This window comes from Blennius ocellaris (assembly GCF_963422515.1).
Source record: "Blennius ocellaris genome assembly, chromosome: 13".
NCBI lineage: Eukaryota > Metazoa > Chordata > Actinopteri > Blenniiformes > Blenniidae > Blennius > Blennius ocellaris.
The window spans coordinates 13,486,200-13,774,557 of NC_137662.1; the positions used below are offsets into that span (position 1 = coordinate 13,486,200).

Sequence of the window (288,358 nt, forward strand, 5' to 3'; positions counted from 1 at the left end):
CCAGAGCCTTCACATTACTATTCTCTCTGAATACCCATTTACATGGAATGGTTCAGCCCTGCCTTGAAAACAGCTGTGACTGCTCCCTTGTAGCTGCTGGTGGAGGATAATGATGGTCTCTCCAAAAGCACAAACTCGGATAGTGAAAATGAAAAGAGAACCACAAGCAAGAAGAGAACACTATGCTGGCTGTAATGATTCCCAAAGAAAGGTGTGTGTACTCTGCCAGATGTGTAAATTAACCTGTTAGCTTAGTCTGTTGTCAAATGGGCAATACTTTGCTCCCCTGACAATGCAGCCTTTACAGTGTGCTTTTATTTTGTCCAAGGTTAAATCAGTGTTGGTAAACCTTTTGCAAGCTGTTCATAATAAATTAGTTTCCCTCACTTCAGTTCAGTGCCAGACTCGACAGATGTAGCTTCAGCCTCAATAGTCTGGTGTTCCCATCACAACATCTGCAAAAACTAACCATTTCTGCTCTTACCTGAAGGAGGTGAACACTATTGTGGTTAATTATGCAAAGTGGTGCTCAAGGGCATCTTCAGGGATTTATTTTATTGTTATCACTGTCAAAAATATCATTTTTTTTGTCATTTTCAGTGATAATAAAAAAAGCATCCTTCTTGATGAAATGGTTATTAAGAAATACTAAATAGCAATTATATATTTTAGAGTACAATCTTTCAAAGTCTTGCATTAATGTTAAGAATGGATGTTGGTCTAATGAGACATATGAGACATAATGATGAATGTTTGCATGTTTTGCAAATGTGGGTATTTCCCCATGACAGTAGTGGGATCAAATGGGTATCTGAAATCCACTAAGTTGAAAGTCTTAACAGTCACTGACCAAATAAGTCTCCCTGTCGGGCAAAATGTTCTCTCCAGTATTCATTTTGAATGAACCAAATCAACAGACTCTGCAGAAAACAGATGAAAAGAGGGGAAAAGTCCAGATGGCTGTGGTGGCATTTAAAATAAAAATGTATTGTTTCTCTGTGAACACATCAAGGTGGCACCTGTGCTAACAAAAGGAGCATCGAGCCTAACCTGTACTTGTGTTGACTACACAGACCTATGTTGCTAAGCTGTGGGAAACCCCTGAGGTCCAACCTTTCTTCCTCCAGATTGCCTCTGATGCAGGCAGGGAAACGTTATAGTCAAGCCAAATTCTGGCACACCCACACTCAATAACATACAAAAGCAAAGTATAATTTCCCAGGTCTCACGATTCTAAGAAGTGTGTTATTATGGTTTTCTTTCACATCCAATTCTTAACAATAACAATATTCTTGCTGTCAGGTGGGAGTCACTACAGAACTGTACAACGTGTCTTCTATTTTCACCATATTGTCATACAATGTCATAGACCATTTGATGAAATTATCATAACTTCTTTGGGATATCTGTGTCAACTTACTCATTGTGTCCCATTTTTCTGGCATTCAAAATATCTTGCAAAGCAGATAATACTATCCCTGCCATGAAGTTAGTGCCTGCTCAAACGGGCATGCCGAATACTTGGAGTCAGTAGGGTGTTTTTGGAAAATGTATCTGGCTCATTAGGCCTTAAATTAGCTGAAAAGGTAGATATGGGTCGTTAGGAATTAGGGTGCAGACAGTGCACCTGTAGAAACATTCCCAAGTGTAAAGCTGATCATTGGGGTAATTCTTACTATCAATTACCCACCACGGTGGCTCATTTCAACTAATGGCTGCTGGTTTTGGTGCCAAGCATTTTCCCTGTGAGGCATTGTGCAGACCTGCTCTTTGTGTGTTACATATATTTTTTCACCTGTAGTCTTTGCTTTTGTCCTCTTGCACACACGCACACACACACACACACACACACACACACACACACACACACACACACACACACACACACACAAATTGTAGGAATATGCCAGTTTTTTTCTGCCAGAAACATTCACAACTTCTTTCAGTTTTAAATAAATTCGTCTTTTTTCAAGACCCTGAGGTATCTAAAAAAAAATAATTCTGTTTTCATTCTGCATCTCTGTTCATACTTTTACCTGCATTACTAAGACTTATCTTCTATTTATGAGTTGCATTGTTTCCTATGTTGCAAAAAGTCTGCATCAACATGTCTGGAATTACAGAGACAAAATTGAATTATTACTTGAGTAATTACTTTTGTAAGACTGTGGCAACTGATGGTGATATTGAGAAACTGAAGTTTCTAAAAATGAAAATACTGTAATATGTCTCTGTTGTATTGGGGAAAATTGGTCCAATAATGATTAGAATGAAGAACATTCTTTTCAGTTAATTAGTTGGTCACTGTTGGTTTGGACATTTTCACATTCAGCTCACTCAAATCAATACCCATATATCCAAGCTTCATTTGTATGGCTGATATAAGAAAGTTTAATTAAACTAATGACATTCATTCATAACCCATTATTCACTTGTGAAGGGAAGGTAGGACTGCTTAATTCATGCAACCTTTCAAAACTGCAAATGCCTCTATCGAGCAGCTTCGCAATGAGCCATAATGGGTACTCGGTACCGCAATCTCTAAATACATCTATTGAGGCTTGTTATAGGAAATTGTGAAGCTCTCTGTCTGTCCAAGAAAGTTTGTGTGGGAAGAAAACACATCTGCTTGAAGCATAATGCTTTTTTATTGCATTGTATTATTTCACAAATATACAACAGTCAATAGGATGGATCGCGACTCTGAGCAGACAATAAAGACTAAAGTCTTATTTTTCCATGTTTTATTTATATTTCTACCTAATGTTGGTTCCATTGCAGTCAGATTATAGTGCCACATTGCACTTGTCATCTTCACTCCTCTGTTTTTCACCTCAGTTGATGAGCAGGAAAGGAGCTGTAGGAATCGTTTCAACTACACATCAAAGTCCTGTGGTCGCTAAGCGCTTATTTCAGTATTGAATGAAACCCTATTCATTTTTAAAATGATGGTCTTTAAACAGTGCCTCCTGCGGAGGACAGAAAACAGTTGAAGCTACTGTGACATACACAAGCGGTGATTAATGGCAAGGAATTGTTCGAGATGAGAAGCACGTGACTGATAGCTGATGAAGTAATATGATGGAGTAATACAGATAGGTTCGCTATTTTTAAATCAGAAGCTGCCCTCTGACTCCAGTTCAATCGTATTAATGCTCAATCACTTCACCTTACTCTAACCTTGATTGACAAAGGCTGAGTATTATTTGCAGGTCATGCAGGTCATTAAAAGTGAATGTATGTAAAATGTCTTGATGCAATGTGACAGGATGTACAACACAGCAGAGTACATTCTGTAGCACCTGAATAAATGGACAAATCCAATGTGGAATATTGTACAAACGCACTCAGTGCAATCCACAGCATGACGTGCTTTCAGTTATCAGCTATTGTTCAGTTGATTGTGGTGCCATGGCTATAAATAATAAAATCAGAACTGTTCATTTGAAATATCCATGCCTGCTTCCTGCATGCGCCGCATTTTAACAGGCCCAAACCACTGAATCTTTGAGTTTCTGTCAAAGTTTCACACAGCTAACCCAATGTCGACAACTGATTTTCTTTTATTACTTTCAATAGATGGGCCAATTATATGATCATATTTCAAGAATATCCCACACAACTATAGCTGCAGGCCAAACTGACAGGTTATTGTGTCTTTTTATTCATCTTTTATTCTTTTTGTCTGTCTACTGGAAGCTTTTATGATCAGGTGAGTTCTCAGAAATGACAGACTCTTAAATGGATTTGTTGTTTTTGAATGAGCACATGAAAGGTCCACATCAATGGTTATGTCTACATACAGATTAGCGACACACAATGACACATCTTTGTCTGGTGCTTTGCCATATGACAATTTAGTAAATCATCTTCTAAAACGGCAGGTGTGTCACCTCCAAGCCCTTCAATAATAATGGTTCGACTAATGAAGTATCACAATACAGCGATTAGTGTGTTTGCCTTCAAGACAAACAACTATTGTTCAAACAATAATGTCTGCATATGTGTGCTTCCAGTAAAAATAAATATGGTGGTACACAGCAGGAACAGGCACATGTGCACAACCACCCTGAGAAAAGAAGGCTGTATTTGTTGTTTGTTTCATTATGAGATTCACTAATACAATATTAAATGAAGCAGAACAGTGGTTGACAACAGTAAAGTGTTTCTATTCAGCCTATTGAACATCCTCCACTGATCTTTCATTTGGTGAATATATGCACACATGAGTGTATTGCGCACGCCATTAAATGTGTGTTCTTTGCCAATGTTTGTCGAATGCTGTATACATCTTGTGTTAGTTGGAAATTAATTAAGAATTTCTTTATGTTTCCAAATACATTCAGGGAAACAGTTTTAGCTCAACATGTGATGATTTTATCACCTTTATTTCATGACACACTTATGATGATTTGTTAAGGATGTTGTCGTTGTTAAATCTTGTAATGATAATTCTATTTATTATTAGTATAAATAACCATGTTGGATGGATGATTTGTTCAACTTCTCCATCAACAAAGATGGTTTCATCCACATCAATAGACTATAAGTGTAACCTTATATCACAAGATGACGGATTTTTCTTTTCACCCAGCAGAAGCAGCTTGTTGAAACTGTCAAGGGAGAAAAAGTAACAGGAAAGATTAAAGAGGATCATGTGAAGAATAATAAACATTTATTGTACGCACACATAAAGGATGAACTTAACCAACTGGAAAAATACAAAACCATCTTCAAGCTCTCGGTTATTCTTGATTTAATTTTGATTGTAACATATTGATGTAATATTTTGAAGCAATCATTATTTCATATCAGTTTTACATATAAACGTTAGTTAATTTGCAAGTTTATATATACATGTGAAACTCTCAAATGAAAAACAATATTTAGGGGAAAAAAATAGGAGAATGCATTGAATACTCTAGAAAATACTATTTTTGTTCAATGTCTGAGAATATTTCTCAAGTCAGGAGGGCACCAAGCATGGGAATGTAACGTCTTGCAGTCAGAATCAGCATGACCATCTGTTGCTGCCACCTCTTATTGCCCCCCGCCCCCCCTCCTTTTATTTTAATCAGACTTTCCATTTTATGCTAAAGCTGAAATGACATGGAAATAATATTAATCCCTGCAACCATTCATCATGGTGTTGTCAATCTGTGTGTTTGTGCTTGTCCCCACATGGAAGTCTCCAAACAAATGTTTGTCCTGATAGTTCCACCTTAATTCTTATAGTCTGACCATTGAGGGTTTTTCCTAACGTGTTGTCCAGAAGGTGGAGTGGTTAGGACTCAAGCCACATAGTGAAAGGTTGGCTTGGAGAGGTTGGTGTGGGGGTTTGCATGTTCTCATCATGCCCGTGTGTGTGTGTGTGTGTGTGTGTGTGTGTGTGTGTGTGTGTGTATGAGACTGGCTGTCACTCTGTGATGGACTGGTGGCATGTCTCGGCTGACCCTAATTAGGATAAAACTATATTGATGATGGATGCATTTAATTATTCTTGACTTTTTTTTTTCTTTTATGGAATCATTAACACACACCCACAGATACCCAGTCTTATACTTGAATATGGTGTGTTGCTCTGGAGCTTACCTTAGTGAGTAGAGAGGTTTTTTTTACTGGCAGATGTTTGGCTCCATTCCAAAAGAATGTTTCAATCTCTACTTCAAATTGCTGATTTTTGTGTGGGCAAAAAACACAGCAAGCACTTCCTTTGAAACAAACCTGAAAAATATACTCTTTATCAATGAGGACTAAGGAATCAGTAACTGAAACAGCTGAGAAAATCAGAAACGTGCTCAAGAACTGTGTTCGTAAGATGAGGTTAAAATGGTTAAAATGACTTTGAACATATTTGTCCAGCTTATTTCAAGGAACTTAAAATTTAATATTTTCTCTTCAAGTTCTACCTCTGTAAACTACAGTGAAGGTTTTGTGTGGAAATCCCAGTAGGTCAGTACGGTCTGAAATAATCAGACAAGCATGTTTAATACTTATAACCTTGTTTCTTCTCTGTTCTGATGTCTGGTTTGAGTTTCATCAGTCAATCTAATTTGTGTCATGTGATGGGCTACTTGAATATTTATGTTTATAACCAGTTATTGAGATGGTTAAGTAAAACAATAATAAATACACATTTTAGTGCAGTTAAGTCATATTTTTGGGGACCTGTACATTTCTGACTATATTTTCCTATATGTATTTCACACTTAAGTACAATTTACATGTTGATGTTGTTGGAACTTATGTTGGAACTTAGTCCTGCAGCTTTAGAAAGTCTTGTAGAAACTGGACCTGTGAAGTTGCTGTAAAGTTGATTCACATGCAGTAAAAAGACCATAAATACCCACAACTTATGCTAAGTGTTTTAAAGGTTTTCGTTTAAATGCAGAGTGTGGGCCAATAAAGGTCCATGCTAATTTTATTCTTGTTACCATATACTCAGTCATGCAACATCCATAAAGGGCCATTTCATGCAAACTGTACACAAACACAGGCAGTGATATATAGACAGCGACTTGGCTAAGACAGAAATAAATCAGGTCATTTTTAGTACCATTTTCGTGATATTTATTCCAGCTACTACCACTCATACGCAAAGGGTATTTTATGCATGATGTTAACTTTATTATAAAATTATAGACTCTTGTAAATGTTTTATGCTAACTGTGAGAAAAGCAGTAAACACAAAATACAGACTTAACTCAAAGCAGGAACAAAGAAGTGCAGAGGATCCAGACTCTTAGGAAAAAGGGCGAAAAAAAGCTTATGTTTATAAAACAGCAACAACAGAGAAAGAGCCATCTGCTTCATTTAAATGTTTACTTTGTCATTGCATTTGGATGAAACAGATAAAGTAGATGGATGGGCGGGTGGATGGATGGAAAAGCAGAGTTTGTACGTGTTTCTCTGCGTGTGCATGTATGTGCAAGTGCACAGACATGTGAGTGTGTATGTGCATGTGTGTGAGTCCTAGTGGTAAAGGGGTGGGTATTACAATCATCTGTCTAAATAGTTACGTATGTGCAGCCTGAACACCTGTTTCTGTGGAGTGGGAATGATGGTTTAACTTTTACATTCTTACAAATGCTTTGTTTTGTGAACTTAAAACAAACGTGTTACTATCAATCAGAAGTGCAACATATAGGAAGTCTGTTGAGATTTTCATTAGGCAGCAGGAAGTGACACAGACTCCACTGAGTGACACTGCTTGACCAGCTCAGTACATCAGTGGTGAACGTGAAGGTAGTTGGCTTCCATATAGCAGTATAGTATTGCAACATGGCATTTAGGTCTTCTGACTAAAATAGGATGTCGGCTGAGTATGTGGCTGCAGCACCAATGCTGAATTCAGAACTAACTAAAGCAAAATGTCCCATTGTGTGGGAGAATATAAAGCCCTTTTTTTCTGGCTTTAATGTGTAATTTATTTGCTGTGATGAATTGCCAGGTAAGATTTAAATATGTGTTAACACGCCTTGTGACTTGCGAAGCTTGACTTGGGACAGTTAATACACATGAAGCTCCGTTAAATACAAGTAAATCCTTGTGATTTTAGGCCTATTATGCTGACATATCTGATAAAATGACAATACATCAAACGGCATTTAATTCCTGCACCTGGCTCTCTCCAGTAATAGTTTGTTTGAACTGCCCTTGGGGCATTTATTTCCACTAATATGAAAGCTTTCAGTGTGTGTTCCTCTTGTTCGCTGAAGTCTCTGTCAGTGCATTTCAGTAATAATGACAGAGTGGGAGGGCCACTCGGTGCAACTAATAAGGACCGCGATCGAGCGGGCGATCCCACTGTGACTTTTATTTCTAAGTCCAGGAATCCGGAATCGGACTGATCGTAATCACACATGGATTATGCTTTTTGAGCTGCCTTGTGTTTGTTTTTGCCTTAGAGGAAACTTTACCAGCAACTGTAAGTACTTACAGATCACATGAATTGAAAAAAAAAAATTCTAGAATAAGAAGAAGAAAAAAGAAGAGGGGAAAAAAGATAATCGGCTTAATGTAGAAACAAGCGCGTTAACACGTCGGAAATGTATTTTAAAGGACTCGTTTCACAGCTTTTATTTGTGTGTGTGTCGCTTGATATTTTATCCACTCAGTCTTGATGTGTCTAAGTTGTGCGCGTAGTGGGACGCGTGTCCTGTGAGGGCTTATTTGTGATAAACATGTGTCGTATTGCATCACTTGTTAACAGCAAAGTGTGGGATGTGTCGGATACTGAAGGAACAGGAACCTTCGCATCCCCTAATTATGAAAAATAAATTATATCTACATATATAAAATTATCCAGCCAATCAGCGGTGGCGCGCAGAGAAACGCACTTCTTTGAATATTGCAGAGTCTTACTTAGGCTGAGTTATTGCCCCTGACCGAAAGTGGCTGAATGAATGATGGAGCGACAGAGTAACATAAGTGCCCAAGGTATAGCCTTTCTCAAGCTGTGACATATATGTGACTGAAGCTCACTCTGTCCCCTGTTTTCAATTTAGATTTCAGATCGATGCCTGCTCACAGCAGATAGCTCAAGCAGTGTTGCAGTCCCCAGTACAGAAACTAAACCATGTGCGCTTTAAAGTGGCAATTCTAACTCCGACAAAACCCTCCCCACAAATAATAACAATCCGTCATGTAAAGATGTGGAATAACTGTGACTGCTGGGTCCAAGCTCCACAACGGCGTGTAGTGCATGCATTTGCAGAATTGACTGGAATAACATCACACCTTCACACAGTCAGGCAATGTGATACTTCTGTAGTGCTTCTTGTCTACGACATATGCATGGCTGTAGTTGTAAGTGGCATGGTCATATCACCCAGAAGCGCCATGATACTGTGGGCCCTGCATGCAAAACTTTATGATTCAATGGGAGAAGGGCAACAACACTATGGCTAAATTAATTTGGATGAAACATGAAGGCAGTTAAAGAAGGAAAGTAAAGGAAAAAATATTATTGGTCCCTCCCTGTGATCTCTTCATATGAATTAAGTTAATGTATTGTGCCTTTTCTGTAGAGGTCAGGTTCAGTTCGGCTTCTTTTTGTTCGGCACGATGAGTACAGATGAATGTATACAAGGCAAGAAGGACATTTGTCCTTGACTTGTGCTGTTTTGTCATAAAACTAACATAAGTGCTTGTAACATGTTTAAAAAAAAAAAAAGTCTAAATTCAAGATCTGAAGCTATTTTCGTTTGAATGCAATGAAATACTATTATTGTACAATTTTAAATTCTTGCCAAAAATACAGAATTGTTCTGTTCACATCTGATCAAAACTCTGCACTGCTCTTTGTTGAGCCCTGTTCCACTTCTTTTTTTCGTCTTTGAAACTTCAGAAAGTCCTTGAACAACCCATCTTTTTCTTTCTTTATAAGCTCAGTTTTCATCATCTGACAATGTGCTAGTTTTTCAGGCAGGTCTGATTTAAAAGAGTCAGATAAAGTTGTACGTTACTGACTGTACTTGGGATGCAACTCTTTATCTTCCAGGATGACCCTGCTCTAAAAGCACTGCGTGCACAATGGTATGAGAGTAATGCGCAGGATTTGGTTTGGCAGCGTATTCAAATTGTTCAGGAGACGTAGTTGTAACTGGAGGTTTCCCCATTTGATCTTAGCGTGTGGCATCCTCGACCAAGCCTATTTGAACAGAGCAAAACACAGAGCTAAATGAGTATGATCTGAACAAAGTGGAGGACTTTGGCATTTGGGTTGAGAGTTGATAAAATAATACACAAGAAGCTTGCAGTTACAATTTGACCTTCTACAGTACTTTGTCATACATAGCTTGAATATAGTTAGAAAAATTTCTATTGGGTGGAGAATAAGAAACACAATCCAAATGAATCTTAAGCTGCCTGTTCGTAAACAACCAGCATGCTGATAGAAACTTAGCTTGAAGTAGAATGAATGGTAAAATGGTAAATGGATTTCACTTATATAGCGCTTTATAGCTATGTGAGCAGCCCTAAAGCACTTTACATAGCTCATCACATTCACACATTCACACACAGAATGACTTAACTACTGTACTATAGGGGCATTCACAAGTCTGGATCATGTACGTGCATATGAGGGGTTTTAGAAGTACCACAATGATTCCATTTAATGTTTATTACATATCTGTAACTTTTGTGTATGTTTCTAATAGGTGCAGCATTTTAAAAGCTTATCTTCTAAGCTGCCACAGAAACACCTGCCTATTTCCATATAAAAATGCCACCGGAATGAATTCAACCCAGTCAAAGTTGTTGGTGTGTGCAGCATGAAAAGATGAATTAAGCAACTTCATTCAATTATTATCAGTGTTTTTGTTGGCACCGGGATAGGCTAAGTGTGTAGTGCCAGTGTTTCATTGATTATCTGAAATTACCCTTTCGATTTCACTGATCTTATATTTATTTAATACTGTTTCGTTTGCATCAAGGTTTTCATGTGGACTGCTTTCAAACACCAAAGCCATGATTTGCTTCCTAAGATGGACTGCCGCCTTCATTTGGACTGTGATTTCCATTCCTTGCACTTTTGGAATGGCAGTGAGTGAACAAGCAGGTATACACTCAAGAGTTTGTCGACAGCAACATTTTCCCTTCAACAACATCGACTAAACCAATTTATTGTGACTGATGCTGATGCTGCAGCCTGAGAGTAGCAGTTAGTATCTTCTTCAGACAGCACATCTAAAAGACATATATTGTATGTGTATGAGGTTAACATGACTACATTATTTAGGATAGGCTTCATATTTTTGTCTTGAATTTACTCACATTGGAGAGACTTGTTTTAACAGTGAGATTCTTTTGGCAAATGAATGCTTCTATCTAAAAGTGCAGATTTTGAAGAATACTACAGGACAAAGCTGATTGTGACTTATCTTTAAAATACATTAGATGGCTGTAGTGACGCAACATAATACTTAGTTCGTTTAATTGAAACTCTTTTAATGTCACATTACAGTTTTGGCAGTTTCTTTCTTCACAAGCTCCAGTCTATGCTGTGTTTAATATTCAATGTGTCATTTTTATAATTAGAGAGCGGACAGACTGGATCCTGGAGTTACGAGACTAAACATGCTGCGGCTATCTGGGTAGCTTCCTAACTTCAGTGGCTATATCTACTACATTACAACTCGCAAACTGATTGACGTGATAGTGAAGTTTTGAATTTGAAAATATTATACGTAAAAACTTGTGCCAAGTTCATCATCTGCAATGCCGAACTGAAGGGATAATCCAAAAGAAGATCATGATCATCACATACTGTGCTCATAAAGGGAATATTTGAATGGGATTAAAAGAAGATATTACATTTTCTGCCCTGATTTAGATTTCTGCTAAGTAAATTTGTGCTTTCAAAATGAGAGGGAATCTGTTCACTCTTTCCTTCATTGCCGTTGGCAAAATTGGTTAAACCATAAATGGACAGAACCCAACTGCTTTGATTATTTTCCCCTTAGATGGCTCATGTCCCTCTCTGAGTGTGGAGGAACACAGGTTTTCTGAGGTGTTAGATCGGCCTCTAGACATTTCAGGTACGTAGTGAAATAACGCAGTGACTTTGTGAGTCACTCAAAGCTCAAATCAAGTAACACGCTGTCCACTTCTTGCAGGATTCGATCTCACAGACAAGTTTCTCTTCAGAAATGGGACAGTCACTGAAGAACTGCCATCGTATCGATTAGGAAGCAGTCCACTAATTAAACCAACAAAGTAAGTAGCATGCACATGTCAGCCATATGTCTTTATCATTTGCATCATTTAAATTGTTCTTAGTTGTCATATGGAAGAACAGGGCAGAGTTAAAGCATACTCTGAGTTTGCTGCTGCTGTCATTTTACTCCCTCACAGACTGATTAAAAATAAAAAGAGCTGCTTATTTCTAACTAGTCAAATATTGTAAGATTACTTGTAAAATTCTATTATGCCATCATGATGAGGATTTGACCTGGCTTCATCTAATCTTTTTTTTTCTTGTTTTCAAAAGAAAAAAACAAACAGTTTAGTCATCTGTCATGAAAGGGTTGAACTGAGGCAACCCCTATGTAACCTGCTCAGAGCAATAGTTTCATTTGCCTTGGCTAATAAGGGCAGGCAGTGAGGTGAGCTGGTAGACAGGGAATAATTTGAACAGAATTAATATATATTGCATTTATTCTAGAAACCTCCTAAGGGCAAAAAGTGGGACATAAACGAATTAAAAAAAAGTCTGAGCACGTATAATAAGACAGGAATATTAAAATAACTACATAAATGACACACGAAGGTGCCATTTAGTGAGGACCTTTATTCACCGGGCAATGAGCAGGGCCATGCTGTGACTTCACCATTCTGAGGTTGATATGATGATATAGTGCCCGTTTAATTTGATATAATATTTATAAAGGCCAGCTGCACTTTTCATTTAATCCTGTCAGTTGTATCACAAAAGACCAGCGGCATACATAAGCCTATAATGGATGTTCAATGCAGGCTTTACATAAAGGCTGTGAATCAAAAGAGAAAAGTTTTTTTTTGTTAGGGTTTTTTTTTTTTTAGATGTTCATTGTTTTCTGTCCTGAGGTTGTAACGTTGAAAGAGAACACTCTGTCATTCTTCCAGGAGGGGAGGGTATTTTTAGTATTTTTACATGCAACTGTAAACATTTACTGCCAGACTCTCTCTCCCTGGTGAGGTGAAAGAATCTTTGAGCCAGGTGATTTGTGATCTGCTTCTCTGTTCAGTCAACCAGCTGAAAATACATTTACTTCAGCCCCTCACTCAGTCTGGGCCCATAGTGCAAGAGGATGCTGGCTCTCAGTGACGCTGCTGACACTGTCATTGGTTATAGTGGCAAGACTGCGATCCCTCTCATATCCAATTATCTAAGTACTTTGACAGGTGATACTGCATGTCAGCTGAGGAGGGAAAGCGAGGGCAATTGCATGAAGCAGGAGGCCCCTCTGCCCCTGCCACAGCCACTAAAACATTGCTCACTTAATGCCGGATATGCAGCAAAAGATGCTCAATTCTCCAGATCTGGCTGATGCTCTGCCAACTCTTTGGCACTATACAAATTGTGGTGCATAGATCACATCTGACACAAGCATGGGACGGAAGGTTTGTGAGACAAATGACTTCACAAAATGCAACATGCATTCATCCATACAGTATTAAAGCATAGTGCTGCAGTGGCTCACTGCCATTAGAGATGTATCTTTGTTTGATGTCGCTCCCTGATTGCCTCATATATAACTTATATCTCACATTCCTGTCTGATGTATATAACAACTGTATGTGCAGTATTTGCATTTAAACAAGGCTGACAGTGTCTTTATGATCAACATTATGGATTTTGCTGTATAGTTACAGACTCAACAGCAATAGCAACAGTTTATTTTTTCAAATGTTCCAAGTTTTTATTGCAATTTGTAGTTAAGTAACAGGCTGTTGGATGGATGCTCCAATTGTATATAGCAAGGAAAACAAGCAAAAAAGTTAGGATTCACACTGTTCACTTTGTATTTCTGTTTTTATATATAAAAACTGTCAATTCTGTTTGTTATTTTGTTTGTGATCTGAAGAAACGTTCAATATAAAGACATTCTGTCTCTTTTCAATTAGTTTTTCCTTCATGTAGCAGTAATTTGTGTTTTTAAAATAAGGATTGTTTTAACTTTTCTCTGTAATGTGATCACAAATCCTCGGAGTGCAGGGTTTGCCATTTTGAAACTGAGATGTTAAGCATCCAAAATAACGTGGTCATCAATATGGAGTTTCAGTGATTTGCGATTGTTTTGTCAGATAATTAATCACATGGGCTTATGAGTCAACCCTGTACTGCACTGTTAACCCGAACAAGCACACAGAACTCAAAACTTTTTGTCTAACAGATTACACAAGAATATTTAAGTGATGTTCGAGTTTACAGTGTGCTAACTTTCTTATGTGTTAATTTTCCATATTCATTTTTAGTTTCCTCCAGTTTCCTCCCAGAACTAAAACATATTTAAGGTTAACTAGTCTGTATAATTTGGCCCTGTTTTAATGTGAGAATGTACCCCTGTTTTTGTGTTTGTTCAGCATGTACCTCTCTTTAGCATATAGTCAGCTGGGATGAGCTGAACTGGATAAAGCGCTTGAGGAGAGAGATGTGTATGTCAGTGGCTTTAAGATTACAGTTTCATTGGAGCGCTGAAAATAAATGTAATGTCCTTTCACTTGTTACATACCACCATCCAAGAAATGTAATGGTGAAAAGCTACTGCAACCTTTTGAACTGATGTTATGTAATTGTTGTGAGGGTGAGAATGAACAAAATTTACTTGAAACGGCTACGTGTGGATGCGCAGTAACTTGTAACTTTAATGGTTTCAAATTTGCTACATTGCTGAAAATCATAGCTTTGGATAAGCTATTAAAGTTTTGCTGCTGTTGCAAAGGATCCTCTCATGTTGTCCGTTCTGTGTGCTTATTTACACTGGAATAACAATAGCATACTGCCTGACACAGCTGCACACATGGACACTTGTTTGTGTCGGCTCATTTCTCCATTAAAATATCCCTCTTGCAGATTGCAGGCATGGTTTGATAGTATCATGCTGAGAACCGCAGCTCTTCCTCCACATTTCATCTTCGAGGCGGTTTCATGCTGAGAAGACGTCATAGTCTTTCCTTGCATGAATGATGCATTTAGTGTATAAACTGTCATGGTTGAGTTCACTTTGATCTTCTGGTGGATTGAGTTTCAGTAATAGGGATGCGAGCCAACTAGGCTAGCATTTGAAGTTTGATTGTTTCCACAGTGGCAATTCGATTCCTGCAGCTCATTTGGAAGAATCCTCCTGGATAGGGTTTCTTGTGAGCCACACCATCCAAAGTCACTTGCGTGAGATCATCTACTAGGCTGGTAGTGTTGCTGCGACATTCTGTCAAACCATTGTCCATGATTATACAGGGGTTAGTGTCAGCCAAGTAATAACTGCGGTCAAAGACATGTTCCAGGAGGGGTGATAGTTTCCAGAAAGCCCATCGTCATTCTCCATAAAAATAGAATTAGGTCTGATTATAACTCTTGTGTGCCAAAGTGCTACTCTGTGACTGTTGTCTAAAAATGTTTCTAAGGAAGATTTATATGATCCTCCGTCTTGATATTGCCGCTTGAGTAATTTGGATGGAAACCAGGTCCCACTTCTTAATGCAGCACAATCCAACCCCATGGTACACAGTCCTGACATGCCTTGCATTGAAGCAGAACTTTATGAATGAATCTATTCCAGGAGGCATTTCCAATTCTTCCAGAGCATGCACTGTTTGCCAATGTCAATTACTCATATTTGAATGGGGCTAGTGGCAGAATCACTTATAGTATATTGTAAAAGTTTTGGCAATGTAGGACATGAGGAGGAGAAATTGATGCACATCTTTTACATTAGCTCATTATCACATACTTGAACGTCAGGAGTAGCTTTTAAAGAAATTTAAAAAAAAATCCAGAGAGTCAGACAAACAGTGTTCCCAACTTAAAGACACTGAGTGCCAAGTTTAGCCACTTATCCACCAAGGGCAGTCAGCAGCAGGTCAAGACCTTTGACTCTGTTGGTCCTGAGAGATCAAGAGCAGCACACTGTAGACAGGTTGTGTTTTGAAATAAGAGGAGTCTCAGTTAGGGGCCCCTTAAAAGAAGACTTGAACTATAAAGGCCTTAAGAAATATGGCATTTCAGTGTATTCTGCAGTTATATTCAGTTCTCCTTTATCCATTTGTATATGATTTCTTTAAAGTTATTCTTTTATCCAAAACAAACTTTAAGTACAAGCACTTATTGTATGTGCAGCCTGAACATATTCTGTTCTGATTTCCTTTGAATTTCTCATTTTTATAAATTGCTTTGCCACTTTTGATATTGAACTGCAGCTGAAATAGTTCTTTAGCCCCCGGGCAACAAATGACCTTCCCAGTGCTCGGCCTCTCACAGAAGCATTTGATTTTTCAGCAGCTTTAACTTGGTGTATTTATCATTTTAGTCATGTACCGTTTACACCAAAAATCTCAAAGAATTCGAGGGACACAATAGAAGAGGGTATGACGCTCAGAGAGAATAGGAGATGATATATTGGAGTGAAAACTAATTTCCAACCTGTCTAAGGCAAGTCGCTCTCTCTTCCTCCCCCAGGCTGTGCTCTTCCTTCCCAACGACCTTATCATTGCATTATTATTATTTTTGCTGATCTTGATTTATTATGTTTATGCTCTTCCACTTTTGGCTGTTAATTTGAGTATGGTGTTGAGGTTTGGGAATAGTGTTTTGAAGGGGACAATGTTTTGTTGGTCTTTTTTTTTTTTCTTCTTGTCTTTCTGTATGGAATTAAGAAGGGAGCGGGGGCTGTGGGTTGAGAGATGACTTGGTGAATAAGCTGTAATTCATTTGAGTGTGGGTGCGATTTGAAATATGATATTGTTTTCTTCGCACATTTTCTATTTTGCCCTTACATTTTGCTACTACTAAAACATATTTTTAGCTGTGTGATTGGACTTTACAGAGCAGGTAAGGTCATAAACATAGTATGACTGCACTGTTGAAGGCCTCCATAACACTATAACTGCAGTGCACAGTATCGCAGTGAAGTAAAAGATTGGCTTCTTCGACATGGGATCAATGTCTATATGCTTTCATTATCTGAATGACAGGGGCGCCTATATAAAATTCATCAGGATAAATGGAATCAAGTTTGTCAGGTTTATTTATGTGAATGTCTCAGCAGCAAGAGGATACTGAAATGCTTTATCGATCGCCGAATTTGATTGGCTAGCGCATTATTCAGCCTCTGAAAGCTCAAATGTAGTTTACATACCATATTGAGAAATGATACTGGACACTAACATCTTCAGATTTTAAGATATTTTAATATTTAATTTGTTTACCAGGCACTGGTAATATCCTGAGCATCCACAAAAAGTAGAGCGGGAAGATAGTGTTAATGAAATATACATGACGGGAAAGATCACGTTCTCATTTCAACTACAAATAGGTAGACTCGCTAAGCTTTGTTTGTTTGTTTTTTTCGACATAAATCCCATAATCACAATAGAAACGATTACCACATCTCCATAGCGTTGACCATTTAAATGTTTTCTTATCTTTTTTCCCCAACCATCTCTCTTTTTATTATGTTCTCCAATTAAATTTCTTTCTCCCACTCTGATGTAAACACACATCCGTTTCTAAGCACAAGATATTTATTAACAGCTTAAATAGTATTTGTGCTAATTGTTTTAATGTTGAAACCTCTTTGTGCATTGTCTTTACATCAACAATTTTCTAAAATTCCCCTAAAATGATATATATTCTTTTGCATTTATAAATACTTGAATATCATTTTCAATAACGAATTTGTCATTGCCATGTTGTTCTTGTTTTTTTGTTTTTTTGTATCTGTGTTCAGATTGATATTTCCAAGTGGGTTGTCAAGCGAGTACTCCCTTGTTTCCATTTTCCGGGTGAGGAGAACTACAAAAAAAGACCGCTGGTATCTTTGGCAGATATTCGACCAGTCAGGAGGCAGTCAGGTGAGCTCCACTGCACGTTGCAATGCTGCATATCTTCCTGCACAATTGGTGTATGTTCCCGTGAGTAGATTATCTTGATCCGATACACTTCCCTCTACTCCTCAGGTGTCTTTGGTGGTTGATGGTGATAAAAAAGTGGTGGAGTTTTCTTACCAGGGTCAGCTAAAGAACGCTCTCCGCTACACATTCAAGGGCCGTGACCTACATGCCCTCTTTGATCGCCAGTGGCACAAGCTGAGCATTTCTGTCCAGAGCAACATCGTGTCCATTTACATGGACTGCAAGCTCATAGAAAGAAGACTGACTGAAGAGAGGGACAGCGTTGACTTCAGTGGGCGAACGCTCATAACTACACGAGTGGAGGACGGACGGCCTGTGGATGTATGTCCCATGCTAGCTATGTCAGAACATGTAAAGGTTTACGATTTGAGGTGCAATGATTTATCACAGTGTCTATCAGCTGTGCACAACAGAAATTTCATTATCCACTCTCACTATTTTCATAAGCTTTTTTTTTAAGAATGGGGTGCATTTCTCTTTGATCTGGGTAAATATTCAATAGTTTCAGATGTGTAAATTATTCACAGAGATGCTTGGTCAGGCCTCTCTTGAAATAAAGATCTTAATCTCTAAATCTGACATCGTAAAAGCAGAGAAATTATAACAAAGCTTACTGTTTGAGGATCCAGTCTTTCTGTGTAGGATTTGCATCAAGTAAAATTAACAGCTGGCTTGTATAATACCAAATATATGCTAAATAATGCTAAACAGTAGCGGGAAGTAATTTAGAAAATAGCCTTTCAAAAATGCACAACCTGCATTTTAAAGGTGGAGTGTGTATTCTGGACCGGAGATAGAACAGATAACAAATGAACAAAGTGTATTACCTTTATCAATTAATAGGACATATTTAATATGTAAGAGTGGAACGTGTTCCACCCATTAATCCTTCATTTTGAAAGCTTCTTCCCACCTCGGGTGGTGGGGGGGCTGGAGCCAATCTTTACGGATAATATGTGAAGGCAGGGCAAACACAACGAGACAGACACTCGCACCTAAAGGCAATTTTAAGAACATGACGTGATACCAAAACTGTCATGAGATTCCCAGAAAAACAATTAATATACTGTCTCTCCCACAGATTGAACTGAAGCAACTCCTGATCTACTGTGACCCTTACATGGCAGAAATGGAAATCTGCTGTGAGCTGCTGGAGGTGAAACACTTTAATGTCTACTACAGAACTGACGATTACTTCTTTGTCGATGAAAGAAGAGGCAATGAGATGTCATAAGATATAAATCATCTGATTGCAAGGTTACAACTTCAGAATTACACATGGTATCTGTGTACTCCCATTTGGGTGGCATTAACCTGTGTATTGAGATCAGACAGTGAACGTCTTAACAAGCTTCTCAGCCACAAGGACATGCTTCTCCTGATAGAAACTTAATGACAAAGAACTCCCATCATCACCATAAAATCAATGCCATCTAATGTTACACAGATTCCAAATGGAGTGCTGATCTCTGACCCCTTACCATTATAAGCACACAGTCATGTCAGTGTAAAGTTACTCTTGGGGAATTGTCACAACCTTCAGCAGGACTTATTCATAGTTTGCTGGCTTCTAACTTCCCTACCTTCACTGCACAGGGATGTGAACAATGAATATGGGTTACCTTGGGTGAATTGTGCTGTGTTTCAGTGGATTCTGCCGATTTTCTTTTTTTTTGTCTGCCCTGAAGCAAACACAAACCGAAGAAGGTGTCTGAATGGTGAATTTTTTTGTATTGATCTAGTGCGGAGCCAAGAAGACATTTAATGGGACTTCCCCTCCCCTGGTTTCAGCCCAGATCCCCCAGATGCTGTCTCAGCCGCTTTCACCGTCAATTGACAGATGTCACTGTCCAGCTGAAAAGGTACAATCAATTCCACTGAACAAAGGCCCCTAATTGAGTAAGTGTAATGTCTATTGTAACTGAATCATGCTGATTTAACTCCATAGGTTCTCAGTTATTTATGGATGCTGCAACATCAGTTAAAAGGCATTTACTGTATGTCAAAATGTATTCTCTTTGGAAGCCAGCCTAATATATTTAAACCTCGACCTTTTAATAAACACATTAATGATAGTTTTAGGCAAATGCATGCACTTCATTTGTTGAAAAAATGGGACCATTTGTGAAACAGCAGACACTAAAATGCAAATTGGGAGTTAAAAACTCAAAGCCTTCTCAGTAAACAGAAAATGATGCAACTCCAAGGTAGTGTCCAATCCCACACACGTTTGTGAGGTCAACATGTTGCCTGCAAGTCAGAGAGAGGCTGTTAAATCACCATTCTGAGCTGCTATACAGATATGGCTCAACAGAAAAGGATTCAAGATATCACAACATGCTGAAACAGTAATATTAATCTACGTTTAAATAACGTTTAAGTCTAGAAAGTAACCGTTCTGTAGTCTTCTGTTAATGAGCACTGTTGCAGTTTCTCTCTTTTTATGTGATGACATGCATCAGTATCTTATTATCTGCTCACATTTCTTCTTAGTATTCATTACATAGAGAAAATGCAGTGGTTAAGTGAACATTAGAGATGAAATATTCTGTGAATCTCTGTGCATTTCTGTTGTTGTCATGTTGAGCATCTATACCACATTTCACTGTGTCATGAATTTTGCCCTTTGTTGCAATAGACCATGTTTTTTTTTGTTCTGAAATGATATACCTCACCTGCTGCCGTTGGTTTCCTTCGTGGCCGGCGCGGCTGGTTTTCCAGGACAGCTGCAAGGTCTAAATGTCAAGAAAGACAGCAAGTCCCTGTAGGGCGAATTTATACTTCATTGTTAGAGGAAGGGCAATACATCTCTCCTCTCTCTGCAAGCAAATGTCTATGCTGTAGTGTCTGGCAAAGTTTCATGTTCTTCAGTCAAGGTCTCGTCAAGATGCTACCGCACAATTACTTTCACAAGGTGACCCCCCCCCCCAAAAAAAAAAAATCTCCCAAGAAGCATGAATTGGGAAATCATAGATTTGTCCAATCACTAGAAAATAAGTGTTGTTAGAAAAAAAGTGAAGGATTGTTTCACTATGACAGCTCAGCAGACAAGGGGATTTTTAAATTGTAAATGCCCACTCTGGGAAAATTGTGGGTGTTGTATCAGATTGAAGACAAGAAAAACATGAAGGCAGGACCAAATATCCGGATGAAAAAAGTGGCATTTTTCCCCAGACAAGTTGCAGTGTCTGGGGGGAACATAGCCTCCTTTTAGCTGTCTGTAAAATGTTCACAAAAAAAACCCCGAAAAAGTAAATGTGTTCAACTTCAGGTTTTTAGATGGATAAAGAGTTAATTGTACCATATGCCTGACTTGACCTCAAGGTTTTACTAATTAAAAACCATCAGAAAACATCTGATTATCATTGGAAAGTTCATAGTGTTGTTAATTTTCTCTCTATTTCTAACCTATTAAATAAATAATTCCAAACTATTTTTGTTCAGCTATTTTAATTATGGCCTCTAGAATGATTTTCATTTTTTTTTAATGCCATGACGTATTTTAATATTTCGATCTAAACTACATTTCATAGTTTGCTGAAAAACTATGAGAAAAAACAAAGAAACCTTTCCATCATATTCTAGTTTATCAGTTCGCTCTACTCACTTACTCGTTCACTCCTAAAAATACATTTTCTTGAAATTAAGCCATTCTTTAAGTTTCCACTCATGTCACATCCTGGTGGTGTGATGTGAATGGATTTTTGTCCGGCGGATCAAAGTTGGGGTTTTAACCTTTCAACTTGCTGTTCTTTCTGTTTGAGCTCATTAACAACAAATTGTGATTTTTACATTATTAACAAGCTCGAGCTTTGCATTAAGCTTGTGGTTTCTCTGAAAAGTTTCTAATTATAAGTATTTGTCATTGTTCATTTAGATATAGCAATTATGTGGATAGGTATGTAAATGTCAGTGCTCACGGCTTAAAGTCTTTCACGCAGCAGTGAACATTGGATTGAATAATGTTATAGTGGGAGGTTACAGCTCTGTTTAAAACAACTTTTTGATACAGCATTTCATTGAAAATTGTGTGTAACAACAAATTGTCCTAATCAGATTTGGTGACGTGTTATAATTGGCCTCTAATGATCCCTAATTGACCGAGCACAGATCAGCTCTCAAGCTATAATAGTGTGTGTGTGTGTGTGTGTGTGTGTGTGTGTGTGTGTGTGTGTGTGTGTGTGTGTGTGTGTGTGTGTGTGTGTGTGTGTGTGTGTGTGTGTGTGTGTGTGCGTGTGTCGCTGTTAGTGATTAATTTCTTGCTCCTAATTAGTATGACAATATTCAGGGAGCAGGCATGCATGATGAAAAAGGTAGCATGTATAAAAAGGGGGGTGTTGTGTGTTGTCAGTGTTACGTTTTCATAAATAGATGTTTATACACAGTAGAGGTAAGGGAGGTGCTGCAGAAAAACAGCTTGTTGCATGCTCTATATTTGTGCAGATTATTAAGCAGTGCCTAAACTCTTCTTCTTCTTCTTCTTCTTCTTCTTCTTCTTCTTCTTCTTCTTCTTAATATGCAGGCCACAACTTGAGCTTTAAGTCATTGACTCATACTGTTAACACCTGAAATCTAATTTCAGGTCTTCAACAAATCAATACCTGGCACCTTTTGTTTACTTAGTGAACAACAAAATTCATAACAAATCCTATTACAGGCTTGAATACTAAATCAATGAGGTTAGATAAAAAAAAAAAGAAAACATGATCAGGGACCTCATCCTCAAGCCTTCTAGGTTGAATTAGCTCATAATGCTTCAGTGCAGAGTAAAGAAAGAACACCATATGACATCTGTGGTTTGTTTATTTAAACGGTAATGCCAGAGCAGTTGCTCCACTTTGTTTGAATAGTGCGCCTCGTTTGCTTAAAATGTATTCCTTTTCAAAGACAGAGGCACCAAGGAGCATTCTCCAACCTCGCCCTCCCCGTGTATTCCTCACCACCTTTTGTCTTGAGAGGTTCAGCTTCTTCATTCCGACCTCATTTCCCTCCTAATCTCCCTGTTCATCTCCTTCATCCCTTATACATGCATAGTGTAATGATTTGTTGAAACTGCTTAACACAAAGTCATTCTCCATGTGGACACATACCATATGGAGTTCAAGGTTATTCTCTCACTCAATAAACGTCAAATAGGAAGGTATTTAACTGACGTGACATGTACTGTTTCATAGCCGCTCTACTCTAAATCTACAGTGGCTGTTTGTAATAATTAGCTCATTTGTAATTTCAATGCACTTCATCCAGATCTGCTGTAGTTTTGGTGACATACTTTATCCAACAAATAACTGCTAAATTTCACCTGGCGCTGGAATGGTGAGAAATACACGGGAAAGTCATGGCCAATTACAAATATTCCCATTACAGTAATCAAGTAGCATTTTTAGGTACTTGTAGTACTCATATTAAAACAAAATATCAGCATTTTGGAGCTCATACCTTTCTTTCAACTGAGGAAATGCCTGCATGATATATACATTTGTTAACAAATAAAATTCCCTCAATGTAAATTTTTATTTGTGTCTTGAATACAGATAATATATTGAGAAAATTGTATTGAATTCCTGGCAATAACAATACTTTGATAACTGAAAAGTTAAAAGCAACTTATATTAAGTATTTTTTTGAAATGTATGTTGTAAGTAGGAGTATGATGTAGAACTACAACATTTTAATACTCTTTCTATCTATGGGGAATTGGGATACCATCCAGCCCTCCCTTCACATTCTGTACTGCCTTATCTGACATTGGAGATAACACTTGGTGACAATGGGCGAAGACAGGATGCATCCTGCAACGACCGCCCGTCTGCCACAGAGCAAACACAAAGAGACAATACAACCACATGCACTCACATTCACAGCTACAAGCAATTTGAAATCGCCAATTAACCTCAAGTGCATGTGTTTTTGGACTGGGAGAGAAAACGAAAGTAAAGTCCCAACTCCCTATAAGGAGACGTCGCTAACCCCGCCACCACTGCGTGGCCCAACAAATAAGATTTGCATACAAAGAGTTGCCACAAAAACTCATTGCTTGAGTCAGTGAACATATTGATATTTCTGAAAAAGATCAGTAGAAACTTGAATAAATAAAATGGCACAGATCATTGAGCCAATGTGTTGTGGGATTTGCAGATGTTAATACGTCTCCACCATCGTGGGAGAAACAGCAGAAGTATTTCACTTTGAGCCATCCAAGCACTATATCAGAAACACTGTTTTGACAGTCTTCGAGTAGTTCCTTCTTTTTTTATTCAGTCTGACCTTGTTGCACATTAATCTGTCTGGTAGATTATGGTAACAGTTCACTCCTGTGAAGGCATATTTAATTCATAATGATTGATCCTGTGACTGTTAAATGGCAGTGAAATTATTCACATTTACTCTGCAGCACACTAACGTGGGGTAACAAAGTCGTGGCTATACCCGACAGGAGAGTAAACTCATGAGACCGTCAATTACCAACGTGAGATCTCCTTCCGCGTGAGATCTAAATGAGTCCGCCTATACTTACTAACAATTTAGCATGACTTTGTAGAGATTAATCAAAGACATCTGGGCTATTTAGAGCATTTAAAACACCCATAATGAGAACCGCAGGCCAATCATTGTGACCTACACAAAGGGGTTTCTTGGGAAAGTGTGTGGGGATTACTTTGGCTGTGTTACTCCACAGAAAGCAGTAACCCGCATTACAGTGAGAGTGTGATGGAGGATTCTACCACAGTGCAAAGGGATTAAACTGCTATGATTAATCCAGGATCCCTCAGGAAATTAAACAGATAAGTAGTAGGTTATAAGAATGCAGCTTACTTGAAAGGAAATCCATTTTCTCTGGCCTTGCACATAAACCCCAGTATTACCAGATTTACAACTCCTGCATGTACATGCAAATGGAAAAAAAAATAATAAAATAAAATAATAACAAAAAAATGACCCATAATTGTGGAATTAAAACTTATTTCTTTTCTGCATTTCCCTTAATTTGTTCTGTAGCATTTCTAACACTCCTGCTATTATGGCTTGTATTTTCACTTATTACTATCTAATTCAATTTATGGTCATTGTATCACCAAAGTGTAATATTACAGCAATTTATTTGAGAAGCATTATTTTTATTATATCCTTTCACTCACCCTGAATTTTGCTTACATGTCAAACCCCTATCATTCCTGTTATTGCGTAATATTAGTGCATCCTTACATTTTCTTTAAAAGCTTTTGTGTCAGTACTTATAAGTCAAGAGGGAAGGTCAAATATTCAGTGTTTGTATTTTATAGGGATTTTATTTGCTCCGTTTGCAGCCTGTTTGCATGTATTTTGTCTCATACAAATGCTTGAGGTGAAACTGCATTTTTATGTTCATTGCTTATTTTGTACAAGCGCTAGATTGGGTGAGTTGTCTAGAATAATGGGGTAGAATAATAGGTTTCTAATCCATTGCATAGAGATCGCATCTCAGTTGTTAAATTTGGCACCATTTTCTTGTTCTGTCTAAGTAAGCCTATTGAGCTCTAATAAACAGGGCGTATAATGAAGATGTTACCATGAATGGGCATTGTCTTTAATTGGATTCTTAGCTTCCAGCAAGTTATGTGTTCATTTACCCGAATAACAATCTACCTTTTCTCTTTTATCAATTATGTGGATAGTTCACCTTTTTTCTGTTTTTCTGTAACTAGTCTTTCCTCTGCACTGCTTGTAAGCTTGCACACGAAGGAGAAACTTTTAATAACTTCCAGGTTTGCTTTATTTTATTTATTTGCATTATTAAAATGTGACACTGTTGTTTAACAAGGTTTGCCCTTTCCAGTTGTTGGAAGACAGTATCCTGACCTGCAGCTGCTGAGCCACTGTGGCAGCATTCGCTTGTTCAACAGCTGCAGGAGCAGTATCGCCGATGAAATGAAATGACAACCCTCCTCATAGCTATTCACTAATGTGCGAATGAGAGACCTTTCACTAAGAGTTCTCTGTGTTGTTTTGGTCTCAGGGGGACACAGGGGAGGTCAGCTCTCCAGGAAACCCAGGACAAAAGGTGGGTCACACACTGATTCCTGAGATTTGCTTTGCCCTTTGAGTTGTGATTAAATCCGTCTCACACAAGTTTAATAAAATTCTGTTTTTGTGTGTGGTTGTTTTGAATGCTGTTTGACTATCACACTGATTTTGTTTGACTGGGCTCCTCATGAATGCAGTGAATAGCAGGAGGTCCTTCGGTTAAGTGATTTATGGAATCTGCCACTGCTTCTCTCTGGGACAATTTTCTGATTGAATCACTGGCTTGCTTTTTGTTGACCTCAACTGAGCAACAGAAGAAAACAAAACTACATCAGAATTAAATTAGACCAAAAAATGTGGGTGCCTGGTTGGGGCAGGGTGAATTGTAGTGCAGCAGCGACGTAACTTCAATTCTTAGCAGCGGCATTTCTGGCTTGGCCGCGTGCCCTAACGGCCACAGTTGGCAGGTGTCCTGGGTGAGGGAGCCAGGAAGGGATCATGTCCTTGTCACAGGCAACTTCTGCGAGATGTTTAGGCTGTCCGTGCAACGAGGGCTCAGCTTTGAGTGTGGACATCAGTTAGCATGCCATTCAGATGACGCCTTCCACCGCTGGGTGAAAAACGGCTGACCTGCATAACTCTTTGTGTATTTGTGGAAACATGTGACTCCGTGCACCCTTCTCCAGCTTTTACTGGAGGTCAGTGAAGACAGACATCTTCACATTAGGAAAAGTGACAGTTTATTTTATCATTATATATTCTTCGTTTGGTTATTCTTATATTCATTATTACCGTTATACTTCTGTTACTCGTAAGTTACTCGTGCATGTGACAAAATCAAGGATTATTGAAAGGCAATTTTTGGTTGCTATGTGAATTATAAAGTACTTCCTCAAATAAAATTGTTGACTATGTGAGCTCTTGAATTCATGTTAATCTCCAGTAGCAGAGGAGCCCTGGTCACTTGCAACAGCTGCTTCCTTTAATGCTGCTCCTCGCGTGTTGTCTGTGACTTTTAAACTGACATTGCCCTATAGTATTATCACATCATGGAAGGAGAGAGGGCATTCTGATTGTTTTCTTAAGGAAAATAAAGAAAACGAATAGAAAGAAAACAAAACATCTGCTTGATATTTTATTGCATTCAGGCAATCGATTGTCAAGTAGATTGTTGTGGAGGCTGTTTATGTATCTGAAGAAAATAGGATTATTCCTGGATGTGGAAGATGGCTTAATCCTGGACCTATATCAATTGAAGACGTTAAGCTCACTATGGGGTGATTTATGTGCTCACGTACCTATGGAATATAGAGTAACACTTAGTGACACAGCTAACTCCATTTGCGCTGTCTTAAATGAGGTTCAGGATCCAACTAATACTGTTTTGTTACACTGCTCTGAACAGGAAAAGTATATTTTTAAGGGCAGTAACAGCAGTTTTGATACAAATGCTAATACACATTACCATGTTTTGCTGTTTTTTTTATAGCTGTGAAGCACCTGTCTTTTTTTGTATTCATTCATCGTTTTATTGTAAGATGAATGTGCGAATGTGAGTTCAATGTATGTGTGAAGGAACAATGATGGGGTTGCATGCTCAGACTTGCTTGATAGCCTTATTGTGAGAACAACACTTTCCAGCAGCTGTTGATATTATAAGCGTAATGATATGGTTGCCCTTGGATGCTGTAATGTGGCAGTTTACTCTGGGTTTTACGGGCCAGCTGAGGTCATTAAACTGTATAGATTACACTTTAACAGCAGAACCAACACACTCCAAGACATTTCACACATTTTTGGCAGAGTGACTGGAAAGCAGTGGCTGGCCAGCTTGAGAAGAAACGGTGATCAGCAGGGTAATTGTGGAAATAAGTCTGTAGCAGCGTGGAATGATGAGAGGAGCTGCTTTGGCATTTCTTCACTAAACTCCTGTTTACTGCTGGAGAAGCGCTGTATTAATCCTGAAATGACTATGTCACACAGTAACAGAAAAAGTCAAGTGTAAGAAATGTTAAAAGTATATACACAGTACCTATGATGTATTATCACCCTTTAAAAAGTGAGCACACCTTGTTAGAACTCTGCGGGTCTCTGAATGTCTGTAGTTTATCCATATGCTGTTTTGTTGCTGCTTCTCATTGTAGTCCTTGAAAACAGTACACTTTAGATCACAAAGCGTCTTGTTATGCTCAATAACTTCAGTAACTTTCAGCTGAATTTATTAAATATATAATTATTGAATCAGATTGTCCGGCTAATTTGCGACCGCAATTGTGCAACATTCACATCATTTGGCATTAGAAGGGGGTTTGATTCAATTGTGCAGCATTAATGATCATTTGAGGAGAAGAAATTCTTATGTTGAAAGTATAGATTGTTTTTGTTTTAATTAAAATATTTCTGGATTTATGCTTACAGCAGTAGATTTTAGCTGGTCATCTAATTGGTGTGAAAAGTTTCTTTCCTGGCCACAATGTGTCTCCTGAATTGTGCTTTAGAGCTTCTGGGTGTAAATAAAAGACAGGTTAAAGAATTAACTTTTTCTTTGCTTTTTTTTCCCTTTGCTTTTTTACTTTCAATCTTGTCAATGCAGGGGGAACTTGGATCAGAAGGGCAAAAGGGAATCGATGGAGTGAAGGTAAGTACCACTATCTCCAGCGGACATATATTCCATACGTAGCACATCAACCAGATCTAGTTTCGTCAGGGAATCAATTCTTATAGGCTTTTCATTTTCTGTGTGATGCCCTGGGGGTAGGAGCGAAGCTGCGTTTTCTGTGTGGCATTTTTCAGGTGCCTGTCATATCTGAAGTGGATCTAAGTGTTCTAGCCTGCAATGTCCTTCTGCAGTGAATTTAATTGATATGTATGCTGCCAGGTTTGGCATACTAATGGACTAAACTAATTTTTCAAATTACTGTGAGCCCTTCCTCTGTCAGTCCAGGTCACACTTTTATTGCATGCTCTTTAATCTGCCCGCAGTGATCAAACTAATGTATCTAGCCTAAACAACAATAAGAAGAACCAACAAATGAGAAAATATAAATGCAGTATGAAAGAATGACAGTTCTGTTCAGATCATACTAATGTTATTTTGGGCCAAAAGGATTTTTTCATTCTTCCTTTTGAAGCATCTTTTTTAAATGGAAATGTGTTTTTTTTTTGTAGTCTGCACACAATGGCAGAATCTCAGCAGAAATCGAAGGTAGCGGTGCAGATGGTCAGTTTAAACTGGCCTAATAAAGGGACTTTCTTTTCATCGCCATCTTCCCCTTGAGTCTGCAAACAGCTGCCACAGAAATCGGCTTCCCTGCAGGCAGTGGGCTTGTGATCTGCCCTCACTCAGAAAGAAAAAAGAGAAAAAGAAGAAGAAAAAAAACCTATTTACTGATATCATCCAGCAGAATTACCTTTGTGTCTTTCATCGCTTTTCAGGCCACATTAAATGGATGTCTGAAAGTGCACTTTTTTTTTCTTCAAAATGAAGATACCACATTGAGAAACAACATAGAACTGAAGGAATTAAAACTCCATTTCTCTATGATTTACATGCATTACACACTTGTTTGTAATACTAGATGACAGCTTCAAAACACAAGTATCCTACTGCTGCTTGCTCTGGAGAAATGATGAAGTAGGTGGATAAACTACAGAAGATCCACTCCAACATGATGGATCTTGAATTTGTTGCTCCCTTACTTTTCTGTCTTATCACCCTCCATCGGTGTGCTTGCATTAGCCCAAGAGGGATACAACAGATAAAAGTAATTGCAAGAGAGCAGTACACCAAATAAAATTCTGGATGAAGGGGGGGAAAGATAAAGAGGGGGGAAGTAGAATTGGCAAGAGACAAAATTGAGCATTAGTTTAGCCCTCCACAAACAGTATGGCTCTCTTTGTTCTACAGTCAGTAACGACTGAGTGTGACTTGATGTCACATGACCATTTGCTAATGAATGGCATGAAGGAGCGCAGGATCACCTAATGGAAAATTAGCTGTGAAAAGACCAGGAAAATTACCTGAGAACACACCAACTCATGTGTTGTCATAATATTTCACACATTATAGAGAACCACTGCCAATGACCCTGATTCTGAGGATCATGTACATTAATTTCTGATTACTACTGTGGCAACGGCAATGAAAAGGGAAAAGTGATACAGGCTGAAAATTGCCCTATTTTGTCACTCAGCGGTTTCAGCCGAGACTCACTAAAATGGACATCGCTGATATATAAACTGAAAACAGCTGGAAGCTTGTTCTCTGGGGAGCAACTGAGACAGTTTCCAACATTTTCCAAGAAAAACACACAGACAACCTTGCACAAACTACCAGTCTACCAGTATTTTTCTCATGAATCCACTTTGCATCAGTCACATTACAATATCCACTGTTGTTAGAACAATCAAAATTAGTTAGGTATTTGCGTACATGTAATTTGTCATCAAATATTTACAGGACTCCGCATGATATTGATTCATGGTCATAGAATTGGCCACTTTTGAAATTAGTGTCAGCAGGGGGTGTCTGAAAAGTGTAGTGAGTCACTACATTGGCAGAATTGGACCAAGGGCCTGCTGAGAGGCCGTCGTGCTCCCCTCCACTCGCTCTGTATGAGGCAGACATCATCGTTAGTGGTGCTCAGTTGGAAAACTTCATAACCAGAAATGAGTTTCTCCATCTCTTGTCGGCATTCTGTCCACGATTAGAAATGTTGAAACTGACAAATCCTTTTCATTCTCTTTAAACCAATGTCAAAATGTTCAATGGAGCCAGTTTGTGCATGAGTCTGCAACGAAAACGTTTATTCCTCAAGAAGTGACTTGTTTTTGATCTCTGTGCATCCCTAGGAGGTCGGGTTTTCTTTGGTCACACGCACTTGGCTCACCACACATACGCTCCAGGGATTTATTATACTATGCCCCACTTCCATCAGTTCTACGATACAACGAAACGTTGAGATATGGTTGCTGTTTATCTGAAGCATGGCTTCCAGCAGGCGTGTCTGTCTTGCATTTCAGACACCCATCAGAGATAATAATGAACAGGTCTGGGACGAGTTCAGTGTAGCTTATCAAAACAACAACTGCAGCAGTTGAATGAAAAGGGAAACAAGAATGGATTCACACATTAGATGTATTTTTTTAATAGTTTCTCAGCAATGTACCTGGTGCCATGAGAGTACTGAGTATTGAGTTTTGTTTTTATTTTCATTATTTGTTGAAAACAGAAACTGTGCTGATCACAGTAATGAGAATGAAGCAGCTCAGTAACGTTATGCTTCATAAAACCAATACAACACCTAATTGACTGTGTACTCTGTAAAGTTGGAGGACATGTCATGTGGCCAATCAGAATTGTTTGTCAGTTACTGTTTTTGTGTTTTGGCCAAAAATGGTGCACCTTTTTTCAAAAAAGGTTCATGGCAAAAAACATAGCGGAATAAGTCATGCTGTAGTGGGGTGTTTTCACGATTAGTCTTTTTCACAGCTGTGCTTTGTCTGATGATTTGTTTTGATATATTTACGTAACCCTTGTATTTGCTTTAGAATAATATGACACTGGACAGGACGCTGAAAAAAAAGGTAGGATTAATAGGTTAAAAGCAGTATTCCCAATGTCTCCACAAATGTGCATGAAGTTGAGCCTCATCAACTAAATAAGCCTGTAATAAGGCTGCCCCTTCTTACTAGTTAATCACTTATAGTAATACGTTCTGAGAGACTGAAATTCCCAAAGACATCGTTTGCACTAACTAGGTAGCAGATGTTGAAGATTACAAAAGTAAATCATGTGAGTATTTGAATATGTAGATCTGGTACTGTGTGTATTTCATCCATCCACCCATCCATCCATCCATTCATTCATCCACCCATCCATCCATCCATCATATTAACATATGTTATCTAATCTAGTGACGACATGGCCAATTTCAACTCAGTTGCTTATATTTGCTAAATAGACATGACATTTTGGCTGAAGTCACTAATTACTCCTCTAAAGATGTATAATTGAACCAAAATGTCTGTAAATTTCAGTTTAAATGATGTTTTCATTCAAAGGGTGAAGTGGAGTGCAGGGTGATAATGAGAGAAAGTTCACTGTTCTGGACTATAAACACACTGGAAGCTGCTTTATGACACACATTTTCAGTTCATATTTGCTATGACCACAAGCTGGACCAAACTCTACTACTCAACCTGTCCTTTCACTGCAATTAGCTCATAATCCGTTTTTAAAGCTAGAGTGTTATTTAAAGCTTGAGTAGACACCTGAGAAGACAGAATTCTATGTATGAGCATGTGATCCGGTATCATTTTGCAGATATGCCTCCTATGAGACAGGAGGAGTGCACACTATGTTATCTTGTGGGTAATTCAAGTTACATTGATGGATACAGGATGTTCAGCTGAAGAGTGAAGTGTAATAGGAAAAAAAAACAGCCCAACGACACCAAAACAACATGCAATCCTCTGCACTGGAGAAGCTCTGATATCGTAGGCTGATATCCTCACACATTGGGTACAATGTTTATGCTAAATTGGTAAAGTGTATCGACTCAAACCGTGTAGTGGCCAGGGTAATAAGCTGCCCTCTGCACTAGTCAATGTCAGTATGATTAGTCCTACACCACACTGTATGTGGTGGTGTATCGCTGAGCAAATGGAAAACCACAAAAGGCATTTCCTGCTGTAACCTCCCTGGCATTTGTAGGCCGGCACTCAAGATATCTATGTTACTTACAGATCCTGTTCCATGGAGCTTTAAACTTCTGTCATTCAACGTAATAACATATAACCCCACAAATAATCAGAATGCCTAACATATGGTCTATACAAATTTAGTTTAGCCTCATCTCAGTGAACAAAAGCTTGTTTACACTGTTTAAATTATGCATTGTTTCTTGAACTTGCAATCGTTGTCAGACAAAGGCATTGACCTACAGCAACTCCGGTTTTTAAAAGGTATAAGTAAACATAATTAGGCTGGATTTGTTCATGCCTAGTACTCCGGCTCTGTTTATTTGCTTGCTTTAGTTGTAGTGTGCTGGGGAGTTGCCAGATTGTCTTGTGGCCCCACCGCTGCTGGAGTGACGAGGCACAGTGGTTGGTGTGTGTAATTAGCAGGCAAGTGTACACAGCTCCCCACAGTGTTCTGACCTCGTGCTGCAGGAACAACTGCTACACAAGCCAGCACCAGCTTATTCTCAGCCGCTTCTCTCTGCTTTATCCTTCCCTGCAAATTCAACAAAGCCCATAGCTCACAACAGACACTAACAATATAACCAGGGCCCCTCTGGTCTGCACCCCCCCTACATGTCATTGTGCACCTGTATTGGACCTGTGGGCTCACGGCTGAGTCCATTAGATAGAAGGGCAGCATCTTAACTAGGCTATAGTGTGCAAGCTATGATAACAGAGAAAAAAAAGACAGGATGTTTCCCTAAAGGGGTCATTAGATGTTTCCTACTTCAGAGAGGGGACCTTTTTGACTATTATGAACATGCACCATAATGGAATTATTTACTGAAGGTCAGTAGAGACTATTTACGGCAGTGTGTTATAGAACAACTTGCACAACAGCACAATTATTGCTGTGATAATGTCGTATGTCATCAGTTCCTATTTTAAGAAGATGCATTGTGTTGGACATATTCTGGGCTTATTTTGTATCATGTATTATAGAGCAACACTCTGCACAATACAATAATTGCTTCAATGGAAACTACATTGGCCAATAATAATTTTCCTATGAGAAGGTTTATACCATCCAAATTAGTTCATTTATTGTAGTTACCGCATTCATATTTCTTAAATACTGGGTTTGCTTTTGTGGATGTGCAGTGTTCATGATATCCTGCCTCATTCAGGCTGTATTTTGATGTAGTGGTTTCCACTTGAGTCTCACAGCAAGGTTTGATTCTGGGTTCAGGGGTCAGGCGTCTGTTTGGAGTTTGCTTTTCTCCCTTTCCATGTGTGGGTTTTTTCATGCACCAGCAAGCCACTGACACATGTGTCAGCTAATTGATGTTTTTAAATTGCTGTTGTATAAGGTAGGCCACACAGTGGTATAATGTTTAGCACTCCCATTTGCATATTCTCGCTGTGCAGACTTATTGCAGGTTTTCTATGGGTAATCTGGCGCAGTCTGGTGTACACAGTCTAAAAGCATGTATTTGATGTTGATTTGGAGTTTAAAAAAGCAGCCTACTGCTTTGTTTGATCTGATTGTTAAATCTTCTTGAACTGTCGACCCGAGTCGATACCTGGAGCTGAGAGGGTGACCTGGTGGCTCCTCACAGAGAGAGCTTCCTAACATTGACACAGATCTAGTCTTTTCCCCTGTGTTCTATAAGCCTGGTCCTGGAGATCCCCTCCATTGTTATGGGTTTTGAATCATTTTGATTCACCTGTCTGAAATGAATTTTTAATAATTTTCTGTATTTAAGCCTTCTGGAAACAGAAATACCAGCTGAGAGAGTGATTTGGGTTAGTTTTACTTACAAGTTTAATGTGAACAGCTAGCAAGCTGTAGAACCTTTAGTACAGTGAAAGCAAGCACCAACTAATCAATTTTTCCAGAGGAAATATGAAAAATCTTGCCATCTTTCAGTTTAATTTAATTAAGTATTTAATTATATTGGCTACCCTGAAGGAGAAACCTAAATGCCTAAAACATGTTTTTTTCCCTTATTAACTTAATTAACAAAATCTATTATTAAAAACAGCATAATTCCCATTGGATGAATTATTTATCTGACATAATCACTTAAAATTTTTTCAACAAGATTTTTGGTATTTCTTTTAACAAACTAATATGTACTGAACACCAACAACTATAATAAATACGTTTAAAAGTCTGAATATGTTCCGAAAAAGCATGCAGTAGATTTCCATTGGGAAATTGAGAGTGTAAAATACAACTAACTCACCAGTGAGGTTTCATTGTGCAGAATTTAATGCAGAACATGCAAGAATCCCAGCATTGTCGCCTTTAAAAGTGAAAGCTTACTTTTAATTGCTTTTGGTTGTTCCCATGTAAGCTCACTGACAGGTCTAGATGTTGTGTAGCCCCACCGTGGCAATCATCTGTACTGTCACTGACAAAACACACTCATCTGAGTAATCACACAATTGTGCCAACATATATCAAAAATACCAACACTTTGAGCCAGAGGGTTTTCCGTCAGTCTCATGTTTGGCAAAAAAAACAAAACTTGTTTTGTTGACTCATGTAATTAGGATATTTGACTGTATAAACATTTTTGTGGCACATAGAATATTCAGACTGTCTGCAAAGCTTGGTTTGACTCTGAAACATGGACAGGCACGATCATTTGATATTTGGTGAGCGAGTGACTTGGGGGCTGACTGAGCACCTGTCTGACCTGCATACCTGATAAGGACATGTTGTGCCACTGGTAAAGCAGCTCAGCACACTGCAGAGCTTTTTCCCCCACTTCTATTATTCAGCCTGCATTCTGGCAGTTTGCTGTCAGCTTTCTTTTTTTTTTGTCTCATGTCGGCAGCTGACAGGAGATGATGCTGATAAAGAAAAGTTATTATGGGACAGAAATATTAAATCATATCTACATTTACGTTAGCATTACTGCTTCTAGGTTTATCTGTGCATTGTATTTAATAGTAAACTGCATTGCACAAAGTGGTTGCTGAAGTGATTTGCACTCTCACCTCACTACGTGAGAATTACCCAATTTGAGTCCTGACTTAAGAGGCCTTTCATTATGAGGTTTACATGTTCTCCCTGTGTATGTTTGGATTTTTTCCATGTTCTTTAGTCTAAAAACTTGCATTTCAGTTTAACTGGTGACATAAAAGAAACTGTCCATGGATGTGAATCTCAATGTGTAACCTGCTTACTCCTGAGTCAGCTCAGATTGACTTGAACTCCCACAATCCAGGGCTGGATTTAAATAAATACATAAGCAACTAACTAACTATGAATGATCACTTGTCAAAAATCACTCATATAATAATATTATATGGAGGGATACATATCACAAAAAAATCACCCCTGAATGTATGTTGCAAGTACATTAAACCTGCAGTTTTCCATTTTATATATTTACTTAGACTAAATTATTGAAAAGCATCAAACATGGTTTTGCCCTCACCAATGTGATAAACCATTTTTTTTGTCCTTTATTTTTCAGCTCTAAATTGACCTGCAACATATAAGGAGGGTTGAATCCAATGTGGCCAACACAAAATGCAGCTTAACCATTACTCAATTTGTGTTTGTGTGAATATGACTTTTGTGGATTTTATGCCTCTACCAAATGCTTAATTACACCACGTGAGTATAACTGGCAGAGACAGAGGCTGTTCTCTTTCCTCAAAGATTCAGTGACTTTGTGGCTGCGATGTGAATAACCAGGTCAGAAGTGTGATAACAATCAGCAAGGCTCCGTGTTAACGACTTGTTAATGGTGCCTTACCAAAGAGTGGGATTAACAAACAGTCCCAGTCGCTCTCCGGCTGAAGGTAACTGGTAAATTAGTGGATTAATCTCCAATATCTTGTGTCCTTGGATAAGCATTTATTATTGTATTGCGGTGTAATCTTCTTTTGATTGTCAATGTGACAGACGCCTCATGAAGAGAAATTGTAATCAGTTTACCAACCAACACAACTTGCGGCCTTTCTGTCTCAGCAGTACTTGTGGGTGAAAAGGTTGAAATACCTCTCAATCTCTGTCTCCTGGTAATAAATCAGTACACCATAAAGGTATATCAGTCATTTCAACATTTGTGTTTTTCAAATAAAAAATGTGTTCTGATGTGATGGTTGAAATAGGTTCAAATGTCCCTCCAAATGAGCATAAGGCTGTGGGTAAGTACAAAACACCAGCCTAATGGTTTGCTTTTCCAAAAAGGGAAAAAAGGGATCACGATAACAAGAACATTTGTTTATATTATGTGACCAATCTCATCATCATAATGAAATGAGCCAGGCTTATTACGGAAATGGAGGCAAAATTCATTGATAAATCAAATGCTCTTCTGTAACTGACAGTCTAAAGTTGTTTATGTCCTTGCCGGGCCTTGTGCTCAGATGCTCCTCAATCCCCGCTGCAGCTCTCATAATACCGAAAAGGCAAATATACTTCTGCATCCCTTTGTGTCAGATTGCCCTAGAAAAGTAGTTAGGCTGTTGATTTAAATAAAGAACAGGGCTCACATACAGCTATGGGACTTCTGCCCTATTATGGACTCTGTGTGTGTGTGTGTGGGGGGGGGGGGGGGGGGGGGGGGGGGGGGGGGGGGGGGGGCTGAAGGACTGTATATGTCGATATAATCTGGTAAAAACGGGATGGAGTAATTTCACTATTTGTACAATTTTATATCACTGATGCTAGTGTTGCCAGCGAGGCATTTGTTGTTATTTTTTTACCAGGGTCTCAACAAATGGTATTTTCTGAATGGCAACTGTTTAAGATGAAGCCGGGAATGCAGGGAACAGGCAATGAATTAGTCAGGTCTAATCATTTTAACCCATTTCTCCAGTCCCTCCTGCAGCCAACCTGTTTCAAAGAGTTGGTGCTACTGGCCCAAATGTGTCACACCTAACAAGGCTCGCTGCAAATTTAGCCTGTCGATACTTGTCAAGCCTCATTTATCAGCTATCGCTCTTGATCTGAGTTGTCCTTCTAACTTTCACATTTCAGCACCGAGAGGCTTGACTTTGCCCTTAGCATATTTAGTTCAATCCTACCCCCAGGTGAAAAAAGCTGTGACAACTGCTGTCCTTGCTCCACCTAAAGTGCAAAGGGGGGGGGGGGGGGGGGGGTTGGAGGGTAAATACGGTGTAACCAACTGATTGGGAATCTCTCTGCAGGATTTCGCTGCACTCAGTGTTTCATGGTGATTGACATTATCTGCTCTTTTCTCATTGACCCGTTGTGACAGGCATGAGAATCTCACACCTGCATGTGAGACTTGTCTGCAGTGTGTCAAACAACTACTGACATACAGTAACACATGTAGGGGTTTTTTTCCCCCCTCATATCTATTATTCTCGCTGAAAGGAAATATACATCACACCTAAAGTTGACCGAAGGTTTGTTGGTACCAAAGGAACCTAAGTGAGTGAGTCGACCATTCTTACCAGGCTGGACAGAATTACACTATAATTGTTTAGTTTTTGTTTCACCAATAAAAAAATAAAAAAATAAAAAAAACCCTCTTGAAATGATCTGATGTTTATGAGCTGTAATTCCAGTCTCAATAATGCTTTTTTCCCATTTGTTGAAGTGCTGCAATGATTGCTACTCCAAACACAGCCAGCTAAAGAAAATTGTTATGGCTGTCATAACATGGCAAGAACGTATTGATGGTCATATTTAGTAGCTTTTATCACAGCTGAGGGAAAAATGTACCACTTGTAAGGTGTTTGTATTTTCAAGAGATATCTGTTTGTAATGGACATACCCAACACTTTCTGTTAGTGTGCGCGATGAAAACAGTTATCTTTTATTATACTAAATCCAATTGCAACATGCATACTCCTGTTTCTTGATATAAGGGCTGCTTTCAGTGTCACAGTTTGGAATATATCTGTCAAATACCAATCATCTCATACAGCAGGTATGTTCTGTGCGGAAAGCTTGTGACTGCTCTCATATGACTGCAGTTTGAGACAAGCTGGAAATGCATCAACAGAAAAGCTTGATGCGAAACCATGTTCTCATCTGCAGCCCCTTTAGAGTGTGTTCACTGACATCAGTAATGTGAATTAGATTAACTCTTGTTCCAATGCAGGAATTATTGGTCTTTCTAAAGTTTTCTTTCCTTTTCATCCCACAGTGGGGTTATTTTCCATGTATGAGATGGAATGTTTTTCCTGTAATTAGTTGCCATATCTCCTGCTCCTTTATTTTTCTTCCCTTATTGGGTCTTTTTTGTTGTTGTTGTTGTCTTTTGGTGGAACTCACCACATAATTGTAGGTGCTATGCTCTGTCTGCCAGCCTTGAAGTTATAATGAGGTCTGTGTGTTTCTGTGAAGACAAAGGAGAATCACAGGGTATTTTATCCTATTTTCCGGATGGGAAGGTGGGGATGGGGGGGTTGAGAGCGTTTGTTTGTATTGAAACTGACAGGGGAGGCAGGTTTGGAAGCATAAAGTAATGAGTCCCCCGAATATCCCATAGCAGGCATATTTTAGCTGTGACATTCATTTAGACAACAAAATGGATATGAACTACAAGCGTGCCATTTTTTTCTTTTCTTTAATGCACATTTGATAAAAGGATATTGCCAGTTGTAAAGTCCAATGATTCTCAGCTCAGTAGTGTATACCACAACGCTGGGGATTGCAGTAAAAAGGGGATGGTAGGCAGAAATACTGGACAGTGATGCATGACTTTTATCTTAAAAGACACCAAAAACAAGGCAGGGAGCAGAAGGCATAGGAGATCATTGCTTACATCGGCTTGTGCCTGTGTCAAAAGGCATCTACTTTTTTCCCTTATATGACTTTTTGTGACCGCCTGTAAGTCAGTCACCAAACAATGTTATCATACCTGTCCGTTGTTAATACGGCAAGGCTTTCACACGGCTGTGTTTATTTTAAGGCCTGTCACATTTAATAGCATCGACCCACCTGCCAGTTGTCAGACAGTGTGAAAGTCATCAGACTTCATGCCTCATTTGTTGACATTCTGTAAATACAAGTTAATGGTCTTCTATAGAGCACAAGCACTATAATGTTATCGCATTTTTCAATCTGTCTTGGTTTTTTTTACCTTCACTTTTTTTTGTCGCAAACATGATAAATAGTTTTCAAATTACCATTGTAATTGTGATTTCAATTATGACTTAGCTGTGTGAAAAAAATAATAATTGAGGTTTTAGCTGTTTCACCAGTTATTTTCGACCTTTACAGGGTGATATGGGTCTCTCCAGATCGCCAGGGCTGCCTGTAGGTTCAAACTGTTTCATTTACATATCATTATGCGATCTGTATTTGAAAGGACATTCGAGGGATCTAGAAATTTTGAGATGTACTCACGAGGGTATGACCTAAAATGGCTCAACCGAGCTTTGTAAATATCACAGCCTTTTGGCTGATCAGGCTCTGCACACAGTGTTAAAACATGTGGCCCACAGAGATGGGAAGTCAGGCACTCAGGTGAACAGCCTCTGTGTCACATTACCGTCGTCTGGGAATGGGTCAAACACAGAGCAGATAGACAGGACTCAGTAGGCATCCTCACTTGGGCTAAAAAGGATAGGGATGAGCAGCCAGGCAGAGAAGAATGAAGCTCCAAGTCTCAGGGTGGGGGTGGAGGTTGACAGGGAGTCACTGATTGTATCCTACATGGGTGAGACATGCACTTATTGGGTTGGTGGCTGTCCCTGCAGAGGCCTCACATTTTACAGACAGCCGGCAGGAACTACACCATGCTTTATGTATTTCGATCTTGTAATTGGACTGGCTGTACTTCTGCTTTTTTCTGTGGTCATGGTAAAATCCAGGGGACAATCTACTGATCCCAGTTCACACATAAGTTAAGGCTACATATGTCAGGAGACAGCTCATATGTGGACTGATACTTGAGTTGTCCAAACATGTAGTGGATGTGAATTCACAAATGCTACAAGGCATACTCTCAGCACGTTATAGCCCGGGAGTTGACGGATGGTGTGGATTAAAGGTATACTGCGGGTGGTTGGCTAATTAGGTGCGCATCATGAGGGGATCAGCCTGACAGTTTTAATCAGCACCAGAATGAAGCAAGAACTGGTTTCACTGCTTCTGGCTTGCCCCTTTTATGTCACTAAAGGGCTTTCAGGAACACTGCCACCTTTCATTACAAATTTGCTGGTGCTAATTTTACATTTCAACAGACAAGCAAATTGCCAAGCATTTCCTGACAATCAAACAACGATTAAGCAAATGTTATCATCGCATTCCAGGAAAAAAGTTGCGGAGCTGGTGCAGGAAAATGTTGTTATAGTTAGGAACTGCGTTTTATGGATTTGCATTGTATTGCTTGTGAACCAAGGTCATGACTCTGGGCACATAATCCAACTGAAGACCATAGTACCATTGTCGATGAATAATTTACTTATTACCAAAACAACCGCAGGGAGATTGAGGCATGTTTTATTTAAGGTGCCACAGGTCAGCGCTGATTCACTTGTTGTAGGTAGAGCTGCAAAAATCTTCAGGTTGTCAGCATTCATTTAAAAAAAACTAAAAACTTTCATTATTATTATTTTGTATGATATATATATATATATATATATATATATATATATATATATATATATATATATATATATATATATATATACATGTTGTTGATCTTTATTTTTGCAGCTGTTTCCAAGGAAAGTCAACACTCTGACTTCTGGATGTCTATTGAAAGCTGACACCAATTGTTTGGGTTGTATCTGAAAGCTGATACGTTGTATGTGGCCTTGCGTTCATGCTGCGGCCCGGTGGATAGACGACTCTGTCTGCCCTTCCCTGACAGTGGCCAGCAGGATGTCTGGAGAGTTGTAATAGTCGAGCCCTAACCTTTCTCCAGGTCATCATGGTCAAGAATAATTTATCTACAAATTGTGGAGCCTACCTATAACAAGTCAACATGGAGTATTAATACACTATGTGTATTTGTATACTAACTGACATGTTTTTGTATTTGTTGGATCTTTTTAAGTTGATGTGGAATGTTTCAAAAGAAAATCGATATTTTAAATCAGTATTGAATCATCATATAGACATCCTGTATTTTTGAGTATTGTTTTTTTCTTTAAATTAAGAACCTCTTTTTTTCTTCCCCCACTTTTAGGGACCTCCAGGTGCCAAAGGAGAGAAGGTAACATGTTTTACATTGTTGGACTAAGTGCATGTAACATATCCCTTGTCTGACTGAGCACCACTGTGAGGGTCAACGAGCAGTTATTGAAGGGCTACACGCAGTTCCTTGCACAAGAACATCAAAATAAAACCACAACTCAGCATATATCTTGATTAACTTTGCTAATAGTTTCTTATCAGGATACTTTGTAGAGTAATGGAATTAAGCTCTGATCAACTGAGGCTGCAAATTGCCTATTAAGGGGATAGCGGAGAAGTCACCTAGAAGCTTTTCATGAGCAAGATTTGAAACTGCAGCTGTACATTCTTTCCTTGTGTTCATTCACTTTTAACTTGGCTAATGCAGCTTTTTCCCTATCACAGCGAATAAACATACCAGTTATTCTGGTTATGTATTATTGTTCTGCTGAGAGCATGTGACAAAAACATCTGTCTGCATCAATTTTTAAAAGAAGCAAGTTATAATATCTTCCTGCAGTGCCAAACGTGGTGCCCAATTCACTGAGATGCACGTCCTTTCCCCAGGGATTGGCTGGAGTACCGGGTCAACCAGGGGAACCAGGCAAAGAGGGCAAAAGGGTGAGTAAACAAAGAGGTGACCAGTTCTTTGGCGTGCCTGGTTGTTGTGATGACTGCTGGGAGGACCTGACCTGGGGAAAGGCCAAACAGCAGCTGAGGGACTGTTGTTGTTTTAAAGGAAGCAAAGATGTTTTTTGGCAATGGGATCACAAGGGCCCTCAAAAAAGAGAAGGAGTTGTGTGTGCGTGTTCACTGTCTAACAATTAATGAATGGGCTCTGTGGTCAAGGGGTCTCACACACACACACACACATGCACACTGATAGACTGGCAGCACACATGGTTATGTCCCGGTTGGGGACCATGGTCGGTGGTTTTCAGTTTCTTCAGAAGGCCAGCTCAATTTAGTTAAAATGCCTGTGATTGGCTCGATGTGTAGTATCATATCACATGTATGTATGTATCACTTCTGTTTATAATACCTGTGGGTAGGAATACATGTGTCAGGATTAAGTTTGTAATGTGCACTTTTTAAAAAAATCTGCACTATTTTGTGGAAACATGAATATTTCCACTTTGTCATATTTAAGTACTTGTTTGTACTTGTTTGGACAAGAGAATCAGGTAAATGGAAAAGCATGTTTTTCCCCAGGACTTCCGAGCAACAAGGATATTTCTTGATAACACAGCTCTAAGGTTCAGTGTCACGTGAGAAGGGAGTGCTTTTGTGTCTTTGTGTAAACTTCATTGACCTGGTATGAATATCTTTTGGATGCAATCATATATAGCGTAATAGTCCCTTGACACTCTTCATTGTTCAAAACAAGAGGGAAAAAAATGACTTTGCTGTAGTAAACTATAAAATACATGGGAGGTTGTGCTGTACAGCACCTATAACTAGGTCAGGCCAATGCTATTTTTTGGATTGACAAAAGCCAAGATGATGCACACTACTCAAAACATCTTGACACATGCATGTCAGGAATTCCACCCTTCTTGTGTGTGAATACATTCAAACTCAACATTTCCTTCAACATTAACAATTTATGACCTATCATTGTTTATGTTATTCTCCAATGGATCCTTCCCTCCAATTCATGAGGGATCTGTTTTTAAGGTCATGGTTATGAAGGGTGTTCGCAGTTGCAGGTGCAGATGTTTTTTTTATGGAGTTTTCATTGTCTCATTAGTCCGGCATTTCATTTCTAACCTGACTTGAGCATGGAAAATGCATTCAAGGCATCAATTATTGTGTGCATTTTCCTTTTGGATTACAGTGTTATGAGGAATCTTTCAATCATAATTGGGAAGAATAAGAAGAAAAGAGAAAGTCACCCAGTGTTTGATGTTGTGGCTTTTTGATTTCCCATACCACCATTTCTTTTCCACTAGTTATTTCTTTTGAAGTTTTTGTAGGTAAAACAGCCACAGGACTTTAAACCAGCAATTCCAGACTCTCTGCTGTTGTTGCTGAAGACATAGTTCTGATCTATTAATACTCTTTGATGGCTGGCTGACTTCATGGTGACTGTTAATGTGCTAAGGTTTCTGCTTATTCTTAGCTCAGGGAGTCACATGGAGCCCAAGTTGTTGACCAACCTGTGTTTTTGCAGTTTGACAGCCTATTTTAGGAAGGTGGACATGTATCATTACCAGGGGCTCGCTGGTGGCCAGCTGATACAGCAAGAGACTCACCCTATTAGCCACTCTTGTCCATGCCTGTAACTTATTGGTTTTACGAAGAGCCCGAGCTGCTGCACAAATGTTGCAGAATAACTTGATGTAGACTGACCACCCCACAACCTTCATAGAATAGCTGCGAGTGGAAAGCTTTCACGAAACCTTAGATTCAAGCCAGACCATCTCTCAAACTGTCGACTTCAATTTATTGTTGAGGAAAATACAACCACTCTAAGCCATCTAGATTTACTTCAAGGAGATGTGGAGGACTTTGTGAGGAAGAGAAGTGGAATGATGCCATTTGCCCCAATCCTACTCTGAAGCTTAAAGCAACATATGCAAGAGAGAATATCAAGGGCATCCATCCAACCCTTCCTCTAACCCCATGTCTAACATTCATAGAATATCAGTTTTATCTTATTACCTTGATGTATGATGAGTTAACTCTGTCAGGGTGAAGGTAAAGGCCAGTCCAACCATGACTAGGGATTTATGGCAATGTATTGCCCCCACATTACACATTGCCAATAATGGTAATGTGGATGTCTCAGCTCTATCTATTATAGATGGCATTGGCACAGAATGGCAGGAAAAGAGTAGGACTTTGGGATTCAGTGAACATTACAGCGGATCAAAAGTGAAGAGTAGGAGCAACAGAAAAAAATAAAGAAGAGATGTCCCCCTCACTGGCTCTGGTGTGCTAAAATATTAACCGCAGTCTATAATGATGAGCTAAGCTATGTGTTGTCACTGAAGCCTGTTTCTGCACTGTACAGGTTAAGGAAGTAAAAGATATAAACACCTAAAGAAACAACATATGGATTGAAAAGTTTTTAGGGCAATCGTTTTTTAGGGCAGCAGCAGAAAACAAAGTCCATCCTGACATTCAACATCAAATGTGACTGAGTTTCTAATAAAGTCTTACCTGCATTCAAAACTATTTCTGTGCCAGAATGCAACATAAAAGAACAAATTATATACTGTAATTGGTTGTTCTCAAAAATAGGAATGAATGCATACCTTTGGTCAGTGTACATGGCTTCTTTAATGTCTGGACTGCCACAGCAAGCATGGCTTATTCATGTTGTGCCAAGTCTCTCCTGCATACCTTCATCCAGCAGCTGGCACAGTGTCATGATTGGGCTCAGTGCAGGCATGGGCTCATCCCTGGGCAAGGCAGTAGCTTCCTGTGGAATAATAAATAATCACCTTAAGAAATCCCCCGTTTCAAAGTGGGTCTTTGGGTTTTAATCCAGACCTAACACCATATTAAACCTTATTAGCTGTATAAATGTACCTGTATACAAAAGTAACTGTATGCTGGAGTTGCTGACAAATGTGATTCTTTGGTTTTCTCCTGAATGATATTTGAATCAATCAGAGGTCACGGCATAATTGCATAGGGATTAGTTATAATGAAATGCTTTGGGATGAGTGAAGGGGTATATTAAACAGATATTCTTTATATATTGGGTTTTTCTACAAATAGATAATGTATTTTCTCTTGTGCTTTTTCTCTGATGTTAACACAGGGTATGCAAAGTACTTGAAATCTTCTTTAGTCAGCCGATGGCTTCTTCTTTGTCAAGGTTTTCTTGTCTCCTGCTTTGGAAGATGCACGTCTGACAGATGTGCTGCACCGTGTTTGTTCATATTAGACTGTGCTAGTACAGGGATGATGAAACTCCAGCAAGCTCTGAAGGAAGAACATTGTACCCTCTCCGTTCACAGATGTGTTCTCTTCAAATAAATTATGCACTGAAGATCCTCTCACTTATTTATTTATTCATGTGTATATTAAATTCTTGTTAGTTGGTTATCTGTGTAGGTATTCAATTTACAGAGTGAACTGGATTTCACTTTGTAAATCAGTGGGTTTGTAGTGGCTGAGCCCCAGCTCAGTAATAAACATGCTGGTGTAATTTGTGCAGCACGATGTGAGATTTGTTTAATCTGCAATGAAGAATTTGACATCAGTTAAAATTTGCAAAACATGAAAACGGTTAGCCCCCCAAACCCAGACATGAACTCAATGTTCACTCTGTGAAGCAGGATTCTTCAACACAACAGCTCCATGCAGCCCTTCCCACAGAGCATTACTTATTAATTTCGAAGAGACTGTGCCTTAACATCCCGTTTAATGTACAGTACATAAGAGTATTAAAAAATGTGGGAGGATGATCCCTGATCACCAACCTTCATCCACATAACTCCCCAGAAAATTGTCACCTTATCGCTCATTGGTCTTGGTGGGACCCATTGGCAATGAATAGGCATCACCCCTTCTCGTGCTTGTTAAATGGGTTTACGTACCTATACAATGTATAGACTGTTACACTTGTGGGTTTGCATTAAAGCTCATTTTATAATTCAAATGTATTCAAATGACACTTCTTACAAAAATTGTACTTCTAAAATTGTCTTTATTTAATGACAATTCTCAAACATTTAAAGTAAATGTCATGGAAAAGTCTTGACTTCTTTAACTGCTGTAGTGCCACTGAAGTTTAAAGGACATACGCTCTGGTAAATGCTTTAAAAATCACTGATCTGTGGTACATGCACTGGCCACCTTGTTAGATACACTTTCTTCAAATACTCGTGAATGCAAAAAGCTAAAAGGCAAGTCACATGACAACAACTCAATATGTTTAGACATATAGATATGGTCAAGATGAGCTTCTCAAGTTTAAACTGCGCATGAGGAGATTGAAGCGACTTTGTGACATATTTTTTTAATACCAGATGGGCTTGAATTTCTGAAACTACCAATACACTACAAACACTACTTCACGCAGAATCATCGCCTGGTTTTACAGAGAATGGTCTGAAAGAAGACAAAATGTAATGGGAGCTGGATTACTCCATGCCAGAATACTTGTTGATCACAGATGCAGGAAGAAAAGGGTCTAACTGGTTTGAAAAGACAAGGAAGGCAACATTAGCTAAAATAACCAGTCGTTGCAATCAAGGAATGAGGAAGACAATGTCACACATTTAGAACCTTGAAGCTGTTGGAAGCTGTTGTCAGCTAAGAACAGGAAACTGACGAAAGATTGGAAAAATGTTGCAAGATCTGATGAGTCTTGATTTCTCTTAGGACATTCAAATGGCATTGTCAGAATTTTGTGTTAACAATATGAATATAAATGATCTCAAGCAATTTTTTTCAACATGTCGACGGGTTCACTGGAGTCAAAAAACATCCATAAACACCAGATTTCAGCCAAAAAAGGTAGTAGTTAAAAAGAAGATTCACATCATGAATGTCCAGAGGACAACTGTGTGATACTGGGTGACAAAAACCTCAGAAAAATATTTTTAGAACCTTTTGAGTCTTTGTAGCTAAGAATAAAGATAAATGGTAAAAATGGCTCTAACCTGCAACTCGCAAGGGATACTTAATGTTTTGGAGGTGAGGACAGTTCATATTTTACGTGACAGATGCGAGCTCACACGGTCCCCCTAAAATTGGAAATATGTATTTGTATCCTATGACAGCAAACACGAAGCAGCATGGGGGCTCCATATAACTGCACCTGTAACTTCACCCAAAGCACATATCAGTGCAAGTCATGGGACTCACCAGACATGTGATCCGTATCCCGGAAGTCAAATAAAAGTGGAGATCAACACTGGCGTAAAAATGATCTTTCCTGTTGGGACAGATTAATTTTTCTTAGTCACTCCCTTTTGTTTTTTTTATAGTAAAGATAACTGTTTGTAAAATAACATGAGTCTGTGTCTCAAAACTGCCTCCCGTCACATTGCATTTTTCAGGTGTCATCACTGGAGATCATGTGATAGGATATTCCCAGGTCAGTGCACATTAGTAACTCTGGTTCGCCAATAGTTTCAGTTCTTTTATCCAAAATGTGAAACAAAGTAAACTCAAGAGCAGCTGCCTGAGCTCTTTATTGTGTGATGGGTATTATCTGTCAAAACTAGAAAAGATTATCTGTCCCCTCTATGCTTGACAACCAGACCATGTCTGCCCTTAAACATAACAAGAAGGGAGGTAATTGCTATCCTTTGACAATTATAGTGGTGTTTACATTTTGGGATTCTTGCCCTGTGCTGAATGAGTGGGACAGCTGATTGTTAGACCTAACCATAGGCACAGGCATATTTCTTTCAATAATGTCCTATTTTATCTGCTTGCTGAAACATGTCCTAAAGGCTGTCTGGCCACTGGATGCAAATCAAATGGTAAATGTTTTCTTTTGTTTTGTTTTTTTGTCAAGCAAAAGGCCGTCTATGTGATCTTGCACTTATGTTGTTTTCTCTTTCCCCCAAATTGTGGGGCAGTTTCTTTCAGCACAAGTTTTTAACCAGGCACCATCAACTCACTGCTGCTCTCTTTTGGAAGGCTTTACACGCTGCCCATCAGGTCAAACCATTAGTGTCAGATTGGATACAATAACATTCATCTGCTTTAAAACCAAATCTCTGCATTCTAATCACGCAGTTGATAGCTTTTGTCATTTAATCTAATTTGAAAAAGCATGCCATTTTCTGAAAACCAAATGCATGCTGTAACTGGAATTTAGATGTCTCTCCTTTACAGGACAGACCAAATATTGTTTTGAGATAATTGAGCCACCACAGTACATATATAATATTCCTATTATACCTAATGGACTTGGCTGAGGTTCATTTTGATCAGTCTGTGTGTCTGCAGGGACCAAAGCTGTAGTGACAGTGATAGGGAAGGAGTAATGGCTCAGTTTGTAGAGAATAAAACATTTGGCAGCAATTTTTTTTTTTTGCTCCATAGGTGGAAGCAGGCGGAATATAAACTGTAACAGACTGTTGACCTCTACCAGAGCACCTGCAGTGCAAGATTATTAAGTAACGAGTCCCCGGTGAGAATACCAGCCTTCCTGCCAGAAGTTCTCCATGGGAGGCTGCTGCAGAGTTGGGTATTGCAGTAAATGCATGTAATTACAGCAGCAACTATTTGATTGTAGTCGTGTTTTTGGCACAATTGCTGCAGTATAGATTTGTTTCTCCACAGAGAGCATTTTAAAAAGAGAGGATGTCATTTTTTGACAAATAACTTTAGACAATTTGTAGAAGTAACTTTAGTATTACTTTAAATTTCCTCTTTCAGTACATCTGCTGAAATAGCATCAATTAGTTTGAAGTGAAGTGGGGCTGCACGCACATTATTCTGGCCTGTTTGAGTTAATAAAATGGCAAGCAGTCCACTGTACACGCTCTTCTTGCAGGAAGACAATTTTCAGCAGTCACGCAGAACTCTGCATAGCACCTATTTCTTGAAAGAGAGAAAATGATGCATGAATTAATTGGCGTTAGGAAGCAGCAACAAAAGATCCGAGATTAACTTGCAACATGCAGACAGCCACAGACAGCTCTTATATGGATAGATAAATGTTTATTTAGGGCCGCCAATACATCTCCAGCACTGTGAAGGCACATGAAAGTCTGCTAATATTAAAGCTAACATCCATCTCAGGCTGAGAGTGACTTTTCAACTGTGTTCATCAATGACAACAGTAATGAGTTAACAGAAATGGTAGTTATATTCCATGTGTTACTCATATATACCAATATTTGTCTTGCTGATGGTGCTTGGGCTTTTCAGTCAATTATATGTATTTTACCACATGCTATAGCGATAAAGTCAAGTAATTGAAACTACTTTTAGGTGCTGGAGTGTCATCTTGCGTATAAAACAGCATTTTGATGTATTTAGCCCTTTTAATGGACAGTATTGAGATTTGGTGGTTTTCAAACTGCACTGCATTAAAGATTGCTTCATTGATTGTAACTCAGCTCAGTTTAATTGTAAAACAACTGCATGGCATATTAGACCACTGAGACACAGTCAGTGACAATATTCACAATGTGTGTTATTAAAGCAGTGGTTAAACACAGTAGCGTGATGTGGATATGTAGTTACCGTTTCGGCTCGACCCACCGGAGCTCAATGACAGAGTAACACAGAGGGAAGAATTTACAGGTCAGCAGGGCTCACAGCTGAGATTTTATGGCAAGATTTACACCCTGTGTGATTTTACAAGCAGGGAGAGGATTCATTAACCCTTTGCAGAGCAGAACGGAACAGGTTATTCTCCTCTCGTGTATCTAAATTCACTTTGAGGAGATTCAGAGAGCCCTGCATTTGACACCTGTATTACACCAGGAGGTAACACATTTGCCCAGTGCACAAGGCAATTAATCTTGTCAATGTCAAGTGCATTGGGATGGAGGATGAAACAAAGATTTGTCCTGATTGGCTATGAAAAGGTCTCACATTTGGGCCCTGTTGGGAAGGGGGAGGGTTACAGGGGGAAGCGTTTGGCACAACCAAGGACAGATGCACAGAGCTTTGATTTATCTGTCTGACTCTCGTCTTTCCCAGAGAGCTCCAGTTTGGCTATGTCCATTGGTGTCAAGAATAAACACATTAATTTGCCAATTAATTACAGGGACGAATACAAGGGTCAAGACTTTGAGAGGGCCACTTTGAAGACTTTTACAATCGTTGTCTATGTTTGTGCATATGGGTCTGTAAGTCAACGTGTGCATGTATAGGTATGAAAACCTGATGTTCAACAAGAGGTAATGTAGGTCAACACCTCCTCCGAGCATTTGATAGACTTGCTGTCGTCGGTCAGAGCATCAGAGTGTGGCCTCCATCCACGCATGCAGTCTTTTTTGCAGGAGAGGCACCACACAGCAGGGAAACTGCATGCATCCATTTGTTCAAATAAATTGAGGGACGACACCTCATGCTTCATGTCTAGTACCTCTCTAACATTTCCTGAATGTTGTTCCAATGCCTGCCTGATCATAGCAGCACTACTCGAGTGTTATGTATCAAATATAATCAGTCGGACTGAATTTACTTGAGTCATTGCAGCATGTCAGTGGACAGGGAGGTGACTAGTCCCTGAACCTGTGCAGTCCCCAACATGGCCTTAGTCATCCAAACAATGGGATTCATCTGGCTCCAAGCAGTCTGGCTAGATACACATACGTCCCCCTGACACTTTAGGTGAGGGTAAGGAGGAGACACAGTCTGAAAAATGCTGTGAATGTAAATGCCTTTCAAAGGGTATTTGTAATATAGAATGCTTGGATTGAATCGTGCCCCAAGTAAGTCAGTAAGCTCTATTTGTGTCAGCCGTTTCAGCCAAGCTGAGTGAGGGGAGGGAGGAGGACATGGAGAGCAGGGGGAAAGAGGCTGGTCGGGGAGGCGATGTAGCCCTGAACACTGCAGAACACAGAGGCGTGGTGGTGGGAGGCTGCATCACTTACAGCACAGTTACTGCCTGCCATCCATATTCTGATTCTTCACACTCTCATCCTGCCTGCATATTTAGATACATTCATCTGTGTCCACTTTAATGGCATGCCAGGGAGCGGTGTATTGACAGTGACCTGATAATATACAGATGGTAGTGTGGGGGACCTTAGTGTAATCTGTTATGCGTGGCGAGTGATATGAACCATAAGACTCACTGAGGGCTTCACTACGCACAGAGAGCGCCCTTTGGAGCTTTGCACAGTGTATTCTCACTGACCTCAAATATTTGGTTTGTAAAATGAATCAGGGTTTATTCAAAGTAGATTTCTCGCCTCTTCTATTCACTTGCTGGATAATGCATTAATGAAACACTCAGTATCAGTAAACATTGGATGGGAGCAATCTGCTCTGGATGAATAATACGGCCAAAAGTCCAGATGAGACTGTGAAATTGTGAAAGAGCCAAGACTAATAACAGCATCCATTAGGAGATGAGAACATTCAAGAGGCATTGCTGGCCTGGTGAGGAGCCAACGCAATAGGCACCCAGCTTGCATTGAAACTCTGCGCAGACATTCAGCCGGTCGGTGGGAATTGAGCTCACAGTTAAATATAGATTTATCATCGCTTCTTCACCACATAAAGATGCAAATTCAGATAATATCATCAGCCTTCTTCCCTCTCCTTAGGAGTTGTTAAAGTCAATGAGCTCTTAAAACTTATCGCTGAAGACGAGGCGCAAACGTGGCTGTTGTAAAGCGCTGTTCTGAGGCTCCCTTGGGACTTCCACGGCTTAGTTTCCATAGACATCCACTGTCTGCATTTCCTGTGTTTGCATTCAGCTCTTGTTTTTGCACACTGTGTGCTGGTGAAGAGTTGAATGTTTACTGAAATAGCACTGTAATGGTTATTTTACCCAATGATATGCTGTGTTCTGAGCCTGGGTACTCTTGTAGTGCCACCTGTGTCCTTTTGTATTGTGTGGCAGCTGAAAAGAGGCGTAATGCGGTATGAGAATTATTGTCACACTCTCTCACTCTCATGCAGCTTCTTGCTCTTGTCTATTTCCTCCTTCTCTCATCGTCGTAAGCCTTCAGCTGACAAAAAAAGGATCTCCTTTACGGTATTCAGTGCCTAATTGCCAGACTGCCTAATTAGGGATGTTACCCAACACACATCATACATTCATGCATTGAGGACATCCATCCTCTCTCTGCAAGAACTTGTAGTTTCCTCATTGGCTCTGTCCCTGCCATGTGCAAGATTTGTGATGAAACTAGTTTGCCATCTAGTGGCACTTGAACAAATAGCCTTTTGGTCACATGGGGTCCATGATTGAGTCTCTGTGAGGAAAGCCTTCATGGAAAGCATTTGCCAAAAGACTATAGGTGCAATCTTGGCCAGCTGAGCTGTGTCTTAAGTCGGCTGCAGTGTCAGCCATCTCTTTATACGTCCCTGAATATTTAGATGGCTGGGAGTTAAAGAGAGCATTGTGTGCCAGTCAGAATGGTGAAAAATGCTAAGCTGCATTTGAGCCCCTGCCAGGCAGCTGTCGGCTTTGCCGTTCTCTTCCTGCCCCGGCCGCTCCTCTTAACCCTCAGTAAACAACTGGAACAAATCCTATTTTATTGAGGCTTTTACCAAGTGCAAGGGATCTCTGCAAGCTCCAGTGCCCAGGCATTTTCTGAGCCTGTGCAGTGTCCTAAGATGGCATCCAGTGAGGGCGGTCACAAGTGGGGAACTTGCAGCGTCTGCCTCTAATTGGGTCCTTAATAAGGAGCAGGTGAGGCCACATCTCCACCGCGGTGTCTTTTGTGACATTTCAAGCACGCACCATAATCGATATTCACCTCCCGAACATTGATAGTTGATGTGGCACAGTGAAAATGAGTGTGCTGTGTATCCTGAAATGTGCAGCACACTGAGCTGTGTGTCTGGGGCAAATTCACAGAATATGTGGTCCGACTCCATATTACATATAACAGGTACCCTGTGCTCAACCGCACATACTTATTAGCCAAGGTACCTCAGGCAGCTAAATTGGTATTTTATGTAACTTATTATCGGTTGTTTCTTTTAACTTTTTACATTACTGCACTATGTCCTTGGGTGTGTGTGAGCGGGTCTGTGTGAGAGCTGAATGTGTGTGTGAATGTTGAGGTTATTCTGTATATATGATGTGTCTGCTGAGATGAATGCAATGCTGAATGTGAGAATGGCTGCCTGTGTTTATTGTATGTCTACTGTGTGTTTTTAGCTACACCGCAATTTCGTTGTGCAATTTTATTGTACAATGACAATAAAAGCTTCTAATTCTAATTCTAATTCTAATTCCCTTGCGCCAGCTGATACTCACAGTTTTGAAACCGGTTCCGAGAAGGAGCTTGACTGATGCTGACTTTTGTCAGTCCATTAGTGTGAACGATGCAAGTATCGCTGGAATGATGTAAACTGGACTTGGATCACATGTGAGCAAGCATACTTTATAAAGCTTTATTTTCTTTATATAAAGATAAATATCCTTTCCCTTGAAAAAGATGGTTTTGGAGCATTACTTGTATATTTAGGAAAACTAGTAGTTTTGGCTCAAACTAGCTATGATTTAAATAACTTCCGCACATATGAGCATAAAGTATGTACATAGCTGTGTTTTTCCTTTTCTTCATGATTCTTATGGTTCACGGTGTTGCACAAATTTGCAAATGAGAAAATATTTACAAGTGGGAAGGATGACATTTCAGAATTAATTACAGAATAAATTAGTTTCTGCTCCAAGTGTAAGTAATTTTTAATCTTTTCTTTATAGATACTGTAAGCTTTCTCCAGAGGTACTATAAGTTTAATGAAATGACTGTGTGCGGAGATCTAATGTATTTAAAGCAGATTGTTTTATTTTTTAAGTTTGGGAGGGAAAGCCTTCAACTCTCAACCTAAACAAGCATGTTTTTTTATTTCTCAATGTGTTTCAGACTGTAAAACTGTTGTTGGGATAGGCAATAAAAAGCAGACTGGTGCCAGTTGTTTAATTTGACTTGTCTGGTAAGTCTTTAAAGTATATTAGTTTGTGACTGTCAGAAATGTTTCCCACAAAAGTTTGTTTTATGATTAATTGGTTTTTATTACACCTACAATAAAAAATGCTCTGGAACATTTCTAATATTAATAAACATATATATATATATATATTTGTCTTTTATTTTTCTTAACATATTTCTTGATTTCTTGATTTTTCTCCAACATTAAAGCAATCATGCTGGGAAACGGCATTCCATCGAACCCAGATTTATTCCCACTTTGAACTGCAATGACCTTGAGTATATTGGTGCGCTTGTTTTTTTTTTTTTTTTTTTACTCTCTTAGACCAGAGAGATATTTTATTGGGGGATGACTATTGTGGCAGAATTTGTTTGCATGTGCATGAAGCGTGTGAACATCTGTGCCTTGTTTGGGTGTGGAGGGCTCATGTTTGCAACCCCAGGTATCTCTGTAGTACCCTGGATCGAACCGTGCCTCATCACCGGATCTCCTTTTTGCTCAGTCAATCATGTTTAAAACACATAATAGAAATTCATAATTTTTACTGTCTTGGAATAATTTGCTTTCCAGCTAAAATGCCAAACAAAGTACATGTTCAGATACTGTCAAACTGAGCACACCAGTTAGAAAAACGTCTCAGGTGACCCGAACACTTGTCCCCAAAGGGAGACGGGCCTTAGCTCAGGCAAAAGGAGTGGGAGTGGCATGTGAGTTTTTCAGTCAAGAAAAGGTCATCTCTCCCATGAGCTACATACTATCGGTGCACATTGAGCTGGCTTCATAATGTCAGAAAGTTGAGCCCCGAGGACTATAAAGTTCTGTGTTTCACGCACTAAGTCCAGCACATCAAGTCAAAGCAATGTAAAACATTCCTCGTCATAAGCTCATCAAAAGCACCCTTGCAGGCAACGTCTTGACTATAAAGGTGAAGATTAAGCAAGTGATTTTAGGCATCAATGTCAAGAAATCAGAAAAAAAAAAATTGAATGAGGATTCATGAGGATAATGAAAAATATTACTGGATATTAAACTTGACATTTCAACTTTTTCTCTTCAAACTTTACTCTCACTTTTTTTATTCCTTTTACTTCAATTTCTACACTTTGCTCCTGACTTTTTGACCCTTTTCCCTGAAATTGTCTTTGGATTTTATTCTTCATATTCAATTGATAATTTTGACATTTTGGCTGTTTGTGACATTTCCAGTTTATTATCAACATTTCAGCTTCAATCCTAACACTTCACTGTAAACTTGCCCATGTTGGCTTTTTCTTGACATTTCTTCACATTTGTTATCATTTCCAATTTATCTCAAAATGCAGAATAGAAAGAAATACTGTGTTTTTACCTTTGTGTGACCACACTCTACCATCACATAAAAAAGGTCATTCTTTGGTTAACTGCTTTATAAAAACAAATGATGGTTATTTTTACATATTAGCAACTAAAGTAAAACATGCAATTGTCTTCAGTGAATAATGTCAGCTATTCATGTATACTTTAAGTGTTGTGTCTTTGTATCCTGCTCATGTTCTGGGATTGTGTCCGAGATTTGCTGGAACAAGCGGTCTTCTTTGTTAGGGGCCAGTAAGCCTTTTTTTGGGAGGATCCCTTGGGTTTGCTTTTGCGCTCAGGTGCTTTTCCCAGTTTTCTGTTTGGTTGCTGGAGTTTTGCCAAAATAGAGGAATTTGTTTCTGGCTTCTGGACGTGTGGTGTAGGACACCAATGGTGAGCTTTGTTGCATTAGCAAACATGTTGATTTTCATTTGAAGGTCAGAGGCTTTCCTGATGAACATACTGCACAAAACACACCTCTAATATGAGTTGAGTAGTATTTTGCACACTAGTACCAGTACCAGTTTTGTAGTGGTATTATATCAGCCAGTTTAAAAGTAAAAGAAGAAAGCTATGACGTATTTTTTATACTAGATCCAAGGTTGATGAAAGGGGAACTCAAATCCTTTAAGTCAGGTTGGACTGTAAGGAGAAGAACAGCTCTGAAACGGCCAATTCCAAACTATGATGGGATATTTTGTCAAGGTGGAACATCGGTGCAAGAGGGGAACGGTTGAAGGATGTTTCATCCCCGCTGCTGGTTTTGAGGTGGCTTTATTGCACATCCACAAAAAACTGGAAGATAGGAAAGCTCCCAATGTGTCTGGTCGCTTCCCACTGGTAAAGGTGGAGCATTTGAGAGTTCTAGTCTGACATCACTCAACATAGCAGCAGTTTTACTGAAAGAAATGTACTCATGCATTCAATGGTTTGTTTCATCTTATTTTTTGACTCTCTTTCTAATAATCCTCTTCTAATAACACTAACCCCGTGATAGACTGGCAACCTGTCCAGGGTGTACCCTACCTTTGCCCATAATGGCTGACTGTAATACTAATATAAATTGAACCCCCTGAGCATTACTTTATGCCCCTTTTGATTGATGTATGCAATGACAAGCTTGCCATTTTTCTGGCTCTGATAACAGCAATAAAGTAACACTGCTGGAGGCTGTTTCTTGTTTATTATCATCATGTGAGCACTTCAAATTTGGAAATTGGACTTTCAAAACTTGGTAACTATTCTAGGTGATAGTTGCATGAATGCAGCATTCCTCTAACGAAAAGAGAAACTGGCAAACAAGATGAAGGTTGCTAGATAAAGCAGGTCATCTGGCCTTATAAGCTACAGTCTCTTACAATTACAGTATAATACACACATCCATTGTTTGCAGACTTCCACACTCTTCTTATTTTATATATACTCTCTCATTGAGAGCATACTTGTTTTGGCTTATTGTTATTGTCACTCTTTGTGAGATGTTTGTTTGTGACTGAAATGTGTAATAATTATATAAGGGCATTTTTTTTTAATCCACGTGAGCTCTGTTTTTTTTATGCTGAGCAATGAACTGGCAAACAAAATCAGAATTTTTAGTTTAAAATATAAAAATGAATTTTAATCATTTTCCCTGCCACGTGGCATTTTCCCTGAAAAAAAAAAACTGCTGCATTTTTCTGTGTGAGCAGTCTGTCAGGTGTGAGTCAGGCCCCATGGTGTTTACTGCAAAAGGTTCCTACGGCTTATCTACTGACCCCTCTTGACAGGGGCATTTGTCAGGTGGATTATGTGGCTTTTTCATGGTGTATCTGCTTTATTGCTAAAAATGCGACACATTCTGCCTCCTCCATTTTAAACTACTGTGTCATCCCAGGATGGGTAGTGGGACATGGGATGTCTCAGAGAACATGTTGACATTTGGGATAAGGATTATGGAGTCATCATAAAGGAGTTGCTCTGCTGTGTGTCACTGTTGCTGTTGACTCTGCTCTCAGATTGGGGCTTGTGTTGCAGGACTGCGCCGGGCCCTGTGCCTTCCTTTTACACTCCACAACTCACAGCAGGGTTGAAGCCAGTCAAGGCTTGGATTCATGTGGATTAATGTGGACGTTCAAAACATGCTGTCAGTCTACTGAGGCTTCTTCCTTTCCGGTCCCCACTCTGGCTTTCTCTTGTGCTTTTATTGAGTTAGTTGTTAATATGGTTTGCTTTTCACACTTCTCAGATATGATTTGCTGGTTTTCAGAGTGGAGCAGATGACATGTGAATTTGTGTTTGGTCTTGCCATCCCATTTTTCATTTACTCCAACAGCCCAGTTCATCTGTAACTCTGTCTCTCCCTCCTTCCCTCTACTCCACAATCCCTTCATCTTTCTCCACCTCCTCACCTCCCTCTCATCCCTTATTTCCTTCCCCCGCTTTCCTCTGTCTCTCCCTTCCTCTAATCTTCTGCAATGACCTGAAGGAGGGCTTCACACTGCAGCGCTCAAATAATAATCAAGCTCGAGGATGTTGTCAAATTTATAGGACACCAAGCGTTGCATAGCAACAGAGATTGCTAGGGTGATCCAACAGGCGCTGGAAGTTGGGTGAGTGAGAAACGGGGCGAATGACAGGAGACGAGCGACGAAAGAAGAGATGACAAGAAAAGCGGGAGCCAGGAGAGACGGATGGGATGAGACTCAGAGAGTTATGATATACACAAATGGAAAGAGGAATAGAGGATGGAGGAACACAAAAGGAAATGAGAAAGTTATGACTGCCTTAGCTAAAGCCACTGCGGGCTGGCACGGTGTGCCTGCAATTCTGTTGAAGTCATAATTACAATCATGTTGACACATTTTATCATGGCATTTGGTGGTGTTCAATCTAAAAAAGAAATAAACTTTCTTTCCCTCTGACTTCTTTTCTCTCTGAAGTTGAATTTATTCATCCTTCATTTCATCTCCACCGCTGTTGCCTGCAGACGGTTTTAGCTTTTTGGACAATAATTCACTCCTGACATTTATCTTTCTTATAGTATTGTGTCGACCCTCTTTACTCAAAAGTACAGTCAGAAAAATAAGACAAAATTAAAGAGAAGGTGTAGAAAATCTCTCATTCATTTTAGGGTAGTTTTATATGGCCACACTGCAAACAACTTATCAGTTAGATGTTTGTTTAATTCACAGTAACAGCAGTATAATGATTTTTTTTTTTTTTTTTTTATCAGATGGGCCCTTACGGCCCTTACGCCCCTCTGAGGTGAAGTTCCTAGCATTCGATTACAAAACGTGTTTTTAGACTAACCTCTTAGCTGATGGACTTTTTAGATGAAATTGACTATTTATTATTTTGTTAATGGAAATGTGCTTTGGAAGTTAATGTAGTGATTTCACTTAAACGCTAAGTATGCAGGTTGTTACTACATTTGCGAATTAGGATAGCTACATGGCGAAATTGTCTGCACTTAAACAAATGGATACAAAATTACAGCAATCAGAAGCAGCTCTCAGTCTCTGAAATGACCTCGGTTCAGTATCATTTTCACGAGGTGCATGCATGTTAAATTGAACTGATCAAACCAATGGAGGGGCATTAACACAGAAATAACCTTAAATCAAAAATCCTCAAATGGGGAAATTGGGCTCACGGAGGATATGTCACAGTGCTCGGGATGCTTGTAGGCGCTCCAGAAGTTTTCAGTATCTCGATTGTGTCAATCTTCCACAGCCACTATCTAGTTATCTCACTATGTCGCTGACAGGTGTCCCAGTTCGGAGAGTCAAGTGAGTGCAAACAGTGATGACAGCTGTGGTCCAGACTAATTACTTCTTGTGACAGTGTACAGATTTGTTGGGGACGGCACGCTAACCAGAGGTCCTCTGCAATGAAAAGTGCCAGCGTCACCCCAAGGTCACTTGATATAGTCATTGTAATGAATTGCTTTGTTGTGAAAATGATTGCCTGAGCTGTTGGTGTTTATGAATATTGAATGAATGTTAATACATTATCAAAGAAGTGAAACTCTGACATGGACTTCCAGCATAGTCACCCCCAACTGAGTCTGCTTGCACGCAGCCAAATGAGATACACTTAGCTGATACAAACAGCTGCATCCGGCCTGTTTATACCAAAGACAATACACTGAATACTTCAAAGCAACGTTGTTGAACACCATACAATATAAATACTCAGTTTAAATTGATCAAACCTTTTTTTTTTTTTACAAAGTTGTGTGAATACTGAGGTGGACCTAATGAATTGGCAAATGATCACAATATGACTCTTTTTATAATGAGGTTGAGTAAGTTTGAAGTTATAATCAGTCCATCAGTATTTATTTAAATTTCATGACTGGAAAATTTTGTTCAGACTGCAGTTAAGTGGCTGGTACTCTTACTTCACAGAGCAAAGGTCTCCTTTTTAAATCCGAGTTGGAGAGTTTTGTGTGTGTGGGTTTCTTTCCACCGTCCAACAAAGATGGTTTTGAGGTTAATTGTTGACTCTGAATGATAAAGAGTGAATATGTATTGTGTTTCTGTTTGCCCTCTGATGGGGTGTTGACTTGTCGAGGGTGTCCTCTGATTTCATGGAGAGGCAGTGGAGTTTGACTCCAGTGTCTCTGCAAGCTTGAATAATATAAAGCAGCATAGAGGAGGGATGACTGTTATATTAATGAATAAATAGATAAATAAAGCTCTGTGAATGAGTGACTTTGCCCCTCTGTCAAAGTTAGCATCAACTTTCAATATCAGGCAATATTAGTATTTGTTTTTAAAGGTACTGGTAATCTCATACTACAAGCATGTGACATTTGGAGATCCCAGCAGCTGCTATACAAACTACTTTATGGAAACACACTTAATTTCTTCGGTCATTTTTCAATTTCTTGATATTAACTGTTTTGAAGTTATGGTTATAAAGTGTACACATATCAAGTCTTACATATGGCAATAAGGGAGTAAAGGGGTTGGAAGTCTAATATCGGCTTATTAAGAAACACTTTGTATGTTAGTCACTGTAAGTAAGCTTCAGATCTACATTAGTTACTATGGAGTTAACCTCTGTCATAATTCAGTTGTTTTCACTTCACTGGGGAGGCCATGCAGATGTACAGTGCCATTATTTATTTGGATGATAATATGCAAATACATGGACATAAAATTAGTATGCAATTTGGAGCTAAAAGAGATTTAAGGGCAAATGTGGAGAAATTATTTTGAAAACTGCATAATTCATGACCTACTTGGCATAATAGCATATGAAATATTCATTAGCTAAATTACTTATCTGTGTCATGTGCTTTTGTTGTTGCGTTCAGAGGGGAAAGGGCAGCAGCAGGGACTAAGGCTAGAACAAACAGTCAGATCTTTCTGCGATAGTGATAGTGATTCAGCTCTGGCCTGTTAATTATCAGCCAAAAAGGAAAAAAGTAACACTCTTCGCCCTCAACAAAATGCTGTCTTGTGAGATGTGAACCTTTTAACTCTGAAATTGGTCGGAATCTATGCAGAAAGCCATGGTGCTCGAGCCGTCACTGAATATTTCAGCCGCAACTCTGACTTCCCGTCTTTTGCCACAAAAGTAACCTGCCTCCATTACATTTCAAAGAGCTTTTTTTTTTCAATGTCATATAATCTTTGAGGTTTGGAGATGCTGCTGCTACACATCAAGGTAATTTGACGCCTTCCAGCTCTTCTTTGTAGCCCTCATTCATGCACTTTAAAGCACATAGCCTATATAGTGGCCTCCACATTGTATAGCACAGATATCAAAAGATGCTGGCCAAGGCTTTGTTGGTACATCAAACAGCATGAACTGAGGGAAGCACAAAGTTCCCAAGAGGAGGCATACACGGGTTCTATTGTGTCATTATTAAGGTCAATATTTACTGTGCATCATTTTTTTCATTATCTGTAAGTGATGGCATACAAATACAAAAAAATGCATGCTGCACATGAGAGCGAATGCACATGCAAACAGATAATTAAAAGCAGTAGCTGTTAGTGAAGTTCCTTGCTTTGTCTTTGTTGCTGGCAGACGTAGATGTCAAATTCGACCCAGTTAATCAAAGTCTGCATATACGGAGTGTCAGCGGGAAGAGTCGGGGGCGTCGCTTTGTGATTCTCAACTTTTCTTCCAGCAGCGAGCAAGCTTCTCCTCTCCACAGAGCTACACAGCCACCATCTCGGTGGAGGAGCGAAGTGCTTTGTGTGTGTGTGTGTGTGTGTGTGTGTGTGTGTGTGTGTGTGTGTGTGTGTGTGTGTGTGTGTGTGTGTGTGTGTGTGTGTGTGTGTGTGTGTGTGTGTGTGTGTGTGTCACCCACACTGACACGTACAGTAAGAGAGGAATACAATGCCTCAATACAGCAGTGGTTCCCTGCTGATGAAACTCATACTAGAAAGAGGTAATCATGCTCAGCCGCAATACAGGCATCTGCTTTGTCTTGTCATTTTGCCATTGATCATGCTGTTGTACAGTGAATTGATATTGGCCAGAGTACTCCTGCCTCCTAATTGAGTTGATCTTACATCTGTCTTGTGTACGTGAAAGCCAGTTAATTCCCAGCACTGCTCAACACAGAGCCCATGATGTTCTGCCAGTGGATATCAGCGCGGGTATCCACAGAGCGTTATCCTCTTCTCTCATGAGGACATAAACCCTCTTGATGTAAATTACACCAACTTTGGTTTGGTTTATACAGCATTACATCTCATTAAATTGTCAGCTTTTCAAGTGATTTTCAAGAGTTTGTTTTTTTTTCTTCCACAAAAATACCAAAAAAGAAATATGTCAAAAACAAAAGACTGTGGCTTCGCTTTGACCCCAGTGGAAGGCTTGGTGTGTTTGCTGCTGTATGCCCTCTTTGGGTTGATTGATGCACCAAGGGACTTGCACAGCTGGAAAAGAGGCAGTAAACCAAAGGAGGGAACAAAGAGTAGTGGGCCACACGGGGTGCAGCAATTAAGCTGTTTTCTTGTTGTTAATTAAAAGCAAATTAGAGACTGCAACAAGAGTTGCTGTCTACCCTTAATTGCTGGCAGCATGCGCGCCTAACCACACCTGTTGTTACACATTCACTCATCTTTGTCTGTTTTTTGTGTCCTCTTTAGGGACGGAGAGGAAAACCCGGTGAGCCTGGACCCAGAGGCCTACCCGTAAGTGATATGGTGTAACACTTAACATTTTTCACTTCAAATTAATTATCGGGACCATGATTCTGCTGTTGAAAAGAAAATGAAAGATCATACTGTAGCCAATGGATTTTATGCATTACTTTCAACATGGTGTTTATTAATGTATGGCAACTCTGATCTTAAAAACCTTACTTCCTCTTGCAATTTAGTTAAAACCCAAACATTTAATGTAGTGTTGTTAATGTAATGGCACAGAGTAGAATATTGTATTGATATTATATAGGGCATTTCTTTGTTTCAGAATCACATACACCTAAACATATCCCCTAAATAGTTACAAATAAAAAACTATGATTACAAAATAATAAAAATTATGTAAATATTAGATACAAGTTGTTATGCCAGGATCTGTGTCGATTGTAAAAAGGAAGCCCGACAGGACACTTCCCTCCGAAAAGAAAATGGAGCTCCTCTACACCTTACAAAGTTATTTTAATTACAAAAGCATATCAAAGCCAACTGTCAACAAGGACAGCAGGCATGTCATGCAAATCCACCTCAGAAAGAAAAGGTACTCTGTTCATGGTGAAGAGTAACTAATTTCATGGTTAGACTGCATCGATCTTTTTAAAATCTTCTTCCACACTGGCTATATCATTACCAGTAAACCACAAGAGGGATATTAAGGTAGTACTTGGGAACGTTTGTATTGATGAGTAGTACACGTGTGCCTGGAGGGCCCATTGACTCCTTGAATTATGGTCTTTTCCTCTGGCATCCAAGCCAATACCAGACACTGTTTGTGTGTTTGTGTAGTGACCCAGACACAAAAGGGCACAAACACCGCGATGCGGTGAAGGAGACAGCTTGTCAGACACTTAACTGAGCTGATGTCAGGACAAACAGGAGTGTTTAGGCATCATGTCACTCAGATGCTTTGGGCGTCCAATTATTTTCACACTCGATTGCCCTGATTACACTCCTGATCAGGACATAGGGTTAATTTTACTTCATTTTAGGCAGAAATCAAGGAAGCTACTTCTATTCATGTCCTGCCTCTACAACAACCAATGAAATTGTACAACCCAAAGTCGTAGGAGCGAAGAAAGACAGGACAGAGAAGGTGTGACATTTCTAAATGGCAGTGTCCTGATGATACCCTTCACATGTGCCAGATTTTCTTCCGTCCCCTGGTATTGGCATTTATGAGTCACCTGTTTTGCTGAGGTAGATCTCAGGGGCAAAATCATCTATTCAAAACACACTCCGGGGCATCACTTTCTCTTGTCCATTGGCAGTAGGATAGTGTGAGCACTTGAAGGGGGGGGCAGCGGTTATTTTTCAAAGTCAAATTAGCATTTCACAACAACAGGGGAGTCTGTGAAAGGCATTTAACAAAGACCTGCTTAAATATTATGTGTAGACTACTGTGATCTCACTATGTATCCATGGGTACTAATGTATGTTCAAAGGTCACAAAGCATAACGCAGCAGTTTGAAATTAGGGACAACAAAAGGTTGATATGGTAATATTGTGTTGACAAATACGATTTGTAGCGTTGACAAGAATATTCATATGATTGTCTTTTGGTTTCGCAGGGCCCCCTAGGAACATCTGAAGGAGTAAGTGTCAAGGATTCTCTCCAAACATCATTCATCGCAAAGCAAAGTACTGACATGTGGCATTTATTGTAAATTCGAGCTGTCTTCCAGTGTGATAAACTGACCCTTACCTGCACTTTCAGCAAGTGTGAATTGTCAAGATGACTGAGCAGTATTTGTTGTAGCAGCCGTTCAACGAGAAGAGTTTGATCATGTGTGTTGCATTGACTGTATAAAGATGTACCGAAGTCTGGGGCTTGTCTTAAAATCACAAGGTCAGCAGTTCAAGCCCTTATCTGGCCAAAACTTTGAGTCCCCAAAACCAGATAAGCACTTTGCATGGCAGCTATGACAAAGGATGAATGTGACTAACAGTGTTTCTATGACTACATTGCTGAATATCATAACCCTACAAAAAAATAGAAATTGATGCACATGTAACCAGAAGCTAAATCCATGGTGCTCCTCACTGCCTCACTCCACTGTGTGATAAAGGTGAGGGGGGGAAATATTTCTTGTTGCAAATGGCACCTTTCAGTCAATTGTAGACTATCTACTGAACATGTAAAATAGTGTCTCCCACCCTGTACCACCTGCAGTGCAACACAGTGTGGCTCTGTGTGCGTAGTCCAAACAGACAGATGGCCATTACATATAGTGCTTTTGCAAAAAAGTGTCTGCAATCATTTTCATGAAGCCCAGGGGCGCTGTAGCTCACTGGAGGAACATGAGATATGCAGTGTAAAAAAACAAAAAAAACACACGTGGACCTGTTCCAGGCCTCCTGCTGTCTCCGATGCAACCTGCTTCCTTCCCCTAAACCCCCCACCCAACCACCCACCAAGCCTCCTGTGGCCTACTTGTGATCATGCAGCGAGCGAAAGCTATTGTGCACTGGACAACCTCTTGACCGCAGCTGTTCGTTTGATGTATAGTTGCGTCGTTTGCTGTAGTGTCAGCTCAGGCCGCAGATCTCCTCCTGTTCCCTCTGCCCTGAGCAAGGAGATGGAAGTTTCAGCCAGCCAACCTTGAAAACAAAGTTGTCTATATGAGGACACGCTGATCATTCCTAAAAAAAAAAATTAAAAAAAAAAGGGGGATTGCAATAGTTATGACATGGACGGAGGCACAATGTATAGTGGTTTTGCCTGGGTGACAAAAGGACACAGCATTACTGTGTAAAATAAAAAAAGACAAACGGGGGTTATTTAGTTTTCATGAGGTCTCTTTAATTAGCCGCCGAGTTGCCGCTTTGTTTTGAACGAGTCACATATCATGGAATGAAGCCATAAAACTCAAAGCTTCTCTTGGCAGAAAGGAAAATAGCTTGGAGATTGTGGGTTTTAGTGTCATTTTTGCAACTGATACTATATTTTAATGGGTCTTTGTTTAATAACTGGAGGATTTGATCTCATTTGGGGGAAAAAGGCAGATAATGCTCAATTCTTTTCAGACTATATAGTAAAAGATTGTAGGCTCACTTGTTCAAGCATGTCGTTGTACCTGCAAATGAAAAAGCTTGCAAGACACAGAGGTGCTCAGTTAAAGTTACATATATCACCATAATTAATAGGAAACATTTGAAACACTCACGGTAAGATTTTCAAATCATGTAGACATTAGTTCAGACATGCAAAGAAACATTGTTTTGGTGCTCTTACTCGTACATTAAATGTGAATAACAGGCTTGCCCCTGATATAAATCAGTCATGGCCCTACTTTACTGATACATCCTCCCTTCATCATGATAAATTTATGCTTTCAGTGGATGACAAGAGAACCTGTGTCTCAGAGAAACACTCTACATTTTAATATGCTATAATGAAACAAGTATAGCTTTGCATTTAAACTAATTTACAAAGGCTAATATGATAACTGAGGGAAGATGAAGTACTAGACCTCAGAGGAATGGAAAGAAGCGGTTTTCATGAGCAGAAATAATTGAACAACATCAGGGATTCTCGGTATCTCTCACTGCCATCCTTGTGCATTTTTTAGCTTGGACAAAATAGATGCAAGTTAGACTAAACTGCAGCTTGTGTAACATCTGTGTGAGGGGAGGCCCCCTCTCACTCACTCAACAGAGTGTGAATGTTTTAAAAGTTAAGGAAAAAAAATAGGTCTGCATGAATGATGTGCAGGAAAGACGGGACTTCTCATGAATTACATCTCCATAACTGTGTCTTTCACACACAGCCTCAAATGGACTTTGATATTGAAGGAGGCCAGGATGCATGCAGATTTTATTGCAGTTTGACAATGCAAGGTGTCTCTCAAACGCAACATATCATATCTCATTGTGCATCGATCCATCCATCCTGCAAACTTTCAATGTCAATTCAGGCTACCACTGTCTCAATAACAGAATACAAGGCAAAGATTGTTTTACTGAAAGTGGCATCTCAGTTGCATTAATGGGATTTCCATTGAGATTTCCATTGATACATTGAGTCATAAGTCAATGCAAACGTCATCTATTGTCTGTATATACATTTTTGTTAATGACAAAGCATGTGAATGATAGGATCATAACAATTAGGATGTTGGTATTTCTTTAAGATTATCATGATGAAATCACAAGTTGCCCCATGGTTAATAAAGCTGTACAGAATTCAATTAGTACTCAAAGTCAATTTTGCGAGTAGTCCCTCCTCTACGCCTCAAATATTCATAAGACAATCCATCTGTTCATACATGGCAGCAGTCGACTGATTTAATAACAGCTCCTAATTTGGATGAGGAAACAGTGGCTATATCTCATTAAATGAATGGTATCGCAGCCGCTGTCATTAGTGAGTCCAGGGAACAGAGGAGGGGCTGAAACTGAATGGTAATTATTGTCTATTGGAGTCCAGGCACCACTAAGGAATGTGCAAATATGCCACAACTTTTCTCAGATGTCTTTCTGTCTTCTCAGATTGCTAAACAGATGCTCCACAATGTCTCAGCACAGAGCGTCTCAAGCAATCCGGTTAATTCTTCACGCATGTCATGCAAAACCACAATATTCTTGAATGAATGCACGTGTTGAGTGTCTTGAGTGTTGAGTGTTCTCCCTTGGGTTTTCAGTCGTTGTGATTAAAGAGAGTAGTACAGTTTATTTTTGTCAAAGGTTTTGTCATATGAAAAGGTGAAAAATACATGTGAACATTTAAAGAAAAAAATTTAAGAAAATTGTTGCATTTTTAATTCCTCTAAAAAATATATTTTATGTTTTATTATTGTCTGGGTAGGCCACCATGTACATTTGACCCCGACTTTGTTTTTCTTGAGTGTATGACTGTCAAGAAGAAATCAAGGTAAAATATTCAAGGACAGCTCACGAGCAGTCATGAAGTGCCATCTATTGGCAGACAAAGGAACTTATTCAACTTGGATTCATAGATAAATACTGCAGTGCAACAAGACCCATTTTTTTTCATTATCCTGCTACACTCATATAATGCTGCAGCTACATAAAGCCATGGCATTCGCTGCCCCCCCTCACACACCCCGTAATTACAAACTAGTTTCACTCTCAGATGACCCAGTATTGCACCCATATTCTCATTACCTATTCATAGCAATCGCTTCTGACAACATTTCACTCTCACAGCTTTCCGTCTTTTCTCTGTGTCTTCAACGTCAGTCACTGTCATTGATGTGCTCTGCTCACAAACAGGTGGAGAAGGGTGAGTTTGGAGTCCCCCAGGAAAAGGGGGAGAAAGGAGGTAGAGGAGATCCTGTGCGTATTTTCCTGCAGTGACATTTACAACACCGCTCTGTTACACAGTCATTAACCAAGGCCTCCTCCCACAGGGTCAGCCCGGCGCCGAAGGGACCGGCGGGATGAAGGGACAAAAAGTAAGTCACGTCAATGTCAAGTGTCATATATGATGATTCCCCGTTTGTACTTTGAGGCACAGCCAAGGATGGTGTATATGAATGTGGTGGAAGAGGGGTAAGCTAGTTCAAGCAACTTAATTGGTATGAGGTGCCAGAAATCAGAGGTGACACCTTTTGAGTTAGTTATCTTCTTGAAGGCTGGCTTCCTTCCTTGAGTCTTTGAAACCTTTTCCAGCGTTTAATGACTCCACAGGTTTTGTTTCTTTTCTTTTTTTTCCTTACTGTTCCTCACAACCGCTTTTGCTGTTGTGCTATGCTCCTGTAAGAATATTTCACGTCTCTGAGTGAGTGCGTGTGCACATGTACGCACACACGCACATGCATGTGTGCTATTTTTTTTTTTTTGATGCAATTTATTCAAAAAATGTTCTTCTTCAAAATGAGCGAAGACAAAAATGCTACAGTTTTCATTTCACTGCTCTTTAATCATCTTAAAAATCATTTTATCTGTCACTTAGCGGAATAGCATCACAAAAGAATTAGTTCACTAACTCTTATTTTAATAATGAAGCAGTGTATCAAGAAGAAACAAAAGCACCATTTACAAAGCACATTTTGGCTCTTTGCTTCTGAGCTGTTGTAGACATATTAAACTTCACTTGGTCACCAGATTCTTGTATGCATTGCTCATTTCACCTAATTTGCCATTTCTCTCATTGCACATTTCTGTAATGTGCACATATAATGAAATTCATATCAAAGGAAGTCAATCCCGAGTTCTCCTTTTTAAATTAGGTCAAATTGCCCAGTAATACAAAAAAAAAAACATTTAAAAAGCACTAACTCATAAGGCTCATTTCATCAGTGATCAAAGACAGAAAAAGCCCCTTAAAATGAAATGAGAAGCTCAGTTCAAGTTCTTTTATGGACTTCAACTGATTGCATTTGTTCCCAAACAGCTATGGCTGCAGCACTGTCACTCTGTATTCCAGCACAGCAATGCTTTGAGCTAAATAGCGAACATCCTAATGATAGCAATGAGATCACGATGAAGAACAGGCTAAACATGTTGGTGCGAGTTATAATGGAAGTATATTGCCCGAGTGATTGCAGTTATTCTTGATGAAGGGATGAGCACATGTGTACACCACATTTTGTGGCAGTCAGTGATGCCACAGCGTTTCACTCAAAGCATTAATGTCAACCTCATGCAGGTACTAGAGAAAAAGCTAAAAGGATTATCGAAGTCATTAGGATGAATCGTCAGAGTGGAGATAGCTGACTATACACAATTTGGTGCCAATCTGTCCAGAGGAATTTGAGAAGTAGTAATTTAGACCTGTCCGTGGTACTAGAGATGAAGCCAGAGATCACTTAAGTCATTATGGTTCATTTGTTCTGAAGCAAATGAATGTCAGCATCAAACTGCATGCCAGTCCTTTGAATAGCTGTCAAGACATTTCAATACTGTCCAAAATGTCAGCTTCATAGTGGGGCTATAGAGAAAAAGTGAAGGGATCACACTCTGGAGGAGTCGTATTCAGGGTATGACAATTGTTTTAAGTTGAGAAATGTTAGGAGGTAAAGGAAAACTTTTTCAAGTTGTGACGCAAGTGGAAAAACCTGAATCATTTACATTGTTGGAATTATTAAGTGGGCAGCATTGAAACTCGTATTGTATTTAATGATAAGCCATCAAATCTAAAAGTCAGAAGAATTCATCATCTTGAGATCAGCTTCACAGCGATCTATCACTTTGTGATTTCTCCTAAGAAATTGACATCCTGGTATTGCTGTTCCTAAAGTGACGTCACAAAAGAGTCGCCACTTTTCTCTTCACTTAGTGGTGGTGTTCTAGAAAATTCCCTTTTTTCTTTGATCCACATCTAGATAGAAATGTAAAACTTCCGAAACCCCTTTCCCTCAATAAAATTACAAATTTAGAGGATTAAGTAGTACAGCATACATTCTCTCAGTGCATTTTACTTGTTTGTTTTTACTTAATATGTAGATGTAAGCTTTGCTTGTATTTTTAAAAGCTCTTTTGTTATAGCTTGTAAATTATGAATGGGAAGAATGGAGCTACGATCATGCAATTGTTCACAATTAAGTATCTTCCAATGTGCCCCTGAGCGCCCATTACAGTGGTAAAACAGGCTACATGATGTGAGTCCATGCAACAGACCATCAACATTGTGCAAAAGGTTAAATGCAGTGTCGCCATAGGCTTTTAAGAAAAAATAATTTATTTAGTTTCCACTCTTCCAACGGCTTCACTCGTGTGATTTGAAAGGCATCAACGCTCTTGTTGCATGCATACATACATACATACATACATACATACATACATACATACATACATACATACATACATACATACATACATACATACATACATACATACATACATACATACATACATACATACATACATACATACATACATACATACATACATACATACTATACCCAGTGCTAGACAATTTAATTGCCCATGCACACACCTCAGTCTTCTCAATACAAAATGATAGTTCTAACCACCACACCCTCACCCATCCATCTTCCTACACACTCTTTATTCGGTTAAGGGTAATTGGCAGGGTCAAAGCTGACATAGGCTTAAGGGGAGGGTTGTTCCTGGACTGGTTTCCAGTCCTTCGAAGGGTAAAAGCAGAGAGAAGCAACAGCATACGTACAGAATCATTAATTATCTCCCCACACAGAATATCCAGGAGCAACTCCACACACAACAATCGATCCTGGAACATCTCTCTGAGCCAACAGGGCGAATCGCAACACCCCCGTTCCACCCACTAAGTTAAACCTGACAAAGCTCAAGGAGGCAAAGGGAGAACATGTAAACACTGACCAGCAAGTTCAGACCAGGAACATTTTTTTCCCATGGGTCAACAGTGGTAAACACTGTGCCAACATGCTGCCCATCTACTGTATGCTTGCCATTTTATTTGTTTGTTTGTTTGTTTTAGTTCTCATTGTATAATATTGACTCATAAAAAGTAACTGACATGAAGTTTTGTGTCGTGTTTTCAGGGTGATGTTGGTCCTCCTGGTCCTCCTGGTCCTGTAAGTACAATCAAGTGGAGAAATCCAAAATCAAATCAAAATTAGTAAATAGTAGCCTTATTGCATTAACCAACAAACTAACATGTTGATGAGTAATAATTATAAAAAGAATCAGTATGGCATTTTTTCCTCTGTTTTCTCAGCAAGAAACCCCCAAAATTGCTTCTTCTTGTATATTAGAAAGCTCTTAATCTCCAGCTGTGTGATCATGAGGAAAGAGAAATCAAAAGTGGTGCGGTGTTTCCTTTTACTGTCACACCTCCAACATGGTGACATGTCATCTTGTAACCAATTTCTAGTCTTTGACAAGCCTGCAGATTTACAGTTTTCTTTTTTTTTCCTCCATGTGAATAGTGCATTGGATTTGATGAATGGCTTCAACATAGAAAGCTTTTTTAAAACCAGAGGAGATTTGTGGTGTTGCTTTATTTTATTTTATTTTTTTTCTTTGAACATCATCCTTGTTTTTTTTTAGTTAATGAAGTCCCAGATAATTGGCCGCAAGCTCACTATGAAGGCTTTTTACAGATGTACATAGAAGAAAAGAATTCACAGAATAGCTTGCAGGGCGTTGAACTCTGTGCACTCTGATTTCTTGCACTTTTGGTATAAAGTGAAGACATTTGAAGTTGTGCTCGCATACTGATGCTGCTAGTCTTTCACTCGAAACAAGTGTTTCTTCGTAGTGTGAATTAATGGAGGTCATGTGGCACATGACCTGTTTGTAATGTTGATGATTCTGAATTATAGATAAACCATTTTGGTGGAAGACACTGGTGCCGCTTTTAGTGGAGAAGCAGATATAAACAGAAGCCCTGACGTCACGGAGGATGTCTGATGAGTGCTGAAGGTGACACAGAGTGGGTGGCGCTGAGATGAGAGAACCCATCGCTTAGACATTTCAAAGTCAGAAATACACTGTGACAAATCGGTGAGAGATCTCGCAAGGTGGCATTAATAACCGCAAAGACATGCTTTGCAACGACGTGTACACTATTAATAAAAATGGAAGGATAAAAAGAGACAAATAAAAACATGATTTTGGAGCCTTTGTGCTTTGAAATTAGGGCTTTGACATTTCAATGACTTTGTCCGAATGGGTTTTGTTCAGAGGATCTGCTGCCTATTGAACTGCAGAAGGCTTCAGACATGAGCTTGGAAACAGAGTTTGACATCTTTCATTCTCGTTTCACTTGTATGGCTTGTTAGCAATTAATTCATATGGAAATTGGACAGCTTAATTATGGGGGCAACAAATATCACTCCACTAGTTTCACTTGATCCTGTCAAACCAACAAGAACTCTACTGGCTTGATAAGAATAGATATCAATGTAGCTGATTTTAATAGCTGTTTAAAACACAGAGGTCATGTTTTGCCATCATATTAAAAAAAATGTAAGATTGGATAAAAAGAAAAATTGAAAACTGAAATGCTCAGTTGTGTTGATTGTTGTGCGATGAGATGGAGCCCACCCAGGACCTAGGAGATTTGTGCTATAGCACACAGTAGAGGGGAAAAAAAACATTACTCATTTGATAAATGACACAGTTTGAATATTTAGTACCAGTCACTGTCTGTGCTCTATGCTTTCCCATGGCAGATAATTTTGGCAGTTAAGCATCGATTTCCCTTACACAGCAGAAGCTGGGGTTCAGATCATTACCCTCCCTTCATAAACCTTCTTGTGCCTGTGTTTATTAGTGACAGGGAGGAGCAGTGGGCTTATGGGCATGCACGGCCATCACTACCCCCGATGCCCTTAAAGTGGCAAAGCAGTCTTTGTGGTTCTGAGCCGGTCCTGGTTTTATTACACCATTGCTTTATAATGGAGTTTTATCATCTATTAAACTGAATCTGTTATGCCAAGTTTTGTTGAATAAATGGTTTTAATGCAGCATTTCACAGTGTTGGATAAAAAAAAAAAAAAAAACTGGCAGGAATTTCATCAGATACTGATGTCACTGTATCAAAAACAATTGGAGACAGCAGTCGTTTTGTTGAGTAACTGCAGAGAGCGAGTGGACTGTTTAAACGTATTTTGGCCATTATTCCTGGAGGAGGAGAGGGGACACACCATGTCGCCTTTATATAGCTCTTTAATCAGAGTTTCTCGCTCAGAGAGCTCACAGGCACACATTAGTCAGGATTGGAGAACACCTGCCCAGGTGGACAAACTCAAATAACTGTTAACCGGGAGTCAATGGGAGGAAATCACCAGCTGCAATTATGTCAACAGCAGGCACATCCCTCTCAATTTAAGTGCTATTGGGACACCAAAATTTACAGTTATTGGTTCCTATTCTCTCTTGTGGTTCTTAAATCATGAAATTGGGCAAGGGTGACCTGCTTACAAGGGTGAAATATGTTTACCACAACACAAGGGGCCTGAAGACATCATGATTAGATGAAAACAGTGATCACGAGACCAAACTGTGGCATGCATACCGTGAAATGAATGAACGAACGAACAAATGAATGACTAGAACAAATGAATAGAAGTATAATACGTATTTCTAATATTCATAATTGAATGGGTTTTTTAATATCTCTTGATGAAAAAGCTGTTTTTTATGTTCTGGCTTGAGATATAATGAAGAGCAGCACTTTGTTATGATGAGATTTTGTGCTACGACTTTGTACTGCGTGTCTATGGTTGCCCAAAATCCTCAATGGATGATCTTATATTCTCATATTAGGAGTCAATTTCTCCTTTGTGATCATGTTAGCTTCGGCTATTGAATCTTCATGCTTGTCATAGTTTGAATACTTTCAGAGTTCATCACTTTTTCTCAGGTGATAAACACAGTAGAATGTTTGAAGACTACTGATCTAAAACATTTGTTTTGTTGCAACGTTTTTTGTGCATCTCGTGTTTCAATTTGTATCGAAATGTCCTTGTACAACTTGACTTTCATATTGTATATATTATATCCATTAATGTGATTATGAGTAATGCTACCTTCTACACATAATAGTTCTATCTCGTTACTAAATGAAAAAATATACTTCGTACAATATAGTACAGTATATATTTGGGTTCACTACGGTCTTGTATTCTGCATGTCTTTTGTGTGTATTTTCATCTTTGTGACCATTTCATTGAGCACTAACAGATTGTATTCTGATTCAATGAAATGCATGAGGTCTGAATGAGGTCTTTGATTCAGTGAGTGATGTGACGTGCGGCTTGTACAAAGAATGATTTAGCTTTGTGGAACCGCTTTGAAGCCAAGTAATTCTCGTGATTCAAGTGGTCTTGACCTCTTTTCCGTTTCATTTGATTTAGTCGTGGAGGGCTCTACCCAGCTGCTCTGTCACCCAATTTCTGAGCTTTACTAGAGATATGAAAGAGGAATAGAAATATTCTATCTAAATACAGATTAAACCTTTTCTAATCAAGTGCAGGTTCACTCTGCTGGCAGGGGAGTCACATTGTAGACATTCATTTTGTCAATTAGGAAGAAGCTGTGACTCCTGTATGAGCTTTAAAAACCATCTGTGGCTCAGCATTGTATTTTCTTAAATTTTTTGTACTCCCCGCAAGCAAAATTGAGACTTTTAAAAGAACATTGTGTGTCTACTTCATTCCTTCTAGGTGATGACAGCTCATGGATTACGACAGCTCTCTGGAACGGTGAGCAATTGTTTTCTTTTTATATTAAAAACAACACATGACAAGTACTGCATGGTTTTATCCTGTTGATCTGTTTGAGCCCAAAGTTGCCTGCAGTAGTTCTTCATATCGTCTCTCTTCTCTTGCATTTAAGGCTGACATTGTGGAACAAAGTCAGAAAGGGGAAAAAGGAGATAAGGTAATTATTCATGTCTTTATTGTTCTTTGTTTAAAAAGGTAAAAGTCAATATAGTCACTGGGTTTTATTGCATTGAAGAGTCCAGTGGGTGTCTTTTGTAACATCAACAAAAACAGCATTGACATTTGATTTTGAAAGAACAATTGCCCATCACCCACTGCTCAGATGGCGAGTTTGATTTCATCCCTGTTCTTTATAGAGACTCACAAGGTGAGGCTTTGCATAAATTGCCAAACAATTATTGTTTGGGCTTCTGAACAACAGATGTATCTACTTGAGGCGAGCATATTACAAAAGCCACTGATGCAGCTATTGACAAAACTTCAAAAGATGGTCAGCTAAATGAAAAAGAAGGGGTGGGGGTAATTATGAGAAGAATTACAGTGCAGATCGTGGGTGTTTAGGAGGTAAAACTGTTTTCTTGTTCAGGTTTTTTTTTTTCATAGAATAAACTTTCTTCAAATGCCCAGGCTTCGTTATAATTGAAGTAGATGTATGTCATCATTGAACTAACACTGTGTCTGTTACAGCCCTTTTTGTACATAATGCCCAAATTGCTATGGTTCCCAGTTAATCGGACACTGCTAAATGTTGCTTGTGCGGTTGTGTGTATTGCAGTGTTCGTTCATACAAACATGTGTCTCGGTGATGATTGAAAGTCGAGAGCTGCCATTCAGATTGATGCAGAGTTGTCTGTCAATTTGAAAGGTGTGGCGAGCTGCACATACTAGAAAGTCATCCATCCGTCTTCTGTACAGTTCTTTCCAGCTCACAGTTGCAGGGGGGCGAGAGCTGATTGGTGAGGGCAGGGTAAAGCCTGGACAGGTCACCAGTCCATCATCGGGCAAACACATAGAGACAGTCAGGCACTCACATTCACACCTGCCCCTCACTTCAGAGACACAAGTGTTTTTGGACTGCTGGAGGAAACAGGAATAACTGACAAAAACCTATACAAGTACACACAAGTAGAACATTCAAACTCCACACAAATTATGTGTATTCCCCAATTTTGACATTTGACCATGCAACAAGACTGAAGCAGTACAGCAGCATGCAACACTTGATAAGACGTAGCCTAATGTCTAATGTAGCCGAGAGATATCCATTGTGATTTTGTTGGGGCATAATCGTTTAGTTGTGAGGCACAATGTAAACCAGCACACAATAATACAAAAAAAGTCATAAAATGGAGACAAAGAAGCACAAGGGTATGAAATCCTATATGTCAATATCTTCCATGTGTGAGGTAAACATTGAGTCTTATTACCATAACCTCACTGGATTCACCTCCAGATGTAAACTTTAAAGATGGAATGGATTGAGTGCAGAGTTCACAAAACATACAAACAAACAACAGAGTTCTTTGGGAGATTGATACAAAATTAGCCTCAAACAAAAAAAATTGGAAAGTGTAGAGACAAAAAGGACCAGCTTATGATTGGAAGTGAGAGTGAAGGTGTCAAAGATTGCAGTGCTTCTGAGGCAACAAAATTAGAGCCGGAGCAGGAGAGTTTGTGAGTGATAATAACTCAGTCGGTGACTTTTCATTACCTCGCAAAACAACCATCCAAAACATACAGTTGAAGCAAATAACAGCTTTTCCAGGTGAAAAGGTGGAACATCCTTAACTGTCTGTGTCATTCAGTGTCATTTTGATCGAGGACACCTTCTACCTGCTGGAGAGTGGGACACAAACATCTGTCTCACAACAAGTAGGGTGAAGGCGTAGTAGGCCCGTGGACTTAAAACTGGTCACAAACTGCAAAAGAATCAAATAAGATTTTAATCTTGTTTGACTTTGTGTGTATGTCTCCAGTAACTCCGACACTTCAGGTTATTAAAGGTCTCCATCTCCCAATCGGTGAACTGATTAGAGCTGACACATGGCCCGAAAATGTTTCATGGTATTTTATTGCAAGTTCAATTTGCCGAAACAGCGTGGATAAGGACAAAAAGGCTGGATTGTGGAAAATCTGCAAAAAGTAAAGATTCAACTTGTACGCATCAAAACCCACAAATTCAGTTTAAGGTGATGTGTAAATGATTTGAAGTGAAAAAGAAAAATGCTTTGATAAAATTACCATTCTCACTGCAAAGAAGCAAACTTTCCAAAGGAAATATTGTACGTTCATAACCTTCATTTGATATGAAAGCAAACTTCATGAAAGTCCTTGAGGATTTTTCTTTCTCCAAATCGCACCATAGTCAGCAAAAGGAATGGCTTACTTGACTACTTTCTTTATGCACATCTTAAAACTGGATGATTTCCAACTTCCTTTACTTTTTTTCACAGGGAGAGGCTGGAGTTCAAGGACCACAAGGCTTCAAGGTGAGTCAGCCCTGGCTCTAAAACTCTGTCCCCTTTTTCCACCAAATGCTACTCTGTGCGTCCCTCCACTGTCGGTGTGTGGCATTAGACAACAACGTAGGGCCATATTGAGTATGCCAGCTTTTGATCAAAGTCTTCTTTTGACATGTATTTCAACCTGTGTGAAACTGTGGTCCTTCCAAAATGCCATGTCTTTGAGCAGTTATCAGAGGGCTTCAAAATTCTAGCTCCACACAACGAGTAATCCATCTCTGGATGCTCCTGAAGCTCATTCGTCTCTGGTGTTTATACCGCTCTAAACCTTTGCGGACCTTCTGAATGTACAAAAGTTTTACTGTATATTGAATTCAGAGGGAGAAAAAACGTAACACAATGCCCTTCTTTCAGCATTGTATCCCAGAATACATATCTAAAGATGCTTTTCTATTTTCCTGCCTCTCTTATGTCTCTTATCCACCATTATTGGGGATGTAACAGGGAAACATCGGGCCATCGGGACTAAAGGGAGATCAAGGACCAGAGGTGAGTCTTTTATTTATCTCAAGCAGTGCCTCCGACAGTCAATCAAAGGAGGATGACTAAAAGCCTGCAGAATGCAGTATAATGCTATTTATATATAGCAATGTGCAAATATGCTTAAATCTAAAGCATTCTCGTTTGATTCACCTAAAGACTACTGTAAAATCTCTTGGAAAAACATATTTCAAGAGATGTAGCAGAAATATTTATGTCACTTTTGAATAGAATTCATACAGACATTATACAATGTCCACAGCAATACCATTATACCATTGCATTTTCCCCAATCAGTGAAGGTATGCATGAAGACAGCAGCCAGGAAACGCTTTCTTTTTTCAGCCCCCATTTAGCCTAAGTGCAGTTTCCATGGCAATATGTAGATCATGTAGATCAAAGACAGTTAAGATCTAAAAAACAAAATGCATAAACAACTTCTCTGAAATAACAGCAAGAATATAAGCTTGTATATACAGTAATGTGTACATGTGAAGTTACGGCTGCTCTCAACATGTGCTCAGCATTCAGTAATTGCCATGAAACAGAGCTTGGCCTATTAACAAGCAGCACACTGCTTTTTGACATACTCTGGAAAGTCTCTGGCATGATTGGCTGTGTTTAACACTTCAAATTCAGGCAATTCAGTCATCAAGCAAAAGGGCAAGATGGCCAAAGCAATGTGTTTTTTTAATTTTCTTTTCAATTTTTTTTTTACAAGGGGAGGGAAGGTCTACTTGGGCCTGCCGGTCTCCCAGGACTCACAGGCGAGCCAGTAAGTATGCTGGCAATAGACACCAGCGCCTCATGTCAAGCCTTGCTTTCTCTCGTTGCCTTATCTGTCACCTTGCCACATCCTCCACTCTACTCACTCCGGCTGCCAAAATAAAAGAGAGAGATAAACAGATAAACCTCAGCAGGCAGAGACCAAGAGGAAGTAGAGAGAAAAGTCCAGAATTTTTACACAGACGATCAGTAATCAAATTTAAGAATTAATTAGTGGAAAGAGGCAAATCTAAGCGCTTTATGCCAGGAACGGAGGCAGAGGCCCAATCTGTTCTCCACACCTGCTTCAGTAATGAGCATCTGTCTTTATTCAAAAGCAGGGAGGGAAAAGAGGCATTTCATAAATCCTGGCTAAGGGAAATTATGTTGGATCACAGCAGCCCGCTGAAGCAGTGAGGAGGAGGAGATAAATGTGTGTGAGGAGATGAAGGTCTGGTGATAGATGTGTCTCTTTTCACCGCTATTTACAGGGCTCGCCGGGGGACTCGGGGGTGCCCGGGAGAGATGGTCTAAAAGGAGAAAAGGTGGGTAAACTTCAAATCAAGTTCTCACCTCAAAGTAAAATATAAAGCTATGATGTTTTATCACAGATTGAGCATGCTACACAACTTGTGAAGACGCCCCTCAGACTAGCCGCCCAGTGTGCCATCCTCAATCATGTTACAACTTTGTGTTCTCAAGTCTGATGCCTCTCGCCCCTCCGTTATTTATCGTGCACAGGTCTCATTTTTCAGTTGCGTCCAAAACACGGTGCAAAACAGAAAGAAAAAAAAAAGTGGAGAAGTGTGCAGCCGACATATGTGATGGGGTGTGCAACATGTCAAAGTGAATGAACTTGCTCTCAGGTCTCCACACCCACCTGAGTCACTGTTATTTTGTTGAGTACTTCACATGACTGACTACATATAGGAGGCTGGCAAAAAAATCACCTGAAGTGCTTGTCTCCAATATCCGTGATATAGTTGAGACAGCTGCAGATGAACATTCAAGTGGATCTCCTGCTATAAATAAGAAAACACTTGAATGAGTGTAAGAGAAAGTGTTCAGTTTTTGAAACATTGAGAAAACACGGCCGTTTGCTGTCCATGTGCTTTTCTTAATAAATTACACTAAAAATAATCTTCGGTGCTGCTTAATCTAATTTCGGATCGTGGGGGGCTGGAGCTGATCCCAGCTTACTATCCAGTTGACGGTCCATCACAGGCCAAACATAAACAAACAGAATATCACCCAAACTCACATTCATATCTTGGGGTAGCTTAGAATTGGACATATTTTTAGACTGTCAAAAGAAAAATAAAGTATCTGGAGAAAACCCACACACAAGGAGAACATTCAGAATAGAAAGTGTATTGTTGCTGTGAAGGTAAAGTGCGAACCACCATGACAGATTCAAAGTGTTAAAAGAAAAACAGATAGCCTTTAAATTGTGTTTATAGATTTTTTTTTAAATGCTGTTTTTTTCTTTACCAAATATTAGGTAGGCTGCAATCATTACACACCTACCAATTCAGCGTTGTTGACAAAGACCCACCGTGTTCTACTTCTGATTGATTTCTATTGGCCTGGTTGGGCAGGAGTGATGTTTGGTGAGGGTGTTAAAGTGTCTGCCGTGCAGCATTGTGTGTATGAACCTCAGTTCATATTTGATCTGAAGCAATCATGTCAGTGCGCCCTTATGTAGACCGACATCAAAACAGTTAATAATGCCTGTACAATGTCACCCAGTGCTTTGTAGATCACCCTATAATCATCACCTAATTATTGCAACCTTGTATTGCACCTGAATAATTCACAAATTGTTAGACTCAACAGGTTTGTTTAGTCTCTGTAGAAAGTATACTGAAAGTTACTGAAAATGTTTTAAATCTCTATGAATCTTGACTCCAAGAGTAAAAATAAGTCTACAAATCATTGAATGTAAAGAGACTATAATTGTTAATGTTTCTTCTTGGCTTGCGTACAACGTGCAATGTTATACTATATATATTTGTTAAGAGTTTGTACAAGGAGACCCCAAAGCAGAGACTGAAGCAGATTCAGAATTAAAAAATTACAATGGAGCGCTCCACAAAAGGTAAACAGGGAGCAGGCCAGCCAAAAACAGGAGTCCACGAGCATGCCTCTGCAAGGCAGCGAGGAATCCCAACACACACTACACAGCAGAATTATCTAGCAGAGTAGTGGCGTAAAGGCCAGGCCTTTATAGCCAGGATGATGAGCAGAGTGGAGTCAGGTGTGCCTCGTCTGCTGCTTGAGAAATCAACCACGCCCCCAGCCACTCTTACCTGCAGGAGAGGAGAGCAGATGGGGGGAGGAGGAGAACAAAAACAATAGCAACCAGCAAAAGAAAACTCCAAAAACAAAATGAAAAACAGAATCATCACAGAATTAAATTACATGAAATATAATGATCCAAATATTACCATCCAAGTAAAACTGGCACTATCATTGATCTATTTGCAATCGTCATTATCTTGCATGCAGTTGAACAGTAGTCCCACATTTATAAATCCATGCCATAATAGCCATTCTCAACAAAAACAACCTCAGTATGCGAACATACTGATTAAGGTTCTACGACTTCCGCAATACGAAAAACACTGGGAGAGAAATGACATTGAAATTGTATTTTCTTGCAAGATATTTAATTTTAAACTTTTTCACATTGGGCACACAGTGTTTAAAATTAACTACACATTTTGCCATAGTAAAATCTATCCAGATGTGTGCAAAACATTGCATTCTTTACCTATGGACCACTGGATCGCACCCTGTTATAAAAATCTCGTTGCTCGTCCCAAAACTCTTGTCCTAAAATGCATGTCACAACAAAAAGGTGCTATAGACACATCGAAGAAGTGTCGGAGAGCTGTGATATACTTACAGAGACCATTCACTAATGGTATTAGAACAATAAATAAATGGATTTTAAATTATAGAGGCTCTCGAAGTCTGTGGATCTCGAAGTTGGACCTATAAAAGTTTATAAATTCTATATTTTAATACATTGTAAAAGACATGTTTTTAAATGAAATTTGGCTTCTTTTTATTATTTATGTACAATATTAATTTGGGTCATGCTTTTCACTGCAAGCTAATGCAGTAAATAAATAGTATACTACTACTATTACTACAACTACTACTAATATTATTATTATTATTATTGTTATTATTAATAATAATAATAATAATAACAATAATAATAATGATAATGGCACTCCAATGGGGGAAAAAGCCACCCCAAGTTCATTGTGCCTAATGTATTTCCCCATCTTAGCTGGGCAATTTGAATGAAACAGTGTCCATGACAAGATTCACAGAATTGATTTGGGACAGGGGAGATGAAAAGCGGACTCTGCTGTTTCTGCCTGCAATTTTAAACCTGCCAACTAGATCGGTTGGTACCGTCGACGCAGGGTCATAAATTGTTCTCCCTAACAAACAGCATTGTTACCAATTGTGCATCCCTCGTGCATATTTGTAAATTGTGCCTCGCCCAGCTTCACTTTCTGGAATGCAGCGCCTTGTTTGCATTGATGAGGGTAGCATGGCCAGTTTGATGCTTTCAATTTGTAATACTAACCGTGTGTCCATCTGTAGGGGGACTCTGGAGGAGTGATTGGGCCACCAGGGCCTAAGGGTGAGCCAGGGGAACCTGGTGGTGGATATATGGTGGGTATTGGATCATGGAGACTGACACTTTTATGCTGTCACAAAGCACCCCAGTAGACAGAATTATTGTTGAATGGAAAAAGAAAGCAAAGTAAAATATATATACATGAATCATCTGCATACAGGTAGAACAGCAGTAGATACGCTTGAGTGAAGTAGTTCCTTGAGCTGAATAGATAACACAATGCTGTGTAGTAGCAATGTCATTAAGCGATCCACCTTTAGATAACCTCAGCCTGGATAATCACTTATCCTCCCATTATAGAGCTTATAGTGTTTGAAGCGCTCTCTTTTATGGCCATGGCTTTGCATATAGAAATGTTCATTACTGCCTCACCCAAAAAAGCAGCACGCATGCAGCCAAGGCCTCGGTCTTGGTTGATAGCTCTTGCACTTACCAATTACGGGCTGCACTCTTCAGTTTTAAACAATCACGTTTGTTTGTGTGTGGAAACATTGAAGTGAACATTATGCCTGACAGCAGACCCACTCCTCAAGCAAGGGGCATTGTGAGCAGTGTAATAAGGACACGATTGCATTTAGGTATAAGTGTTTAAACCTCTTTAGCATACTGCAGCAATGTGACAATTGAAAAAGGATTGGAAAAGAGGGATGTATGAGAGATGTTCACAGTATCCCAGTGACCTTTTACATTGTTGCATAGATCTAAAATTAAAGATAAACTTCTTTTATCCTAGTTCAAATTCTTCTGTCTATTCTCTGCGTGGAGTTTTTTGGGCCCAAAACTCATCCACTGGAGTGCAATTCAGTCACAGGGTTGACAATGCAAAATGTTAAAATTACAGCGACACATAGGCACCAACAAAGTAACAACTCTTCTTAATGTATTCACTGGTTGCAGGGGGACACTGCATTAAAACTCAAAGCTGAACAGCAATATCAATGACCGCCGTAAAGCAGCCGGAGCTTCCTTTTTGTTGATAGCATTAGCATGAAAGCCATACCTTGAGGGGCAGTTTCTGAAAACGTGCACAATGAAGCATTAATCAGTTCATACTTGTTCATTTTAAAACTTCAAAAATGTGCCGTTACGGTTCAGTTATTTTACTGATCCACCTGAACTGGACCATTCTCTGATGTGTTGTCACATAACATGATTAAAAACACAAGAAACGCAACTTCAAATGGTTTTAATATATTTAATCAGTCACCAAACTCAAGTAACCCATGTGCCTGTATCGATTTTACCGTCAGTTGATTAATGAGCATTTCTCTAAGTGTTTCTTTTGCTCTGTCGTTCTTTTCTTTGATTAGTAGCGTCATTCAATCTTCATACACTGATTCAGAAGTTTGGGTGTATTAAATTAGGCTTAATGCAGCATTTTATTTCCAACCAGAAAATGTAGTTGTTGGATTATATTTGACTGAAAAAAGTTCAGTACTTCTCAGAGTTAGAGTTTTATGTTTGATTGAATTACTACTTTTCTCTCTGAAACTGCTGTGTTCGTTCAAAGTCCAAGTACAACGCAGCTAATTTACATTGTGCAATGTTGGACTTGTAACACTAATACATGCTGACCACAGAAATCAATGTCTCATCTGGATGGTACAGTAAATAATGCTTACACCAGACTCCGCTCCAATCAAGGATTTTTTTTTTTCTGTGTGGTACGGCCTTATCATGGTGCCTCTGTAGATCGCAACTAATAAAAATGTTGTAAATAGTATTGGACTTGAGCTCATCATGCAGCTGTGATGCAGATTCGGGAGTGCTGTTATATTTCCAGCATTAGAATGCTTTGGGGCTGCAACTTAGTTCTGAAAGTGAATCGCTGATGAATTTGTACCGAATCCTCACACATCTGTCTTCTTCCTCTTATTTTGCAGGGTGATGGGTTGTCTCTAAGCAGAGGGTCTCGTGGGCCTAAGGTAGGAAGCACTGTGGCAGTAAAACATCTCCAACACAACAGTTTTCTACCATTAATTCTGCAGAGTGATTATTGATGGACACTCTCTTTGAACTCTCTCTATATACGGAGATGCATTTCCAGTAGTTTGAGCTTTTCTTGTATACAACCAAAATTAAGGAAAATTAATTAAAATCTATTTTTGTTAAAACTCATCCAGGATTTCATTCAGGATCTCTTGCAAAATTGAGTGGGTTTCAGTAGAATTAAAAAAAAAAAAAAACTGTCATTATGTTCCGTAAATACAAAAGTGATAGTGCAGCGTACGCTGTTTAAATATGTTCAATATTTAATTATATTCTTTACACAGTCTGTTTGGGACTCTTTAGTCGACCGTCTGTCTTCTTGGGGCCTCTTGAAGACTGATTTTTGCTTCAGACGCTCATCTCTTGGGCTGATTTTGCTGGAGTAGCCAGTCTTGAACAAATTGGCAGTTGTTTGAAATCTATGCCACTTACAGTTAATTTCCCTCATATTAAAATTATTTATTTAAAATCACATGGAGAGCTTTTTTCATTTCCCTTAAACTCATAGGCATTCACACTTTTTTTTTTTTTTTTTTAACAAAGACCCCAAAGAGCCCCTTTGGACGTTGGCATGACGACATGGCACACTTCAATAGCAAAGCAAACAGCAGGTGTGCTAAATGTAGGGGTGCATTTACTTTTTCTGAATGCTTGAAAGAGCTTTAAATTGTGAAATGAATATCATTTTAATTGTCAACTGTTTTGAAGTACTTCATAATCTTGCTTGTTTATTCAAGTGTCTATTTGGTGGCTCACTTCTACAGGAGTCGTCACACCAAGTCACAGCAACTTGCACCACAGACTTGACAAGTCTGTATGCCAGATGCCCTTTCTGGCTCAACCTGGATTGGGTTAAAATGGTTGCTGGAGGTTAGGGAAGTGCCCTGGTTCACATCATTCTGCTAAGGGGTCAACTGTTGTATACACATTGCATCAGGAAGAGCATCCACCCTGAAATATAATATAATTCCCAGAATAGAGCAGCCCAAACACATTTCCTCCCATCTTTGCTGAAAACACTGCACAGATAGGATAAGTACAAGTTGCCTGTTTACGTCTATTGATATATCAAAAATGGTCACATACTGAATTGACTTTAATTTATTCTGAAACAGACTTTTTTTGATGATGTTATGCTCCAATTACTTGGAGTATTGTTATGGGAAAAATGGTAATGGTATGAATATACTGTATATATCAGCTCATGTATGACTTGAAATGCAGGAAGATAATGAACCATGTGGATGCCTCTGGCCTTCAACATAGTTGTGTTTCTCATCCTTGAAGCTACTAAAGGCAAAAGATAAAGGAAAACGGGTTCCAGCAGTGTTTGAATACTTAATGATCATGCACTACGGCAGCTCTCCACCTTCTGGATTCATTCAATCTCCACCCTCTTGTGTTTGATTCAGGGTGAGAGAGGTATACCAGGACTGCCAGGAGACCATGGTGAGAAGGGAGAACCTGGTGAAGGTGTCATAGGCCCACCTGTGAGTATGATGCATTGATAGATTCATTTCAATTCAATGTTATATGTGTAGCGCCAAGTACAATGCAGACGTCTCAAGGCACTCTTACACAGAAAAGCCCATAAATTCCACATGAGCAAGCATCAGTGACAATGGAAAGGAAAAACTCCGGAAACAGCTCAATAGTGGCGGCTTGCTGCTGTTACGGTTTAATTTTAAGGACAGAAAGAGAGAAATGGATGGGGACACAAGCCACAAGCAAACAGACATAACTCCACTCACAGCAGACATGCCAGGAGCAGTAAAGGTCTCCCAGCAGCTTCAACCTAAAGCAGCATCACTAGAAAATGGTCTAGGGGGGCCTGAACCAGACCCAGCTGTAAGCTTTATTAAATAAGAATGTTTTAAGCTGAACCTTCAAAGTGGAAACTGCGTCAGCCTCCAGAACCTAAACTGGGAGTTGGTTCCAGATGAGAAGAGCCTGATAGCTGAAAGCTCTGCCTCTCATTCTACTTAAAGAAAACCTAGGAACCACCAGTAAGCCAGCACCGTGAGAGCAAAGTGTAGGGGTAATGTGGGACTAACAGCTCTGCTCTTTTGTGTTTTCTTCGAGCTTAATAGGTAAAAACAATCACTTTAAACTCGACAGGATTCGACAGTTATTTGGACACACTGATAATGGAGAGTTACAAAAGTCTACTCTGGAAGTAACAAATGCATGATTTAGTTCCTCAGCATCACTCTGAGTCAACATCTTCCTGATTTTCGACACATTGAGCAGATGAAAGAAAGCAGTGCTGCCGGCTTGTTTAATGTGGGAGTGAAAGGATAAGTCCTGGTCAAGAATGACTCCCAGGTTTCTCACAGTGGTAATGGAGATCAGCGTAACACCATCCACATTATCTCAGCCACATCCATAATTTAGCTCAAACTTGTGTTTCTCTCCTTCATGGTGTTTTATTCAGCTTCCCCTCTCTTGTGCTGTGTGTGAAATATTTTCTATTTTTGTTTTCCTTATTTGTTTCTACATTACTTGAACAACCCAAAAGCAGGTTCATGCACTGTTATTATCCATTTATTAAAAACTTAAGACCATAAAATTCCGAATTGCATAGACAAATGGGCAGATCCTCTGTTAAGACATTTGCAATTGTTATCTGTGGCCTTCTTCCATTAATGGTCTATGAAGCTTCACAAATGGACTCTGCATGTCACTAATTGAAGTTATTGGACAAAATTGTGAAAAAACAAAGACTTCACAGTTCTTGCTGGGACTTTAACTCTGCTTTGTTAGAAAACGACCAAGAACACAGTGACCTCCATCATTGTTAAAAGAAAGCAGTAAGGAATCACCAATCAACCAGTCTTTATAGATCTGGACCTCGATCCAAACTGAGCCTGTTGGTGACAAAAGGCCTTGATCAGAGAAATAACCGAAGGCACAGAGGTCACTATCTTGAAAATGAGCTCTTTTGTGACAATGGGAGTTCCTTACAGTGGGACAATCACGAGGGCAGCCCTCCAGCAATCATGTCATTACAGTAGACTAAAGCTCAGTAAATGGCATGTTACATATTACATCTATCAGGAGTTTGCCAAAAGGCACCTGAATGACATTCAAACTTTGAGTACCAAAACCCTCTGGTGTGATGAAATGAAGATTAAACTGCCAAGCGATCATTTCCACCGGTGTTCGTGATAGAAACCACATATTCATTAATACAGCCCCTACTGTCAAACACAGTGCAGGCAACATCAAGCTGTGAGGATGTCTGTGCAACATGGAAGGACGAACATTTTCCATTTCAGTAAGACAACATCAGGTATGCCTCAGATAAACACATCAGGGACTCGCAGTGAAAGTCCTGAAGTGGCCCACCCAGAGTCCGGACCTGAACCCAATAAAGAATCTCTGGTGAGGTCTGAAAATGGCTGTGCACAGACGCTTTAATGATTCTGCTCAGAAGAGCAGCAGACGTTTTCCAAAAGGAAGGTGTGCCAAGATTGTGGGATCATTTTCAAGATGACTTGAGGCTGTCATTGCTGTCGTTTTGCCAAAGGCACTTTTAGCAAAGTAAAGCAGTCACTAAACTGTATGGCCATGAATGTAAATACAAATTTGAGCCCTTTGCCTTTTATTATTTATGCAATATTTTTGAGAAAAGGAATGCTTTTGCTTTGGCTTTATGGAGTTTTTTTGTAGATGAGGTAAAAACAATGAATTAACTCTGAAACTTTGAGTTTGGGTGCTTTAAGTGTTCATAACAGACACTGTAACATGACACTTCTGGTCCTATGTTCTGTGAGGAGCTGGAGTATCACCCTGCTTTGTCATAATAGATCTGTTAGTTTGAACATCACAGATTTTTGACTGAGGAAGAGACAGCATTCATTGTTTTTTTTTTAAATACAGTATTGTTAGAGACAAAGAATCAATAGAGCATGAGGTGCAATTCATTTATTGGATCCTGGGTGCTCGAGGCCAGATGGTGTTAACAAGATTTGTGATGTGTTTCTTAGGGTCCGGTGGGACCCCCAGGCAAGCCAGGAATTCAGGTTTGTGGAAAATTCTCCAAATCACAAAACACACAAATAACATGTGCTTTGTTTTTTTGTGTTTTCTTTTCTCCTGTGTTCAAACCTTTTAATGCTATGCTGTGAAGTATGGCAATTTTATCCAGCATGTGTGTGTCAGTGGTTAGCAGTTTTTCATGAAACATGGTTTTGCAAATCTACCTGTGTGTTTGCAGGGTATCCGTGGAGCCCCGGGTTTATCTGGCCCTCCTGGAGCTCCAGGAAGAGAGGTGAGGCGAGATCGGCCTGTCCTTTCACTCTTATTCACTCCCTTACACATCTGCAGATAAAAGATGGCTTCAAGCATGACAGAATGTCAGCTACCCTCTGTGGATGAACAAGCACAATGTACCAGAGCTCCTGGACACAAATCCCCGGCAGCAGAGAAAGCAGCACGTTATAGCCTTTGCATGGCTGTTTGATATAATAGCCAGGAGGGCTGTTAACTCCTTTCTTTGTCTCCATTAAAGGGCTCCCCCGGGAGACCAGGTCTACCGGGCCCAGCAGGACCTCCAGGTGAACCAGTAAGAGAATCTCCTTTCTGCAGTTCAGCTTCACTGATCAGCAATATAAAACAATGAATTTTCATCTTGCAGTCATAGTCATAGTCATCTGAGTGCAACTTTTGTTTTTGGTTAACTTACAGTCAACCAGCCAGGATAAGCACCACCACATTCAGGAAAATGTTGTGGTCTGTGACAAATTGGCACCACCCAATTGTTAGCATGTCTTCATTTCCCTCTCGCCCATTTTAAACGGGAAACATTTACATTATTTCTAATCGCTGCAGCGTGAACATCACACAGGTGCTGCAGCAGCTGCCCCATCAGAGCATTTTAAACTATTTATATTCATGTGCGATAAAGATGCATGGAACCCATTGATAGTACACTTTGTTTTGTTTCATTTTTATATCAAATGTATATCAGTATACTTTCTCCACCTCTGGAAGCCAAGAATAATTTGTCTTCCAGCAGCAAAGCTATTAAATTGTTTCCTCAAGTATTGCAGATATCAACTGAAAATAAAACCAGAAATGTGTTGAAAGGCTTGTAATAAATCACTATCCAGTCACATTATTATATAAGATGATCTTGTGTCAACTGTGATTTTTTGAGGAACGCATGAACCGTTGCTTTGCTAAATAAACAAAAACAAAATTATTCAAATGCACAACAAATTATTTTTGAAACTAAGACTTTTTCTCGTTTTTCTGACAGACTGCCCTGCCAATTGTTGGAGACATGGGTGCCTTACTTAAGGTATTTCAATTTTTTTTTTCTTCACACTATGAAACATGGGAAAGGATGTCCATGTTGGTGTTTAAAACAATCAGTTGCAGATGTGAAACTGAATATAGCCACTAATTCATGATGAGGAGATATTGCAGTGAAAGCCCATGAGTGCCTCCATCAGGCGGAGTAGGAGAAGTATTTCCAGGAAATAATAGCCAATAATTTCTCAACAAATCCAGGATTAGTCATTCACTGTGCACCTGTGCAGGTGCACAGTCGGACAACATGTTTAATAAAGTATTTCAGAAAAGATAATGGAATATAGAAATATCACACCTGTGCAATGCAAATAAAGTGGAAAACAGGTTAGTGGAGAGACAGCTGTCTCAGAAGATAAAACTGTGCTGCAGATCTGTAAAACCACTATACATAGATTCAAAGAAAGTGTATTAATATCAGTTTTTGGCTTTTGATAATCATAGGTTTTCGTACCTGCTAATTGCATTTGACTATCATTATCAATTGAGGATTACTATATGGAAGATAGCGTTAATGTGCATGATTTAAAAGGGGAATTTCCTCACTCGGTATAGCTTTGCAGCATCAGATTTCAGTGCAAATCTCTTTTGATCCTAAACTCAGGATGTAACATGTACTATATGTCTTAATGACATATGTTAGCAAAATGTATCATATTCTGGCAACATATCATTCAGGCTTTTGACATTATGGATATTATAGTAACACAAAAATACACTGATTAACATAAGCTGGCTGAAACCAATTTTAAAGATTTCAAACTTGAAGTAAAAGCTTGGATTTCCCTCTTCACCTTAAGATGTTACTTGTAGCATGAGCACATGCTGTGGAAGTAGTTAGTATGCAACCATAGTATTCTCAGTCAACTTAACTATTATCAGTGCAGTTTAGTGGAGCACCAAGCCGTCAAAAAATACCCACAAAAATCTAATTAAAAAGGTAGGAGTACTCGGTGCTGAGAGTTGCATGGGATCTACTGAATGAAGCAGCTCTAGCATTTATGACACCATGCAAACGAGCCCCAGCTACAATGAAAAAACCAAAACAGCGCATGTAATTTATAATCCTTCAGACAGTTGTCACTTCTCACTTGAAACTGCTTTTTCTATCTAATAAAAAGATAGGAGAACATTCAAGCGCCACAGTGATAGGCCCTCTTAAGCCAGCCTATATTCTAACCTACATTCTCTCTATGACTGGGCAGTGATGACCACCACACCGATGTGCAGGTATAGTTACTGCAGTTTTCAAATAAATATCAACACATTCATTATTATTATGTTGCTCAGTCATTCTTTAGCTTTGCTTACCAGAAGCCGTGAAACTTTAAGGTGAGGCTGAATGTGAAGGATTTTTCAGCGTGTTTGTTTTAGCAGCACATTAATTAATTAACTTTTTAGCCTCACCTTTCATAACCTCAATATCACATCAAGATTAATGTAAAACACTGATGTATTTCTTTTTTGTTTGTTTGTTTGTTTTATTAAATTACTGATTAGTCATCGTTGTGTTGTCAACAACTGGACAGTGCTTGGCTCCACTGAAGCGTTTTCATTTTTCACTTCACACAAGTCAACTTTGGCAATAAATACAGTTCTTTTAAATGAGTTATTGATAGACATAGCCACATGGCAGCGGTCTGATAATTGTTTGTTGCCCCTTTTTGTTACTGTCAACTTCCTTTATCCATTAAGTGCGCCATCAGATTTAGCTTCTGTTTGCAGTCCTCATCAAAGCCACACACTGGCACTCTAATTTGTACTTTCACCACCTTGATGCACCTTACTGCATTCAGACTCCACTTGTATATTTCATTTCATTAACCTGCCATTTGTAGAACTCACTTCCCTTTCTCTTATACTGATGATGTTTCCTTGAACCTTTGGAGGATTGAAAAGACAACTATTATTCTTAGCTTACCTTTCATTTGGTTGTAGATTCTGGTTTGATTTTAACTTTTAAATATAGTTATTTTTACTGCTTCTTCCCGACTTGGAACTCGTGATTCTTCCCTGTGTGGTGCAGAACCTATATCAGTCGAGATTGGCGACCATGATATTTAGGATTCTCACCTAAATGTCACAGTCAGTGAGTTTGACAAAGTTCATCACTCACTTAGATGAGAGACACTCTTGGAGGCTCTCTTGGTGGGTTCACATTATTTCTGATCTGCAGACATTTAGAGAACTGAGTGTCAGTGGAGGGCTTGTCCTCCACCCAAGGGATGTGACATAATAAAGGGCAAAAATTCATTGTTCCTTCTCAGCTTGATGAAATCGTATCTGTGCCTCCTTTTTTTTGTTTGTTTGTTTGTTTCCTGCCCCGATGGTGCTGGCAGAATGCCTGCAGTGTGTGCCAATCAAAAGTCCCGGGGCTTCCTGGGCTGAAGGGAGAGAAGGGAAACCATGGAGTGCAAGGAGTAGAAGGCTTGGTGGGAGAAAAGGTACGAATATCTCATTAGTACAGCAGACAATCATTAACAGAGGCTCTAGTTATTTATATGCCACCATGCTTTCTGTTACTCACACTCTAATGGGGTTATCCATGAAATGTTTTGGAGTGTGTGTGCTCTATGAGCCACATTCATGGTGTACTGCTGTCCTATACAGGGTGATCCAGGTGTGAGAGGTCCAATGGGAAATCCTGGGAAAGAAGGCCCAAAGGTAGGCGAGGGAATATATCATAAATTTCGAAAAGCGAATTTAACTACATTTTCCGCAAATTAATCATTCAGTTTTGTATCAAGGCAAGAACCTGGGAAATGAATAACTTGATTCTGTGATTGTGTTTGTTGAAATGTGTGCAGAATCTGGTATTGTGAGATTTACAATAACAAATGCTTTTCATAAATTTCCTTGTGGATAATCGCTTGTGGCCTAAGCAGCTGTTCTATGACTCGTATCATTCTCAACATTAGGTGCTCACTGCAGAAGTTGTTGCTATGGATACAGTCTTGTACCACAGTGAAACAGGCTAGGCAATTTAAAGTCGGGTGCTGGAAGAGACATTTTGAAGTTTACACCCATCAGGATTTAGTTTAAGGCTTTTTTATGTTTGGTGGAAAACATTCACGTTTCCTCTTCTCATCCATTCTGATCTCCTGCAGGGAGTGAAAGGGGAGCGAGGGTTCCCAGGCCCCACTGGAGATAAAGGCGATGAGGTAAGTGAGAGGAATAGGAAAGTTTAATATAAACAAATTAATAAAGTAGTCATCTGACCATGTGAAAGTCACCATGGCATTGAGAAACATTTCTATCAAAAGAATGTAAATATATTGTAATGACGGCCTCATCTAAAGTCTGTCTATTCTCAGTCTGTTTTCAAAAGAAGCTATCAAAGGATATCCACGGTGCTTTGTATGCTCCGTGCCATCCATGTCTCTCGCGCTCCCTTTAAAAGCAGCTTTATTTAAAAGAAATATGCAGTCTGTTCAAAAATACACTCTCCGAAGGAACCAAGAAACATTTCATAGGTCAAGCAGTGAAATGTGATGGTTTGAACCTTTCAGCAACAGCCACACTTGTGACTAGATTATACCTGGAATAAAACAGTGTTTTATAGTCCTTTATGTCAGTGTCCTGCTCTCATGGGGGAATGGAGCATATCCCAGCCAACAGATTCACATTTAGAGCCACTTCATTGTTGCATGGTACTAAACAGACAGTGAATGGAGACAACAGCATGCATGGACAATGCAAACTCCACACAGAAATGATCATGAAGCGAAGTTGTACCTTTATGCTGTGAGAACAATCTGCTTTGACACTGTACCACCTCAGTTGAAAAACAGTATTCTCCCACAACTGTGTTTTCCAACAAGCACTTTCATGTGTGCATTAAAGATCAAGTGATACATGATACATTGCAGGAAACCAACCGTCATTAGAGCAAGAACTGTATTTCTCTCAAGAAGTAAATGGGTTCCTGCAACAAAATGTATAAACAATGTTGATATAGAAGTGAAAATGACATGACATGACATAGAAGTCAAAATAATTATATGTAAAGATGACCATTAAAGGTAAAATTGAGAAAGAAATTATGATATAAAAAAAAGATTTGGCATTACTTTTGTTGCTTTTAAGAACAAGCAAATATGTACCTTAACTGCACAATGTCTGCTGGAGGAAGTGTGATGAAATAAATGTATTTCTACCCCAGGTATTTTCTAAATGTTTGATGGGATGAACAGATTGCAATGGATGGATAGATGCATGCATGTATTTGCGACGGATAAGTGGATACATCACTTTTACAACAACAATTTACTGTAATAAGTAATGTTCAATTGCACAGCATACTTGAAAATATTTTCCAGTTAGCACTTGTGATTGAATTTCTGGGACTTGAGGCCTGTTTGGGATTATTGTGAAGGGGGAAAAAAACACCTCTTAACACATGTTGGACCCATAAACTGTTCAACCATCAATATTTTTAGAAAACCTACCTGCTCAGTGTTTTATATTCATGCAAGGCAAGAGTCTTCAACCACCTATTTTACAAGCGATGATGAAAGTATCAGAAGCAGACAGACAGTAATTAATGTTTTACTTTGCACACGGGGGAACACATCTCGAATGGCGTGAACTGTTTATCTTTCATTTCAAAATCAAGCCAACATTGAAAGCTTGTCTGAATTTTGTATTTTTTTTTTTCACACACATGTCGATTTATGCTGTATTTCTCCTTGTCCATGGTGTTGCAGAAGAGTTCGGGAAGGTGTATGATCAGAATGCTGAAAAAGACTAAAGCAAAAGAAAATGATGCCTCTGTCTTTTTTTGGAATAATAGTGATTGGTTTTGCTCCTCCAGGGGTCTCCAGGAGTGCCAGGACTTCCCGGGGTGACCGGTCGAACGGGGGCACTGGTACGATGGCAGTTCTTCATGTTTTGTGGAATATTTCAATCTTCTTTAGTGTTTGATACAAGAAAATATGTCTTTATGGTCACAGTGTAGTGCAGAGGCACGTTTATATATGGGTCCTCAAAAGAACAGTGTGTTAAACTGACTTCATCATCTTTGCAGATCCTCAAAAACTGATCAAATTCAGAACTATTATAGTCATATAATGCACAATTTTTATTTATTTTTTTAATTCATTGTCACTTTGAAGTATGCATACGTTCAGTGTGTTCTCAGAACAGACATGTCATTATGTTGCTCCTCTACTTGCAGGGACTCATGGGAAGACCTGGTCCGATGGGTCAGTCAGGGCATAAAGGAGATAAAGTAAGACATTTTCATATTTAAGTATATATTAATAAAACATAGCTTGTCTGTGCATCAGCCCAAATTCCTAAACACCGTAAAGTGGCTCGATGCGTAGGTACTGAGCTTGATAAACACTGATGGGTTTCCCCACATTTAACAAGTCCTGTGTTTGCATTCGGCAGGGGAGTGAAGGTCCTCCAGGCAGACCAGGACTTCCAGGTCCTCCAGTAAGTTTCCAGTGTCTAAAATGAGAGTTAACTACTGATAACAAGCCCCAAAACCTCCAGTGAGGTCCCAGGTCACTTGGTGCGATTCATGTAATTCACTTGCTGACTCTTCATACTGTGAAAATACTCTCTCCACTATTCAGCACTTGTGTTTTGTCTGAGTCTCTTTGTTGTAAGAAGGAAACAGTAATAGACAAATGTGTACAAACATGATGGAATTGTAGTGGCCTGCTCGCTGGCATTGAATCATGTCCTGTTCCTTTAAAAGGCGAGTGAGTAAGCACTTCCAAAGGCAAATCTATAATTCATCAGCTGTCCCCTTGAACCCGCTATGCCCCCCCACACATACCCTGGTCTCATAAACTGCAGTCTGGGAGGACAGGGGATGGCTCAGTGGCCTGAAAAGGGCACAGGCATTCACTTGCTTCGAAATGAGAACCTTGATTCCTTCTAGGTTTACATTAGCCGCCCTCTATCAGTCGGTCATGAGAAAAGCATTCTTTCATGTTCTAATACTACCCAAGAAGTCTAAATTACCTCGTTCTCATACCCAAATCTTGTTTAATCAGTGTGCTCTTTTGTATCTCTGAGACGCTCACTTTGTGAATTGCGATCAACTCAAGGATTATTAAGTCTACTGTTCTCTGCATTTTTCAGTTCTTCTTGCTTTTTGCCCTCTTCTTTTTCTCACCTCAGTGTGTAATCACTAAATGAGCTATTGATCTTTCTTGTGTAGCTTTTAAGAGCTCAGGAGTGTGTAACTGGCCCAGACCTACTGTACAGATTTCTGTAAAGACTTTTGGTGCTTACAACTCACACCACAGTGAGAGAGGAGGCCTGATTGTGTTGATTGTGTTTTAGGGTGTACCAATAGTGGAGGGCACTGGGATGAGCAGTCTGTACAAGCTGCAGGTAAAGACTTTTAAATGACTTTTAAGTTGGTGATGATGTTGATATGATCCACTGCACTGTTGTTACGTTGCCTTTAGTGTTATTGATCGAACCATTTTCATGCTTGTCACTAAAATGTGTTTGACCCACATTGTATAATACTGTATGTAATCATAACATACGAACGTGTCTTTTCAGAGTGGTGGAGCTCTTTTAGGACCCCCTGGAGCTCCTGGTGCTCCGGTAAGCATAATCATTGTTATGCCTGAAGCAAATCCTTTGCAGTGCGCTGTGGAGGAAGACCAGCAGACAGACATGCTGATGCTATAAGAGCTGCACAACCTGGGAGAGCTCAATAACAAATAACCCGACCAGCCCTCCAGTGTTATCGCGGCTTCTGAGGCCTCTATATCACAGTCAATCATCCTCATTGAGAGTTGGTGGTGAGAGAAGGCCAAGAGGCTCTCAAACAGTTGCCTGCGATCCACCCCAGGACACACCACATCATTGATATGCAAAAAAGGGCTGGGAAGCTCAGCTGCTTCGCACAGTGTTGAGCCAAAAGTGACCCGATTTGCTTATCGTCCCACCTCCCTCCCCGTCCCCACTCCTCCTTATCAGACTGTTTGTAATCGGGTCCAGTCCGGGGAGACATTTAGTCACGGGCCCTGAAGGTGTCCATCCACCACAACCAACACTTAAGGTGTTCACAAAAAAATAGCCACTGTTATCCTGGGCGCACGCTTCACATGAACCATGGTGAAAATGCTTCTTACCATACTGCATCCATCATAGTGCAGCAGCTCCACTGGAGCAATCAATAAGAGAGCATCTTCATCAGTGTAAAAAGGAACAAGGGACCCAGTTTATCAATAACTTCTTGTTTTGTTTTTCTTTTCTGAGTGGGGAAAATTGCTATCGTGGACTTTTATAAACACATGGCCAGTGTTTGTAAAACCGATGTGATAACCGCACCGGATTTTATGATCCTGGTCATTTCAAAGCGTTAACATGATTTAAAGACAGGAACTGTTTGAGAAAAGACTAGCTATAATGAATAATATAAATTTTAATGACACTAACATACTGCAGCCGCATGTCATTTCAGATTGTATTCATGCTTTTTATGGTGGCAATTGTCTCATTCATAGGTGTAATCTGTCCTTTTTCCCCCTCTTTTAAGGGCCCCAAAGGAGATGAAGGACTGGCCGTGAGTTGAAGCTTTTCATTCTGGGCTATATTTTTCCAAGCACTTGTCTATTTACGTGCTGCGCGCACAAACAGATAAGCCAGAGTTGCCAGAGTTGCTTTTTATCGTTACGTCTGTTGTTTTCTACTCCACAACATAAGTCAATACACCCTCAAGCCTGTGCACTTAACCACTCTCAGTCGAGCTCCAACATGCCGTGAAAAACATGATCATGTCTCCGACAAATATGAAACCTTTGTACTAAGTTGTCTTGCCAGTGGGAACCGACAAACCTGCTCCCTCCACCCCTACACACTGACACCTGAAAACGATTCACGGAAACGTGGCAACAACTTGACGTTCCTGCGGTCATCTTGAATCCTTTATTCTCACAAGGCCAATTGCTTTTTTTATTGTTTTGTTGCACAGTGATTTTTCACCAGGATGTTAATTTGACATTTTAATAAATTGTGGGAGCGGTCTCACTGCTGCGGTGGAATTGCCCCAATCTGTCTCACAGCTGATCCTCTGGCTGGCCCACTCTCCCCTTACCCTCAATAGCTTATTCATGACAATCTACATGTGTGACAATTACCTGGACAATCCGTCTATGTCAGCAACGGTTGCCCCTCTGTTCTGTGTAATGATATTTCTCCATGGCAATTTGAGCAAGATGAGGTGTATAGAGGCTATCACTTCTTTGAGCCCCAGCAGTGGGTGTCTATTTTTAGTGCACAAAGCATTTCTGATTGTGATCATCAGAGAGTTGTTTTTGTTGTTGTTTTTGTTGGGTTTTTTCATGGAACAGAACAGACAGCCAGGTGTGACAGCATGTGTCACAGATATGTTGAATTCTTGTCCTCTGAGGTTTCTTGTTATATTGACACAGTATGAGTTGTATCAATACATGACCAACATTATCATGAGGAGGAAACGAGGTGTGTAAAATCTTGCCTCTAGACAGATATAATTTACTTGCTTTCATGTGACTGGGATCTATATTTGCTTATTAATGGGTGATGATTAATGACGATCTCATAATGATACCTGTTGCCTTCCAATAGCTCCTATTGGAGAGTCAGGCCAAAAAAATCATCCTGCCAGTTTTACTTAGAAGGAGCTAAGAACCCTTAGTTTATATGAGGAATGGCTTTTTCATCTTAACACAACAAGTGGTATATTTTGTTTTTCTCACAGGGGGACCCAGGCACCATGGGATTACCTGGGCTTGAAGGGTTACCTGGTGCCAAGGTATGCAACAAGTGTCAGCACTCAGAAAGTTCCCATTCTCACTACATCCTGATTGCAAAGTGGGGAAAGAGGCGTTGTTTGTACAACATTCCAGTTTTAACATATAATACCTTTTTTCCTAAAGTTAGTTTTTTGCAGGAAATATTTGTCACTGTCAAGGTTACACAGCTGATTCATATTGAAGCTATGGGTCAACCGAAGTATTGTCCATAGAATTAAGCAATTTTCTTTTTAACCAAAGGCATTTTTGAATTTAATGGACCTTATGTTCGGTAAATCAAAGCCAAAGTCATAGTCATCTGTATTTCTTCTTAACAACTTGCACAATGAACTCATGAAAGCATTTTTCTTAAAGAAAGAAACAGCCATGAATACAACTTTTTACAACTTCCAGCATGTGAAAAAGTTTCCCCTGATTGGCAGGGTGCGAGTGGATGTTGTGTGGAAGTGTGGAGGGGGTGGGATATTTCAGTTTCTGTCACATCCAGAGTAATTTATCCTTTCGGGGAATACTGTCAAACATTTGACATATGCAAAGTGTTTGCTGCTGAAATATGAAGACGGCCCCAGTTCTTAAGGAATGATAATAAATCTGTATGTGTGATTTTTCTGAGGAGAGATTTAAAGTGTTTTTAACTGTTTCACCTGCTTTACGTTGATTTTGTTCACACAGTACAGCTGCATTGATTACACCCAGATTTAGTCTGTTTCTCAGATCACTCTCTCTGTGCCTGCGTGAGATGACAGTGACTTATTGTTTCCTGTGTGTGCATGTCATGTAGCTGATACGTCTTGTGTTTTCAGGGTGATATTGGTTTTTCCGGTGCACCTGGGACACCAGGTCCTCTAGTGAGTATGATGGGTTTTTTTTCAATTACTTAACGTTATACTTCTCCCTGATCAATGTGTGTTGTTTAAGCCTGCTGCTGGGTAAAAAAAAAAGAAAAGAAAAAAAAAGCCAATGTTGTTTCCTTAAGTACACCGAGTAGCAGCTTTCACAGCACAAGTTCCACAACACTGCATTACTTCAATCCAGAAACCTGCAGTCTGTTTTGTGGATTTCCGTTACCTATAGGAGGCTAGTGGCTATAGTCTACATGGACGGGTGCAGAGGTGCCATAGATATGAGACTATTGAGGATCTGTCATACACAGTCGGTTCTGCTCCTATGTTTGTGATTGACAGGGGAAACCCGGCCCTTATGGAGAGCCAGGGATCCCAGGAGAGCCGGTGAGCCGCAGCCTCTCACTCTCTTTGAGCTGTCAATCCATATGTCATTGCTTTGTCACCGCCGCCTGACACATTGGCTGTCTCTGTTCTGTGACAGGGTGAGAGAGGGCCGCTTGGAGAGACAGGATTCCCTGGACCCGAGGGACCCCAAGGTGTTGCTGTAAGGATGCTACATGAGTTCTGTCGCTCTTCTTCTCTCTAATCATGACTAGATGTTGCCAGAGCACCTTCCAGTAATGTCCGAGCTACAAATAGAGCTTTGAATACCACACTGTTGCTTCGTACCAGCATGAGAAAAGAAACATAATTCAAGGACAATATGATAAAATACGTATGTTAGAACAACCACTTGTCCTGTAGATGATTGCATTTCTCTGCGTAATTACCATCAGAGATGGTTTCTGTAATTTTCCCTGTAAGCGCACAATGAAACAGTGTTCGCACAGCAATCAGCATCATTATCCCTTGGTTGAGATATCTCATTAACTGTGGAGATTACTAGGAGTGCAACGGTGCTGATCGAATCGAAGGTGGGAGCTGATACAAAATGTCTTTGTTTGTGTTGCGCTCCTTGAGCAGGGGAGACCGGGAAAAGATGGGACTCCTGGATACAAGGTGAGTTGAGTGAACATGTTGCAAATCCCCTTATAGAAAGTGCTTTACATCAGCCAAGCTACAGAAAGATGGCACAGCAGATTTTTATCCTCCCCCTCCAGCTACAGCATGCTGACTGCATTAAACCTATTTGCATATTTGAGATTTTAATGATAAAAACTAAATGGAATCCTGCAGATTTAAGGCTTTGTTGACTTTTAGTCTTTTTTAACCTAATTATATTGTTAATATTTCCAGGCAATGATTAAACGTTTATAATAGAGGGCAGTAGACACTTAAAATTAATTATGGATTTTTCTCAACACTAAACCTGGTTGAAATTGACATTAATAATAGTAGAGAGTAGCAGTAGTAGTATATTCTACAATATTCAAGACTTAATGACACAAAATTGTCTCACAGGATGCAGACTGGGTCTGCATGAATAGCCATTCCCAACACATTACCTGATCTATTATCTAAACTGCATTGACTCTGATTATTACAGTTTTGCTCTGATTCACACATTTTCTGCACCCTCCACATTAATGACAGCCCTGACACTTTATTGTTTAGTTTTTTTCCCGATTAGTTAGTATTCTTCCTCCATAATCTCAGCATTACGCAGAGCCTCGCAACATTGAGCCTGGATGTTTAGAAGGGCAACAGTGCCACCTAGCAGGCAGCTTCCCTCCTCTACCCAAATTTCTTGCAAACTACTTTGAGGTTTAATGTAATGCTCAGGGAGGCACATTTCAGTGGGCAAGATGATAGATTTAAGCCTCCCATCAAGCAGTGGGGAATACAGAGTACTTCAGATTAAAGCAGGCAGGAGAGAACAGCATCACAAAGCAATGCCCGCTTTAAAACCACATCATGCCAGATTGCCTTTTGCATGGCTCCTGTAATCCAGAAGGAAATTGATACAAAGATGCTCCCGGAGGTATTGCTGCGAGCAGAGTAAAGGGAAGCAATGAGGAGTGACAGGGAGAGATCGGAAGACACAAGATGTTGTGACATGAAGCAAGAGACAGGTATTTTCTCCCAACTCCTCTGTACAGTACAGAGAGCATGTGGGAAAGCAGACAATTGTCAAACTAAACAGGAGTGATGCAGAGGATCCATGACATTGCAGAAGGTGAAACACTATGCACTACGGGGAGACATTATACAAGTGATACACCTGAGCTGAGTAGGAAGCAATCAATGCACAGTCATCTCAAAAGTGCACATTTCTCAAAGTCAAATTATTCAGAAAAAGCTTGCTCAGTTTTTTCTTTAGGCTGCAGAACAGTATCTCCAGCAAATGTCAGAGTAAACATGGTGGACTTAACAGAGTTCAACCCATCACAAGTGCATCTTTAAATTATACTGTGTATTGATGTATGACCCTGCATGCTACGAAAAAATCCTTACGCTGTCTGAACTGAGTGAAAGGTTTTACTTTCAGTGCATATAATGGTTGTTCATATGTTTGTTATTTCCCTGCTTCTCACAATAAAGATCCAAATTGTGTGTGTGTGCGTGTGTGTGTGTGTGTGTGTGTGTGTGTGTGTGTGTGCGTGTGTGTGTGTGTGCGTGCGTGCGTGCGTGCGTGCGTGCGTGCGTGCGTGCGTGCGTGTGTTTCAGGGAGATTCTGGCAGAGCAGGTGATAGAGGATCCAAGGGAGAGCGTGTAAGTAGCATCACTCGATGTTATTAAAACAAAAAGCTGTTTTATGACTCAAAATATGATGCAAAAGAGAGCTTTTGATGAATAATAATGAAAGTTGTCTCTTCAGCACAAATATGACTAATCCCCACAAGCACATAAGCACTAGATAAAGGCATTTAACGCCCGGCACAGTTTTCCATTGTATTTTCAGGAGCTCTGTCACAGTTGTGCAGTAATCTATGGCAAATGCTGGTAATAGAGGATGCAAAATGAGGCTTTTAGTTTTGTGCTGACAACAGAACCCCAGGACAGGTGACTGACTGGACACATTAAGAGAAATAGATGATTGCGCACAGCATGTTAAGTGATACAGTTAACCCTCTAAAATTGTAGCCACAGAGCTGCAGTGTGTGCCAGTGTGGATGAGCTTGGGAATGCTGTCAGCCCAAATAAAGAACCAGTTTCATTTTTTATCAGTCCCATTTATCTTGGGTTGTAGAGTGAAATTGCCAGAGGGGAAGACGTGCGGCGACCTCTTGTGGCCATAATAATTATAACAGAAGCAATGTAGATAAGCATGAAACTAAGAGCAGGGCCTTTGCCTTTAGTTAAATAACATCTTTATTATACCGTATTTTCCCAAAGTACTATTGGCCATTCAATTGGGATGATGTCTGTAAACAAGATGAACCAAGTGTTCTCGTTTAGATCTATTCTATTTTATTTATTTATTTATTTATTTATTCAATTTTACTGTGAAACTTCATCTCAGCCTTTACTTACACAGCAGCTGAGATACATATCTTGCCACATTTATTGCAGGGTGATCCAGGAATTCCTGGAGAAAGGGGTGTTCAGGGTGAGAGGGGTCGCATAGGAAACGCTGGTCCAGATGGACCGATTGGACCTCCAGGGGAAAAAGGTGATGCTGGCCCTCCAGGCAAGTTGGGTGCCGTCAGGCTTTTGGTAAGTTGGAAATTTGTGGAGGTGTGTGATTGAAAATAAAAACAATGTTGTCCCAGATAATTGAAGGCCTGATCAACCAGCTTGCTTCCTCAGCATTTGGAACTAGTTCAGTCTCTCTCTTCACTGTATATAAAATATTGTAGCTCCAGCTTCCTGCATGAAACATCAAACACGTCTGTGCAAGGGAGCTTGCTGTTCTCTTTCTGCTCAACGCTTCCCACTCCTGATCATCTAGGCGCAACAGAAGGTCAGAGAGGGAGGCAGAGACGGAAACAGAAAGAAAGACAGAGATATGTGGGCGTGCCTAAAGCTCTGCAGAGCAGCGAAAACACCTCCATCTGTCACAGACGTTTTACACTTACTGTACAGAGCCACAGTGGTTATATAACATTCACATAGATGAGAAACAGTTTTGAATACAAGATAGATAGATTCAAGGTCCAAGGCTACTATTGTTTGCTCTTGTTAGTGAATCAGTTTGGAAAGGTTCACATGGCACGTGACATAAATATGCTACCATATTATTTTGAAGATCAACCGATTGTTATTTTGCCGGACCATACATTTGGAGGTGAACGCAGCTGAATATGCAATGGCACATCATGCATCAGAAATCAAATGGGCATTAAGAAACACCACTTTAAAGTTACATCATCCACATTTTTCATTTCCAAAGCTCAATCTGTTTTTGTCCAGTGTTTGCATGCAGCTGCTAGATTAAACTGCAATGCAAGGTGGGATTTCATCAAGAAAATACAAAAGAGCATTAAAATGAATTTGCAAGGTAATATATTTTCCCTGGATTTGTTTTTAATATGTCCGGATAAATGCAAATGTCTAGAAGACATTTTTGAGATGAGATACATGTCAGATATCTACTTAATTTCCATGCCGAGATAACTATCATCTTCACAGGATCTTCTGTGCTGTTTCTTCCTGTTGTGGCCTAATTGCATTTTCTTTCATTCTTGTGCTGCCTGTGCTTCAGTGAATACTGTATTATCCTCTCCATAAACAGGATGATCCCAGCTTCACAGAGGAACTCAGACAGTTTATCCGAAATGAAGTTTTGAGGATTTTTGAAGGTACAAACTGTTCCACATTGTGATACCATGCTATTGTCCATCTGTATATGTTTGCTCCCACTGTGTATTACTCCTTAGCAATCTCCATGTGTCCATTTTTGTTTTATTTTTCTCTTCTCTCAGAGAAACTATCGAGTGGTGCCATGCTACAGAAGACCCCAGCAGGCATCTTGGCTCAACAGATGCAAGGGCCTCCAGGGCCTCCTGGTCAGAATGGATTACCAGGCTCGCCAGGCTCCCCTGGACCTCCTGGACCTCAAGGTAGGAGCTCAGGTTGATATGCTGACGTGTAAACATCATCTCAGTAAAAACTAAAAATGCCTGTTAAAATATGAAGAAGAAATGACATATTTATCACTATAACATTCTGGTGTAACACCATTAACCTGTTGTAATCCACTTTAACTGTATTTATGTTTGTACATGTGTGTACACCAGATGTGTATGCATTATTGATGCATTTACTCAAAGGTCTTCAAAGTCCCTCCCCCCCCCCCCCCTCCTTGTTGCTTTGTCTCATGCCAAGCAGTCAGATTTGGTTGAATGCTGTAAGACTTTATTGATAATGGCTTTTGGCTCTTGGCATCCACAGGCACTAAAAATAACTTCAAAACATTTAGTTGAAATATGAAGTAAGTCCTCACATGTAATCTGTAAATGTTACATTTATTGTTTTGTCTTTTGCAAATTTTTTAATTGTCCCTCTTGTATACTTACATTTACAATATGTAGTTCTATTATTGTTCTATTATTGTGTCTTTAAAATAATAACTAGTTATACATATTTATTTTTATCATTATTTCTTTTCTCAACAAAAGACAAAATTAATTTAGATTTTTGAGAAAGATATCCTCCTTACTCTAGATTTCCCCTCGTAATCCACTCCCTGCTGAACCTCACTGAGCACCCACACACATACACACACACACAAACACACACACACACACTGAAAATCACTGCATTAAATATACAATTTAGTCGAATTACCACACTGTGCTGACCTTATTATACATGTAATCTAATATTTACAAAAGGGGGATGTGTTGGATAACTGAGGCTTTTTGTTGATTTTTCATGTGAACCCTCGTGATGTTTCTGATGTGCACAACTGACAATAAATACTAATGATTGGCTTTATTGAGGGTCGGGCTGTCACGTACGTTTTTGCAGGGATTCATGGGTATTTTTCTCTTGCATAGACCCATATATCAATGCAGACTGAGGGGCGGGAAGCTGAGGAAAGGCCAAGAGTGCGGTGCACAGCGGCTCTCTGGGAAATATGAAGACAAACGAAGAATTGGCTGTGAATAAGAGAAAGTGTTATCAATGTGGACAGGAAAGAGCCCCAGTATTGATACCTCACTCAAGAAAAGAAAGCTTCTAAAATACAAACTGAGCATAGTCAGGGAAGAGGTTGGACGTTCTTTATCAAACTAATGCAACTCTCTGACTGCTCATACAACACTAATGGTTTGTGGTCAGGCTTTGTACCTCGGACTTGCTTAGATTTGTATTGTGTCCGCAGCAGAACTTTGGTGTCTTAACTTTTGAAGAGGAGTGTTTTATGTGTTGGTGCAGAATGAAACACCACAGCATCGGCCTTTCTCTTTGAGCTTTGTATCTACCTCACATCATTGAAGACCATTTACATTTTAACCCTCTGCTATAATATGCTGCTCTCATTCATGAATAATGTAGTTAAAGTAGGAAACTACTCAACTAGAAATGTTTGTGCCGTGTTAATGCAATTTGCATTGCACATGTCTTGGATTTTCTTTTGGCCTGTTTCATTTTTTATGCTTCAAACAAGTGTTTTATAGGTACTTTTTAATGCAGCTTTGCAATAAATATTTATTGAACGTAAAGAGGAAAGTTATTTCCCTTGATAAATAAAAAAAAATAAAAAATCACAAACTTCTTAATTTTTTTCCTTTGTTGACTTGTGCCTCCACTCAGCTGGTGAGAGTTTTGGGTAATATTTCCTCATTATTTCTCGTCATCCTCGGCTGCAGACTGTGCTCCTCTGGAATATCCAATTTGACTCCTTCTCCAATATGCCAAAATGAATTGTTTATGGAGAAAAATAACCCCTCTGTTCATGCTCTCTCTTTTTTTTTCCTCATGGTTTGATCTCACTTGGGTGGAAGTCTGAAGTTGTCCAACAAGGCCCAAAAGGACTCATGTCAAAGAGAATCATTTCTTTTATTTTTTCCTTTGTTGTAATTGAGTGCTCATTTATCATTCTATTCATCTTTTACTTTTGAGGCCCTAATGAAATCTTCTTCTGATGAAATTCCTTGTATTTAAGTGCATATTCCCATAAATTCTACATTTTGTTGGCTTAACCTTCATTTTTTTTATTTTGCATTGTTGTGTACTCTGTATATTTATTAGCAGTGACTAGAACAAAATGTCTTTAATTATAACTGGCTGTAAATTCTGTTTTGAGCTATCCTGCTTTCGACTGTGTACCATGAAAAAAAAAAAAATCAGTAAATATCCCAGACTACTTAATGGAGCAGCTGCCTAAAGCAAAGTGGTTTTTTTTTTTATAAGCCATAGTGTGAATCCATAGGTGTTACTGTTAAGAATCTTTACAACAGTGTACAACAGGTGCAGCACTGCAGTACTATCAATCACGCATGGGCACTCTTGAGCGATATCATTTTAGCAAACGTACTTTGTCCATTAGTGCCCCTGAAAACGATTTGTTTTCAACCAAGTACACCGTATGACATTCACGATTTATCAGATGGTGCCAATCCAGTCTGCCACCCAAGTTTTTTGCCCTGTGTGCTATTCGGTATTTTTTTTGCTTAAGGTACAGTGCTTTTTTCTCCATAGAACGTCTCCTCCCTGAATGAATGCCCAAGGCTCTGTGAGTGTTGAAAGAAGTCTCATTATTGTGGCAATGTGTGGATAGCCCCTCTTTCTTTGCGATTCAGTTTTGGAACATTCATAAGGCTTTTTTTCCTGAGATTTTTCCTGACATGTAAGCAATGAAGCGTTTCCCCTTTGGGCCAGGCGGTGCTATGCTTGATACCCCTGTCAATGTTTCTGATGCACTCCATGCAACTGCTGGTTGTGAGACTCCATTACTTTAAGTGCCTCATGGGGAAAAATTCTCGCAGCCCCTCAGATTTGCACTTGGTGACGTTGCTGTTGAAAAGACTCACTGGCTCCGCATGCCGTAGAATGTTCTGATTGTGTGCACACTGTCATAAGCAACACACTAGCAGATTTAACTTGAAGAATTGTGCAAGCACTTTGATATTTGTTTCACTCATCGCCCATCTCTGTCTGACTAAGCATGTGCTTGTGTTAATCACTGCTTGTTTGTTTTTCTTAGAGGTAATCATGTCACACCTAGCCTCCTTCACAGAAGAGGCTGTAAATAACATGAGCGTCAGTGCATACTTGTCATGAATACTGTAATTGTTTTCTGCATCTGTTTGTTTTCTATACGATCGACCTCTCTCCGGTCCACCTTTGATTAGGCTCGTCTTATCACTCCTGAATTCCTTCGGCAACCCATATTTCTGACCTCCATCTGAAAAACCCTCCTCGCGCTGTTTTGAAATCTTCAAAGATACATGCTTGTGGCCCTGTTGTTGACAGAAAGCTGTACAAGTCCGCGATGCCTCTTCCTTCAAATGCTAACGTGCAGATGGCTTGTTTGATGATCTCTATTTTGACAGGATGTCAGTACGTCTTTTATTGTTCGAAGAATCGGAACTGAAACCAGGAATACAGAGATGGCTTTTTCTCCATCACATACTGAAACTGCTTTTCCTCAAAATAAGAGCAGACATGATGTCTGACATTGTTGTCATGGAGGTGATGTTTATATTGTCAATGAGCTGCTTTGTTTGAGTCCCTGGACAGATCTGAAGGTTACAGGAGTGTGTCCTTGTCTTGACACTCCTTGGGTTTCACCATGTCATGGCATTTTTACTAATATTACTAACGGTACTGCAGAGTTTGTAAACAGCACCCCTCTGTATTACTCAACACTCACTGTGTTTGTGTGTGTGTGTGTGTGTGTGTGTGTGTGTGTGTGTGTGTGTGTGTGTGTGTGTGTGTGTGTGTGTGTGTGTGTGTGTGTGTGTGTGTGTGTGTGTGTGTGTGTGTGTGTGTGTGTGCGTGTGCGTGTGTGCGTGTCTCCCTCAGGATACAGAGGCCAGAAAGGAGAACGAGGCCAGCTCGGACTGGGGTTACCAGGAGATCCAGGACCCATGGGGCCCCCAGGTATAAACGCCACACTTAAAACATTCCAGATTAAATACCTAATTTTATGTAAACAACAGCAAGTTTGACCAAGTGTTTGACAGAAAGAGAGCCAAAAAGTGTTGGTCATCGGCAGTAAATAAAACTGAATCTGTTGGTTCATTTCAAATTTGTGCAGTGTGGATTGTTTTAGTAAGATAAACAGTGATGCTGCAGTGAAAATTAGCTTTTCGTTTCACAAGCAATATTACATCAGCATCAAATCGACATTGACATGAGCTTGTGACAACAAGCAGAATGTGTATGGCCTGATGAACTCCAGGTTTTTGCCAGCATCGGTCGACAGAAGTTCACTGCGACATACAAAAGGTTGTGTAAAAGGTGTTCACACCCCATTGCTCTAAAACCGGAGGGAACTTGTATGTAGTTATATATATATTATATATATATCCTTATAAATTAAATTGCAATCATATTACTGATATGATCCAGAATTAAACCTTTAACACCTTCATCAATCCATCCATTATCTGCCGCTTATCTGGGGCCGGGTCACGGAGGCAGCAGTATAAAGCAGGGACCTTTAACACCTACATTTGCAAATTTCCAAACTTATTCTGCACTCATCAGGAACTATAGTAAATATGCTATGTCTTGTCTAGGAGACTAATTTTACTAGTTTCCTTCATATCTCAATTCATATACATTGAACAATTTGTCATATTCAAAGCAAAAATTTCTACTTCATTTAGCATCTGCTCGAAAGAAAAAACACAAATCATTTCTTTACAGAATTGTTATAAATTTAGACAAAGGAGGGTTTAATTGTCAGAGTTCAGGGTTATGTTGCATGACCTTTTGTTGCATATAGCTTGCAGCAGTCATTATTTTGTATCAACATGAAATGTCTTCAGGGAAACCATTCATCAATAGTAATGGAGTTCTAAAAGTATCACCCAAAGCCTAGGTTTATAGGAAAAAGCAGCATTTAAGAGTCTTATAGCTCCCCATTTAGGTTTCATTCTTTGTACACAAGCACGTCTCTCATCTCTGTTTCTTGCCACAGCAGGCAAGTGTATTTAACATAAACCTATTTTATTCTTCCAACCCAATAACAAATTATTATTGCTCTTTTATCTGGAACAATATGTCAGTGTTGTGTTTACAGCTCGTCACGCTCCTTGCCACTAGCCGAAAAAGAAAAATGAACACAGCTTTAAATCTTAATCTCAAAATGAGAAAGGGAATGGAATTTTAGACTGTAGTGGACGTTTGCTGTGCTCATTCAAACACCACTTTTACCATAGACTGGAAGGTATCATCAGAAATGTGGAAATTGTTTATCAAAGGTTTTCCAGTAGAGTACATGTTTTAAAATTATACAAACCATGGGCTTTATCAAACTGTAGTGTTAGAAGAGTGAAACACCTCCTTCTGGTGGGATCCATCAGTTCTCTCAGATGTGTCCCAACAGAAGCTGTAGAGTCATGGAAGCAAAAATGAGAAATTGTCACCAGGGCCCAGATCGTCCCCACCCCGACAATGCCAGAGGTGGCCCAAGCAGGCACAAATTTTAACATCAAAATTACTTTTGCCTAACTGCATAAAAACTACAAACAACAGAGAAGTAAAATGGAACAATTTTCTTTTAAATATTTATTCAATTTCATTATATTTGTATAGCGTCAAATTCAACACAGTCATCTCAAGGCACTTTTATAGAGAAAAACCCAACTATTCCACATGAGCAAGCATATTCGATAGTGGAATGGAAAAGATCCCTTTTAACAGGACAAAAAAAACCTTTCCTGAATCATGCTCAGAGAGAACAGCTTTCTGCTCGTCTGGTTGGGGTTAGTGGATAGAAAGACGGAACAGGATAGGACAGTACCAGAGAGATACAAGTAACAGTGGATTGTGGGGAAGGATGCAAACCATGATTCTGGTAGGGAGGTTTCAAGTTTCAAGTTTGACAAGTTGATCAATATGAAGTGGTTTTAATGGATACATTTGTGTATCTGATGCATAACAATCACAGGTAATGCATAGTTTCCTAATCCCTACGCAAAGAATGCATAATCTTAAAGTACATGCCCTAAGACAGAACCCTGTGGAACTCCATGTTTAACTTAGCTAAAGAGTCATTGTTAACATAAATAAAGGAGGATCTGCCTGATAAATATAATAGAAACGAGTTTCGTGCTCTTTCTTTAATCCCAATGATATGCTCCAGTCCCAAGAACAGAGATGAGTCCTTTGTCTGAGGTCATGAGATCATTAGTAACTTCGGCCAGATCTGTGTCTGTGCTATGACAAGCTCTCACTCCTGACTGAAAAGACTAGAATAGATTGTTTTCCCTGTATAAATATAACACATTAAATCAGGTGAGTCCTTATCCCTGTTATCGTGTTTTTTTCACAGAATGACCCAACACAGCTCTCACAGCCCTTATTCCTTCACATCTGCTGCCATTTCTCAAGCTCTCCTACCTGTTCCCAAAAAGTGAGGAAATGTACTGGTGCTGTGTGGAGTCTCAGACCTTAAATTCTATTTTAGGATTCATTTGGTGTCTCAGCATGTTTGAAATAAACACGGATCCCAGATTGCTTTATGTTTTCTCAAACCTGGAGCTGCTGTGATACAAATGGTACCCTGATAGTGGACAAACAACCACTGCAGCAGAAACTGACATGCATCCTGTAAAGTGAAATCCCTGCTTGGTGTTGCCGCAAAGAAAAAGCCCTCCCTCCCCCAGGTTATCAGCACGTTCCTCCCACATGTGAATGAAAAAAAAAAAAACCCGCTATATCACGATGGAAGATGAGAAGGGGATTACTTTGCAACTTCCAGCCTGTGGCAGTAGGAGTTTGTCACTGAACCTGAAGTCAGTCAGCCTATCTAGCTGTGTGCATAATGCATGTTTGGGGCCAACGTAGCTCCTCTGGAGAGTATAAATAGCAGCCGTTAAAAGACATCACCACTCAAGAACATTGGAAGACACCATGGTGCTATTGGTGGGGATTTGAGTCAAGATGTAGTCCCTTCAAGGAAGGAGTTGGAAAGTACTTGTTGAAGAAACGGTTGTGAATTTAGCTTCCCACTGCTCGAGTTTACTTTTTGCACTTGAAGCCTGATAATACAATATAGCTTTTACACTTGGCATTTACAATGAGCTGGTTCCTCTTGACTGATGGAGACCTGGATGCATGAGTCACGGGAGAGTTACTTGACTGTGTATTTTACCTTTAACGTCCTTTGTCAATATAGCTTGGTGATACAAGCACAAGTTACTTATGTGTCAAGTGACCATAGTGTCAAATCGCTGTTCTTGTCCTCTTTGTGCCCGATGGTAATTAGACCGGATAGTGCCATGGCTAAGTCGTGCCTGTGTGCAGTGAATTTGTTCTGCACTGTAGTTAATTAGCAGAGTCAAGCTAAGCTGCGAACACTTAAACTTGCTGCCTGAACACACATATTTAACAGCCTGAGAAGAAAAGCAAACACTTGCAATGAGTGTTTTTTTTAACACCTTTTCTTACTTTTGCCAGCCCAAAGTGCTGCAGTACTGTGGATGCTGCGTGCGTGCGTGCGTGCATGTGTGTGCTTAAGGAGCATATGGATGTGTTAGTGGTGGAAAGGTCAAGTCGTGTTTTCATAGATGAGGCAGTACCTGCAATTCCCTTTGAAAAAAACTGTAGATGAGGTCAGCTTCCCCTGAGCTATGACCCGTCGACTGATGTAATGGACACTTGGGTGGCTGGATGAGAGTGGAGGATTTATGTAATAGTCTTATCCAGATCCATTCGAAATAAGGTGCAATCATTGGGTGCTGTGTTTGTGGTGTGAACTGTATATACAAGACCACAAAGCTATGTGGACAGCTCTGCCACTTCAGCAGGTGGTTGCTAAGTAACATGAGGTACTACTGGCTCATCTGCCAAGGTGACTTCATCATGTTAGTGGAAGTGTTCATTTTCTCTCCTTTGCAAGGTTTACGCTGGAACTAAACGATAGATAAATTATAAACGAGTGTACTTGATTGTGAATGCTTTTCCAGCTTTCACAAAGTCCCTTGCAGTATATTCAGACATTGGATGCTACATGTTGTAGTCATAATCCTACTAAATGCATGACATGCACATAAATTAAGATGTAATGATTTGTAAATCAAGTTTTGTTCATAATGATCCATGGATAACATACCAGATGTCAAAAGTCAGACATTTTACCAACAATATTCACTCATTGTAAACATACAAGGGTCAAAAACCAGGCAAGATCAGGTAAGGGTGAAGGAGGGAACATAACAAATGGAACCTGACAGAATGACAATTGGACACCAGACCAAATTAATGAGATCTGAAATGCAAGGAGCCACAGCATGAAACAGACCCAGAACATGACTAGAGAATATAAAAAAAAAAAAAAACATAATAAACAGATCTAGACTAGCCATGTATCAATCTTTTCAGGGTTGTTGGCCACTGGAGATGGTCTCACCCTGCGGGAAACACAGAGAGACAGACAGACTTTCATCAACAATAACAGGCAAATTTAGACCCTCCAATAATATCAAGTATGTAGATGGAACATGGAGGAACACAAAAATACCTGGTAAGTAATTCAGAGAATCTGAAGGAATCTCTGAAGATCACCAGCATTGGATGCTGGTGATCTTCCTGTGGCGTCACTGCAACGACAGCAGCTCTGATTCTGTAGAAACCACTGCATAGAACTGCTGTCATACATCCGTGCCTCTCAACACACTGCACTGTGCAATCCACCTGTGTAAATTCAACCTCAAATCCATCACAGTATGTGAATGAAATTCAAAATTGCAGCTTATGTGAAATGGACTGAGAATAAATGGAAATCTGTTTTGTGATCAGATTAACCAAAGTTTCAAATTCCAGATTCCTCTATGAGTAGCTTTTGTTGTTGTTGTTGTTGTTGTTGTTGTTGTTGTTGTTGTTGTTGTCGGCGGCGGCGGCATCGTTGTTGTTGTTTTTGTTTGTGGTTGTTTTTGTTTTTGTTTTTGTTTGTGGTTGGGGTTTTTCTTCTTCAAGTAATACAAAGTGAATTAATAGATGATGATAAACACAAGTCCTGGTTGTTGTTTTTTTCTTCTGCGGCAGTTATTTGCCTTTAAAACAGCATCATTTCTTCTTCACACTGTTTTTGAAGGAGTTCAGCAGGGTTGTTGTTTCAGGCATCTTGCAGAACTTAGAACATATTTTCTGTGGATGGAGGCTGGATCAAATCTTTCTTTCTCTTCATGTAATCTCAGACAGACTCCTTGATGTTGAGATGAGGGCTCCGTTGGGGCCATACCATCACTTACATGACTTCTTGTTCTTATTTATGCTGAAGATAATATGCCTTGACATTGGCTGCATGTTTGGGGTTGTTGTTCCCTGGTGCAGAATAAATTTAGAGCCAATCAGACGCCTCCTTGATGGCATCGCACGATAAGAAAGTACTTTTTTTTTTTTTTTTTAACTCTTGCCTTAACATTTTTGCACTGTTCTGCACAGATTGAATTTCTGTATGCAGCTTTTCACAAACAGGATTTGCAACTTTGACCCAATAGTATATGACTGTAAGTGATAATAAGAGGGAACATGTTGCTTGTGCCGAATCAGCAGTTTTAGCTCTAATACAAACATCTTGTGCGGGATGAGAAACTGCATGCCAGTGCAGAAATTAATAATAACTATTTGTCTGTTTAGGTCCTCCTGGGATCGGAACTGAGGGCCCTCCTGGCTTTCCAGGCCCCCGTGGAACACCTGGGAACTGTGACCGCAGTGACTGTCTTCCATCCTTCTGAACCTGACATGGGAGTTCAGGCTGACTGGAAGACAACCGCACAGCTCTGAGCCGCAGCCACATTGCAGGGAGAGGACAGCCTCATCCTATGTGATGGCTTCCTGAGCTCTGTATTTATTGGACATACTCATATCTGACCTCTTTTTCTCACTCTCGAGTAACATTTGAAAAATATTGGGGGTTGTGGTTTTCTTTTCTTTTCTTTTTTTGTGGGATGGTTATTGGGTTTGTTCTGAACGCAGTTGAAAACCTTTTACTGTAACATTATGTAAGTTATTTCTTTTTCCCCTACTGTGATGTAATGCATTCCTCCTCAACTCTCAATTTGTCTTTTAAAACCATGAAATGACTTTTTGTTTAATCAAGTTCAGCACTGTCTGAATTGCAATCTTAATTATTTGTTTGCCACTTTAATGGGCATGTCTATGCACTCTTCTGTTCCTATTCAGATAAGCCATTGAGCTGACCGAAGGTACATCTCGTAGTTGTGTTTGTGTGTGTGCGTGCGTGTGTGTGTTAGAAAGAAAGAAAGAAAGAAAGAGATTACCTGAATGGATGTACTTGTTTTATATGTAGGTTTGACGAGCTGTTTGATTTTTTTTAACTCCTTATGCTACCAAAGTGCAACCAACGTGTCTGATATCGAAATTATTTATGCTAAATGTGTTCTTTAAGAATGTATTTTAAAGATTGTACTAATTACTCTGCTTAATGTAGCATGGATTTAGTAACATGACAAGAAAATTCATATATTTATGGATTATTTACAATCCTCAATTTTATTTTGATTGACCCTCATGACATATTGTGTAGGATAATCATTTTTAAAAGCATTCACGGTATACATAGGTGTCACCCCATATTCTGATGGTCTTGTGTTGGTTCTCAACCCTCTTCAGTAAAGTTTGCCAAAGCTTTCGTAACATAAAACCCACAAAAGACTCTCAGATTGTTTGTCAGAAACTATTTGTACTACACACATCAAGGGCAGATTTTTTATTTCCCCCCACACAAATAGAATGTACTTTAACTTACGTCATTGTTCAGCGAGTGCACTGTGACCTGTTCTTTTACCTTCACTTTTGATTTAATATGAAAATGTGTGATTGTTATTTTTTATTTTTTTTGCTCTTATTATTATTTACGGACTAATGGGGTTTGTTACGGGACCTGATAGTATAATTTGATCAGCAGGTTGTCATGGTGACTGTCAAGGTTTTCTCGTATGTTTTCATATCAGCAAATGGTGACGAATTCTTTGAGTCCATAATGATTTATAACTAATCTTGTTTACATAGTGTTGTATATGATGATTCCTCCGATTCATATGTATATTTTTGTTTCTCTGCAACACAAAGGAAATCGGATTACTACACTACAACTTTCAGATTTTTTTATTTTGATGAGACATGATCTTCTACTTGAACTTCATTGTTATGGTCTAGATTTTGGTTTTTCACTCACTGACCAAGGCTGTTTTTCTATGTGTAGTTGGGTTAAATGTGTCTTATTGCTTCAGTATAAATATTTTTGGGATATATCTTTTTTTTTTTTGGTCATATTTTCCTTTAAATCTAAAAATATGTTGAGTCAATCTTACCTAAACCAGCTGGAAAGAAATGTTTCCTTTCGGATCTGCTGCAACAGCTACAAATTTTTAGGGTCAGTGTGAACACTTTGCTAATTTGATGCGGAAGTGTTCAGAGACTTGTGTCATCATAATCTTTAGGAATAGTGGATTAAAGGTGGAATCACATCAGACCTGCTCTAAAGATGTTGTCTCAGGTCCTAACGGATTAAGCAGACACACGCATTGAAAAATTAGCATCTTGTTAACTCAAAAATTCAGTCAGTCTGTCAGTCTCCAAACTGTTGGTTGGCATGACAAAAGTTTTGGACATTCAGTCTTTGCATTTATTCATTTATTTATTTCCCTGTTTGAAAAGTTTGAGGTCTAACAGTGTGTTCATTTATAAGATAACCAAAACATTAAACTTTTGTATGCAAAAGAAGAAGGTAATTGGCCTGGAGTGTGCGTATTCTGCATTCATTTCGAGTTCTGTTTAATGAGAGTTTGACTCAAAGGCGTAATGTTACTTTTGAGTCCTGCTGTGATTAATGTTTGAGAAGTTCTGTGGGTGTATCTGAATTTTTTGTGGCATCAAGAAGTCACTTCTATCTGTATTTTATCCTTTAAGGTCTTTACTGACACTTCTTTTCTTTGTACTACATGTCTCATATCATAGTCATTATGCTTCTCTGACACATGTAAATCATACCTCACATCTCACTCAGAAGCTGCAGAACTCTTTATATATATATATATATATATATATATATATATATAGTATGCTGGTTTTTACTTTTTCTCTGCTGAATTTGATCAGTGTGACTGGGTCTAGTTTTAAATGGGTGTTGAATGCATGCTCCTGACTTCATTTGTGAGCTGAAAGAGCCCCCTGCTGGACATGTGTTTTATTTTATCATCACTTGTAATGTGCGTGGCAAACCATCGTTCTTTGGTTTATAGGCCACATAAAGTCTCCTCCTTCTTCTGGGTTCTGTCCTTTCATCACACTAATTTTCATATTTGGTTTAATGGGTTCCCATCAGAGACAATAACTCTGACCTTGACGAGGTTCGGATGAGACAGCAAACTAATGCCATCTAAACTTTTTGGGTGCACTGATGAGAGAGCCTCTCTCCATATATTGGATTTAGCTGGAATTGATATTAATGCACACCAGTTTGTGGCTTCGTTTTAGCTAAACACTTTGATAAGTAAGGAGGACATGAAATGACTGCTGATGTCACAGCTCACTTCACTGGAAATTTGGAGCCAGTTCTCATCACCACCAGAAGAAATCTAGTTAGTCTAAATGGGAAATGTCAGATGGAACGGAATTCAAAGGACAGAGTTGTTTTCCATTTAAACACCTTTTAGCAAATGCAGGGGGGGACACCTAAAACAATAACTACTTTCATGCATTGACATATTTAAGAAGTGCTCTTTTTAATCGTAACGTAAGTTGATCTTGTTGCCACACATAATCTAATCTTGTCGGTAAATTTTTAATGAGGGGGAATATGGATCAGCCTCCCAGTATGGTCCTTTTGGATTAAAAATGTCTGCCTGCTGCTTTCACTGCAACTGCTCCCTGCGCCTTTATAAGCTCATGTTGTGCTGGGTGGCTTTAAGATTTTTTTCTGAAAATCTTTGTTTCGCTGAATATCTACCTCAGTCTTGGTTTACCACATGTCTACATGATTCACTATTGTGGGAAGGAATATACAACATCAAAACAACTGTTGCCTTTTATACACAAAGCAGTTGAAAGCTTCATGTGTATGTAAATGACACATATTTTGCTGTTGTTTTTGTTTCACATTGGTTATATTTGGCTCGCTGAAGTATTGGTAAAGAAAAGGGGCACTTATGTGTGATGGATCCAATGTGTGTGTGGGTGTGTGTGTGTGTGTGTGTGTGTAACCAGATTTCAGAGGTTGTATCGTACACTTTTCTTTGCAGCATCTTGATTTACATTGATTAATGGCATCTGCCTTACTTGTGTGCAATAAATGTCCTTTTGTGCTTTACTTCCTGTGTTATCTTGTTATTTTTGCTGTAGTACAGCTTGTTTCAGAAAATGTAGCAAGAGTTCAACTTGAGGGGTTACGCAACTTAAAGTGAATGAAAAAAAAAAAAAAGAAGAAGTGTTCTGACACTGATGATGAATACTTCTTTAAAACGTACTTTTAAAACAGCAGTTACAGAACAAATATCATCTTGTGAAATTCTCTCATTTTACTTTTGGTATACTTTCTTTTGTACACAAGTGAAATATCTGTGGTCATTTGTTTGACTGAGACCACAACAGATCCTACTATATGTTACTTTATATATTTTTTTTAAAAAAGGTTGTCTTGTAACTAATGAACAAATATTAACATTGATCCAAAGTAGGTTGTGGTAAACAGTTTGCTATGTTTTATCTGATTATTTCCAATAGTCAAAATATGCAAAAACATATGGGTTTTAAGTCTAAGGCAACAGATATGTATATACTCCAATCAATGAGATCAAAAGTAGAAAATAGCGGTTGAAAAAACTGTAATGTTCACAAGATAAGCTGTTGAAAATATTTAATGCCACAATGATAATAATGATAAATATATATTATTACACTACCTTTACTGAGTACTAATAGAACTTTCATTTTTGACGGAACACAAAACATGAAATGATGTTTAACATGAAATGAACAAAATAAGAAGGTTAAGGTACAACACTATTTTAGCATAAACATTCAGAAGTAATCTTAAACTAAAATCAAGGTTATAATGGCAATCCGATAAATCCTCAAAGTACTTCTTGGGTCACTTAAAGCATTAACACAGCAGCGCTCCCATTGTAACTGTCCCCCTGGGTTCCAGTTCTTCATGGAGAAATCATCATCTAAATCGTGTGTTTTTCACATTCCTTTGACTGTGTTAATGCAAGAAATATCTATCTCTTCTAAAAAGCTTTATTAATTAAAATCCCCACACGAGCAAAGCTGGTTGGTTTTCAAAGACAGCTGAGACTTGTAGCATTTAAAAAGCCTTTGTCATGAAGTAAAGTTAAAAACAAATCAGAGACATGTACCAACAAACCAGTTGAGAATGATCATTTTAAATAACTAGGTTATCTCTGTTGAGACCATCAATTTGCATGGTTTCATCCCTTTAGTGGCTGTTCTGCCGTTTTGCTATTTCAAATCATCAATAGGGAAGAGAAGATGATGAGAATTTGAACACCTCCGACTGTGAAAACTGCTGGAAAAGATTAACTGGTGGGAATAAAAAGTGCATAACAGCTACTATATTGTGACAATGCTATATAAAGTGTTTTTATTTTTATTATGCAGTAGGTTCCTGGGAGAAACAATTGGGGGCACGTATCTTCCATTTACTTCTCGTGAAATATATAGAATATCCAAACAAAAGGTGGCCAATATTCAGAATAAATAAACACTGCATATGACAGTTTCTTTTATTTGTTCCATGACTGAGGGTTATCCCTCAACCCAAAATATATATATTTCCATATGTGCACGGCAGTAATCTGTTGTCATTCTGTACAAGGAGGCAAATCTCACATCAGATGGTTTTAGTAGGAAATATAATTAACCACATTTCAAACATTTTTACAGATTTACAACATACACTGGCGTCAATGTGACTTGATGACAATTTCATCCTCTCTCCTTTTTATTTGGAACTGCAAGGCTGAAAAGGCAGGCGTGAAAAGCGGTGGTGTTTTACAGAGGGATTTCAGCAGCTTTATCGAGATATGAGGATTGAGGCTGGAACTGAGTGGGATCCTGATGATTATTTAGCACAATAAGCAGATTCAGGATGATGTACAAGGAGAGTGGGACAAACAAACATTGCTGGTCATTTCTTATCATCTCAGAAACATGAGCACAGTCCAGAAAATATCAAACATCTCTCATATAGATAAAAGACACCGAAACCGGCTGCATTTTTGCAGCTCTGGAAAAACAATGTTTTTGTGTGTTTTCACAACTCAAAGCGGCTGGCTCCTTCTGATGGAGATGTGGTTGGCACACAAAAAAGAAACATGCTCACTGGAGAAAAAGGGTTAATGTATCAAAGGCATGTTGCCAGCCACAGCCCCTGGGAAGACAGTGTGAAAAATGTTGTGTGCTCAGGGGAGATAATCCAACAGTCTTTCTGTCTCTGCCAGAATGTCTCTTAGTTCCCTGCAGGTCCCTTCACATCCAGAGACTGGTGGGCAGCTCCTGCCTGGAGGTTGCAGGCTGACGGGTCACAGTAACCATTAGGACCAGATGCACCAGGAGGCCCAGGCACGCCAGGCTGTCCAGGCACACCAGGGGGTCCCCTCTGCCCATCCCGACCATTCTGACCATAACCAGGTTTACCTGGCTCTCCTGTGAAGGCAAAGATAATCATGTTAGTCACTGGATTTAAAGTACAGGTTTAAATTTGCAGACAAACTTTCAAGATAGCATTTCACAGTTTTCTTTTATTTATTTTTAATAATATAAAACAGGATTTACTCTGGAGTGGTTTATAAAGCATCAGGTAAAATTCATTGAATTTTGATCCATCCAGCTATTTTGAGACTTTATAGTTGTAGTCCTCAGTTACAGTGTAATTAAGAGCAGTTTTCTTTCATGAATGTCAGTTTCAATGAACGTGAGCAAATTATTACAAATAAATCAATTCAAACAAACATGAACTCACCAGGAAGTCCAGGAGGTCCAGGCTGACCTTTTGGTCCTCGCGCTGTAGGACCCCTGGATCCTCGGTCTCCCAATTCACCTGTCACATGCATTGTGTGATGAAGGCATTTGAATTTCATTCTCTTACGCCACCAAAAACAGTGAGCACTGAAGATGTTTATATTACCTTTGGGTCCTTTTATTCCCATTTGCCCTGGAGGCCCTTTGAGTCCCGGAAGACCTCTTATACCTGCCTGCCCAGGGAAGCCATTATCTCCTGGAGATCCTGGAGGTCCTGGAGGTCCAGGTTTTCCAGGTAAACCGGCTATGCCTGATTCTGGCCTCCTCAAACTCGCAGCTAACTGAGCCAGCTGTTCTGTTAAAGCACAACAGAAAGAAGATGAACAATTCGATGTGAAACTGGCATAGAGACACTGACTGTTTTCGAACCACTGTAGCAGATGGCCACCCTGGGAATTTTGAAATAATTGATGCCCCATTATGAGCAGGCTCATCACTGAATATTCAAAGCAATTCTCATGGACAGGACGGTCCGACGGCTATCGTACTCAGAGTGAACTTGAGCGAGGTAAAGAAGGGGTCACGGAATGCCTCGAGTAGCTCCTGTTTTTTTTCTTCTTTTTTTTTTTTTATCGTTTTCTGTATAATCTCATAACATTGAGCAAAAAAGAGATAATAATCTTTATTTCAAGCAATCAGTGAGAGAATCTTTATGTCTAAGGCAAATCAGATCAAATATTAATCTCCTATGGCTGCTTGCTGCATGGTGTTCTGCACTTAAGATTCCAGTTTTCTGGCTCCTGATGAAAATTCATGCAGCAGCTGCTTGACTGCTATTTTTTTTTTTTTTTTCTTCGAAGATTTCCTTTTTCCAGGCAGACTCTTTGCTTGGAGCAGAGGAGTGCAGGTCTGCTGGAGGTGAAATTAATTTTTTAGCACATTGGGTATAAAAAAGTCATGAGTGTAGGAGATGAGTTGAGAAGACGTAAGAGCAAAAGAATAAAGAGAACAGAGGTTGTGACTTCAGTGAAAGATTTCTAAAGCTGGGGGAAGGAATCTTTCATCCATCACATAAACAAAGGCTGAAGCTTATTTCATGTTTTGGTTATGAGACCTTCCCTTTTTCAACTTCAGAGTGTGCCGCTTCCAGCCAGATCAGACAGACACTGGAGGGGTGGCTCTATGTGTGGCTGTGTAATGAGGCATTCTGGGAAATATTAAAGTTATGAAATGAGACACGAGGGAGTGATAAATGGGGTCAAAGACCTATCTTTTCTTACCTTGCATGACTCGCATGCAAACTTGTTTGATGTGCTGATCACTCGGCTCTTTACCCTGGGAGGAAAAAGATGACTTAAAGATTTCACAAAAGCATATGAAACATTTATATAAAGGCTCCACAGCACTGTTATTAATTGAAAAGTGCTCTCCTCCTGCTTTATTGTTTTGCTTTGACTGAATGACTATTTGGTTCATAAGTGGCAGAAAAAATTGCAAACGGCTTGGATTTGTATCATAAACGCAAAGTGGACTATGTGTCCTGCTGAAATGAAATGAGGTTGAAAGGCTTCGGTTTTGGGTATTCGAGGGATTCGATCTGTTTTGATATGAAAACTGCACTTCCATCTACAGTGATGTCAAAGTGCACGTGGGCTCAGAAAAGCGAGGACTTTGATATCGAAGAGTGCAGGAGCTTTAAATCATTAGTGTGCAGGATTGAGTATCATCCACTGGTGAGGATGCAGATTGCAGCCGACAAAAACCCCTTTTCAAGTTCTCCTGTGAGAATCTATGGAAGCCACAGAATTAATGATAGAGGCCTTTGTAGAGGATCTGATGGTTACATACAAAGAAAGATTTTCTTCAATCCTATGTATTTGCTCTTTTATGTCCCCCGAAAAAAATCTTCTAAAGCATGATAGTCTTGCAGTTTGCTGGAAAAATAATATCAATGAGAAAGAATGTAGCATCTGTGCAAGAGTGAATACTTGCTTCCACTTAAACACCTTTATATGTTGTGCAGTTTAGGAAAGAATTTCTGTCAGTATTGTATAAAGTTCCTGACGTTTTCACGAATGACCTGAAATTACCTAGGAAGAACATTTTTTTCAGTGTTTCCACCCTTTCTTTGAGCTTTCACTCTAAGCTGCTTCCTCTTGGACTTACCGCAGGGCCCTGTGTGCCTCTGACTCCAGTTGGGCCCCTGTTTCCCTGCATGCCTCGTGGTCCAGGTGACCCTGGCGGCCCCTCCACTCCAGGCTGGCCTCGACTTCCCTCTGGACCTCTATTGCCCGGCTCGCCAGGGTTACCAACCTAAACAGAAAGTGAGTAGAAATAGAGGTTGAGATTAATATTACAAAAGGTACAGCACTTGGAAATAGGCACAATCTGGGAAATATAAAATGTTTGAACTCACCTCCCCTTTAGCTCCAAGTTCTCCTGGCTCGCCCTATAATACCAGATGAATTACAGATGAGTTGATCAACTGATAAGACGGATATGACTAAAGACAATGCTTTGTTGTACAGTGTAAGCACTTACAACATCTCCTTTGTCTCCAGAATCTCCCTCATCACCTTGTACTCCCTATGAAAAGACAGTCTGTAAATAATTTATGCAAAGAAACCCACTTGTTATTCAATTGGAGCATTTTATCTATGGGAAGAGGATTCCTGTTTAGTATCTGGATCTCTCATACTTGCTCTCCTTTGGGTCCTGCTTCGCCGCGGTCTCCCTGTGAGGAACAAAACCATGTGTTTTATGATCTTTGTTCAACAGTACATAATATTCATATCTTCATGAGAGGGTGCTGCAGGGCTTTTCGTTGTTTAATTCTCATCCTTACTTTTTTTTTTTTTTTTTTTTAATCAGCTTAAATATGAAAATTTGTAATAAAAAGGACATGAGCAATTTCCCTACCCTCTCTCCTTTGACACCAGGCAGGCCAGGAGGACCTGGCAGGCCCGGAAGACCTGGGTCACCTTTGGGTCCCTGTAACAAATAAGCATGCACATGTGATGTGTAGGAACATATAAACAGGTAGAACATATCCATAAAAAAAAAACCTCAATACCTGTAAACGGCAATATTATTGCTTAAATAACTAATGGTAAATAACTCTAAAGTTCAGTATTAGTATATATTTGCACACTGTGTCACTAATCGAACTTTGTGAAAACTTGCATTGCTGCTCCTTCTCTCAGGCATGTTTGCTTGTGCCATTCAGCCTTTGATCACTGACCGGCTGTCTGAGGAATGCCAGGAGAACAGAGAGCTCTTTCACTCCGCTGCTTGGTCTCCCCTTACTGTGAAAATAGACCTCATGTGAGATCTACCTCAAGTCTATTCTCTGAGAAATTCCAGTCAAACAACAGGCAGGACCACAGACCCCATCGCCTTTTAGTTTCTTTCATTCAATTTATCAAAAATACTGCAGCTAATTACATTTTTCCTCTTTATGTTTTGTGCATAATAAGACAGGCTTGGATGTGTGTCAGATTCTGCCCCCGTACCAGGATATATTTTCAAGATAAATTATGTTTTTGTATTGTAAATCTCTCATCCTTGTATGTTTTCTTTACTTACCCGGGCACCTGGTTTGCCAGCTGGACCTGAAGGACCCTGTTCACCTACGTCTCCCTGTAAGGCAGAGGAGAAAATAATAAGAAAGTGATTACATGCTAATTGATTTAAACTCTACACATAAAGAGAAAAGAGATATTCGAGATACTCACAGGTTCACCAATGGGTCCAATAGCCCCCAACTCTCCCTGTTCTCCACGCTCGCCCTGTGGTGTTACGGAGAAATGACATGGTGATACATCAGCGAGGACAAAAAGAACCAAAGAGTTCAACGTGCTCTGTTCATACGTACGGGTTTCCCAGTAGATCCTATTGTTCCAGGGAAGCCTGCCTGTCCAACATCTCCCTGAGAGACAACAACCAAAAATGTTTATCAGATTTTTCTCAAAAATATGGAAAGTAATAATTCCAGAAAAAAAGGGGGAAATGTTCAACAACTGATCAGATAAACAAACCTTAGTGCCGCTCAAGCCTTTTGGTCCAGGTGCACCTGGTAAACCCTAAAAACACAGAGGACACACCTTGAAGACCTTCAGCAAAATGCGATGCTCTTATTCTCTGAACGAAGTGGAACATATGCAACAAGTGTCCTTTCTAGAATGAAATACACCTCACTGAATGGACAGCAGGATTAAGATAAGCTTATTTAAAAAAAAAAAATACAACTATCTGACCTTTTGACCTAAATCCGTGCCTCTCATGAGAACAATCACAAATTTGAGGACCAGTAGTAAATGCTGCTCCCATAAATCATTACTCTTTCCAAAAGACAATAATCAGTATTTCACAGCTCTACGGGTGCATCAAAACACATGCTGCTGAAAAGTTCTTTGTCATTTATTTCTACATTCATAGCATATGAAATACAAAGCCCAAATTGTATTTTTAGTTCAGTTGTGTAAACTGCAGCCTCTGATTCAGAATACTTATATAGTGACACTATAATAAATGAAACTTAAAAGCATGAAATATTTCACTTTGTGTGTAAAAAAGTCTCCAAAATAGTAATTGTTATAGTTATTGTTTGTGATATGTACTTAATAATATACAATTATTATAACTTATAGAATAAAAGTAGGAGTCATGGGCCAAATATAGCAATTTTCTTCAAGTAATTAAAAAAATAAATTACATCACTGTTTGTTACAGCAGAACAGAGTGAGTGTTAAAGGAGATGATGTGTGACCCGTGGAGCTTTAAGCTGCACTCAGGTGCAATCCAATCACTGTCAGCTGTGATGGCTGGGGGTCAGAGATCATACTCACAGGAAGCCCCTGAAGTCCAACCTCTCCAGGAACGCCTGCCTTCCCGACGCCTCCCTGCGGGGAGACAGGCAGTGGAAGAATCAAATTAAGTTCTGTGGCTAACAGGAAAACAGAAAAGGGTTTTTGTTTTGTTTTGGGGATTTTTTGTTGTTGTTTTTTTTTACTTTTTATAACATTTCAACATTGTAATGTAAAACATTCGTCTGAAGCAAGACAGTTAAAGCTTCACCTTTGATCCAGGCATACCAGGAATTCCTTCACGACCATCCACACCTGGCAAGCCCTGGTAATGTAACCAAGAAAGGTTCATAAGTATTTTGAAAACAATACATCATGTAATCATTTATTATCATTGACACTCACAGCCTCTCCTTTTGGACCCGGAAGGCCTGTGATTCCTCTTGGCCCTTGAACACCCTGAACAGCACAGATATAGAACCACAAGTCAACTCAGAATAGTCTCATAGTTATACTTAATGTTTTAGACCTGAAACTGCTTAGGTCTGGGAATATAGGTGAATCTACTCACCCCTTCACCTTTCGGCCCGGGTTCACCCATCACGCCTCTCTGACCTTGATCTCCCTAAACGAAAAACATCATCAACTCACCAACAACATGTTGCCATTGACACACGTTTGCTGCATAACTGCTACTTACCAAAGCGCCTGCAACACCCTGTGGACCTGGATCTCCATCAAGGCCCCGAGCTCCCTACCAAGGATATAATATATTTATTACAAGCCTAATCACTTAAAAGGATAAACGTTTCACAGTGTAAAATGGTGACTGAGTTCAGATATAAGGTGATGTTTGTAAAATGAATCGCAAACAAACCATCTCTCCCTTGGATCCCAACATGCCTGTGGCTCCACGAAGTCCCTGTGGGCCCTGAAACAATACAATGATCCAATAAAAAAAACACGATCAGTAGGAAACCGTTGAAGAATTCAAAGATAGCAAGAACTGCTCCTCACCGTTGGTCCCTGGGCTCCAACTTCCCCGAGAACTCCTTGGTCTCCCTCCTCACCCTGAGTGGAGGAAGATCATTAGGCAGAGTTAGCAAAAAACACATATTTTCATAATTTTAGTAAAAATACAGATGCTGAGATGAAATGCCAGGTAAATGTAGTTGTCCTATGATGGACTGGGGACTAGGGGGCTCCAGTGCCTTGCTGGAGCCGAACAATCAATGGATGGATTGTTGTGAAATACAAACACCCAAATAAAAGCTGCCTTTTTGTGATACTATCGCAACCATTTTGACCCAAATCAGTCATTATGTATGAGTGTAACTAATCTCATGAATCTATTTCTTTTGGTTAATTTAAATTGTATAGATATTGGTGTTGAAATGTAAGTATAAAGTGCGTTAGAAAAAAAGCGAGAGACAGATTTCTCATATGTAAGCACAGTATGAAGGCTTGTTTGTACTTTATCTCTGGCATGAACACAAAACAGCCTGGAATTAATCAACTAAATCACAGGACATAGTTATCCACGTCCTCATTTTTTGAAAAAATTAATAAATAAAAAATAAGAAGAAGAAGGCTAACTTCTAAGATTTAATCTAAAAATGAAGTGGGTGTATTTAACAGCCGCTGTTTGTGGATTGAAAGGGAAGTCAGACTGACAAATATTTAGTGCCAAATAGGTGTTTTCCAGCTCCACAAGCTACAATAATGCATGCTTTGCCTGTGTCAGAGCCAAGAAAGCTTCATCATCAATCCATGAAAATAGTCTTGGAAATCTTTAGCCACTCACATTTCATTAAAAAAAAGGCCATTTCTGCTTTTAGTATAAATATGGAAATGAGAACTCGCTATAGAGATGAATAAACAATGTAAAAAATGCTATTCAAATATCACAGAAAGGAAATTAAAGGAATGAAACAGGTCGGCAGCTGTTTGGATGTTAAGAGGAAGAAGGAAATGAACATTGTTTGAATACAGCTTCATTATCCAAGGTATGATAGAACTTCAAGAACTCTTCTGTGATTTTGTTCTTCAAAAAGAAGAATTTCTCTATTCCTTGTGGTTTGATGCTAAAAAATAAAATCCCCCCCCATCTTTCTGTGTGGTGAAGTAAAAAGGTGCATATTTTTTCCATGGAATGCAAAAACTGAGGCTGTTTCACCACCATGTGTCAGGAGGGTGTCACCGACAGCAATGTAACACACACTTGATATTTTCACATTTCTTTTTGATCACATCAGACAAAAGAAATCACTCAAACCTCAACATAACATCAGGTTATTCTTCCGTTGACTGTAAACATCTTCGCGTCGGTGAATTTGTGAATTAAAGGCATGCAAAAGATCCCTCAAATGAAACTCTCTGTGAAGGAGAAAATTATTCTTGGGGACAGAGTGCAGACTGACACTAAATCATATCCTGGCGCGGGATGATAAAGGGAGATGGGTTCAGACTCATTTCCATTTATATAGTGCATAGACACATTACAGGGAGAGGGTAGTTGTGCTTCAACATCATTTCAAATAAATCATCCTCTGTGCATCGCAAGGAGTCAGAGGAATTACACACAGGTTTGTATCATTTCCTCTTGAACTAGAGCGGCATGAATAATACTTGTCTCAAAGGTGCGGGCAATGTCTTTTTCAGTTCAAGTCATGCATAATCCTCTCGTGAAACACATGTGTGACATGTTGTGGGAAGGATTACATGTTTCTAAGTAATTATTTATGCAGCTTTGGTATTAAAAAGCCCACACTCGCTTCGAGAATTCCCCCTGCATGTTACATAATTTACCTTGTGCCCTTGTTTCCCAGGTTCTCCTGCTTCACCCTTTATACCTTTATGGCCCTGGAAAGAAATTAAGAATACAAGTCGTGTCAATTAAAACACACTGGTGGGACTCTGTGATGTTAGCGCAACTCAGTACTGTCCTCTGATCACCTTCATGCCGGGAAGGCCAGGATGACCGGGGGTTCCAGGTGGACAAGAGTTTGGACACTACAAAAAAAAAAAAAAGAAGATAAATGAGAGTTGTAAAGTGTATATGAAATCCTATGTGGGAAGGGGGGGGGAAGCAATCAAATGATAGATGGAATTCAGAAAACAATTGTTTACCAGGTCAGCACTGCCAAGCATCCCAGCTGTACCCTGGAAGTGACAGGACAAGTTGACAATGTACTACTAATAGGAAGGAAAGGAAAAACCTTCTAGAAGACTACACGAACAGCAGCAATCTGTGGCATCTCCGGTGAAAGGCAAAGTCAATTTCTTTGGTGTTTGTTTTGCTGAAATCAGTTTAAATAAGTGGCAAATTCTTCCCAATCTCAAACAAAGCTTTTGGCTCTTACCCTGGGACCTGTTGGTCCGCGAGGTCCCTGCGGCCCTCGAACTCCCATGGACCCCTGAAAAGAAAACGACATCAATGTGCCACTTACTACACAAGGAAACTGAATGCACTGATGACAAAATGTGTTTTTATCATTTGTAATTAACCTATTTTAATGAAATGTGGATGTAATAATTGGAAGACAAATCTTTGCTCAATTGTAATCTGTCCAAAAACAGCAAAAAAATATGTTTTTTGAGATCTAGTATTTTTTATTAGTACTTTAAAAGTCTGAAGTGCACATTGTATGTATGTGCTAGTGTGTAATGTGAAAAGCTCAATTTATGAAATGTGTAGTTTCATAGAAAATTGGTGGACAAATGTTCTTTTTTGGAAAAACTTCTTAGAGATATTGAGTATGGATCTGAACTCTTTCAATTTAGTTACACTGCAGCATACAGTGGTTTACATATCAATATATCTTCATTTAATGAGTAATATTAGGAATTTGTCATTATTGAGGACACATTTAATCATGTATCAAAAAAACTGCAATGATGCCAATGAATCACTTGAATTAAAGAGACTCTTTTGCCATCTATCCATCACGTTAGCTGTCTTCAACACATGAAGAAAAATAAATCTGTCCTCTTATTGGCCTGTTGTCACTCACCACTGCTTCAGTGCTCTTGGTGTAGTTGTGTATTTCCCATACTTTGCTACCTATCATTCCCAAAAGTCATTTTTTCTGTCTGTACTCACTGGAGGGCCACCTTTTCCCACTTCCCCCAGAAGTCCTCCAGGCCCAGGTGGTCCCTGTTCATATTTCAGGTAAACAATATCAATCACAAATGTTTGGGTTAAGACCAATAAACACAGTACAGTTTTTTAAGATGTTTTGGAAGTGGAGATTACTTACAGGGGGTCCGTCTGGGCCAACACCCTGAAGAGACATGAACAGTACAGCCCAATGTCATATATATACTGTATATAATCCGATATGATAAAAACTGCTTTTTGGTGTTTGGAGTTCCACATGGCGATTGTTTTCTGATCAGTGGACTGGCAGGATTGAAAATGCTACTCACAGCAGATCCACGAGCTCCAACTTTTCCAGGTTCACCCTACATGATGGAAGTAAACAGACACATTCAGGTAGAATTGAGCTGTGAGTCTGCAGAAGATCCAAATTAACATTCCTCTCGCTCATCACATGACTGAGCTGGGCATACTTGACCCAGCAATGTTTAGCCTAATGAGGACTGATGTTGGGGCTTCATGCCCCACGGAGATTACAGAGAAGACTTGCAGGATTAAGTCTCATTTGTCATGAAGAATTGGTTTATGCACTGTGGCTCTTGCTGCCATGCCAAAAGGCTGGACAGCAGCTTGGCACCACTTGCACTGGCAACCCTCTGAAGCAGGAAACCAAACGCTCATTAGTCACTCACTTTCTGTCCGAGGGGACCGTCAGGCCCAAGATCTCCAATGGGGCCAGTCAAACCCTGCAGACAAAAGCCATCCAGCTAAATAATACATCACAACCAATCTTGATAACAATCTAAATATATTCACTTCATTTTAAAGAAAAAAAAACAGATATGATTGATAAATTCACAAGTCAGCAGACTTATGGACGGTGTCCATACCGTTGTTCTTATTTCTATATCCATAATTGTATTTTCACATGTCATTTATCATAACACAATCATACATGTATGAGAGGATTTCTTTAGACTCACCAAAGGGATAAACTTGACTGAAAGCTTACTCCTCTAAAATGTTTAAGTGTGTGCCACACTACTGCTTCACTTCCATCAGTCACATTGAGATTCAAAGTCTTTTTTTTTTCTGAACATGTCGTCATAAAATCCAACAAGTCTGTGTTTATCTTAACAGGCACACAAAAAATATCAGCGGCCGGGGAGAGGGCAAAAGTCTCAGACTGCTAACCAAGCAAAGAGGAGCATTCCTCAAGATCATCTCAAAGAAGTATGCTGAAACAAGTCATTTCACACTGTTTTGAGGATTCTCAATGGGAGACACCGAGCATGAAAAATACACAAAGAGTCATTGTTTACAGCGGGTCTCAGCTGGTGTGTTGTCAATGCAGAGAATGCATTATTATAATATGAAATAACTCATGTTACATTAAGTACTTTAAACTTAAAGCTGGATTATATTCACTTACAAATGTTTTCAGTCTGTCATCTGAACCGGTATTATGTTTGGATGTTTTCCTAACACACCTTCAAACTCTCAAGGGAGTCAAAGTTAATTAAACTCTGCCCTCAGATTGCCTCGTTTGAAAGGAAATTAGGATTTGTTCATCCTGTTTAATAAATTCCTCACATTTTTGCACACTTCTCTCCAAAACCCTCATTTTGAAATATCCTTGGTCACTGTGCAAGGACAATATGTGTGACTGTATGGTGTGGGAGGTTTGCTCTTTGTGGCCCCACCTCCTTGCAAGTTTGAGAAATACTTTTTGACCACACCACAGCCAACAATGCAGCACACTCTTATCATATAAAGTGTCCGATGCAGAGGACTCACATCATTTCCAGGAATCCCAGGTAATCCTGAAGACCCAGCTTTACCTGCATCTCCATCAGGCCCCTAAAAGCAAAGACGCACATAACTCTTCACAAAAAAGGTCTTACAATAGAAAAGATAGCAATGCTTTGTGTAATGTATTAAATAAATAAATGTACCTGTGGACCATCCTCACCCTCGTCTCCTCTGTCTCCCTGAAACAAAGAGATTCTGTGAGTATTTGTGAAGCCTCTGCCCTATTATATGGGTACATATAGAGATCTATAGATATATGTAGAGAGATACAAGCTCTTACAGCAATGCCATCAATTCCTGGGACACCTGCTGGTCCAGGAGAGCCAGGAGATCCTTGGCTCCTCTGTGCGGAACGATAAGAACATTAACGTTAAATAAATATATATTGGATGTCTGGAAATAGCAATAGTGACTTTGCCCTTTCTTATGATTATATACAGCACCATCAACAAAAGAAAAATAAGAGCAGGTGCAATTCCTTATTATATGGCTTTAACAGATTAAGCTCTTTCTCAGGGATTTTTTTTTTCTCAAAGTTATATATAATTGACAGAAGACTGTAACTGGGGAGGGTTAAATAATTAAATGTGCTAAAAAAAGGAAAGAAAAGAAAAGAAAAGAAAAGAAAAGAAAAGAAGAGAATGCCTGACGAAACTTTTTTTACAGGCCAGGCTGCTGATTAAAAAGTAATTGCTTTTCCACTGTTGAAAGTATGAAGATCTTATTTGCTGTGATCACTGAGGAAACACTCACCTGCACCTCTGTCACATCTGTCTACAAACACAAGTAAAGATAATAAAGACAGAGAACCATAACGTGACTTACTTGAGAGGAGCAAATGAGGACAAACTGCAAAAGCAGCACCAGAAACGGCCCCTTAATGCCTGGGGCCCCAGCCATGGTCTCCCTGTCTGCAGGAAAGGAAAAAGTTGTAGTCCTTTCTCTGGGATTTGGTGGGCTGAAGCAGACCCCAGCAAAACAACCAGACGGAAACCACCTCGGCTATCTGGACCGTCCCAGGTCCCATAACCATCAGAGGCTCATGCATATTCATACAATGACTGGCTGCAGGAAGTGATTGGAGGGTCTGTGGTGGGGGCACCAGGGAGGGGCCACACTCCGGTTAAGACCAACAGGAAAGGTCAGCGGGTTGTTTAACTGTAACACTTCCAGGGTTCGGATGTTATTCAAACGAAACTTGAAGTATAAAAGCTTTTAAAATACAACGGGTGGTCATAGCGGATTTGGTTTTATATATTTGACACACTAGTAGTTTCAAGACGAAACAAAGCAATGTAGCAGTTTGTGAGAAAATGCCTGGATTCTTTAATTGATTTGTTTCTTACCGATGTCCAGGTTGAGAAATCACGGCACGCTTCTCTCCGTCACACCGCAGTGAATCAGCATTGAGTGGAGCCCAAACTTGATAAACAAAGGAAAACACTGTGTTAACGTGTTGTGTTTGCACATTTACAACATGGGTCAATGCTAGCAGTCACATGAAGCTACAAGCAGCCATAATTTTCGAAGTTATGGTGGGTTTAGATGAATATTAAAGGATGTGCTTCATGCTTAATTGCATACTGCACCTGCACACCTTTTTTTGAGAATATTCTTTAAACCTGGTTGTGATTTGCCCAGTCCCGAAACTATATAGGATCATTTAGCCTCGTTTACAACATTATAACTTGCAGAAAAATATTGCATGCTCCACGATGAAACGGCATAGATGGAATTGCCAGAGAAAAGCGCAATAAAGTGAAAAGAAAATTCAGAGATAACCAAACCTTTCCATCCATGGCTCAGTCCTCCTTGCGTGAACATTTTATAAAACGAAAGTCATTTGCGTGTAATAAAGACCATGCCAAAAGTAAAATGAATGGTATATTTTTGTTTTGTTTGCTTGTCTGCTTTTTTTTGTTCGTCTCCCAATCGAAAGGTTATGGGTTCGATTCCCCTCTCTGCCTGCCTATATGCCGAATTGTCCTGAGGCAAGACACTGAATCCTACACTTCCTGGGTGAATGCAGTGTGACTGAGTGGTTAGTGGTGGTCAGAGGAGCCAATGGCATTTAGCAGCCTCGCTTCCGCCAGTCTGCTACAGAACAGCTGTGGCTACATACGCAGTTTATCATCATCAAGTATAGAGTGAATGAATAATAATATGTAAAGCCTCTTTGAGTGTCCAGAAAAGCGCTATATAAAACCCATGCATTATTATTATTATTATTATTATTATTATTAGTAGTAGTAGTAGTAGTAGTAGTAGTAGTAGTAGTAGTAGTAGTAGTGTAAGAATAACAATAATGGCGTTGTTTTGTGTTGCCAAACATTGAAAATATGTTGTTTACGTTTCAGCACTACCCAAGTCCCCTAACTATTGCAGACTGAGTGTTTTGGGTGTACTTTTACTTTTGCATAAGATGCAATGTATTCCGTGTTGAACTTGGACAAACCGGTAGTCTTTGGGTTTCCCTATAAGTGTGAAGCCATGCAGACTGACTTTTTGTTGGGGCGCAATTTTCTTAGCATCGACCACGACACAGACCACAAAAAATGCGACAGAGTTCCTTCTGATCTCCAGAAACACTCCGTGCCACTGATCATCAAAAAGAAAACACAAAAACCTGAAAGCCACAGTGCGCCTCCTGGTGTCCAGCCCTCTGAAGACGAACTCCAAAGACTTGATGACCTCGTTCGACCCACCTGCTTCTCATTGCTGCTCAGTATTTAAGTCCTGAATCTGCCGGATGGTCCGGATTTTATTTAAAGTCCTGCCACTCATGCAATAATACAGCCACAAATGTAAACTGGCCGTTCGAGTGGATGAGCTTTATCCGAAACATAAACATACTGTCGCTCAACAGCTCTCGAAATAATAGTGATTCTTTTTCATATTTGTTTCGTTGTGATTTAAAACCTACTGCTTTTTTATGAATGAACTGCTGGTCAAATGATGATCAAAGTATAGTTTCAACATGTGTGGAGGTGTGATGAGGTGTAAGACGCGTTAGTTCTTCAGGACCATGGACAGGGTAAACTGCGTTGTACAACTTTAACCACGAGATGTCAGCGTTCACTTGTGCATGTTGCTATGCTGCAGCTCACCGTGTGTTGATCCTGAAGTTGAAAGCAGGGCGAAGGCAATATCTCTGGGAGATGGCCTATCGACCGTTTTGACACTGTCCCTTCTTGCCAACTCAGCGATGTGCAGCTTAGACATGATATGAAATCCCGGTGTAGGGACAGAGATGTGGTAAATAAAAAAAAAAAAAAGAAGAAGAAAAACATCTCAGAGGACCTGTTCTTTTTAGTCTTGAGTTAATTCATTTGCATGATTAAAAGCCATTAGACTTTGACGATGAGCTTTATATAAAGAGGTCATTGTAAATAACACAAGCTGTGCACATTTAACAATATGCGTGTGCGTGTGCGTGTGCGCATGTGTGTGTGTGCGTGCGTGTGAATGTACTTATTTTATATGTAGGTGTGACAAGCTGTTTGATTTTTTTTAACTCAGTGTGTGTGTGTGTGTGTGGGGGGGGGGGGGGGGGTATAAAAGCTCAGTGTTTGGAAAGCTGCACCACCGCCTTGAATAAATATTAGGTTATCTGTGAGTGTTTGTGGTGTCCGCCTTAACACTTAAGTACTAGATGTGCCTGTTTTTACAAATCTGGGCAGGAAGTTAAAGGTCTTTACCAAGTTTGAATACATTGTTTGCATACAACAGACACTTTCTTTTCCCCTAACCGCCCTGATTGATAACAGCACTGTTAGAAAAATCTGGTTCTTAAAATGTGTGCCCCAGGATTGATAGTGGAATATATTCATTTTATGTACTTTACATATGAGAATTAATATCTTTGCTGAATGTATTATCAAGCACACATCTGATGTATATAATACTGCAGTGTTGCTGCTACTAAGCCCTCCAGGATTTATGCCATGAAATATAGATAAGAGGAGCAATGTGTGCAGAGGGTGGACACAATAAACACACCATCCTGCAGTTAAATCATTAGTGTATCATCGAATTGGAGAGTCTTTTAGCTTTAATATACTTCTGCAACTTGAAATGAAACATGAAATATGGCATGTTCAACTTGTTTGTCAACAGGAGCACAGGGCACAAGATGAACAAGTGTAGAAAAACTGCATCAACCCTAGAAAGAGCAGTGCAAACTGAGAGGCAGGGATATGGTTATATAGGGAGTATGTTTGGGATGACAGATAAACCCAGCCAATCATGACTCATGCTTCCAGCAATGCGCTGTGCTGGGAGTTTGCAAACTTCAAGGCTGTAATGTTGTCCTTGAAATCTTAGCTGCATTTTGTCTCACTTTTTTTTATTGTTGTCTGAGCATCTGCACTATGTGGTGCAAAATAAGATTTACTACGAGAGTGAAGTCCAGCACAGAGACTCTGCTGAATCACACAGCACAAACACAGTGAAGACAGAAAAATATTTCTGGAATAAAATCACATGAAACGGTTCACTTTGGCATTGTTTGGTCTTAGGAATTGATTTTGCCAGTCATGACATAGTACAATGACAATTCATTTGACTAAAACTTGAAGATAACATTGGCATGCTTCACATACCACATAACATACACAGATGCTGTAATATACATTTCTTACTATGGGTAACCCATTTCATAGTTAAAAAAAAAAAAGTTTAAATACACAGATTAGTAAAACATTTTTATTTTCCAAGATTGACCTCCTGTGGTTCATACTCAGAATTGTTGCTCATTCAGAAGGAGGAAAAAACCTCCACACACAGGTAGAAATCTCTTTTAAGGTTTCACTGTTAGTCGTTGTTTTGTGTGGGAGTAAGTCAACAATGTCCACAGTGTTAACTTTCCTTCCTCAAGGACCTCTTTTACACACATGTTGGTATCATTCCTCAGATGTATTAATCCTTCAGTGACACATTCACAGGATAGGACCCTGTGTTGATGCACCACATTTACAATTCCGATGAAGTACATTCACACTATGACAAATCATAAAGACATGAAGTGTTGTGATGCACATAAAGTAAGGAGAGATTAAGATGAATCTGTTTCCATGGATGCAACCCACAAACAATCTTGAAGGACCACAAGGCTATATGAATCAAATAGCACGTTGCTTTCCATTGCTATAAGAACAATGCTTACAACAAATAAATAATTTAACAAATATGTTTTGGAAACTTTGAAAGAAGAAATATAAAGCCAACCAAATTTCAAATAAACAGCTTTTAAGTAACTCAAGATGAGTTACACTTTTTATTGTGTATAGACCACTAAAGTTACAATATATGTTACATTTTGAAACATACAGGTAAATCTGGCAATCAGTATTTTACTACTGGTTACTACAAAAGGTGTAGCTTGAGAATTTGCAGGGCCTCATGCTTGCAATCTTTAAGAGCAATTGCAATTACATGAAAAAGCAGCATTTCTCTGCACTTTTGAATGTTGACATTTATAGTTGCACAGTGCAAATATAGCATTGTTCCCAATGCAGGTAGAATTCAAATCAGCACAGGCAGGCAAACGAGGCATCTGTCTGCGAAAGACATGAAAACAATATTAGGCTACAAGAGGTTGATTCATTTGCAAATTATGTGCTCGTACAGTGTAATAATATCTGGAGTCTGAAAAAATCCCATGCATCAGAAATCTTTTCTTATTACAATGTTTATCACAGGAAATTATGAGCACACAAAATTAAGAAATGAAACTACTGATTGTAAACCTTTGACCATCCCCCACACTTCCTCCCTACATCCTGCTATTTTTCACTTGTTTCATGTGTGGATTTGATAGGCCTCTTGTAACAATGACAAGTTATATTTGAATTATTCCACACAGAATCCAATGTACATGTGGTAAATGATGGGAGTGAAGTCTGCCTTGTTGGTCATTTGGAATGATCATTCACACTGAATGTAATGTTAAAATCAAACCAACTGAAACATATGACACATGAGTGACATGGATGTCCCTTCAAAAGTATATTATAATGAATGTTTGAACACTGAAACTGCATTGGGAAACACTGAATAAAAACACGCGACACATGAGCAACATGAGTGATTACAGGAAGTGGTGTAGGGTTCCCATGGCCCTCCAAAAATATAATTGACCACTCAAGACATCGGTGGAGCATACCACCAGTCAAGTGGGACAAATACTTCTCAAAGTGAAGAGAGACAATTATCATAAATCGAGCATTTGTTATTAAATTCATCCACCCGACTATGCACCCTCGGCTTTATCCACACAGCCATTTAAAAAGTAGGTCTGATACTATGGTATGGCATTAAGATTAATATTTCTCCCCAAATATAACATGTGCAAAAATCTGGATTTTGTTCTCAAAGAAAACATGTAACCTAATCTGGACATAATTATTGATTAAAAATAGACATGTAAAAATAACTACAAGGACTGTGACAGGTGGAAGTGGAACAACAAACTGAATCTAGAGCAATGCCAGCTGTTCAGCCAACTTTATTTATTGTGTGTGGTTTTTGGTGTAAGAAAGATGTTTCTCAGATGAAAACAAATTAAACGTTATCTGATACACCTGTGTATGAGCTAAGACCATGTGGAATTATTTTTATTCTATTTTATTTATTTTATTTATTTTATTTATTTTATTTATTTTATTTATTTTATCTATTTTATCTATTTTATTTATTTTGTTTATTCTATTTTATTTTATTTTATTTTCATTGCGTTGGACCTTGTTTCGCTCCTTGAAGGTGCCTCAGTATTGCGTGTCGTCGGCTGCGCCTCTGGTATTTGCAGTTACCGCGCAGTTGGATGTTGGCGAACGTTCAGCTGCTGTCAGCTCTTCAGATTGAGAACAGTGAGATCGGCTCTCTGAGCAAACGCTCTCCGCAGAAGCGGCTACACGTCGAGGCGTCCGTCGACATCCGTTTGTGCTTGTCTCCACTGCCAATGAAGTGAAGTACTCAGGAGAGTTGCGCTTTCTACCACAACGAAAAGACGGCCAGACGAGACCGGGGACTAGCTTGTGGCTAATGTTAGCTCGCCAGCGCAATGGTGAGTAGCATTAGCATAACTGTGCGGCTAATGTTACCTCGGCGACAACTGCTCGGTGGGTGGATAACTTTTACTCTTAGCTTTATCGCAATAAATGCACACTTTTTTGGGGGTCGGTCTAATCCGAGAATGTTATCCCCGAGCCGAATCTTTCCCGATCTTCTTGTGGGCCTGGGGAAAATGTTTAGGAGCTTACCACCTGTAACAGAGATTCAGCTTGTATCTCTCCTCACGTTGTAGTGGCATTAAAAACACTAAACTGGCTGTAAAGTCCGACTGTTGTTTTTAACAACTGTGTGTCAGGACAGGATGTTAGCTGTTGTCATTGTTGTAAACGAAGGAAATCTGTTAGGGCAAGTTGGTGCCTGCCCAGGCCTTACCTTATATACTCTTAACATGATTACAACATGCTTCATTTCTGCTGTCACTAAGGTGTCTTAAGTATAAGTTGCAGCTCCTACTGCCAGCAGTTGTTTGTATTAGAGATCAATGTTTTACTTGTTGTTTTGTTCTTCTAAAAAAAAAACCAACCTAACAATTTCAGTTTTTGTGTGAGGTTGAACCAATATTTTAGTGGGTATGTGTCTGTTGAGGCCAACTCACTGACTGCTTTATGAGACCAGCATTCCGGCCAGTCAACATCTCACTACACCTATAAATATAATCCTTATTAATAAGATGTAAGGGCAGTCTTCTTGTCTGAAGACTGAACCTGATTAACCAGTTGCTCCCATTACGACCCCTGAGCCCTACACAGTTGTGTAAACATTTACTTGCCTTGTGCATTACACGCCATGCAGCAGAAGCTGTTTTGTCTGTCGCACGCCAGGTTGTGTCATGTTTCCGTGTCATTATTGCAGCTCTTGCAACTTTGTTATGAAGTAGGCTCAACAGAGGCACCTGTCACCGAGTTGGCTGCTGATTCAGCTTGGCACAAATAATGTTTGGTTGCTTAATTCAGCTGAGTTGGACAATTGTCTTTCAAACGTAGGATTTCTTCTCACCTTTTCAACATACCAGAAACGTTCTCCTTGCTCAGTTTGAGTCTCTATGTGAGTCAGGTCAGATTCGCTGCAGTCTTTTGTGTTTTGCCGGTTTTCTTTTGCACAGTGCTGTTCTGTCTCCACCAAATGATTTATTCATTTCATACATGACTAATTTAGGGAGCGTCTGTATAATTATTTTTGCCAGTTCTATTTTGCTTCCACAAAGCCTGAATTTAGCTATATGACCTTTTCTTTAATTAGACCTAAATAAATATTGACTTATAAGAGTCTCCCCTCATGGAAAGGAAGGATATGTTTATTTCCAACACTACCAATTGATGATATTGTGTTTCAGGCCTGTTTTTTGCATTGATGATCATAGTATTCTCCCTTACCCAGCTCCATTAATTCTAGAGATTTAACTGCTAACAAATTCTGTCCAGAAGACAAGATGCTTCTTAACATTTGGAAAAACATACCTACATACAGCTAAGATCAAATGCACTGTTTAGCCTGACCTTGTGACTGTATTATTGCTACTCCCCCCCCCCCCCCCCCCCATGATCTCTTCAGATTTTAGAAGTTGATCGGATTTGCCTGAAGCTTTGAATGACTTGAAGATTAGAGCTACGGTATTTCTATTTAATACATAGGTATATAATCCTAGTTCATTTTGATCAAGTGCAAAGGTTGTTGTTGGGTTGTTGTTTTTTTTTTTTTTTAACCAAACTAGAATATATATTTAGTACATTTCTCTTGCAGAAATCATGAATTAGATCCTGTTCCCGGCAGGCCCACAGGTGTGTCCCAGATGATGTAAGGCACCTCTGCCTGTAGACGCCCAAGATGACTGAAGTGCAGGCCACAGTGGAGTTTTCTGTGGAGCTCCACAAGTTCTACAATGTGGACCTGTTCCAAAGAGGGTGAGTTTGTCTTACAAATATAGTCCTCTGTGACTATTCGAGCTTGTTGATCTTGAGCATATAGTACAAATTGTTGTCATAATTGTTGTACAAATTGTCAAATCAATTCTGATAAGCGTCCAGCTTCATGTGAGTAATGTCAAAATGTTGTTATTCACAGGAGACGATAGTGGTAAAATGTCATGTTTTTATTAACTGTTCAACGTCTGGAAATACGTTTTTACAGCAGTAGTGTGATGATACTCCTATTCAGTCGTCCTGATGCATCAGTGCTTTAAATGCTGACATTTACTACTTGACTGACTGCAGAAGAAAGTGCTCATTACTCATTGATGAAAGGTGTCGTGTCTTTTTACAAGTGGAAGCACTTGTAGCCATCCAGTGCCGTTTTTTTGTTCTTTAGCCTCTAATGATATCCATGGCTCTGGCAATAGTGACAGTCTTTTGTAGCATTGCTACTCTTCAACAGATTTGTATTCATTTCCAGGTTCTACCAGATGCGTGCCAATCTGAAGGTGCCACCACGTGTCCCACACAAAGTAGAGACCAGTCTGCTTTACCCAGGAGGTGAATTGCTTATCAAAGATGTGTATAGTAGAAACTGTAGACCATTATTAAGTGTCTCTCTCTCTCTAAATGTGGTTGAAATTGAAACAATCATGTTTCAACTGAAATGAAACTTCTAGTGGAGTTGCATGTTTAGATGGATTTTCAACTCTCAGATAATGAGGTGGTTTTCAGGGAAAAGTGCAGATTTACTTATTGTTTTGTTGGCTGAGAGCTCATTGTAAACTGCTTTTTCTCATAAGGCCACTCCTTGTTCCGAGTGTTTCTCTCAGGCTTTGTGCATATGCCTCAGCCCTTCAGGAAACTGCACTGCTCCTTTCACACAAAGCCCAATTTGTTTCATAAATAAACAACATCATCAAGCAGCCACCTAAGTCCAATCCTTAAATATTCTATTTTCCAATTTGTGGAATTTTAACATTTCTTTGAGAGTGTAGAAACTGAACAGTTCCACTTTGATAATGACTTAGGGATGTTGTCAGATCGTTTCTGACAGTTTAAAAGATGACCACCTTTCTGGTGGTTCTGATGTTTTTATGTGGGTTATACAACGAATGCAATATTTGGGGGGAAGATTCACTAATTTTCTCCTTCTCAATACATTCTCATAGGCTCCGATCTGGCTTTTCCTGCTTCAGTCCAAGATGATGTCATCTGCAGTAAAACTTTCCAGATCCTGTACAAGAATGAAGAGGTTGTGGTCAACGATGTCCTTCTCTTCAAAGTCATGATGTTGCTGGATGAGAAAAAGGCAAGTTTAAATGTTTTTTGCAGTTTTCCTTTTTAAAATATGTGGGTGATTCCTCTGCTTTGCCTGTTTGACACGAGGCAGGTGCAGATTAAATGCAAATTCTTCAAGAATATTATGGTGTTTGACAGGTGGATATAGTCAATATAGCTGTGTCTGTTGTGTTTTCTTGAATATATCCCACAGTGTTGTGTGCAGAATTGGTAAGGAAAGCAGTAGGTGGGGAAACTTTCTTTCGGATAATATTGTTTGTACCTTCCTCATACACTCATACAATCACAGTTTTACGGCCCATAAGTACAGTGCACCTGAGAAATATTGCTGGAATCTAAAAATGTTTACTCGCTTTTATCACTTGCTCTCAAGCAGTGCACCTGTCAGGGTGAATATGTTTGTTGTTGGTTCTGCTTTGAAGTTTACTCATTTGAAAAAAGGCCCTGCATCAGGAATGTGAGGTTTCCATTGTTGTAACAGGATGCAGTGGCCTTGTTTTGGACAGCTCCTGTGTCTATGGGGCATAGGTCACAACAATGAAGGTCTTCAAAATCCATCAACCTCATAAGAGCCAATATCTTTTCGAGCAAATGTGTTTATGGTCGTCCCATATTTTTGCAATTAAATTCTCTATTCTCACTATTTTTAATCATTCTTAGGTGGAGGAGTCCCTCAATGACATGGATTTCCAGCTCTTCTTGGATTTATATTTCACAGATGGTGACTACACGTAGGTGTTGCGATATCTTAACTGTATATACAGTTTTGTTTGCAAGTCTCTCCTGCGGAAAACAAGTACTTTAATTGTCCTTCCTTGCTGTGTAATTTCCACAGGCCAGATGACCCCAGCTCTCTTCAGAATATCAGCGGGCGCACACTTCGACTGCACTTTAGCCTTCAGCGAGGCATCCACCAACATGTCAATGTCATGTTTGACTACTTCCACCTGTCCGTCATCTCTGTAGCTATCCATGCATCCCTTGTGGCACTACATCAGCCCCTTATCAGGTCAGACAAGAGGAGAAGACTCCTTCACGCTGAATATTTATCATGCGAGCTTAAGTTAAAGTCCATGTTGAAGTAGAAACAAAGTAGAGACAAGTTGTTCCAATGAACCTCAGGATAATCTTGTGATGATTTCCAGAGTTTGATTTCAGTGTGTGTTTGACTAGTTTCCCTCGGCCGGTGAAAACCACGTGGCTTAACCGCAACGCCCCAGCTCAGAGTAAGGACTCTGTCATCCCTCCTCTGGAAAATGTGGTTTTTGGCAGCAGTTATGTCAAGCAAGTATCACCAGATGTAAGTAAAGCCATTGTAAAACATTGAGCCTGTCTTTATGCATTTGTTGTCATTTCTTATGTTCTTAATGTATTAATAATGTGAACTTGGAGAGGGTAAAATTACCATATGCTCTTACATAAATCTTGTATTGCTTAAGTTATGTAATTCAACTTTGATTGTTTCATTATTGTTAGAGAAAAATGCTTAAAGTAACAAAGCCATTTGTTGCAGGGAGCTTGCCAGAGAAGCAGGCTTTAATTATTACATGGTCATGACTGAAGTCACAGGTTTTACAAGCTCTGCATCTCAACAGAGTGGTTGGTTACAGCCATTGCATTTGAAGCATGGGGAGATGTGTCAGACAGTTAATAGTCGGGGCAAAAAAACAAAAGAATACCCTCTCGGAGCACTGTCACATTTCGCCAGGAATAATTTGCCTGCTGCGGTAGAGAAAGGTGGCCAACTAGATCTTCCCCCGAGATGCCGCCATGTAAATGTAGCTCAATCATTCAGAAACAACAGAAGCAATGTCTCCTTGATGTGCTACTGAAGAGTAGCTTGGGAATTACAACAAATCGCACACTTTTGATTTCTCTACAGTGAGTTGTACTAAAGCCACAGTGAAGCATTTACACACAATTTCAGAAATGACGGATGTCCACAAGTAATTGGCAGGTTTTTTTATTATTATTATTTTTATTACTGGCAATATTACTATTGGATTTATTAGCTACAGTGTTTGTCACTGGAGTTATTCTGCTGTAAATTCCTCAGAGTGAAACGACACAATTATATGATAAAACAATAATATTTTGTTTACAGTTATGACTCAGATCCTAAATTATTATACAGTAGTAGTAGTTGGAGAGTGGTTATATTGGTAGTAATACAGGTTTATGGTTGACAGCACCTGTAGCCTGTAACCTGTGTGCTTTGTGGTTTCAGGGCAGGACATTCCTGGTTTCTGACCCCTGTCTGCAGCATGCCTTCAGTTTGCACCATACACTTTGTTCCAATCTCCTCACAGCCTACCAGGGACTCTTTGGATACTTCACCTCCATTACCAAGGACCTGCCCTCCTCACATCGTATGGAACTAGGTATGCTGCCTTTTGGCTACACTTCACCTCAGGTTGCGTGTGAGTTAACAAGTAGTTTTCAAGTAATATAATCCGAAATCCCAGATTTCTAGTAATATGACTTGGATTTTTACTCTTTTTTTTAAATAAAATTTTAAATTTTTTAATTTTTCAAATGTCACTATAAGAATGACTTGTTTTACATCATGATATACCATCGCATTATTTATCTTTTGTTTTGGACTTTGTATTTTTTATTTTCAGCATCTGTGTTGGTTGCATGTAAAGTTTGTGTTGTTCATATGCCATTTCCCCCAGTCCCTACACATATCGCCACATTCAGCTATTCAGAGAGACCTGGCAAACACCAACCTACCAAGCTGTTTCAGGAAATCCAAATGTAATTCACTAATCTTAACGTAAATTTTTTTTTTTTTTTTTTTTTACAAAACTATACTTGCATTCAAGCAAAAAAGTCACTAAACATTCAGATGAAATACAAAACTCACAAACCAGTGATTGTTGTCACCAAACCAATTCCACTTGGTGAGCAGATATTTACTCATCTTCGTTAACTACGTAATATATAAGAGGCTAAATATGCCATTATGTGCAATCTTACTAGCAAAGCCCAGCATGCAAGTCCTATATGAGAGAGTACTCAGAAGACCCTATCCCCGAAGTCAGAGGCACGTCTACATAGGTATGTCCTGATCATTCCCGTGCCTCCAATCAACTTGCTTTTCTCTCCCTTTTCCTCCACTGCAATTTTTCTTCTTGCACAAGCAGTCATGCCCTCTGTTTTCCTTCTTTTGTTTTCTTTAGCAACATCAGACTTAAATTGCTGTCATGCTATGTAATCTTTTCACTCTGTACACTCATCCCTTTCTTCCATCTGTAGAACAAAGCCTTTGCTGAGACTTTTCTAACTGTTAACTGTCTGTGGTCATGCCGTACTAAAAGTACTTTTAACTCTACTGCTGTCTGACACAACTTTAATATGGTCACAGGCTCTTTAAGATTTGTAACATGTAGTAATGACTTGTAGCAATGAATCAATGTGGCACTGTTTCCCTTCCCTCATCAGAACAACTTGACTTGGAGGCCCGTCTGTCTGAGCTCTGTGAAGAAGTTAAGGTAGGTCCCGTTTGGTGCCGTGTTCAGTTGCCAATGAAAATACAGAGAGGAAGTAACAAATCTGCCACAACATTGAAGTGGTGACTACTCAATAAAAACACTGAATGGAAGTATCACTAAGTTTTAATTTCAGGATAAGTGAGTGAAATTGAGAATTATTGTACATGTATATTAGTGTCTTTGATATGTATCTGGATGTAGCCTCCCCGGAAAAAAATGAAGTCTTCATTTTTTTCATTTCAGTAAGGAGTATAGTAGTGGCAACAGTTATTATCAAGTGATGATGAAGTGCACAGAGAACTAAACAAGTCAGTAGAGAGAATTTTGAATTAATACCTCCTGAATTAAGGTGTGTCATCAAATTACAGAGAGGATACGTCACTGAATGCAGATAATGGAATGAAAACAGACAGGAACATCATGTTGCATCATGTTGAGTACAATGGTATTTAAAAGAACTGGTTATTAGTGTATGTGTTTCTAGAGATAATGGTGAGACATCAAGTGCCTCTTGTATGTTCTTGTGTGTTACACTTGTTTCCAAATATAGCCATTTATGGTAAGCTAGAGAGTGGCTGGTCGGTGCAGCGGGTTTTAGCAAAGTGGCTTGGCCTATTCAGTCAGTGCAACAGTTTTCTGGCTCTCTGAGTCTGTCTGGGTGACCATGCTCCTGAATATTCTGGTTTCTTTTACAACCTGAAAACAGGCCTGTTAAGGTCATCTTTGACTCTCAATTACCATTAAGTATAAATATGTGTGCTGGTTGTTGGTTGTGTATCTCTCTGTGTTGATCTTTTGATAGATTAGCAACCTCTCCAAGGTGTACTTTGCGTTTCGCCTGTCATCTGTTGGGATAATCTCTCGCCCTATGTGATCATGACATGAGTAAAAAAGGTTAAATCAAGTATTTAAAATAATTTGATGCCAAATATAACTGACTGAGTTTATTTCTTTTTCTTTATTTCTTTTCTCTTTTTTTTTCCCTTTTGTTGGGTCATCTGTGTCTTCATTCTTTCAGCAGAAAGCTGAGTCCCCTGACGAGCTGGCTGAACTCGTAAATATGAACCTGGCTCAGCTTTGTTCTCTGCTCATGGCGCTCTGGGGACAATTCCTGGAGGTTGTGTCGCTGCAGGAGCATGTTGCTGCTCTACTTGCGATGGAGCACCACACACTAAGAGTATGTTCAATTTGTTGAATCATCTGAAAACCGTTCAACGATCATAGTTGTTGTTTGAGCTGGAAACCATATTTAAATATCTGTAATATTGTCTGAATCTTATACATTTCTGTTATTATAGGTAAGGCGATTTGCTGAGGCTTTCTTTTGTCTTGAACATCCAAGGCAATCAGCTCTGGCATATCAAGAGTTACAGTAAGTTATGCTGGTACATTTGTCTTGATTGTGAAATATGTTGTTGCTGATATCATGTCTGGACCCGTTCAAACTTGCCACAAATGCTATAGCTCAAGTTTGTTTTTCAGTGTTTTACTATCTCGTTTACTTCTTCCATTCCCTCATCAGTGCTCACAGTCACCAACAGATGACTAACGCCATCAAGAGTTCCAGCTACTTTCTGTCTTTGCCTCCACTTCCAGTGGAGTGTGCTGAGCTGGATGGTGATGTCAGCTCCCTGCCGATCATCTTTGAGGATAGATATCTAGATTCTATCACTGAAGGTGAAAACAGTATTGCTGCACTGCTGGGTATAAATGCTCATTGACTATTTTCTGAAAACCAAGTAACCCTTTTCTTTTCTTCTCTTCTTTGTTTCGTGTGAAAGATCGTGACGGCCCATGGCTGGGCATGCACAATACAAGGGCTGGCTCTGTTAACAGTAAATCAGACAAGCCCAGTGCCAAGGACTGCAGTGCAGCTGCCAGCCCCATTCCTGAGTCACGATGTGGTCCCATGGATAACACCTGGCCAGACAACTATGATCCACCACCTAAGTCTAAAGGAAAGTCCGTCAAATTGAAGAAAAACTCAAAAACCGATAACTCCAAGAAACTGATCAGACAGGGATCTAAGGACTCAGTTGTGTTGGTGGGCTATAAGAACCTCAAGGCTCCTTATAGCAACAGCAGCGCAAAGTACAAGGAAGAGGAAGCTCCCCTCAACCAAGCCGGGGAACGAGATACCATGCAGCGAGAACCAAGTGGTTATTTAAGGACTAATGTCAGTTCTGTTTTTGACTCTGGTGCCACAACAGCACATCCTGGAAACCATGCCGATGATGTTATGGCAGATGACAATACAACTACTGCTGCTTGTCAGAAATCTAGTTTAAAAAATCCTCCAACATTGGACACATTAAATAATCCTCAGGCGGGTACTGGGGCTGTTGCTTCATGCAACCAACCAATTCTAAAAGAAGGACAAACGGACCATAGTGGTCAAAAGCTGTCACAATGGCCTTCCGGGCTAAAGCAGATTGAGGTGAAACCTAGTTTAAAGGACCCATACCAAGGTGGTAAAGTAATGGTTCTTTTACCGTCTGAGCACGATCAACGTCTTAGTACTAATTTTCCTGGAATCATGCAGACAAATCTTTGTGACTCACAAAAGCCACAGTTTGCTGATTCTTTGTCCGATCGAGCTGGGAGAGAAGCTGCACAAGGCAGCCAGTCCCCTTTAGTCTCAGTACAGGTAAAGAGTGATTGTATCAGGATGCCAGATGCAGGAGCCCCCAGTGCCTTGTCTCGCCTCTCAGACTCGGGCATTGAAAGTGAGCCCAGCTCCTTTGCCACTCAATTTGCTCCGGTACCACAGATGTATGGAGGGCTCAGCATCTTTGAATCGGTTGTTGCTGCACCACAGCCTGATAGGACCCCCCCTAGTGTTGCACCGCAGCCTCAACAAAGTGCAGTGCAAAAGCCAAGTGGGGCAGGAGAGATTCTGATCCCTGAAAATGCCAGTGTTGTGAGCGGAGTCCAGTCCTCTCTCACGTCAATCAATTCTTTGCCCTCCGATGACGAGGGTGACGGCTCCTCTAGAGGCTCCAGTGGAGCTGAAGCGCGAGGCAGAAAGTCCAGTGTCTTGGTGCAGGAGCAGAGTGTTGCGTTTACTGGGGATCACACTACAAGAGCCGATGTGGCTTCTATCCCCGACTGTGCTATGGGTCACTCACAATGCAAAAAGCCTGCGTGTGACTTGGAAACAGATTCCAAATTAATAGGCATGTCTGATTTTGGACTAGAGGACACAGCGAGCTCGGGGACTGTGAAAGAATCTCGCAGTGAACCGCACACAGCCTGCCCCTCCAGTAACTCTGCTACCAGCAGCACTGACCTGGTAAAACGCGGGATGGTAGAAAACTACTTTGGCTCGTGCTCAAGTACAGATGTGTCTGAGATCAGCCCCGTAGAAACATCTGCAATCACTTTGGGAATGCAGCCAGGACCGCCGGTTGAAGAGGATGAGGACGAGACGGAGCACGAGATGATCGAGAACGGCTATTATGAAGAGGGCGACGGCTACGCTTTTGTTAATGGCGTCGCTAATGACGAGCCAGCGGCGGCCGGGGAAGCAGCCGCTCCAGATACAACCCTTCTCTTTGAGCAGCTTGGTATCGGATACCCTCATGAAAAAAAGGATTTATCCAAAGCTCCTGCTAATCCTGCCTCGAGCAGTGCCGGACATGGTTTAGGAAGACCCTCTCTTTCCCCCGCCACCCTTTCTTCCAGCCTCAAGTGGTATGAGTGTGCACCCACACCACAGATGAAAGCGTGAGTCATCTTTCAAATTTTTCTCTGAAGTCCACTTCATGTTGTCCTCAATGCACACATTCATCATATTTCGCACATTGCAAATGAATATTAATCTTTTTTTCCTCTTCATTATCGATGTGCAGGTTTATCAAGGCCAAGGAGGAAATGAAGCTGCTAAGGCTCCCTGGGTTCTTGTACAGTGAGCTGCCTGAGCTGGCATCCACTGTACCTTATTTCAGTCTGGAGGAGGATGAAAGCTGTGAGGAAGGAATCCATCTCATAGTGTGTGTCCACGGTCTCGACGGTACGAAGGCTTCTTCAAAAGTTTTATTCCTATGATACTTTTGCGTGCCTCATGAGGAATATTGAAGTACTGTTTTCCAATACTGCAGGTAACAGCGCAGACTTGAGGTTGGTGAAGACGTACCTAGAGCTTGGACTGCCTGGTGCTCGTATAGACTTCCTCATGTCTGAAAGGAATCAGGCAAGTGGATAATCTTTTCTTAGATTAAGTGGAAGATTAAGACTAAGATTAATGTCTTTGAGCCGACTGAAACTGCTATGAATCCGGCACACCGTGGAACATCCTTGGCCTTCACGTAATTTTTGTTTCATCATCAGAATGACACCTTTGCTGACTTTGAGTCCATGACAGATCGATTGCTGGACGAAATAATCCAGTACATTCAGATATACAACCTGACCGTGTCAAAGATAAGGTAATGCGTCTCGTTCTGTCCAAGCTTTGGCAACAAAATGTTAGAAAACCAGTTTTTCATGTCTTAATGTGCTCAGGGGATAAGTTGGTGACTCATCCAGCATGTTGAAATAAAGCGACAGTGAACTGGTTTTTACTTGAGTCAATATATTCACACCACGAAGATACTGCAATGTAATATTCAGTCTCATTAAGAGCTCACTGACAGAACATGGAAAATAACCTGTTACTGGAACACTTTTGCTTTCCATAAGCTAAATCATCTGTGTTGACGGCCCGCTATCAGCCTGTTTTTGTTCGTTTGTAATGGATAGAAAGTGTGTCAAAGCTGATTTGTATTTTTCCCCGTCTTTGTTGTTGTATTCCTTGTTTTCAGTTTTGTGGGCCATTCTTTGGGGAATCTGATCGTTCGCTCGGTGTTGACCAGGCCCCGGTTTAAGTGTTACCTGAGCAGGCTCCACACCTTCCTTTCTCTCTCTGGACCTCACCTGGGAACTCTGTATAACAGCTCTGCTCTGGTTAACACAGGTGAATTCACATATTCTAACTTATTTTTATTACAGTCAGCTAACTGCTGATTTGCTATTGCTGTTCTCAGTCTACTGCCGCAGCATCGCATCCTGTGAAATTACTATTAAACCCTGTGTTCAGGCTTGTGGTTCATGCAGAAGTGGAAAAAGTCTGGTTCACTGCTGCAGCTGACGTGCCGCGATCACTCTGATCCTCGCCAAACTTTCCTCTACAAGCTCAGCAAGAAGTCTGGTTAGTACTGCTGTTTACCGAACAGTTCAAGCTGGTTATTTGGACGACATCATTGTGAATATAACTTTGCTGTCCTTCTGCACTTTTAGGTCTCCAGTTTTTCAGAAATGTGGTTCTGGTCGGGTCACTGCAGGATCGCTATGTCCCCTATCATTCTGCTCGAATAGAGATGTGCAAAACGGCGTTAAAGGACAAGCAAACAGGTGAGTGAAAGAAGGTCCTATGATTTGGCAGGACTTCAGTAAACTCAACATTGTACCGATGCTAAATTGAGGCAAGCAGAATAAACTGTGTTCTCAGGACTTTGACATGCTTTACGGATGGGCTGTCACCCATGTGATGACATTTCCCCTGGATGGCAACGTTCAGTTTGGCTTACATGTTTTCTTTCTGTTAGATCTATTTTTAGCATTGCGTTTTAGAAATTGATATAGTACTCTTAGTTAATTTCGTTTAAGTATTTTATTGCTGCTCCTGTTTTCTGATTATAGTATTGTACAAATGTGTTTGGCAAGAGTGACAAACTGTTGCAAATTTAAAACGCAACAATAAAAATGCAAAAACAAAATTCAATCTCTTAACACAATGCAAAGTGAATACATATAATTGAAGTTAGTATCTAATGTGACCACATGTTGTAACAAAAAGGGCATCAAGGTAAACTTGCAGACAACTTTAAGGAATTGTTTAGGAAGTTAATTGCAGACACCTTTCAGAACTGACACCAGATCTTCTGAGGACTTGTAGTCTCCTGTTTTATCATGTACTCTCCAATAGACTTCATATGGTTGAACTCGGAACTCTGTGGGGCCATACCAGTGCTCCAATGACTCCTATTACGGCTTTTTATTATATTATTTAATGACATGAATCTATAATTTTGTTAAGAAAAAAACCCATCAGCATTTGGAGAACTTTTTTTTTTTTTAAGTGAAATTCATTCCACACTTGAGGAATATAAATGTAACTCTTGCGCCGTCTCCTGTTTGGCCTTTGTCTGCACCAGGTCCTGTGTATGCTGAGATGATCGAGAACCTGCTGCTGCCAGTCCTTCAGAACAAAGACTGTAATCTCGTGCGATATGATGTCATTCATGCCCTGCCCAATACGGCCAACTCTCTCATTGGCCGGGCTGCCCACATCGCTGTCCTGGATTCGGAGATCTTCCTGGAGAAGTTCTTCCTCGTTGCAGGTCTCAAGTTCTTTCAGTAGACTTGCGGAGGAATCGGACACTTGGACAACAGGAATGTGGCGCTAATACCTCACTGCACCTAATGTATTCTGATCGCTGTATCTAGATGATTTCTTGGTTTTTGGATATATGAAATTTTCAAGTGCATACGAACAAAATCAACTTCTTTTCATGTTTGTATTGGAAACGTGGGGTATTGAATGAACCATTTTTATTTTTCTACTACCATTTTTTTAAAACATGTATTTTGTGTGATTGGGAACTTGTTTACTGTATACTATATTTTCAGTGTTATTTATGTTTCTAATTTGTATTATTTCACTCCAAGTCATCAAATTAATTCTAGATGCTGAACTGGAAATGTAGCTGCTACACACAATGAAAAGGCTGTTTTGATGAGCTGACCCAAGTTAAGTCTGCACATAGTTCCCTCACTGTCGCAAACAGTTTTTCCATCAATAAAAAAAAAAAGACACTGCATTGATTTGCACCACATCTACATTTTACAAGCTTTTGTACTGAGAAATGGTCATTTGTACAAGTTGCTTTTTTATCAACAATTTTCCATCATTTTTAAAAGTAAGAGAATGCATTTGAAAAAGGATTGTTGCTCAGATCTTGCAGCTTTGGTCTAAATCTTTTATGCTGTTCTTTGCCATTGCAGCATTCTGCACAACATTTACCCAGCCTGGTGTTGGGAGAGTAAAGCTTTGCCTACAACATGACATTTTATTACAGGGGTTTAAAAAAAAAAAAAAAAAACATCCATTCAGCAAAAGCACATGTCGGTGTTATAGACTTGGTTCATTAAAAGTATTTGCTTTGATAAATATTTATGTTTAAATAGGAAAGTACTGCTTGTAATTAAGGTTCAAGGTATTTGTCATTTAAGAAATGTTTCCTGGACAGTTGTTTATATATCATAATCTACCAATAAATATAACTAAAATGATTATTGCTGTTTTGGTTTTTTGTTTTTTGCTGACGTTTACACTTATAAGCAGTTTGTAATTTCATTTCAACCTCCTCAATAATTAACTGCACTTCGATTTCTCTTCCAGTTTATGGTTCAATATTTGTTATTGTTTGATGGGTGTTTTGTTTTTGCAATGAAGCAAATTACCCTGTAGGTGGCAGTGTCCACATTTTTAGATGTGCTCCTTCAACCTTCAGCACATGCTGGGATCTTCACTTCATAAACGTTAGTGTTGGGCGGTTTGATCCCATGCTTAATTGCTGAAAGTTTACTTGAATGAGTAGTTTGTCTGTCATTGTTACAAGAAGAGATCATTTCTGACAAAGTTTGTAAAGGTCTATACTTTTCCAGATGATGGAAAAGGAGACATTTTTTTCTACCTCAACAACATATCCTAAGAGTAGTGCAATGTCTATGGTAAGTTGAATGACACTGAATATATATATATATATATATATATATATATATATATATATATAGTATAATAATAACACTAAACAGACTTATCATTCAGTGTTGCTTTAAACAGTGATCTAAACAAACCTGATTTGTATAAACTTTACTGTCAAATCAAACAGCAGTGGACACAGCCACACCAACAGGATTGCTTTAGACTCTAAAAAGTCTTACGGTTTTATATGGCATGTTAAATTTTACAACTTCGGAGAAGGCAAAGCCTCTGGGCCCCCTGAGATTTCTAACTGGTGGCCCAAAAAACATCCCAGACCAGAGTTTGGGAAAGAGCAGTGCAGTCCATCCTTCAGAGACAAAGCCTGTTGCTCAAACTCCTGAAAACTGTCATAGATTTAGATAAGGTTCAGGCATTTCCAGGAAAACCCTGTAGTCTGTTGTTACCACTCCCTGGTACCGCCACATGAAAAGCCAAACTATGCTGTTTGGATGTGGACATTTGCGTGACTCACTTTACTCGTACAGAAATGAGGGGTGCCTGCCATGTCAAATTAAAACATTTAGACAATAATATACCTACATTGATTAAAAAAAAAGTGTTTATTTAGTTTATATCGATGTCATCCAACTAGAAACTATGACAGGAAAAGGCCTGACAGCATTGTAAACACTTAAAATATGAATACTCAAAGTATTGTCCCCCTACAACTTTCCTTAAATGGTACGGCTCGCTGGTTGGGCTTCGGTCTTGTTGAAGCTGAGTTCACAGAAGCTTTAACTAAAAGGGGTAGAGTTCTGATGCTCTCCTCACTCCTTTAATGTTTCTGCTCTGCTCGGATTACAAGCAAAGCTGACTTTAAATACGACCCAAGAAAACTCGCGAGTGTCGTTTCACCTCCTCCGCCTATTATAACGAGACGGTAAGTATTTCCTGCATGTTTCTTAACTCGCGAAATGAACCGTCAGAGTTTGTGATGCACTTGTTGCGCTCCCGAAAATACACGCCCATAAAGCTTTCTTTTGCTCACTCATAAAGCCTTTATTTAACTTAAAGAGTGTTAAATAGGACAGTTTTTCACATTTACATCACCACTGAAGCACATTTCAGAAATGCTTAAAAACATGTGTCTGATTAAATAGTTTTAAAGTTGGATTGCGTGTACAGGATAACACCCTCCACCCCCCCTCCCTGGTCTTCTTGTTAGGTTTTAGCGGGCAGTGGAGGGGGTCCCTGATGTTGTCTTTCCACCAGCCAGCAGTGTGCTCAGAAGCAGGGATTATAACAGTCTTGCAAGGGAATTAAAGCATACAGATGGCTGCTCTCATGTGACGCCAGGTTTCCCCCTGCTCAGCAACACGGGGGATGTCTACAGACGTGCAGTCACTTTGAACTGACGGTGAACTTGTTTAGTTGACAGAATGCAGATCTAGTGCATTTTACATATCTCGTTTAGTTCAGGTGATCTGTCCTCATTTAACTTTTCAAGATTCAAGCATGTGTTTGCAGACTGCAGATACTTTTTTTTTAAAATAATTTAAAACATTAAATGAAAATTTGATAATTGTTTTGCAAGTATATTGTGCTGTAAATATTTAGTCTCCAGAATGAATGTTAGTTCTTTTTGTAATCTGATTGCTTTCAATATGTGTTTTCTCCATCCACCCATCCATCCATACTGCTTTATCAGGGAACACACTGGACAGTTCACCAGTCGATCACATGGGAGAAACAGAGGGACATGCAGTCACTCACTTTCACAACTACAGGGAATTTAGTCTCACTAACTGAATGGTAAAATGCTAAAGGGATTTCACTTATATAGTGCTTTTCCACTGCTTGAGCTGTCCCCAAAGCGCTTTACACCATTAATCACATTCACACATTCACACTCTAATAGAGGCGGCTGCCAATGCAAGGTGTTTAGTCTATCGAATGGGAGCAGTTTGAGGTTCAGTGTCTTGCTCAAGGACGCTTCCAGGAGAATCAAACCTGCAACATTCTCATTGAGAGATGACCACTCTATCAAAGGAGCCACATCTGACCCATAATTAAACTTAAATGGGCATCTTTTTCTTCTTCTAATTTTTTAAAATCAAGGAAAAGAAACTAAAATTGAACATGCATTGTTCCAATCTGTCCTTTTATCACCTCAAGCCTTGAGATGTAGCTGGCATTTTAGTACTCTCACCATCCAGAGTATCAATTTACTCTGCTCTCTAGAAGTAGAATGATTCATGCATCTATTCATCTTCTAAACTTGCAAGGGGTGAGAATCCAAATGACTTGGCAGTGGGCAAAATGGCCATAGTAAATCATGCTTTTGTAAAAAAAAAAAATTGTATTCATGCAGAATCGGCATTAAAAAGCTACTCATGGTTCTGTTGAGGCAATGTACCATTTGCGACACTTCCAGTCCACAAATACAGTTGAGTGTGACTACATCATAAATGAGCTGGATGTTGAAGTTACAGGAATTTCAGGTTTTCTTCATTCTGTTGACACCCAAATGTCAGTGAGACCATGTTTGAACACGTCTGAAAATCACATTTGGTATGACAAATGTTTTATACAGTGACCCTGAGCATTTACTGAGAAACTTTCCACATATATGCAAACATTTCTTGATATGTTTTATGTTCTTCTTGCAAAAAATGAGAAAGGTCTTGGGCTTCTGGTGTTTTTACTGGAATGCTGAACTGCTTTAGCGTTCATTGTGCAATGACACAAATAAGACGGTTGGAAAGAAAAACTTAAAGACAGTTGGTACAAGAGCAGACTGCTTCACTTCCTGGTCACTTGTTTTTCTCGCTCTCTTTTGTGGTTATCGTCCAGAGCAGGATTTAGGGGATCAGATTTGGCGGCCAGCAGTAATTAACCTGATTAATTGATTCTTAGACGTTAATCAGATGAACCTCGTACCAGTTGGGGCTTTGGGTCAACATAGCAGGGCAAGTTTCAGGTGGACCTCCAGTTAGACTGCTTTGCACGTGTTCATATGTCCACGATTATGTGTAGCACAACATGCAGTAACTAAAAATAAGAGAGGCATGGGTATTTTCTGAAGGTTTGCGTTTAATGATTTTTACTTGTATTTGATGTAAGCTTGGTTTAGTTTCCTAATTATTTCACTGTGTTGTTTATTACATGATTTAAGTTGTATTTTTTATCAAGATGGAATACCTTGAATAACTTGTTATATTTCCGTTTGGTTGCTCCTACTCAAAGATATTTGTAGAAATTGTTAAAAGAAAGAAAAAGGACAGACATAATGAGTTAATCTTGTTGTGGGATAATGGGACAGATTCATGTACTTAAGTCTGAGAATGGGATTTTTTTTTTTTTTTTTTTCTGGGTCTAATTGGCAGCATGCTCAGACCACATCAGGACAGAAGATTACATGTTACTTGTGGAAGTTTGTCATATAATTAAAACAAATTATTTCGATTTTGCTGTCCGTCTAGACACATACTGGTTCAGTTATTTTCACTATTTGTACTAAACAACTTTTCAATCTCTTTTCTTTGTTTTTTTTTTTTAAATGCTTATCTTACTCTGATGTCCTCTTATCTTTATAGATGCAGTATGGATGACGCGCCCAGGCACTGATAACAAAGTGAGAAATATAAGAAGCACAGGCAGAAACTGAAAGATTTCAACACAGAGAGCGCTTCTCGCAGACGTACACAAGACGTCATGTCCACCTCGATAAAGCAGGAGAGAACAATTTGTGTTCTACTCCCCAACAAAGACCAGCTGGACATCACTGTCGGGGTGAGTGTTCAAGGCATCCAGACTATCAGCAATGATTCACAGGTGGTCACAGTTCTGCATGCACGGTTGTGGGGTTGCATGGTGCAGGTTTGTCCATTGCGAGGACATGTTTGAATGCAGCCTTGTGTGTCTTCCTCACCCGTTCCAGCTAAAGTCCACTGGGCAGGATGTTTTTAACCGTGTGGCAGAGATTCTTGGAGTCAAAGAGCTGCATTTCTTCGGCTTCACAGTGGTCAGAGGTGAGTTCAGGCCATGAACCTGAAATAACTCTTCACTCTGAAGCACAGTATCTACAAAGCATTGAGGAATCGGCTCCCTGATAGACATGAGTGCAGGACTTTCTAAGGTCTTTCATGTTAACGACTGTTTGCATGTCTGGGCAGTAAAATCATTGGTTGACTAGTTCAGTTCGTGTCTTAAGTACATTCTATACTATATCTCTGTCTTTTTATACACAAAATTGCAATAAAAGTTTTGCTTTTCTTGTTTCACTGCAAATTTTATTTGATCAGCAATGGAAGTGTTAATATACTGTAAGATAATTTGCCTCAACATGATATGCAAATTTAAGCAGGTGTTTTGAATTCAAGCATACCTCACAGAGCTTGAGTCACATTTCAGTCCTCACTATCTCAGCAGTCTCAGCAAGATCAGACATCTCCTGGACCACCAGATATTTCTCCCAATTGGAGGCCTGCCAAACAATTTGAAAACCGCTGCCCTCGCTTACACATTGGTATTGATTGAAACACCAAATGATTCAAAGTACTGCATTTCAGCACCCTCACAATTGAAATTTAAACACTACAATTAGGGTTGGATTTTTGCACTGGCGCTAGTTTATATAATATTTTAGGAGCACTGGGGAGCATTTCACTGAGCAAAAAGAAGATCTCCCTGCTTTTCAGTCTCCATAACCCGGTGGTATAATCCACTTTAATGACTGAACAAAGGCCTAAACTCTATATTTTCTCGTGTCCGTCTTGTACAAATATGTTGGAATGAGTCGGTAATCTTGTGTGGCTCACCACTTGAACAAGCAGGCTTTTGTTTTTGTGGTGTTTGGCGATCACTTAGGCCTGGATTCCTGCAATATTAACTTCATTAAGCCTGGAATGCCCCCTTGCATTCCTCTGCTTCACTGAGGAGGGATGGATTGATGATGGGAAGGGGAGAATGGGAGTGGAGGCAAAGAGGTGGGGGGGGGGGTGGGGGGTGGGGGGGTGGACTCATCATGATACAAGCTGCCCCTTACTCAACTCTTACTCAAAGGCCTCAATGAGGGATGAGAGGTGAAGGAGTTGGAATGAGTCAGAGAGGGGATGATTGAAGGGGCAGATTGTGAAACGGCTTGGGGAGCGTGATTTGACTAGGCAAAGTTGAACAAAGGAGATAAGGTCGATCAAACAGAAAATGCCTGCGTCATGAGTCACGGGCGCAGGCGGAGAACGATGCCGCATCCCCCATGATCCCTCGGTGCACGTTGCAAACAATTTGTAATGCAGATTAACTGAGATGAAGATAAAAGAGTCGCATTGAATTCATCTTCTTATTTCTCCACATGTTGAAACAACACAGCTCGTCACCGCCGCATTGTATTTGCAGCTTAATAAGAAGATAGATACATTCCCATTGGCATTGTTGTATAGCTTCCCTGTAGCCTCATTCACAAACGGAAGAACAAGGGCTTTTTTCTTTTGCCCTAATGAATCCCATTGTTGGGCGAATTTTACGCTCGGTTACATTATTGTTTTGTTTCTCTCTATTTTCTGATTGTCTTTCTCCGTCGCAGACAATGAGCACATATTTTTGGACATGGAGGAGAAACTGACCAAGTACTTTCCTAAGGAGTGGAAGCAAGACCCGGTGAAGGTAAAGCGGAGTAATGTACAGAACTTTATCTGAGGAGTTGATTGATCTGAACCATGTTAATGCGTGACATTTAATTAGGAGGGAAACGGTTCAGTGGCCTACATGTCAGTGCTTTTTATTTAGCATGACAAAAAGATGCTGACGTGTTTTTTTTTTTTTGTCCAGGGATTACAGAAGAGACCATTGCCTCTGGTACTTTGCCTTAAAGTCCAATACTACGTGGAGAATGGTCGACTCATTTGGTGCGTTGTTTAGTTCATCTTCTCACTGCTGCACAAGCTTTTTTTTTTTTTTTTTTTTTTGCTAAATGAATCTTTGTTTACGGATCCAGTGAACGCAAGGCACGGCATCTTTACTACTCTGACCTGCGGGAGCGAGTGCTTCGCTCAGAGTGCCGTCAGCAGGAGGAGGTGTACTTCCAACTGGCAGGTTACGCCCTGCAGGCTGACCTCGGTGACCACCCGCTGCCAAAGGAGGCTATGGAGGTCGCCCCTTACTTTGAACCGAAGGAATACTTTCCCCCCTGGGTAGGTAACATAATTTAACAGCGAAATGTAAAAACGTATCAAATGTGAACCGTTTTGAATGACGTCGCCTTACAAAGCTTCACAACAGAATCCTATATGTTCCTTCCTCCTGCAGATCATAGCTAAACGTGGCGTCAACTATCTCCTCTGCCATGGACCGAAAGTGCACCAGGAGCTGTGGGGCATGTCAGCCCGAGACGCCATCCTTCACTTTATCAGAGAATCATGTCAACTGGAAGATGTCCCTGTCAGGTTCTACAGACTGCAAAAGGTTAATCCTGATTACATTGATTTGAATGGACTTTTTGTGAAGAGGCTATTTACTCTTTGTAGCTGTGTAATAAAACATGCAAATCAACTGAGCTTGAAGTAGTTTACAATTAACTGTGTATGAGAGAAATGGATTTCTGGTTTTCAGTGCTCGTGTAGTTCTACACTATCGCACATATTGTTAGTTTGGCTTCGATCCTCGCCGAACCAACAACTGTGGGGCAATTATGTAACCCTCCATCTATTCCAGTTTCTTGTCCTCCCAATGTTGAAAATCACTCATCAGTGATATTTTGAAGGCATGCCCATCCATTGCGTAATGCGCTATCACATTAACTTAGTTGTTAGCATCAGCTCAGTGCTTCCCCAGTGAACTCAGAGTGGGGAGTTGAACTGTGAAGCGGCTATGTTATCTGAGCTTTTCAGATGCCTCTCTCACATCTCATCATTCGTTTGTCCAGGACAAAAAGGAGGACAGAGGAACAGCGCTGCTCGGTCTGACTCTGCGAGGAATGCAGGTTTATCAGGTGCGTGCATGCGCCAGCGTGTTATTGATGTACAGTTTTGTATGTCGGCACATACAGAATGTACACCCCAGGGAATCTGCCTTTGCTCAAAGATTTGGTCTCTGTATCTATCGTTCCTTTACAACGTCCGCCTGGATGTGTGAGGAATGTGTGGGATTGCCACTAACAGCAGTCCATCAGTAGATTGGAGCCGCCCGCCGTGCCTGTCAGTTGTTTGATCTGTCCATCAGGGGCCATCTGGGGGATTAGCTCTCCGAGCCTGGCTGGTTTAAAAGCCAACAGACCGTGAGATATCTCGGGATGCTGCCAGTTTCTTCAAGGTCCAGATGGCGCCAAAAAAAAACAAAACGGATTATTGATCGCAAAATGTTGAAACACAAGTGAGTAGGTTACAACTCTGGATCTTTTCTACTGTATGTCTTTTGTGTTCATAGGAAGTGAACAATGTGCGACAGCTGCTCTATGACTTCCCCTGGTCCAACGTGGGGCGTCTTACCTTTCTGGTATGCTCATTTGCATTCTCTCGAACGACTAAGTGGAATCCTCGTAATTATTTAATGGGCTTTAGCTATGTACACCGAGTATACCATGTTGGCTCTCTCAGGGCAAGAAATTTGAGATCCAGCCCGATGGCCTGCCGTCGGCGAGGAAGCTGGTTTATTACACCGGGTCATCGTTTCGCTCCCGCCACCTCCTCCTGCACCTGAGCAGCAGCCACCAGCTCTACCTCAGCCTTCAGCCTGCACTCAAACACCTACGCCAGCTTGAGCAAAGCAAAGGTAAAGGAAGGGGCGGCAATTCCAAAGACTGTTGTATAAGATGAGCGCCAGCAATAATTGCAGTTTGGTTTGGGGCCATGTCAACTCAGCAGAATACTTCTTCAGCAGAAGGAAGAACTTGAGAACAAACTCCTCATGACAAAACAAAACATAACTATTTAAGTAACAATATTGTTTCACCTCTGTGGTACTTTTGTGAGAGAACAAATTGATCTGTATGGGAGGAACTAGCAAATTTTAACAGCTTGTGTAAAGAAACAAGCATAAAGTACAGATATGCACAGTCAAATGCAAAAAAATATTTTTTTTAAATTATGTGCATGTGATAATGTATTTATTTTTTGCAGTCAATCACCATATCTTCAAATGAGCTAGTATGTTGTTTTCTCTTGAAAGTTTTTTGAATTTTTCTTCATTTTAGAGAAGCAGCGATACCGAGAGTCCTACATCAGCGATGACCTGGACTTGGACCCACCCGGCAGTGAAAGCAGCCCCGGTTTGTCCCGACACTCCACCAGCAGCTCCGGAATCGAAGCAGATGCTCGACAACACAGCATCTCCACAGACATGGCCTGTATGGAGGAGGAAAGTCGGCACCGAGCAGAGAAGTGCTTCAGCTCGACAGCCAGCCGAGGCAGCTCCTGCACCTCGGGATTCGACGCGGGCAGCAAGGCTCGAATGGAGGACGAAGGATGTCCAGAGGAAGGTGAGCGGATTCACACACCGAGGCTCCTCTCTGCTCATATTCTTTGTAAATGCTTCGAATACTTTCACCGTAACTTTCTATGTTCACAGTAATGGACCCACAAAAGTGAACGTATGCTAAAGCTAGTATATGTAACTGAATGAAATCTCAATATAAAGAGTTGGGTCTTTAATAAGTAATTTATCGACACATTAACTGTGTTTTATCAGTCGCCATCTGTTCAGGGGTTTTCAGTTGCTCCACACCATTACAGATAATTGCATATAGTTTTACGTTGTGCTCCCTGAGGCCTTGTATTGTGCAAAACATGTTGCTCAATAAAGATAATCATGTTGTTAGTCCAATTTAATGCCTTACTACAAGCTTTATGCAATTTTATTGTGTTTTTGGTGTGTTTAATTAATACATTTACTTTCATACAGGCGCATCCTCAAATATGGAATGAAAGTATTGAGAAAATGACCATTTCCACTGTATTGTAGAAGTGACACTTCATTATATTTTATGTTAATTACATGTGCATTTAGGTAACAGGAGCATTTTTGTTTGGTTCTAATAACCATGGCTTGTAAGGTTTGAAAATATAATAAAGAAAAGTTTCTCAAACTATCAGAATCATTTTTCTGATTTTTGAACTGAAGAGGCCATCAACAATATAAAAGTTTAAAAGAATCTTGAAATATTTTAGTTTATATGTTGTGGGTGTAGAAATAACTGAGTGAATAAAACTTATAACTTATAACAGCAATTTTATTCAGATTTTGTTTGTTTTTTTTATAATCTGATTTTTAAAACATGTTTTTCCAGAGCTAAAAACAAATGTTGGGGGTCCAGAGGAGGTTCTTGTGGATGATCCTGAGGAAATGTTCCAGCTGGCTGATCTTCTTCAAGGAGTGTCGGTGGACTGTACACAGCTGTCCTCAAATACTCTGCCGACAGGTAATTTCATTGTTTGTTTGTTTTTTTTCCACTTTTTATATTATTTTGGAATACATTAAACACAAAACTTAAGAAAAGTAGGTCAGTCCTCTTATGATTTTAAGTAGTAATTGAGTCTCTTTTGTTTATCGTTTTCTCTATGTAAATGAGCCTTTTATTATTGACACCCAGTTTTTCTGATTCGGTGACTCCATTGTCAGCAAGTTCTTTTCGGAAAGCTGTTTTTGGCTGCTGCCTAGAGGATCTGAAACAAATATTGGTCCACTGTTCAATTGACCGCTTTCAAGTGTCCCAGACGTAAGAACAAGCAAGTTTGGGGGAATCTTGTAACTAAAAAGAAATAATTTAATCTTAATTCAAATATTGAATTCGCAAATTTTTGGACTTTAATTGTTCTTTAATTACTTAGAAGAATTGTGTGTTATTCACAGAAATCAAAGATTGCCCCGGAGATGATGAGACAGAAACTGAAAATTCATGTGACCAACACGTGTTAAAAGAGGTCAGTCGTCTGTTTTCTCTTCCTCGCGGCTTCTTTGTTTTCTTTTGGGATGTTTTACTTCCATTTATTTTTTTCCTCTCGTTTCTGTTGCAGATGATAAAATCCAGGGCCCAGGTTTGTGCGGACCGGCACAGCCACAGTTTAGACGATGTCCGTCTAGTCCCACCTCCAGCACCGCTGGGAACAGCGCTGCCACATGATTCCTCCCACAGCTACACGTTCGGGCTGCCAGACGCCTCAACAAACACAAAGACCTCTGTTGATCCCACTTATTACTCCCTGTTGCACTGCCAGTCCAAGCCTTCTTTCTACGGCCGCAGGTCCACCAACTGCCTCACCCTGGACATGTTGGGTGATGAGCAGTTCCTGGAATTCATCCTCTGAATGCACCTGCTCTCCCTCTTTATTCGCAGCACAACGTGGATGTTACAGTGACGATGGTTGTTGCAGCAATGAAACTCTCTTTTAAGAATGGCTGTACGCTACATTTCTCTCCTTGAAGCTTTGGATAAGATGACAGAAGTGCTTCAGTGACATTTCAAAAAGTAAACACTGCGTATTTATTATCGTTGTATATTGTGTAAATATTGCTTGTACTGTTCTATTGCATTTCAGCCTCTCTAAACAAAACACATCTAATCAGGTTTATTGTCTCTTGTAGAGTTCATGTTGCCACTGTCAAATTGTATGCCCTTGACATTTATAGGTTTTTAAAAAAATCATGCAGTTTTATTGGGCATTCATAACATGTGGCTTACTTCGCTTTGTTAACCTATTTTTTAACAAACACATCCTTTTACTAAGGAGACTCTCTGAAGCTAAGCTATGTATCCTGCTATGTTCCTTTTCTATTTAAAATCAGATTTTATAATGAACCGTGTTTTTGTATGGTGTGCTCTGTCATGCTTTTCCTATTAGTCTTCGTCAAGAATGTAGCCACTGGTGTGGAAAATCGAACCTCTTTACAGCTGGCAATGCATTCATCCAAAGCTCCTCTGTTCTATATGGTCCTCCCGTGGTCATAATTACAACAGAAAAGTATTATTTGTGTAGCACTATTTCTGTAGCCACTAAATCTGTTATAAATCTGCAGTATTTTTGTAATATGTAACCCTGCCACCCAACAAAAAGGCTTATTTTTAAAAAATTATTTTCATTCATGCATTGTCTGTTTTGTAAGTCATAATTGGTGGGCTATTGACGAGCTGTCTTTAGCTAGTATGAGGTCAGCAGGAAAAAATGTTGGTCATTAAACTGAAACTTTTACTCTGTACCAATATTATATCACAAAACTGCTTTTAAAAAAACAAACAAATCTGAAACACTGTTTTTTTTTAAAGGTGAAAATAAATTCTTAATTCAACTGAACCCAGAAATTGTTCTTTGTCTAACATTGTGCCACTTCTCTGTAAATATGATTCACTTATTTTATTTGACTGATGATCAACCTACTTGGCAGCAGAAAGGGTGATGATCGTACCTTTGTACGAAGAATGCTTTTACTATAGTGACTTCATATTCGTCTTTCATAATCCAATACCGACTTCAGTTCACAAAAATGCACACTGATAAAGAATAGGATTGCATCTTTTCCTGCATATGGATTATAGTGACATTATGGGCTTTTTGAACATTCTGATGAGAGGTTCTAGGTGAGGTTTAGTTGTTCATATTAGTAAATACCTTAAAATAAATGGTTTAATCACATATGAAAGCTAATTATAGGGTTGTTGATTTTTGTGTTGAGTTTCCTATTTGTAAATGTCCTGAAAGACTGATTAAAACTAAAAAAAATATCTACCATACTCTCGCGCTCTTGTCTCGACGTCTCGCGAGAGTTTGAAGTGACGTTTACGGAAGTTTACATTCCTGGAGGAAAACGTGCTGCCCATGGCGGCAGGGAGCAGGGTATGAGGCTGACGTGTATCTCCATTTCCTTCAATATCGGTATTATAACACACCTACCATGAACTCCGTGTTACTGAACGCGGTCCTGTCCGGCTGTCCGGACTACGACGTGCTGTTTGAGGCTCTGTCTTGGCCGGAGGAGTCCTCTCCGCCGGCGGAGCGGGTGGAGGCGCTGACAGCTTTCATTGAAGCACTCGGGCCACTTCTGGATGACGACTCTGGGTCGTCTTCTGTTTCGAGTGCAAAAAGACGCTGCATTCACGACAAAATCGAGTCGGTCATTTGGAAAAAATGCCTTCCACTCCTGTGTAAAACCTCAGCAGAGGCCGGGGAAGGGGAGCCGTGGAGGGAGAGCACGACCGCTGCCTGCAGGCTGCTGGCTGTCTGCGTCCGCCTGTGTGGGCAGGACGCCTCCAGACGGGTGGCTCTGACCGTCCTGCCTTCCCTGCAGCTGGCAGAGGAGGGGACGCTCAGCCCTGCGCGACTCGGTGTGGAGGTCGCCGGTGAAGTTCTGGCCGCTCTGGTGCCTTCTCTGTCATCGGATGAGCAGTTCACTGTTAGCACCGTGTCCTCTGCCCTGTCCTGCATCAGACAGCTCCCTGACCTGCAGGTGTCCAGAATCATCTCCAGGGTCCTGGTCCCTCTGCTGAGCAGCTGCAGCAGTGGCGTGGGCTTGATCAGCGTCCTCAGGTTGATCCTGAACGATCTCTGCTGCTGGCACTGCACCTCCCGCACACCGGTAGTGACAGAGCGGGCACTGTTGTGTTTGACAGCCCTGTCAGATGACCTCCTGAAATCTCGCAGCATTTCCCCCACCGCCGCTGCTTCCCGTGCACCAGACCCCCGACTGTCCGTGCAGTTCTGGAGGATGATCCAGGATGGACTGACTCACAGAGACAACCTGTCACGGAAAAGGGCTTTGTACCTGCTGAAGAGGTGTGCAGCCCTGTCAGAGCAGGAGGGCTCAGACTGTCCTCCCTCTCCACCAGAAGAAGGTAAGTTACTCAGGTTTGCTGAAAGGGATCCACTTTTAGCTGTACATTAAATTTTTATTTGATTTCACGTTTCCTCTAATAATTTCAGATGAGACCTTGTTTAAATGGAGCCCCAACCAGAGCACTGTGCTCAGAGAGTTCTGGGAGGATTATGTTCTGGTAATGGAAACATTAGAGGAAAACCAGGTAGGAAATCCCATTATGCTTGTTTTTCAGTGTTTGCTACAAGTTGGGCTCATGATACAGGTTTGTTTTTATTGTCTCATACACAGGTTCATGTTGTACGGCCAGTTTTAAACAGAATAGACACACTGATCCAAACAACGGTAAATACCAGTCAAGGTAAGACGGAAATAGTAAAAAAAACTCTCTTTGGTATTTGGTAGGATAGCCGCTTTTGAACAGTTTTATTATCCTCTGTTTTGGCCACCATGCACAAATTAATTAAAGGTTGTCAGTGCTTAAGAAGTGAAAAAATATGAGACATGAGGGCTGCTCCGTAATGCTCTGTTCCCTCCCTGCACTTTTGGTGTGGTGGAAACACGCCATAAGGTGAACTTGAAAACAGCCCGGCAAACCTTTCATTCACTTGAAAATGTAATCAAACTGCAGATGCAGCTTGGTTTTAGAGCAACCTGTTTCAGCTCTGTAGTCTGTTCCTCTTTTAGATGCCAGTTTTCTGCCTGTGCTTTTCGTCAGGTCAAGGGCTTTTCCACCCCTCCTGGCTGCTGTGTGTTTACCAACGCATGTTCCACAGTGAGAATAAGTCCTTAATGAAAGAAGGAGTGTGTCATCTGCTTGAGCTGCAGGCCCTCCAGCAGCCGGCCTTCGCGTCAGCATTTTCTCAGGTGTGGACTCGGAAGCAAAGCTATTGCAGCCATCCAAGCTTTTGTTTCCTTCTTCACTGAACGAACTCCTCATTAAATGTATGTTTTTTTTTTTCCTCTTCTGAAGTTTATTGTTGGCCCCTTTATGGATGTTCTCTCTGAAACATCACTCTTCCACAGGTGAGGAGTTAAAATAAGTTATTTAACCAAAATAATTGATGTGCATCCGCCTCAGTTAAACTGACTCTTATCATCTTAAGGTCAGCCGAGCAGAATGTAGGAGACTGTCCTGAGCTTGGGGTGAAACTTCAAGTCTTCATGACCACCTTCTTCAGCAGCCTGCCGTTAGAGCAGAGAAGTACATGAGCGCCTTGAGTTCATCAAAACTCTGATCCACGTCTCGTGGTTTTAATTGGCTGTTAATGGCTCGCTGTTGTGTTTGGTGTGTAGGTTGCGTGCTGCTTCAGCTGATCCAGCAGCTGGGCTTGAAGCACTGGTGTGCAGTACCCCTCCTCTTTGTTTCTCAGGCTCTGTCCAAACTGCCCCCAAGTCCGCTGCTGAGCAACAGTGGTCTCATCGCCCTCAGGTAACTAACTCATCATGTTTACTAAGAGACAAGCAGATTTGCCATATATTCAACAAGCTGATGTCTTTTCATTTGTTACAGAGAGGTGTTGCGATGCACCATGATCACACACCAAGTCCTGCCGAGAGGGGCTGCCCAATCTTTCCTGCTCAATAGTGCCCTCTCTCTTACTATTGTGGTACGACAGAAATAATCCTTTAAATTCAGGGATGGATTTTTTTCATTGTGAGGGCCTATGAAAATTAATCCTTGATACAAGAAGACCTCATTATAGTTTTTAAAGTATCATTAACATGCTTCTACCACAAGAATATATTTGAAATATCACAACTTGGTCAGTTATGTTTGATTCAGTACTGTAATTAAAACATTCCACACTTGGAAATTGGGTTTTAATTTGGTCATAATGATTTTTCTCTTGTAATCTGTGAAATCAATAATGTATTAATTTTTTGAAAATTGGATTGTAGGCTCTGAAGACTGAGGATGTCTTTGGAGCGCAAGTTGCCCAATGTCTACCTTACAGCATGACGCATTAACAGGAATAAGAGTAGAAAATGGGCCCCAAAGTAAGCAGAAGTAAATTGTTTTAAGAGTGTTAACAGACTGTTAAACATTACGTATGTTGTCATGTCATAGGGGATCATAAAGGAGGAAACTGCAAGATTAATGTTTTGTTTAAATGTTTATTAGTACCATGACTGTTTCACCAAGAAGCAAAACTAATTTCTGTTTCTGTTCATTTGCCATCCTACTCCCAGAGTGCAGTGACCCTCGATGATGTTTTCAGTTTCCTGATGCATTTCCGTGCAGACGAGTCCCTGTGCAGAGGCACGGAGCTGTGGGATCAGGTGCGCTGTGATATACAGACTGATGATGCAGCAGTCGATTTAAAATGTATTGGAATAACAAGTTGCGGCGACATATGGAAAGTTTGACCTCATTCTTCATAATGGACATCACTGCAGGTCTGTGCCTGGTTATTGGAAAATGAAGGCAGTTTCCAGCCGTGGACTGTGGATGGCGCTGGCACAGGGGCTTCTGCGAATAAGGAAACAGTTCAGGCTTATGCTGAAAAAGAGATGCAGTCGTATCTCCGAGTCCCTGCCAGCACAGGTACGTTTGAAGTGATGCACCCCAATTTAAAAACTGGTTTGGCAATGCAACAGAAAAGCGATTACTTCGTCTTGATATGTCTCAAAATCCATTGAAGACCATTTTTTTCTGTCCTCCAGGTCAGACCGAAAGGTTGCCTGACTCGAGAGAGGCCTATAAGTTGGCCAGGGTTGTTTTGTTGTGTGTCGACATGCAGAAGAGTCGACAAGAAACAGAGATCAGCAACACTCTGGAGTCATTACTGTCTCCCCTGCTGGACACCTTGAGCAAACTCAGCACCCATATCTACTTGCCACTTCAGAAGAGTGACAGGAGCCTGCAGCTCGTGCTCAGCCTGCTTCAGCTCGGAGCAGCGCCAAACTGTCGGCGTGTTGGAGAGGAGCAAGGTCTGTCATGATAATGCTGATTCATTCCCATAGCTGTCAGGCCCAACATTATGAATATGCAGTTTGTGCAGCAGATGGATAGGTGCACTTATGCAGCAAACAAATCATTAGCGTTCTTCTGCTAATTTTTCTGTCTGTGTCTTATTGCATATATTTTTTTTCTCATTTTATATTGTGTGACAGAATGATGCTAATGGAACTGGAATTCTCTTTAAAATGTTTTATTTCTGCAATTGAATTGGCATTGGAAAAAACTTATATCATCAAGTTGTTTTGTTTGACAATTTAATCGAATGTCTTTGTTTTACATACATGTTGAAATACAGTAAATCAGGAGCCACACAGTGGTGTAGTGTTTAATGCTCTCGCCTCGGCTTCTGGGCCTTTCTTCAATGTTTCCTCTGGGCACGTCCGGGTTTTTTATCAATGCAAACTTTCTTGCCATTACTCTCCCAGACAAAGTTCAGATTCTGAATGGCACCGGAACATGTGACATTCACCTACTTTCCTCTCACCCTCTTTTTTTTTACAGAAGACAGTGTTATGGTTGTCTTGGAGAAAATAATTTCCAAACTTGTCAATCCAATCCAGGCTTTCATCTTTAGATGGTTGTCTGGGGAACTGCAGGAGGTAAAAAGCAAACTCAGCAAATCGGCATCACTCCAATTATGTAGATACTTATGGTTTCTTACTCTGATGTGTTCTCCAGGTACAGCTGTTTGACATAGAGCGAGCGCAGCTGTATCTCTCTGTCCTGAGGCAGTTGGTCATCATGTTCAATTCCACAACACAACAACACAATGAAATGCAGCACAGAGGTTTCTCAAAACTCATCAAGTGCAGCTTGACGGTCCTGAGAGAATCCAGCCCACAGGTACTAAACTAAATATTTATGCAATCTGTCGTGCGGCTCATGATTCAGTTCGATTGTGTGGCCCACTCATTGTTGATTGTTTCTCTTTGGTCAGGTCCCTTCTGTGGTGAGGCAGGTGACTAAAGCCATTCTCATGGCCTCCTTAGCCACAGTATGTGACCTCCTGGAGCAGAAATTGATCAATGTGGGACCAGAAAGTATTTCTGATTTGAAGTCGCTGAGTCATTACTTCTACCATCCAGAGTCTTCAGTGTCACAATGTCAAACGTCTCTGGGAAACATCAATAAGCGTCTTCTTAAACCACAAATAACAGACTGCTCTTGGTTAGTGGAGTAATCATATTACATGAAAATGTATTGTTTATGAGCACCAAGATGAAATAATATCTTCTTTTATCAGCGATGATCTGGAAGAACAAGGTCTTCTACTGCAGGAATGGGGTCGCGTCGCTGCCAATTTCATGCGGGATCAGTGGATCTGTCTTAACTTTCTGATGAAGACTGTTGGGATTCCCGAGTCGGTCCACACCTCCAAGGCATCAGAGACTCTCAAGGCTGTGCTGAGTTGTAGCATTGAGGCGTTATCTTTGCTGCCCAGTGACCTGGTGCTGCCTGTGCTCACCTTCATGGAGACAGTGATGCCACAAGTAAGTGTTGAGTTTCTTTCATGAGTACAAAATCTGTTCATGTGCATTTTATATAAATTGGGTGATTTAATTTGTTTATTGCAGTTGGTGCAGGATGACGAGGCCCTCTGTGTCGAGGCGATCACCCAGAGCTGGCAGCTCGTGCAGGGCCTCAGCACCAATGCTCATGATTTCTGGCCGGCCCTGAAAGGCTTTATCTCGATGGCGTTCCAGCAAAAACTGCTTCAGCTGACACACACTCAGGCCTCAACACTTCTTTGCACCTTGAAACAGGTCCGACACGTCAGCCTGTTTGGCATCGAGAAACCGAAGCACAGAGAACTGCACTTCCAGCTTTTACGTTTTTGTATGTTGTGTTTGTAGATTGGTGTTGAGATAATGGAGTTGTCCCAGTCAAAGAGTGGCGTGTTTGGTGTGTTGCTTCAACACTGCTGCCAGACATGGCAGCCTGTCGATGACGGCAGCGGACTGCGGGACGACACTGTGTTTGCCAGTGTTTTCAGCCACATTAACATCATCACTGAGGCTTGCATCTGTGGACCAGTGTTCAGGAGGGACCAGCGGTCAGTTCTCACGACAATACTAAAGATTTGTTCAGTAGTTTCTCTCAGCTAATTTACAGTTTTGTTCTCCGGATTTAAAATTTTTTTTTTAGACTTGTCCAGGATGTCCACTTATATGTGGAGCAGCTCGGTGAAACGTGTGCAGCAAATGTTGCAGTTACAAGGTGACCTACAGTTTTCTGTGAGCACTTGCTCCACATGGCTGTGAATCAAAATCTTGCCTCTAGAGGTCTCTCTTGGCGTGAATATGATTTCAAAGGTTCACTCCTGTTTTACCTTTACAGTGATAACAGGGACGATCAGTTACCTCGCACATGTGTGATGGCTTTTCTCAATCGCCTGGACTCTTCCAATGCACAGCATGAGAGGCTGATGGAGGAAATCGTCATGGATCTGTTGAAAAAGGTAAACTGTGCTCGTCCTGTGCTGTGAAATAGATTTAACGAGTTCAAATGAGATGCCTACTGTGAAAAACTTTTCTCACCTCTTTAAAAGAGAAGCAAATGAAGTGTTTGAAAAATGTTTTGGTGTACCTTAAAACCTTAACTTGGATGCTATTTTGATGGTTCTTTCAACATTAATTTGTATTTATATTATCCTTAACTCTTAATCACTGCTGTGTTCTCCCTGAGATGGACTGTGTCCTGTCCAAGATGTGTTCTGCTGTCGCCCATATTCCACTCAGACTGGCACCAGAAACCCGCAAGTCGCAGGCCTCATTTAGACAAAACAGTAGAAGGGCGATGTTGAGAAATGTCATTGTTGCCATTTTATTTGCACAACGTCAAACATTAGATGTGTTAATACGAGAACTGTAAGCTCAGAAAGTGGGTCGCCAATCTTCTGCTGAGAAATACTTTGGCTTATTCTGGCCTCTCGAGAGGAGGAAGAGAAGCTGCTGCAGTAACGCACAGTCGGAGAGAAATAAATCTGCAGATGAGGATGAAGAGCTCAAAAGCACTCATCAGTTGAAAATTGCAGATGATATCATGAAAGTGCTGCTGATGCGATGCCATGTGGCTGTCGTGCTGAAGATATCACAGGTTAGAAAGTGTCATTTTTCAGACAGATCTTATCCAGCTAAAACCACAGGAACGCCCATTTTAAATTCTGAATAGTTTTGCTTTTTATCAAAACTAGTTTTAAAGTTTGGAGTTTTGAGGTTGTGACTTTTGACATTGAGCAATTTGTGTGAATGTGTAAATTATTACATTTCTTATTAGATTTCATTAATAGTAAGTGATCACTGATAAAAGGTTGAATTGTTATGATTGCAGTTAAGATACAGGTGGGAAAGCTGAAAGCAGTGAGTTGGTGTGGTTTAATGTTGCTCATTGATGAGCCAAAAAAAATGTTGGTTATTATTCAGGCTTTTTGAAAATTGTTGGTGTGTATTTGCTTTTTTTCAAAAGATTAACCTGGCATTTCATATTGTGGCCACCTGAAACTTCTACAAACCCCTCCTGTATTGTTGATCCTCGTCCAGAAACAGTGGATTTGACGAACTGTTAGACATCATAGTTGACAGTTTTTATTTAGTTGTTCTTTTGCAAAACAGTTTTACTGTGATGTGATATTTGGATTGCATTCGATGTACGACAGTGATCTCGGCACGGCTAATTTAACATCATTTTCCACTCTACATTCTCTCTTTCCAGGATAATGGCATATCAAAGTCAAAAGTGCGTTACTATAGCAACTCCCTTCAACATCGTGTCAAAAACAGAGTCTGGCAAACTCTGCTGCAGTTGCTCCCCAAACTCAAAACGGTAAAGCTGCTGCATTATGAAGAATAATCACATGTCAAAGAACCACTCCGAAAGTAAGTGTTTCCTGTCTCGTGTTTGTGTGTGCAGGAGTTTGTTGCCACTTTGTTGAACAGCGTGTATGAAGCCGCGTTCTGTGCTAACCAGGCCTCGGTGAAGTACCTCATTGAGTGGATGATGATTCTGATCCTTGTCCGCTATCCACAACACATCGACAGCTTCTGGCCCTGCTTCAACATGGTGAGCTGTTTTTCACCCTCCAACTTACCAGAAAATACATGTGTGGAAATGTTGAAATATTAACCAAAATGTTTTCCACACAGGATCATGACAAGACCAAGACGAGTGTCTGCACCTTCTTGTCAGTCCTGGTGCATTTTAACATCATCCTTCCCAACCTCAGGGATAAGGTAACACCTCTAATGTTTCTCTTCCACTCAAACGCATCTCTTTGCATCGCTGCTTGTTTCTGTTTGGTTAAGACATTTCTTTCCCTCTGTATTTAAGACAGCACAGCTCCATAAAGCACTCGATGTCATCCTGCAGTCCTGTTTCAACCATAACTTCAGTGTTCGCTTGTATGCCTTGCTGGCCCTGAAGAGGGTGTGGAGCCTGGCACAAGACCAGGCAGAAGGAGAGGTTGATGAATTGAAGGGACTGTCCTCGGTGATCAAGGCCTGTCTGAACCAGGCTGAGACTATGCAGAGCACTGGGTGAGAGCACATCAGCAAATATAGCTGGAAAATGCTCACGGTGACACATGCATATTTCTTGTAATGTGTATTTGTTATCTATTGTTTAGAAATGCGAACAAGAACTGGATGAGGATTCAGGAGCACTTCTTCTTTGGTGCCTTTCATCCCATCAGGGATTACAGTGTTGAGGTTTGTGATCATACTTTTGCTCAGCAGATAAATTGAGCCCTGATCATAGTAATGCATTGTAACATGTATTTTCTTATACCCTTTTGCTTTCTTAGACCATATTTTTCACATTCCCCAGCCTCTCGGAATTGGCTGATGATGAATGGATACCAACCTGGAAGTTTGAAAAACTCTCTTACTTCTCAGAACGTCTGTCTTTTCCTTTGAGAAATCCCGTTTCTGATTTGAACAAGCTGCAGCCTGGAGACTGGATCCAACAAGACAAAAGTACATTAACATGCTCTACCAAGCAGAGATGAAAGCTACAGGACTCGTCTCCTACAAGTGTTGACGGTGTTGTGTTTTCCAGGTGAGCAGGATAAAGAGGAGCGCTGGGCCGAGGTGCAGAAGAAGATCACTCCCTGGGGGTTGGGGATCCATGAGCAGGAGCTTGAACTTCAGCTGGTTCCACCACAGAGGGCAGCCCGACTGGGAAAACTGCACGGCGCCCTGCTGGTTGTGGCCTCACTTATCGACAAGCCCACCAATTTGGGAGGTCAGAGGCAGATCCAGTGACAATTTTTACTTCGCTGCTACTCTTTTACTGCTGAACATGTGGATATCATGATCCGTTGTAGGGATTTGCCTTCACGCACCAAAATTATTATAATTTTTTTTTTATTTGTCTCTCGGCTCAATGATTTTTTTTCTTCAATACGATAGACCAAGCAAAATAAGTGGCTGAGTCAATCAGTGTTGCTGATAGGACCATCATTTATCTTCTTGGTCAGATGATTAATAGTGAGTACTGCCAGAAGGATATAACAAAATTATGGCTGGTAATAATATCTACATATCTTGCATATGTGGTTATTATACGTGTGTAGTATTTGTCACCTTAGAATACATTAAATAATTCACTATAACGATTGATCTCCTTTGTTACTTGTCAAGCTAATAATATAGAGATTTTTGGAAATTGAAATGATTGGGAATAGGGGCCACATTTAGTCTCTTTCTGCTCTGGATGATACCAGGACTGTCGCACACTGCGATGCTCTGCTGTTGATATTTTCTTTAAAATCGCATTTTGATGTGCGAATGGATACTCCGTTTCTTGTCATTTTATGCCGACTCATTAATAGATGGATGACTCAGCGCTGATGTCCTAAAGACTGGGAAAAAAATGTAATTGTAAGAAAAGTTAATGTTACCTTATTTACTTTGTGTCAAAAACTACAACTTGGCTTTGTTTTTGTATGACACATATTTTACTTTGCTCTGCAATTTATTTATTTATTTTTCTTCTCCTTGTAGGTCTGTGCCGAACATGTGAGATCTTTGGTGCCAGCGCTCTGGTCCTGGACAGCCTCCGCCACGTCGCTGACAAACACTTCCAGTCTCTGAGCGTCTCGTCTGAGCTGTGGCTTCCGCTGTTGGAGGTGAGGCGCAATAAATCAACTGATAATATGTTCTCATCATTGTGATGGACATGTTATTAAAAGCGGGTGAAATTAGGGTGAAAGCAATCTTTTTCAGCGTTGCAGCCTTTCACAGCAGTGTAACAGCTTCCTGTCGTGCCGCGATGAAGAAAACTGTCAAAAGCTCAGTCTGCGTCTTCACTGAAGCTGCAACTTCCATCACATTTCTGGGGATTTTTGGTTCTAGTACAGTAATAAATTCACTTGAGAAAAGGTTTTTTTTTTTTCCCATTTAAGTTTCAGGCAAATGATAAAAGTTGCTGATACCCTGGAAGTCTGGGTGTGAACATTCCTCCTCCATGTTGCACACAAACATCTGCTGTTGATATGCAAACAACACAGGCGAATTGAGCAGGTTAAAACAGCTCATGCGTTTGTTTTTTAGCTTTCTGTAAAAAGAAAAAAGTTTTATTGAAAGTATTATTAGTTATAACAAGATGTCTTTCCAAAAAACATGTTTGTATTGAGATCAGGATGCAGATTTAATACAAATGGAGCAAGTGCACAATATTTATTGTTTGGGTTTTAATGTTGTTTTCTGGGGAATACTTTATATTAATTAGTCTTGGTATGTCACTACAAACATTATCAAGGCTGTTTTTAATGTTTGTTAGTGTGGGTTTCTGCTTTCTGGTTGAAACATGCATGTTACTACAGGTACCAACAAATCAACCAGAATATTAGTGTTAGAAAATGTCATATTATCTCACTTTGGTTTTATATTAGATGTAGACAAGTGTTACTTGCCAAATTGGTAGGATTTGTATTGGCTGTATTATTTATGCTGGAGTGGCGTGTCATACATTATGCAGCATTTCATCCACACGTCGGTTGACTGTTTTATCTGACTTGGTTTAAAATGAGTGATTTTCTTCGATTGTAGGACAACTCCTCCACAAAACTGCAACCCAGAGAACATCTGCCCACTTCACTTTGAAATTCAATCCTTCAAATCAATAATGCTGGCGGACAAGTTGTCCAGAATCACATGGACGAGTTGTCCGGGGTTGCAGTTTTGAAGACGAGTTGTCCGTTCACCATTTTCTTCATGGGGCCTCAGTAAACGGTGTGCGTCTGTTGTTCAGGTGAAGCCGATGGAGCTTGCTGACTTCCTGCAGACAAAGAAGAGTGAAGGCTACTGTATTGTTGGAGTGGAGCAGACGGCAAACAGTCGCAGCCTCCAGGACTACCAGTTTCCTGAGAAGACCCTGCTACTTCTGGGGTGGGATAGCATTAAATATTAATCTCTCTCACACACACACAATCCTGTTTGCCATCAGTGTGGCAGCTTCCACACAACCAGATGTGTATGAATGCATGCAGGCCTCCATCTCCCCATGCCCCCGTGACTCGCTCAGATAAAGGTGTGAGCTGACGAGGCTATTTAATGTTATCTCGTCGGTTGAGTGTGGCTCCCTGTGGGGATCGCGCCCCTTCTCTCCATTGTGTACCTGTCTGGGCATGCTGAGCTATAATTGGCTGTCCCTTAGGAAGGAGAGCGAAGGAAATGAATTAGACAAACTGGTAATACAACCTGTGCAGTGACAGCGTCAGAAACACTTCTTTGCAGCAGCTGCCATGCTCTGCAACACTCCGCGGCATCCTTTAATTGATTTAATGTGAAACTAAAGGACAGTTTTCACAAACATTTGTGTCGATGGAGAAAAATCCCAGCTTGTACAGCACGAGTAACTTGTGTCCGTGTTCAGTTTTCCTGGCGTGCAGAGAAAGAGAGATGTTGGTATTGATATCTTCTGCGGTAACGTCCTGCTTTGCTTCACCCCGCCTGGTCCCAGAGGTGTGAGCAGTGCTGCTTGCTAAAGAGCGCCATGTACACTGTCTGGAGTGCTTTCACAGCTGTGCTCGCCTCAGCACAGCATGGCTCAGCTCTAATTTCTCATCAGGTTGCTATTATCTCACCCGCTTTCACTTCAGATAAATGTAGCTCATCAAATCGTGCATTCTTACTGAGTGGCACCCTCTGTGGGGACTGAATGTCAAATTTATTAACAGTTTGTTTGATTTTCATGGCCCGTTATTGCTCAGTATATACTCGGCTGATTACTCAATTGCTCTTAGACCAGCACTCGTGTGTCATCTGTATTAAGAGGTTATTGCACATAATTGTAAAGCCTTGAGTAAATGTGGGATTAACTTGGCCGCTGCCTGAGTGCTCTTAAATTAAATCACATGGATGTCATCAGAAAGTCGAATGAAAGATGCACAACACCCAATTACAAATGATTACGTGTAATGCAGGCAAAATATAACAGTGTTAAACTAGTATTGTTTCTTAAAGGTATACAGGAGGATTTTCAGGAATTTTAGGAAAGAACCGCCCTCTCCACCGTTTGAAAAAAATGCGCATGCGCAACACTGTACCTGCTCCCGAGACGGAACGCCTACTAAAACGCGTGGGAGAGACATGCACGAGCCCAGTTCTCCTCGTGCACGCTCTGTTTACAAGTCACACGTCGGCATCGCTCACATAAGCTCACTTTACAAGAAGATTTGCACCAGAGGGGGTGAAACTGTGTAAAAATGTCCGAGAATAATGCGTCGGGTCGGCCACCGGCATGATGAGGACCGTGTGGAGTGAGCTGAGCGCAGGGACGGGCACGTACGACGGGCTTACGTCATATATCACCAGAATGATTGACAATTGGGAGGACCAGTTATTTTGATGATCCACCCGGAAGAAGAAAATCCTCTACTATACCTTTAATGATCAGTCTTGAATTAATTTGTGTGGTTTTGGTTAATATTTGTTTAGTGAGAAAATGCATTTCCTTTTATTTTTACATATTGAAACTAGAGAAATGTATTCAAGATTGGTGTGAGAGTTTGGTTTGAGGTAAAGGGGAGCAGAAGTTTAAAGTACTTCATGATATTGTTGCAATAAACCAAATTTTAAAGAGCATTTAATAAAATGTTTAGGGTTATTGAGCAACTTCAATTAAAGAAGACTTAAAATATATAATTACAGGCATGAAATATAACTGCACATATATTGACATTTTTTGCATATATTTAAATTACTTTTTAAATGAACGAGACATACTTATGCTATTTTCAGACTTTAGGTGACTGCAATTAAAATAGTTTTTAAGAGCTATATTCGGAGGCACATTTCTAAAACATTCTCGCTTTATTTTCATATTGATAAAGACAATAGAGCTGCTTGAAATTATATCAAAGGATAATTTGATTTCCAAAAGCAGATATCTAAGGTGTTGGAAGTTAATCTGGAGTTCATAATCCATCCTGACCTCATCTCCATTTTATTACTGTGGTGTTGTGGGAAACACTCCAATCAGAAAACTCTTTTCTCTTTTCCCTTTTCCTTCCATAGCAACGAGCGGGAAGGTATTCCTGCCAACTTACTCCAAATGTTGGATGTGTGTGTGGAGATCCCGCAACAAGGAGTCATCCGCTCTCTTAACGTGCACGTGAGCGCCGCCCTGCTCATCTGGGAATACACACGACAACACCTCAACTCTGGAGCCACCGACGTCAACCCAACATCCAGCTGAGGAGGAAACCAGCAGACCTCAGACTTCCTCACTCCTCTTCCTCATGCAGAGTTTGACATGTTTGTAGTTTTCCAAAGTGTGGGAGGATTAGCGCTCCTTGATAGAGCTTGTACTGCAATGCTTTTAATTTGAGATACGTTTTTAGGAGTTTGTACATACTCTGCAAATGTTCCATTCATAATTTTACACTATAGTTTCTTTTTTTTGTCAGAAAACCTACCAGTTACAATAAATAAAGTGTGCTTTAATGCTCTACTCATGTCTTTTTTTTTTTTTTAAATCACAAATGCTTCTCAAGAGTTGGAATAGAACATTATGAGAAAAAGCATTCCCCTGACCTTGAGAGAAACAACCCACACTTTGAAAACTACTGATTTTAGAGAGACTTGCATGAAAATGTAAAACCAAGCTGCTCCTGTGTGAAAACCATTCTCCTCATGACCTTAAGAGAATTTGATGCTGTGTGAAGCGCAGACTGGATCCTTTCAGGCTTCTGTCTGCTCAGCAGTAATCAGACTTGTTCCGGTGCCTTAATAAGATCCATTAATCAAACTCACTTCTGGTTATTACTTTTAAATCTTCCACTTGGCAGGCTCTTCTAATCATGGAGGGAATCTCTGATTTTGCAGGACAGTTTTAGAGAGAACGGTTATATGAGCAAATTACTAATTACATTTAAACCCTGAACGAATTTTTTTTTAATTACCTATGACTAAATAAACTTAAGTCTTGTATTTGTATTTGCTTCGAGTTGTCTTATTGATCCAAGAAGAAGATGGGGAGGGTTAAATACAGCACAGAGTGCCCATGTCGTCCCAGCTCATTAAAGTCATTGTGTTGGTTCACCTGGAGACAGTCTGATCAGAGAGCAGGAAGGAGAGGATCGCTCATTGTTTGTTTTTGGGGGTTTTCTTGTTTTTTTGGCTTACCATGTAAGGTTTTTCCTGGTGGTTATGGACGGCTCCTGGTCGGGGCGCAGCTCTCCTCCGGAGGCGGCTGCAGGCGCCAACAGCAGCTGGACCGGAGGCACAGGAGGCGGCGTGTCGAGGCGCGCGCAGCCGCTGCTGGAGTTCCTCATGGTGCTCATGTGTGTGGGAGCTGTGGCAGGTACATGACGACCTGTGGATTCTTTGGTCAGTAACTAGATATTTCAATAATCGCGGCCCTGTAGAGTAACTCTCCGTTCATCAACATTGCTATTTTTCAGTTTTCTCATCACAACAGTAACAAGATTAACGCGGATTTTAATGGACTGAAGTTATTAACGCGATGTTTTATGTCTGTCGATAGTAAACTAACAAGAAACACAAATGTATTTATTTTGTTAATTTTTTGTACTCCATAATTGTTCATGTTTGTAATGGATGGTAGGGCATGTCACATTTGCCTTGTAGTTTTTACAGTTTTTCAGAAATCTTTGATAAATTAATAATATAAAATCATTATTTATTCATTTAGAAATGTAAAACTAAAAAACAAACATGTCAGCAATTGACATAAGTATATCAATTGCTTATGATAGGTTGATGCCATCAATGAGGACAACCTCATTGCATCAACTCAGTCTTACTCTGAAGGGTGACTATAAAATGCATATGATTAAATCAATTATAAAGTAACAAAAAGTGTCATATTGTTTACGGTTGTTTTAGTTGTATTTTTCTTTTAAATATCTAAAGGGAAAGTTATACTATGAATAGATTCAACAATAAGCCTCATTTAATGATGTCTTATGACCTAAAATGCAATACAAGGACCACCTTGCATCGTGCAGTATTAGACATGCATGGTTTTACATATTCATCTTCACAATATGTCGTTGATGCTCATGCTAATTTGTCCATTAGAGAGCTTGCTCAGGGCTCAGTAGTGTGCTAAATCTGCAGTAAATAAATGACAAATAGTAACTTTATTTTAAAAAATCTCTTTACAAAGCCTTGTGGGCTGGATTGGACAGAGAGTCCACGATATGTTTTAGACCCCTGGTTTAAGTTATATTGTTGCTGTACAATCTGTGCATTGTTACACATTAGACTGTTATTTAACCTTAAGTCAAATCACTAATCACTTTCTTGACATATAAATTGTCACATTGTCAAAGACTATATCTATAAATGATCAAATATTGTATATTCTACCAAATGTTGAATGAAGTGATAGTTTGTCAGAGCAAAGAAGAAGGTCTATTTTAATGTGTAGCCACCTGTTTTCATTGTAAATACTTTTTTATTGACCATCATTTAGTTACCAATGTTATTTTGGAAGAAATGCTAAGGTGCGAGGGAAACCTCATGAGGATCAGGGACCCACAGTGCTGACCTGTCTACTGTCAGAATCAAGCTTCTGATCGCAAGTCCACTTCTCTAACCATCACTGCCAACGTTTGTATTTGCTGTTGTGTAACAGATGTAAAATGTGCTTGTAGAACTCAGCCAGTTTGACCTCTGTGGCTGTTTTTCCAAGCTCTGTGTGTTTTTGTGTAGGTAACAGCCTTGTCATTGTAATTGTGGCTGCAACAAAGACGTTCCACTCAGTGACGTCGGTGCTGATCATGAACCTGGCGATCAGCGACCTCCTGGTGGGCGTCGGGGTCATGCCTTTTGCTGCGGCATCCATCCTCAACCGTCGATGGGTCGATTTTACGGTACGTCTCCTCTGTGGCACAGCAACATTTCTATTTGATCTAAAGCTGGTCTCGTGCCCGTAGGTTTTACTCCATTGAGTGTCTGTAATGTGATTGTCACTTTCTTTTCTGGTAGGGTCTCTGTTGGTACGTGGGTTACACGTCCTCTGTATACTGTACAGCCTCTGTACTGACACTAGCCGCCATTGCCCTTGACCGCTACCACTCCATCATGGACTGTCTGCGATACAGCTCCCGCTGCACCATGTGGAGGACTTGTGCCGTGGTCCTGTGGATCTGGCTGCAGGCCCTGGCCACCAGTTGCCCCCCCCTGCTGGGATGGAGTTTCATCAGATACGTGACTCCTATGTACACCTGTGCAATCGACTGGGCCATCAGTCCCAGCTACACCGCCTTCGTTGCTGTGCTTTCCTACCTCTTACCGGCAGTGGTCATTCTCTTCTGCTACATCAAGATTGTCCGGGTGGCCCGTAGCCATGCCCGGAGGATTAACACTCTGGAGGACTCTGTCCAGCGCTGCAGGGGTCCCAGCTCTGCCATCGCCTCTGGTGCATCATCTGACCAGCACTGTGGGAGCCTGCACAGCCCATCGAGACTCATTTATCATGTTAGTGGACAGTTTATGTCTAAAGTGAACGCAGAGGGAGGGACTTTCATGAACACTGATCTTGCTGGTGCTGCAACAGAGGAAAGCAACACTGCTTCCGGACGATTTTTCTCCTTTCTGGCACAAAGTGAGTCACTGGGACCTCTGCAGAACTCCCAGCAGCACCACCATGGAGTGGCGCGCCTCTTCATGGTCATCTTTGCTTTCCTCCTCTGCTGGACACCTTACATAAGTGTGGCCCTGATTCAGGCCACAGAAACTGTGATTTCGGGCCAAACTACCCTGATTCCTTCCTCTGCTGTTACCTTTTCCTACTGGCTGCTGCTGTTGAATTCTGACATCAATCCTCTGCTGTATGCTCTGCTCAGCAAGCGTTTCCAGAACGCTCTGCAGGGACTCAGGCAAAAACTACAAGCTCGTTTGGGGGTCATTGTGGGTACCGGAGGGCAGGTCCCCAAGGAAGGAGATGACGGCAGGCACAGCGAACCCTGTACTCTGCCCACCCACCATCCCAGTCCAGCTTCCAGCTCAGAGAGTTTGACTTCTGATAGTTCCAAGTATTCCTCTTCCATCTTCACTGTTGGCACTGACCTACAGAAATCCGAGGACCATCAATGCGAAATCTGCCTTCCAGGAAACATTTCATCCCTCTCTCCGCGGCAGGATGCTGGCGGTGACTTACTGCAAGTCCCAGCTCGGCCACAAGAGGGAAGCAGATTACCCTTTTCTGCTCTGACCGAGGAGCAACAGGCCACGTTTTTCTTTGGACAGATCACAGTGAGAGTGGAGCATGATGTCTGAACATCTGTGGCCTCAAATCAGGGGCAATCAGAAAATATCTAAACGTTGACCAGCCTCACAGTTGGTTTATGGATTGTTCTCGCCAAAATATATTAACCTAAATATCATTAAAACCCAATGTTTAATTAAATTTGACTATCCATTTTAAAGCATTTGTCACTCAACAAAAACAGGTCAGCAATAAATCGGTAAATTACTTAACTATTTTTAATCTAAGCATACATTTGAACTGTGCAATGCTGCAGCAGTTTCCTGAACACATTCAATATGTTAATAGTAGATATGTTCTATTTTTTTATTTTACAAAGCTGACCCTTTTGTGTTTACATGGTTTGCATCGTCTGACCAGCGTTCAGAAATGCAAAAAACATTAACTAATGTTTAACTAACCCAAAGACTATGAAGTGGTGCATATAAAATGTAACCCAGTGTATCTTGTCAGAAGGTAAGTGATTCCCAACGATATAGAGACTGTCTAAATAATACCTAAATAACTGATATTTCACTTCAGTGTGAAATGACAAACACAAGACGAGGAAATACAGAAAAAAATCTTTTTATATATATATATATATATATATATATATTTATATATATATATTGTACATGTGATTACACTTGAAGACAGCCCACAAAAGATCAAATAAACCCATCATTTATTGACGCTCTAAATATTTCTTCCTCAAATGTGATAATCATATGTTGCATCTCAGTGTAAAAATCATCATTCCTTACAAAGGTTTACATTTATGTCTAGCAATAATTCCAGAGGAATACAATATTATTATTTATTGTCATCGAGAATGACAATGGGAAACAGTGCTAATGTACTCTATTGCAAAACAAAGAAAAGGCAGTGAAGTGGACGTCTCAGCTGAATCTGTTCTTACAGTATATGTGCATGCTCGTTCTGTGTATGTCTCTCGCTGGCCCAGTTGAGGTTAGTCAGCAACCAAATGCAAAAATAGAAAAAGTTCTGTGCGAGGCATCAAAAGTCTATCCCAGTAAATAAATAATTACATAAAGAGATTCAGATGATTGCAAGAGTGATACAATTAAAGAGTCTCTCTGCAGCAGTCTGTGATGGCACGGTAAAAAAAACAGCACGTATCGAGCATGTGTGGTCGAGTGATGTTCATACATTCACAACAAGGCAGAGTTTATCCTGTTGCTCCATGAGGCGTGTGTTTCTGTCGCCCTCAGGTTTATGTTAACTTGCCCCAGAAATGTGATGGATAGAAAACAGGTGCAATAAGTACTTCTTTTTTTGTGTGTGTTTGATCAAGTGTCGGCACACTTCCCCTTAAGCCACAGTGAGACAGTTCTGTACCGCCTATACTTTTCACCATTAAATCTGTTTGTGTTCATAATAATTGTCTAGACAGTTTATTGTGTCGGGGCGGCTCAGTGGTAGCTATGGTCGATGTTCAAAATAAAGAAAGTTTTCTCTAACCCTGTCGCTCGATAAATAAAACTTTTTGGAGGTTTGCCCAAATAAAGACTGCAATACCTGAAACACTTTAAGATTACTCGAATGACAATACATAAATACATGTATTACTTACATTGCCTGTTCAATGACATGTTAATATCGTTTGCTGCCAGTGTATTGGCAACAGAAAATATGCGGCAAGTGGTTTTCTTCGATGGACCATTTGACGAACAAATACCGGCCATCTCATGCATTGGAAAGGATTGCATTAGAGACACTGCTTTAAATATCTCGTGACTGAACTGCGGGCCTGAGGAATGAGTGAGCTTTCACAGAGAGGGACTCTTGCCCCAGGAAAGCAGATAACCACAGGGAGCCAATCAGTGTGGTTAAAGAAAAAACCTGACATAGACTCTCAGGATGAACAGTGAGAGGCTTTGTGAAAGCTCCATCAGCTCAGATGGATCCTCAGATACTCGGACAGGTCCGATTGACACCAGCTGAGCCCCTCAGGTCCACAGCTCCAGGACATCCAAGGTGTGAGACGCAGCTATGTACAGTGCACAAAAGGCAGGTATTTCTCAATAGGTTTACACCTGAGGGACGCTGCTGCAGGTCACCCTTTTGTTTCCAGGCAATGAGCAGTTTAGGCATTCTTCTTTGGATTTTTTTAAGGTGTGTAAATGTGTACAAGTTAAAGCTCGCTGGTCGATACGGTGTCTATCCTTTTTTTTTTTTTTTTCCTATCATGACTGAAAAACATCAGGCAAGTTGGCACGTTTTCCCAGGCGCAAAGATGTAATGAATCAATGGAATGATTAAGTGTTACCGCAAAATGAATTCTCAGCTCAATCAGTTATTCCTGATCAATCTCGGAGTAAGAAATATTACAATTGATAAGAGTCCATGCACCAACTCGGAGAAACTTCTGAGTGGAATGGACACCAAAACATCGGTGCACAATCTGCGACTCTTCACCGCCTCCTGGTTACCTATCAGAGGACAATCCGTCATAGTGTTTTTGTCACCAAGAGAGCTGCACGGAACAGCAGGCAGGGGACCAGGCTGATCAAACTGTATTAATATGCCTCCTCCCTTTGGGTCTGTCTTTGTGTTTGTAATGCTGATATTTCATTGAGTCAGTGTGCAAATGTTGACATGGATGTCCTGCCTCTGCTTCTCCAGTTGAGCCCTGTGGTGGCGCCGGCCTCTGCGTTTCCCTCCGCTGGCTCGTCACGTTTGCGCAGCTTGGTGCTGAGCTGGATGATGCACTGGTCCCAGTCTTCCGGTAACAGCAGCATGAGGAAACCCAGGCAAATGATGAACACGGCGATGAGGCGCACCGTGTTAAAATTTATTTCACAAGTGTAGAGGTCCACCACTGTAGAATTTACAAGAAAACATTCATATTAGCAAATAGACTAAAAGCTGCTTTAAATTCACATGGAATGCTTCATCAAATATAAATTATGACTTTCAGGGGTTTAATACCATCAAATATTAAATAGCGACCAGATCTAAAATGCTAAGACTGGGAGGAATGTGAAAGGACTCACTGGCATTTACAGGAACACTTAGGACGATGCCAAGGGAAATTAATGTTGGGTACGTTATCGCAATGCCAAAGTTCACCAGGACGTTGAAAGCTGCAGTAAAAAGCAGAGTCAGCACAACAGCGGAATACATAAGAAGAATGACAGAGCACAAGATGATACTCGAGGGTTTACACAACCAGTGAAGGATCCACTTTGTGCACTGTTGCTTTGAGTACCGTCTCACCAAAAAGCAGCGCTGCAACCCCGCAGAGGTAAGCCCATGGGACATCTGCGAGTGAGCCGATGTACTCCACGTGAGTAAAATACAGGATCACCGGCACGAAGCTGATGAACACAAAGTTGGCGCTCCCAACGATGCTCAAAAAGAGAGCAGCCTCTCCGAATTTGGCACTGCCGAGGACCATCTTGAAGAGCACCTGAGGACAAACGGGGAGGAGTGTGATGAGAAAAAGTCTGCCCTCTGAAGGAGTTGAGGGATATTTACAGCGGTGCACCTGCCAAGTACATGCCAGGGCTTTGGCTCAGGGCCACAGCTGTCTGTTTATCACATTAGTTCAGTACTGGCAAAAGGGCAGAGAAAACCAGAAACGATCAAAATAGCACTTTAGGCCCGACATGTGACTTCCTTGATCAGGACACAGCCTGAAGCCAGCACCCGGAGGCTACACTTCTCTGCATGCATCACACGGGTCGCTCAGCTGAGTGTCACATTTCATAATCTCCTTCAGTCTACTGCCACCTGGTTACATAACTAGGAAGGAGCTAGTCCAGGTTTTCTTATATAAGACAAGACTATTCAGACGTATGTTGTTTTTTGGGGTTTTTTTCTCGCAATTTTTAATCTTATTCGTCATTCCATTCTGAATAGTGAAACCACAGCATGGGAGGTCCATGAATGTATCCAAGTGCTCAGAAATTTTGCATCAAATGCACAGAACAATACCTTGTAGAGTGCTGACATTGAAGCAGAGGCCACGACCAAAGCAATCCCGATGACTGAGTGGCTGTGGAATCCATCAGCGTAGGTCATCATGACAATACCTGCTATGGCCAAGATAGCAGCTACTATCTGTAGACAGAGAGGACGTACATGGTGTAAATGAAGAATGGATGTCGCGAAGGCTCGCAGTTTGGTGATAAAGACAAAGAGGATGATCCTTACTGCTGAGTGGGGACACAGCAGGCATGCAAGGCTTTGTGGAAATCACAAGCCTCAGCGGAGAAGTCTTGTAACAGTATAAATATTATGTGGGTTTTATTTTATAGCCGACAGACAGCTTGTATTCGCCTTTTCGTAGACACAAGCACCCTTCAGAGAAATCTGCATTCAGTATCACTGTGCTCCCAGTACAGAACAGGCAGCGTCTACAGTCTTGGCTTGATTGTCTGACATTGATTTCCTTTACTCTGCCGTCATGTTTACAAACCAAATACCTTTCCCTCCATTCAGCAGCCCCCACTGAGCACACCCACCCACTTCCTGCCTCTGCGATCGCCACAGCTGAGAGCCGCCAACAGGCCATCTGTTTTATTCCACCTTCACTCAACCTTGACACAGCAAAATCAAATATCTCATGTATGTTTTATCACATTGCATGAATGCATTCGTGTACGTGTGTCTTCATACTGTAACTGTTCATGTCGGGGGGGTTTGGCTGAGGAATAACCGGGTGTGGTGTCGCAGTCCAGCTGAGTAGATTAGCTCTGCATTAAGGAGGTGTCAGGAAGATAAATGAGGCATGTGTTTGTGGTTGGCCGGAGCTCCCTGAGCACCTTTGGTAAAAATTACTCTTTCTGCACTGCAGGCTGCCTGTCACTCAACGCTTCACCTATAATTTGGTTTGAACGGTGGCTTTACGTCCAGGATCGGCGACAATGCAAAAAAAACCATCTTAGCACAATGTGAGTGGCGGCCATTACAACCTCTAACCCTGTGCAGGGTCACCTGGACAATTCGCCTCAGCCATGCCAATTTACATTCAAACTCCCATTAATCCATCCACACAAAAATCATCTGTTTATGTACACATCTTTAACAATACCCCACCCCTGTTCAATAAGGATGACTTAGCGTCCTACTACCACCTTTTTCTCTCTCTCCTCCTTCAGTTTCAACACATGCTCGTCCAATCCAAGCTCCCCTGCATTGCTGCAGACATCCAAACACTGCAATCCCCACCACCACACAGAGAGAGAGGGGGAGAGAGAGAGAGAGAGAGAGAGAGAGAGGGAGAGAGAGAGAGAGAGAGAGAGAGTGTGTGTGTGTGTGTGAGAGAGAGAGTTTATAGGAAGAGAAAGCACCTCGTTTATTACGACATTTGTCTCTCGCTGAGTCTTTTTTATCACATATGATAGTGGGTAAAGAGCCGGGCCATGCACAAGGGAGAAACTGGTTGGCTGTGAGTCTGAGAGAGTAAAAGAGGGGAAATCCATTCTGCAGGGTGCAGGACAGCTGCAGCTCCGAGAGGATCTGAGACGTGCAATGGCAGGCGAGGAGGAGATACCTCTACTCATCGAGGTAAACCCTCAACTCTTTCGCCTCTCTCTCTCTCTCAGAACAAACACACAGGCTAAATTCATGAATGCCCACTGGGAGGTACATTTGAATGGCAGTCCAATCGTGGCTTTGTAATCACGCTGTCAGCCAGATTAGCTGCTCTGCTCAACCGTGCAGTGTGTGCGGCTTCAATGGTAAAATTCAGTCAGAGCAAGTCATCACAATTCTTTTGTATTTCTTTTGTTTGGGGTTTTTTTCCCACCAGGACAAAATAGAAAATCCACTCCCGACTACAATAGCTTAGAGGAATTATAATTCTTTGGAAGAAATAAAAGAGAGGCACAGTAAGAAGTCTACTGGCAGTGAAAGGCTCTACTGTTATCTCATGTTATCTATAATACAGCAAGCCTTCCAGCATCCCTGCAATGTGGGTCAAACAAGATGCTGGGGACCAAATATATTATTGTGACAGCACTTTATCTTTTAATGCAGGCAGAAACAGAAGCACAAACACAAAATCTGTGCTATTTCATATCTGTCTTAATCGACATTTCCCAACTTTTGTGTAAAGACACATCTGGCCAAATGAATCCAAAGAAGTGTCTAGACATGACTCACATAACATAAAATGAGAAAATGAGGGACTGAGTAATTTTTAATACATTTCTCCATTTATAGCTCATTTAATGAGAATGAAAAAATACAATTACTCATAAGATAGGATAAATGAAGATGTGTTTTTCTTCGTCCATGCCACAATCTGAACTGGAACCAAGCAGTGCAAACATTCAATTAAAATATATTGTCTCCTGACACAGGATATTCAAAGAACCACAGGCTAATTTCACAATAAACTTATACAAACACCAAAAGTTAAGACTTGAAAATCGAACTGGACAACATAGAGTAGTAAGCAATGGATACATGTATTATTACTATTATTATCATTATTATTATTATTATTATTTGCACCTCGATGGCTCAATCAAATGGATCTGTTTTCCTTCTGCTGAGGGAAAGTCACACATAGATTACATGCAAAAAGATGCACTCACCCTGACTCCCATGAAGCGATCTCTGAGTACAATCCAAGACAGCAGGAAGACAAAGGCCTTGTTACAACAGAACAGTGCTGACACGTCTGTTGTGTTGATCTTCCTGAGGGCCTGCAGGTACAGGTAGTTGGTGAGGATCCACAGCAGGCCAAAGGGAGCCACCTTGGTGAAAAACACCTTGGGCGTCAGCCCGTCATCCCCGAAAAACCGACAGCACTCCCTGTGCAAGAACAACAATGCAGACCACCACGTTAGAGTGCTGAAATTTTTATCTTTTTAAGTTGATAATATTACAATCACTGGAAATTTGATCACGTCTGACTAAACAGCTCAGTATAAACAAATGTTCCCACTTGAGCAGTTACATTCAAATGATGTTAGTCCCACACTGTGGCACACATGGGACTAACCTACAAAAGAAATGTGTAAATATTTCGCAATCAGGTCTGCCACAGGGCACTAAAACTCAATAAATTCAGCTGTCCCATAAATGAAACTAAACTGTCTTGTTTAAAATTATACACATTACCTTCAGGTTGTTTGAGAAAAGCAGCCACAATATGAGAATATGTTTGAGACACTTGTATCGGACACGTGCCCTCAGCACGCGCACCAACTTAAATCATTCAAGATGTCGCAGCAGCGTGTGAAATATATGGATCAAACAAACAACGATGTTCGGTAGTTTGTTGTAATAAAAAAAAAAATCAAAAGCCCACTTCGTCTTAAATCTTCATCTTTTCTCAAAAATCTTTGGTACTGAGGGCCGCTTAATAAGGTACCAAGTACACAGGTAGCCAGATACAATCATTTAAATGTTACATATATTTCTGTGTGGTAATGTCTGAGCTTGGTCTGTTTATCAAAAGAAAACAATCAACAATGGCAGTTGGATGACATTCTTGAGGAAGTAACTTAATTAAAAGTCCTGCGTAGGTATGAAGCTTAGTCAGAAGTCATGACTAAACAAGTCTGGACTTGATCTCTGAGAAGAAATCAGTGGAAGAGGTTTTTTTATTTTTTTTTTATTTACTGTGTCCAAGACGTTTGTGGAGAGGCCCAAAGGTTGTGAAGTTACTGGCTTGAGTCAGTCTGTCTTTATTGTGAAAGAGGAACGAAACCGTGACATGATGTATCGGATTCCAAGTACTTTATAGTGTTCCTGTTCATTTTTTAACCATATTTTCTGTTGAATAAGATGTTACACTAAAAAAAAATCAAAATATAACATTCACGCACTTTTTGACTGCTCGTGTTTACAGTCCTCCTCAAATACTATTTACTCTGTAAGCATCTGGGCCCCGTGTAAGAGATGAAGCAGCAATTATGGAGGAGGAGTGGCAGGTATATCTGCCAGTGATTTCTGGTGGATAGAGAGGAGCAGGAGCAGGATTGCTATGAATCACCTCCAGAGAGCTGAGTCTGCACCCAAAAAAAAAAAAAGCAAACGCTACTCAAAGTCCCTCTATATATGCAACACTAACACAAGCACTTTAAAGGTGATCATCCTTTTATTAAAGGGAGTGGATGTGACACTGTGTGTGTGTGTGTGTGTGTGTGTGTGTGTGTGTGTGTGTGTGTGTGTGTGTGTGTGTGTGTGTGTGTGTGCGTGTGTGTGTGTGTGCGTGTGTGTGTGTGTGTGTGTGTGTGTGTGTGTGTGTGTGTGCGTGTGTGTGTGTGTGTGTGTGTACCTGTGCATGTGTGTGTGTTCTTTGAAGCCGCATTTGCGAAACTTATAATCGTTGCTAATGTTTAAGAGATCCTTTTAAGTCTGTGGTTTTGTCAGGAAAAGTGTTAGAGAGGTGAAACCAGCTTTCAACTCTGCTTTTGAAGCGACAGCTAAAGGCCACCATTAAAAACTACTTAATTTAAGCAAATCAGTCTGTCCTTCTTGTTGGATTTCTTCTGATAATAAACAGCAAACAGAGGTGATTGCAATGTCTTCATTCTATACACTATCAGACTATGATTATAAATATAATCCTTTAATGATTCGTTCCATTCTGGGATTACTGCTGCAGGTGATCTGCGTTTGTTTTCTGACATGACAAATGTGTCCACATGATTGACATGTCAAGGTGGGTGTCAGACTCTGCTAAGGCCATGACTTGTCTCAACTTCTGTTCCTGATTTTCATGGACAGGGTGTTGAAGCACAGCCGAGGTCAGGAGGGCTTCATTGGAGCTGGAAGGTGGCGACTTCTTTTTGCAAATGATGTTGATCTTTTGGCCCGTGTGATTGCCTTCAGCATGCAATGGTAAAAAAAAAAAATCTATCCAAGTGTGAAGTGGTTTAGATGTACGGAAGAGTATTAGTGCCACTGAAGAAAAAAAAAATTCGAAGGCTAAAAAAACCCCCAAAACCTTCATGCACTTCAGAAAAAGTTGAAAATTCAAAGTCGAGATTTTTTTTTTCCACGTAGATTTTTAATTTTTTTTGTCCGTCCATCCACATGCCATTCTTCTCCATGTTGCTACTAAAACCTCATGAGGACTGAAGCGAAAACCAGATTTCATTTCAGTTGGATCACTGAGAAGATTTTGAAACTGCTCGACCTCTTCAGAGTAGAAAACTGTATTACTTGTATCAAAGTTGAAACAGTAACACACAGATGTGATTCCACAAGCTAATACTTTTGTCTACTGCGGCCACAGCCGGACATATAAATATCAAATCAGACGTCTCAGGAAGGTGACGAGCAGCAAGACTGTGATAAAGAGCCTCTTACAGAGAAAATCTTCTTCAGTCACACCAGTGACGAGAGAAACCTGCTATTGCTAATGTCAAACAATCTCCTCTTGTTTGGATTTATATAAAGAGGCAGGGCAGCTATTACCAATGTCAACCCTCAGTTCATTTTTCTCTGCATTGTCTGGGATGCAACAGCTGGTTCGATCTGAATAAATGCACTGCAAACAGAGCATTTGCTATTCATAGCACACAAGCTCTGGCCCAAGGAGCAGTCGTCCTAGATCTTTGTGTAAGCCTTTGGAAGAAAATAAAATAAAACAAAAAGTAAGACTTGCAACACAGAAAAGCAGCCTACCGCTCGCAGCAGATGCCCATACCGCATCTGTTTTGAGTGTTTGTATTGAAAGTAGCGGAGGAGGAGGCAGATATAAGACTAAATACTTTGATTAATGTGCTGCTTTAACTGTATAAAAGCATCTCAAACCGTCTTAGGATGGGTTTCATGCTACAGGAAAACCCAATAGAAGATTCAAGAAATAAGTGGTCATCTATTTCAGAAAAATCTGAACAGAGTGACTGTGCATAATTATCTCAAACATATGAGATAAATAACGTGAGCTCATACAGAGAGAGGATCAGCTGGGCTCATTTATGATCATTGTAGGGAACTGGTAAAACTGATTGAACAAGGTGTCTGTTCCTTCATGCAGGAAAACATATTTCACACCATTTAGAGGATAGGTATATGTCAACAAAGACACACTGGGTTAATGGTCGGTTTTACACTGTAATCAAATTTTCTCAATTCAATTTTTGCTAATCTAAACCGACATAAACAAACCAGCTACTTCATGATAAATACTCGCTGTCTAATGTGACTGATTGCAACGATGTCCCGTTTATTCTGAAATTCCAAAGGTATTACCGTAATGAGCCGGACTGCATTAGTTAGTGTTTCAAATATTCAATACATACATAAAAACCCTTCTTATTGTAACACATGAAAAATGGACATTGTTACTTTTTTTAAAGCGTAATTTGTTGTAATAAATCACAATAAGTTCAAGTGGTAAACCGAGTAAAGTGACTGGCGGTAGTAGTTGGGAGGCCTCATCTAAGGGAAGTCCAGGGAAAGTATTATTGAATGCTATTTGCTCCTATTTTTCCGTTAATCATGTGTTGCCACTGCAAGCTTATCTTTAGAATTGATGTGCATAAAAAATACGACGGTGGAATTATTTGTTTGGATTATGCTCCTGTCTCCTAAAGCTCCCGCATCTCTTTATTACATGACACTCTAACAAAGGTCTGCGCATCATCAGTTTATCAAAATAAAACAATGCCCTTGTCATTTAGGTTCAGGGTTTTTCGCAGTAATTTCCATTTTCCATTTTTCGGTTGATTGATCCTTCACAGTGTGGCGTGTACAGTAGTATAGACTTTTTTCAGGCACCAGTAATAAGAATAAACGCATAGTCTGTATTCAAACATAGATTATTTTCACATGTTAGCACGTGGCCAAATTTACATCCATTTGATGTTGAGAATTCCTTCATCCCGTGTTTCAGTAAGTGAATAAGTTTAAAAGTCTACATTATTACCAGTTGGTTTTTTTTAGATTAAGTGGTGAATGACTTCTTCACAAATAGATTTCTGACAATTTGCTTGTAGCTAAAGACTGAAAACCTAATCTTTATTTTTGGTGTTTAATGTATTTCATTTGTTGTTTAATGGTGAAATTGTTTGAAATGAGTTGCGTTCCTAGTTTGTCAGAACTAACAGAACAGAATGTTCCAGATGTTGTTTCCTGTCATCGCAAACTATTTAACTCTCTTAACTGTTCTCAGATTTTTGTTGTTTGTTTCTTGTCGTGGCTTTTAGACTTTTTGGCTTTATGGAAAGTCAAGACATACTCAAGATTCAGACCTCATTTTGTTAATTGGTGTTCCAGACATGCCAAAGAACATTGCTAATTAGATTCTCATGCAGTGAGATCCACGTAACTCTGGTCCTCTCATCTTGCTGCTGTTGTTCTTTGACTCTGGGTCACCTCCCACAAGATCTTAGACAATTCAAGTCAAAAACCAACTTTCATTCATGGTGTGATTTCAGCTTAAAGTGCACTTATTTCGTCTTTCTCTAATATTGAATTCTCTCTCATACTTCACATTTCTTCTTGAGCTTATTCCTTTCGGTTTGGATCATTTTGTAACTTTGTTTTTTGAGAATGAATGAATGAAGCTGGTGTTAGTTTGTCTGGTGGTTTGTGTTGCGGCGAGAGTTTTCCAACCTGAATCTCTGCTTGGGCGTCTGCCTCTCCGCACTCTTGCAGAGATGGCCGATGTAATAGAGCGGGAAGAATAGGCAGTTCCAGGAAGTGGCAAACCAGGTGAGGGTGAAAGGGGCATCAAACTGCTTAAAGGTCAGCTTGGCGAGCTGGGTGGAGCCTGCCCAGGACGAGCACACGCACATTACCATAGCGACTCCCCACAGGGCCTTCCTTATCTGTACTGTAGTTACTCTGATGCAGCAGTGGAGCCTCCGCCTGTTGGAGCTGGACTCAGCTCCAGATGCACCAGCTGACTGCGTGTCTGTGGTGCCCACCACATTCTCTCTGGTGCGGTCTTCTCCTACGGATGGACACAAAGAAATCTCATTCAACAATCAGAAACAAACAAAATGTGATCAATATCCCTTTCGCTCTCGATAGAAGAGATCAAAACATCTTGATACCTCAACAGAACCTCAATGTCAGTCTGAGCTCATGACATCTTTTTTTTTTTTTTCATTTTTCCTTTGCTCAAGTGACTTCAGGTCACATGTGCCATGTTGTGTGTTCGCAGATAAAAATAGCTGCTTTTGGAGTTTAATTGAACTTGAAAGCAATCAATCAGACATCTGAGTTGAAAATGTGGTGATCAAGTGTGACAGGCGACAGGCAAACAGAGGACAAAAGAGGGCAGATCTGATATCCAATCCTAGGCCACCTCTTCTCCACCTCGGGAGTCACAGTGGCGTGGGGATTCAACTGAGCACACACACACACACACACACACACACACATGCACTTGCATACGCACGTGTGCGTGCACACACACACACACACACACACACACACAGACTTTTTTTCCTATTTCTCCTGCCAAATCCTGATAGAGTCCATACTTCTTCCTTCCCACGCACACCCACTCTCCACGCTGAGGCACTTGCTAAGGTCTTCTGGTTCCCCTGAGTCATTACACTTACTGATAAATGAATTGACTGTCATTTCCTGTAGCCAGTTTAGTTATAGTTTTAAAATTCTCTGTGTAATTGTTATAAACTTGGATTACAACTTTTAAGATGACACTACAATTAGTTTGGTAGCAACTGTTCATCAAAACTATCCATTCAGCCCTCCATCCATCCATCCATCCATCCATCCATCCATTGTGGGTATCCATATGCTGTCCTAACAAAGAAAGTCATCAAACAAATTTCCATCATACAGCAATGTGGAATGACAATAAAGATCACCACGTCATCTGTATATAATATATGAAAAGCACCATGCACCACTCTGTAGCGTTCTCTTGTCCAAAAAGTTCAATCTGAGTGTTTTACCTTATAGTGTCTCTAGAGGTACTGATGCAACTCAAAATCTGTATGCTGGTTCATATGCACTATTGGCTGCTGACTGGAATACAGAAGGCACTTCAAAAGGCCTCAATGAGACCAGAGTAAATCTCACCAGAGCCTCACTGCAAATGTTATCATTGTAAAGCGTCCGTAGAACACTGAACTCTCATCTTAATGTAGTTGTCCTGTGTCGTGTGCCTGGCGCTGATTAGACAGTCTATCCATGTTAATGTGATCTGTGCAATCAATTGAACACCCATTGTATGATGATAGCGGGCCACTGCGCATTTTCTGAAAGAGATGTATAGGGAGGAATCCATCACAGTCAATGAGGCATCTCATTCTTCCTGGAAGAACGGGCTCTGACCTTGCCAGGTGGTCTCATCATATCTCAGATTAACTTTCCTGATGACCACCGCCTCCAATGCTAATGCCTCGGCTTTCCTGGGACACTTACTGAATATACAATAGATTTACATTATTCATTGTTTATCCGTCCTAAAAAGCAACAACACACGGCGCAATTAAGATGAAGTTATGCCACACAGTTTATACATCCTGAACAGTGAGATCCTACTCAGCAATACAAGATGATTCGTGATCGGTGTCTGGTATGGCAAGGAAATGATGTGTCAGCAAAGACCAAAAAAGTGGCTACGCACACATGGATGTTTATCAAAGACTTGAGCACAAGGGTGAGAATTGAGTTTCTCTATTCTGAGCCCTGCGTCTCTCTGTCTTGTTCTGAAGGTTATCTCGTGCTTGCACTGCCCAGTTTGTGCCCTTCCTGGGGCTTTGTCCCACATTCGGTGGCTCTGACCACTTCTCTGTACTGCACCACAGTTTAATCTTCCAAATGCAGCGACGGGCCAAACCAATCAGCCCCCAAGACAGTCACCACGACCCAGCTAAGCATTTCCCGCATGCGGTGCAAGTTAAGCGTCATGACAACGTCAGTGATATAGCAAACTTCACACTATAATATAGTTTATTCCTTTCTGGAACACGGTCATCAAAAATATAAATTACACTACAGACATGTCAATGCAGATTTTTTTTCTTTCTTTCTTTACTGCTGAAGCACTTGACTTGATAATACTGGGGTTTCTTTCACACTTCACTTGATGGTGACTAATGACTCTGTATCCACCTTGAGACGGCGCTGTGGTCGTTGGAAAATGAAAGACTCCTGAGCTAATGACATTTTAAAGCTATTACTGAAAAACCCAGAAAGAGTCTTCTGTAGCAGCTGAATGATTAACTGAGAGCTCTTAACCTTATCGGAAAACAATCAGATGTCAATTATCAAGGTCAGCATGTCGACTGTACAGTAGGAACAACCCCGGTAAAGTTAGTTCTGCGTTGTAATGCACCTCCACAGTATTTCCAGTATTACTCTCAGCCTCTGTGTGCTAAAATGTAGACGTAGAAGAATATTTGTTGTAGATCCTTATATCAGCAAAGACCCCCCACCCTTCTGTGTCCACATGTACTTGAATGTATCCTAACAGGCATCTGTGAAATCACAGGAGACAGGGAGAAAGTGTTTGGAATCCTTGTAGGACCAGCTCTTCATCTGCTCTGACAGCTGTGTATGGCTTCTTTGTGTTGCCTCCTCTGATGTATTTACCCTTAAATTCAGTTATGCATGGCGACACACACACGCACGCACGCACACACACACACAGGTAAGTGTTTTAATGTTAGATTTTGCTTCGCAGCACAAACTATTGACAGAAAGGATTACACCCTGCTTTTTTATCACAGCAAAGTAGGATACTTTTTCCTTCTCATTTTGCATTTTAAAAGATTTCCCTGTGTGTGTGACATGGCTTTACTTGAGTGGAAAAGATCTCAATGTGTCTCTAAGAGCACAGGCTCAGTGAATCAATCTTTATTGTATGTGTTCATTTGTCAGTCTGTAGTAGTTTGGCACATTGAGCACCTCATAAGGTTTGTATTGAGTATATGTTGTACTTCCAATGAAGTCAAAGCTGGAGGTGTTGAGATTTATCTTCTCATTAACTAGCCACTTTCCCAGCTTTGCCTCCCATCAGAAGCCATGCTTCCCTGCTTCCCGGCCAGCCTCATTCCCACTCCAGCTCCCCTCCCTCCCCCTGCAGTTTCTGCAGTGCAGATCTCTCCTGCTGATAGCTGCAAATCCCAAACGTGCCAGCAGAGCCCTGCCTGACTGCCTGCTCTCACACTTCGCAGAACCTGGCCGTGACAGGCCGAGAAAGCTTTGCGATGTCCCTCTGTTGCTCCCCGAACGGGCCACCGCCCACGCCATTCGCAACACTCCCTCTGCTGCACCTCTTACCCAGAGAACAAGAACAAAGAGCGGCGCGGGCCGCAGTGGAGGTGGCATCAGGTTTGTGGTGGTTTGGCACAGTGACCAATGCAACAGACGGGAGTGCTTCACTGGGACCTCTGAGTAAGACAGAGTTTTGTCTGTTTGGGTGTTTGGGAACACCTCTGTGGGAGTGAGAGTGCTCTGCAGCGCTCTGCCTCAGTGATTCAAAAGGGTAAACAGATCAATCACCCACACACACTTCAGAGAAACTCTTGTCCTTGTCTTACTGTCTGCGGGGTCGGCTTGGCGATGAATATAAATTCACAACGGAAACTTGTACGCTCATGCTCATAATCAAACATTTTGCCGTGAACTCTTACTATGGCTGCGTGAAGTGCATCATTTACAGCACAAATCGCAGTTATTCTATTTTATTGTATTCTATGAGACAAAAGTCTCACGGTATGTCAGTTTTCCTGCAAGTTAGGGTTACACAATGAACCTATTTTACAACTTTAAGTTAAAAAAAAACTAAGTTCAACTAAATTTATATTATATTCTCTTAATTGTTAGCTGGTTTTAGCAATGCTTCTTTTACATGTTTTACTATTTATAAATGCATTTTTTTCCTCTCATATGAGTTGTTTTTCTAGAGCATTAAGGAATGGTGGAGAGACAGTCTGAGAGGCAGGTAGCTCACACACAGATAACAGACATTGTCTTTGCAGCCTCAGTGTCTGACAGACAGTCAGAGTTTGTGATACTTGACTGTGACAGCTGGGTCAGGCCAAGCTGTCAGTCACAGGCGTTCAACACACCACAGCAGGCTCATCTGACAAGTCTGTCCCACTCAATAACACAAAAGAGAGACAGGCGGAAAAACACACCCTGCTGCGTCAACAGGCTAATAGGTAGGACCGCAGAGGCTGAGGGGACAAAGGCCCAGAAGGGCAGACGGGGCCGGGACGCCTGTCACCGATCCTGCTCTGTTTTATTCTCGACCGGTTTCTCCTTCGACCTCGAAGGACAATAAAGCGAGTTCCCCACCGAGTAAACTTGTTTGTCACTGCCTTGACCTTCGAAGCTGGTTTAACAGATGCTTATGATACAGGTCAGTGTCACGGCCCTCGGACGCTTCGCTGGTTTGTGACACAAAAAAAACATACGCAGTGTAAGTGAGCAGGGAGTCACTGGGTGGGTCTGGGCACTGTGTGTTACCGCAGAGTAATAACATTCATATTTGGTACAAGGAACACTGCCCAACGCTTATAACCCTCCCTGTCCTGGAGTGCCCCGCCATTTCTCTTGCATTCTCTTATAACAGCGGTGTTATGGTCCTGCAGTTTAACGGACTGGCAAGAGTCCCAGCACTTTCAGCAACAAATCAATATTTAAAAGATTGGCCACAGCGCCTCTGTTGAAGTAATGGATAGGCAACCACTGCAGGTGTACACCCTGAGTGTTTGCCCAAACACTGAATTTATTACCCCGCTGCACCCTGAGGCCACTAATATCACATGTGTGACTTCACTATTTTTCAACCACTCTCCCATGCAAATTGACCATCGCAGTTTGAAAATTCAAATGACAACAAATGGAAAATAACTAAAGTCATCAACAAAAACAAAAGAAAAACCTGTTAAACTCAGTAATTTTTCAGCTCAAAACCAACAGAGCTCCCATTTTGGCGACACTGGTCACAATTACACCAAGACCTTTAACATGTCTCTGTTCTCAACTGGGCTTGTTCCCACATGTGATACTTTGCCTTCCAAGCTCAGTATTACTCCACCATCTAGTCTAAAAGCAGCATTATACATTTAGAGAAGACTGGCAGGCTTCCTGCGCCCTGACTAAAGCTTTCTCATTGTCACCCTCCATTGCACCTTGTATCTCAAAGCATCACATTTTTTCTTATTGTTTATATATGAAACATGGCTGTTCAAATTAATGTTTTGTCTTTGAGAACAAAAGATCAGTTATAGCAATGAGGCCTGGCAATGGATCTCAAATAGGCTTCGATTAATTTCAGACAATACTCTGAAACCAATATTTTTTTTTTCTCATCACAAAAGCGCCGTTTAACAAACCCTGGCTTTTTAATAGAATAAAATGCGACTGTTTATTCACTTGTCAAGCAAGAAAGGCCTATTTTAAATAAATTTAGTGAGAAGAAGTCTTAGTTTTGTACATTTGACAGCCATCAAACTCAACTTGTGTTATTCCAAAAATATGAATTGTGCAACTGAAGTGTGCAAATGAAAACTCCAAAATGATATTCATAACTGCTCCTGGTCATCTTTCAGCAGAACATACGTGGGCCTCTGTTTGACCTCTGCTTTGGCAGATGAAGCCTAATCTCCATACTGAGGTTTCTGCAGTTTACACACAGTCTGATTTAACATTTACATACAAATAAGACACATGCAAACAAGTACAAGGTGCCCTGTTGTATGTATGCCCTCTATGTAAGCAATGTTAAAGTAAACATGACACCATATTTGTGTGTTTAACATGGATGATAATTCTGATAGTTGCATTCTTTTGTCCCCAGCACACATATTTGTATAGATGGTCCACAGCACACTGGTTTTATAGTTTTCGTGTCCATCTTCAATATCACTGTTTCTTCAGTGAAATATCTTTTGGTGATTGCTGAGTATGTCCAAAAATGTTTTATTAATAATAATAATGACAGTAAATGCTCAATTGTACAAGCAGAAGTCAGATTCTCACATTTAAAAAAAATAATAATTTGATCACCCTGGCCTACCACTACCATGAGGCTGGTGCTAGTAAATAATGCTGCAGTTTCCATTCAGAAAGAAAAGCGTTCTGGAAATTGAGGGATCAGAAGAGCACAAGCTGTTAATAAATAATTAAACAGTGCTGGGTGGAGGATATACTGTACTGCAGAGTTACATTGAGAGCATCTGCAAGTATGAACTGTGAATTATATTCAAAAACCTGAAAAATATCCTGACAATAAGCACAATGGGTCACCTTAACTGTACAGAAGCAGATAAACAAAACCAACAGCCGAAGTGTTCACAATAACATGAATCACATTAATTCAATAAACAAGTTGAGCCCTCATACTATTTCATAAGGCTTAACACTTTCTACAAACAAGTTAATTATCTCAATTTAGATCAGAGACTCTACTTTTGTTTGTGAAGAGGGTTTAATTTGCTCTCATCCTACTGATATTCTGGTCAAGGTGCAGGGAGCCCCTGGGAAAGCTTTACACTGCCCATAATAGCAGCTGGTGAAATATGACCAGCGTCCTGAGGGACACGTGTGCGCTGAATCACTCTTAAAAGATGTCTGCTCTGTTTCAAAGCATGTAATTAAATTACAGAGATTAAAGGGGGCTTTTATGAACTCTTTACCCTTGCCTCTGACAACACGGGAACAACACTGACATTCCCCAAAGACGCCGTCTGTCGAAATGCATTCACAGAGGAATCAATAAGAATAGTCCATGGGCCAATGGTTTCGTTGAATTTGTCACAAGAACACGCAGAGGAACTGGTAAATACCCCCGATGAAGTCAGTGAATCAAACTAAGGGCTGTAGGAGACAGCAATATACAGCCGGAACCGACCTCTACGGGGTTAGAGAATAAAATCAAACCGCTCAAGGACCATGAGATGACTGTGGGAAGCATTTCCTGATGATAGATTGTTTTGATGCCAGCCGCAAGAAAACAACTGCATCACTAAGACCGGTGCCAGCTTTGATGGTGGGATGCTCAACCCTCCCCTCAAAGCATGACTGTTTCTCAACACACTGTGATCAGGTAGCACAACCCGATGTAGTAAAATTAGAATCTCATGTTAAGCCTTTTTTGAACTTGGTTTCACAAAGCTGCACCTGTCACACCGTCCCTTCAGACTGTGGGTGTAGGGAAGGTGACTGAACAGGAAAATACAAAACTCTTTGACAGTAAAATTAGACAGTAAAATTCAGTAAAAATTCAGTAAAAACTCTTTGACAGTAAAATTAGAATCTCATGTTAAGCCTTTTTTGAACTTGGTTTCACAAAGCTGCACCTGTCACACCGTCCCTTCAGACTGTGGGTGTAGGGAAGGTGACTGAACAGGAAAATACAAAACTCTTTGACAGTCGGTTGTTGGTTGTTAGTGGGGAGAACAGAGGTTTTGGAGCTGACGTTACATAAGCAGCAGAGTCTGAAAGCTGTATGTTGATCCGCTTGTGGCCCCCTGTGGCTCCCTCCTCCTTCAAAGGAGCTGCTGAAACAAGGAGCCGAACGATCACATCACAAAGTTCACAGCTTTGACTCCCCTTAACAATTTACAATTCTGCATCGCCCCTCGACAAACATGTACTACACACCTTGACAACCTTGTTTTCTATTCACCAACTTCCAGCATGGCAAAGCTAATTCTGTGTATAAAATCCTGTCAAATAGGAGCTTCTCCATGCCAGTTAGTCTAAAAATAAAATATTTGGAGCTGACATCCACACTAATAAGCTTAAAATCCTTTCTTCCAGTGATGAAGTCTATGCAACACAAACAGCTCTCAGACATTTTGTTAGACCGTTTGGTTTCCTGCAGTGTCCATATAAAACTGCATGGGAATTCCTCATTCATATTCCAACAGCTGGTTGAGTCATACATTATTGATAATAAAGTATTTTTGGATATCTTCACATTAATACCTTCCCACACTGTTGTGAATCTTTAAAGAAAACATTAAATGTTGAGCTCAGCTGACAAATCTTACTGAACAAGCGATTCAGCAGCAAGTTTTTGCCGCAGAAAATACAACGAAACAGATGGGGAGACATGCACCACTTGATGAGGAGATAGGTTAGTGCCTTCATAGCTGACCTTTGAATCAGATTTAACTTGAAAACAGTAGATCTTTTGCAGAAGAAGCTTCAGAGGATAAAAACCTTTAAGCTGCCAGCAACATTCTCCAGACTTTATCTGTAACTTGTCACAGGCTTGAATAACTGTATCATTTATCTTTTAAAAATCAACAAAGCAAATTATATTAATTGGTTTAACCTTTTTTTTCTTTTGAGTGGCTTAATGATCAAACTACAGTGATTACATCAGCTGTAAATGCCGTAAAACCAGGAGCCAGTTCACGACTAACTGGGCGTTTGACACACTACTCATTGCTCTGCTGAGGCGCAGATTAAAAAAATGCATAACATCGCTTCCTTGCAGAAGCACAAGTCAAGGGCAACATCCCATGAGCACACTGTAATAGCAAGAAGATTGGTATGACATCATGGCACTCATTGGAGATATTGGGACAGGGATTGTTGAGCATGATGCAGCAGCTGTAGTTAAGAAAATGTAGGAAGATGTCTAACAATCAGCAGGAGCTTCCAGTTTTTTTTGTTTTTTTTTTGGGGGGGGGGGGGGGGGGGGGTACAACGACCCACTGCAGAGAAATAATCATGTAGCCACTGAGAAGCACTATCACAAAGCATCCACAGGATCCATTAACATGTTTACTACTGGGGTTCGTGTCCCAGTTGCTCTGACATTTTAACTGTGATGTTGCAGTCTGTGGAGGGTGCAGGGTGGAGGGAGGAGAGTACAGGGGAATCCCTGCTGCAATAACAACTTAAGACCCTCCCTAAGGAACAGTGCATTTAGCACAGTGCTCATCAAGTCACTATGAGTCGCGCTTCAAAAATAAAAAAGAAAGAAATAATCAATGCGCCAGTAACGTTGAAATAACACGGCTCAGTCTGGGAGCTCAGTGTGTGGGTGTTTCATCAGAATGTCACGGTGAAAGAAGAAGATAATCAATAAATAGTGCAATTAAAAAAAAAAACCCGACTGTGTTTGTCATCATGAAAAAAACAGATTACGATGCAGCTGTTGATGTGCAGAAGGCGCACATCAGATTGTAAGTTTTTACGCGTGGCGGCGTGCTGTTCGATCCGTCTCGCGTTGAGATTTTCTAAAGTTGACGCGTGTCCGAGAGCGACCAGTGTATAACCTTCAAGAAATTTAAAATAATAATAATAACCATAATAATAATAAAAGATCAAGTGAAGTCTCTGTTGTAGGAGCTAAGCTGTGGAGGTGGGGAAACACGGGGTGCGCACAGCGGGCATGGAACCCGGGTTTGCTGGGGAAACGCGGCTCAGAGCTCTCCCTACCTTCCACTTTGGTGAGGGTGAGCACCGGACTGTTGCAGGCGGACAGCGGGGCGACCCGTGCGGAGTGCTTCTTCATGATGATGAGCTCGGATGGGCTGAGCTCCAACCCGCTTCGACTACATCCCTGAAGCGGATTTGGTGCAGACACCACACCTCCAGACGGGACCCTTGGTGCTTCTAGAGCCGGCGTCCTGCTCCCTGTACCCCCGCATCCATCCGACTCCCTGTTGATGGTGTTTTTCCTGCCTCTGCCGTATCCCCCCACCCCCCTCCACCACCTGCCTTCCCGCTCCAAATCTGCTGTATCCAGTGCGTCCTGGCGCGTCTCTCTCTCTCTCTCTCTCTCTCTCTCTCTCTCTCTCTCTCTCTCTCTCTCTCTCTCTCTCTCTCTCTCTCTCTCTCTCTCTCTCTCCTTCCACGTAGAGTTTGGAAATTGCTGCAATTCGCCAACGTCACGCATTAATCGCTCCACCACCACCACCAGCCACTAGCCCGAGTCCTCCAGCCCACCTCAACTGCCAGAGACCCCCGCCTCCTGGCCGTGGCCCCCACAGGGACGCACCGGGGGGGACAGACGCGCTGACCCGGAGGCGTGCGGGCAAACTGTCAGGTGTAACAGACTCATTGTAGTGCAGCTGATATGTGAGTGAACTGAGTGGATTGTTTAATCCACTCAAACACAATAGATGAAACGTTTGTGGTTAATTAAATGAGAACAAAATCATCTTTATGTTCGATCTTGGCATTGGGAATCACATTAAATCCCTGGAGTGTCCTGAAGCTCACTGGGGTATCCAGTGAATAGATAAACAGCAGTGTCCCAGGTTGATTTCTGGACACATGAGGAGAACATGCAAACCCCGTAAATCCCAAAAGACTAATACGAAAATACTAATACAGTAATAATCTGCTTTTCTGTAGACCGGATAATGTGAAGAAATAATATGTGCTAAATCTATCTCTGTTATAATGACGTGATTGGCTGAGGATGATGTTGAATAAACTTAAGGTGTGTTGTGCTAAATCCATCCATCGATCAATCCATCATACATCCATCCATCCATCCATCCATCAATCATTTAAAAGCCCAGTTTGTTGTGGGTGCTAGTTGCTCTCTACCACATTAAATTATCAACTTAATCACTTGGTTTATATAATAAATAATGGCAGTTTCATATTTCATTTTAATAGTTATACTTCCAGATTTCAAAATAGAATTTCTTATTTTGAATAACTATAGAAATTTTACGACAATCATGAATAATATTTGACAAAAAAGTTAACTCGTGCTGTATTGTTCCATCGTATATGTCTATGCCTAATAGTCAGGATTAAACCGACACAACAGTTCACAGGAGTTCACATCCAGATTTCTCTGCTCTGATACAGACTCTGACACCCCACCTCGGGGTATTTGCCAATACAACATATTGATCCAACTCAACACTGTTCTTTTCTCCACTGACTTCATTTAAAACACTTTATATGTGGTATTGTGAACTCAGCCATTGCCTTGGCATTAAAAACTGTGTTGGCGGTTCATGTTCACCTTGTCCGACTTAATGCAAATGAAAGCGCAAGTACTCAGTGTTATGTTGGCATGCAGACATTAAAACAAGATGTTTAATAAGACTAGTATTTGCTTTGACAGCAGTCAGGAATCAGATCATCTCTACCAAATATCTATGAGCAGTAATGATACTGTAATGACAGCAGAAGCTGCTTAAAATGTAAAAGTCCAATATGAAAAGAAGCAGTTTCATTTATCAACTCATGTAAAACAAACAGTAGGCAGTGGGACCAAGAGTCTTACCTCTACACACCCTATAAGATCACGATTTTAACAAGTAAAATGGTGAAATTACTACTTCAAGTACAGTTTTCTAGTGTCTTATCAACATATCAAAACCTTTTCATACAAGATTTGTGACTACAGTTTTGGTTGAATGACTGACCTAAGTTTGATGCTACTGACACTGCCTCCTCATGTTGTGTCTGGCACAGTTCGCATTGAGAGACGTAACATTTTCAGGCTTTTGTGTGAGGCGGATTAGAGGATGCTGAAGGCATTCTACAGTCTTCCAAATCTCCTGTCTGTGACGTCTCGATACCAACAAGATAAATTGGTTTTGAAGTCTTGAGTGGTAATTCAGACCTTCACACCAGGTTTTATACCACTGGTACACTGAGAGCTGTCCAGTGTACTCTGGTAGCAGCTGGTCACCTCAAATTGTTCCTGAGTCATTCCACATGACACTTGTATTCAACTCCTTAGACACAGTTACACTCTAAACAGAAAAATGTAAAAGAAATCGGATGGTGGAGCAGTTATTCAAATGAAGAAAAACTGATCAGAGCCTCTGAAGTTCATGTGACCCTACTTTAATGTCTCTAAAGATATACAACTATAGTGTGAGTGTGTTTGCAATGGCTTAGCATGTGTGTATGTGTGTATGAAATCCACTGAGTGTGAGCATGCCTAAAGGAAGCTGTGCTGAATAATTCACTGCTGAGACTCTACCTCACATTGAAGCAAGACTCCTCAGCCCTGCATAACTAGGACAGAGAGCTTAAAAAAAAAAAAACTCTGCCCAGACTCATTCTGGCATCCTTCAGCAGCAGCGACCAAATCCACTGGATCTCTCACCATTTTGCCACTGCCTCCCACTCGTCCCCCGTGTTTGGGCTTGGAAATGGGAAATGTCATTGGGGGCGGGCGGATACAAAGTAATGGATGAAGTAAGAGCAGGAGCTCACGGCGAATGAACAAAAAACAGTGAAGGGTGAACTAAAACAGCAGAACAGGATGTTAGATGGCTAAACATAACATCTCCTCCATGAATGATGCTGCAGTGTGCCACAATGACAAATTCCACATCACATGTGTGTGTGTGCATATCTGTGTGTGTGTTTGCACGTGAGTCCTATTCAGGCTGTGCAGCTGGCAGCTGTCTTTGGGGACTAATGTTGTCAGTTTTCGGCAGCTTAGTTGCTAAGAACATGAAGATGCAATGAGAGCGCACATGCTATTATTGATAGGAAAGACACAGAGGTGGAAACAGGTGAAACGAGAGAGATCATTAAAAGATCCAAGTCAGTGACTCATAGACTTTTATCTGCCAACGTGGAGGAGGATCAAACCAGTCCATGCTCTGAGACACCATGTGACAGCCCTCTCTAACACACATCCATACACCGCTGGAGTGTAAGTGTGTGAGAAATAAGGGAGTGTAAAAAGCCAAATCCTTTGAGGTGCCTGCATCAGCCCAGGCTTTTGAATTCTCTTTCTACCCAGAGACTGAAAGAGGTAGAACTGGAATGGGAGGCGTTTATTCTTCGATGTACTTTGGGATGTGCCAGTTTGCTCCAAAGAGTGGCGTGTGCTTTTTCTTCCTTTTGATTATTCAAACTGGATAATAAAGGAAGCTGTGACAGCCATTTTCCAGGTCAAACCATCTTTAATCACAACCAACCCCACACAACCAGCCTCTTTATGGTCAATTATTTATACTATGTATATTTTAAAAGTGTCTCAGTAATACATTGATTCCTGGAAGAGGCCCTTCGAAGGGATTTAAGGAAGTGCTATAAAACTGCCTCTGTATTATTTTCCAGCCAATCCCACAGTGAAATATTAGTTACTTGATGTTGTTCAATAAATGCATCAGCCAAACATGTTGGTTGAAGCAATATCTGGGTAACATGACAGTTTGTGCATCCGTTACATTTTTTTGTTGTGAAAACTTTTGTCTCTGGTTGAAAAAGAAATAACAAAAACATCTGATATTTTTTAAATAATATAATATTGTGAAACCACTTTCTTTGGTTTTCATGATGTGATCCCTGTGCTGGTTACCATTCCATTGGTTCTGTTGTACAAAAAAAAAAAAAATGAAATTAGCTGAAAGTTAGATGAAAATAGCTAGACTGGAGGGGTTGTTTAAAGTACTTACACTTCTCCCAACTCCTTTTTTCAAACTAAGTTTTGTCAGAAGTGCAGAGGACAAGGTGCAGCAGCTGTGGTGACAGGAACTTTTTTTTCCTGTTGCACAGACTCCCCTCGACACATGAATCTTCAATGACCCGTGTCTTTTTTAAATCCAGACTCAAAACCTATTCTTTCAGATCGGCCTTTAACATCCAGCAGTGCTGCAAGTTTTTCTTCTTTTTCTTTTAGGCATCTTTTTATTGTTATTTTACTGTATATTATTTCTATGGCATTCTGATGCACCTTATCATATTCAGGCTGTCATAAATGGCTATAATAATAAATGTTGATTGATTGATTGATTGATTGATTGATTGATTGATTGATTCATTGATTGATTGATTGATTCATTCATTCATTCATTGAGCTAAAATCACAAAGACTCAATAGTTTTGAGCAAGGTGTCATAAAACTAGAAGCTGAAAGTTGATGATCATGAATTGAAATTAATTTATAATATGGAAAACTGGTCAGCATATCCTGAGGAAATGTTGTGATTTTACCTCCCTGCTGGAGTCTGAGGAGATCTCTACTCCCAAATCACAAATCATCGTCGTCATCACCAGACCGCTCTCAGGTTATTGCACCCCCACCGTCTAATATGTGCACCTGGTTTACACTGCACTGCTGGAGGGAATGCTGCCTCGGCAGATTTTCTGACAGCAGGACTGATGAGTAGAATTTTCCGCATGATTTTTGCTATTAGTGGTCTAATGTTACACTGAAGGCCTGAGAAAGGAAGAAAGAATCCTATTCACAGTCAACCCTAATTTACATACCAGGAGCAGTTGGGGTCAAGGGCTTTGCTCAGGGACCCACAGTGGTGACTTGTCAACAGTGGTATTCAAACCTTCAACGCTCTGATTGCTCGATGATTTGAAAACAAATATGTGATGGAAAATAACAAACTTTCAATGTTAAATAACATGAAATACCAATGCATAGAAAACACAGTTACATGAAAGTGCGCTGACATGTTATCATAGTTCTTGATACACCAGGTATCCGCCACTGTACCATCCAAACCTAAATGCAAACGAATAAACTGAGGTGGACAGAAAATATCTCTCATTGATTAAGCATAAAAGTGATTCATCTGCAACTGGCTGCACCGAGTACCTGACAAAGACTGACTTGGATTGTTAAAAGTTGTATGCAAGACTGAATGATTTCATGCCGCCCGACTCTGCATGAACCCAGCAGTGCCAATGTGAGTGAACGCGCCAGGCTTAATTTGTGCAGACCGTCTAAACTACTGCAGCTGAAATATTAACAGGTTTGCTACATGCGTTTGCGATTTAATGACACAGCTAAACCTGATTTGCAGCAAATCAATTCCTTGTGGAACACCAATAAAGCCGTCCGAATGTGAGCATTACCGTACTTTGTGAAATTGAGGAGTCCTGGAGGCGTCATGAGAGCAGAGTGACTGTTCATAGTGCAGGTGGGGAAATTCATTATGTCATTCATGAGCTCCACATATATAGAGTGAAGTTTTATACTTACAGTTTCAATTAAACATGAGCAAAATCTTCTGTTTTTCTGTTCATAATAGTATCTTGAAATTATAAATTCATTGGGGTACACTAATAAATCCTTCATTTATACAAGAATTATTCCTCAGTCAGTAATCAGAATGACACAATAGCACACGTGGTGGATACTTGCAGATCCTCTTGAATCAGTGACCTTCACTGATCGTACCAGAAAATAATAATATGATAATCCAGATGTCCATATTTCAGGTTTGTTTCAGTCACTGTAGCATTCTGTGTCAGGCTAAATGCTGCGAATAGGAAAGGATTTTAGACTGGTTAATACGAGCAGTATTGCTAAAACGTGTCAATCAACCTGCCCTGTGCCACCAGCTTGGCACTGTAGTCACTGGGTGAACCGGGAAAGGTCAGAAGGTTGTAAATTGTCTCTTATGTAATGACTACTGTGCTATAATTCAACAACGCTGATCAGGGATTTCAATATTGTGGTTTTTTGTGCGGTTTTTTTTGCACCCCCAACTTCAACTTTGGCGGGTTATGAAGTTGCCCAGACTATGCTTTCGAGCTTTGCATGACAATGATCCATAAATGCAAAGTCACTCGAAGTAATGAACGGAATGTTTTTGTGTTTTTATTTGCAAACCTTCTCCAATTCATTCACATCAGCAAATATAATTAAGTCCAACAAAATGAGTGAAAAAGATGGAGCTATGAAAACAAAAAAATGTCAATTCATTTTAATGCCACTATGAATATTAATGACGCAGTCATTAAAATGAATTGACCATATTGGAGTAGAGGATTCCTGCTTGTTCTTGTGAGAGAAAGAAAAGTTTCTCTGATCCATTTCCACTCCAGATGATTTATCACAATAGAACGGGGAGCTGAGGGTTCATTACAATACTGAAGGAGTCTGTTTGCCTGCTTAACGACAACTCCCAGGGCGCGTGAACAGAAGAGAGGAGGTGGGACGGAGTCCTAAATAACAGCTTGTTTGAAGTGGCAGAAAGGTCGAGCCAGATTAACTTGCCCTCTTCCTGGGTCCTATACATCCTGAGAGCCGACGCAGCTCATCTGCAGAGGCAAAACGGCTGTCAAGGCGCCGCAACCAACAGCAGCGTGTTGGATTAATGGCCTCTGTGAGGTCCTCTGGGAGAGTGTGAGGGAGGAAAACAGTTGCCAAAACACTTTCCTCATTTGAGTTACATTGTAAAGGTTGATGGTGGCGCACGCTTCCATTGATCCATATGAGCTTGAAACTTGAAACTTGTGTTGTCAAAACAGGACTGATACTACTGCAATTGTAATCTAATATCTGATATATCAAATTATACGCTGACAGTTTTAAGCAATGAAAATGATATTTCCCCACAATACATATGCTTCAAAATGATTTTTAATGAGCTTTTGCAAATCCCTTGTTGTCTGGGGAAATCAATACCTCTGTGCAATATTGTGATATTACTCTCATTCTTCTCTGCAGGACAAGAGCAGCATGAATATTTTATGATGGCATAAACACTATTAAATTGATCCAAAGCATCCACATAATTAAGCTCTTGTGATGTTGCTGCCCACAGTGATTGGCTGAACGAAGTATCTGTGTGTGTGTGTGTGTGTGTGTGTGTGTGTGTGTGTGTGTGTGTGTGTGTGTGTGTGTGTGTGTGTGTGTGTGTGTGTGTGTGTGTGTGTGTGTGTGTGTGTGTGTGTGTGTGTGTGTGTGTGTGTGTGTGTGTGTGCAGTCTAAAGGTATGCTGATGGCTACATTGGTCTCCAGGAGTTTAGTTCATTTCCTGGATTTCCTTTTTCCAGCTCTTGAATTTCAAAACTTCCCAAAGGCAGTTAGCTGGTGTAACTAAATTAATGAAATCAAATCAAATGTAATTGCACCCAGTACAAGCTATACGCTGGATGCATCTCTGTGCAAAAATTATGTATTTTTTGTTCCGGAATGTCGAGAAAAAAACCCTGCAACATTTCCATATATGTGTATATATATATACATTTTCTTTTTATGTTGTCATGGTGAATTAAATTATATTACAAACAGCTCATTTCCCACACCAATAACCTTTAACCATTTAGTCTTTAATCTTATCTGTCTCTTAATTTTTGATTCAGCGATTGTTCCTGGTCTTGATTACACATCCCAGCAGGCCAAAACAAACCGTCTGGCTCTTTGTGAGAGGACACTAGGTCACAGAGATCAGCTTCCACTCTACAGTGCTGCACACCGTGAGGCCAATGGAGAGACCTACCCAGGCAGCCACTTTAAAATGTGGGACTCCGCCTTAATTACAACCACAGCTAATAAAGTCCAGCACGCATCTATTAAATGCTGCCAAGTTGTAATACCAAGTGATAGCCCCTATAATCATTCTTTACCCCGGTGGCCCACTGTTAATCAGGAAGAGTGAGTCTCCATTAAATTTACATCCCACTGGAGGACTCAAGCCCCTGCCAGCTTGTTTCTACTATCTAATTAAGCTGGTTTCAGGGCCACCACCAGTACTGGCTAAAAGTTAGTGGAAGAAACACTTGGAGGCTTTCCTTCCACAAAATAGCCCTGTGGACACATGAACAGCAGAGAGAGAGTAATTGTTCTGTCCGGTAACTAATGCTGATACCAATCAAGAGGGGATTTAGCACTGAGGAAGGTAAATTGAAGTGTGCTTGTGAATCCTTTCTGAAGGAAATCCCACCTGAGTCTACATCACAGACCAAATAGCACTGTCGGCATGATGATCCTTCTGCTTTCAAACTGAATTAATACAAACACGTGATGGACAGAAATAGTTTAGTATCACTTCATTTTACATTGTTTGATCCACACAGTTTTTATAATTAGCATATACGCCAGCCAAATCAGCCATAACACTAAGACCACTGACAGATAACGTGAAACCAACCCTGAAGATTATCTCTTTATCATGGCACATTTGTATTTAGAGTACATGAAGCTGCAAGTGAGGATGTTTTCTTCAAAGTGTTTTCCCCAATCTTCAGTCAACAAGAAAAGTGATCGAAAAAGGAAAAGTGTTGAAAGGGTGACAGGATCATTGATGGTCAAGGCTCATGGAGGGAGTGACGGCTGGCCAATCCAACAAAGATTGATGCTGGTTCTTATTAAAAAAAAAAAAGAAGGTGCTATAAAACAGTGCATTGTAGTTCCAGATTTTTTAAAAGGGGCAAGATGTATAATATTGGGCAGGTGTTCACAATGTTGATAGTTCAGGGCAAATCACAGTTTGTTAGTTTTTGCAATGCCTACAATACAAGCACAATGTTCCTGATTTAAAAACCACAATTTTTTCCTAAGAGGATAATCCGTCTACAAAAGATGTCTCCAATAAAATGACACTGGCTCCCTCTGTTGTCAAGTTACAGTATGATCATTTCATTATTTAAATTGTCTGAATAAAGTGATGGTAATGTACTTTAATCTATCCATTGTTAAAAAAAAAAAGATCAGTGGTTCTCCCCAGATATTTTACTCATTCAGCTACTTCAACCTCCACTTATCTCCAGTCCTTAGATTATTCAGATCACTCTCAACTGCTGTAATTATGTGCTTGTATTTCAAAAAGCCTCTCTCCTCTCTGCATTTAGATGAGGCAATTACCTGAACCTCAAAAGTGTGAGCATGGAATGTGATTATACTTCACAAAGTAACTTTGCTTATTATTGTAACACAGCTTCTTATAATATTTGATAGGACAAGATGCATTTTGTTCCCTTCATAGAAAACTCCCTACTCTATTAGTAATATTTACAGCTACGTGTATGTATCAAGTTATATTTGATATAATGGTGCTTTATTTTCTGATGGTATTTGTGTTGGACAATACTATTTGTGACAAGACAAAAGTCGATAGCAAGTTGAATAACCCTCATGCAGAGACTAAATTCTGTCTAAAGGGGGCACTGTGACCACATGTACGTGCTTACAAAATTCATACATGCCCAGGGTTGACGTGAAAAAAGGACCTGATAATCAATTCCTCTCCACATATGTAACATCCAGGTTAGGACTGTTGGCAGTGAAATGATATGTCTGTACCCTAACCCTACTGAGCTGCACAATAGGATACATTTGAATAAAACTGGAAATAATGTAAAAATTGACACTTAACTCTCTGAAAGCTCCAGGGAGCCATTACAGTGTGGCCTCTGTAACCGAGGGTTGCAGACCCTTCACCCTGAAACATCACAACTAAGAATTTCAGGATAGCCTTGAGGGTAACAACAATGCTAACGTTAACCTAATTCTAACTTCAGCTCTAAAACCACGCGCACATGGAGTTCTATCTTGCGTGCTTCTATTTTTTGGGTCCAACAAAAAAAAAAAAAAAAGCAAAGAAATACAAGAGCACACATGAACACACACAGAGCATTGCCCTATAATCATTCCTCTCTTTTCCATGTCCTTTCTTGTGCTGTTGTTAAAACTCAGTCCCAGTGTGAGTCATTTTTATTTTATTATTTTTATATCAGAGACTTTGTTCGGCATACTACTTTGTTGGGAGGTGACAGAGGGCTAATAGGAGCCCAGAGTGACCAGAGGAAGCATTGACAGCCATGTACAGTGAGTTTCTATAAATGGAAATATATTATGGAAAATTGTTTCCGCTTCAAAGCTTATCAAACACTGCTGCAGGAGTGGACCGCATTCGGCGCGTTAGTTGTATCTGTTTTAAAGTGGTGTTCATTCTTCCGTTCTTTCTTCTTTTGTCTCTTCTTTGAGTGTTTGACATCTTGGCTTTATAAGCATTGTTTTAGACACTAAGCAGAGTTCCAATGACACCACATCCTGAGCGAACTGTTGCAAAAATATATTTAAGTGGTACGATTTACTCATGTCCTGAACAAATTGGGCCGTGTAGGCAATTTGAGTTGTTCCACAATCATTAGATAGTAATTGATTTGTAGATTAATGATTGCATTATAAAAATAGCAAATCTGAGATTAATATATCAACAGACCCATACAGTTTATAATTAACTTAAACATCATAGACAATGATTATTATCACTTCTATTGCAGAAAACAAGTTGTGCACAGAAATCAATCAATCTGTCAGTGCTCAGAACTTATCTGCTTATGATGAGGTTTTTTTTGTTGTTGTTTTTTTTAATAAAAAGCACATGGAAAAATCAAATAGTTTTAAGGACAATGCATCGTGAGCACAGTATTTAGTACGGAAGAGACATACAGCATGAAGTATATAAATGGCTCACACCTTGAATTGAAGAAGAAGAAGAAGAAGAAGAAGAAGAAGAAGAAGAAGAAGAAGAAGAAGAAGAAGAAGAAGAAGAAGAAGAAGAAGAAGAAGAAGAAGAAGAAGAAGAAGAAGAAGAAGAAGAAGAAGAAGAAGAAGAAGAAGAAGAAGAAGAAGAAGAAGAAGAAGAAGAAGAAGAAGAAGAAGAAGAAGATGTTTTAATGAAATGTAGATTTATTTACATCCAGCCTTGCAAAAAGAGGTTAAATGAGGTGAACAGCAATAAGTGAAATGGATTGGGAAAACAAGGCTGCACGGAATTTAGCTTCTTCCCTAAATCTTTGATGTAGTTTTATTGGTCCCTGGAGGGGGAGATATTCTTTGCCCCTTGCTTTGCTTTCTTGTGTGATGCTGAACTGCTAGAGTTGTGTGTCACTGCTGATTCATTTGCTTAAAGACTCAAAGTGGGGGGCTACTCTTGTTGTCTCAACACTAAAGGTACACAGGGGGATCAGACCTTTAAGATTTATTAACACTGTGATCATTTGTTTAAATCCAGACTTGTGGACCTTTCTCTTTTGGAGCTTGTATGTTCCTCTTATGTGTCCAAAGACATGTGTTTGAAAGTCTATTGATGTTTACAAATTGCCTTTAAGTGGGAGTACGTCTTGTTGTCTTTATTTGCCCTGTGATGGACTGGAGACCTGCTTTCCCCCATAGTCCCCTGGGATTGGTTCCAATTCCCCAACACCTACAGTTGGATAAAGCAGTACAGAGGACTGATGGTTAACAGCTTGTCTTGTTGCTGATTGAGAACATTTGAAGAGAAGAATTTGGGAACCTGCGCAATGGTTAAGCAAAAGTCATTCCAGAAATAGAAGACCTGTTACTAACTCCTCCTGTAGAAACAGTCTTAACAGTCTACACATTATGACATGGGACCTTAAAAGAGTTATTCATCAAATATCCATCTTTGTAAAAGGATGGTAACTTGGAGACAGCCGACTGAACTATGAATATCTGCCGAGAGCAGCAGATAACATTAAATAATACACCTGAGACGCTACACCTCCATTACACAGTTATGGTGATTTGAATCATTCTGTTCAGACATAATTGAGGATGACAGATGCACAAAATGAGTGTACAACTCTGCCTTTACTGGTGAATAATTCAAAGACGGAGAATAGATTCAAACATTAAAAGAGAAACTAGTCGTTAGACACAGTTGGCAGACGCAACATAATAAGAGTCATTGTCATCAGAGAAGAATGATACGTGTTGAATATCAAATGATGAGAGGAGGTGATTTTTACAAGTCTGCTTGATTTTTTGATTTTTTTTCACATTATCTCTGAGCGACTGATCTGTTTGTCTTTGAAGTGTTAACACTGGATATAGTGATTACAGCCAAGTCTCTTTCAGCTCACATAAAGCTGGTTTGTGATCACTCGTGAAACTTGTCCGTCCATCTATGACGGCAGCAGGTGTTTGGAGACCCTTCAAAGGCGTGTGTGCGTGCGTACGGACGTGCGAGCGTGCACGTGTGTGTAGTGTCAGTGACATAAAAGCCACACTCTCTATCTCTCCCTCCTCCAGCTCCACGTCTCAGTCCAACGTCAAACCATGAGAGCAACCAGGCGAATAGTGAGCAGTCAGTGTCGGGACAAAAATAGCACTTGATGCTGCAAATATACATTTTTGTGGGCATGTTTTCTTCATGAGCCGGTGATCGAATTCCCCAAAATGAGGCAATTTATCATCCAATTGAGCCAAGTTCTCGTTATGAAGAAGTCTCCTCATTATAAGTGTGGCGTAAGCAACGTGGAAGACAAATGTAATGTCCCACTCTCCAAAGTAATTACTCTGATTTCACACTGAGGAGAGGAAAAGAGGTGCGATTCATCTTGTATGGGTTTTAAATCATTTTCGCCAATTAGCCAGGATACAGAAACCATCCTTTAAAAGCTACATGAGTAGGCAAAAACTCTAAATATTCTTTGAATATATATTTTAGTAACAGAATTTTTTGGGATAATTCTAACATTAAAGATAATAAACTGTCATTGTGGCCACACTTGTTCAACATTACCAACGGTTACAGCACTCACTTCTCAATATAATTTGCTCTTATGAACTGATTTATCAGAGCACAGTCCTCAAAGCGTGGAGTGATTGTGCATAGTAAGTACTTGGGCAAATAGAGGCTTTTGCATTGGCTTGATTTGAATAAGCATTATGATTAAGTGGTTGTTTTTGTGCATGTAGGAGGCTGTGGGATGTGGACCAGTCAGTTCCCCGAGGGGAGAGGAGGTTTAAGCCTTCCTGGCTCCTTCTGCACTCCCCCATTGGCTGTCGCTTCTCATCCACATCCACAGCTCCCTTAATTGCCTGATTTCCTCAACCAACATTGAATACTTTGTACACTGGGAGCTGGGGGGTTATAATAATGACTTATAGTGACATGCTTGGGGAAGACTTGCTCCCTCGACTATCACAACTCTCACCCACTGACTGCAGAATCATCATAGACCTTTTGATTTAATACTGAAATTAAATCTTCATAATCGGTCATACAAGACTATTACTCTCGTAAAATTTTAATTCAAAATGCTCAAAGAAACTTCATGACGCATCTTCCCACTGTCACACATAAAAATCAGGTGACAAACCCAACATTGTGCAGGCCAAATATGTGCTTTCCTATTTTTTTTAAATGAATGGAGAGGAAAGATAAAACTATTACCATGAGGGTAATTTATCAGCTGCTCTAAATGAAATAAAATGAATCACAACCCTAATTCAAGATCAATTATTTATTTAAGAAATGGTCAGCTAATACTAGTCATTTTGATTAGTGATTACATGTTAAAGTTATTTTTAAAACAAAGCTGCTGCTGCATGACAGGACATTTAAATATATATTTTTCTTAAGTAGATACTTTTACTCAGATATAACATGCAATCTACTTTAAGATTTTTTAGTTACTACTGAGTAACACATTTTAAGTTAAAGTGCAATTTAGTTAAACGACATGGTAATTAAATGGAAAAAGTCATTTTGAGTAATTCTTCAGGGGAGTGTTTTAACCTAAATGTTGATTAAAATGTATCCAATCCTTTAGTATTTTACAACAACATTAAAAGTGAGTTCAAATCAAGCAATATATCTGTAAGTGTACTTTCTGTCTCTGAATGTCACCCATAAGTTGGATTCAGTTCAGAGAGGGAACTATACTGACTCCTTAAACTACTTCAAATCTGAAACGGTCATGGAAACTCATTCCATTGTGGTCATTGCTCATGTTCATTATGAAACTCTCGATGCAGTGAGGAATCAGAGAGATGGATGGATGATCTTGTTGTTGGTTCCACAGGAAATCAACTGAATCATTACTAATACTTCTGTGAGCACATCGGACAACAATCTCTGCAGTATTATCAAAGACTTAGAACCCTGCTTTGAGAACCTTGGCTGCTACCTATACATGTGATTATGATGTGAAATTACTTCTGGCGACGCATCTTGAACTGTTTGTAAGCCAGATTTGTATCCATGGAAATCAATCCTGAGGTTAACAAGCTCATAGAACGCATATATTTTTATCTTTAACGAAAATAAAAGTCGTTGTGGCTGCAGCGTTTCGTGACGATTGTTTCCTTTTGAACAGTCACAGACAAAAAAGATCAGCTGTCAAACAGACGCCAGTGAGAGTTTTTCTCACACAAAAACTCCAAAGAACCAGTCTATCACTGTCTGGACACTTTACAGCCAAAAGAGGTGTTCTCCATCTCTAGAAATAGATAAATCCAGTAGGTTTTCTTTTCTTTTCTTATCCTATCCTATCCTATTTCTGACACGTCTGTTCACGTTTCCATTTGCTTCTGATTGCTGTGCCAGGAAGCACGGCACTCGCTGATTTACTGTGTGGCAGCATTTGTGAACACCATCAGTGTCCCATCTAAAGGAATATTCTGACAATGTATGACAACTGTTTATTTTCTTTCCCACTGAGATTTGGATATAGATTGGTGCCAAGCTGTTTAAACGGTTTAAGATGTGCAGAAACCTGATTATGATCTGCAAATCAATCTATATTTCTTGTTGCAGGCATTAGAGAAATGAAAGCCCTCCCCGGCCCCCACCTGGTAATGAAGAAAGAATCATTGATCAAATCTGCCATCCCTGGTCGAGACCAAGCTGTATGCCTGATCGATCGGTGAAATAAGATCAAATAGATATACATATAAATATATCTATCAAGAGTGAAAGAGTAAAACAGTAAAAGAGGTACAATTATTGATTGAATCACAAGTTGATAAAAATCAATCAGCTGTGAAAGTGTGTCTTTAATCTCAGGCTTGAGTATGCTGCAATGATTTGAGCTGCTTCAACAAGATGAGTGTTGCACAATGTCTGCATGGCAACACAGTGTGACAGCAGATATCTGATTTAACCAATCGTAAATCCAAGCCCAGCATCCTGGACGCTTCCCTCCTGCTGACTTGCCTCAGGTTACATGATCGCAACTCCAGCCCCTCCTCCACCACACACTCGTTCATCCTTTTAAGAAAAAAAAAATGCATTCTTTCCACAGTATATCACTAGCAGGATCACCTGAGGGTGATGCATTCATATATTCGGCCAAGTGAGCAAAGACCGAACCAAGCGGCTCTCTGCACCACAACTATTCTCCACAAGCTACGCATGGCTGCTCTTGTTTGTTTCTCTCTAACATTAAAACCACAGAAGACTTGCTTAAGATTAATCTCAAGTTTAACATACAAAACCCAGTTTTGTTGTGTTTTGTTTTGTTCTTTTCTGCTGCTGCCAGGCAATCTGCAATTCTTTTGTCCATTTTCTTAGATGAATTCACGCTAGTATATTATGTAGCGCTTGGTTGGATTGATGAGACCACAGATCTCATGTTGTTGCGCGTACTCACACCACACACACACACAGTTACAATCAACCTCTTGAGAAATGACTGTGAGACAAATGAAGATGAAAGGATGTGGCGTAAGCAAACGTTGACTGGAATGGGATAATAAGCAGACAAGAAAACATAGTATCATCAAAGAGGATCTCTGAGAACTGAAAATAACTCCAACAGATGCAAAGTAATAACACCTTTATGTGTTTTTCTTGATGGGAAAGAAAATCAGTGGTAACATTATGTCACTGAGTCACATAGAAAAACAAATGGCTGTGAATCATGTTGAGTTGCTGAAGGATGAAATATATGTGACTCTGGCTTTGTACATCTCTGCTTCCAGCACCATTTTATATCTGGACCGTATGTAATATGAACATTTATTTCCCGCTGGTATGGTTAAGTGATTCTCGGAGTAAAACAACAGGCAGTGTTAATGGGTCTCTGTTGCTTTGTCATATATTTAGAGTTGATACTTTAGCCACAACAAAAGTACAACACAATCTAGTTTATGTTTCAGTTACAAAAGAAGTATGCTAATGATTTTTTTTTTCTATGCCAGTGAAGCCCTGGAAAACTGGATATTCTTTGACCTGAATAAATAATTGAAATATGTGATTAGAAGTTAAAAACGTGAAGACTGTAAGGAAGAAATAAGACTTTGGTAAAAGTCAAAGTACTGATTTGACTTTATCAGTTAAGTAAAAGTAAAAAAGTAGATGTTTTTGGAAAAGTAGAAAAGTACACACACACACACGCACGCACGCACACACACACACACACACACACACACACACACACACACACACACAGTAACTATTTCTGTTTTGGTCTTACTGTTTTGAGTCATGCGCTGTTATTTTCCAAATAGGGCAGCCCGATAGCACTTTATATAAAACACTATGATTTTCATTTAAATTTAGATTTTTCAACATCCATCCCATTTTGGTCAAATGCGATCACACTTTAAACTTCTACACGCACATATTTCCTCAGATCTAGAGAGGCAACGAAAGTATCCCAAATTATGTAAAACGTTGATTTCTTCTATAATTTTTTCTCAGATATTAACTCACTCACACGATCACTTTGTTCATTTGAAGACACCATTCATGTATGGTGTGTGTGGAGTGAGGGCAACAACATGCTCCTGCATGAAGTCAACTCTGTCACTATTTCACTAAATATCTGTTGACTGGAGGAGCGCCTCATTAATCCTCCATCTTATATTACCTTCAGCAGAGCTGTCTGCATGTCTGTAGCGTATCTACTGTAAGCTCAGTGATTTGAGAACCAATGTGATTGCTATAGTGAACTTCATTAAAACCCAACCTGTTCCTGTTCATTTTCTTTTCCTGTCTATGCGAGGAGATGGACTTTGACCACACAGCTGTTTCATTTCATGGGAAATCCTGTTTGAATTTGCAAAACTAATGATCAGGTTCAGCAGGGGTTTTTTGGGTTTTTTTTTTTTACTCATGTCTTAAAATATATTTTTGCATAGAGGCCATTTCAAAAACACTGAATTCAATTTGACTGTTACTTTACAGAACGTAATTTCACTGTTTTTCAGTGTTTCTGTTTACTTAAAAAGCTCTGATTTGTTTAAAATTAAATTGACAGCAGAGTTTGAATGTTAAAATGGAAATGTATTCTTAATGGGAGTCTCGGTAGAAAAAGGTTGCGAAACCCACTGACCTACCTTCAGCTGGACAAAATTAATGAATTCAACTGACTCACACAGTGATAGCAGCACAGCCAGTGTGTCACAGCAACACCATAGTAATAAAACTGAATACACATTAATAAGACAGGTACAGTTACTTGCACTATCGACTACTTATTTTTCTAATTAACAGAAGTAACTCATAAGTGTAATCAATTTGTTTGCTTGGTAACTTAACACTAGGTTTACTAAATAAAACAAGAACAATGCTGACTGGTGCAGCTTTAATTGGCCACTAATGTGGTGAGAAATCATACATAACTCTGTATTAATTTAACAGCCTCGTGTGTTTGTTCACTGTCTTACATTTGCTAACAGAATCAGGTGAGTGGAAGCGATGTGACAAACACTTGACGGTCAGTGTTGGATTCTGCAGCACGTCAGGTCTGAATGCACTGGAAGTGTTTGCTGCTCGTCGTGCAACGCAGCTCGACACTGATCCTGCATATTGGTCTAATGCAACACTGGCAGGCAGAAAAAGGGAAAAGGAGCCTTCGTTAAATATGACTGACAAATTGAAATGGAGAAGAGTAAGCTTGTTCCAGAAAAGTGGAATAGAAGAGACATGAATATGACAGCAGTACCCAACTTTTCATAACTAGGTCAGTTGATATAACACTTTTCTATCAAGCCACGCAAAAAAAAAAATCTACTGGCCCGGGGTAGAGGTGGAGATGGATTTTGTTTCTTTACTTTCATGCTTGACACTAGCATCTCTCACCAGTAGCAGAAGTGACAGAAACAGATGTTTTTTTGACCCGTAGTTACAATTACCATCTTATGCAACATGTGAATTAATTAACAGAGTTTGACATAACTTGCTGCCATCAATACCCATCTTCCTCCATGAGGTTGTCCAAGTCACCTTCCTAATCACTTGCACAACCTCATTAACACTTTGCTCTCCTTGCTTCCAAGCACTCGACTTCTCTGCACAACACAGACAATGATTGCCAGCCAGAGCAGACCCTGGGATTAATTACGATGCAGTCGGAGTCATCACCTCACAACTTCTAATTAACAGCAGATAAAAGGACCAAGTAGGAGAGGGTGATGACAGCAGAACAGGATTTGGCATTAACCTGGCAGGATTGCCATTAAAAAGCAGATTGAGCACTGAGAAGACAGTGCAACAACTGAAATTCACCTCGAGCTGCCGTGTTTCACTCTTAATCCAGAAAAACGCAGGCAATAACAATACTCGCCTGGGCCAAGTGGATCTCTCATTTATTACATTTATGTCATAAAACAAACAAGGTTTATTTTGTTTGTTTTTTGGTCTGGAGGTAAACTAATTCTTTTCCAGAATAATTTTTTTTTAAGCCCACTCATTTTTCTCCTCTGCATTCACCACTTACTCCACAGTTAACATCACATTGGATGTCACCAAGAGCAAAGACGAGCCACTGCGAAAAACACGACCAGGGGATTTTCTTCTTCAAAGTGGTGAAGCTGTTCAGCAGCCCCTGCAGTCCAATGAGAGGCTTCAGGAGCAGGTGTGTGATGATCTATGTATCCTCCTCAATTATACATGTGACGTTGCATAACGGAGACAGCTTCTACTGTACCAGAGAGGGTAAAAACCAAAAATGCACCTGTTCAAATGAACCCTGTTGAACAGGAGAAGAGACTAAATGACTGAAATTTTTCAACGCAGTGAGTAAACTGTGTGTCACTGTGTCTAGACATAAGTGTTTATGATTATGGTGCCATAACACATTCTGACAGCAAATTAGAAGATATGAAAAGCCTCCAAGTTTATAAAGGTTTAACATTGCACTCCAATACACGGATGACTCTGCTTTATTTAAAACGTGTTTAACCATACTAAAAGTGTTCTGCCGTTAAATTGCCCTCAAACTGGGCCAAGTCACTTTGCTAAAGTTTACTTTGTATGAAATGAAGGGAAGCTCCAAACTGCTCTTGCGCTGAATTGAGCACTTATTCTTTTCCTTGCTGATTTTCCAGGTCCTTTGGCTGACTGAGACCTGAAGCAGGATTATTTGCTCCTCTGTGCTTGTGCTCCTGCAGAGGCGATGCCTCGGCTTCCCTTGGGATTGCGGAGACTCCGCATTTATTGATACCTAAATACCCACAAGCATAAAACACTGTAAAACTGAATAATCTGTCTGTGGAAACATGAAAGATGTTATATAAATTTAGTATGTTGCAAAAACTCATAAATATATGTCCCTCTGCCACATAACCCATTTACATAAAATATTCAATATATCATGATGTCCAAGTCCTTTGGGTATCTGACTTTTCAGCACATCTTATGTTATGCATCTCACTAAAACATGTAGGAGTGTTTTAAAAATGCATGCTCAAAGAAAAAAGAATCGTCAGGAGACGGAGCTCTGCAGGGTAATGAATTGTTTACCTAAATACTGTGCTGTTGCAGTCTTCATTTGTTTTTTTCCTCTTTTCCCTTTTTTTGTGGATGACTGTACATATGATCATGTGAACATGCAGACATTTTGTTGGAACAGTTTACACACAATGTCTGGATGTTTCTCTCTTTGTTTGCCCTTGTGATGGACTGGCGACCTTTACAGGGTGTATCCTGCCCTCGCCAATAGTAAACTGGGATTGGCTCCAGCTCCCCGCGACCAGGTACTGGATTTAGCACTACAGAAGACGAATGGATGGAGTATAAACACACAGATGAACCATCAACTGCACATCAACACACTTTGAACGTCTGTGCTTTTACAGCAAACAAACAAATACGACAGATGGCAGGATACACCCTGGACAGGTCGCCAGTCTGTCACTGGGCAAACTCATAGACAAAGAAATCACATTAACACCTAGGGCCATCACCAATTGACCTCACATGCATGTTTTTGGATCGTGGGAGTACCGGAGTACTCAGAGGAATCCCACGCTCACACTGGGAGAACATGCAATCTCCACCAAGAAAGGCCCCAGGCCGTATTTGAACCAACAACCTTCTCGCTATGAGGCGACAGTGTAAACTACTGCACTACCATGCAGCCCATAAGATGTACAGTTCTCCTAAGATGAGCCGATCCATCCATCTTCGATCATGTTTCATCCATGTCGCGAAAGGTAAAACCAGCTCAATACAGGTACAAATAGTCGACCAGTCCTTCACAGGAAAAACACAGAGAGAGCGACAGACAATCACATGCCTGAACAATTTACTTTGTAATTTCAAATACCCTCAAAATTATGTTTTTGGGTTGTGGAAGAAGAACCTGATTCAAACTGGATATCAGTGCTTATCCACTGTTTATCCACCACACAGGGATGCCCAACTATAAACTTATGGCACACGATCAGGTAAACCATTGTTTTCTCGGGGAGAGAGCTTAAACCACATTGCACCCCTATAAATTATAGTTTCACACCCCATGTTTTCTTTTTTTATCCTGATTTCTCCTCAAAAAAATCCAGTAAAATTAATTATCTTAACAATAACACATTGTCTCTGATTAAGCTCTTTATAAGTACAAAAGTGATTTTGCTTTACCACTAGTAATTATAAAATAAAGCAAAAGAGCAGTAACTGTTGAGAGAAAAAAATTACCACATATGATGACAATAACTTAAATAAAAAAATATAGCTCTTTGAATGCCACATATGTAAACAATGCCAATTTTAATTCAGCTGTAATAGAGAAACCTTTTTCCAACATAGGTGGCATACTCAAGTTTGTTTGTGACCTGGTTAGTTAATATAGATAATAGCAGAAAATCAGCTTTCCCATGTGGGTGGAAGTTATGTCTCTTTCTCCTAAAGCTTCATCTTTCCTGCTAATCTCACTGATCAGACGTTAAACACTGTTGTAAACTGCGAGTCTCACCTTTGTCTTTAAACAAGGTTCATTCAGGCTCATATGCAGGCAAAGTTTGAGTTGAGCAAGCAAGCGTGTGCATCTGTGTAACTACCGCTATCTTTCTCCTCAGCTCCAGCTGAGTTGCAAAGAGTTATTCTCGCAGTTGGTTCGTACCTTGCCCATCCCTTCCAGCTGTCCCCTTCCTGCCAGCATTGAATATATACATGGGTACATAGGCCCGCTCCAACCTGCTCCGCTGTTGTTTTTTTACCATGCCTAAACCCTGAGCTCAAAATAGAAGTCCAACCTCATTTCATGCCTCGTGTAGCTCTCATTTGCACCAGAGGGGATACTACAAATGTGATAGATAACATGAGGAAATTAGGGAAAAGAAGAAAGCCTTTTGGTCTGACAAATGGTCGGCTCTTCTGTGGAACTTGACAAAGCTGAAGAAGCAATTTCATGGACAAGGGAAAAGTCTAATATGAGAGTACACCTCTTCTATGTATGAGGACAAAGCAAAAAACAAACTTCAAGCTGAGCCTTTCTTTGAATTTAAATCGTAGGTAGGTCATAGGAGCGCTCTTTTAATCAACAATCAAGGCATAGTCCTGCAGCTCTCTCTGCGTTCACAGTATCATCATATTGTCATATTGTCATATTGACAAGTTATGGATGCTAGCTACAGTCAAATGTTTCTCATGTTTTATGGACTCCTCCGCGTTACATCACCCTGCATGTTTGTGATCCCTGTGCAGTATCACAGGCTGTGCAGACTACAAAGGCAATCAGCCACCTTCCATCCCGGCTCACGACCAGCGCCCAGCCCAGCTCTGTTTACTCCCGTGTAAAGAAGCAAATGTGCCCATTTGGAAAAAGGTTAATGGTAAATGAAACAAACAGGCAGCATTTTGCACTCCGCTGAGAACTACTCAGCTTCCCACCTCTCTTGAAATCGGCCGCCCAAGCACTCTTTAGCCATTAGCTGTTGTTTTGTGGTTACCGTTGATGCCTCAGCCGTGTGTGTGTGTGTGTGTGTGTGTGTGTGTGTGTGTGTGTGTGTGTGTGTGTGTGTGTGTGTGTGTGTGCGCGCGGGTGTGCATGCCTGCGTGCGTGCGTGTGTGTCAGGGCCGTGGGCTTATTCTGTTCAACACATGGCATGCAACCGTGTGCAATATGTGACTAGCGGGACTTCTGTCTCCACGAAACACAGCTGCAACTAGGTGAGATGTGAAGAGTCTGTTCATTTCGACCCTGGCACACGTTGGTTTTACTTGAGGGCTGATTTGTTAGAAAACAAGTGAAATCTGAGTGAACACAACGCTTCTTGAAATGTTCAATTCATGGACATTTTTCCCCAAATGGCTTGGCTCAACAAAACATGTGTGACGCAACAATGTAGCAGATCATGAAACCTTTTATTCATGGAATTCAATAAAAGGGATAGGGAATTCTTTATTTTAGACAATGGTGTTGTGAAATAAATCCCTGAAGGGATTTATATGGTAAAAAAAAGTCTGTCTAGTTTCATTGACTTTAATCAAAATGCAACAGATCTGACAACCAATAAAAGCTAATATGTCTTTTCAGAAACAGTTATTATAGGTACATTGCCATAAACCTTTATATAGATGATAATGAGATGCTTAAACCATTGAACTATAAAATTACAACTTGTTTTACCCTAAACACACCATATGCAAAAATCCTTCTGAACACCATCTCATATACTGTATATGTGCTTTCAATCATATATTCATTCTTTAATTACTTTTTATGTCATTGTGTGTTTCATATTATTTTAGTCATGAAAATGTTTGTGTTTCTTCAGCCTCATTTAATCTCTTCTCTTGAAATAGCATGGTCAAGTGTGATGAGTCACTGGAAGAAACTGACAGTAACCATCAAATCGGATAAATATGAAATCACTGATAGATGCAGGGCTGAGCAGAAAGTTTGGGGTTGTTTATGACAAAAGATTATTATGGATCTTTCGCCTAATGAAAGATGAATAGCCAAACAGACTGGTGTGATATTCCATTTTGTAACAATGGTTGTGAAAAAGAGAACAAAGCTGAAACTAGATTTTACCAGCAGCTGTCCTGTTAATACTGCGGTGCTCACATGTTAAGTGTAGACTTTAGGATTTTGAAGAAGCCCCATAGCTGTTTAATATTGCAGCCTCATGTGAAATTTACAAAATTTGCCACCGGTTACCAACTGGAGGGTGTCAGTCGGCAAAATCCTCCCGACTAAATACGACCATGTCAGAGCCATAAAAACAAATGGGAGTCAGACTGTCACTCGCGAGGGCTGCGGTTTGTCGCCGCACTACCACAGCAGCATCCCAGATGAAGCATCAGAGCAGGTGAAGCAGCAAGCCTTTAGTTCATCGCATCATGAAGGCAGGATCAGCAGTTCAGGCGTTCAATGCCCCACGCCAAGAAACACGATGTAAATCGACTCAAGTGATGCAGAAAAGCACAACCGTGCGAGGAAAATAGGAGATGTGTTGACAGCATTCTTTTTTCTTCTTCTTCAAAGAATCAATTGCTCAGAGCAGCATTCTCGCTGTCTGACTCCGAACTCAGCCAGCTCCAGTGAAGCAAAAATTAGCTCCACACTTTCGGCTGCAACACAGGCGCTTTGGCAACTAATTCACAGAGTTACAACGAGTGCAAATTCAGTCAAGGTGAAAACAACGACAAAGCTGGTGGCTGATGTGAAATGTGTTTCTTTGAGCAGGACTTGTTTCTTTAGTGCCTTTAGTGCAGGCATGAACTACTCGCATGAAATCTCGATTCAGCACAAATCTTATATATGCTGGACATTTGTAAGCACATCTGGACTGCTGTGATTTAAAGAGACATTGTCGGCAGCCTTTGAAATCAAATAACCCAAAGTGGAAGGTTAAATTTGTACCATGCAGAAACCTGTGACTGCTATGAGAGTACTGCAAACACATGCACAGAATTAAAGAGACAAGTCCCAACCACACTCTGTGTTCCAGTTATTTGAAATGCATTCAGAACCCTCTGCTTCCATCCACCCACAAACAAGGACAATATCATCAAACCCTGTCAGCTGGAAAACAACCATCCATGTTTTTATTAAATCATTTATTACCCTTCCTATGTAATCTAATGAGCATCTGCTTCCTGCAATAACTTTTCCGCCTGGTTCTTATCACACTGACATCACCTGACCTCTCATGGGCCTCAGCATGAGAGGTGCATGCCCCACAATCACAAATAGCTGTGTGTGTGTGTGTGTGTGTGTGTGTGTGTGTGTGTGTGTGTGTGTGTGTGTGTGTGTGTGTGTGTGTGTGTGTGTGTGTGTGTGTGTGTGTGTGTGTGTGTGTGTGTGTCTACGTGTGTCTGTGCTAACACACTCACTGTTGTAGCTGGCACTCCAAGGCTGGTATCCATAATAGCCGGTGATCCGCAATATTCGCTCCTCTATGGACGCGCTGTTGATGTCCTCAACCGAGCGGGAGGACTTGAGGTCCTCTTTGATGGCCTCGTCCACCACCAGGTACTTGAGCTGTCTGAGCTGAGGGCTGATGTCCGAAAGCCTTCTGGGGCTCACGTCGGGCGACTTGCGCATCCCGCTGGGAAGAGAGAACAAGAGGTTATGTTCTCTCTTCACAATGTTACAAGACGAAGTGAGGCCACTTGGCAAAGGGAAAGGAAGTCTGTGAACCCTGTATGTGACTCTGTGATATAAGAGGTCTCCTTTGGGAAGCCGGGAAAGTCGGTGTTGTATGTGCCACAGAGAGGCCGGTGTCAGGGGCCCCTGCAGCACATCTCTTGTACAGTACAAAAATCATCATCCTTCAGTGGCCCTGCGTTCGCCACAGCACCACAAGAGAAAGACACTAAGCTGAAGTGACTGGTCCTGCAATAGTTGTATACCATGCACTGCATGACCTCTATTATAGTCTTATAGAAATCTGAAACTAATGAATCGATCATGAGTGATTTGAAGAGATGGGGGAAGCAAACAATGGTGACAGCTCTGAGGATGCAGGATCAGTTCTCATCACAACAGCTCATTACATCCTCGGTCAGTTTCATCATGTAGAGAAAACACACGAACAGTGTGTGCAGCAGGTGAGAGGTACTGAAAGGAAAAAATGGAAACCGCACTGATGGAGCCTTATTTAACTGTTTATACCTGGCAAAGTAGAGCAGTTGGAGACTTAATGACCTTATAGGTGCTACAAAACAGCATGTGACAGCAAACATGATTTACTGACCCACTCAGAGGAAAACTGTGAAATATAGTGCTCAATTATTTCTTTTGCTGCAGAATCCTAACCCTAGACCCTTATAATTACTGCAGAACTCAAATAAAATCTTGGTAATAAGTTGAAACGAAAACACAAATCAAATTCAGTTTGCATATATGGATAATTGTAATGTAAAGCGCATCTTACTGACGAAGTGAATCCATTTTTTTTTTTAAAGCATTTCTGAAAGCAAACGCTCAACAGGTGGTCCCGCCTCCTGTCGATAGCATATTTGCAAAAGTTTAAATGTCTTACATGGGCATCAAAGAGGTGGGAGGTCCAAGGTAGCACATACAGTCCCGGTGGGGCCGCCCGACACGGTCCCACACCGTGCCCTCTCCATCCCCGTACATCTTCAGTCAGGGCGGCTGCAGTCTCTCTCTCAGTCCTCGTCCAGACAGGCTGGAGCCACCATGGTCCTGCTGCTGCTCACTCCAAACTAAACATATGCACGCCTGGCCACCACAGCACAGACTGGCTCCGCACTAACTGGTGCGCTCTGCTCTGGATGCGCCCGCATCCCGGAGGCACTGCAACAGCGTCATCTACCGGATTCGCACGCATGCTCATGATCTAAAATAGGAAGCTTTGCAAATTTGCTCATTTGTTTTCTCTGCTTTCCTGTCAAACTGTCACATTCAGAGAGTCACAGTAGCTCCATCTCAGCCCCAGACAAACAAAACGCATTTAACTGAAGTCTGAAGTATTTATTTATTTATTTATTATTCTGTAACAATCCCAATGAAATGTGCCTATAACTGTATCACCTGCTTCCCAGGGTAGTTTTCTTCTGAAAATACAATCAATCAAAAAAAGAGTTATGGGATAGACTACATCCTAAAAGCAGTCCAATCTTTTTGATGATTTGTCAAACTGCAAAACATTTGTTTCATTTGTCTCTTTTGTTTTTTTGAATATTTCTGCCAGTCAGAGTAATGAAACATTTTGAGTATTGTACTTAAACAGAGCACCTGCCTTTTTGATACTTTTTCATTTGTGATTTTGCATGCAAGTGGCGGCAGCAGTAACAAAAATATGTAAGTCCCTTGCATAATTCTCCTCTGCCAGGTATTTGTTTTCATTGCTCTTTGGTTGTTTGGTTGGTTGACAAGATAACTCAAAAATATGTTGATGGGTTTTGACTTTTTTCTTATTTATTTTTATGGCAAGCAAACATATAATGGGACATGGAACAAGTGAATTAAGGACTAGGACACAGTCTTGCGAGGCAATGATATGTGCTTTTTGAGTCCATAGCAGAAATATTGATATAAATAAATACGTTCAAGGGAAAATAATGAATTATCATGCACACAAACACATTTGTCTAATTTCACATTTCCTGTAAGTGGATTTGACATGAATTTAAACATTAAAGTCTGTATTGCCCAAAATCATAAGAGTTGTGGTTTAAGTGGTGAGATAAGTCATCTAACATAGATGACTTATCTCACCATTTAAACCACTTTAAAAATTCTGGCATTCAAGCAAAATTTGGGATTAGACAAAGCAAGTGTTGTGTAAGAGCTAATGGATACTTCCACATTATTCTATAGCAAATAATAGGGTTGTATTATTGCAAATGAGTACATTTTTGTTATTTTTTTATTGCAACTATCCAAACTACCCAAGTCCAGAGATTTTTTTTCATTTCATCACAGTGATGAATTATGCCAGCATTTTTACCAGACAACTTTTACCAGCTACTTCTGCTGTATTTGAGGAGCCTCCGGGGCCCTCTTTGTTCTATTATTCATATTCTTCTTTTTTTTTCTTCTTTTACCTCACTTCAGCAGTATTTCAAAGCAAAGGCAAGGCCCACGTTTAAAACGTCCAAGTGAACTGCGGTATAAACTAAAACGGCAGAAATACAGCTTACTTTCAGTACAATCAAAAATAGTTAGAGGGATGTCGTTGATTACATCCACTCAGAACTGTGCTTCCAGTTGCCTAATTGGGTAATTATGATCGAGGGTGGTGATTATATCTAGCAGAAAATGTAATTCAAAGAAATGTCTGTCTCTGATCAGAATGGTGAGCTGTGCACAACTGGGCACACTTGTAGTACACTTCAGGATTCAAGGTTTTTATTGGCCACATACTCAGTCATACTTAATGCGATGTTCACATAAATATTGTATTTTGGCAGCACACATAAGGTACATTTGATCTATATCTATATCTATATCTATATCTATATCTATATAAGTAAGAGAAAATAATATTTGTGGAGGATAGAGTGCAAACTCTCTGTTTAAGATTTTGTATTTCATCTTGTAGTCAAAAGTATGTCATGACTGTCTCAGTAATTTTAAATAATCTATTGAGTTTATTAATTGTAATGAGCTGGAATATTTGTAAACCATGCACAAAAAGCAATGATATTAGTCTTTGTTATATTAGTTATTTGTTGTGATACTGTTCTGAGCAATAAAGTCTCTTGATAAAGCTTTTACACCGTTTGTAAGGAACATGCATTTGTGGGATGCACACATGACAAATATGTCAAATCTGATTTTCCATATAATTTGTGCAATGTTTACACACCAAGCTCAGAGCAGGTAGAATTTATATTTAGTTTTTTTTGCTAAATACAGTCAAGAAGCACATGCAGTTCCAACAATCAGGAACAATTGAACTGTACCTTGCATTAATGGAGTTGTGTTGTCCATACATCCCAGGTCTGTGCTCCACTCTCTGCATTGCGTCGGCATGGTGTGAGCTCCTGACTGCAGAGCGTTGGCTACTTTTTGACGACAAGTTTTGCATGGATCAATGACCAGCCACACCTCACACTGCCACAGGAGTTGAGGAAGGTGTGTGGTGGGGGGAAGGGGGGGGGGGGGGGGGTTGTTCTGCTTACTCAAGCAAAATAAAGTGGAGTCCAGTCATCAATAAGAGGGTCAACACCTCGCATCGACACTTTCAGGGAAGAGAGGATCAAGTTCATCTTGCATAATGGACCTTTCAACATCACAACTCAGCCTCGGCTCCAGATCAATTCTCAATGTACAACCTTCTTCTTTGCCAAAACTCTTTTGGAGCCCATTCCCTCAGATGCAGCTCATGCATATCAAAACTGTTGATCTAAAGGGTTTTAAAATATTCAAGTCATCTACTGCTACCCAATCATCTTTCACTTCAGCAACCCTCTGATAGTGATCTAATTGGTTTCCCAATCTGCAAGGCACTGCACCCATTTATAAACACAAGTCTGAGATGAAGTTTGACCAAAAAGCAGTGAAATATAAACACTGACAGGTTCTTTACTCACAAATGATCAGAGACACTAAATATAATTATCTGACTATGTACATACATATATGTTTGTTGTTTTTTTTATCAAACTCATACGGTCATCCTTTCCATGGCTGATGTTGAGACTTCAAGGAAAGTGCAGGTGTTACTAACAATAGTACCAATGGCTCTGGTCATTAATCATAAATGTGTTAACGCAGAGAGGCAACGTTGACAGTGCCAAGACCCCTGCCTCCCCTCGCTGGAATGGAACCATTTGTAAAGTTGTATAGCATCTGTTGTCAAAGTGACATGGTATGTCAAATTAAAGCAAATGGTGCCAAGAGGGTTTGTTTATATTTTCTTCACATCAAACATGATGACCTGTGCAAGGCACCGAGTATACAGTTCAGTTCAATTCAATTCAATTCAATTCAATTCAATTCAATTCAATTCAATTCAATTCAATTCAGATTCAGATTCAGATTCAGATTCAGATTCAGATTCAATTCAATCCATATTTTGCAATTTAAAGGCAATTTACATTAAAATAAAATATAGAAAAACACTCCACAATTATACTAAAAGCCAGACTTGTTTGGGGAAGGGGCCACAAATAGTAAATTCTTTGCACTGCAGCCTGAGATCTTGCAAGCAAGAATGTGTGGAAAAAAGATAAAGAGAGAGGAGAGAACAGACACGAGAGAGAGGGAGAGCACTGACTAAATGAAAAAAAGCACAAACTGCATTTATAGTAGGATCATGATCAAAAGCTCACTGCTTTTACATGAAACGAAATTGAAGTTGCACAATAGTTCAATTAAAGCAAATAATGCCAAGAGGGTTTGTTGCAACACTATGAAACCAGAAAATGAAACAGTAATCTGAAATTCAGCCATCTTTAATTGCATTTCTTGTCAGTATTGCTTTCCTACTGACACAGGCGGAAAAGGACCTGTTTTTCTCCGCATACATTCCTCAGTGGATATGAAAGGAAAATTAACCCAAAATGTCAGCGGGCTCTGTCTCAATACCTGATGTTCCTGCAGGCAATATTCAATTTACTGTCTGCAAACTGCAGAGATGATGTTAATGCCCAGAAGCTCTGGTATTCTCTTATTTACATTCTTCACAATGATAATAATACATTTAACAAGCCCTCACATACACTGTCCTTCAGCTCTTTTCTGTTCCTTCCAAAACTTCAGTTCTGAGTTAGAAACAAAAGCTTGCATGTTCTGGGCCATTATGATATATATAATCATACCACTGTGGCCAGTTTCATACCATTAAAAAAAAGTATGATATAAATGCTGTCTCTTCACATCATCAATATTTAATGCAGCTTTCAGCCTAGAAACAGTGTGAGAGGCCACTTCTGATTGGCCAGTGTTGAACAAGAAATGAAACTCAGAGCCAGTAAAAAGGTTACAGTTTTGAACGTGTTTTTACATGCTTATAGACCTTATTTAAACTCTGTTTTTCTGTGATTTATTGTTGCTTATTGTTGTAGCCTACAGAGACTCATCATTGCCTCTGGTGCCAAAGACAGGATTATCTACTAAATGTTATTTCTACCACAAGAAATAATAACCTTTACGGAGTGGCACCCTGACGTCGCGGGGAACGTGTGTGTTTTCTTCAGGGTGTATTCGTTATTCATCTGCCATTATTGGTAAGGCTGACACACAGCTGGAGAGCAGCAAGCAGAATCTCTGAGGATGAGAGGTCCTGCTGATGCTATTATGTGTCAACATCATGAACCAGTTTGCTGCCGAGGCAAACGACTCCGGTGGGATGAGAAGATTGGCATCCTCGTCTTTTTCGAGCCAGTTGTAGCTGACCTGATTTCCATTATTAGCCATTCCCTTTTTAGTTTTGCTGACAAATGAAAAGGATGTAAAATATATAATTACATTTCTGGATGTGTCCACACACTCTCCATTCACTCCAGCATTGCTTTTAGTATGAAAACACAGCTCTGAAAAAACTCTGATGTCACTTCTGTGTGTGTTATGAAAAATGGTTTTAATTATCGCATACAACAGCCAGTGAACTCTGCACTTCCAGTCATTAGATTAAAAAGCCCTCTGATAAAAGCCATTGACTAAACAAAGAAGCACCTCAAATATAAAATGTTACTTTTGGACCATTTCATGTATATCGACATGCTGTTAACACATTTTAGAGTGATAATTCTTAACCGTAAATGTCACGAACAAACATGTATACAAGTCATTCATCCTACAATGATAATGATTAAATATAATAATAATAATAATGTTCATTGCTTTAGTTGTGAATACACTTTGTCCTTGGATTGTGTACAAACTGCACTTCCTTTGATTAGGATACCTGTTCGGGGATTTACAGTAATTGGTAACCCCAGGTTAGGAAGCGAGAAGTCAGCAACAAGCTTCCTCTTCAAGTCCTGGAGCTCATGTGACGTTTGTCACTTGAAACAAATGATTTCTTCTTTTTACTATTTATAACCAATTATAGTCTTTCAGGCAGGAGGCAAGAAGACTTTCTGCTACTGAGGCTATGTTAACGTTATTCTACAGGCACTGTGACAGCATTCAGAGACGTACATGGAGGGTTGTTGGTTTTTAATTTGATACCTGTTTTGTAGGAAACTGATGAGCTGAGATGAAGAACAGTCAACAGCCAATGTTCATTAAAGGCACTATGATATCAGGGAAGCAATATGTCATGCACAACCTATCAATTCTAAGGCAATAGTATAATTACAGTCTTGTTAATCCAACTAAGTATCTGCAAGAATTAACCATGGCATATCTGCCTATTTATTGTGGGGTTTCCTGACATCTTATCTGCAGTTGTTGGATTTAATTTTCCTCCTGGAGAAGAGAAGAACACTGTTCTTGGTCAAAGGAGAGTACTATGAGCATGTTTCCAGTTTGCCTCCTCACCTTTAACAAGAGTGGGTGAATGATACTAAAGAAAAGAGGCTTTTTAGTATGAATAATACATAGAGTAGCTATATTGGTGAAAGGATAAGGCTCTGTGCCTTTCCATTCGTACATTACTAAGCTGCAGGTACGATTATCTTGACATTTAATGTCAGACAGATATAGATGAAGATGCACAATGCTGTCAAGATCCCTCGAACTTCTTTATTTATTTCACGGTCAAGAGCTGTGATGAGTTTAGTCACAAGTCATCACAGATGTACATGTGCTGCTTTTGTTGAAAATAAAGCTGCATAACAATAGGTCTTGGTGTTCCCATGACATTGCAGAGGTTTCACTGCAGGGTGGTGGAAGGAGGGTTAATCCTCGTCGCTGCAGCATCCTCTTACCATTTTTCCTCCCTCTCTTCTCTGCTCTTGATCCTGTCAGTTTATCCTACCTGCTATAAAACCAAGACTCAGTGCATAAATCCTCCTGAAGTTCCACTGCATGCATGTTTAAAAGAGAAATAGTAGAGCTTCTCGTTGTTTGGCCCTGTGAGTGTGTTTTCATGGTCCAGTCCAGAAAATAGGATCAATATTCCCTTTACAGCAGAAACATGGTTGCAGTGTTTGCAGTAGGAAAGGAGAACAGTTACACAATTTGCAGCGGGGAATGTTTGGGCTTGAATTGGATACAGAAAGTATCTGTGAGCGTGCGTGCATAAAATGATATAAATAGAATTGCTCGACCATCAGAAAGCAGAAGTGCTATAGGGTAGATGTCAGTCAGCGCCTCAGTCCTGGAGGATCCAGCTCCGTGTCCCGGATGACCCCTGCATGCAGCGCCCCTAATGTGAGAATAGGTTTTGTATAAACGTCATAGCGCAATGCTACTCTTTTAGTTGCGTAAATCAATCCAAGCATTGCTTGGTTTGTTTAAGCTTTCTTAAAGCTTATTATTAGCTTTTCATTTTAGCCGTCTCACAAGTAGTATTGTGTTTAAATCCCAAAGGACTACAGAGCCAACTGTGATCTGGATGCAGGTGCTCGGAGGGATTTGCATCCTCCTTGGGGACAACACCCACACACACCCACACCCACACACACACACACACGCACACACACGCACACACACACACACACACACACACACACACACACACACACACACACACACACACATACACACACACACACACACACACACACACACACACACACACACACACACACACACACACAGATTTTAGGTTCATGTTTTGATGTTATGTATTATTTATTAAAAATAAATTCCAATTGAGCATTTAGAGGAATGGCTTTTTCCCCCCCCATCCCATGTTAAAAGAGTAATGATTTTGAGTATACATACTACTAATAAATATAAACACTAAGCTTAAGGTTCCATGTTCGTACAACTCGACATGTTTAGTTTCAGTAAGTGTCAATAGTTAAGCTCAGTTAAGCAATCATTCATGTTTTATTCAAGGGTCCTGACATATTTGCACATCAATGTATCCCAAATCTCTTCAAGTTTTAATAAGTAATACTTCAATATTCCCACCTAAAACTCTGATGGTTTCCTGTACACATCAGAATCACACTAAAAGATCAAATAGCCGTATAAATGACAAGAAGCTGCGGGTGGATTTCAGTCAGGTGTGTCGAGATGCACCTCCAGAGAATAGTCATGTTCTCCGCCTTTACACTCTTGACTGACTGCCTGCTTACATCTTTTGACAACTGCACTGCGTGTATGAAGGTACCAATGAAAACCAGAGAGACAAAGAGTGAAGCATTGATGCCCTGGAGTGTGGGTGTACTTCAGTTGGCCATCTGCCAAACTAGAAAGGTATATTCATTTGAAGTGTCTGGAGTCAGCGAATGCTTTCTCGTTCTACTGTGAGCACGGCGCTGAATGGTACAAGAGATTGCTCATGCATATAGCATTTTATATGGAGAGGAATTTGTGGTAAACATCAGACTTCCCTATTCAACAAAGCTCACAGTTCGGTGCTTCCTCAGACCATCCCGGGACCATTTTCTATTGAAGCTTCTGGTGTATACAGCTGGGACTTCTAATTCAATACACCTGATTCACTCCACACACATTTAATGTCATTAAATGTATGTGTTTTCTTCCTTGCAGTGTATTCTGCAACGTGCCGCTTCGATAGCTTTCTATTGTCGACCATCACCTCAGGTTTGTCTTTAGTTGAAATTAGGGTTTGTTTCCCCCCCCCCACTGTTGCATATGAATGCTCAAATGAGGTTGGATTATTTCATTTATTATTTATTATATTTGAATCTAAGGTACCATGAAATGACTACTTTGTAAACATATATAATGAAATTGAATGATGTTTATTAAGCATCTTTTCTTATTTTTGTTTGAAACTGGAATTTTAACAAGGTCCTTGCTTCACTGCTTACAATAATTGTAAACACTGCACACTTCATTTGTAAAGGACTACCGGTATGTTCAGGGCTAAGGGGAGACAGTCCTCTCTCTCCTCTCTGCTCGTTATTTATTCCCAGTGGAGTATTCTGGTCTGATTGCACTGATTTGTTACATTCACATTATGCAAAAGAACAAACACATTTGCTATTCACCACATAGTCTCAGAGATTTGCACTGCATCAAACTGGGTCCTCTACAGTTAATGCCAATTAGTGTGGGCCCACAGGTTATTCTCTTCTCACAATCCAATAAATTTCAGCAAGCGTCTGAGTGTGGTTAAACTTGATTAAGTTGAATGTCGGCTCAGTGGCTCGGTGGTGAAAGGTGCCTGCATGTCAAAGGTAATTACACTTACAGGAGTGCAACTGCTGAATAAAACAAAAGCCTTGAACAAATTAAATTTACTTTACTCACAGACGGATGTTCCCCCGTAGCTATAAAACACAATATGCTCTGTCGTACAGGAACTGGATCGGGATTACATTATAACTGACAGATGAAGGAATAACACAATTATCAGGATGAGTGTTTATTTATATATTTCTTTGGAGCTGGTATTTTCTGGTTGTTTCTAAACCAATATTCTTCTTGCAAACACAAACACTTTATATCCTATTATCCAGTTACTCATAGAATGGCCTGAAATGTACTTGATGTCATTCATGAAGCTTGGGTAATAGTGGCTAGAAGTCTAGTTTCACAGTGAAAATATTTTTCTCTGGGTACTTATTTCCTGTCACAACCCCCCCCCCCCCCCCCCCCCCCCCCACACACACACACACACACACACACACACACACACACACACACAAAGAAAACACATTTGAGGTTAACATGTGATGCGAAATTGCGAAATTGCTAAACTGCACTTTCTGATTCTCTCCCGTGGTTTAATGTGCATGACTTGCCTGCAACTTCCTGCTTTTCTTTTATTAATTGGAGGTAATAATTCATGTTATATAAGGGTACGTTTTGCTGTGAGCTGACATTGCAATCACACATTTTCCATCAGCTCTCTGGGAACCAGCTGTTGTCAATAACATTTCAACGTAGAGAAGTGCTCGAGGTAAAACCGAAAGAAAACAAATGAAGATAAAATCAGATAATAATAAAACACTTTATTCAGGACACATCAATATTGTACAGCTCATTGATTTCTTCTTTTGCTAAAATTGACTTAACAGTAAAACCTCAGTATATTTATTATTACATGTATTGTAACACCAGAATACTTAGCTGTGCATGTCATTCTAAAGCATCCAGCACGACAACTGAAGAGGTACAAAAGACAATGACTACAAATATTCCAAACAAGGTCAATTTTCTTCGCATGAATAAATAATGCCAGTGTGCGTCCACTTGTAATCCTTCACACAATGTTTATTCCCTGAACAAAATTCGAGCAACTCTACCTGACAGCTTTCACCTTCATGACAAACTTCATGTGATGACAATTACTGCCAACAATAGTACCGCTGCAGGATAAAAGCCTTGACATCAATCTACTTAACGTATCGACAACAGTGAAACATGTTACAGTGAAACAGAGACATTACACTTGTCCTTTTTAAGCAGACAGTTTTAACAGCATCATTGTTTCACAGTTCCCACAAAGGCCCAGGCTGGTTTAAAAGCAAAGAGAAGAAAAACAGAAATGACAGAGCCATTGATCTATAAATGCAATAACGGGAGATCAGTGGAGGGCGACACAGTCAAGGTTATTCAAGCAATCATGGAGTATTCAGGCACATGTGGACACACGGTTTCCCACAGAGGTGTCACATTCATACTAGAATTAGCGTGTGTGTGTGTGTGTGTGTGTGTGTGTGTGTGTGTGTGTGTGTGTGTGTGTGTGTGTGTGTGTGTGTGTGTGTGTGTGTGTGTGTGTGTGTGTGTGCGCGTGTGAGCCCCACCAATTTGACTTTGTTTTCATGTGTTTCTGTGGATTCACAATCGAATTGAATACGAAAGCAGAGTCGGGGTGTTTTAGCTGCGCTCCTGCTACTTGAACTGGTTACTTCAAGCTTTCCTGCTGTACCGTTTCCAGTGCAGAATTAATTGTGTGTGAATTACTAGCAACATTTTTGTAAACTGTTCCCAGGTCATATTCAAAAATATACATTTTTTACATTCAAAATGTGTAAATACAGTAAAATAGTTCGGTTCAACTACAACTCTTTTCCAGCTGAGCGGCATAATCAAGCTTTTACAGGTCATCCTTAACAAAAGTCTTCAGTAAAAACCGTCCACTGTTCTCACAGATTCAAACCGATGTTTCCTTTTTTGAAGAGGAAAAAAAGGCCAAATCATTTTTCATCTGCCTTCTCCAGTGCAAACTGAGCTCTCTTTATTGATAGTAAAATGCAGCAGGCTAGCCCCGAGCAGTTCCCTTCCATGCCGGGTTAACATCACTTTCCCTTTTCACACAGGCCGGCACACACGAGGCCATTCTGACCAATCGATGACTTATAGAGCTTCACACATGGGACAACTTCAAAATGACACAGCAACATGAGAACCTCCAGAAATGGAGTTCCTTACAATGACACGTGACAAAGTGGAGATTAAACAGATTAAACTTAACACCTCGAGTGAGTCGATCCAAAAACGCAAGAAAACACAAAGAGTGTAAAACCCACTCTCACAGACCTGTTAGCTCTTTACTCAGGAAAGCACCACCTTCAGTCTATCTTTGAATCTCCGTCTCATGTCAGTCTTTATTCTCTAAAAGTGTATTCTCTCTTTCATTTTATTATGACGTACATCAGTTTGATAAAAAAAAAAAAAAAAACTTAACAGGAGTCAATTCAGATGCAAGGTGCAAGGAATGTAATAAAGTGCTGCAGAGCTTACCCAGCAACACACTCATAACAAGTCTCCAAAACACAAAAAACAAAGACTTGAGGATAAATTACATGTCAATTTATAGTTAGTACATATCTGTAATGCTTTGATACACCTTGGCTCATGTTTAACAGGCGTGCTACTTCAAGGTGCCACTCCACTGTACGTTTAAGACATTTACTCAATTATGTACATTCCATACACCTGTCAAGCAATCTCTATATAATATACACATATTTACCTAACTGATTCAACACAGAGAACTGCTCTGTTTGTCTTCTAAATTTAGGAGATCAATTACTTTATAATTATCCTAAATATGCAATAAATAATGCAGCTCCTAAAAGTGCTTAGCTTCCCAGTCATAAATACAGTGGAAGGCCTTTCCTTTATCAATGATGTTGTATTTAAAGCCCCTTTTAAATAATAAATGTATTCCCTTTTAAATGTACATAGGCTTCCTCTTTGCCGCATAATACTGTACTGTCAGTTTTGTGGTTCTGTTAAAGAAGATTTACTGTGTGATCTGAGTCAGTTTCATAACTACAATTTGCAGTGTTGCGAGATGTCTACTGTTGAAATTGTGTTCTACACTTTCTATCCACCTCTACTCTTACCTACGTGTCTTTTTTAGGTGTTTACACCGTTGTTTACTGGATCAGGGGGTCATCGTTGGGAGAGCCCAGAGTTTGGACACTGACAAACGGCTGCGTCTTGTTGTCACCGTGGACCACAGATCTCTTGGACACAGTCGTGAAGGACAGGTGATCATGTTCCAAGATGGCCAGGCGGTCCTGCGGCTTCTCCTTCTTCAGGTAAAACATTTTCCTCAGTTGTTTCAGCTGCTGCAGCTCGCAGAAGGTTTCCAGCACCACCAGCATGACGATTAGACCCAAAATCAGGTAGACTAGAGAGACAAGCAGGAAGGAATTGAACGCTTTAGTAATTATCCGTAGTATTGAGCATTTGTACTTTCACATTTCCAAGTATTTTCTATATTTTTGACCCAGGAAACTATGTCTTCTATTAATTTGTTCACATTCTATACTTATAAACGTCATGTGGTTCTCTCTGAGAAGAATGAGAGTGTAGTAAGAAAGAAAGAAAGAAAGAAAGAAAGAAAGAAAGAAAGAAAGAAAGAAAGAGAGAGAGAGAGAGAGAGAGAAAGAAAGAAAGAAAGAAAGAAAGAAAGAAAGAAAGAAAGAAAGAAAGAAAGAAAGAAAGAAAGAAAAAAAGAAAGAAAAATACATCTCATCAAGCACTACAGTATTTTGCTAAGGCTGCAGTTCTGTGTACTGACACAGGAGGGCAATGGTGAGCCAAGCCTGGTAAACAACAAAGCGAAACAAAGAAACCTCCTCAGTCTGTTTGTGATCATCCTTACAATGCATCTAGAATCGAGATCATAATATGGCCTGGTGTTTTAGGAAACTAGTTATGTCAATATTGAATGCGAAAATCGTTTGTCAGAACAAACTGCAAGCATGCAGGACAAAGGGAAACTACTACATCATGCATGTAAATCGTAACAGCAGCGACCGCACATAGGACAAACTATTTGTTGCAGACTGTGGGTTCACACCTTGGTGCAGATAGTGATGTCACTTCCGATTTGCTTTGTAGAGGAAGTCATACAAATATATGTGTGTATGTGTGTGGGGGAGGGAGGGGGGCATCATCATCATGCAAACAAGGCTGTTCTGTTAGAGCCTTCTCTCCTCACTCAGAAAGAAACATTGTGCGCACTGAATGACGTCCCTCTGCTCGTGTACCACACACCCACATCACACATGCCAGAGACAGCTCACTGCAGGAGCTTCCGACATTTGCGCACGCCCACAGCTTTGAAAAATCTCCATCCATTCATAATTACTTTAGCCTCTATTATCTCGAACAGTGGCACTGACAGACGGGATGCTGGCGGAAATCGTCCAGAAAAGGCAGTCAAATGTCTCAGTCTGTTCTATTTCAGTTTGTCAAGCTGACAAAAAAGCAGGTAGGAAAATGTCAAGATGATGCTTTCTCAGCAGCTCGTTGGATTTGTTCAGAGAGAAGTGTGCTGTGACGTACAGAAAATAGGAAGTCTTTAGTGAGTCGGTAATGAATAGCAATTTTTTTTCCTCCAATCATGATTTTATTATCATTGAGCCTTAATTTTATTTTTATTTCATTCATGTTCACTTTGTAAAAATATCTACTTAACTTTGACGACGAGGATCTATATACATATATGTGACCAATACGCAGTGACAATTTATTAAAACTGAGATGAATGCGCCTGTTAAATGTCATTAAACATTATCTATTGTGTTTTCAGAAAAATGGGTCACATGCTGGTTCCGCATCACAACCAGGCAGGTCAAAGTTCAGCACCATAAACCTACCGCTGATATTCTGTACTGAGTAAATCATTACAGCGTCGATCCTGAGATTATTCTGCTGAATGCAATCATGTTGCGCCATGGTTTCCAATACATCTGTATAGAATCAGTTGTTGGAGATTAGCAGAAGCAGAAGCAGAAGCATCTCAATGACATGTTTGCATGTCCCTTTACACAGTTTCATGTTGGACTTGGACTGCATCCTGCCACGTTATTCCTCTTTTGATGATTTTTTTTTTATTGCACATCATTGAGAATTAGTGCCAGCAAGTGTTAATCTCACATCTTATAAAGGAATGACTGCTTTTCGATGTGCATTTCCTGACTCAAACCTCGAGTTGTGAAGTGGAACACTGCAGCACCACTAAATGATATTTTAGCCAATAACTAAATACACTGTAATGGTTAGTGCATTTTGTGTTGAATAAAAGTGTGTAAAATAAATTGTGCGCATTGTTAAAAGTCTATCGGGTTTGTGACACTGGGATTACATTGTAACTGTAACAAAGTGTCACACAATTTTAATCTGAAAGTGCTTTTTGGCTTATTTATTGGCCAAATAATGAAGTGATTGCTGTGCTTCCAGTGCATGCAGGACAGGTTCTGGTGATGTCTGTTCTTCCGGGCTTCGTTTAAGGTGCATACAAACACTGATATTGTAGTTGCACTGATTAGGGACAATGATATGAGCAATGTATTAATGTATTGCTCCAATTTGATAATGGTACATCTATTTACTTTTTCATACAGTTCCAAAACCTAAAACATTTCCAATGTAGACGAAAATAAATAACAACATAAATAAACACCGAGATGCCTCCTCCCTGGATGAATGACAACATTCATAGATTGAGGATATCATTCACAAGTACAATCATCCAAACTCACCAGTGATTCCCACTTTGTAAAGCTCCCGGAACTTCTGATTGACAGCTTCTCCTGGTACGTAGTCTCCCAGGCCGATGGTGCTGAGAGAGATGAAGCAGAAGTAGAAGGACTCAAGGAAGTTCCAGTTCTCCTCCAGCGCCGAGAAGATGGCGGCGGGGATGAGGAAGAAGCAAGAGACAGCCAGCAAAGCCAGCAGGGTGGCGTGAACAATGGCCACCAGCGGCTTGGACAGGCCCCAGTGTGTGTGGATGTAGTTGATCGGCCTCCGTGTGCTGAAGACCATGATCCTTTGCACCACGGCGGTGAGGAAGAGGAGGGTGAAGGGGATGCCGATCACTGAGTAAATGATGCAGAATGCCTTTCCGCCATCTGAAAGTGGTGCCGTGTGGCCGTATCCTGTACAAAGACAAAATGGACAGCGTTTAAACCAATATTTGCCTACAAACATCCAATAATACAGTATAGTGTATACTTAAAGCAATAAACCTTTACTTTATTAGTGGTAACATGCTGGGTTGTTATTACTCTACAAACAAAATAAAGGAACGTCTCCTTGCTCAACATTATGACTTATTTGTTCAGCACCAACTGAAAAATTGAAGTTTTGAATGGACTCGGCTGCAACATAGTTTCACAGTCAACATTCTGAAGCACTTTTGACCTGCTTCAAGTTACTTCATTTGGCTGCTATTTTAACTCTTTTTTTTTTACATTCACTGCTGCAATCAAATATAGATTGAACTACTATATCTGTATAAAACTGTAAAATGTCTTTTACATTGTGACGTTGTCCATTCTTATGATTTGTTGACTTATTCCCATATGATCGCTCCCATTAGGTTTAAGAACTCAACCTGTTTTCTGGACTATTTGCAATCCATCCGTACATGCTCAAGCAGATTCTTGTTAACAGTTTCACGGAGAAAAGAATAGAAACAAGCACAGTCAATTATATAGTCATTAGGTGGATTATGGGGCTTGAAGCAAAGTTCTGCTTCAAAAGGCGGTTACAGGCAGGTTGAGGATGATTACTGAAGGTAAGTTGTGTCAGTGTGAAGCAGGCTGTAAAACCTTGGCGTGTGTCCGTGAAGTGGACTTCACATGCATCTCAAAAATACCACAACCGCTAACATAACCATGTAAATGAGGAAGTGATGTTTGCATGCTTCCTCATTATGTGAATAGGAAAAAAAAATGCAGTGTTGACCTCTGACTCCTTTGAATTAAAATAATATACAGTGATGAACATCAGATCTTTAAACCCTTTAGTCTAGACTCTAGAGTTTAGCAACTTCTTTAAACTAATAGGCATGATGGACACAAACAACAAAGAATAACAAGCCTTTCCAGATTTGAAAATTGTAAAAGTACTTACTTTTACGTCACAGTGTGCATCATACTTAGAAATCAGTTTTGTTTTAGTTAAGCCAGAAAAACTTTTGCAACCGTTCCCACATGAGTGTGTGTTGAAACCTCACAGATAACTGCAGCCATGTGGTCCAACTCGCTCTCGAGGTATTCCTCAGAAAAATTTCAGACATCATGCTTTTTTGTGCAATGTTAGATAATCCACATCTTGTTGTGCAAAAGCCAAATAGTCATAACAACGTGTCTGCATGGGAGACATCATGCATTACCTGCCATGCAATCAATGATCAGGTGATGATATGTATTATTGTGATGGTTTTTTTTGGGAGGGGGTAGTTCTCGTCTATGTGGTCAGGTTATAGGTGACCTGTAGTGGACAGTACAGTACTGACCTGTAGTGGACAGTACAGTAGTGGACAGTGCAGTACTAATCTGTAGTGGACAGTACAGTACTAACCTGTAGTGGACAGTATAGTAGTGGACAGTACAGTAGTGGACCGTACAGTACTAACCTGTAGTGGACAGTATAGTAGTGGACAGTACAGTAGTGGACAGTACAGTACTAACCTGTAGTGGACAGCACCGTGCTGGCGAAAAACAGCGCGGAGGTGAAGTCCCAGTTCCAGTTGACCGAGGCGTTGTTGAGAATGGATACCCCATAGTTACTGGCCTCCAGCGCCTTCTTGAGAAATCGCTCCAGGCGCTCCTCGGAGAGACATTCGTTTTCCAGCAGAAACTGCTTCTTGATGGCCCTCAGGTCCTGGCGCAGGGCGTCCTCGTAGGGCAGCTCGACCGAGGAGAAGACGACAGCCCCGAAGATGAGATAGAGGAGATACCCCAGCACCAGAGACACGAAGTACCACGTCGATTTGTGGCTCTGTATCAAACGCACGCAGGAATTGCTGGCGAGAGACTGGAGCATTTTAAAGATGTGCTACCCTACGATGTCACCTCTTGCATAAATATTAAATCACTGACAATAACTTAAGCGTTATTGTGATTTTTATTGGAATGAAGGCGACAGGGACGACCCCGTTAGAGACAAAGCTGTAATGAAATGAGAGCGCTCGCCCCCATCCGCTAGACCTACCGCGCAGATGAGGCGTTCGCGTGCAGTCGGAAAATGTTCTACCGTCGCATAATTATCGGACCTGTGCTTTAGGTAAAAAAGCTTATGTCTACACAATTGAAACAAAGGTTCTCGATGCGAACTGTTTCAGAATGCATGTACTAAGATAACAGCAAAGTGTGTGATTTTAGATTTGAAATTACTACAATAGCTCCGCAAAAAAGACAAAGTAGTGCTATTTCCGAGTTTCAGTTAACTTGAATGCAGCAAATGATGTGGCGAGGGAAAAGGCCGTATGACGTAGCAGCTTCCCCTTTTGTGTCCTCTCAGGTAGACGGGCCTGTTTTCTGTTTCTATACAAAACAATGGAAGAATGGCAGAAAGCTGCTCTCGGTCACTCCTCACTTCCTTGTGAAAGCAACCATAAAAACCCTGATCATGAGACTGAGAACAGAGATGCCAGGAGTGGAAAAAAGCAGGTGTCTTATTAACAAAATGACTCTGGCCTATTTTCAGCCTCACCTTCACTGTCCTATTTAATGCATCGGAGATCAAGCTCTGGGCTACTTAATATCAGCAAAATGTACTTAAAATGAAAGCACATAGCGCACACCAGAGCAGATCCACATCATTTCTTAGTAGTGATGGATAGAGGGCAGAGATGTGCAGACTGACATCAAAAGTGATCCAAATTAAAGCTGTCACTAATGTTTCTCTTCACTGTTGGATGATTTCAATATCAACTTGAAATATAGTTTGTAATTATTTAATTCATACATGTATTTCTAGATCTAGGTTTTATTGACTTGTATTTCATCTAAAAATACTGAAACATCATCAAAGTAAACTGAGTCTACTCGTGCTCCATGCATGTGTATCTATTGGCACTCTTATAAATCCTGGTTCAACTACTGTCATTGGAGGATTGTCTTTGCAGGGTTTGCATGACCATCCTGTGGAGTTTGATGAGGAAGTAAATAAGATTGATTAAGGAATAATTAACAACTTTCACTTTCTGTTGAAATCAATTCCAGGCAGCATTTTAATTGGAAATCAATGATTATAGTACCTGTTCAAACTTCTTCAGCCATCACAAAGCATTTATACTGTTTGCCACATTCACCTACCCACACACACACTGTCACACCAATGATGAAGGTTGTCATGATAGGTGACCCTGAACATCAGCGGTATAGAAGATGGAAGGATGGATGAATTATGTGTCCAATAAAAAAGTCCAACAAACTTTAGGCCACACAAATATGATGTGACATAATAGCAAGTTTGTTAAAATGGTTTTAAGGACATTGGATACATGGCACTGATTCTGCCAGTTCCATCTCTTCAGAATGGTTGTTTCACAAAGCCAAAAGCTGCAAATATGGCAGCATATGGAAAATCAAACCTGCAATCTTTGGAAGAGGATCTTCTCAATAAATGAGTTCACACCCACACAGGTTGTGATTACATCATCATGCATATGTACTATGTCACTGTTTGTCTAGGAGGTGGTGAAGCACACTGGAATAGCTAATAATTCCCTCATGTGATGCATGGTATAACTCAGCAACTACAAGCAGTTTCACAGTAATGAAAAATAAAATCTGGAATGCTTTTGCATTGTACATTTATGAGGGAGAAGCATTAAGGACCCACAGTCAAAAATCATTCTATTTACAAATGAACTTTCACTGCACGGATGATTATGAATTAAAATCAGTGTTGTTGTGAAGTTTTGTGCAGTCTTGTCTTACACAATACCCCATTTAGGTATCAAGATTAAAACATTATTATTTATTTTTTTTAGAATCAGTGTTTCTCTTTACGACTTGGCATCCTCAAATAACTTCATTACAAATAATCTACTTTGCACCTAATTTTTTGAAATTATTTGAATTTTGTGTTGTTCTCAACAGGTCAACAGTGAGGTTCAACTGATTGGTCAGTCTATCAACAGGCAGTGCAGTAATACGTTAAATAACAACTAATCTCCACTATTTCTGAACTCACAATACAACAAACCTTGAATTGGATGGGTTACACCAGCAGACAGCTATGTAAAGGACCACTTCTGTTTTCTGGAATAAAGGAAATTGAGGCTCCAGGTCAAATGTACTTGCTACAGCGAGATGGAAGGTCGGATGGTCTGAGAAGCTTTGATTTCCACTGTTTACTGGGGTTCACACAATGTAAAATCACACGATCCACACAATGCAAAACTCATTAAAGTGTATCAAGGGTTCACATGATAGAATGGTGTGATATATTTATCGCAGACTATGGGCTTTTCACAGTGAAACTGTGTGATTATTATCAAACCATAGTATTTATTATCTGGTATTTATAATAGTATTTATTATTTATTTATTTCATTTTGCTCAGATATAAACATCTGTCTTGTTGCTTAATGTGATGAAATATGGGAGTGAGTGGTCAGTATATGATAGGGATGGAAAGGTGCTGAGAGCGCTATGATCTTGTTGCCAGAGCTTCCATTAAATTATGTGTTGCACAAGCACCAGGTACACATAGTGATCTGCTCACATACACACTTGCAAGTGTGTATCTGAGCATGTGCACATGTGCACATGCTCAGATGCAGTTCATTCTAACACAACGGTCTTCTGGATTCAGTTGAATTTTTTTCCCCAGACTTGATCAGATTGCTGCTTATGCATTGTTTCATTTTTCTTAAGCTCCAATCTGGGCTGAACGTGCACAAACATCCATGTCAAAATTGTTCTGATACTATTTAATTTAACAGTGAGGTCATTAAACTTAAGAAATTATAATAATGTAAACAGCACATGCTGCATAGTCAGTTTGTTTGTTGTGCATATTGACATTTCAGGGTAATTGTAAATCAATAGACATTGCTTTTCCTCCTCTTTGTCGTTGGCAGGATAAATGGTCAGTAAACAGAAATCTATGTCACAAGAATATCTGTTATCAATATAAAAGACAAATTCTCTAAATACAATTATGTTTGAACCCTAATTTGAACTATACCAGGTTACTACTAATTACTTGGAAGAAAAATTGCATTTTCTAATATATATATATATATCCACTTACATCTTTTGGTGTTGGGACATGTCTCGTTCAGGCTGCTGTTCTTTGGATCTGTGCAGGGAGCAGATAAGGTATCTTGTCCTCATACGGTCTTGTACTTTGAATTTTTTTGTGCACTTTGATTATGACTGTACACACACTGAACACTCCTGTTGGTGGTATGTTGTTTTTCATGTTATTCTTTTTCTTTTCTTGGCTAAGCTTTAAGGTTTTCAGAACTGAATACCCCATATTAAAATGAATAAAATATACATATCTGGCATTCAGAAACATTTTTTTCACAGTCAGACTTGACACAAAGTTAAACAATGTTACAAAATGTGTTTCAGTCTTTTCACTAGGATAGAAGTCAGATCTGCCCCCTATTGTCTGAAGTTCAGTTTGCAAATGAGTCAGTTTCACACTCTTTTGAAAAGTTAACCCATTAAAGCTCAGATGAAACTCTTTCTGAACTCTTTGAAATGGATGTAAACTTACTTTCCTGGACTCTCCAAAGTAAGTACAGACTGCTAAAGGTAGACCTGAACAATTAACATATAACGTCGACTCTGTTAAAAAAGCCTCAGATATTAAACTTGACTATGGGTTCTTAACTTGGACTTAGAATTTTTTGTTTTGTTGTGTTTAGACTTGATCAAGACTATTCAAAACATACCTGGGCATTTTAAATGGAAACAAAGATCCTTAATAAGACACGGTTCCTTCAATCCACACATGGACTCTTAAAATACGACTTTTTAAACAACATCTGGATTCATAAATCTAGACCTTGGATCTTTTTAAAATGACCCACACTTTAGGTCTTTGAAATATATCAAGAATTTTTAAAGACCTGCCTTTTTAAATCAGAACTGGGTTCTTCAAAATATGGGCATAGAGTCTTTCAACAAATGTTAGAATCCATACAAACTTTGTGAAACAAAATGCACCAGACCCACATTCTTTGTACTTGACGAGAACATTTTAAATAACACTAGGACTCATCGAACTGGACCCAAAATCTTTATACTTCACCCTCCAAACTTCAAAATAAGCTTGGTCAAATTGGGAAAACTTGAGGAACTCAGTCGTCCATTAAAAAGAGTTTGCACGTATAAAATCAGAATTTCATCTTCAACAGAAGCTTTCAACAGCATCTGAAATTCTAAATCATTCATTCAAACTGAGTAAATACAAGGCATATGACCACATATTTCCATAAAGGAATGAATGACTCATATTGTATACAGGTCCACAAGGCAAATTTAGCATAGTTGGGTAAATTAGGTACATGATAGGTTACCACATTTACCATCTGACCTTAATTTACCGTCATTCATGTGGGGAGTGAAAAACATCTGTGAACTGACTGACTACATAGCTTGTCATGTAGCTATGTGATGTTTGATTGCAGTATATACTTTTTTTTTTTTAATGATTTGTATGGTGATGGAAAAAAAAACTACAGTAAAAAGAGTGCATACTGCAATTACCTGCTTTGTGTGTATGTGTGAAAACTAGCTCTTGCTAGAACCCTTAGAGGGTAAAAGGAAATTATGTGCCTGTGAATTCTTTGAAGTAGACTCAGACCATTCGAGGTATGAAACCAGACTGTTGAAAACAACTGCTCTGAATGATTGAACTGCACATTAAACTTAAAACGCTTTCTGTGGCTACCGACATATATATTATTTCTCTTTCCCTGGGAGGTGGATGGTGATGTATCTGTAAATCAATGCAAACGTTCCCTTCGGCGCAGAGTTTACGCCTCATGTCCAAAGCGAGTCTAACTTCTTGGGAAATGTGAAGACGAAATGTTGCACGGCTTTGACCGAACATGACCTCTCCGACTTGCCGTAGTACTGCAAGGCTGTGGCACTCCTCCTCAATGAACGTTGGAAAGATGGCGACTACATACGCACAAGCGAGAGTCAACTGTACCGGCGGGTAGAAAGTGCTGAAAAGAGACGCAAATCCGCGCATCTTGCAAACATTCAGCAGTGCAACGCGCGTGTGAAGGTACTCAGACATGGTGTAGCCCATGCACGGCTAGAAGACGGCGGCCGCTGCTTTGCTATGGAGCCTCCGGATCGCAACAAGCCCAGCAGGTAAAGCGAACACTTCACCATCAGGACCTCGCAGCTGCCAAATAGGGAGCTGAACGCGATACTGCGGGCCGCTCAACGGGGGCGCTTGCGCATCCCGCAGAAAGCGTCTTCCTGCCAAATAGTGGTACGCGTGCAGTTGATGCATTTGCAGCACCGGAGTTGTAAACTTTTTTGTAGCTGCACTTTCCGCCGGGATTTGTCGCAGATATTCTCCCCTCAGCGGACTCCCGTTTGCTCAAAAGATCGAGAAAATGCTCGCCCGATGCTGAGGTAACATTATGGACATTTATAACCCCCAGAAATCGTGCAAAATTCCAGGGAAGCGCTAGCTACCGTCTTCTTTTAGTTGTGGCTTTTCACTTTATTATTTTCCCAACAAGTTCGCAAAAGGGTGGGTATGGAAGTCGCGAGGTTTTAAAGTTGCGTTGGATTTTGCATCGTGGACTCGTGGTGTTGGACTCGAAAGTGCGTCGACTGATTATTTGAGATCGCTGGACTATGCATTTTGATCACATCAGCGGAGCAGAAAGTTCGCAGGCTTCAAGCTAGCATGTTGCTCCTCTGTTATTGTTAAATCCCGCGGCTGGACCCGGCGCGGGTCGCAATCCATGCACGAATGTGTTCGGATCGTTTACAGAATGATGCCTTTCTGCAATCTCTGCAGCAGCATGCATCCATCTGCACACACGAGAGGTTTTGTTGCATGTGCGCATCTCGTCATGGAAATACCGCAGTGCTTTGCCCCTGACAGACCCTCAGGAATCTGCTGTTATGTCTTTCTTTTGCTCCCCTTGTTCTCACACGCGTTATCACTTTATGGGCATTTATCAGGTTGGATCAGTCCTTGTCATCTGCGATCATACTGCTTTCCAGTAAATAGCAGTCATTTTTTCTTCTTCTTGTGCGTCGGCTATTTCAGTAATTACGGAGTATCAGCCAGTTGTTATTACCTTGCACGCTCGTGCCCGCTCACTTTAAGTAGATACACAAACAGCTCACGAGATTGTGCAAGAGTGTCCCTAGTGTTGTTGCTGCCCTGTCTTTTTTTCCCATGTATCTGACCAGCAGCAGTGGGAAGCATTGCTCGATCACATGATAGTGTCATTATACTGTTATTTCCTTTTTCATAGCCATGGTTACAGTGTGCTCTACTTTCCAGAGTGCAAGGTAACTCATGCTCCAGAGATTTCACATCGATTATTAGCTCTTTATTCACTGTTTTACTCACTAGAATATACTTTCAGTGCAGATCTGCCACTGCTGGGGATTGTTTCCTTGTTATTGATGCAGTGAAGCAATGGGGAGCAGAGCAAACGTCTAATCAATAGAGATTACATGGCCAGAGTTGCAGACACTGCAGAGAAACAACTTAAGTTTGGCCTACCTGTGTTCTGTGCAAACATCTGCTAATATATTGCACTTATTAGTGAAGTGCAAACATGAAGTTTTTTTTTTTTTAAATCCCCTACATACCTTGAGAAGTGAGGATTTTTCTAACCGTTGGGTATTTTTAGTAAGAAGACTCGATGTGCAATTGAAGGCTATCACTATGTTTGCAATACAGAGGTCCTTTGTCAATAATGTCACGTTCTCAGCGTCAGTCTGAAGACTTTGTGGCTCACAGGCATTCCAGAGATTTCAGGATGTGGTGTACTGCGTGCAGTAGATGGCTGCCCGGAGCTCTGGAGGAGCGAGTTGTGTAGAACTCATTAATGCTTGTATTTGCCAAGTGCACAGGCTGAGGAATACAGATGGACTGTCCTCTAGTGTTTCCTATCTGCATCTTGTCTCAGCCCACACCTGCTTTACAGAGAGAAGCTAAAGCTTGCACATTCTGTCACCTTCATCTGTCATTTCCTTTTTAACAAGCATCTTTGTCTCTACAAACTGTTGCAGCTGTTGTTCTTATTGCACTGTGCAGAATAAGGAAGTGCATGATTGACTGTTAAATATGGGGGATTTACAAGTTCATCTGCTTCATTTGTTATCTGCAGTTATGTGGAAGGGGGAGTTTTTTGCTCATTATTGTCCACTGTTTCTGAATGAATTTAAATGCAGAGCGTTGCATAACCCACTGCCATTAAACAGTGTCTGTGTTTATATACTTTTAGATCAATTGACTTGCTGCGGTTACTGACATAAGCACAGGAAAGGCTGTGTCTCTTCTTATACAGAGGACATTCTGTGTCAAATCCACTATAAGAGCTGATTATCCATAGAGGTGCTTCTGTAAATGCCAACCTCATGATTGCTAAGATACAAAAGAGCTGTTTGCATATGGTATCATGTTTAGCAGCAGGAAGCTGCTCTGTCACACATGTACAGTACACTTTGCACAGTTGCGTGCAGAAGAAGTAGGGAGGTCCATTCTGGGAAGTGTTGCACTTTTCCATTGAAGGGTGTGGTCAAGAATGTCGTGTTCATTGTTTCTGAATTCTGTCACTTTATGGCGCAAAAGCTGATTACGTCTGTAGCTCTGCCCTTTTGTGAGGGATCGGCTACTTGTCAGACATGTACACTGTTGAATGCATGATCTGCTCTGCCACTGTGTGCACAGATTTGCAAAAATGGTTATTTAATCATGCAGCCTCAGCAGTTAACTGCAGGCTCTAATTTGGAGCCAGCGGACACATGGTTTTTCCAGTGCGAGTTAATCAAAATCAGAATTTAGCTTGCCATGCATCAGTTGTGCCAGCATGATCTAATTAAAGCAAAGTGTGCTCTTACAAAACTCAGACCACCTTCTCCTCCTTTCTTCGCTCTACAAATGAAAAAAAAAAAAAAAACCTCTATAGTTTGGGCATTGTGAGCAAGTGTGCTCACTAACCAGCTGTGTGGTATTCAGCTGTGGGCCTCACGGGCCACGTGTCACAACTATACAATAGAGTGCCCCTTGCTGGTACAATAGTGTGGATGGTGGGTGTCAAAGGTCAGCCCCCCCTGACTCTGGCAGCCCTTGGTATCATTGCTTCAGTCCCCGTACAGAAAAGACTTTCGATTTTGTGCTGTTTATTATTCACTCGGTGCGTCTGCCTGGGGGCTCGAGCATTCCACCGTCCTTTATTGGAGCCCCAATGAGCCATCAGATGAACCATTGAGAGCAGCCAGACACCATCTGCAGTGATAATTCACTAGTGGCAGCCAGGCAGGGACAGCTTGAGGACCATAGTGTTGCTGTGGTTAACTGCAGGACACGCAGGCCAGGAACGTTCTCCATGCAAGTTTGCAAGTATGAAAGCGGGAGAGAGAGAGAGAAAAAAAAAAATCAGAAGAATTTGCACAGCCTTCACTTTCGCAGCTCAATCCATCCTCCAAGTGTTTCATGGCAACGTAACAAACAACCGGCAGTGATGGCGTCATTGGTTCCGCTTTCATTCCTGACTGATTCAGTCATGCTGTTTTGTGTAGAGAAGTGTCTTTTAAAAATTTGGTCGTGTTCCCTCTCACACGAATGAACTATTTTTGTCCTCAGACATCGCACACCCATGCACGCTTTAGATTGTTTACAAGTGCATGCACTGTCTGATCACAGTGACGAACACGGGACACGTTATGCTGGTGGTATAACAAGTTTCTGAAATGCTTTGATGCATTTATTGCAGGATTAGAATCGGCCTGCGCTCAGCCTGTTGTTATCAGTTTCCTGATACCTGCTTGAGCCCGACATCACAACACCACAGTGGTTTGTCTGTCGGGGTGCGTTATCACTTATTATAGTGCGCATAATTGCAGACTGTGTCCTCTTTTGCTTGGATACTGAAAAGATCATTGTTATGTTCTGCTCCTGCAGCACAGCTTCCCATACAGTGCACTCATAATGAAACCAGTGTATTTCCATGTAAGAGTTTGTCTTTAATTTCAGGACTTGTGGTGACGTTGGTTGGACTATTGGCAGTGCGGTGGATAGTTTTTTTTTCTTTTTGTTTTTGCAGAGACATACTCTATGCTCTTAGATGTTAGCATTGATATCAGGATGCTTGAACCATAGGTTTGGATTTCTGCCAGCTGGAGAGTGAGCTATTGATGATCCTCTCGACGAGAGACAATTGCTTTTGCATTAGTTTCAGGATCATTTAATAAATTACACATAATGTAATAACACAAGTTGTACTTTTATGTACTGTTCAATAAGATTTATAGAAATCTAAATGCATACATGTAGGGTGTTACCCTCAGAAGAAAGAGGGTGCTGGTCAGGCTGGGGAGACATTTCAGTAAGATGCAACACTACTCTACTTTTGGCGAGTGGGTATTATTACATTCAAAGTTGTGCAGTTGTGCTCAATGTGGTGAGTTTCTCATATAAAAAGCACGTTTGCATGTAGATATGCAGGATTATTTGCAGCAGGTGTTTGACTGCCTTGCATGCAGTGTCACAGCTGCACCGTGTGTGTGTGTGTGCGTGTGTGCGTGTGTGTGTGTGCGCAGACATTCTGTTCAGGGGCAGATGGGCAATAGAAGTCAGCACTCTTACTCTTTGTGACTTGCTTCAGCATGAGATTTCCAGATTAAGCCCCCCCCAGTGAAAGTGATACAGCCCAGTCCCTTTCAACAACGTCTGCACAGACGCTGGCCGGCACGTGTGGGGGAATGCCTCTCTGGAAGATGATCGATGGCAAGACGCATCATGACCAACGCAGATATCGCCTGTTTTCATTCCGTCTGTGCTCTTTCTCTCTCTTTTTGTGTGTGGGGTCCGACCTCCTAACCTTTCTTTCTAATCCTATTAAAAATCCTCAGAAAGGCATTAGGGGAACAAAGCTTTGACATTGTAATTGGGAGAGGCGTGCTGCTTGTTCTCTTGGTTTTTTTCCCCTCTCTGCCTCACCTTTTTCCTCTCAGAAAGAAACATTTGAAGTTATCATAGCACTTTGTTTCTGCAGAAGTAAGTGCAGCTTCTACTTTGCACAGCATATATTACAAAATTATACAATGATTTTTTTTGTTTTTGTTTACACTGAACAAACATTTTCATAAATGTGCATTAGCATTTTAATTCTTTCAGTCTTTGCATCATTGGCACACACTGGTGAGCAGAGTTGTGCAGTCTGGTTGATAACATAGCAAACAGAGTTTGCAACGCTTACTTTTCCTCCCTCCCTGTTTGAGCCATTATGTTTATTTAAACCAAAAGAAGGTGCCCACTGCTTATTATCCTTCATCTGGACGGCTGCGGTCATGCACCGAGATCTACTGCCACACATTTAAAAGGCAGCCAGCCAGACTCCGAAGGACAGACAACTCGTCTTCTGCTGTACGCAGCAGCAGACATGCAGTCTAGCTGTACTTCAGCGATCCGTTTGCTGTGGCATTAGAGAGATTTGCTGCACACCCTGTTATTGATGCAAACAATGCAGCCCTGTTTGACCTTGTACACACATTTCTATGGTTTTGGTTTGTGTTATGACTGAAATAGTTTCATGGTGCCAAAGCCATGACTTGTATTTTGCATATCTTCCAGGATAAGAATGTTTTGGGGGTTTTTTTCATTGTGGAAGCATAACTCCAGTCAGTGTCATTCAAGTGTTTTTTTTGTTTTGTTTGTTTTTGTAATCTATTTTTGAATGTTTACAGGCAGGCTAAGCCAGTGGAAGATGCATCCCAACAAAATTCTGAGGTGGATGAATCCTGGGAGTCCCCCAGTGAGGAAGAAGAACCTCTCTATGGAACGTCACCTCCTTATACCTCCCGTCAGATGAAACGTATGTCTAGCAAACATCAGAAAAGCAGCCAAGCGAGGAGTGCAGGTCGTTCTCCGAACAAAGGTGAGTTAAAATATGAGAAGCAGAAATAAGCCTGGATGCCGTGACATAGCAGTACATTGTTTCATTAAACACTGAGCCCAATTTGAATAATAAACAAAATCCACAACTACACAAAAAAAAGGTCCCCAAATCACTGGTTAATCTGTATTCCTCTGTACCCTAAAGGTTTAGAGGCGTATCGCCGTTTAATGCATTAACCAAAACAAGAACCAAGGCATCTTGCAGTCATGAAAACTCCCGAAGATTCCTAAGGCATTGTGTCACAAGATCCCGTTTGTACACCCAATCTTGCAATATCTCGATTTTCACTGGAAAGATGATTAACCATTACAACATTTCAGACTTTTCTCATGGCTTTAATACTCTTTCATTGAGAAAGTGTGACTTTTTTTCGGGCCGAATCAGTCAAATGTTGATCTTTTTTTCGCTTGAGCTGCCGCAACGCCATCTTTGATATCCCAGAACCCCATGCGCACAGGTTTCAAAGACGACATCAGTGGGTGAAACATAAACACAGTTTGATGGCTACAAATTCCGGTTTGTTTGTAATCATATCAACTTTGGTGTGATTATGTGTAAATGAGAGGTGATGGTATTGTTTTTGTGTATTGATTTATTCCCTGTGCAAAAGGGAGACCTTTTATTGGAAGTTTTTTTTTCTTCTTTTTTTTCTGGTAGAGTAACTTTAACATCCATAATAGGAACACATGCACACTGGGATGTGAAGATGAATGCAGAAGTTACAGTTACAGCAAGTAATCTTTGGATTAAACTTAGTTATTAACCTAATAGAAGTGATAACCAGCAAAGGGCAGTGTTAATTATAATGGCCTATCCATAATGAGGGAGTTTAGTTTTTTACAAGGGTTGAGAGATAAGAAAAACCTGTGGACAGAACATTTGTCTTATGTGCTGTCTCACAACTTGTTTGATTGGTCAGAAAAGTCTGTGTGGTCAATGGGGAAAAGCAGGAATATGCTGGTGTAAATGGTTTTACAGCAGTGGATATTAAAAAACAAAAAACAAAACCTAAAAGCTTGTATAACACTTTTTTAAGGCATGTAAATACACACAAATGACTAATAATTGGTGTAAAGAGGCTGCCCAAACAAGCGCGTCATTTGATTTTGAACATTTGAACCAAATTTGTTCTTGTTCTTGCCGCCTCGAGCAAAAGAACACATTTCTGCTTCAGGTGTCTGTCTGGTTTTTCAGAAAATAACCACTTCATGTCCTCTTCTGGTTATTTTGAGGAAATGTATACAATGAGCGCTTTATAAATTCTGGCCTCCGGTTAACATATGCATGTTAGAGAAAGGCATGGTTAGTTAACATTTAGCATGCAGCAGGTATAGAAACCAACTGTTACTTGGCACACTTATGGATCCTAACATCCTTTACTTAAAAAAAAAAAGGGGGGGGGGGGGGAATGTCATGTCATGCTCAAAATATCTGAATAGTATTGAAAAGTTATCATTTTGTGACCCATTAAGGAGATTCTCATGGAATTTTATGGAAATAAATTATGAGGTCGGAATTTGCTTCGCTTCAACTGCTTTACATGCATTATAGTGACCGGGGGTGTGATTTTATTCCAGCAGACCTCAGCACGTCTATCCCGAGAGAGTGTCCCAAGCCGGCTGAGCCTCCTGAGGAGCACAGCTACAAGCAGGGCAAGAAGCAGAGGGCCACACAGCGATCTACAGAGCGAGACCACAAGAAAACCATTGAAGAGTCCTTCATGCTGGATCCACTCTCAAAGTCGAGCCATTTAGGTTCCCTCATCATGGATCCCAGGAAGCATTACTTGAGCTTGGGCTGCAGCAGCTGCAAACTCCCGGTGTCGATGCCTCACATCGCTCGGACTCACCGCCAGACGTCGCGGACGGACTGTCCTGCCGACCGGCTCAAGTTCTTCGAGACTCTGCGGCTGCTGCTCAAGCTCACGTCTATGTCCTCCAAGAGGAAGGAGAAGGAGCAGAGAGGCCTGGAGAACATGCCCTTCATGGGCCACAACAATGAGGTCATCTGGCTTGAGCTGCAGGCGTGGCATGCACGGCGCTCCACCAGCGACCAGGACATTTTTCTTTTCACTGCCCGCCAAGCTATACCCGACATTATCAATGAGGTGCTGCACTTTAAAGTCAACTACGACAACCTGAGAGGGGCTCAGTGTTCAGGGTCTCTATCAATCCAGGGGGAAGATCAGTGCATCCCCGATCTACTCTGCGAAGAGAAGAAGCATGCTGTAGCAGAGACCAACCACTGTGGCGTAGACCCGTGGGGGTTCAGTGCCTGCCCCTCCGCGCTGAATGCAGCAGAGCCCCTCGGCTCGGGCGCCGATTGCAGGGAACACCTCCAGCGTCAGCGGCTGGCTTTCGAACAGGTCAAGCGGGTTATGGAGCTGTTGGAGTCAGTGGAGGCTTTGTACCCGTCGTTACAGGCACTTCAAAAGGACTATGAAAAGTATGCAGCTCGGGACTTCCAGGGCAGAGTGCAGGCACTCTGTCTGTGGCTCAACATCACACAGGACCTCAACCAGAAGCTGCGGGTTATGGCCACTGTGTTGGGCCTCCACGACCTCTCCCGTATCGGGTGGCCTGTCTTCGAAATCCCTTCGCCCCGCTGCTCCCGTGGAAATGAAGAAGAAGAGACTGAAGACGACGAGGAGAACGATTCGACGGCCACTTTCACAGCGGAGAGCGACACAGAGGACAGGGATCCTGAAGAGGAAGGAGTGGCGGGATCTGTAGCAGGAGAGCTGTCTCCTACCCTGACTCCTAAATTTGCTCGTTTGTTGTCCGAAGACGAGTTTCTCCCGACTGCTTCATCAGTGATTGCAGAGGCCTCGGCCAGCGGAGGAGTGTTCTGCCCTACAGCCATCTACAGACCATTTGTGGATAAAGCTCTGAAACAGATGGGACTGCGTAAACTGATCCTCAGACTGCACAAACTAATGGACCGCTCTCTTCAACGGTCCCGAGCAGCGCTGCTCTGCCACACTCCGGCACTGGAGGTGAGCTTTCTCTTCTTTATTGGAAGGCACAGTAATTATCATTCTTTAATTCATTATCATATATGTGTGTATGTATATATATATGTGTGTGTGTATGTGTATATATATATATATATATATATATACACACCTCTTTCACTACCTCTGCCTTCTCAACCTTTATAGAGGTGCAATCTATAAAATAGTGTGAGTCCCTCAATACGATGCACTGTGGTGCACTGCTTTCAAGCTTCTTTGTAGCATCATGTCTGCAGTTTATGAAATGTGGGAAGTGAAAACAGCTAATCATCACGTCTGCAATGCAAATGTCAGTAATTCAATCAGGCACGGCGGGAAGCTGCTTTCAGAGGATCTATCGGTGAACTAGAGATGTGCTGGCACATTGATATAATGAGTGAAAAAGAAGAGGCGATACTTACTGAGTATCGCAGTGAGTGATCAACTTTGCTTGTTTATATTGATTCCTTTTGGACAGTTGTAAACTCAACTCTATTAACTCCAAATTCTCATGCCACACGCACATCGGTTCATCATAGGTTTCAAATTTTGGCTGGATGTTGGATTTCTTGCATTTTAACAATAAACTAAAAAGAAGTATGCTCTGAATGATGTGCTTTATTTCTCCCACTTTCAGTTTGCAGACTTCCCGGACCCCATGCTGTACAGCGACTACCTGCCAGAGCTGTCCCGTCATGTATCCTGCCGCGGCCCACCGGATTCAGAGCTGGGCACAGATCAGATGTCCTGGAAGGATTTGCTGGACATGGATCTCCCGTCCTTCAGGCCCGCGTTTCTCATGCTCTGTCGAGTCCTCCTCAACGTCATTCACGAATGCCTTAAACTCCGACTTGAACAGAGGCCTGCTGGAGAGCCTTCGCTGCTCAGCATCAAACAGGCAAGAAGCTGCTTCGGCACTTTTTAATGTTTTAGCTTCAAACGTACTATTTTTTTTACATCTGGCTGCGTTAAGGCCAACAGCTGGGCTGTAAATATTTAATGACAATATATGCCAACAACTTTGACAGTTTCAACGGGTTCACATGTGTTTTTGTCAGTGGACACATTTATCGAGATCAGTGGTGAGAATGAGCATGTCCACAAACCTCAGGCACCAAGGTTGGGAACCACTGCTTTAGATTTATTAATGGAGTGATATCTTAACCTATTTTCATGGCGACGACATAAAAATACGAGAATGCCTGACTTGTATGTGTTATATGAGGTTTTGATGAGGGGTTGCTTGTGCTCTGCAGTTGGTTCGCGAATGCAAAGAAGTGCTTAAAGGAGGTCTTCTGATGAAGCAGTATTATCAGTTCATGCTGCGGGATGTGGTGATCGACGCTCAGGGCTTGCAAACGAATGCCAACATCGATGAGTTTGAAGAAGACCTTCACAAGATGCTGGTGGTAAGACTCTTTTCCGTCACACTGACTTTAAAGAGGGGAGATGTTCTGTGTTGCGAAAGTATGGAAAGGTAATGGGGAAAAAAACAAAACTGGAAGCCGTATGTCCCAGATGATGTGGTTCTCAAACTGTTTCTGCAGGTGTACTTTGACTACATGCACAGTTGGATCCACATGTTGCAGCAGCTGCCTCAGGCCTCTCACAGCCTGAAGAACCTTTTGGAGGAGGAGTGGAACTTCACTAAAGTCATCACTCCATACATTCGCGGAGGGGAGGCGCAATCAGGGAAGCTTTTCTGGTTAGTCAACCTGCAGTGCTATAGTTCATTTTACAGTTTCCCCTCATGATGCCCATTGCAAGTAGAACAGACCCGAATTTGTGAAAGGTTGAAGTTCTTTAACGTTATAAGAGACTAAGCTTGTCTGCTCTTCACAGTGACATTGCTGGGATGCTGCTCAAATCCACCGGAGAGTTTCTGGATGTTGGTCTGCAAAAGAGCGACAATGAGTTCTGGGAAAGTGCAGATGACAGTACTGCTTCAGATGAGATCAGGTGGAGTGCATTCTCTGTAAATTAGAGTTACTGAGACAAATATCGAAGCAACAGCTATATTGATAATTGATTTATTGCATTGGTATTGCATTTTCCGTTAAAGGTGAAATTCTCACATTTGAATGTTTTAGTTCTCAGGATGTGTTGAAAACCCTTTTGTATTTTTTTTTTTTTAGGCGGTCGGTTATCGAGACCAGCCGGTCACTGAAGGAGCTGTTCCATGAGGCCAGGGAGCGAGCGTCCAAGGCTCTGGGCTTTGCCAAAATGCTTCGCAAGGTGAGACACAGCAGTGGAGAATTTTCACCACCTTGAAACCAAAAACCACAATCTGTGCCACTTCTTTTTACCCTCCTTCACTGAAGTCTGTGGATTTGTATTTCTGACACGCAGTTTGTTTGCTTCCTTCTCAGGATTTAGAAGTTGCTGCAGACTTCAGCATCACTAACGGGGTGACCTGCCTCCTGCTGGCACTGAAAAAGAGAAACTATGTGAAGGTATGCATTTTTCCCTGCTAATTTTGCACATTTCATTTGATGTCATTTCCATCCACATGTGGTTTGTTAAACTATTTAACCTGCTTGTTTTTCCTTACCCAGGTTCAGACTCCAGGTTTGGAAGAGCTCCAAGTTTTTGTCCCCTGTGGTCTGAGGGAGCAGCGGCCTCTCATCTTGCAGCTTCTCAATGCCGCTGCCGGCAAAGACTGCTCCAAAGAGCCCGATGAAATCGTTGAAGATGATGCCTACCTGCTCATGAGTAAACACGGAGCCGGAGACTCCAGCGCCGACGCCGAGTGGGCTCAGTGGGATGGGGAGCTGCTCAAACTAGTGCTACAGATGGAGGCCGTTGACACATTAAGGGCCATGAAAGTAGGTGACGTATTTGAGTTCAGCATTCGTGCACGTTTGTTCGACGAATGCTCTTCAAGCCTCCTTCTGATACAATGTGCTTCCAGGTGGAAAACGTGCTCTTGATCGTGATGCAGTCGGCTCACCTGGTGGCGCAGCGGAAGGCCTTCCAGCAGTCTATGGAGGACGTGCTCACTCTCAGCCGAGAGCAAACCTCGAGTCAACCTCTCATCGCCGGCGCTCTGGAGGAGCTCAAGGTGCTTTACATAACTACTTGCAATGATTTCCAACCCATAACGGCATGGGCTTGCTGTGCTGCTGTAAAGCCAGGTGCATGTCAGTGGCCTACTTTCATGTGTGTTTTTACTGCAACTGTACGTCAGCTACCCTCAATTTCTGCTGTGCCAGATTTAAGAAATGTTACTTGGAGAAAAGATACAAAACACATTCATAGTGGCTTTTTTTTTTTAGGATCTTATTCGATTAATTCAGGGGATCAATCTCATTATGCTTTGCACTGTGACCATGGGCCTAACATTAAAGATACTCTCTCTCGCTTTAGAGTACGATTAGGGTCATGATATTTGTAGGACGGTGTCTCCAGAGCAATTCAATGATTGGATCATGAATGGGTTTACACCATCTCCTCCGATCTGATTGTATTTTTAATCAGATAGCAACAATTTAATCAGGTAAATTAGGGCGCTTCTAATCCGATTGGTACATAATCGGATTCTTCAACATCCATGTAGCTTTAGCTCTGGAGTTGTATCACATTCAAAGCAACAATGAGATTTCACTAGATTTGTATATTTGCTTGTTTTTATTCATGTCATTTCAGATTAACACTTTCTGAAACTTGGTATTTAAATGAACAATAATATACGTTTCTCACTCTTTGTCCCTCCTCTGATAGGACGAGGCTCTGCAGCTATGCATAAAGATCAGCAGGGCCATCGACCGAGTGGAATACATGTTCACTACAGAGTTCGAGGCAGAGGTGGAGGAGTCCGAGTCCACCACTCTGCATCAGTACTACAGGGAAGCAATGATACAGGGCTACAATTTTGCCTTCGAGGTAAAAGCTTCCAGGAAACAAGACGTGTGACGCCGTGTTTATTTTTGCCATCAGAAATTTTTACAACCTATCTCTTTTTTTTGTGGAAATATTTTGTGTTGAGTTTTCCCACATTTATGTTGGTTTATTGGATATGAAATATGCTCGACCAGCCCTTAGCCGGGGGGGATTTTATGTCGTAATCTTGATTATTCCCTGTTTGCTCTTCATAGTACCACAAAGAAGTTGTGCGCCTGATGTCTGGGGAGTTTAGGCAGAGGATTGGAGAGCGCTACATCGCCTTTGCACGCAAATGGATGACATATGTCCTGACCAAATGTGAGAGTGGCAGAGGCACCAAGCCCAGGTAGGAGCACTCGGGTTGTATTTATTTTAGTTCTTACTTTAAATTTGGGACACCTTTATCAAGGTAGTTAAAGTTAAAACCAAGCCCATCCTACTAATGCAAGTAGTGCATCAATGACTCAAACGTATTTATCTTCTGTTTAACAATCACAATCCTCATTAAATACATTTCTTTTACTCTACCTTGTAAAAAGCTTGTCGTTCTCTTGTAAGCACGCTGCTATGGAAACACTACACTCTGTTAATAGAGGGAAGCCTTTAAGCAGCAGCTTGACATTGCAAACAAAGATTATTTTTTTTATTGTTATCATGACAAGTATGCACAAAAAAGAGGCTCTGAGCATGAGTCACTCTGTCCTATTATCAATATTTTTCACCTGACAGGTCTCTCTGAGAAACAGTTATCAGTAAATTTGTATTTCAGCACTAAAGTTTTGATCCGATGTTGCTCTCTATGTTTACAGGTGGGCTACTCAGGGTTTTGACTTTCTTCAGGCCATTGAACCTGCCTTTATATCAGCATTACCAGAGGATGACTTTCTGGTAATCCACCTTCTTTGTGATCTCAACTTTACACAGTACACTAATTTGATGTATTTGTGAAAGCATGTCCACTTTCCTCACCAGAGCTTGCAAGCCCTGATGAATGAATGTATTGGCCATGTGATTGGGAAGCCCCACAGCCCAGTAACAGGCCTGTACATTGGTAAGATCCTCCACTGTGATGTGTGGTTTATTTGGTCCGTGTTCACAGCTGATTTGAGTATTTTCCCAGGGATGAGTGGTTACACAATACAGGTGGAGTAGCCTTGTGATTACACTCCAGTTATTGCAAAACAACAAATAAACATCCAGTGTGACTGGAAGTCACTGAGTAAGGCAATGAACTTTACAGGCTACACACTCCTTGTGAGTCATGAGTGTGTATGACTGATTGTGAAGTTTGATAATCATTGGCTCAGCAAACGCTTCCTCATTAATTGACTATAAAGAACAATTTGATGCGTGCCAGGAATAATGAAGGAGAAAGGCCCCAGGTCACATCTTTTTTCCTCCTATTTGATGCAGTGAAAACATGGTTTCACTGCATCATTAGGAATGTTTGGATTTTAATGCTAATCTTGGATATATTTGTGTTTCATATTGGATTTCATAAATCATTAATGTAACCTGATGTATCATTAATATCAGTTCTCATTATATAATTCAAATAAATGTCATTTGTTTTGCACATCTAAATGTTCATGCAAGTGAAATTTCACCTCTGTGAAATTCAGCAAATTAAGCTAAACAAAACATAAAGAAGTTGAATAAACGATGGCTAGAATTGAGTAAACTACTAAAACTTGCGGTGCAGTCATCAAGCATTTACTATGCATTAGTACACGTAGCCTTTTAGTAACAGAAGTTGTATTGTGCATACTGAGAAGTAACAAGTGTAGTAAAATTTGTGATGTAATTGTTTGTTTTTTATTTCCACTGCTTTGACCCTGGTTACTAGTTAAGTAGTCTGCAGAAAAAAATTATTAACATAACTCACCCAGATTTTACACCAGTACTTATTTGAATGTCTTCTATTTATTGTAACCACATCATTAACATTTACAGAAGGCAGAACAATTCCAACACCTCATTATAATAAAGTTTTGCTCAACAACCAATATTCCAAATCTGTGTTGTTGATGCAGATGTGTTGGTTTTTGTAAATGACTTCCTTTAATTAAGTGTTGAGATCTTTTTTTTTTCAGCTCCCAGAAACAGTCCTCGTCCTGTAAAGGTCCCTCGTTGCCATAGTGACCCTCCAAACCCCAACTTGTTCATCCCTAATGCTGACAGTTTCAGGTAGGGGACTGTACTTGAGCTCACGACAGTTTGATCTGCTTATTGTCTTTCACTTTTTAGTATCAGCGCTCTATCCTGCATGGCTTTGCATTTTTAAATATTATATCTCGCTCTATGGTTGCAAAGCTTTTACGTGTGTGCATGTGTGTGTTTCCTATGACTAGACTGTTTTTTTTAAAGTGTGTGCGTCTCCCTGAGTGAGTGTCATCCACCCCCTCAATCAGCCACCCAGTCCACACATCTGAACACATCCCATTGAACGCCACACTGCCGGCTCAGGCAGTGCTCTTGAGTCCTCAGTTTGTTTTTTTCGCCACGCAGCTCTCGAAGCCTCCCCTGCGATCTCCGGAACCAGCTGTTCCCCAACGGCCCTCGGCCCACTCCTCAGGGCCCGGGGGAACACAGCCACACCAAAGCACCCGGCAGCACCCCCAATGACGTCAGGTAGCCTTGCCCCCCCCGCCCCCCAAACTAGAAACTGTTGTCAGTGCGTGGCCCGCAGGACTAAAATTACCACCAGCATCTCACATGAAGAAGAAATGCTTCATGTTGCAGTGATCAAGATCTGATAGGTGGAGGCAGGCAAGCCTGAATTGCTCATAGTCTGTGAGGGTGGAGTAATATATACATTTATTGTTGAATTTTTAAAAAGAGGAGGAGGAGGCAGCATATTTCCTGCTGCTTTGATATATATATATATATATATATATATATATATATATATTGCTTTACCTCTGTGCAACAAATTAAGTTTATTTTTCTGTAATTGGGTCATCCTTAACATATTTAAAATATTTTTAAACCAATTTTTGTGAGTTTTTATTTTTTCCAGCCTTTTGAATTTGTTAATCTAGTGAAGCATTTCCTTTTCTCTGTATTTTACCTTCACAACTTTAGTTATAAGTCAGAGATGATGCACCTAGAGCATGGCTGTTGAAATTAAAAGAATATTTTCTTGATGCTTGTTGAAGATGCAGCTTGCTAACAATTTACATGACACTGATGTTTTTCATAAAAATAGAATATGGGCCAAAATAAATGCCCAAAATCGACTTTGTAATATTTAGTTCAGCCTTACATGTTTTATTTCAGGTTTAGTAAAGGCTGCAAAATGTCTGCATTATAGATAACTGGAGCTTGCAGGAGTGTCACTACTGTGCAGGGAAGGGTCTGGTTGTTGTGCATGGTGTGAAAGTGAGCTCTACCTCATAGAAAGAGTGGCGCATAAAACTCTGCTTCTTCGGCTGTTGGTATTGGTCTTGCTTTGATGCTGGTGATTAACTGCCTGTAGATTTCCTGGCTTATTAGTGTTGACATCAGATCCTTCACTCTGGAGGTCTGACCTCAAGAAGTGAATGACTCTGATGCATGTAGACCTGATTAATGTGTTTTTAACCGACAGGCTAAAAAAGTACATTTCTTTCACTTGAAGGTTCAGATGGTTTTCTGTTTATTATAGAGTCTTGATTATTTCAAACTTTAAATGTATTTGTATTAGATCTGCACACTATGATGTGGAAATGCAATGTTTAGTATTGTGGTATCTTTATGATTTGTCATGAATATAAATTGAAGTAGAATGTTAATGTGTTTGCACCTTGATATTTGTTTTTCCAGACAACAGTTGTTGTTCTGTCAGAAACATATTTTTTTCAATTATTAATTGCACACATTTTTTTTTTTATTAATCTTGGTCTCTTTTTTTCCCCCTTCATACTTCAAATTCTGTCCTTTTCTAATTTCCACATAATTGTGAAGGTAGATGTCAAAATAACTTTCAATCTGCTAGATATTTTGCGACTCTATATTACACTGATGACGGTATTTCTTTACCATATCTACTCCTTTGCAAGTCACTGGGTCACATAGAATTAAACATGCTAGAAATTGTGCTCTGGCCTGTTTGGGTTGTCCAATTCTTTCCATGTAAAGTTACCACTTAGTGCATGAAACTGTTTCTGCAGCACACTTGCTTCAAAAGAATAATACATTGCTTTCTTGGTGGTTGCAATGAACAGAGAAACTCCCAGATTGAAATGAGCCATCAGGCAATTAGTCTTTGACTAATTCTTTGTGAAACATGAGGTGGTTTTTTTTCATGCCTGCAGAGGATCCAGTTTCCATGAGAATGACCGTCTGTCCTCAGTTGCAGCAGAGTTCAAGTCTCTGAGCCGTCACTCCAGCCCCACTGAGGACAGAGAGGGTGGGTGTCTTCACAGATGATGTCGGACTTCATCTGAACTCCCTGAGCTGAATTCTCTCCTGTGATTTATTTCTCCAGAACCGTCCTATCCTAAAGGCGATCCCAACAGTGCTGCACGGAGAAGCTGGGAGCTGCGAACCTTCATTAGCCAATCGAAGGGTGAGGCCTGTCGCACCAACTAATTCCTCCAATAAGTTCAGAACCACTTGAAAGCATTGGACTCACTGCCGTTCGCTGGCTTCCTTCAACAGACACGGCTGCACGGCAGAGTCCAATGGAGGCTGTCCGCCGGTCCATTCGCAAGTTTGAGGACAAGCGCTACGCAATGATGAAGCAACGCAACATCATCGGCCAAGTGTGTCACACACCAAAGTCCTACGACAACGTGATGCATGTCGGACTTAGGAAAGTGACCTTCAAGTGGCAGAGAGGCAACAAGATCGGTACGGCTGCATTGTGACTGTTCATGTTGCATTTTTTTCTCGCTCTCTCTCTGACACAGACAGTAATGGTACGTCTGTGCGTGTGATTACAGGTGAAGGCCAGTACGGGAAGGTTTACACCTGCATCAATGTCGACACTGGAGAGCTAATGGCTATGAAGGAGGTATGCATTCTTGCTGACTTGGGCCATTTTAAAAGACAAACCATATGACTCTCAGGCCGTAACACATCTGTTCTTCATCTAGATCCGATTTCAGCCAAACGATCACAAAACAATCAAAGAAACTGCAGATGAGCTGAAAATATTCGAAGGCATTAAACACCCGAACCTGGTGCGATACTTTGGTGTGGAGCTCCATCGAGTAAGAAACCTACACAGATCAGCCTCCACTCAGTTGGCGCGCTTTACGAACCCAAGCAGTTTAGCGTCAATCTTTTATGTGCTCGCCTGCAGGAGGAAATGTACATTTTCATGGAGTACTGTGATGAGGGCACGCTGGAGGAGGTGTCCAGACTGGGGCTGCAGGAACACGTCATCAGGCTCTACAGTAAACAGATCACTACGGCCATAAATGTCCTCCATGAACACGGCATTGTTCATCGTGATATTAAGGGTCAGTACAAAATTATGATTTTTTTATTTTTTTTTTACTTTGTGGAAGTCTGGATTATTATAGATTAACCATTTAACGGTTTCCATTGTGTCCTTTTTGTGTTCCAGGAGCAAATATATTTCTTACATCATCGGGTCTAATTAAGCTTGGTGACTTTGGCTGCTCAGTGAAGTTACGAAACAACACCCACACTATGCCGGGGGAGGTCAACAGCACGCTGGGAACAGCAGGTAAGAGACAGCAACACATGTACAGGTTGTTCGCACTCCGAGGGGGGCCATAATGCTGTAATTCATGGGTCGGTGACAAATCAGCTTTAACACCATGAGATAATTAAATTATTTCACAAATTTGTTCTGGAAACAAGTATCAGAATTAAAGAAATTCCTTCTCATGTGTCTTGTAATTCAAAATGTTATTTACAATTCTGTAAGCCCGAACAGATCTGAAAATGTGAAATGGTTGGTTTTTTTTAATTACATGGTTTAATAAATAAAAGTGTATATAGAAATATTAATATGCAAGTCCTAACCACACCACATCAGCTTTTAAAGACGTGTCTCAAATACAAAAAGATGATTCTGTGTAGGCAGTGAAATAAGCACGTGATGCAGATTTTGGATGTTTTTCTAGGTTATAAATGCTCATATCCTCATCCAATGCGTTGGATATCATCCAAATATATTTCCAAAAAATGACTGAATTTCTTTCAGCTTATATGGCACCTGAAGTCATCACAAGAGCAAAAGGAGAAGGCCATGGGCGAGCAGCAGACATCTGGAGTTTGGGCTGTGTGCTTATTGAAATGGTGACTGGAAAGGTAAAGAAAAGACTTAATGATTCATTGTTTTCCATATTTATGCTGCAAGTCTGAAAACAAAGGAAGATGCTGTGAACACGTTTTTTGTTCCTACTTGGAATTTATGTTTGAGTTTAATTAAATTCAAACATTCGCACGCGTTTTTTTTTTCTTCTAAAGACTTCAGGAACTTTTTGTGTTAAACTAATGTCAAGTTGTGCACACATGCCCCTTGAGCCTGTTTCATCCTCCGCTTCTACACATGACTCATGTTCTTATCTTTGTTTCAATCGACAGAGACCCTGGCATGAGTATGAGCACAACTTTCAGATCATGTACAAAGTGGGCATGGGCCACAAACCGCCCATCCCGGAGAAGCTGAGCACAGAGGGGAAGGACTTCCTCGGCCACTGTCTGGAGAGTGAACCCAAACGGCGCTGGACAGCTAGCATGCTGCTAGATCACACGTTTGTCAAGGTGAGAGACCCCCCCCTTAATCATTTTATTGTTTTTACACCCTGTGACAGGCATGGATTCAACTTGCATCGAGGCTTTTATTCAAAAGTTTGTACCTGACCCATACTACAGTCTGAGGGAAAAAACTAACTTTTCAATCTTTTCATTATGAATCATGACATATTTACAGATAAAGTAGATTGTCTATGTGCTTGCATGAAAGGAAGTACAAAACTACAGTTCAGTTTTATACTTTTACATTTTTTGCAAGTGTGACATGCAATAGCTCCAAAGGGAAAAAAAGAGCCTTGTTTTTTTAACTACCAGTACAGCCATCTCTTATCTTGGGCCAGAGGTTTTTGATGTGGGATGCATTGCCTGTAATTTGGAGGAAATGGTTGATGTTATCCGTTAGTTGATTGCACTGCGCTTCCATCCTTTTCAGGCTTACAAGTACAGAATATTCTGATAGACTGAAAATAAAATGCCAGAAAAAGCAAGATATGACATCATTAAATCTTTTTGTTTTTCATTTCAAAAGATTACAGCAGTTGTCTCATTTCTTTTTCAGGTTTGCACTGATGAAGAGTGAATGAAAACCCCTCTGTGGCTTTAAAGTTTACAAATTAAAGCACTACTGTACATGCTGTTGGCAAAAACAACAAAAACATGAACTGTGGACAAGGAGGAGAGGGCTTTACGGCTGAAGGCACATGGAGTTAAACTGAGGAACTAATTACAATATCATTTCAGAGTACAACTGGATATATAGAGTATAGAGTTGTGTTTTTATTTACCCGAGGGACAAGGGGAGGAAATGTACATACTGTAAGAAATGGATTGGCTTTAATTCATGTATAAACATTATTGTAAAGTTAAACTATTGCCACATATGTTTGTTGTCAGTGGTGAAGAGACTTCTGAAAAAAGCATCGAGAAATCGCCTGCTGTTGGTGTCCGTTTTAAACAAGTGGGTGATGGAAGGGGGCAAAATCTATAGCACTTTTAAACTGTTTACCCAAGGGGGCAGTCGAGTATGAGATGCCCTTTGAGGCTGACGATGTGTCAAGTCTCGGTGAATGGAAGGAGGCGCTGGTTTACCTTCACAAAATCAATACCATCCACGTAGTTTTTTGTTTGTTTTTTTTTTTTTAATAAGAAATCGGACACGACGAAGGCATTCTTGCTTTTGTATTTCTCTTTGCTTTTATGCCGAGGAGAAAGTCTCAAGTTGGGGCAATTCTCAAGTCTACTGGTCGTCGGTGAGGAGCTGTTCTTGTGACTGGAGCAAAGCCAACTAAAAGGAGAAAGTGGGCCCGCGCTCCCTCCCTGCTGCTGAACACAACCAAACAAAGACACTGACACACAAGTCTAGGTCCTCTGCTGCTCTCACAGTGTTTGCTATGTAAAAACAATAATAATAATAAATAAAAAGTTTTTGTAATTATCTCATGGTTTTGTCTTCTACTTTTGGATGCGTGAAAAACTATTACACTGGGTGTAAAAGCGGAATTAAACTTCAGACACGATGTAGAGTAGGGGTGTCAAACATATTAAAAAGACGTTTTCAATCAAAGTAACTTGTATACCTGGGGATCACAATTTTATGAAGCTTAGTGGACATCAAATAACAGTCTCTTGAAGAAGCATCGGCACCAAAGTCAAAACCAGTCGTGAATTTATGCACACATGCATGCTGACAGCATGAAATTGTAGCCAAAAAATTAACCTGAAGAAAAACACTGTAGTAAATAGGACGCTTCACTTGCACAAGCTTCTGCAAATATAAATCAAAAGGAGTTTAATAGCAGTGCACACATGTCACCTGCCATTGATCTGCCAGCCAGAGAATGGTTCACGGAGATTACGTGAAAAGTTGCACAACTTGTGTTTAAAGACCTAGCTTCAAACTCTTTTGTGACACACCTGAGTTCACAATGGGGTGACATTAAATAACTTCTCCAAACAGGCCTGTCAGCTTAAATGTTCCCTGAACTAATGACAGCAACTCAGTGGCTGTTTGGATTTACTCTTGAAGGTCAAATCTACTATAGTTACTGTCCTGTTGAAAAACACTTTTGAAATATAATTGATATTTAGGTGCACAAAGAAAGTTTCTTGGATTATTGCAGAGAATATAACTGACTGGAAGAGCAGCTGTGTGCAAGTACAGTGGATACGTCCAGCTCACACTGCAGGTGATAAAGTCCTGGTATCTTAAGTTTTTCAGATAACAGAATCAACTGCAAGGGAATTGTCAGTGTTTTTTTTCCCCAAGTGGTGATATGACTTTACATTTATTACTCAGAGGTGAAGCTACTCTGCTGTGTGCTGCTTGTGTGCTCAAAATCAGTGTCTCTTTGAATAAGAATAATAAGAATCTCCCTTTAAGAATATCTTATGGTTTGATTGAGTTGATATCTGGAAAAAGGGTTTCTAACGTTCCGAATTTTTCACATATCACTACTACTGGTGCATACAACTGAATACAGTTGTTAAACTTAAAAAAAAAAAAAAGCACACCAAAAAAACCTCTTCTGATGCCTGCTGATGATTTTCTAAAAATGGATTGACAACCAAAATATTAAATACTGGTTTCAAAGTGAATTTCAATAAATTATTGAAAATTATTAAAAAGTAAACAAAACCATCCATTTGTGTCACAGTATGCTGGGGCTAATCCCAGCTAACTACTCTGAGCAAACACACAGATTCACGTCTAAGTGCAGGGAGAACGTGTAAACTTGATCTGGATTTGAACACCCAAATATACATCAGCAAGTTGAAGGTCTCGATGAAAGGTACATTTCTGGTAATGGAGCATTAAACATGGGATGGGATTTTGCTTTTGCTTTTAGAAACCATAAACAAATACTTTTTTGGGTTATTTTTCTCCAGGCTGGTTGGTGGCAGTTTGTGTGGTGCTTGCATGCAGCCAGCAGGTGTCTCTGTAGTTTGATGTGTCTAAATATTCTCTGACACTGTAATTGCTGATTCACTGTATTCATCTCAAACTGCTTAGTTTTTATTATTATTATTATTAGTTTTGTTTGTCCTCATAAGAATGCATGGCACCTGAATTCTTCACAGAACGGAAACATGATGTTAATGAACAACTCAGAAGAAAGAAGTCTGGGCTGTGATAAGAGGATCACAATACATAACTTGGAAAGTTCAGATTAGATAGTCCTTTTCTCAGGATTATATGTTTGGTAAGTCACTGCTACCGCTGTTTTTAGTGTCAACAACCAGAGCACAGAGTGAACCTGTTACCTAACAGAGCAAATAAGAATCTTGCAATCTGAGAGGTGGATCTTTATCATTTCTATCTCAACCTGCAGAGAGCTAACTTTGACCAGGTGCTACATTGTGCACAGTCAAATCAAGGGGATGCACTGCTTAAATATTTTATCTGCACAGTACAATACTCATCCTCGCTTTGCTGAGGAGCTGAAGTCAATTTGATGCCCGTGGGGGCTTTGCAGAGCTGTTGATGAGATGTTGATGAGACTGGAGCGTGGCCAATGGAATGTTTCTGAGAAAAAACACACTTGCACAAGAAAACAGGCAAAGCCAACAAATGACTTCAGCTTCTTCCTTCTGTACAAACGGCATGCACCAATATTCATTTTCAAAAGTTAGTTTATTAATTTCATGATGGAAGTGCTTTTTGTTCCTTACATAGGAGTGAAAGAGGTAGACCATTTACCACCTGGCATTTTAATCCAGTCATCTGTTTTGGTTGTGACATAACACAGAACACCGTGATCCGACGGGAATGTCGTGAAGCCACATTTCCTGCCTGCACTACAGTCCAGTTTGGATCAGTTGCAGCGTAAGTCTTGGGATGATTCTATCGTTTCTGCACTCTGCTTTTGAGCAAGTCTGTACTTGTTGGATCAACAGCGTTCTGTCAGACTGACGTTGAAACTTGTGCACTTTAGTCGCTGTGCTGAGGAGCAGCACGGACTGGTTCACACTTCTTCAGTTGTTGTTCAGAGGAACTGCCTTATTTCCATAGTTTGAGCCTTTGTTAATCTCAGTCTGGCCAATCATCCAGCGAACTCCCAGTGAAGCTGTAAAAGAAAAAGTACAGGGGGTTTACGCACTGGTATTGTCAGAAGTGGAGGCAGGTGTTGTACAGGATGTGGTTGCTTCCACTGTAAATTCCCTTCTGCCACTCTGATTTTTTTAGTGACAACCAAATGATGCGATCAAAGCTATCAATCTGAGAAAAAACACAAAGTGTTAAATCTGTCAACACTTGCTATTGAATAAAACTAAAGACTGAGTTAAAGCTTTAACATGTTACTCATAAAACCATGCCGTTAGAAAAATGACCTATTTGTTAAAACTCTCAATGACACTTCTCTTGACTGAACGCTATAAGATTACACACTTCTGAAGACTGACAGAGCTTTATTTAGACAGTCTTTTTTTTTTTTCTTTCTTCAAAAAGGACGACTTACATTGAAGTAGTCAAGTCGGCTGCTTCATGAAACATTTGGACAAAAATGAGCAGGTCAATTTAAGAGCTGAAGAGTAACGCATCATGTCACAAACCAATGGATAGATGCAACCAACCTGCAGAGCAAAGAGTCACGGAAGCTGCGATGGCGAGTGCTGATCCAGAGCTGATCAGCTGAGTGAGCAGCAGGCCCAGAGGGTAGACAAGCAGGCAGAACCAGAACAGCCAGTTGATCAAGGACCAGGGTCGACGCGGGGGTCTCGTTACCGGGCCGGGAAAATGCCCCGTCTGCGTGTACTGCTCCTGAAAGCCATCCTGTTTCCAACATGCGCACCGGAAATAATTGGTGAGAGGCTGTTCTTTAACTTGTGGTTACAGACAAACCTTATACACGCATAACCAGTTTGATGTTTGTTGGTGCACAAAAAAAAAAAAAAGTACGACATAATGATATAATGCTTGAGGGTTTTAAACATTCAAGACATCAAATCTAAGGATAAGCAATTATTATTCTTAAAGAATGAATTGAATATTTCACCCGGAGAGTCAATATTTCATGAAGTCATGCTTTAGTCTAAAGAGAATGGTTTTCACAGGGATTTGACAAAACAGATTTGAGCTGAATCAGTAACTTTTTGTTAACGGTGCTAATTTCTTTGAATCCCACAAAACCTCTCCACTAGGAGAGAAATCTGTCCACTCAGATGGCCTGTTGACCGTAACATATTATTAGGTTGATTTGTGGAGGTAGTCAGCTTAAGCAATCAGGACATTACATTACACCGAGGGTGTGTGTGCTTAGCCCTCTGCTCTACACTCCGTTCACACATGACTGCTCTGCTTCCTCTCCTTCCAATGTGATTGTTAAATTCGCCCACGACACCACAGTGCTTGACTCATCAAAAAACGACAATGAGACGGAATATAGGACTGAATTGCAGGATCTAGCGTCATGGTGTGCGGATAATAATCTCGTACTGAACATCAAGAAGACCCAAGGAGATTATTGTGGATCCCTGCAAGAAGAAATAACCATCCTTCACTCTGTATTGGCACCGAGGTGGTGGAGAGGGTGACACACTTTGAATTCTGATGGGGGAAATTTTAGTCAGTAGTGTTCTGACGTGTGGATTTTTGGTGTGGTTCTCCAGCTGCACGAAAGCCGAACAGCAGGAAATCAGTAACGTCTGCACCGCCCACTGTCCGAAGAGAATGTGTAACGTCCTGCGTGACCGACACCACCGGCCCATGACCTGTTCACCTGCTGCCGTCAGGCAGAAGGTACAGGGCTTTACCAGCCAGAGCGGCCCACAGGCTGCACCCTCAGGCAGTGAGGCTACTGGACACTGCCATTATGAATATTGATGGGATTCTGCACCATTAATGCACCCCCCCATACACACACGCACAACATACTATGTTGGGTTGTATGAACTCTAACACAATTTCATTGTATTTATAACAATAAAGCATTTTAATCTTGATCTTTAATCTTAAAGCTGTAGTATGGAACATGTATGGATCCACTTCTCTTTACATTTACACAATGACTATATTTCACCTTATTATGACATTTGAGTGCTTTTTGAACTTTCACCTGAAGTTCAGTCTCTGCTTTTGGCCTTTTAATATATTCATACATATAGATATACTTATACTTCAATGTGGACCTCGGACTCTCACAGGAAGGCCACCCAAAACAACTTTGATCAAACTCTTTGATCGTCTTGTCTCCAACATCCTCTCACCTTCTCCTGGTAAAGTTTGTGAAGCCAAGCCGCACATTCTGCTTCATCTTCTGGGATCGAGTCTAAAGGAATCCTCCTGATGGCCAGGAATTAGAGGGGAAAATTGAGACCACACAGATGAGGATTTATCACATCAGGAAATGGAAACAAAAACAATATGACCTCCACTGCAAAACGTTTTTTTTTTTTTTCTTTACCTCACATATAAATCTGCATGATATTTCTTCCCATTCAGGATCCCAAGCAGGGTTGGCATTTCATTGTTCCTGAAGTTGAGAGTGGAATCATAAACAGCTGCAGCTGCAGGAGAAATGACACAAAGGCCAGTTAAGTTGTTCATTTAATTTGTGGTCTTGTTAAATTTCATAATCAATCATTAAGACTCACCTTTTCCTCTTAAGTTCTGGACCGTTACCCAAAATCCTTTGGTCCTGGGCAGAAGGTGATACTTGAGTTTGGGCAGTCCTTTAGTTTCAGCCACCTGCATGCTGACCTGGTGTTTCTTTGGAGTGAAGCGGGTTCCCTCGCAGTAAAGCAAGAACTTGAGCCAGAAAAAGACAGTGGCATGAGTCCAGATTTCTCCAACACAAGTCTGACAACATCCCTTTCCCTCATTTGGATATTATAATATTTGTCACATGAGGCAAACCTACCCAGAACTTCTCTGGGTAGTCGTGCAGATTCTGGAGACTTTGAGCCATCGTTATTCTATCCTCCTCCCACTTCCGCTTGCAGAAAACCATCTCAAGAAAGCACCACATCCAGCCAATCACAGGCACGTAAGACAGCTCCTTTTTGGCTAAAACTTTAGAGCTCTGCAAGTTGAAAGCACAAGAAAGTACTGAATACAATTGTATATTAAAAAAAACAAAAACAAAAACTCACGCATTTATATCAAGGCAAACTGCCTTGACTGCTTTCTCTTACCCCAAGAACTCCGAATCGCTCACACAAAGTCCAGCCGCACAAGAAATCTATGTCATAAGTGTGGTTGAGGACCACAATGGCATCCTCTTTTCCATACAGTTGATAACTCTTTGGGTCAGTGTAAAGTGTGCATTCTGTTCCAGACCACCACTCCAGGGCAGCGACCATTTCTAAAGATTTACAGATCAAAATAATGCAAACAGGTCTTAAAGTCTTCATAATAATTGGACTGACTGTATACAACATGTTAAACATTGATCCAATGCAACATCATTACGGTATGAATTTTAAGGCAGAGAGCAAGAACATTATTTACGGCTTGAGACGCAGTAGCACAGCCTGACATTGATCTTGCGGGCGAGCTGCTTGCTGACCAGCCACAGAGGTAAAGTACAGAGCTGCAGCAGGTTGATGATGAGGCCGGTGACCACGAACACATAGCAGATGATCAGGTGGCACAAGAACTGGGATTTCAGCAGCTGCAGGAGGCCCATGTTTCTGTGAAGGTTCACAAACAAGTTGAGAAGTCAAACTCCCCTTCCATGAGACAACAGCCTTTTATTTTTTCGAGCGTAGCTCTTCTACATTCAGTCACCAGCTCATGCAGCCCGGGTTGTACTGTCAACTGTCCTCAGAGCGCTCAGCTCACCCTGACATAAAGGATGTCATTCACAGGTTTTCTTTTTTTTTTCTTGTTTTATCTGGTGAATGAAGCCTTTGAGCTCCACTGCCTGCTTCGGACAGTACACATGACCTTTTCAGCAATGGGGAAAATGTTACTGTATCACTTAGTATTCAAAGCCTGGACCACAACCATGTGGTGGTTTAGGGAGAACACCTTGTTGGAGGGAAAGGGATATTTTTAGATACATAATTATTAAAATGGTAACCCCTAAAGATCAGGCTGTATGAGTGAATATATATTCCGAAATAGCAAATTTATTCTCCTAACAAAAGATAAAAGCAGTACCCATGTGCAGGGTTGCCAGGAACGAGAGACAAATCAGCCAAATAGCCACTCAAAACAAGCCCAATGGCCCCAAAAATAACTATGACATCATTATCGACCACTTCTTTATTCTGTCTTTAGTTTTCTTAAACTTCAGTATTGGCCTTAAGTGTTTGGTTTGATTGCCGGTTGTGGCAGGAAGGTGTTGCAGACTGCAATCCTTTGCTTTGGCAACTCCTACAAAAGGAAGGGCTTTTTTTTAGCCCTATCAAAAGACACATTTCTGACACCCTTGGGTCAGACAATAAAACTATCTATCCATCTATCTGAGCCAAATAGACACTTATTCAGCGAGACTAATTAGATACATGTCGATACCACAAGATTGGTTGGAGGCTGCAGGTCATCTTTGCAATATTTGAAGTTTGAACCCCGACTCATCCTGTCCAAGTGTCAAAGTGTCCTGGGGCCACATGAACACAAGTCCTCAGAATGAGCACCTTGTGTGGCATCCATTGCCATTAATGTGTGTGTGTGTGTGTGTGTGTGTGTGTGTGTGTGTGTGTGTGTGTGTGTGTGTGTGTGTGTGTGTGTGTGTGTGTGTGTGTGTGTCTTCAGGGTGACGTCATAATCAGTACCGATCACAGCTATAGGTCTAATTATCTTGTTTGCTATTTGTTAAAGTAAAATGAAGACGCGATAATAAAGTTATTTTTATGTAACATTCCATTTGAACATTTTTAAGTATTATAAGTCATGAAAGCATGCTCAATACACCTTAAAACCAGCAGCTGTCTATATAGTTCATATTAACGTCAGCCTTTATAATCCATTATTCAAAATGAAAGGAAATTAAAAATATATATGCAGACTATAGTTGCCTCTTTTAAAAGAGTGCTGTTACAAAATACCTCGCGCTGTAATTTTTTTTCTCTCCATTTTTACAACGTAGCCTAACTGTGGCACAGGCAAGTAAATCTATGATTAAAGTAGCAAAAACAGCCACATAGTAACAATAAAATGCTGCATGGATTTACATCAGGGTGGTGAAAGTATAGTACAACAAGCATGTCAAAGTTCTTCTTACCAGGCAGCTGTGTGGATAAATATCAAGTTGTCACTTCCCCATGAGGTGCAAAAAGCTCTCTCACACCTTAAACTCTTGTGAAACACATGACCTACCAGGTGTGTCTGTGAGCTCCAACGGGGCTGTGCTGGAAACCTTCTTCCTTATAGATCCATTGCACTTGAAGTTCGTGTTTTTCAGGTTCAGATTTTGCCCAGGAAACTTTGAACCAGTGTGTCCTCACGGAGAAGGAAACTTCCCGGCAGAGGGAACCACCACACCCATCTTGAAAGCCACGCCTGGAGGGGAGGATGAACACAGGAACACATGTGCCGCCGTCCACAAACACGGCGGAGTCTGACTTCACTGCAAAGATCGTCTATGCTTTGTTTGCGCAGCGCAGTTGAGGATTTCTTCTTTAAATCGAAACTAAAACTTAGGAGACAAAAAGTGTATTTTGTGTCGCTGAGTTGTTTCTAAGTTGGTTGTTTTTGTTGAGAGTCTCAAGTTGTGTTTTGAGCCATTATTACAGCCTGAATTGAGCGCTGTGTGAACACATCATGTAGGCAGCGTCCCCGGGTGGAAGTTTACTGTTAGAACAGCTAGTCTCGATAAAACCAAATATTGACTTAAGTAGGATATTTGGCCCAGGCTCAGACTAAAATGACATACCCACATACTACCATTTAGATAAATATAAGTCACTATTATTTAGTTTGATAAAATCCACCCATTCATATTCTGTACTGCTGCATGCAACTTGGGGGACTTGGGAACTGTGTGAGACAGGAGGTTACACTCTGGACAGGTTGTCTGTTCATCATAAGGAAAACACAAAGAGACACTCACAGGAAACCAGAGTACCTAGAGAAAATCCAAAAGAAAAACATGCAATCTCAACACAGACAGGACCCCAACTCCAGACCACAACGCTGCAGCCGCCACAAAGTTCAAGGAAGATTCTTATTTCATATCGGACAATTTTTTGTATGTAGTGGTATATGTGCAAACCTTATAATGCAATACAATGTGCTGTTCAATATTTTCATTTGGGCACTGGTGGCCTAGAGGCCAGCGAAGCAAATTTGGGATTGGTCGTTTGCAAGTTTGAATTCCACAGCGACAGATCACCACAGTGAGTCTCTGAGCATGAGCCTTGACCCCCAACAAATAACTAACTGAAGGAAGTTTATTCAAAAAGGAAACAAAAGAAGACTTTTATTGAAAACCTACAGTTGTCATCTTGATGCCAATGTGACTACCAGCAATGTAAACGTAAACAACAGAATGACAGTATGGTTAATTGCTTTCCATATATTTTTCATTATTGTTTGGAAGCCAACGCAATTGAAGTAGCTTTATCGGTAGCTTTATTTGTTATATTTGCAGGGAAGTTGTTTTGTGGGCATTAAAAACATACATCATGTAATATGAGATCAAGTAATCAATTTCTATGAATCCAAACTTACATGTATATCCACATATTTTACTTGTCTTCTTTATTTACTCGCTTTGCAATATTGATTTCCCCTTGACAGTCTGCAAGTTGTGAAGTGTTTTTACTTTTCTTTCTTTCTTTCTTTCTTTCTTTCTTTCTTTCTTTCTTTCTTTCTTTCTTTCTTTCTTTCTTTCTTTCTTTCTTTCTGTCTGTCTTTCTTTCTTTCTTTCTTTCTTTCTTTCTTTCTTTCTTTCTTTCTTTCTTTCTTTCTTTCTTTCTTTCTTTCTTTCTTTCTGTCTTTCTTTCTTTCTCCATCTGAAAGGTGCAGGATTTCAAAAGACTCTTTCAGGTGAATTAGTTGTCGAAGTGAACTTTTCTCATAGCTCATAATTCCCTCTGCACTCTGCATTTTACAAAACGTCATTGGCAGAGACATTAAAATGATCTAGGTTGAACATTTCTGTAGCAGATAGTTCCACTTTCCACCACCAGATGGGAGCAGAGATACATTAAACACAATACGAAGAAAAAAGGCTTATTGCCTACATGTAAATATCACAACTGTTAGGGTTTTTTGTTATTGTACACGCTTGACTTCAGATGACTTCAGCATATTTTGTCTGTGAATATATGATGTTAGTTGTGCTAAAGCTCCATGTCTAAACAAACAGTCTATGATTGTTTGTCTTTGTGACCCAGAGACCCTTGGAAAAGGTTAATGGAGGGCCTATGACCGTTCCACCTTGGAGGTTTCTGAGGAAGGTTTCCAAGCTCTTTAAACAGCTCCCATAATGCCCCAGTCCTCATGTCCTTTACGATCAAATAACCTTGAAGTGAGGGCATGCTTGTAGCTCAGGAAGTCCTTTAAGTTCAAACACCTGAGAGTGAGATGAAGCACAAAGGAGCAACGTTTACTGTGTGCAAGTCAGAAGGCTGCTGCAGAAATGTTTGAGTGCTGCAGGTGACTTCATAGAAGATGACAATATTTTTAAAAATCATCACATTTCTTTTCAGCACTGTCTACCATAACATTTTGTTTCATTAAACTGGTTTCATTTATTCCAATTGTATCTTTTTGGTACAAAAACAAAGTTAGTAATTATTTTATTTCACTACCAACACCTGATAAGTCAATATTACTGGACATTTATAAAAATTAGTTCCTGACATATTCCTACGTGTAACTCACATTTCCAATAGAGATATAAAAAAAAAAAAAACCCATATACATTCATTTTTATTTAACGAACTCAAGTGGAAAACATGCAGGAATTTAAAGAGCACGGAAAATCTATATTCAACTCTAACTACTGTTACATTGTTTAAGTTGTACTCAGGTTTTCCTCACTTACAAAACATGACTGATGTTATGAGAGTGCTCAAGTAATAGAACAAAAACAACTAAATATTCACATGACATTACAAACTTGCTGGTAAAAGCTGACAAATTTTGTTAACAAATGTTGATGTAAAACACAAGAATAAACTACAAAATTGCAGCTGAAAGGTTTGATTTGATTTCCTTTTTGTGTTTCTTGGGGGCTTACTGAGTAGTAGAGACAAGAGAAAAGTAATTTGCGTTGTTTGAATTGTCATTGAGTATACTCACGCAGTTACCATAAAATACTACAAAAAAACACCAATGAAAGTATTCCTGATCTATTCTGATAAGGCAGTATTGTTGACCTCTGTACTTCTATCATTCTGCATATTGAAGGTTGAATATCAAGAGAAGAGAAAAAGCTCCTATGCGTCTTTAAGCATCGAAATGTCTAAAGTGCGGCTTTGCAGCACACAGCAAGGTCTTCACTTGTCTTACAATCACAGGTCTTAAAATGTCCTTGTTAAACTTGAAACTAACTGTCAGAATCCCCCTGACCTTGGGTTTGAATCCAGGAGCGAGGTTGTCTCGTTCACGTGTCAACGACTTTGCAGAGGGAAAGTGAGTAGATACAAGGTGACCAGGTTTAAAAACATGTTACAGAGCCTCAAGAAAGTTCTCAATCCCTAAAGGAACGTCAGCTTTGATTAAATGAGGTTTGTGTTACTGTTAAAGTTTGTCCTTCTCGGGCTCATTTAGGAGGCATGTCGTGAGTTGTAGCACTTGACATTTGCTGCATGATATCCTACTGTTCTAATTTATAGTCCACTATTAAATTAAGCAGAGAGGTTATAAAAATAATTTGGGGAAAAAAAAAAAAAAGCTTCGCTGCTCGATCAAACTAAAGGCCAAATGTAAAGCAGCTCAGGCTACATGCTTGTTTGACGTACAGGAGAGCAACTCAGCACCCAAACATCCTACTTTAGTCTGAAGGATCTCTCACCCCATTAGAGGTGCAGAACAGCTTTTTAATAGCCGGGTTCACCTTCCCTTTGTTATTATTCTTTAACTAATTAATGACTCTTGTAAAAATCAGTGGCTTGCAGCTGCCATTTTTCAAGTCAGGAATGAATTGGGCTGATGGTGCAGCTGGCCAAAGCCAACAGCTTTCAGCCAGGAGGAACGATACTTTTGGCTCGGTAACACAGCAACGTGCTGTCCAAAGAATGCACCGAGGATTAAGTGAAATCACTGGATAAGTGTGATTTATGAGACATATTGTGACTAGCTTTAACAAACCGACACTAATTTAACCTTTGTGGGTAAGTGCATAAGATAATAGGTGCATCGGCAAATGCAGTAATTAAAGAGCCAGAAGTGATGGTAAAAACAGCAATGCACTTGTGAGAAAACAGGCTTTTGGGAAACAACCCAACCTTATAAACAGGCCTGAATGAGTTGATTTGCCTGGACAACACAATCAGCTGCATTAGTGACGACTCTGGTTGGAAAAGTAACTGAACACATTTGTGGAAACCTTTTGAGTTAATTTTGAACATTTCTGACTTGGAAAAAGCTGCAGGATTCAGTAAATAAGGTGCTAAATTTGATTAAGCGACGGGTGGATGAGTTCATGTTGGAAAGTCATGAAGGGAGATAATGTGCTCAGATTCTCTGAATGCGTGCATTAGGCGTTTGGACATATTGGAAAAAAGTACAAATCATGAAATGTGACAGCACTGCCAGGGGTCTAAACTTTATTTGACACTGTGTATATGTGCTATAAGCCCATAATGAGATCCTGATGCATGCAGGGTCAGTTTCTCCAGGGACCTGCCTCGTTCGTCAGACAGAGGAGCAGCGGGCCCCACCAACACATCCGCACATCCGACTGTCAGCGAGACGCTGGGAGGTTTTCCTGGAGACACCTGCTCTGCGGCTCTCAGGGGCCCACGCATGAGGCCCGAACCCAGAGCCAAAAAGTACTGGCCTGAGTGCGGTTATTTGATGTAATGCCATTACCAAGGTGAAGAAGAATAAATGCGGAATGGTTATGCAATTACATGTCCGCTTTTTCAACCTCTACATCTACCTCCACTGACAGATGTCAGAGTTGGGATTTGAATTCCCTGGACTGAGAAAGTGACTCAGCATGAGGTCACATGTGCAAAACTTTGGATGTTGGTCATTGCACATGTGTTGGAGCAGAAGTTTATTCTTTTAGCATAATGTATCCAAATGGAAATACCATGGTGTTTCCATGGATTCTGCTATGAGTCATTGTTTGTCTTTACTGTAATGTATAAATTACACCAAAAGAAAATATTGTACATGAAATTTATACACAAGAGTTAACACAGTGAGGAACTATTGTCCAGATGAAGATGTGTGCTTGTTGAATAATGTGATATGTGATCTAGGGGCCAGGATTCTTTCAGGGGATTCAGAAATCCCACGAGGGACGAGGCTTTGACTGCTCTGTGGTTTTACATATTCGTTTGTAACACGTCTTAGAGTTTCTCAAGACGCAGCCCTGGAAAATGGCTCCTGATTTTGTATGTTGGTAAGAGCTGGTGTGCTTGGTTTCACCAGTGGGGAAAAACAACCCCAACATGTGAACTTTCAGGCAGATCGCATCACTTTAGGGTTACGCATCACTTCCTGTTTCATGACAAGCCGTCTGATATTCATTGGAGCTTGATGGCCATGCCTTTTGAGATTGGAGTTACATTTTGATATGTTTTCATCAGGAAGGCCTGTTGTACATACTGGCATATTTCAGGCCTCTAGGACTTACCGCCAAGGAAGATTATTGTGTTTCATGCATAGTGCAAAATGGCAGACTTCCTGTTGTGTGTAGAGTTGGGAAGTTAGTGACATTTTTGTGCGGCTCAACGTGCTGCATATGTCTACCAAATATCTTGGATGTAGGTGAAACGTGTTTAACGTGTTGCTCGATGTTACAAATGTGAAAACAATGGAGGGGGGGGGGGGGGGGGGGATAATAATATTCTCTGGCATTCCAACAGGGTCTCGCCCACCTCTGCTCGGGCTCGGACCCTAAATACATTTAAAAGACTTTTGCAGCAGTACTTCAACATTTGAATGATTTGAGTATTGTATCACTGGGTTACAAAAGACAATAACTTGATAGCAATCACGCGAGTTGTTAAGATTTTGACGTGTTTTCATGTCATTTAAGTCAAAGTGTCAGAGGAGCAATTCGACGGCAACAAAGTTCAGCTCCGCCAACAAAAAGAATGTGTTGTGCTAGAAACAACACCTTTCAAATTGTCAAAAGGTGTTTACCTAACTCTTTCATATGTCACATGTATATCAGGATGTGAATTTTTCCAATTGGACAGACAAGATTCGAACTTTTTAAATAAGTATGCAGGGCCGGATCTTTGGGGGCACTGACTGGGCAGGGGTCCTACAGCCTGCAGCCACTCAGGAACCGGCCTGGAGGATTGTGGGATAGGTTTTTGCTTAATTGTCGATCTTACCTTTTTTTTTTTTTTTTTATGATAATGGTACTTAAAAAAAGATTTGCATGTTTATGTTTGGTGTTAGTTTTATGTTACATTACATGCAACTGATACATTAATCTTACAAAACACCTATGAGCAAATAACCAAGACTTAAAGTAGTAGCTTTATTATCGAGGTGTTTACAGGAACTACAATGATTACTTGAGGTGGAGTTTATCAAAGACTGAAGCCTTTTTCATGCACTGTGTGAGTCTCTGAAGTTCTGTGACAACTTTCTAACAAATGATTATTGTCATCAGGGCCATTCTCACGGTTGCAACACAGTAAAAAAAAAAAAAAAAAAAAAAATGGTTGAATTTTCTTGGCAAACAGCTGGCGAAGATAATTCCAGCTGTTAGTGAAAGTTTTGCTCAAAGATTTTCACCACACATACAGACATTCTGATATCGCTTTGGCTCATAAAACACTGCACTTCTGGAAATGTGTGCAGCCAGCAGCTTCTCTCACAGCACCCGGAAGACCGTTAACACATTAAAAAAAACAAAAAAAAAATGTATGTCATTTTACAACAAGCCAGCCTGTACTGTATATCGAGCCAGCTGCATTTCTCATCTTGGATATTGTTCATGCGAGCAGTCAAAGACTAAAATTAGGCCTATTTGAAAGTATGTTATTCAACAGTATTTGTCAAATCTATTAAATACAGTTATTTAAAGTAGAAATACATTTAGATAGTTACACTTCTGAAAATATGTTTAAAGTAAACTTCTTTGGCATGTGGTGTGGAAACAGATTTCCATCGATTGCGTAATGGGGTTATGACTAAGGAGAAAAAAATGTTTAAAAAGGAGTAAAAGGTAGAAAATGGCTGATATCTTCAAACAGCTTGCCATGTGTATTTTCATGAGTGGATGTTCCATTACAGCAGCGCACAACATGGCTGAAAAACCCATTAGAAATGTAAAAGGATATGGTGTGAGCACTTGTTTCCACTGCTTAGGGAGGGAGGGAGGGGAGCGTGAAGCATTGTCGTCCAGTTCACGAGGAGCAGATGCAGCGCCGCCTGCATCTCCTTCATCTGTCAAACCATCAGGCCTGCACAATGCTTCTGCTGCATTTACACCTTCGGTGTGAACAGGCGCCTCCACACAGTCCAGTTAATGACACTTTGTTTTAGATCAGCATCTTGAAAGAGGCTATGAAGGGCTTTATTACTATTTCATGAAACTTTTACTCACTGGAAGAGGTGGTCCTCATCAATTTTGAACAAAGTCTTCCTCACAGCAACAGCTTTAGATGAAGTTAATGACTTGAGATCAGCCATCACACAGTCCTGTACAGTTATTATAATACAGAGCACATTCAAAAGGGATACAAGAGTTTCCTGGAGCTCCTCCCAGCTGACTATGGCTGAAGGCATTGTTCACCTTTGGCTTGTCACTAATCCATCATAGGGTAAACAGAGAAAGTAGCCGGTCACACTCTTCATTAGAAAGCAATTTTGTGTCGCAATCAACCTCAATCACGTTTCCGGACTGTGGATGGAGACCGTAGTACCTGAAGAAATCTCTTCACAGAAAGACCCTCAAAACATGCAATTAAAGCAGGGATCTTCATACTATGAGAAGGGAATTCTACGAAATGTCCTGTCATTTGGGACGTCTTTGGACTGAATGAGCCCGACTGTCATAGAACAACTAAAAAAAAAGGGTTTGATAATTATCACTTGGTGAGTTCATACCATTGCATTTTCCAGCTTTGAGCAGCAAACAGGCACAGCTCCGTGACAAACAGGCCCCTTGCAGATTTGACTCCAGTGTTATTTCAAGTGCAGGTGAAGTGTAACATGCTGTCAGGACTGTTTGAAGGTGTTTAAGTGTGCTAAAAGGTTTGAGTCCACTGTCTGTGGACAGATAGAGCTCACTGCAGCAACCGTCAGAGAGAATAGCAGGACACACGTCCGGTTTTGAGCTTGAACTCTGTAATCTTTGTATTTGAAAGCACTAGCATTCTTGGATAATGTCATAAAAATGTCTGTCTCTGAACGATATCAGGGTCTGTAATTGATTTGGGGTATATTTTGGTGAGTCAGATAAATCAAACTTTAGATGTCTTGCAGTTATCTGCACTGTCTGGCTTTTGTTCATGCAAGGTTACGGCAAGGCCAAAACTTCACAACCTGATTTAATGAGACTCAATGCATCTGTTCCCAGTTTCACACCAGTGCCATCAAGGCCTAAATGGAAGACAAAAAAAATAAAAAATCCTCACTCTGACAAGTTGGATGTTTCCGAGGATCACACTTTCACGCAAGTTCCACTGAGTCGCCTTGAATATACATCCCTAAAGCAGAGTCCTGCTCTCCGCCTGGATTTAAGCGAATGTCCAAACATATAATTACAGCTGCCTGGGAAAAGTCCTCTCTGTGTTCATTCTTTTCCACTTGAAAATTCCCTCTGCCTCTTAGGTCTTTGCTCTTGAGAGTCACAACCACTCTCTGATGTCAGTCATTTGAAACATCTGAAGTGAGGAATCCCAACCTATTATCAAAGACCCTGGGCTTGTGCAGACAACTTGGAGCCCCTTTGCTGCAGGGCTTCAGCCTGCAGCCCAACACTTCTGGCACTCCGGCTTCTGAGAACATTGAGCATGCGTCCTATGGCTGGCAGAATGAGAAGGCCGTGGATATTTTCCCCAAGACTGGAGGAGCTCCCGCCTCAAATAAATGACTTACTTGATTTCAAATGACAGAGCCTCTTCTTTCCGAGTATTCTTGCCCTTGGCAGCCGCTCAGTCACTTTGCTCAGGA

At 40.3% G+C, this 288,358-nt stretch overlaps 10 protein-coding genes across 22 annotated transcripts; 6 read left to right on the forward strand and 4 right to left on the reverse strand.

The window, feature by feature from the left end:
• The first annotated feature begins 7,835 nt into the window (after positions 1–7,835).
• LOC308138517 (uncharacterized protein) lies at positions 7,836–117,166 on the forward strand. Of its 3 annotated transcripts, XM_080507659.1 has the most exons (50): positions 7,836–7,927; positions 10,440–10,564; positions 11,469–11,543; positions 11,622–11,721; positions 17,433–17,556; positions 17,662–17,937; positions 18,698–18,772; positions 19,359–19,478; positions 25,613–25,657; positions 28,214–28,258; positions 41,442–41,468; positions 41,996–42,049; positions 62,410–62,454; positions 64,033–64,056; positions 67,697–67,759; positions 67,834–67,878; positions 70,912–70,944; positions 74,542–74,580; positions 74,714–74,758; positions 77,055–77,090; positions 77,568–77,612; positions 78,325–78,378; positions 78,860–78,913; positions 81,993–82,064; positions 83,913–83,954; positions 85,431–85,508; positions 88,008–88,043; positions 88,238–88,291; positions 88,532–88,585; positions 89,282–89,323; positions 91,674–91,778; positions 91,945–91,998; positions 92,442–92,495; positions 94,148–94,201; positions 94,511–94,564; positions 94,729–94,773; positions 95,635–95,685; positions 95,863–95,907; positions 96,848–96,874; positions 98,051–98,104; positions 98,909–98,953; positions 99,290–99,334; positions 99,432–99,494; positions 99,914–99,949; positions 101,558–101,602; positions 102,404–102,547; positions 103,566–103,632; positions 103,756–103,893; positions 107,804–107,881; positions 113,591–117,166. In XM_080507659.1, exons 2-50 carry the CDS (start codon positions 10,474–10,476, stop codon positions 113,686–113,688), a joined length of 3,195 nt encoding a protein of 1,064 aa, XP_080363785.1. In that variant the 5' UTR covers positions 7,836–7,927; positions 10,440–10,473; the 3' UTR covers positions 113,689–117,166. The 3 variants fall into 3 exon arrangements, with proteins under 3 accessions (XP_080363785.1, XP_080363786.1, XP_080363787.1); XM_080507660.1 differs by lacking the exon at positions 81,993–82,064; XM_080507661.1 differs by lacking the exons at positions 107,804–107,881; positions 113,591–117,166 and adding an exon at positions 104,833–105,283.
• A 2,278-nt stretch (positions 117,167–119,444) lies between these two features.
• col9a1b (collagen, type IX, alpha 1b) lies at positions 119,445–131,572 on the reverse strand (the record flags this gene model as incomplete). The annotated part of the gene is made up of 32 exons (XM_080507796.1): positions 119,445–119,641; positions 119,958–120,035; positions 120,123–120,311; positions 121,237–121,291; positions 122,123–122,269; positions 122,373–122,405; positions 122,498–122,542; positions 122,655–122,690; positions 122,876–122,947; positions 123,542–123,595; positions 123,691–123,744; positions 123,831–123,884; positions 123,994–124,038; positions 124,804–124,857; positions 125,033–125,086; positions 125,167–125,220; positions 125,333–125,386; positions 125,462–125,515; positions 125,639–125,692; positions 125,779–125,832; positions 127,570–127,623; positions 127,717–127,773; positions 127,891–127,923; positions 128,124–128,177; positions 128,864–128,917; positions 129,021–129,044; positions 129,190–129,225; positions 129,553–129,606; positions 130,658–130,720; positions 130,816–130,851; positions 130,953–131,015; positions 131,498–131,572. The coding sequence occupies 32 exons, from the start codon at positions 131,570–131,572 to the stop codon at positions 119,445–119,447; spliced, it is 2,040 nt and encodes a 679-aa protein (XP_080363922.1).
• Positions 131,573–137,503: 5,931 nt separating this feature from the next.
• Positions 137,504–151,755, forward strand: fam135a (family with sequence similarity 135 member A). Of its 6 annotated transcripts, none has more exons than XM_080507996.1 (21): positions 137,504–137,790; positions 139,484–139,644; positions 140,132–140,211; positions 140,823–140,962; positions 141,613–141,683; positions 141,788–141,961; positions 142,126–142,252; positions 143,180–143,333; positions 143,938–144,015; positions 144,400–144,449; positions 145,468–145,626; positions 145,748–145,821; positions 145,972–146,126; positions 146,231–148,175; positions 148,301–148,461; positions 148,550–148,641; positions 148,779–148,876; positions 149,252–149,403; positions 149,527–149,637; positions 149,727–149,840; positions 150,644–151,755. In XM_080507996.1, the coding sequence occupies exons 2-21, from the start codon at positions 139,568–139,570 to the stop codon at positions 150,847–150,849; spliced, it is 4,218 nt and encodes a 1,405-aa protein (XP_080364122.1). In that variant the 5' UTR covers positions 137,504–137,790; positions 139,484–139,567; the 3' UTR covers positions 150,850–151,755. The 6 variants fall into 6 exon arrangements, with proteins under 6 accessions (XP_080364122.1, XP_080364121.1, XP_080364123.1 ...); XM_080507995.1 differs by having other exon boundaries at positions 139,514–139,644; XM_080507997.1 differs by having other exon boundaries at positions 139,522–139,644.
• Positions 151,756–152,996: 1,241 nt separating this feature from the next.
• On the forward strand, positions 152,997–163,447 carry LOC308138842 (FERM domain-containing protein 6). Of its 2 annotated transcripts, XM_080508116.1 has the most exons (14): positions 152,997–153,136; positions 155,793–155,988; positions 156,137–156,227; positions 157,781–157,860; positions 158,026–158,102; positions 158,192–158,387; positions 158,503–158,658; positions 159,119–159,184; positions 159,619–159,687; positions 159,789–159,963; positions 160,385–160,669; positions 161,477–161,608; positions 162,040–162,110; positions 162,204–163,447. In XM_080508116.1, exons 2-14 carry the CDS (start codon positions 155,911–155,913, stop codon positions 162,492–162,494), a joined length of 1,767 nt encoding a protein of 588 aa, XP_080364242.1. In that variant the 5' UTR covers positions 152,997–153,136; positions 155,793–155,910; the 3' UTR covers positions 162,495–163,447. The 2 variants fall into 2 exon arrangements, with proteins under 2 accessions (XP_080364242.1, XP_080364243.1); XM_080508117.1 differs by lacking the exon at positions 162,040–162,110 and having other exon boundaries at positions 162,204–162,424.
• Positions 163,448–164,076: 629 nt separating this feature from the next.
• Positions 164,077–178,169, forward strand: tarbp1 (TAR (HIV-1) RNA binding protein 1; the record flags this gene model as incomplete). Its single annotated transcript, XM_080507001.1, has 29 exons — positions 164,077–165,013; positions 165,102–165,199; positions 165,286–165,355; positions 165,713–165,861; positions 165,968–166,020; positions 166,101–166,198; positions 166,291–166,426; positions 166,508–166,604; positions 167,188–167,277; positions 167,395–167,542; positions 167,662–167,928; positions 168,461–168,558; positions 168,644–168,802; positions 168,897–169,135; positions 169,203–169,449; positions 169,534–169,722; positions 169,813–170,012; positions 170,105–170,176; positions 170,297–170,417; positions 171,671–171,781; positions 171,869–172,018; positions 172,102–172,188; positions 172,286–172,491; positions 172,581–172,662; positions 172,758–172,929; positions 173,012–173,197; positions 173,959–174,083; positions 175,208–175,344; positions 177,475–178,169. 29 exons carry the CDS (start codon positions 164,077–164,079, stop codon positions 177,653–177,655), a joined length of 4,905 nt encoding a protein of 1,634 aa, XP_080363127.1. The 3' UTR covers positions 177,656–178,169.
• Positions 178,170–178,608: 439 nt separating this feature from the next.
• Positions 178,609–181,707, forward strand: LOC308138330 (5-hydroxytryptamine receptor 1D; the record flags this gene model as incomplete). Its single annotated transcript, XM_080507411.1, has 3 exons — positions 178,609–178,762; positions 180,139–180,299; positions 180,415–181,707. The coding sequence occupies 3 exons, from the start codon at positions 178,609–178,611 to the stop codon at positions 181,705–181,707; spliced, it is 1,608 nt and encodes a 535-aa protein (XP_080363537.1).
• Positions 181,708–182,343: 636 nt separating this feature from the next.
• On the reverse strand, positions 182,344–228,814 carry slc35f3b (solute carrier family 35 member F3b; the record flags this gene model as incomplete). Its single annotated transcript, XM_080508053.1, has 8 exons — positions 182,344–184,520; positions 184,696–184,785; positions 184,919–185,111; positions 185,639–185,764; positions 188,248–188,467; positions 193,229–193,568; positions 227,566–227,780; positions 228,717–228,814. The coding sequence occupies 8 exons, from the start codon at positions 228,812–228,814 to the stop codon at positions 184,279–184,281; spliced, it is 1,524 nt and encodes a 507-aa protein (XP_080364179.1). The 3' UTR covers positions 182,344–184,278.
• A 9,411-nt stretch (positions 228,815–238,225) lies between these two features.
• kcnk1b (potassium channel, subfamily K, member 1b) lies at positions 238,226–245,580 on the reverse strand. Its single transcript, XM_080507967.1, has 3 exons — positions 245,119–245,580; positions 243,184–243,579; positions 238,226–240,821 (listed from the first exon to the last, which is right to left on the reverse strand). The coding sequence occupies exons 1-3, from the start codon at positions 245,471–245,473 to the stop codon at positions 240,565–240,567; spliced, it is 1,008 nt and encodes a 335-aa protein (XP_080364093.1). The 5' UTR covers positions 245,474–245,580; the 3' UTR covers positions 238,226–240,564.
• A 5,003-nt stretch (positions 245,581–250,583) lies between these two features.
• map3k4 (mitogen-activated protein kinase kinase kinase 4) lies at positions 250,584–271,522 on the forward strand. 4 transcript variants are annotated; one of them, XM_080507170.1, is made up of 27 exons: positions 250,584–250,779; positions 256,354–256,544; positions 258,143–259,560; positions 260,195–260,455; positions 260,814–260,966; positions 261,105–261,262; positions 261,400–261,516; positions 261,693–261,792; positions 261,927–262,010; positions 262,113–262,382; positions 262,469–262,618; positions 263,278–263,439; positions 263,652–263,785; positions 264,249–264,327; positions 264,412–264,490; positions 265,533–265,626; positions 265,948–266,070; positions 267,735–267,829; positions 267,908–267,988; positions 268,081–268,272; positions 268,365–268,435; positions 268,518–268,634; positions 268,727–268,886; positions 268,994–269,116; positions 269,600–269,706; positions 269,983–270,162; positions 270,713–271,522. In XM_080507170.1, the coding sequence occupies exons 1-27, from the start codon at positions 250,748–250,750 to the stop codon at positions 270,731–270,733; spliced, it is 4,752 nt and encodes a 1,583-aa protein (XP_080363296.1). In that variant the 5' UTR covers positions 250,584–250,747; the 3' UTR covers positions 270,734–271,522. The 4 variants fall into 4 exon arrangements, with proteins under 4 accessions (XP_080363296.1, XP_080363298.1, XP_080363297.1 ...); XM_080507172.1 differs by having other exon boundaries at positions 269,600–269,694; XM_080507171.1 differs by having other exon boundaries at positions 258,146–259,560.
• A 2,270-nt stretch (positions 271,523–273,792) lies between these two features.
• Positions 273,793–279,555, reverse strand: agpat4 (1-acylglycerol-3-phosphate O-acyltransferase 4 (lysophosphatidic acid acyltransferase, delta)). 2 transcript variants are annotated; one of them, XM_080508047.1, is made up of 9 exons: positions 279,416–279,555; positions 277,601–277,782; positions 277,285–277,454; positions 277,011–277,172; positions 276,745–276,898; positions 276,555–276,657; positions 276,358–276,433; positions 274,726–274,924; positions 273,793–274,217 (listed from the first exon to the last, which is right to left on the reverse strand). In XM_080508047.1, the coding sequence occupies exons 2-9, from the start codon at positions 277,776–277,778 to the stop codon at positions 274,126–274,128; spliced, it is 1,134 nt and encodes a 377-aa protein (XP_080364173.1). In that variant the 5' UTR covers positions 277,779–277,782; positions 279,416–279,555; the 3' UTR covers positions 273,793–274,125. The 2 variants fall into 2 exon arrangements, with proteins under 2 accessions (XP_080364173.1, XP_080364174.1); XM_080508048.1 differs by having other exon boundaries at positions 279,321–279,530.
• Positions 279,556–288,358: the final 8,803 nt, after the last annotated feature.

Bases quoted from the DNA above. Each gene is read 5' to 3' on its own strand.
- agpat4 (XM_080508047.1), bottom strand. From the start codon at position 277,778: ATGGGCCTCCTGCAGCTGCTGAAATCCCAGTTCTTGTGCCACCTGATC. The intron at 277,455-277,600 runs GTAAATAATGTT...GTAAATCTTTAG, and splicing joins GTGCTACTGCGTCTCAAGCC to AAATGGTCGCTGCCCTGGAG. The intron at 277,173-277,284 runs GTAAGAGAAAGC...TTCAACTTGCAG, and splicing joins AGCGATTCGGAGTTCTTGGG to AGCTCTAAAGTTTTAGCCAA.
- fam135a (XM_080507996.1), top strand. From the start codon at position 139,568: ATGACTGAAGTGCAGGCCACAGTGGAGTTTTCTGTGGAGCTCCACAAG. The intron at 140,212-140,822 runs GTGAATTGCTTA...ACATTCTCATAG, and splicing joins CAGTCTGCTTTACCCAGGAG to GCTCCGATCTGGCTTTTCCT. The intron at 141,684-141,787 runs GTAGGTGTTGCG...TAATTTCCACAG, and splicing joins TTCACAGATGGTGACTACAC to GCCAGATGACCCCAGCTCTC.
- LOC308138517 (XM_080507659.1), top strand. From the start codon at position 10,474: ATGATTTGCTTCCTAAGATGGACTGCCGCCTTCATTTGGACTGTGATT. The intron at 28,259-41,441 runs GTAAGTACCACT...CCCCACTTTTAG, and splicing joins AGGGAATCGATGGAGTGAAG to GGACCTCCAGGTGCCAAAGG. The intron at 91,779-91,944 runs GTACGAATATCT...TGTCCTATACAG, and splicing joins AAGGCTTGGTGGGAGAAAAG to GGTGATCCAGGTGTGAGAGG.
- kcnk1b (XM_080507967.1), bottom strand. From the start codon at position 245,473: ATGCTCCAGTCTCTCGCCAGCAATTCCTGCGTGCGTTTGATACAGAGC. The intron at 243,580-245,118 runs GTTAGTACTGTA...GTCTTTGTACAG, and splicing joins CACGGTGCTGTCCACTACAG to GATACGGCCACACGGCACCA. The intron at 240,822-243,183 runs GTGAGTTTGGAT...TTGTCTCTCTAG, and splicing joins TTACAAAGTGGGAATCACTG to TCTACCTGATTTTGGGTCTA.
- LOC308138842 (XM_080508116.1), top strand. From the start codon at position 155,911: ATGTCCACCTCGATAAAGCAGGAGAGAACAATTTGTGTTCTACTCCCC. The intron at 158,103-158,191 runs GTGCGTTGTTTA...TTACGGATCCAG, and splicing joins GAGAATGGTCGACTCATTTG to TGAACGCAAGGCACGGCATC. The intron at 159,185-159,618 runs GTGCGTGCATGC...TTGTGTTCATAG, and splicing joins GAGGAATGCAGGTTTATCAG to GAAGTGAACAATGTGCGACA.
- map3k4 (XM_080507170.1), top strand. From the start codon at position 250,748: ATGGAGCCTCCGGATCGCAACAAGCCCAGCAG. The intron at 262,383-262,468 runs GTAGGTGACGTA...ATGTGCTTCCAG, and splicing joins ACACATTAAGGGCCATGAAA to GTGGAAAACGTGCTCTTGAT. The intron at 263,786-264,248 runs GTAGGAGCACTC...CTATGTTTACAG, and splicing joins GGCAGAGGCACCAAGCCCAG to GTGGGCTACTCAGGGTTTTG.